Genomic DNA, 280879 nt, shown 5'->3' on the forward strand with positions numbered 1-280879 from the left:
GGCTTTGCTCACGATGTCTCCGTGCTGGTTTTCCCGACTGCTGGTTGGCAGACACACTCCAGGCACCCTGGCACAGCCCTCCGTCAGGTGTGGTGTCGCGAGCATCTTCTCCCGGTTACCACCCGTCTCGCGACTGTCTTCAGGGCATCCTTAGACTCACGAGGCCTGCCCGTGACACGGCCAAGTGTGCTGACCTTTCCTTTCCAGGTGAGTGGCTCCCACCCCCCTGCCACAGGCTCCCTTTCTCCTTCTGCATCCGGTCCGCGCTGGAGGCCCGGGGAAGGCCTGCACCCTGCCTCTTGCCCTTTGGTTTCTGATGGGTCCGGCCCCAGGGAGGCACGGCAAGAGTGGAGACTGGGAGCCGTGAGTTTGCGTGTGGCTTCCCAGGTCCTCCTGCTCGTCCCTGAAGTCCGTGAGACCCTCCGCCAGAGGCCACACCTCCATAGGGGCCCACTCCTCAGACCTCCCTCTGGATCCCAGCAAACGGGCCTCCCTGCCCCTCGGGTGCGGGCACCCTGTACTGGGTTCCTTAAACCCTGCTCACACCTCAGTGAAAAATCTCTTTTTTAAAATTCTCCACGAGGGGCGCCTGGGTGGCTCAGTCGGTTAAGCGTCCGACTTCGGTTCAGGTCACGATCTCGAGGTCCGGGAGTTCGAGCCCCACGTCGGGCTCTGTGCTGATGGCTCAGAGCCTGGAGCCTGTTTCAGATTCTGTGTCTCCCTCTCTCTGCCCCGCCCCCCCCATTCATGCTCTATCTCTCTCTGTCTCAAAAATAAATAAACGTTAACAAATTTTTTTTTTTTAATAAAAATAAAATTCTCCACGAAATCTCCATTCTGAGCATGGCCTCCATTTCTCACCAGGACCCTGACTGGTACAACATCCAAACTTTGTGTGCCATGTTTATGTAATGTTTTCCAACCCGATGTCTAAGAGAGTCATGTATTTTTCTACCTAGAATTTACTGTTTGGTTTTTGACATTTGCGTCCTCAATCCACAGGAACTTCTTCCTATCTTTTCGATATGAATAGCCATCTTTTCCAGCTCCATTGGCTGAGGGGTATCCTCTTTCCCATAGACAAACCATGTCCTCTTATGTCTCTTTCTATCTTCTCTTTCCAATCCTGGCACCCAGTTGTCTATTTTTGCAGTAACCTCATATCACCTCAATTACCACAATTTCATGGTGATCCCAACATGTGGCAGGGAAACTGCCTCTTCAGAAATGTCCTGTTTATACCTGTTTTTTTATTCTTCTGAACAATTCTAACATGTTCTGTGAAATACCTTATTAGGATTTTGATTAAAAAATGCATTACATTGGGGTGCCTGGGTGACTCAGTTTGTTAAGCATCAAACTCTTGATCTCAGCTTAGGTCTTGATCTCAAGGTTATGAGTTCAAGCCCCCTGTTTGGCTCTGTGCTGAGCATGAAGCCTACTAAAAAAAGTGCATTAAATCTAGTCGTCAATTTGGGGAGAATTGGCATTTTATAACATATGTCCTATCCATGAATATGGTATGCCATTCTATGTTTTTGAAAAATTTATCTTTTTTTTCAAAAAATTTTTTAATGCTTACTTATTTTTGGGAGACAGAGAGTGGGGAAGGAGCAGAGAGAGAGGGAGACACAGAATCTGAAGCAGACTCCAGGCTCTGAGCTGTCAGCACAGAGCCCGACATGAGGCTTGAACTCATGAACCCCCAGATCATGACCTGAGCTGAAGTCAGCGCTTAACCGACGGAGCCACCCAGGCACCCCCCAAAATTTATCTTAATGAAATTTTATCATTTCCACTGTAGACATCTTCACATCTTTTGTTAGATTTATTCTTAAATACTTGATATTCTGTGATTCTAGTAAATGTGTTTTCTCTTTATTTATTTTTTTTTTGAGGATTGTTTGTAACTGGTATGCAGAAATCCAGCTGACTATTGTATATTAATATTATATCTAGTTACTGCACTAAGTCCTTTTTTAAATTTATGTCTATAGATTCTTTTGGGTTTTAATCATAGCACCTGAAAATTATGACAGCTTTGTTTCCTCTTTTTCAATTCTTTTTTTTTTTTCAACGTTTTTTATTTATTTTTGGGACAGAGAGAGACAGAGCATGAACGGGGGAGGGGCAGAGAGAGAGAGAGGGAGACACAGAATCGGAAACAGGCTCCAGGCTCCGAGCCATCAGCCCAGAGCCTGACGCGGGGCTCGAACTCACGGACCGCAAGATCGTGACCTGGCTGAAGTCGGACGCTTAACCGACTGCGCCACCCAGGCGCCCCATCCTCTTTTTCAATTCTTGATGGTGTCACACTGAATGGGGCAGTTATAGGGTAGGGGCTTCAAATTCATACAGAAGGACCTTTCTGGCAATAAAAGCAGCACAAAACAGAGGGGGACTGCCTCCATCAGTTGTGTTTTCTTCATGAAAAAGGCATGAGTCAAGTTGGGGGTACCACATTTCTTGGGAAGCCAGAAATAGGCCGGGACATGAGGAAAGGCAGGTCTAAATGACACCAAATGCAGTTTACAGATTACAAGTAAAGTAAATAAAACAAGAACACATATCAAACCTACGTATGGTGCCCCAGCCATGCTCAAATAAGAATGAAAACAAAAGTGGAAGCATTCAACATAGAAGTTCCTAACAGAAGAACAGAATAAAACTAAGGAAGGTAAGAGGAAGTGTGGTTGATAAGGAAGAGGTTCAGGCCCTGTACGTCTCATCCAGGAAGGACAAGCTGCCCATCTCCTTATAAGTCCTCCTCACTGTCACTAGTGACCTTTCTACATGCGGAGGTTTAGACCTCTTCAGTTGGTCCCTGTCAGAATAAAACCCCAACTTCTTAGCAGGAGCCACAAAATTCTGTGAAACCCAGGCTCTGTGCTGGTCTGCAGCCCGGGCTTAGAATGGACCGCTTCATACCAGGCCTGGCCCTTGGCAGGCATCTGGGACACATGTGGTTTTTAATGGTTCCTGGGGTGTGTTTTAATCAGGAATGGTAAGAAAGGCCGCCATGGAAATGACTGTCATGAGGAGGAAGTTTATACCCACAGGTCCCGAGAAACAGGAGGCAGGCTACTCAGGACCCACGAGGAGCCCCAGGGTCAGTGAGCAGGCAGAGGAGGTGAGGGAAAAATGGGCAGGAGTTTTATTATGGTTTCCGTGGGAGGGCCAGGTGAGGCGGGGTCAGCCTTCAGAAGTTTGGCTAGCTCGAGTCATTTCAGCAGGGCCTAGGGCCTAGGGCCCTGGTTGTCTGGTCCCTGGTCCTGGGGTGACAGGGGGCAGGCGGACAGCGGCCCAGAGTACGAGAGCCCCACTGAGGAGGCGGTGGGGGGTGTGGGCTCTGAATCGGCTGGTTTGCTCCCGGGGTCAGCACTTGCTAACTCTAGGAGGATAGTCCCTCTGGGGTCAGCAAGGCCCAGATGTCAACGCATCGGACATAGAAATGGTACACACACGCCCAGGCCCATCCTCCCTCACCCACGGCAGCTCCTGTCTGGGTGACCTCGGGTGGGAAGTGGTCTACCACCAGCTCTGGCCTGAACCGCATGAGGCTGAGGGGCCCCCGTGCCTCGTGCCTCTGCCCCTTCCAGATGCTCTTCCTTCTCTCTTCCTTCCTCTCTCCCCCAGGCTGCCCCGCCCGGGTCAGTGTGCTCTCCGAGACCCAGGTCAAGCATGACCCCTTGGATAGAGCCTTCCCCACCACTACCAGCTGCCCTTCTGTGTGGTCTCTGTGTTACAATGTCTGGTGGCCCTGGTCTCCCGTCCAGAAGTATAGCTTCTGTCACAGGTGTCTGGGCCTAGACAGCGAGTTACCCACCCCCCCTACCTGTCTACGACCTTACTGCAACACCCGCCACTCGATCGCGGAGTTCTGTGTGAGTCTCTCCTAACAGACCGCGAGGGCCTGGAGATGGCCCTCTGTCCGTTCTGTTTCACTCCCGATCTCAGTGGCGTAGAGACGGGAGACTCAGTAAATATTTGCCGAATAACAGCTGAAATGCCGAATATAATCCTTTGAGGTGCTCCCCTCCCCTCCTCGTTGTGTGGGAAGGGGTGTGGGGTGCCGGGGCAGCGCCCAGGTGGAGGGGGTGGAGGCAGAGGGGCCCCGCCGGTGCCACACGCGGAGGTCCTGTGCCCCGTGGAGTTTGTGTGCGTCCACACTTCCCTGCGGCATCGTTCACTTCTGTGTTGTTCCATTTTATTTAATACGGAAGACGTTTCCCACACATGCCGCAGGCCTTGTGCTGGGGGGGGGTCTCAACGCTGACTGGCGCTCCCATTCCCAGACGTGCCCTCGCTTCCCATGTGACGGTTGGCGATTTAAGTTTCTCATGTTGTGTGTGTGAACACTGTCATTCTGAACCTATTTTGTGTGCGTCTCAGGGGGCATCTGAATCGCTTCCTTCTGACTCAGCCCAGGCATGAGGTTACGGGGTCAGAGGATCTCCACATTCCTACGGCTCCTAATATAAGTTGCCAAGTCGTTCTTGAAAGAAGGAAGAAAGAAGGAGAGCAGGAAGGAGGGCAGGAAGGAGAAAGAAACCAGGCCACACGGCCCTCGGGGAAGGTCATTAGGATTCTGGGTGTGGGCAGAGACTGCGTGCCCTAAAAGGAGGGTTTGAATTTGGAGCAAATATGAAAACAACAGAAAACAGTCACCCGTGCACACTTACGCACATGTGTTCACACAGGGTCCCCATGCAAGCATGCCCCCCACGGCCCTCTGATCACACGGTTTCACGTATCCCTGCATGGCACTCAGGCAAGCACCTCGGCCGTGTGCCATGTCCCCGTGACATGGCACCTGGGAGCAGTGGCTGGGGCACCAGCAGGCCACGGATGCCACGGAGTACAGGTGGATTGCTCATTTGTAGGTGAATTCACAGTTCCTGCCCCTGGAGGTGGGGGAGGGGGACGGTGACTGTAGGATCGGTAGTGGGGAGGTTGAGGCCCAGCGGTCCCCAAGGGGAAAGGGGCCACCATTTACTTGGGGGTTCTGAAGCCCAGTGTCCTCCCCCGCCAGGGCCACCTCTGTGGTCAGAGGGCGTCGTCCCTCACCCTGTCATTTGTAAGGGGCCAGCCTGACGGACGTTCTCTCACAGCTGCTGTATCGGTCTGTTCCTGCAGCCATGCGTGTGGGACCCTCAAGCAGGTTAACTGTCGGTGCCCGTGGTTCCTGGTCCAGGTCCCGCCAGCGGCTGGGTGTGTCTGTCACCAGCACACGGGGTGGAGCCCAAACACCCGGAACGGCGAGGAGAGTGGATCCAGAGAAGTTCGTACCTTCCACACACAGCGTGGCCCGTTGGCCATGGGTCCCCCGCGGGCTCCTTGTCACCGCGTTGCTACAGCTCCCAGACTGTGACCTGGGGCTGGCAGCTCCCCTGCCGGCTCCCTGTTCCTTCTGCCAAGATGAAATTGGGGCGACCTATGGGGCGCCTGGGTGGCGCAGTCGGTTAAGCGTCCGACTTCAGCCAGGTCACGATCTCGCGGTCCGTGAGTTCGAGCCCCGCGTCGGGCTCTGGGCCGATGGCTCGGAGCCTGGAGCCTGTTTCCGATTCTGTGTCTCCCTCTCTCTCTGCCCCTCCCCCGTTCATGCTCTGTCTCTCTCTGTCCCAAAAATAAATAAAAAATGTTGAAAAAAAAAATTTAAAAAAAAAAAAAAAAAAAAAAAAAAAGAAATTGGGGCGACCTCGGGGCATCTCTAAGGGGACCTTTGCACTGACTTGTCAGAGGCAGACGGGGCCCTGCTGCGAGCATCCAGCCTCACGCACGGCGTCAGGGCAGCGCGGTGACATCAGCAAAGGTGCAGGCTCTTCTAGAACCAGGAGGCAGACAGAGCCCCAGTGAGTCCGAAGCAACGCTGGCTGGGAGGAAGCCCCAAGCCCTGGAGACCTCCAGGCCCAGGTCTCTCCTCCGCCTACCGGGCCTGCCCTTTCCCTTCCTTCACCAAAGAAACACCCAGAGCAGGGCTGAGGCAGAGAGAAGAAAAGCCTGACAGAAAACAGGAAAAGGGGAAGCAGATAGAGGAGCCAGCCAGGGCTCAGAGGAAGGGGCACCATGGGCAGGGGAGAGGAGGGGGGAGGCTCAGAGGAAGGGGCACATGGGCAGGGGAGGGGAGGGAGGGGGGCTCAGAGGAAGGGGCACCATGGGCAGGGGAGGGGAGGGAGGGGGGTCAGAGGAAGGGGCACCATGGGCAGGGGAGGGGAGGGAGGGGGGTCAGAGGAAGGGGCACCATGGGCAGGGGAGGGGAGGGGGGAGGCTCAGAGGAAGGGGCACCATGGGCAGGGGAGGGGAGGGGGGAGGCTCAGAGGAAGGGGCACCATGGGCAGGGGAGGAGAGGGGGGAGGCTCAGAGGAAGGGGCACCATGGGCAGGGGAGGGGAGGGGGGGAGGCTCAGAGGAAGGGGCACCATGGGCAGGGGAGGGGAGGGGGGAGGCTCAGAGGAAGGGGCACCATGGGCAGGGGAGGGAGAGGCTCAGAGGAAGGGGGCACCATGGGCAGGGGAGGGGAGGGGGGGCTCAGAGGAATGGGACACCATGGGCAGGGGAGGGGACGGAGGGGGGTCAGAGGAAGGGGCACCATGGGCAGGGGAGGGGAGGGGGGAGGCCCAGAGGAAGGGGCACCATGGGCAGGGGAGGGGAGGGAGGGGGCTCAGAGGAAGGGGCACCATGGGCAGAGGAGGGGAGGGGGGAGGCTCAGAGGAAGGGGGCACCATGGGCAGGGGAGGGGAGGGAGGGGGGTCAGAGGAAGGGGGCACCATGGGCAGGGGAGGGGAGGGAGGGGGGTCAGAGGAAGGGGGCACCATGGGCAGGGGAGGGGAGGGAGCAGGGGAGGAAGGGGCACAGTGGGCAGGGGAGGGGAGGGGGGAGGCTCAGAGGAAGGGGGCACCATGGGCAGGGGAGGGGAGGGAGCGGGGGAGGAAGGGGCACAGTGGGCAGGGGAGGGGAGGGGGGAGGCTCAGACGAAGGGGAGGGGAGGGGAGGGGAGGGAGCACGGGAGGAAGGGGCACAGTGGGCAGGGGAGGGGGGCTCAGAGGAAGGGGTGCCATGGGCAGGGGAGGGGAGGGAAGGGAGGGAAGGGCTGGGGGGGATGGCGGGGACACGGGGCCAACGGCCCTGCTGAGCTCCATCCCCACCCGTCCCTCTCCCCGGTGATTGGGGGCCAGGAGCGTTCGGGGCCATGGCTCCTGAGGCAGAGGAGGCGACCTGGTCTGGATGCCGCTCTTCAACCGAGAACTTTCCTGGAGGGGCCACACTCTAGCTCAAAAGTCGGTTCGCATGTGCAATTCCGGTCTCACGGTTTTTAGTTACTCCCACGGTGAGAGGCGGCCGAGGTCAGAAGCATGTAAGGCACAGATGCAGAGTTCGAAGGGCAGCGACATCAAAATTGCCCGAACATGCCCCTGGGTCCTCAGGCCGCTCCGGGAGAGAGGGAGGCAAGGATCCCAGGCAAGGAGGCGAGGGCTGCAGTGACGGCACTGAAACGGCCGGCTGTCGCGGGCAGACCAGCTGCCCCGGGGGCCCTGCAGACATCTGGTGGACCACGGGGCTCAGCGACAGCCCGCACGGGACGCGGAGGAGCCGGGAAGCCCTCGGGCGGAGGGCAGACGCTGGGGGTACGCTCGTCCCCCCGGGTGGGCCCCAAAGTGGCCAGGCCCTGGGCGTCGGCCGCACCCCCCGCCTTGAGAATTAGAAGCTTCCCGTTCCCGTGAGTTTCTCAGTTATGCCTCATCACGGCTTCAGCCCATGTGCGTGGACATTCGCCTATCACTTTGCCCTTTGAGCTTTATGAAGGTTTCCCCTGCACGTCTTCGGCTGAGGCCCATCGTGTTGGTGCACGTTCCCCGTGTCACCGAGGACGCGCTAAGCAGAGGGTAGGGAGTGGGTCCGAGCGCGGCCAGACACACGTGCGTGGTTCCTGTTCACACCTGCATGGTATTCCAGGCCTGGCCGTCTGGTTGGCTGCTTAGTTTTCCCCGTCAGCCTTCTCGTGCGTGCCGCGGCGTCCGCCCGCGTCCAGGCGTTTCTCTGGATGGTGTTTCCAAACTTCCCGGCCGCAGTTATTTTCATGCTGCCCCAGGGCACAAACATACAGCTCACGCCACCTGTTTTGAAGCAACCCTGCCCTCACGGTGCACCGTGCTTGCTGACATCGCGATTCTACTTCCTGTGACTTGCTGTCGCGTCGTCACCACCATCGTAGACGCTTGCGTCCCACTCCGTTGGTTTAGTCACTCCCTAACGGGTATGCGGTTGGAAAACGCTGCTCTGGGCTGCAAAGTAGGAGTGGCCTTGCAGCGTGACCGGGTGTGCAGAGCTTTAATTAAAACGGGCACGCGGAGGTGCCTGTGTTTTTCCACATCAGTGACGGGGTATCTGGGGCTTTCTACTCTGTTTAGTTCATCTCTCTGACCCTCCGCCAAAACCACGCTGTCTTACTTCTTGTTGCTTTTACTACCCGTTGAACTAGCAGGGCCAACCCCCCACCTGATGCTTCTAGAATGTCCAGCAGTTCTTGGACGTGTGTTCCTTCATACACATCCTGGATTTAATTTCTGCGGTTCCGTGTTTGGTATTTTATTCAAATTACGCTGAAGCCGAACATCACGTCAGAAACGGTAGCACTTTACTTACCGTTACCGGTTTGTAATAACGGACGTTGTAACGGATACGGATGAACAGCCAGATGAAGAGGTGCGCGGGGTGAGGTCTGGGAGGGTCGCTGGAGCTGGGGTGCGCACCCTCCGGCACCGGGATGCGTGCGTCAGGGCGGCAACTTTCCGAACCCTTTTGTCTCGGGTTTTGTGGGATTGCTTGAATCACTGGCCATTGACGGCTGGCTCAGCCTCCGCGTCCCCTCAGCTCAGCTCTGGGCTTCTCGGGGGACATCCCCCTGAGCCCTCCAAGAGCCACCTTATTAGCATAAACTCAGGCGGGGCTCAAGGGGCTTGAGATGAGTAACGGAAGGTAACCCCCAGCCCAGGGAGTTGCAGGGTTTTAGAAGCTCTGCCAGGAGCCAGGGGCAGAGAACAAGGCAGGTGAAGCTCCTTGTGACAACCTCCCCCTTCTCCCCCAAGCCCCTCTGTCTTCCCTGCCAGCTGGGTTCTCCTTCCCGCCCCACCGCCACTGCCCCCAAATCTAGGACCCCCCCTTGCCTGTGGCTTGCCTGTGTTGCTTGTTACTTTACTTTTTGAAGTTTAAATAAAATTCGCTAATTTTGACCCCCCCCACCGCCACCACTGCACAAGGTGCCGCCTGATTAAACCCCAGCTAACTACTGTTGATGGTGCCATGTGTGGTCGAGCAGGGCAACTAGCCGCTCCAGGGTGCAGATTAAAATAACCAATCCCTGAGCTGTTCCAAATATATATATATATTTTAATTTTTTAATGTTTATTATTTTTGAGAGATAGCCCGAGAGAGACTGTGTGAGCGGGAGAAGGGCAGAGAGAGGGACACAGAATCGGAAGCAGGCTCCAGGCTCCGAGCTGTCAGCCCAGACCCCGACACGGGGCTTGAACCCACAAGCAGCGAGATCACGACCTGAGCCGAAGTCGGACGCTTAACTGACTGAGCCACCCGGGAGCCCCCCGGATATATTTTTAAACAGCTTATGGATACATAATTGACATTCAATAAACTGCTTTTCAAGTGTACAATCTGATATGGTTTGACACCCGTATACTCCTGGGAATCCGTCGCCACCATCCACACAGTAGACAGACCCCCGTGTGGTTTGCGAGTTTCTCGTGTGGCCCCTGTGGGTCATCTGCCCTTCCTGGCCATCCGCACCCCGACCCCAGGCCACCACTCACCTGCTCCGTAACACCGGTCAGCTTGCATTTCCTAGGATTTTATGCAGATGTGATCGAACAGTACGTGCTTCTCAGTCTGGCTCCTCACCTGGCACAGTACCTTGACGTCTCCTATGTGGCAGCGTGGATCGATAATCAGCGCATCAATCATTTTCTCACCGAGTGGCATTCCGTTGCGGAGAAATCCCACAGTTTGCGTCTCCATCCACCTCCTGATGGACACTCGCTCCGCTTCCCGGGCGGGACTTTGCGAATAAAGCCGCCGTGCGCGTTTGAGCGCGAGTCTGTGTTTGGACACCTGGTTTCATTTCTCCTGGGTCAACACCCAGGGCGGGGAGGTCTGGACCACACGGCAGGGGCACGTTTAACGTTTTAAGAAGCTGCCGATCTGTCTTCGAGAGTGGTTGTTCCGTTTTTACAGACGGCCCCCGACTTATGCTCGTTCGACTCACACTTTTTGACCTCGTGAAGGTGTGAAAGCAAGGTGCCTTCAGTGGAGACCGTCCTCCCGATTTTGAATGTGGATGTCTTCCCGGGCTGGCGATGCAGGGCAGCGGCCGGCCTGCCTCCCAGGCACCCGGTGGTCCCCGGGGTCCACGACCCACAGACACACTGTGCCCATGCGGCCTGTTTGTCACTTTCAGTGCAGTGGTGGGTCAACCACACGAGACACTCGCCCTGTCTTGTAGAATCGGCTTTGTGTGAGGTCATTCTGCCCCAGCACAGGCTAATGGGAGTGTTCCCAGAATGTGCCAAGCGGGCCAGGCTAAGCTGCGATGTGCCGAAGGCCAGCTGTTAATTGCATTTTTGCCTTACGGTGTTTTCTGCTTACGGTTCAGGGGATGTCACCTGCCGTAGTGGGGGAAGGTCTGTGCTCCGTGACTCGTGGGCGGGTTTTGGTTCCTTCGCACACTCGCTAACACCTGGAACGGTCGGGCTTTTAGCTCCTGGCCATTAACAGGCATGCAGGGCGTCTCCCCCGGGTGCTGGTTCCGGCCGCCCCGCGGCCTGGGGTGCAGCGTTGAGCCCCTCCCTCTGCTGACGGCTCAGCCGCCATCCCTGTCCCCCACGGCATCGCCCGGTCTTCTCCAGAGCCCCACCTGAGTTCCTCTGTTCTCTTGTCACCGATGAGGAAACTCAGGCACGGAGAGGTTAAGAAACGTCCCCCTGTCACGGACCGGGTGAGTCCCAGAGTCAGGGCAGGGTCCTCCAGGAAGAGAGCCCGAGCCTGGGAGCGGCAGGCCCCACGGCCCCCAGCCACAGAGCATTCCTGTCGTCGGCAGTCACTGCCCGAGGACCTGCAGGGATCCCCAGAAGCCGCTGGCTACCCGTCCCCCTGCACAGACGCGACATCTGAGCTGTCCTTGCAGAGCCAGCGATTTGTGCGACGGGGAAGGTTGGGGCCACCCGGGCTGGGGGTTACCGAGGTGGAGAAGGAAGGGAGACGTGGCCTCCTGTGGCTCCCCGTCAGCCCTGCTGAGGGGGGAGAGGAGTGGTGCCCGCTTTCGGTTAAGAAGCGCGTGGAGCCCAGTGGATGTGGACTCAGGCGCGAGACGAAGTCAGAAGAATGGAGACCCGCGGGCCCCGTCCCTTGCTCGTGTTGACTCCTTGCTTGCACACACCCCCGGTGCCTGCGTGTTGCACAAAGCTGTCAGCCGGACGGCCGGGCCCTCAGGTGCAAGGTGAGTCAGCGCCCCGTTCCTCGTGACCCTGGGCGGTGTCCTCCTCCCCACCCACACCGCCTCTGGGGCCAGACTCTGAATCACTGAGCTGGCGTGCCACCGGGGGACGGCCCTCCGCACGAGGATGGAGGGGTCCCGGGGAGGCCCGGCTGAACCGCGCTGTCGCCGGAGAAGAGATGCGGGCGGACACGCAGGAATGTGGCGACACCCGTCTCCGCAACAAAACTCAGCCAGAGGCTGTGCTTCTGGAGCTCTCCGGGAGCCTCTGGAGACTGGCACCCTGAAATACGCTAGCAAGGAAGGCACAGCACTAAAGGTGAATTATAAACACGCGCTGCACGCAAAGCACACCCAGACCTGAGCCAGGCCGCCGCTCACACATTGAGGCAACCAGCGCACGTCGCCAGACACGAAAGAACGTAAACGACCGTCCGTGAGCTTTTCTAGAATCTACAACCCAGAGCAAAATCCACACGCACGAAGGAGCTACAGAGAGAGGACGAGGACCTCCCCGGCACGGAGCAGCCCAGACAGGCCGGCGTGTGCCAGGCGCGGGGGCCGTGGGGGGGTCCGCATCCGAGTCAGGGTGGAACACGGTGCCACGAGTGAGCAAGAGGGGCTCGTGGGCCTGAGGACCCCGCACGGTAATCTCATGGTGAGGAGAGGGCAGGCATCCCAGCCCAGGGAACAGCGCGAGCAAAGGAGAGGAGGGCAGGAGGAGACAGACGAGGGGAGGCTCGAGGTGCAACTGGAGGGAGGCGGGGCGTGGTCTCGGGCCACCGCACCACGCTGTAAGAGTGACACAGCCGCCGCTGGCTCTCCAGCAGCCGTGAAGTCGTCCCTTCTCTTCAGGGTGGAGGACAAACTGGAACAGAGGAGGGGGCAGAGAGCGGCTTTGTGACCACCCTCGCTCAGACTAGAGTGGTAGCGGTGGAGACTGAGATACGGTTGTGGTCGGGACACGGGATCGATAGAGCTGGGTGGGATGCAGGGGACAGAGAAGGGTGACGCAGAAGGCCCCACACAACTGGCCAGGCTGGGGCACCGCTCCCCAAGACAAGGAAAGCCAAGAAGATGGCACTCTGGAAAAAGAACTGAGGTCACGTTGGGACAGGGGTTGGGGGGATGAGTGTTGGATTCTGAGACCCTTTACTCGAGTCCCCTCCCTGCCCCGCCAGCCAGGGGACCTTGAGGGAAACGCCTCCCCTCCGCGAGCCCCGTCTCTGACGTAGAACAAAATACCCCCTACACTCCCTCTCCTGCCTCAGCCTCCACATCCCGTGATGTTGAACTTGGCGACTGGGTCCTCACCTGGCACAGGAGGCAAATGGTGTTGTCGCCACCATTTCACAGATGACGTTTGCCAAGGTCCCCCTCGGAAAGTGGGTGTGGGCCGGCTGGCTAAATGCCTGTGCTCTCGCTTGTCCGCTCTCCTGGCCTTGGTGTGAACCCTTCGCCGTGAATTTGTCGGCTGTCCTAGCCGGTTCCCCTGAAATGGGGCCCGAAATGCAGAGACAAACTGCAAACACTTTATGGGGACTGTGATCCAGGATCAGGAGGGGAGGCGATCACAGGACCCGTTCTTGAGCTGACCGACCTGGGCACCCACGTGGTGCTTAGTCCTGTCTCTGACATTGGAAGGTCTTCTCTTGACCATTAGGCTCCACTCTTCTCAGAACGGGAGGGGCCTCACACGGAGGTCTCCTTTCCAGTCCCCTGCTAGTCGCTTGTCATTTCGTCAAGTTGTATGCATGTCTTACTGGGGTCACTGCTAGGCATTTCATGTGTTGTCCCTGTTGTGAGACACTTTCCCATCATATTCAAATTTATTATTGTTGACTTATAAGAAAACTATTTTTTCCACTTGCCTCTGACCACTGTCCTCAACTGTTCTTTATTCTGATGTCGCTGCAGTGTTCTGACTGATCCTCTTGAATTCCTAAATGGACAATGCTGTCATCTGAAAATATTCAATTCCAATAGCTCTTCTTCATTTCTTTCCTTGCCCTGTCACGTTGTCTAGGATCTCGAGAATAATTAAATGTTTATTCTTAGCAAATTTTTATCATTTTCTTTTTGCTGATTTTTAAAAAGAATCCATAATAATTCACAATTAATTTTAGATAGACGAGAGTAACTTTTTTTTTTAATTTTTTTAAACATTTATTCATTTTTGAGAGACAGAGAGAGACAGAGCATGAGCAGGGGAGGGGCAGAGAGAGAAGGAGACACAGAATCCGAAGCAGGCTCCGGGCTCTGAGCTGTCGGCACAGAGCCCGACGCGGGGCTCGAACTCAGGAGCTGCGAGATCATGACCTGAGCCAAAGTCAGACGCTCAACCGACTGAGCCACCCAGATGCCCCAGTATTGTCTGTCTTGTTCTATCAGCCAAGTCTGGTAGTGAGTAAAGGATCAGCACAATCCCTTATCACCTGTATGGACGGGGTCGATACTGGTTTGCTTTCTCAGTAGGCTCCTCCAGAAGTCTGATGAAGGTGGACTACGGCCCGGGAAGGAGGCCGATGAGAGAAACAACCCTGGCCGGCACAGCACACCTGGACTTGTTGGTCCCTGTGGGCTCTTCAGCAGATACGGAGCCGTTGGGATCTCAAACTTTTCTTTTTGTATCAGTGAGGACAATCTGTGTCTTTCAAGGAGTTCGTGTATTTTGTTTAAGCCCGACGACATAGAAGCATCGAGTAACACTGTTTGTAATATTCCTTTCTTATCTTTTGAAAAGCTGCAGGATCTGTGATGAAGCGTGTGCTTTTGTCCTCGGTGCTAGCAAGCGATCTCAGTGCTGTTTTCTTCACGCTCAGCCCGGCCAGGGTTTGTCAACACAGAAGAAACGGGGCGCCCGGGGGGGCTCGGCCGGTTGAGTGCCCAGCTCTTGATTTCAGCTCAGGTCGTGACCTCACGGTTTGGGTTTGAGAGTCGGGGCCGCGCGTTAGGTTCTGTGCTGACAGAGCAGAGACTGCTTGGGGTTCTCTCTCTCCTCTCTCTGCCCCTCCCTCTCCTTCTCTCAAAATAAATAAGCATTTAAAAATCAAATAAAACATCAGATTCTTTATTCAAAAAAACAGAATAAGCAAAAAAAACCCAAAACCAAATAGCTTTTGTTATTTCAATATTTAATTATTTCCGTACTTCTTACTTCATTGGTTTCTGTCCTGATCTGTTTTATTCCCTTTCTTCTACTTCCTTTGTGCTTAATTGAATTTTTTTTTCTTCCTTCCGGTTTTGTAACATGGAAGGTGAGGTCATTTCTTTGAAATTTTTCTTCTTTTCACATACGGGTATTTAGTGTTACAAATTTCCCACTAAAGCACTGTCTCAGCTTGTTCCCGCAAATTTTGATCTGTTGTATTTTCATTTTCAATTAATTTGAAATGTTCTTGTATTTCCCTGAGATGTCTTTTTGACAATAAGGCTTATTTGGAATTTTGTTGTTTTATTTTTTTTTTAATCTTTTTAATCTGCATTTATTTTTGAGAGACAGAGTGTGAGCAGGGGAGAAGCAGAGAGCAAGGGAGACACAGAATGCAAAGCAGGCTCCAGGCTCCGAGCTGTCAGCACAGAGCTGGACGCGGGGCTCAAACTCACGAACTGTGAGATCGTGACCTGAGCCGAAGTCAGACGCTCAACCGACTGAGCCACCCGGGTGCCCCTGGAATTTTGTTGTTTTAAATTTCCAAATACTTTAGGACTTTACAGATATCTTTTTGATCACTCGTCTGTCATGACCTGAAAGCACATTTTGTATAATTTATATTCTTCTAAGTTTGCTGAGGCATATTTTGTGGCCCGGAATAAAGGATATCTTGGTGATGTCAATGTATACCCGAGAAGAGTATATTTTTATTCTCAAGAAGGGTTGGTGGGTGGAATGTTCTATACATGTCAATGAGGTCCAGGTAGCTGACGGCATTCATTCTTTCACTCCCTTATTTATTTTGTGGTCTACTTGTTTTAACAATGACTAAGAGTAGGGCACTGACATGTTCACCTATGACTTGGGATTTATTTCTCCTTTCTATCTAGTCAGTTTCTGCTGCATATGTTTTGAAGCTGTTTAGGTGCATCCTCCTTTATGAATGCTGTGTCCTCTTGGAGAATTAATGCCATCATTATGTAATGTCCTTCTTTATGTGTGATAATATTTCTTCCTCAAAAGTCTGCTGTTCAGATAGCTACTCTGGTTTTCTTTTGGCTGGTGCGCAAGTGGTCTCTTTTCATCTTTATGTTTTAAATCTATACATGTTTTACGTTTAATGTGGATTTCTTATGAGACATAATATATTGGGGTGTTGCTTTTTTTTTTTTTTTAAATCCAATCTGACCATCTCTATCTTTTAACTGGTATGTTTAGACCATTCACATTTAATGTGATTAGTGATAAGGTTGGCCTAAAATTGTAATTTTGTTAGGTGCCTTCTATTTGTTTCATCTGTTTTTGTTTCTTTTTTACTTTTTCTGTCTTCTCTTGGTTAATTGAGCATTTTTGTAATCATTTCTTATGTCTTCTTGAATTATTACTTAATGCTTCTTTTAAAAAGTTTTAGTGTCTGCCCTAAAGTTGATAATATAAATCTTAAATTACTCAGAGTTTACCTTCATATAGTCTTAGACCACATGTAGTTAAGAAACTTACAACAATATTCTCCCCTTCCTCTCATCCTTCCTGATGTTTTCATACATTTCACTTTTATGTATACCACCAACATGACACTATTTCCTGTAGATAGCAGCTCTCATTTGTGGCAATTAAAAATAAGGGGAGAAAAGAGTTTATCTTGTCTTCCTTCCTTCCGCTGGCACTCGTCTTTCCATCGTGAAGACCCAGTTAGGGGTCTGATACCATTCTTTCCAATAGATGGACGTCAGTTATTTCTTGCAGATTACATGCCAGCAATAAATTCCCATAGTTTTGCTTTGTCTTATTCTTAATTTTTAACATATATTTCCTCTGGTGTACAATATTGGACTAACACTTCTTTTTTCTTCGAAGGCTACACGGATATCATTTCATTTTCATCCAGCCTACACGGTTTCTAAAGAGGTTTGTGTCATAATTCTTATCTTTTTTTTCTCTGCACCTGATGTTTCTATGTTGGTAGTCTGGTTGCCTTAGAGATTTTTTTTCTATGTCTTTTCCCCAGCAGCTTGAATATGTCATGCATATGGAGTTTTTGTTTTGTTTTTTTGTTTTACTTTTTTTTTTTTTTTTGAGCATTTATCTTGATGCACATTCTCTGAGCTCTGATCTATGGTTTGGTGTCTGTCATTAATTTTGGAAAAGTCTCAGCCTTTTTTCTTCAGTGTTCTGCTCCCCCAGCTCCCGGATGTACAGCTCTGTCCTCCGTACCATTCTGTCTTCTCTTTGTGTCTCAATGCGGAGGTTTCCGTAAAGCTGTTTTCAGATTCCTGACTCTCCTTGGCTAAGTTGAGCTCACCGGTGAGCCTATCAAAACCATTCTTCACTTTTTCTGTGGTTTCCACGTTTGTCTCTTCCGTTTTGTTCTTTTTCACGGTTTCCGTATCTTTTCAAGGCAGTATAGTATTTAAAGCACGGAATTCAAAACCACCGAAGTCTCGCTAGTGGTGGGATTGCTGAGTATGCTACTTCCATGCCACGGAACATGTGTGCAATCTTTTAAATATATGTGTATCCACTGACGCGAAAACGCTACAACGGATGTTGTGCTGATAAAGCAAGTTTTAGGGGCGCCTGGGTGGCTCAGTCTGTTAAACGTCCGACTTCGGCTCGAGTCGTGATCTCAAGGTTCGTGAGTTCGAGCCCCGCGTCAGGCTCTGTGCTGACGGCTCGGAGCCTGGAGCCTGTTTCAGATTCTGTGTCTCCCTCTCTGTCTGCCTCTCCCCCGCGTGTGCGCGCTCGCTCTCTCTCTCTCTCTCTCTCAAAAATGAATAAGCATTAAAAAATTTTTTAAACAAGCAAATTTTAGAACCATGAGTATTATCTCATGTATGTTCTAAAATTTCCACAAAACAACTTTCTACATTTCTAGAGTAACACATATCTATAAAATTCATTTTAAAATAACCAGCAGAAGGGTCATGTGGGGGGCTATCTTGTCAGGAGATGGCAATGTAAAGGCAGGTCAGGCGGGACCTGAGCTTTACTAGTAGCATTTGGGGACTTTTATAACGAGTTCGAAGCATATGTTAGTTTTATGTCTTCAAGGGGCTCACGTGTTGGGGGAGACAGTGAGCAGAAGGCTGCACGGAGGCCTTGAATATAAGGTGATGGGTACCGGAAGTCCGAGGTTGCGGTAGGTGCGGACAGTTTCGACTGGGTGCCGTGCTCCTCGTGGGGAGCACCTTGGAGCGCCCGCCGGACTCAGCTTTCACATCTTTGCCTCCACTCCCTCCCCCCTTCCTTCTGGTCAGGAAGCAGAGGAGCTGCCCTGTGGGGGCCTGAATTCTACCCGTGGGGCCTGGGAAGGTCATGAGAAAGAACTGAAAGAGTGAGGGAATGAAGGAACGAGATTGCTGGGGAGCGATGCGGGCTCTGCAGAAAGACGGACTGGGGGTGCTGGTGTGGACGGATCTGAGCTCAAAGCACTGCAGATGGGGAGGGAGGGAGGTCGAGGCCACAGCCCAGCGTCGGTGGGGCTGGAGTAGGGGTTGGATGTGTGTTAGCAGGGATCCGGAGGGGTCTGGAGGTGTGGTGGGCCCGCGGGGGGAGAGGGGGGGTGGCGTATGCATAGCTGGGATGGTTTTGCTCTGAGCAGTCCTCCCGGCTTATCTCGGGGGATAAGCAGGAGTCCTCTGAAGTTGCCTGGCCGGAGCCGGGAAGGAAAGGGGCTGGGGCCGAGCTGTTTTTGGTGGAAGGCTGCCAGGCTGGCAGGCAACGGGGATCACCTGGACCCCTTCCTTCCGGCCGCGTGTGTCTGCAGCACCTGCCACATACAAGGGCGGTGTGTGTTTCCCTTCTGGCTGGCGCAGCCCAGCGCAGCCTCTATGGGGAGAGGGCGGTGCGGGAACGAGAGCGCGCCAGGTCGTTAGATGATGCACTTGAGAGTTCGGGGACCCCTCCCCTTCCCTCCGCTGACTCAACATGGGCTGAGACATTTCCTTGCGGCACTGAAACGAGGAAATGGCCCACGCGAAAATTCACGTAAATGTTTACCGTCTGAAGCTCTGGCGAAGTGGAAGAGAGCGGAGAAGGGCCCGGAGCTCTGCCGCGATTCCGGCTCTCGGAGGTCACGACCGGAAGCGGGGCTCCACCGGAAGCGGGGCCCCTCACCTTCCTCACACGCCCGCTTGGCGCCACAGCAGCTGGCCGCCTGGGTGTGAGTCGCTTTTGCTTCTTGTTTCATTAGATTTCCGCAGGGAGCACAACATTCCCTTTGGCGGATGTTTCCCCCTTCCCTGGCCGTTCCCAAATTCTGCCAGGAGGAGTCTCCCCATGGACCACGGGCCGCATCGCCCGGCTGCCCGGGGTCAGCGGGCCAGGGGCTCGAGTCCCTCGGAGCCGCCCTCCCTGGGCGAGGCCGAGCGGGCGGCCAGGGGACCCGCAGGCGCCAAAGGCAGTTGGCACCCCTGGTCTGCCACTTGGCAGGTGATTCCCGAGCACCCACCGGAGGTCCCCGGGAGCGGCGGGGACGACAGGACCCGGGAGCCGCCACGGCGCACCGCTGGGCACCAGGTCGAGAGCGGCTGAGTGGGCAGCGAGCCTGGGGACCAGGAAACACAAGCCGTCACTTCTATGGTGGTGAGGGCAGTGGGGCCAAGTGACAGGTGGGGCACTTGGAGTCCACGGAGGCCGGAGCGTGGGGCCCCTGCTGGTCGTCGGCCCAGCCAGAACGCCTGTGGTTCGGCTGCACTGCGGACACTGCCGCGGGGGGGGGGGGGGGGGGGGGGGCGGGGGCAGGGGGGGCGGGGGCAGGGGGGGGAGGGCGGGGGCGGGGGGGGGGGTGGACCCTGCGACCAGGGCCAGGGGACTGTGGGGCGGGGCCCTGCACCAGACAGGCTATGTGCTTCCCACGGCCTGTTCTGCCAACACACAGCTTCTTCCTTTCCTGCTGAGAAGATACTTTCCCAGCACACGAGAAGGGACGCCCTGGTAGGGGTCACATGCCCTGTTTATTCCACGTCCCTGGCCTCACTCGGCTCACCTGGCCCGTGGCCCCTCTGTCTGTCCGGGTCTCTCTCCCTGCGCACACCCGGGTCCCCACCCCGACGGCCTGCCTAGCAGGAAGACACCCCACGGTGCAGGCCCTGGACTTGAGAGAATCCCCTTCGGTTTTCCAACACTGTGTCAGTTCAAAACAAAACCAGCCTACAAACAAAAACAACCCCAGCCTGTTTTCAGCCGTGGATGGGACCGTCAATGGAGCATGGGGGCCAGCACTCTGCTGGAAACTGCTGGACCCTCACTCTGCCTTTCGTGGGCCGGGCTGGGGACGAGCACGGCACTCCTCTGTCATTTCCGTCACCTGTCCCTGTGGACTAAAACCGTGAAGGCCGCCACAGTGGGACGAGACACAAAATAACACAAAGAGAGAAAGCGGCCAAGCCTGGGCTTCAGCCCGCTCCCCGTGTTCTTTCTCTAAAGTCCACAGCTGCCACCCACGCCGCCCACAAACCTGCCACATGTGTCCAAGGACCGTGCACACACGGGCCCTCTCTCCAGGGCCTCCACTCTGGAGGCCCCATGTCTCGGGCCCCTCCGCCTCTCCTCAGCCCGCCCGCCCGGAGCCCCCACCGCCCTCAGGCCTCCCCCGCTGCCCGGAAGACCCGCACCCCAGCACCCGGCAATCCTTTGGGGTGAGCTGACTTCTGTTGGCCCACCTGGGGGCTGGGCACTGGTCCTACCCGATGGGGGTCTTTGTGGACAAGGAGGAAAGACCCTCAGCACAGTGTTAGCTGAACCGGGTCTGGGGTCTTACTCTCCCCTGTGCATGTTTCTATTTTCTGTCTTTTCTACATCGATCACATGTGAATATCCCTTGCACGTAAAGGGAAAAGTCTCTAATAGGAAAAAGATGTGAATGCCATGGGACCGGCAGAGCAATGACCCTGTGGTAACGTAGTAACTGGGGGAAAAGGATGCCGAGTGTGTTTTTACAGCTATGAGTTGAGCCATCATGAGTGCTTCAGAGGAGAAAGCCTATTTTTCTACTTTTTTGCTGTTAATAGCACTTTCATTGCACAGAATGCCCTTTGAGGCTGGCCTTGCCCCCTCAAAGCCTGCAAAGGTGGGCTCATCTCTGCCTCTCTGCCTCGGGGGTTCCAACTGGAGGAGGTGAATCCTGGAGGAGGAGAGGAGAGGAAAGGAGAGGAGAGGGGAAGGGAGGGGGAGGGAAGAGGAGAGGGGAGGAGAGGGAAGGAGGGGAGAGGAGGGGAGGAGAGGAGAGGGGAGGGGAGGAGAGGAGAGGAGAAGGAGGGGAAGGGAAAGGGGGGAGGGAAGAGGAAAGGGAGGGGAGGGGCAAGCAAGGGGTGGAGGGAAGAGGAGAGGGGAGGAGAGGAGGGGAGGGGAGGAAGGAGAGGAGAGGGGAGGAGGGGAGGTGAGCCCTGGAAGAGAGAAGAGGAGAGGGGAAGTGAATCCTGAGCCACTGGTGCAGGGCAGGGACACAGCACAGGCCCCGCTGTTCCAGCCACCACCTCCTGGAGCCACAGACAGGCCCCAGGGCCAGTATCAGTCACACAAGCAGAGGCTGGCCATCTGAACGGAAGATACAAGGATGGACAAGATTGGGTGGAAGCAGGACGGGCCTGCAAGGCAGGTGACAAGGAAGAGATGAGAGCCTGCACTTCAGACCCCACCCGGGGGAAGGCTCTGGGCCCGCAGACAGAAGGATGGATGGATAGACACACAGGGCTGATGGGCCATGAGCCACAGGAGGGATGCATCGGGACCCAGGATGCTCATGCCTACCGCACACGCAAACACACCACACACACGAGTGCACATGCACACACAGACTCGCCCACCCCGCTGCACCAACAGCCATCAGATGCAGACACACCCCCTGCGTGGACCCCACCCGTCCCTCTGCAGGCACGTGAAACAAACTTTCACAAAACAGGACGCACTAATCATTTCTTCTCCACTCTGTTCTTCATTTTGAAAAGAGTGGGTCCCAAGCCTCCCACTGATTTCTCCCCTTGCCATGGACCACCCGCGCCCTTTCCACCCAACCCAGAGAGGGGCCCAGTAGTGATGGAGGAGGGTGGACCCAGAACTTTTAGCTAGAAGTCACTAAGCCAGGGGCAATGGCTCTGGGCTCTGTTCTCTGCAAACTGGGAGAGCCCCAGGTCCAGGGAAAGGCGCGTTTACTTTGGAAGTCGATATAAAGGGCTCTCCGGTTGCACGGAGGGGTCTCTAGGGTGCCTCCAAGGGCAGGACCCCATAAGCACAGCTGCTGGAAGGAGGAACTGCAGGCCTGCGGGGGGGGGGGGGGGGGGTCGGGTTCTGAAGGTCTGGCCAGAGGAAGGGGCAAGGGGAGGGGACATAATTCGGAGAGGGAGCCGGGGAAGGCTCTGGAGAGGGGCAGCTGGACCCCAGCAAGGAAAGGGGTGCTCTAGGCCTGTTCCCGGGGGCAGAAACCCACAGGAGTGGGGGGACACAGAGGGCTCTGTGGGTGAGAGAGACACCGCAGGAGGCGGGCAGTGGAGCCTGGAGGAGAGTGCTACTGTCCTGGGCCCGCGCCCTTGGAGGCAGCCAGGCTGGGGGGGCCACCACGACGCGGCCACTGCGCCCACGAGGCCCGGACAGGAGTTCAGCTTCCTCCGCCTCCGTTCGCCTTCCGTGGCAATAAACGTCTTTGTTCAAATCGCCCGCCTCCCCGCATAAACGCCTGTTGACACGCTGCGTGTCCCGTGACCTTGCCTCGTTTGGAGCCGGGACCCCACGTGCAGCCGCGGGCAGCGGCGGGAGGCGGCTTCCTTCGGAACGGGGGCGCGGGCGGGCCTCGAGCACTGGGGACCGGGGGCGGGAGCGGGGAGAAGCAGCCAGGACTCGGGGCAGCGGCGGGTCACTCGGTTCCGGGTCCGCATCCCACTCCGCGCCGTGTTTGTCCCCTGCCTAACCGCCGCCAGCCCAGCACCCGGGTCCGACCCGGCGCCCCGCGACCCCGCACCCCGCCGGGTCCCGGCTCCTCCCCTGCGGGTCCCCGCGCCCCCGGCCCCGCCCCGCCGGGTCCCCGCTCCTCCCCTGCCCGTCACGCCGCCCCCAGCCGCCCATGGCTCCGCCCCACTAGGTCCCCGCCTCGTCCCAGCCGGTCCCCCGCGCCCCGCCCCGCCGCTGCCCGTCCCGGCGCCCCCGGCCCACCGCCCCGCCCCGCCCCGCCCCTGTCCGTCCCCTGCGGCCGGAGCGCGGCTGGCCGAGGGCGCACCGCTGCGGAGCCCGCAGCATCCGCGGCGCTGACGGTCCGGCCGGCCGAGCATGGCGCCGAGGTGCGGGGCGCGCAAGGGCAGCGGGGCGCACGGGCGGGCGGTGGACGCGCGCGGCGCCCTAACCTGTGACCTGTGGCCTGTCGCCCGCAGGTGGCCCTGGCTGCGGCCGCGGCCGCGGAGCCTCCTGGACGTGCTCGCCCCCTTGGTCCTGCTGCTCGGGGTCCGCGCGGCCTCCGCGGACCCAGGTAAGACCCGGGGACAGCGGGGGGAGGGGGGACGCGAAGGTTGGTTCCCCGGACCGGTCCCCCGCCAGCCGCGCTTCGTGCGAGTCTCCGGCCGGTCCAGGCGGCGGCGGCCTCACCCCCAGCGCATCTCGGCTTGGTTCCCGGGAGGCCGCCCGGCTCCTCCCACGCGCGCAGGTGGCGGGCGGGGGGCGAGCGGAGGGGGACGGGGTCAGGCCGAGGCCGTGTGTCCCGAGTGTCCTGCGTCGCCCATTCATTCCTGGGCGGCGCGCCGCGGGGCCGAGACCGGGCTGGGCCGAGGGCAGTGCGGACCGTCCGGTCCCCGAGTCCCTGGCATCCTGATCAAACTTGGCGACTCCGCCGGGAGGTTGGCGCGTTTGGCGGACCGCGCTGCCGGCCGAGGGCCAACGAGGGGCCCGGGCCGTGGTCGCTGTGGCGGCCGGTCCACGCGCACGGGCTCCGGAGACGCAGGTCAGCAGCCGCCGGCCCGCCGGGCCTGTGTCACCGTCACCAGGCTCGTCCCTCCCGGCGCCAGCACGGCCGCAGTGGGTCGCGCCCCCGGGCCTGGGAGTGACCGCGCGGGCTCCGGCAGGTCTCTGGGGCAGGCGCTGCAGAGCCGAGCGCCGCCGTCGTCGGTTTCCAACCTGTTGAGGCGAAACTTGCCCGGATTTCCCAGGGCCAGCCTTTGTGCGCCGCCGGGGCCGCCAGGCCTCTGTCCCCGCGCCCGCCAGGGTGTCGGGTTGCGCGCGGTCCCCTTTGATGCGGCCGGGCGCCAGCGCCGGCCGCGGCCGGGAACAATGCTCAGAAGCCCAGGGTTTGGCCGGCACCCGCGGCTTTTCCCGCGTGGGCCGCAGCCCGTGCGCGGGGACGCTGTTCCAGCCGCCCTCAGACCGCCTGTGCCGCCAGCTCCGGGACCCCGGCCCCTGCCACGCGGTCGGCCAGGTCGTCTTCCCAACTGGCCCAACAAAGGCCGGGAGGAGGTGGCGCGGGAGGAAGGGGGGAGCCCCCCACCCCGAGAGAGCCCGGCGTTTTGTCACAGGTGGAAGTGGAATGCCGTGCGTGCCGCCCTCTTCTCCAGGTCAGAGGGAAAGTGGGAGAATGTTGACTGCGATCACGGGGCAGCAACACACCTGCTGGCCGCAGCTGGCCAGGAAGGAGGGTCGGGCCTGGAGAGAGAGGAAGATAATAGTTTGTTTCATTGTTTCCAGTTGGTGGAGTCACCAGGTTACACAGCAGCAGAGACCTTTTTTAAAAAGTAACCGCTCATGACTAGCTCTGCAGGGAGCACCTGTTTGTTCCCCAGCTGGGTTAACTCTGGGTTAACTCCCTATCCTTTTAGGGGACAAGTTTGTCTCCACACCCCTTCCTGTCCCCGGTTCTTACCAACCACCCTCCTGGCTTCAGGGGCCGTCCCCTGGGCTGCACCGTGTGCGCACAGGGACCAGACCAGAGCCGCAAGTGCTGGAATTTGTAAGCCTGGCGCCTCTTCTATAATCTGACCCTGGAGTTCCCAGCCCCCAGTTTATGAAACTTTGTAATCAAGGGAAGGAAATCCAGGTTGCTGGCTGTTGGCTGTAGAGTAGAAACAATATAATGTTATGTCAGTAGGCTTTCGGGAGCTGCGATCTTGAGCTCTAAGGGTGGGGTGTAAGGTGGACTTGGGGGTTCTGAGGGTAGTGACGGTAGGGAACCTGCTTAGCCTTCTGCCCGCTACTGTGGCTGCAGTGAGGTCGCCACAGTCTCAGATCCTCTGGGGAGGAAGGAAGACCGCTGATGGAGCTCAGCCTTTTCTCACTCTGGAGGTTAAAGCAGGAAGCCGGCTCAGCGGGAACGCGGGTTCCTCCCGGCTGGGACTAAGTCCCCTTGAAATGGGATAATAATCGCCCCCTCTGGGTGTTACTGGAGAAGAGCTAATGTGTGTGAAATCCTAATTTAGCAGAGGCTCAATTTCTTCTAGAAATCCTTTAAAATCATCCTTGGGAATTAAAGGTTGAGGCCCGGTTTGCTGATTCGCACATTTTTTTCTGACCAAAAATGATGCATTTTTCCACGTCTCTGCTGCACCTGACCCCTCCCTCCCAGAGGAGAGCCTCCCGCTGTTTTGTCTAAGGGTTGGTCGTGATTCTGATGCTGTTAAATGGTTCGTGCATCCCCCCGTAACTAGAGACCTGGTGGCACTGTGGGCCGAGCCATCTGTGACCCCGGAGCTCAGTGCTGCCAGCAGGCCTGCTCTCCTGGTGGGGGGGGGGGGGGGTGGTGGGGGGTTGTGGACTCACATGGGCCGGATGGCTGTGGACGTTCGGAAGTGTTTGTGAGTCACGAGTCGGGGCTGTGGACAAGGACCGAGTGTGGCAGGCGTTCGCAGGGTCTCCAGGACCCTGGTCTCCATCCATGCCTGTTGTCTCTGGCCTTGGCATCTGGCTCTGTCAGACGTCGCCCTGCCCTCAGCCCATGGGTCCCACCACTTGGGCTCGCACACAAAGCTCACGGTCCCTCGGTGGCCCTACAAGGGGCCTGGGTTTGAAGAAGACACAGCCGACACCCTGTGGGCCCCAGGGTCTTTGAGCGTCCATCATCCTGAGGGCACAATACCTCACACGGTAACCATTGGGCCCAAGCAGGTGGGAAATGCTCGGCCCAGAGCAGCCTGTATTTAGGGCCTGGTCCTCTCATCTGCCGGGGAGTCTTCAGGGTTCAGGTGCGGGACTTCATAAGATAGTTTTGAATTTCCGCAGAACTCGTTTTTCAGGGTACTCCTGTTTTCCTTTAAAAGAAGGAGGAGAGGGGAAAGTCCTGTGCAAGAAAACCTAGAAGGAGTGACACTGACCCCACCCGGAGTGAGGGCGCCCGAGAGCCCTGCCCCCCTCGCTTCACCTTAGAGAAGGTGCTTACACGTCAGGGTGCATGCATGCACAAATGCGTGTGCACACGTGTGCATACACACACGGACACGTGTGCATGTATCACAAACACATGCGCACACATACACTCACGCGCACATGCATGTACGCAGGCACACACACCCCACACTCGCACACGCGTGCGTGCACACACTAGTGGTCTAGTTCCTCCCGAAGTGTTGAAAAGGCTTGATTCTCTGGGCCACTGGGGGAGCTGGAGGGGCCCTGGGTGGGGTGTCCCGCCCCTCCGTGTCTGGGGTGAGCGCTGACGCTGCCCCCAGGACAGCCCCAGGGCCACAGAGGGCAGCCAGGCTGGGAGGGGCAGCTGCAGCCGTGTGTCGCCCAAGGGAGGAGTCTCGGTGACGCCCCTGTGCTCAGCGTCCACGCGGGGCTGTGCTGGCCTAGCTGCTTTTCTTCAGGAAGGTGCTGTCCACCCACCCCCCGAAGGCGATCCATTAGGTTCTCCACGCGGGGAGGTCAGGGCACGCTGGGACCCTGCGGGGCCTGGTGATGAACACGCACTGGGGACCCTAGGCCGCCCTGGTGCCTTCCAGCTGGTGAGGGGCGGAATGGGGCAAAACCCGTCTCGTGGCGCGATGTCCAGTGAGCCTCCCCCTTTCTTGTGGCCTGAGGCCCGCTGGGAAGGGCTGGTCCACCGAGGGGTGGGGTCCAGGATGGGGGGGGGGCCGTCAGCTCTCAGGGATCAGGTGAGGGTGTGGGTCGGCCTAGCTGCCCGCTGTGGTTGACAAGCGGCCCCAGCCCCGCTCTGCCTGCCGTGGGCCGGCCGCTGCCCGCGGCACAGGCCCATCGGCAGCTCCGGTCACCCATGTTAGCTCTGCTGTCGGCTCCCTGAGGCTCTGGGTCACCGTTGTGTGAGGGAGAGCCAGACCGGGTGCCCTGACATGGGGACCCCTCTCCAGGGAACCAGGCTCCAGGCTCAGCCGATACAGTGGATGTCACAGGACCCGACACGGAAAACTCACAGAAACTCGATGCTGTCCTTGCGGGGGGGGGGGGGGGGGAACAGTGGGGAATTCAAAAGCTTACTTTAGTTTGGTGTGCTTCTGAGATTATTCACTTTGGCGGCGATGGCTCCGAATGACTCCAGTGTGCTCTGAGCCTCCGTGGCCTCCCCTCCCGGTGGTTCAGGGCCTGGGACTAGCCCCGCGCCAGGCCCTCGGCCCCCGTGCCCCACCCCGCTCCACGCCTGGGGTCCCTCCCCTCACCTGTGCAGGAAGAGCTGCTCTTTCCAAGTGCCGTGAGTGCACGTGGTCGTGTTATAAACGGTCTTTAGGCCGCACACCACGTCCTCGCGCTGCACCGGGCCCTCTGCGTCCTGCCCCCCACACTGCCCGGTGTGTGCGGGGGGTGCGCAGAGGCTCAGCTGTGGCTGGATGAGGGGTGATGATCCGGACTGGGGGCTCTGGGCCCGGGCAGAGGGGCTGTCGGAAGGAGCTTTTGATCACAGAAGTGCTGAGTCAGATGACACGCGGGGTTGCAGGCCAGTCCTGCGCTCCGCCTGCCTCCCCATCACGGCCTCCCTGGCTGCTTCGCGAGAGCCCCTGAAAGGAGAACCTGTTCGCAGGCGCGTACGTCGTTTTGGGATTTCGTGCCAGCACGCGGGGTCACTCTGGGCTGATTGATCCCCTGTGACCAGGGCAAGGCAGGGGCTCCCTGCACTGAGCTAGGTGGTGATGAGGCTTTAGGCCACGCCCGGTTTCTGGAGGACCAGGGGGCTTTGGGGTGGGGCACGGCACTGCCTGTGGGGTCAGGTTGACCTTCTCAGGGCGTTTCCTCGGATTGGACGTCGGGCCAGAGCCAGAGGCTGGGGGTGGGGGGGCACGTCAGGCCAGGAGATGGGATGAGATGTGGCATGGGACCTTGGTTGCTCCTCTGGTGGCAGGGCCTGGGTTTGAGCCACAGGACCCGTGTGCGGCGAGAGGTGTCCTTCTCTTTCAGGGTGACTTGGGCTGGCGTGAAGGCGGTGCGGGGAGGGCGCGGCTCAACAGCGGCTTCGCCCCTTGGCGCCTACCTGTGCAAAGCAAGTGTCGCCCTGGGAACGTGAGCCGCGGGTTCGTCTGCTCGGGAGCAGGAGGCTGGCCGCACCTCTGCAGGGACCTGACCCAGGCGCCCCAGACCTCCAGGACAAAGGGAGACCTTTCTCCACATTTCCATTTATCCAACCAGGGACCTCACCTTGGAAGGAATCATGGATTCAGTGCCTGGTGGAGAGTGTGGCCCCCACCCTGTGCTGTTGGGAAGGGCAGGCAGGGGGCATGTGGGGAGAGGAGTAACGTTCCCAGATCCCTTGGCGGGCCCTCTGGGTGGCAGAGACCCAACCGGCCCAGTGGGCTGCTTCCCTGCTGGGGGTCTGGGGGCTGAGGGTGGAGGGTTGGCATCAGTGCGGGACCTCAGAAAGCTTACTTGCCTCTGGGTGGTCCAGGGCTGGGAGTCACTGGGTGCCAAGGCCCTGCTGGTCACTCTACTGGGTCCTTCCGGGTGAGCCCAGCCACCTAGCCTCTTGTCCATTCATCGAGTGACTTCCTCCCTCCCATGTGCATTTTTGAGCACCTTCTGTATGCAAGGCACCCTGCCTGCCGAAAAAGACACAGAGGTTAGCTCCCAAGTGCCTCCCCCGCTGGGACCTCCATCCCGAGGCAGGAAAGAGCTTCGTTTAGCGCTCTGTGTTGTCACCTCGAGAGCTGGCCCGCGCTGGGGCTGAGTGCAGGGCTGAGTTGGGGGCAGTGGTTGGGGCTGAGTGCAGGGCTGAGTGCAGGGCTCTGGTTGGAGCTGAGTGGGGGGCTGTGGTTGGGGCTGAGTGGGGGCCTGAGTGGAGGGTTCTGGTTGGGGCTGAGTGCAGGACTGAGTGCAAGGCTGTGGTTGGGGCTGAGTGGAGGGTTCTGGTTGGGGCTGAGTGCAGGACTGAGTGCAGGGCTGAGTGCCAGGCTGTGGTTGGGGCTGAGTGCAGGGCAGTGGTTGGGGCTGAGTGCAGGGCTGAGTGCGGGGCTGAGTGCGGGGCTGTGGTTGGGGCTGAGTGCAGGGCAGTGGTTGGGGCTGAGTGCAGGGCTGAGTGCAGGGCTCTGGTTGGGGCTGAGTGGGGGGCTGTGGTTGGGGCTGAGTGCAGGACTGAGTGCAAGGCTGTGGTTGGGGCTGAGTGCAGGGCTGAGTGCAGGGCTCTGGTTGGGGCTGAGTGCAGGACTGACTGCAGGGCAGTGGTTGGGGCTGAGTGCAGAGCTGAGTGCAGGGCTCTGGTTGGGGCTGAGTGAGGGGCTGTGGTTGGGGCTGAGTGCAGGACTGACTGCAGGGCAGTGGTTGGGGCTGAGTGCAGGGCTGAGTGCAGGGCTCTGGTTGGGGCTGAGTGGGGGGCTGTGGTTGGGGCTGAGTGCAGGACTGACTGCAGGGCAGTGGTTGGGGCTGAGTGCAGGGCTGAGTGCAGGGCTCTGGTTGGGGCTGAGTGAGGGGCTGTGGTTGGGGCTGAGTGCAGGACTGACTGCAGGGCAGTGGTTGGGGCTGAGCGCAGGGCTGAGTGCAGGGCAGTGGTTGGGGCTGAGTGCAGGACTGACTGCAGGGCAGTGGTTGGGGCTGAGTGCAGGGCTGAGTGCAGGGCTCTGGTTGGGGCTGAGTGGGGGGCTGTGGTTGGGGCTGAGTGCAGGACTGACTGCAGGGCAGTGGTTGGGGCTGAGCGCAGGGCTGAGTGCAGGGCTCTGGTTGGGGCTGAGTGCAGGACTGACTGCAGGGCAGTGGTTGGGGCTGAGTGCAGGGCTGAGTGCAGGGCTCTGGTTGGGGCTGAGTGGGGGGCTGTGGTTGGGGCTGAGTGCAGGACTGACTGCAGGGCAGTGGTTGGGGCTGAGCGCAGGGCTGAGTGCAGGGCAGTGGTTGGGGCTGAGTGCAGGGCTGAGTGCAGGGCTCTGGTTGGGGCTGAGTGCAGGACTGACTGCAGGGCAGTGGTTGGGGCTGAGTGCAGGGCTGAGTGCAGGGCTCTGGTTGGGGCTGAGTGGGGGGCTCTGGTTGGGGCTGAGTGGGGGGCTGTGGTTGGGGCTGAGTGCAGGACTGACTGCAGGGCAGTGGTTGGGGCTGAGTGCAGGGCTGAGTGCAGGGCTCTGGTTGGGGCTGAGTGCAGGACTGACTGCAGGGCAGTGGTTGGGGCTGAGTGCAGGGTTGAGTGCAGGGCTCTGGTTGGGGCTGAGTGGGGGGCTCTGGTTGGGGCTGAGTGCCAGGCTGTGGTTGGGGCTGAGTGCAGGGCAGTGGTTGGGGCTGAGTGCAGGGCTGAGTGCGGGGCTGTGTTGGGGCCGAGCGCAGGGCTGAGTGCGGGGATGTGGCTGGGGCTGAGTGCGGGGCTGAGTGGAGGGTTCTGGTTGGGGCTGAGTGCAGGACTGAGTGCAAGGCTGTGGTTGGGGCTGAGTGCAGGACTGACTGCAGGGCAGTGGTTGGGGCTGAGTGCAGGGCTGAGTGCAGGGCTCTGGTTGGGGCTGAGTGGGGGGCTGTGGTTGGGGCTGAGTGCAGGACTGACTGCAGGGCAGTGGTTGGGGCTGAGCGCAGGGCTGAGTGCAGGGCTCTGCTGGGGCCGAGCGTGGGCCCCTGGGGACGGGGGTCGGGGGGGGGCGGGGCGTCCCTCCAGACGAGCGGCTGTCCGGCTCTGTGCACTGTCACTTTGAGAGTCTTGCTAATTTGACAAATGGGAAGAAGCCATGTCAGTGTCCCAGTCTGCGAGTTTTCAGTTGCTAGCGAGGTGGGCGGGCTTGGTTGCCCCTGGTGTCCGTGCTCTGTGGTGCCCGGTCCCCTCGTCGCTTCCGTCTGCTTGCGCCGTCTGCTGCAGATGGGAGCACGTGGCGCATTTCCTGCTTTGAGGTCGGCCCTACCTGGGGACGTGGTGTTTCTCGAGGCACGGGGTTATTTTTTCCCTAATTTTTACGGCCCGTTCTTCTAGTTGGACGGCACCGCTCGGGGGCCACACTGGGCTCGTCCGTCCAGCAGGGATAGGGAAAGTAGTGAGGATTCTGTGGGTAAAGGTGTCCAAGGCCGTAACCAGTGCACATGGGAGGGCCACGTGCTTCATGTGAGCCGGTGCTGTCTTTACTCTGCCTTCGTGGGCATGGCCTTGGGGCTAGCTAGTCCTTGGGGAAAGCTATTACAGAGTCACTCAATCCTGGACTGTTGCAGCTGGCGGGTGGGAGGCCTGGCTGTCCACTTTGCCTTCGTGGGTGGGACCCCGTTTACGGCGATGGTTGAGGGCCCAGGCCCCAGGTGTTCGTTGCAGCAGTGACCCTGAGTGCTGTGTGACCTTGGACAGGTTACTCACCCTCTCTGTGCCTCTGGGTCTGATCTGGGACAGTGGGGAGGACAGTGGGGCTCTGTGGGGTTTAGTGGGACATTCCTTCATTGAGTGCACATCGCATGTCAGCTTTTCGGGATGTGTCTGATAACGCCTCGCTGGGCTCAGGGGACCGCGGTGGGGATGGCTTCCACCCGGAGGTCTGGAGGGGCCCGGAAGGAGGGACTGGTGTGCCTCGAGAGCAGGATGTGGTCTTGCGTTTCTTACTAGAAGGTGGGCCGTGTCTGCTGAAGTGATCGAGTCTATTAGAGTCTCCCACTCCCCCCCAGCCCTCCCAATGTGCCCGCCCTGGCCGCCACGCCCACCCGCATGTCCCCTCCGAGGGCTCAGGGCCGCTGACCTGCCTCTGCTTGTCGGATCTTGTTACTGTGCTGCTGTATTTTGAAAAAATCCTCCCGCTGAGACAGTCTCTTGTTCCTTGTGAGCCAGTGAGCTTCCTGGACCAGGGCCCGTCTGTGCTTGTAAATCTGGACCAAGCCTGATGGAGTGCCGTCTGGGGAGCGGGCAGGGGAACGTTCAGCCCCTTCCTGTCTTGTCATCTCGGCCTGCACTCACCACGCTCACCTTTGGGCCTCTCCCCTGCCCTGGGTCCCCAGGAAGGTGAAGTCCCCTCGGAAGGAAGTCACACACCGCTGCCTTCGCCCCAGGGCTGCCCTGTAGGCCCCCCCCACCCCCCGTTCGGACACCTGCAGGCCCCCTGGGAAATCCTCTAGGGGGGATTGGAGGCGGGCAGGTGCCCCCTGGAGCCAGCTGGGAGCTGGGAGGGGCTTTTTCTAACATAAATAATTGTTTCATCGGAACAGCTTCTCGCCACCCCAAGCAAGTCTGTGCCTGGTGCTGAACCGTTTCCACCCCCCGAGCCTCTTGGCCTCTAGGAGGAGGAGGGACCCCTCTGAGTCCAGGTGCCCCCCAGGGCCCCAGGCCCTCCTGCCCTGCTGCAAGGTCCTGGCCGTGGCTTGGGTCCCTTCTCTGGGTCCGAGGCTAATCGTCGTCATGCTGTGGGGTCACGACACGCCCACTGTAGCAGACAATGGTGGCGGTGACCTCTGGTCATCTTGGGCCCTGGCATTTCAGTCTTGTCTCCCCACGGTACTCAGGGGGACCCAGCTTGCTGCAGCCTGGATCTTCCTGTTTTCTGGCTAAAAGGAGCCTCCACCCCCAGGGCCAGGGCTGACTCAGAGTCCACGATGTTCCACACTCATAGCCTTGCGTTGTGAAAATAATTAAGAATGCCGCTGGACGTTTGGAACCGGATGGAAGAAAGCACCATCCTAACACAGACTTACGTGTCATCATGGGGCAATCTGACATTTTAAACAGACTTGGGCCCCCCTCCCCGCGGCCCCGACCCCGGGCCAGGGAACAGCCCCACCCGCCCGTGAGAGGACAGATGGCATTCTGGACACCTAACGTCCCCACATTTAAGACTCATTTATCTTCTGCTTCCCACGGCATATGTTGCCCAGCGAGTGACAGTCTCCGGAGACACCCATGTCCCGTCTGCAGAACGTGTGAACGCTGCCGTGCATAGTGGGAAGGACCGTGTGGGTGTGTTAAGGCCCTCGACCGGGGGACATGGCTCTGGGGGAGCGGGGGCTATGTGTAACCCTAGTGTCCTGACGAGGACAGGGGAGGCAGGGTGGTGGGGGCCAGAGTCGGGACACAGGGCCGTGGAGGCAGAGCGGCGGTCGGAGGGAGGGGGCGGGGGAGGGACTGGGCACCACTGGCCACGCGGGCGGCCCAGGGGCCACGAGCCGAGGGGCGTGGGTGCCTCTGGAGGCTGGACAAGGCAGGAAGCGGACTCTGCTGGAGCCTCCGGAAGGGAGCCCGGTCGTGCTGACTTCTGACTGTTAAGAAGATATGCATGTGCTGTTCTGTCACCACAGCTTTGTCGCAACAGCTACAGGACACGGCACAGCCCGTCATTGGGTCACTGAAGGGGGTGGGATTGTGGTCATTGCAAAGGCCTCTCATCTGTAAAAAAGACCCTGATACGTTCAAGGCCTTGGTCCCCCACCTGTGCGGGGGGAGGGGGGGCCGGAATGTGCTTCCTGCCCCTCGGGCCCCCTGGGCGCGGGCTCCCTACAGAGACGCCCAAGGTGGCGGTCCTTCCTGCCTCAGCCCCCAGCACAACTCCCAGGTGCCCTGGGCAGAGCCAGGGCTGGACTCGGGGCAGAGGGCAGGGGGGCCGGGTCTCATGGGGCCTGAAGACCCTCCTGCCCCAGCCCTGCTGTTGAAAGAAGGCTGTCCAGGTGTGTGCCAAGCAGGCTGGTAGCCCCTGCCTGCCGCTCCAGAGCCCCAGACCATCCAGACGCTGCTGCCTCGTTACCCAGAGTGCCCGGAGGCCTGGTGGGGGGCAGGCGCGGGCTGGCCGGGCTGGTTCGCTGAGGGAAAGGGCCACGCCGGCCACACCCTCATGTCACCCCATCATTTGCTTGCGAGTACTGGGCGACGTTCCCCTGTTCTTTGGCCCGGTGGCCTTCTCTGGGAGCTCACACGGTGAGCAAATGTGGGGGGCGTCCAGGCAGGGAGAGCACCCCCCCCAGGCCTGGCTCTGCATCCTGTGAGGAGGGGCTGGGGACTGCCGTACCCGCTGGCTCTCAGAAGTGGGGGGTCCTCAGGTCGGGGGCAACCCGCGCTGGCCAGAGGATGGGGCCTCCTGGCCCAGCCTGCGGGGAGGGTGTGAAGTTCCTCCCCAGGGCGGCCTTTCTTCATAAAATGGGAAGCCTGAGGCCCCAAGTCCGAGGTCCCTGGGGACTGGCGGCCACATTCCTCCCCTGCCGTCTGGTCCCAGCTTCCGACCTGTGCTCAGCGGCCTAAGGACTAGTTAAATTGGTTTTTGGTCCTAACTGGTTAGCAGACCCTCCCTTGTTGAACTCTGCAGCCCACACCCACCCAGTGGACTGGAAATGCATAGCAGCTGCCCCGGAAAAACCGTGTCTCGCCTCAGTTTCCCCGTGTTGCCCAGGCCCCTCGGCTGACGGGCGGCAGTCCTGTGCTCATAAGTTGCACTGATTCGCGCCGCAGGGCTTACGGGTCCTTTCGGGCGCTCTCACTTCGGGGGTGTGGAGGCTCGTGTGACGTCTCCTTCACTCCAGCAGGAACACCCTGCCTCCTTGCCGTGCTTCCGGAAAGGGCTCTGGAATGAAAGGGAGCTTCTGTTCTCCTGGTTGGTCGCGCTCAGGACTGTGTGTGCGGGGGTCACTCACAAGTAGCCCCGAAAGTCGGCGGGGCCGCCCGCACCCAGCAGATTGTGATTTCTTCGCTCCCTGAGTCCGATCTTCTGGAACCCAGGCAGGACACAGACATTGGGGGGCGGGGTCCTCGGGAGACCCTCCTGCTGCACTCAGCTCCTTTCCTATTCACCCGGGACCCCACGTCTGTCTTCCTCCTGCCGGGGCTGTGCCCGTCCTGTGGCGGTGAGCCCCCGCTGCGTGCCCTGTGGGTCACGGGGCCGCCCTCCCTGCTTGGGCCTGTGGGTACAGGCGCCCTGCTGCGTGTGTCTGCCTGTCCGTGCGGAGTCGGGGTCCCACCGGGCCTGCCGCCCCCGTCCGCGCAGCCCCGCGTGCTCCGTGCCCTCTCTCAGGGGTCGTGTCTGCCGCCTTGCCCCCAAAGGCTTCACTCCTGGCTCACCCAGGAGCCGCCCGTGTCCTGTCTGTCACGCTGGGCCGCGGGCGCCGCAGGTGGGCTCTGTGGAAGTGCCGACTGGCACCGGGAGAAGTCTCTGCAGGAGAGCAGATGGAGGATGTGTGGCGGCCTCTGTCACAGCCCTGCCCGCGTCCCCACCGCGAGACAGCCCCGGCCCCGGCCATGCTGCTCTGCTCCGGGAGCCCCCTCCATCACCCAGGAGGTTTCCCGGGAGCCGGGCAGGGCGTGCACGAGCGTGGCGTTCGTGTTGGTGACCCCGTCACGTAGTGGAAATCCACAGTGTGCTATGTAGATGAAGGAGGGGCCCAGGGGTGCGGGCCGTCTGCCATGGTCTGTCCGTCCGCTCTCCTCGATGAAAAGGTCGGTGTGATGTGCGGACGAGAGCTGGCCGACGTGAGGCTTCACGGGACAAGGCCCCGGGGAGCCGGGTGTCCGGCCCTTTACGAGACTGTGGACCCCCGGGCCGCGCCCAGGTCGGGCCTGCTCGGCACCATCAACTCCATGAGCGGCTGGACAGATGACCGTTGGGATCCCAAACGCTGGTTTGGGAGGATTTCCCACCGTCCCTCTGGCGGGTTGGGTGTCTGCCGTCTGCCACGGAGATGCGTTCTCTCTTGTCTTCTGTGAAGGATGGACGAGTCCACCAGGGTCCCCGAGCGTCCCCTCTCCTCTCGGAAGACGGGCGGGCCCTGTCCTGGGCTGTCCAAGCTGCGTTTAGGGCACACGCGGTCCGTCACCGAGTCTGGAACATGACAGAGGACAGAGCTCTGGTGCCTCGGGCTGGGGTCGGGGGCCCCGTGACGCAGTGGGGGATGGGACCAGCTCTTAGAGGCCTGTACCATGTCAGGAACCAGTGGCCGCCCCTGAAGTTTGGGGGGGCTCCGGCTTTCCCAGGGCCACTGGGTGGAGCCTGTGAGGCTGGGGCCAACTGCCCACACGGCTGTTGGTGGCCCAGGCACAGGAGTTTTTGTCCTAGCCGACAGATGTCAGATCTGAGCCATTGGTAGTATGGGTCATGCAAGGGGGGGGGGGGGGGGCCCTCCCAGAGCCCTCACCGGCCCATGTTTGGGGGGCCCTGGTGGTTCTGACCACAGCATCTGTTGAGATGCTCCTGTGGGTGCAAAGTACCAAGAACCAGCTCTGGAGAAAGATGGAGGTGGGTGTACACGGCACGGTCCTGGGGCAGCCGCGTGCTGCCCCAGGCTCTCAGTGCACAGGGTCCCCGAGACCCCCGGGGGCAGGAGACCGTGGCAGGGGCGGGGTGGACGCCGAGCACTGCCGGGTGCGTTCACGGGGCGGAGCGGGTCCCCGTGCCCGGCCCACAGGGACCACTTCCTGCGAGTGGGAGAGGCGGCCGGGTGCTCGAGCTCTGGGTTCTTCCATTGCTAACGCCGCGAGGGCCTCAGCTCCCCCGTGCCCAGGGGCGGGTGGTGGATGGCCCTCGTGCCAAAGGAGTGTCCCCACAGGGTGCGCGACAACTCCCTCCTTTCTTTCCTGTCTCAGCTCATGACGCCCGGTGATTTGGGTCCCAATTATATCTAGGAAGGAGGGGAAAGGTCGTGCTGCCTAGACACTAATCCTGCATGGTTTCGTTTCTACCCCTGGGAGTATCCCAGCAACAGGATTAGGGCTGGACGGGATGGCATTCCCCGGGGTCCGCTCCTGCTGCTCTCCGGAACCTTCTGGGGCCAGCGGTGGGGTATGGCATGGAGGGCCGTGTGGAGAAGACAAGCTCCCCTCAGGCTGGCCACCAGGGGACGGCGGTACAGGACTCGGGGAGAAGGGGCCACGGCTCCTGGGACCCCGGGGCTCGGGGAGCCTCAGCTGGAAGCTGGGCGTGGCCGCGTGCGGGCCCTGCTCGTGTGGCCTGGTTTCGGCCTGGCCACACGCACGGTCCTGCCTTTCTCCTGGAAGAGCTGGAGGGGCTTCGATGATGGTCTGTCCCTGCTTCTCACCGGGTCCGCCCCTCACCGCGAGACTGACCTGTGCGGCTCCCCACCGGCGCCCAGCGGTGTTCACACTGGTTCCTACTCTGTACTGGGTTAGTCGGTACCTGTGCGTGTGAGGCTCAACCCCCTCCAAGCAGCTCGAGGACAGACGGACGGACAGACAGGCTCTGGGCAGGACTGGACTTTGTCCGGGGAAGCGTTCGCAGTCCTTGTGATCCGTCCTCACTGAAAGCTTACGTCACGTGCCTTGTGCTTAGTGCCCCTTGCAAAGGGACCCTGCTGTCCGAGTTCAAGCACGTGGACCAGGACCCTGGTGGAGTCACCATCTGTGCACCTGACCCCAGGACTTGATGGCGGCTGGGCCAGGAAGCAGGGCTGCTGAGTCGGTGCTGGTTGAGCCGCAGGACTGTCACGTCGCGGGGCCGTGTGGTCCGTGGAAGGGGCGCAGGAGGGAGGGAGGCCCCACTGAACAAGGGATCCCCTGTCTGACAGCCATCTGTCTGGGGTCTCGGTGGGGTGAAGCACCTGCCACGCTCCCGTGTGTGCAGCCAGTGGGGGGGGGGTCTCGGTGGGGACGGGGGCAAGGTGGGACTCTGCTGTGTACGCACCCTCTCCACCCACCTTCCAGCCCTGAAGCGGTTGGGGGCGGCTCCGGCGCGCTGGGGTTTGGAGCCATGGTCTGTGTCCGCCAGAGCCCTTTGTTCCTTAGAGGTGGCAGTAATTTGTGGGTTGTAAATTTGGAAAGTGCCCAGGATGAGAAGCCAGAGTGTCCCGTGCTTGGCTGATCCTGCTGCCCGATGGGGAAACGTTCCCTGCTTCCTGTGGGCCTGGCAGGATGCAACGGGGCTCACAGCCCGCAGGCTGCGTCTAGGCTCCAAGTGGCCTGGGGTGGGGGGCAGGGGGGCGTGTACCCACGAGGCCTTCCTTACGCGGAGACCCACGCTCCCGCCAGCTCCAGGAAGCAGGCTACAGGTCTTCTCGGTACGCCAGGCCCAGGGACCTGCTTTCGCAGGACGTAACAGACGTGCCGCGCAGATAAACGTCTCCACAGGCCTCGGGGAGCGCCGGCCCGCTCGGGGTGACCGCGCCTCTGGAATTTCTAAGCCTGTCACTGCCACACGCGTGGGGGTGTCTGCACCGAGCCCGCTGGTCACTCCACTTGTGCGGTTGCTTCCTCGGTTCCCGAGGCTCCTCCCGTTTAGGGGCAGGTGACCCGTCCCTCCCACCCCGGCACGCTCGCACACCTGCCCCCCGTGCAGCCACACGTGTGCTCACACATGCTCACACAGGGTTCTGTCTCAGGGCACAGTGACCGCTCACGGGCTCCCTGCCCAGCCAGGTGCAGGTGCAGATGGCTGTCCTGTGGGGAGCCTCCCGGAGCCCGCTGGGCGCTTTCTAGAAGGTTTGAGAGGTCTTAGGTGTCTTACTGATGGCCCGCTGTCAGTGCGACTGTTTTCTCTCCCCCAGAGCAAACCCGGTTTGGAAACCGGTCCCTGAACGTGGCGGGGTGAGGACGGCCACTTTCGTCCCGGGGTCACCAGGCCCCTGAGCGCCCCTTGCTGGGTGATGGTGCCTGTGGGGGCTCCTGTCGCCCCTGCTCCTCTGGGAACGTGCTCAGGGGACTTGAAGAGAAGGGCACGGGAGCCTCCAGCCTTGGGACCCCAGGGCCAGTCCCGCAGACGCCTGGACCACCTGCCTCGGCTGGGCTGGGAGGTGTGGACTTTCCACTTCCTTCAGGACAGTCGACCGCTCGGTCCCTGTCTCCGCAGGGTCGGCCCAGGTCAGCGCTGGCTGCCTCGTGGCACAGACGTCCCCTCCCCCGCCCCTCCGTGGCCCCTGAGTCACCCAGGTTAGGGCTGAGTTAATTATCCTGGGCTTGGTCAAACATTAACACGTCAGGCTGGACAGAGCACCCCCGCTTTCTGGAAGAATAACTTCGTCTTGGCCCAGGCCGCAGGAGGGGGCCTTCCTGCTGGCTCCACTGCCCGAGGTGGAGCCATCAGCCTGGGGCCATCTCGGGACCAGGCTCTGCGGGCAGCGTTGTCCCCACGGGCAGTGGCTCGACACGCCCAGCTCCCCCAGGCGGTCCCGGTTGGCATGTTGTTTGGAACCTAAGGCAGAACAGTGTGAGCAAGGCTGGAGTAGACGAGGAGTGGGCTCCCTCCAGGTCTGCAGGTGGGGGGCCCAGCGGCCGGCGGCGAAGGGACCGAGACCAGGGACAGTGAGCAGCCACTGCCGGGCCCTGGAGGGACAGCCCCCTAGGGGCCGGGCGCCTGGTCTGACCTGTGCAGTGGCACAACTAACCCCTTACAGATGTTCACAGGGCATCTGAAGAGCACCGTGCCCTGCTGTGTGGGGGGCCCTGGCGCCGTGGCCGGCCCCGTGGCAGGAGCGCATGCTGCCCCCCGAGGATGGTGCTCAGGCTGCGGGGCGGGCACAGGGTCCCTCTCCCTGAGAGGCAGTAAGGCGGCTGGGGAGGGGGCGGGCTGCAGGTGAGCACAGCGTGGCCCGGCTCTGGCCTGTGTTAGCTGGGGGACCCCGGGGGAACGTCCTGGGGATGCCCCGGGAGGCGGCGGCCCGGGGCCGGCCCAGAGCCAGCCTGGGGTCCCCTGCAGAGACTGTCCCCTCCTGTGAGGAGCGTGGCCTCTGCACCTTGAGCTGTGAGGACACGGGAGGTGACGGTGGCGGCGGTGAGCCCCGTCTCCAAGGCTGGCCTCCGACACACGTGCTCCTGAACTCAGAGCACGGGGGACGTGGCCAGATTCGTGTCGTTTTTGCCTGCAGTTTGGAAGAACAGGTGCCACCCTCGCCCAGCTCCCTTGGCCACTCCCTCTGGAAGGTTCTGCTGGGGCTGATGCCCACGGACACCGCTTGTCTCCCGTGGGTCTGTAGACCAGGTCTGACCCTGCCAAGGCTGTCCGTCCCCCTTCCTGCCTCATGACCGTCCATTCCGGTCGTCTCAGGCAGCACCAGGCTCTTCCGGGGGGTCTCGGAGAAGCCCGGGGTCGCTGGGGGCCTCCAGGCGGAGATCAGGTGCTGATCAGTTCGGGGCATCTCTGGGGGGGTCACAGGGCAGGGGCTCTGGTAGCAGCTGTGTGCTCTCAAAAGCAGAGCAGGGGCTCGCTGCCGGATGAAGCAATGCCAGGGACACAAACCCGGAACCTTCCGCAGATGCCGGAGGCTGTGGTTGGAGGCTCTTGGCCTCACCGTCACTTGGGAAGAGTTTACGATGTGTCACCTCTGGCCCACACACCTTCATGTTGGGGTCTGCTGCCGGGTGTGTGGTCCTGTGTGGCCCTGTGACTTCGTGGGTCGTCAGCTGCACTTGCCCTGTCAGGCTGCTACAGCTCGCCAGCACCTCCTGAGCTTTGGTGCCTCCCGGAGAGAGGGGTGCCCTGGGAGGGACGGAGCCTGGCATGCGGCGTGGCCACGCATGGGGCCGCTCACAGGGCTTCTGTTCCTGAAGCCTGAGGTCCCCGGGGCGTGTCCTCCTTCCGGCCTTTCCCGGGAAGGCACGAGCCGGGGACCCAGGCTTGGTGCCAGGACGGGAAGGGTAGATCCCGGAGGGCTCGGCGGGGGCGACCGTGGGGGCCGGTGGACCCCCATGCTCCCCAGGCGACTGGGCGAAGGGGACTAAGGGCTCTTCCTGCGCCCTGAAGGACGGAGCTGGGCCTCGATGTGAACTTGGTTCTGTTTGATTTTCACGCTAATGGCGTTGAGGACAGGAGCAGGTAGGGAGAGGGAGGAAAGCCGGCCGGCTGAGCATTCGAGGGTCCGGATTCAATGCTAACTTAAATCTGTGTTCACACACGCCCCCTGCGCGCAGGGCCGTCCTTCTGTCCCTCACACGGTGCTTGCTGTCCCCACCGTCTTCGCTACCTGGGAGAGCCGTCTCTGTGCAGGTGCGCCCAGGCGTGACCCACGAACAGTTGTTTTCAGCCGCTTATCTTCAGCGGTGCTGGCCCGGCACCCGTGCTGCTTTCCAGGGTCAGGCCGTAGCTGAGCCCCTTGTGCGGGGACAGGCTGGGCACCCCGGCTGGCTGAACACAGCCGCGAGCCACAGGGTCCACCCCCACGTAAGTGCTGGAGGCTGCTGTGGCTTTGGAGCAGGACCCAGGCTGTGTTTTCAGGTAAAGGGTAGTCCGTGACCCTCGGGGGCTGGGGCACGGCATCGCCTCCTCTGCCCCGAGGCCGGCTGGCCGATCTGTGGACAACAGTTGAGGACCAGGTGGGCCGAGGCAAGGTCTGGGGGTGCCTGTTCCTCTGAAGAAAACCGGGTAGAACCAGGCTCTTAGGGCCTACACAGGCCAGACCCAGCGCCCACGCAGAGAGGGCAGTGGCTCTCATTTTTACCCTACAGGCACCCTGGGAATGGCGTGGGTGTCCACGGCGCCCTGCGGGAGGCCTCTGAGCACACCAGGGCTTTGCGACTTTGAGGACTGTGTCGGGAGCCAGGGCCCCCAGCCCCCGGTTTGTGCGGCCCCGTGCTTTGTCTGCTGGGCTTTGCTGGCCGGCCACCAGCTAGGTGCCTGTTGGTCAGGATCTGACATCCCGGATGCAAGGCCCAGCCTGGGACTCCCTGCTTCTGTCGCCCTCCTCCCCGGCGAAGAGCCCTCCCCTACCACCCCGCGGACACCGGACGCTCACTCACAGGGCCTGCTGGTCCCGGGCTCCCTCAGGGGCTCGGGGCTCAGCTGGGGAGCCCTGCGGGGACCCGGGAATGTGCTGGGGAGGGAGCTGTCCTGACAGAGGTGAGGGGTGTGCCCAGCGGGTCTGAGAGAATAGGACACCCCCACTTTCACGGGCACCTCTTTATAAGGACCGAGCGTGTGCCTGTGGCATGTGGTGCTGTGTGTTTTAAACCAGGGTTCCTCTGAGCGTTTGCAAGCCTACCAGGCACCCGGACCCCGTGGGGTTTCTGTGCCCTCCCTCATCTCTGCCTCCTTCTCACCGGGGCGTCCACATCAAAATGTCACATCCCCTGCCTGCTGCCTGCCCCCACACGTGCCCAACCTGCCCAGAGGGTCCCTGGGCCCCTCCCTGCCCGTGACCCCCACTCCCTTCTGGGCGTGGACCCCAGGAGGCGGGCCGGGACCCCCCTCGCCCACCGGCAGCCCAGGAGGCTTTTCATCCCCCAGCCCGGCTGCTCCTGTGGCCCCACCCGGGCTTGGCGAGATGGCGGAGCCCGTGGGCTGTGCACCGCCTCCTCCGGGCAGGCCCCCTCTTGCCCCTGGCCCATCCCGGCCCTGACCTCACCCGTCTGCCTGCGTGTCGGGACAGCCCGTCCGAGCTGGCGGGAGGCTCCCGTGGGCCTGCCGAGGCTTCTGTGCTGCTGCGGGGCTGACTTACTCCCCGGCTGACAGCATTCCATTTGGCCCTCGTGATGCGGGCTTGCTTTCCTGGGACCTGAGCGTCCCGTGCGGGCGGTCGCCCGCAGTCCCACGGGGTACTGGGGTCGGATTTATGTCGCCCAGCAGACAGTTCACTCTGATTTGGGGAGCACTGGGCCTGTGGCCGGGTACAGAGGGGGCGAGGCCGCAGGAATCCAAGGCCTCGGGATGTAGGCTCACACCTGGGCCATGAGCTCAGGTCTGACTAATGAGGCTCAGTGACTCACGGCCCCGGGGCCTCCCAGGCAGGGCTGCTTCCCAGCACCGTGTTGGGAGCCCCCGACACCAGGTCTCTTGGTCGTGTTCACACCGCCTCCCCCGCGTCCCCCACCCCGTCCCTCCTCGAGTGCCTCTGGGGGTACATTTCACCCCGTTGCACAAGGTCTGGGCAGTGGCTGTTGGAGCTTGGGGAGCAGGTAGGGGTGAGGTCATGTGCCTTGCATGGGCCATGTGATGGGGCAGCCTCCGCGAAAATGGCAGGACAGCCTGTGAGGAAGGCAGGCTGACCTTGGTGCCCCGGGCACTGGTCGTGGCCAGCGAGCATGGCCCGGGACAGGGATGGAGGTCAGGAGACTCTACAACACAAGGTGGGCCTTGTGGGTCACGTGCTGTAAATTCTGTAGGCCGGGGAGCAAAAGAATCCCTTAACGTTTTTTATTGGGGTAAAATGCACATAGCCCAAAACTAACCGTTTTATTTGTATCTTTTAAAGTTTATTTATTGAGAGAGAGAGAGAGAGAATGAGCAAGGGAGGGGCAGAGAGAGAGAGAGAGAGAGAGAGAGAGAGAGAATTCCAAGCAGGCTCCACGCTCCGAGCTGAGCCTGACTTGGGGCTCGATTTCACAACTGTGAGGTCATGACCTGAGCCAAAATGAAGAAGACACCTAACCGACAGAGCCACCCAGGTGCCCCAAGACTAACCGTTTTAAAGTGAACGATTCGGGAACATTTGCTCCATTCACAATGTCATGCAACCGTCACGTGTCTGGTTCTGGAACACTCATTGGGGAGGCCCTCGTCCATCGGCAGGGCACCCCCGTGCCCTTGCCCCAGGCCCCTTTCTGTCTGTGGGTTTGCCCGCTGCGGGCATGTTGTGTGCCTGAACTCCTGCGGTCCTCATCCTGTGGCGCCCGGCTTCTCTCACCCAGCGCGGCGTTTTCCAGGTCCTTCCAGGTCCTTCCACGTTGCAGTGTGGGCCAGTTCTGCATCCCTTGTGATGGCTGCATAGTATCGCCCTGTGGATTCTTTAACCTTTACATTTTTCATGGAACTGAAACGTCTCTGGTCCGAGGATGCTGGCTTTCCTTAAAAACGGCGAGGGCAGTATCTGCAAACCCTCCTTCACGTGTCCTGTGGGAAAGTGTGGGCAGCCTCCCCGCCAGCAGCCTCTCCCAGCACCGAAGGCGCGGCCGGGAGGTGAGGAAGGCGAGACCTGGTTCTCCCTGGCTGGCCCTCGCAGAGCTCAGCAGGGAGGGCGGGGGGGAGGGGACGTGCTGCTGGCTGGGAGGGGAGACGTGTGCACCAGAGGCGGGACACAGCGTGCTGCCCGAAGACCCCGCAACGCTGGGCAGGGCGTTCACGTGGGGCTGTTCCTTCATCTGTGTGCAGAGGGCTCCGCTGGTTAGGGTTGCGTCCCAGGAAGGCCGCTTCTGGGGTCCCCTACTCTCCCGGTCTCCCCTCTCCGTGGTCCCGCAGTGGGGCTGGAGTCAGCATACGGTTTCAAATTCTGAGCGGTGCCCAGGCCGGGAGCAGAGGACCCACAGACGTGGAAAAGCCCCTGTGCCTGAGAGCAGGTGGGGGCAGGAGGGGGCAGCGGGGGTGTGCAGCCGGGGCCGCGGGCCTTTGCGCACAGTTACCGTCGATGGCTGTCTGTGGTTGGCGGTTCCTGCGAATGGCCAGAGGCTGCGGGGTGCCTTTCTTCCTACCACTCCGCCCCCCACCATCGGGGCCTCTCTGCCTGGTCTGGGCATCCACTGTGTGAGCCTCAGCCGGTCCCTCCCTACCTCCCCGGGCCCGTCCACTCCTGGGCCTGGCTCTCTGGTCCTGCGAAGGGCTCCCGCCTGCCCTGCTCGAGCTCCCACGCTGCGGCAGGGGGCCCAGAAGCAGCATCATGTCCGTGAAGAGAACATCATGTCCGTGTCCCTGCGTGCACCAGGACCCTGTGTGGCGAGTCTGGGCTGGAGTTCTGAACAGGTAGAAGGTCCTCCCAGCTCCAGTCAGCTCGCCCTCCTCCTGTGACATCCTGAATGGATTAACAGGGAGGGGAGGGCATGGGGGGGAGGGGGCTCAGCCACCTGCCTGGCTGCCCCCCAGGGGGTTGCAGGTGGGCGCCCCGGGCTTCTGCCCCACCCGGCTCGTGTGAGTACAGAGGAGGGGGCTGGGTCTGCTCGGGGCGGCTCGGGGTCACTCCTGCTGCCCCTGGGTCTGGTTACAAAGGCACATGGAGAACGTGGGTGGCTGCCTAAGCCTCTGGAAGCCCAAGAATGTGCAGAGGGCTCATCTTGGCCTGAGGTCTCCTGGTTGGTTGGGCGAATTTGCTTTTATTTCTAGGCAGAGACCACACGGAGAGACCTTTTATGGCCTGGCAGACGAGTCTGGCAGATGCCCCGCCCCCGAGCATTTCCATCAGGCAGGCAGGCTGTGAGCAGACCGACCGGCCGGCCGGCATCACCAGGCTCTGCCAGTGTGGACACCCACATGGGTCTGCCGGGCAGTGGGGGACCGAGGGGCTGTGTCTGAAGGACAAACAGGAACGTGTGGGGGCAGCCACGCCTGTCATGGTGCACCGTCGGCAACCTGCGCGGGACTGTGCTGTCCGGCAGGCCCTGGGTACTTTCCTTCCAGGTGATTTATTTGCTAGGCCGGGGGTGGGGGGGGGGGCTGAGTCCCAGACAGAGGTCACATTCCATTCATAGCGGCTTATCTGGGCTGTCAGGCAGGCCTGGGAGGGGGTCTGAGACAGAACAGAGCTCCGGTCTCTCGAGTTCCAGCTTGCTGGGGGCCAAGGTGGGTGTTTGCAAAGAGCTCCCTGAGCGCCCGCTGTGTGCAGGGACCAGGCCGGAGCCCCCTGCAGACTCCCCTCCCATTGCTTGCAGCCCCGAGGAGGCGGGCAGGACCCACCCCCCACACAGCGGCCGTGCCTGGGGGTGGAGGCCAGGCTTCTAGGGCCTGGGGAAGGGGGACTCATTCTGATGGGGGCTCCTGAGGCCCCCAGAGGACGGTGTCCCTTGTCAAGGCCCAAGAGTTGTGCTGGGTGCATTTCCGGAACCTAAAGAATTCTCCCCGAGGCCCCCAGGGCATGCCCCCCAGCCAGCTCTGTGAGGCTTTCCATGTGTGACACATCAGTGTGTGTGGCGGGGGTGGGGGGGGGGCTGCTGGTAAGGATGGGGGAGCCGGTGGGGCTGGGCTCTATGGGTCCAGGGCAGGAAGCCTTCACTGAAGGCCTTGGGGACCCCACCCTTCACATCGTCGGGTGACTTCCTCCGGTCAGGTTTCCTTCAGTGTAAATGGGGGCCAGGGTGCCTTCTCTGCTCCTGGACCTGGGGCCCTGCCCTGAGGGTCACATGTCCAGGTGGGAGGGCATCCTGCAGAGTGGGGAGCCCCGGTGACGGTGACGTGATGGTGACGGGAGAGGGGCCAGCCTGAGGCTTGGCTGCCTGGGGAGAAGCACCAGGGATGGGGGAGGGACCCCCAAAGGCAGCTCCTGCGAGCTTGTTCTAGGACCGGCCTACTTCACGGGCTGAGCAGTGGGCTCCCCCCGAAGCGGGTCCCCCCAGGTGGGCCCCCGGACAGCCTCCTGAGACTATCGTCCACACTCCCATACCTAATTCACCATGCACGGTCGCCGGGATGATGTCCTGTCTCTGTGCCCGTGTGAAGACGTGACTTGAAGCCTCTGAAGGGGTCCCTGGGAAGGGAACGGTCTGGTCCCCTCTGCCCAAAGCTCTGCACCGCCCCTCGGATGGAGTCAGGGATGGCACAGTTACGCCGAATGGGCCGTGATGCCACCTGGAGACACGCCCCCGCAGGGCGCCCGTCCCTTCACCGTAATGACCGCGTGGGAAAGCTCCAGAAAGGGTCTGGAGAAAGACAGCAGCTTGCACAGATGTTAACCCTCTTTGAAACTTGACTTAATAGTTTAGCCAAAGAAAACAACAACAAGTTTCATTTTGAAGGGGGTCAGACTCTCTTTAATGTTTAATCTCTGTCCACCCTCAAGTATTCTGGAAGAACAAGGACAGAGAGCACATCTAGTTTGCTCAGATGTCGGGCGGAAGTTTGGATGATGGGACATTTCATACGATTCTTTTAATTAAAAAAATCCTTTGTTTTCATAAGTATTTTCTTAGCCGACTTGAAAACATGAGGCCGTTGCCGCCTGCCGAGCATGGCTGGGACGGTCCCAGGTCCCGTGGGCGCCAGGGGCCATTGGAGCTGAGCCGGGGCTCCCCAGGGCCTCCCAGCCAGGCCCCCTCTGGGACGCAGGAGAGCCGCAGAGGCCAAGAGGTCTCACACAGACCCTGTCCCGTCCTGGTGTCTCCTCACGAGAGGTGCCCGTCTGCAAGAATAGGCTGGGGTGGCCCTTTGAGGAGCCAAGGAGGCCAGTGGCGGGGTCCGGGCCACTGCAGGACCCTCAGCATCAGCACGCCCCGCCCCCACCCCCACCGCCCTGTGACCTCAGGACTTGGGTGTCTCCTCTGTGCCCCCTGCTGCCGCTTTTCCCTGCTGCGGGTGGGCTTGCGGTGGTGGTGGCCGCAGGAGGGCTGTGGGGGTGTCGAGATGGCACTGGGAAGCATTTAGCTGGGGGACAAGTGCCTCTCCGGGGCCCCCCAGGCCCCCCGGGTGAGTGCTCCGGAAACTTCTGGGGGTGGGGGTGCAGGAGTGCTTTTCCCTTTGACACCAGGCCTTGGACAGCAGGACGGGACGGCAGGGCGACCCTGCACGGGGACGGGTGTGCAGCCTCCTGAAAGCTCTGCCCTTAACTCAGAGACCAGTGCTCCCCCCATCTCACAGGGAGCCTCAGATATGCTCCCCTGCGCAGCCTGCCCCGCGGCCACACTGGGCTCTCCTGGGGTAATTCACAGCAGCTCTGGACCCCATGCCTCACAGTCAAGGTGGACTTTACATGAAGATGTTGATGGGAAGGGCTGTTAGGACTACATTTAAAATCAACACGGAGACGCAGAGGGAGCAAGAGACAATCTGCAACTCAGACCTTCTGCCTTCATATCTGTTCTTACCGAGTGATTATTTACACGCAGGTGGTGGTGGATATATCCGAGGGGCAGGCTGGTCACTGGGGGAGAGATGGGGCCTCCGCCACGTTCCGGCCAGGGGTCCTGGGGGGTCAGGCCCAGAGCTGTCTCCTGCAGACGCTTACCTCCACACATCCCTGTCGGGTGGTGCTGGAGTCGCTCTGGGTGTGGGTCGACCCCAGGGCCTTTGAACAGCCCATTCTGGAGTCAAAATCTTTGCTGTTGTCATTGTTCATGTCACACGGACAGGCTGCAGTTTGAGAAGAGCTCGAGGCATGAAGACCCTCATCAAGGGTGGGGAATAAATTGAGGAGGGGTTGTCTGGCCCATGTGGTGTTCTGGAGGGAGGTGGGCAGTGGGGTTTGTCTCCGGAGCACCCCCCACCCTGCTCTCTGTCACCGCAGGTCCTTTCCTGTTGGGCACGAGGTGGGGGAGGAGCTCACGCGCACCCTGGGTTGAGGGCAGCAGCAGACGGACTAGCAGGTGTGGGTGGGTGAGCCCACTGCCCGGGTGCCGGTGCAGGTACGGGTCCCAGGAAGTGGGGTGGAGCAGGAGGGTGGGAGGGGGAGCAAGGTGGTGGACGCATCTCCTCCGTGTCACTGCGTGCAGGGCTTGGGGGCCAGGGAGGCCCTTCCCGCACGTTTGGCAGCCCCCCCCAGAGGGAGTGGTCAGGCTGGTGCGGAGCCCCCCCCCCCAGAGCGGTCGGGCTGGTGCGGAGCCCCCCACCCCACCCCCAGAGCGAGCGGTCGGGCTGGTGCAAAGGGCCAGCCGTTTAACCAGCATCTAGTGTTTAGCTGTGGCCATGAGGCCACATGGAAAGGGCGGCCCCATCCTTGGTGAGTGCCGGGGGCTGCAGAGGGAGCGTCAGCACGGACCCCACTGTCAGGTGGGGGATGCGGGGGGTGAGGGACGCCTGTTGGGTCTTTAGGGAGTGCCGGTGAGCCTGGTGGGGTGGGCAGGGTATAGACGTGGGGAACGGGGATCGGAAATGTGAACTTGTGTGTGGAGACAGGTAGGGAGGGGCCAGCACCACCCAGGAGGTTCCCATGAGGTGAAGGGGTCAGTTCTAACCCGGGGCTGAGGCGCTGTGGGGACCCAGTGGGTTCCCTCGATGCCCCCCTTGATGTCCTCTCGGGCCCGCCCTCGAATGGGCGTGCAGGTATTAATCAGGAAGCAAACGCTGGTCCCTTCCACGACCTGGGGAGCCCCTCCAGGCCCCCGGCCCTTGAGAAGCTCTCAGGTGGGGGCAGCGGGGTGGGGGTCCAGCCGGAGGCGCGTGGGGGCCTCCGGCTCTTCCCCGGGGAGGAGGGGGGCGCGCTGTGTGACTGCAGGATGAGTGTGGCCCTTGTACACACCGTCCTGGCTGAGAAAGACTGTTTTCAAAGGGAATTCATCTAAAACCTTGCTTCCTGAAGCCGGGTGCGGGTGTCTGAGAGCCGATGCCGTCCGGCCAGCCTCGGGGGAGACGACGCTGGTGCGTGTGCCGTCCTCCGCCCGCTGGACACCCTCGTGGGCCCCGTCCAGCCGTGGGGGGGGGGCATGAAGAGGGTGCGTGCCCGGCGCCCCGTAAAACCAGCCCGTCTCCAGGTGAATCCGTGTTCAACTTTGTAACTTCCTGCAGACCGCGTGTCTTGTGACCTTAATGGGAGAGCCACTTCCAGCTTTATCCGGGGGAAGAAGGACAGGGTGGCTGGGCCGATACCGTGGACGGAGGCCACTGTCCGGGCTGTGCTGGGAAGTGGCCGGCACGGAGAGTGGGGCACGCCCCGTGTCCGGCCCCAGCTCCTCCTGTCAGCAGGGGGCGCCGTTCCCCCCCCCCCCCCCCCCCCCCCCCCGACGTTTGGGCCCGGTCAGCTGCCGAGCCCTGGAGGTGGTGGGTGTGTCACACGTGGCACACCCACTCCCTCTCACGTGGGGCCCCTCGAGGCCGGGCGCTCCCTGCCCGATCGGCACGGCGGGAGGCCCGGCCCACGAGAGCCACGCAGTCACACGCGTTACGTGGGGTAAAGCGGCCTCGTTATTCTCGTGGCGAGAGGGGTTCCCTTATTACGTGGCGCGGGCAGGTTGTCGGCGCAGCTGTGAGAGGACAGACACCCTGCACGTGGCGAGACCGAGGGTGCTTTCCAGGCGGCCGACCCTGCGCTCCTGACCCCCGCTCGGCCTGTCGACGTCTGCGTGGAGCTGAGTTCGGAAAGCGATGGTGCCGGGCGCCGAGGACACACGTCCCCGAGTCTGCCGGTCTGTGCGTCCCGCCTGCGTCTGCCGGTTCACGCGACCGGCCCCCGCCTGCACAGCTTTCCGTCACAGCCTCCCTCCGGCAAGGCACACGTCGGAAGCCTCCCCGAACTTCGGGCCGCCGCCGTGGAGGAAGGATGGTGCCTTCGAGGAGGTGAGGCTCTCCCACTGCAGAGGTGCGGAGGGAAAGACCTGGTCCTCTTCTGCCTGCCGGACTGGCCCGTCGTCCGCCCCACGGAGAGCCCGCCTCTCAGCGAGCGTGCCAGGACTCCGCAAGTGGGCCGTGAGGTGCCGGGCCTCTGTGGAGTCCGGTCACACACCCAGCTTGGATCAACACGCCCAGGAAGGAAGGAGGCTCACCCTGCCCGCCCCTCCCCCCCCGTCCCCCTGCCGGCAGGTGTAACCGGGAGCTTGTCCCAAGGTGATGGCGTGCCAACAGAAGGTGCCGGCATTGCCTGCAGGAGCCCCTTAATCATCCGTGGCGAGGGTGCCCTTCGCCAGAGCCCCGCCTCTGGCGCATTCCGTGGACGGAGCTCTGTGGCTGGCGCACACCTTCCAGTATGCGGGCGAGCGTGCGGGAGTCTGTCCCGCCGGCTGGAAGCCCGGCATGGACGATGGCAAGGGACGCCTTTCCAGACCCAACGAGGCCGGCAGGCGGGTGGAAAGCTTGGGCTCCTCGCCCCCACCTGTGCCCCTGCCTGGATGCCCGGGCTGACCCAGGAGAGGCCAGACCTGCCCCTCCAAACTCCGTGGTCTGTGACCCTGGAGGGCTAGGCCCAGGCCTGCTCACCGCCCCCCCCCCCCCCCCCCCCAGCTGGGGCCTGGTGAATGGTGGCCCCCTCCCTGGAGCCCACCTAGACGGGTGCAGGCCTAGAGATGGCCACTAGGGTATCAGACGGAAAACAGGAAAAGAAAGCGACAGCAACTATTTAGGAGCATTTACAGCAATTCGGCCTCACCGTGCCGTTGTTACTGTACCTCATGAAAGCATCTGCCAGGACGGACTGGGGGCAAAGCCAGTCCTCGTCCACAGCTTGAAAAGCAAGTGTCTCGTGGTGGTGACGCAGATGTGAGGGGACCCTCAGGAGACCAGAGGGACGAGTGGAGGCCCAAGCACGTAGAAGAGAAAAAGGCTGCAGGAGGAGAGTGGACCAGAAGAAAGGATTTGCAGACGTGTGACTAGAGGTTGTGTGTGCCTCTGGTGACAGAGGAGCCCCCAAAGGAGGGGGCCCGGAGGAGGGGGACCCCTGAGAACAGGCAGGACGTGCCCGGGGCCACACCGGGCAGAGGAAGCAGGAGCCCCCGCCCGCTTCTGTCCATCGGGGTGACCGCTTCCAGAAGCCCCGCCCTCTCTGCTGCTTCTAGGATCTGCACCTCCTTGACCCGGTGCTCCCAGTTCTGGAATCTGTGCTCCACAGACAAGAGCACCCACCGGGCAGGACATCAAGTCCCGCGTCACTCAGAGCAGCCAGAGCAGACGGAGACCCACAGGGCAGCAGGGCTGTCCACCGTGTGGACTGGCCGGCGTGTGTTATTAGTGCCTCCCTGACCACCAACATGCACACCGTCAGCTCCGCTCCGGGGGAGCCCCGAGTGCTGGGGGGGTGGGGGGAAGGTCCGAGCGCTAGGAGGGGAGCGGGAGTGTGGGGAGAGCCCCAAGTATGTGGGGGGGGGGGGCGGGTCTGGGTATGGGGGAGGGGGAGTCCCGAGTGCAGGGGGTGCAGTGTGGGGACCCCCGAGTGTAGGGGGGGAGCCTCGAGTGCAGGGGGATGGTGTGGGGAGCCCCGAGTGCAGGGGGGAGCCCCAACTGCAGCGGGGGGGGGACGGGTGGTGTGGGGAGCCCCGAGTGCAGGGGGAGCCCCAAGTGCAGTGGGGAGGAGCCCCAAATGCAGCGGGGGGGGGGGGGGCGGGTGGTATGGGGAGCCCTGAGTGCAGGGTGGGAGCCCCGAGTGTGGGGTGGTGGGGTGGGTTAGCCCCCAGCCCGGGTGGACCCAGGGTGGCGGGGAGCACTGTGGGATCTCTGTGCCAAGGCCACTCCTGGGTGCGTGTGGCAGAGGAGGGCCCGGCCTTTATCTCACAGTTTGCCCCTTTACACTCGAAGAAAATCGGCCCCTGAGGAGGGACATTTCATGCTGGGGTCAGGCCCCCTGTGCCTGAGAAGCCTGAGGTCTGCGCGGTCTGCGTCTCCCCCTGCTGGTCAGTCGGGCTGGAGAGCCTGCCGCAGGCGGGGCCCCGGGTCCCCACAACCGTGTGGATCCCAGTGTAGACGGAGAGCGGCGGCTCCAGCCGGTCCACGTCCGGGGCAGAATTTCCTCTGGCTGCTGCCTCTTTGGACGGTGTTGGGCTCGTGAAGCTCGTGTGGCTTGGGATACGGTGGGTCAGCACCGCCGGGGGGTGACCACTGGAGGGTGCCCTGTGCGGTCACCTCGGCACTGGCTCTGTACGCGCCCGCGGGGGGGGAGGCTGGCCTCCGCTGTGTGCAGCTGGGGCCAAAGCGTGTCTGGCTGCTCCCTGGGCAAAAGCAAACAGACATCGCAGGCTAGTTGGTGGCCTCTGACCCTGCTCCTTCCACGTGGCTCTCCGTGGTGCTGGCGGGTGGCGGCGAAGGGACAGAAGGCCCGGACCCCGGAGGGTGTTGCTGGCGGACGCCCCGTGAGGTGGAGACACAGACCAGGGCTCCCTCCTGCCACAGCTGTCTGCTTCGTGGCTGTCGTGACCCCCGTCCATCCTAGTTACCTTCCCGGGGTTCTGAGTGGGATTTGTGGCCTTTCCCAGCGTGTGATGTTACAGAGGGGCCGGGGGGGCCGTCAGTGAACCTGCCAGAGACAAGCCACCGGAAGTCCTGAGGGGTGGCTCGGTGGCCTGTGGAGGGGCCCGAGTGGGGGCCCCGGGCAGGCCCTCCGCTCTGTGTGCAGGGCAGGTGGATTCACCAGGCTGGGGACCGTGGCCAACCTCCTCCTCCCAGGTCATTCTGCAGCAGGCCATCGAGTGCCCCTCCCCGTCTACATCCTTGGACACATTTCCCTTCCTGGCACCCCACCTGGCTTTGTCACCTGGAACAAAAACGGTCTTATTTTTCTCGGGTGGGAGGTGCCCTCAGAAGGCAGTGTGTACCCGCACCCCCCGCAGGTGCAGGGCAGAGCCTGGTGCCCCGAGCGCATGTGCATGGGTGGGAGGGCAGAGCCCCCAGGAGCCCCACACAGGCGGCAGGTGTGAGAAGCGCACCAGTCCTCTCCCCCGGGTAGGGGTTCAGGCAGCCCCCACGCCCGCTGCTGAGACACAAACCCGGTGGCACTGGAGAGCAACAGGCCGCCATCTGGGGCCACCGTGTCATCTGTAAACAGGTGTCTTCTGTGTGACCGACGTGGGATCGTGTCTCCTGCCTTCCCAGGTTAGGAAACAGCACGTGTTTGAGTAAAGATGGGAAATAGAGACCGAGAGCGGTCGCAGGCCCGGGCATAGACTTGGGGCAGGCGTGCCAGGAGGCACTGCCAGCTGGGAGCCCGGGGGAGGCGGCCTGGAGACAGCTGCCGGGTGCCGAGAGGGTGGGGGTGGGTATGTGGCAGCCTGGAGGTCTGCACGTTCCCACGTCTTCCCCGAGTGGCGGGCACGTCTGCCCCTCTGCTTCCCCGTTCCTGCCTCCAGAATCCAAGCTGAGCTGGGAGAAGCCGGCGGTGAGGTCCCAGCCGGTTCTTGGGGCCATCTGTCACCCTCGCATCTGCCAGGCGTCTCCGGCCGAGTTTCCAGGAGCACGTGAGACTCGCCGCAGCCTGTGTCTGCGGGGGCCCCGGGCCCACGCCTCCCCTGCTTTCCCGATGCCCTGGAGCAGGACCGGGACCGGGCGGCCGAGGCCAGGGCGGGGCGAAGGGCACACTGCGCTGACCCCCAGTGGGCGGCTGTGGCCAGGCTGAGACCACAGACCGCTCCTGGCCAGGGTCTGTGTGGGACAAGGTCACGGTCCCGTGGCAGTGGTGATGGAGCCACCTCCCCACTTCGTTTGTGAGTTTTGTTTTTATAATTAGCAAAACAAAACAAAACAAAAAAACCACCCCAAACCCCAAATCCACGAAACCGCAGTGGGACAAGGACAAGGGCAAAACTCCCGTTCTGCTCTCAGCGAACCTCATCACACTCCCCCGCGGGGATGTCCCTGCCCCCAGCGCGTCCTCACCCGTGTCCTTCCACTGGCTGCCTCTGCCACCCGCAGCCTCCGCACAAAGACGGGACCGTTGTCGTGCATCGCGGTGTCGACCCGCCTGCCGACCAGCACGCGCAAGCCGGTGGGGGTGGGGGGTAGACGCCGGGTGAGCTGCGGCTGGGCCAGGCCCCGACCCCACAGGCCCTTCTCTCCCTGAGGGTGCCCCCCGGGAGGCGAGCGAGGTCCCGCCATGGACCAAGCGCTCTGTGCAGCATCTGGCCGCTTGGGGACGTGAAGGGAAGAAGAGGGGTTGTAGCCAGTGGGCATCCCGCCTTGGGCGCCATGGCGTGAGCCCCGAGTGCAGTGCCCACAGGCCCTGCCCGGCCGGGTGCACGCTGGGTGTCTGGGGTGGCTTGCTGACGCAGCTGGCCGTGTGCCCCCCGCCCTCTGTGTCCGTGGTGGAGACACCCGTCACACGCGGGCGAACGCTGCCGTGCCCCGTGGGTTCCTCTCTGGTAGACGGCTGTTTCTGGATCCTTGCGGTGCCTCTGGAGATCAGGACAGGGAGCAGAGCCGGGTGCTGTCCTCGTGGTGGTCCGGGGTCAGGAGGGGGTCCAGCCTGCACCGCCCTGGCCAGGCACAGGGGCCGTGATCGCCATGTGGGACCTCGTGGGCATTGGTGGACCTGGGGTGTCGGCACACAGGCCGTGCTTGACCCATCACCCCGGCAAGACTGGAGCGTGCTCACCACGGATCAGGGGGCTGAACAAGTTAAGCACTACCCCATGCCCTCCCCATGGGAACCTGGCCTTGCAAGCCTGCCCGCCAGGCTTCCATTAAAAATCCAGTTAATGAGCAACCCGTCAAGCCCTTAGAAACGAATCGGACTGCTCACAGCTTAAATGGGTCTGAGGGTTCTCCACATCCCTCCCCTTCTTGTCCCCCCATGGCCCCTATCCTGGAGGTGCCAGGACCCCACCGGCCCCTCCCCGGCTGGGCACCAAGTCCTCCCCACGCTGTTCTCCTGGGTCCCGAGAGGTCGCGAGGCTGGGGGTGCACTGTGCCCATATTTGGGGCCGTGGGATGAATCACGGTCCATGCCGCTGAGGAGCAAAGCAGGGATGTGACGCTCTGGATGTCAGGTCCCCGGGAGGCTCTGCCGAAAACACCGAGTCAAATATTAATTTCCTGGGTCAAGAGCCTGTATGTGAAAGGCCCGTCTTGTGGCCCCATTCCTGGAAAAACACACACAAACAGCACATGTTGGAGGACTCTGCTCCTGGTAGATAACCTGCCAAACAGGCCTCCTGGAAACACCGCTGCTGGTTGACCCTCCGGACCCCTAGCAAGGGCACCGTCCTCCCTGCTGGCTGGCAGAGGCCGCCCCTTCCCCCCGAGGGTGGCCGAGCTACTGCCAGGTCCGCACAGAAGACTCTGGTGTTCCTCTGTGGGGAGGGGGCTCGCATCGCCTTCCCCGACGCACCCTCCCTCTGTCCCCTGTCCTGGTCTGGGGCGGTCACCTGTGTGCCCTCCCGTGCCCGCTTTGCGGTGGACCTTCGTGCACCAGAGCTGATGCACCGTCAGCGTGCGGGGCGGGGCCTGGACACCCAGTGGGAGCTCGGTATGTCCCCACGAGGTGAAGGGTTAATGCACAGGGACACAGGAGAGGGTTCCGTGGGGGGCCCCTGCCCGCCCACCCACTGCGGACTGGCCTGCCTCCTCCTCTGGGCTCCGGTTTTCCCGGTTCTCCAGCGCACGTGGTGGCAGCAGGTGGTGAGGTTTGCGCTCCGAGGATGTGGAACGTGATTCCAACGCGCCCCGTCAGTAAGCGCCCCTTACGTGGCGCCGCGAGCCCCCGCGTGGCTCTGCCAGTGTGCTGGCGTAGAGAACGAGCTTGGGCACCAGCGCACACAGGCCACGGCGGGGAGGAGACCTCGCTCCCCGGGTGTGAGACGCAGTGTGTCTCGCGAGAGGCCAGGGGTCACCTTGGGAACCATCTTAGCAGCGAGGATGACCCCGTGTCCATATCCCTAGTTTAACAAAAAAGTGGCAAGTACGTCCCTAGAACACCGAGTGAAGACACACAGGAATTTATAAAGGACAGAAATGCTGTCATCACATGTACGAAAAAACCAGTCTCGCCAACAGCCAAATTCATGCAAATTAGGTGGCATCTAATTTAAGATCGTGCGGTTTCAAGGCACGACATGGGCTCCCTTGGTGCATTTTTGAAACGTCTTCACGTTGGTGTAACGGACCCGGCGTACGATGCGATAACGAATATTGTACAAGGCGGAGGTTTCCCAGACACACGGCCGTCGCAGCCCTTCGGGGCAATTTCACGGCCCCAGAAAGAAGCCCTGTATGACCACCGCAGCCCCGAACCACCACTGAGCTGCGTCCGTGGATCTCTCTGTTCTGGGTATTGTGTGAAGGGAGCCGATCGTGTGGCCTTCCGTGGCCGGCTGCCCTCTCTCAGCAGGCTGTTTTCAGGGCTCCCTTGTGTGCAGCCGGCGTCAGAGCTCCGGTCCCTTTCGTGGCCAAGGGCTACTCAGTGCGTAGATGGACCACACTGCGTCCGTCCTTTGGCATTGGTTGTTTCCCCTTTGACCGTGATGAATTATGCTGTTCTAAACGTCGCGTGCAGGTTTTTGTGTGGTGCGTGTCTTCATTTCTTTTGGGTCCCTTTCTTGAGTGGAATTTCCGGACACAGAGTCCAGCTCGATGGTTCATTATTTGAGGACCTGCCAGACTGTTTTCCTGGGGGCTGTGCTAGTTTCCCTTCCCACCAGCAGTGTGAGAGGCTCTGACTTCTCCACGCCCTGCCACCACTGCGACCCTCTGACTTTTCATTCTAGCCATCCTGGCGGGCATGAAGTGCATCTCACTGTGGGTTTGCTCTGTGCGTCCCTGATGACTGACGATAGCGAACGTCTCTTCATGCACCTGTCGGCTGTTTATATGTTTTCCTTGGAGAAGTGTCTATTCAGATTCTTTGCCAACTTTTTTTTTTAAGTTTATTTATTTTGAGGGAGAGAGAGCAGGGGAGGGGCAGAGGGAGAAGGAGAGAGAGAATCCCAAGCAGGCTTCATACCCAATGGAGAGCCCGACGCGGGGCTTGATCCCATGAGCTGTGAGATCATCAGCTGAGCCAAAACCGGGAGTCAGATGTTCAGCCGACTGAGCCCCCCCAGGTGCCCCTCTTTGCCACCTGTTTAGTTGGGTGGCTTGTGTTTTCATTGTCGCGTTATAGCAGTTCATTACGGATTCTAGGTACAAGTCCCTTATCAGACACGTGATTTGCAAATATTTTCTGCCATTTTATGGGTTGTCTTTTCACTTTCTTGATGGTGTCCTTTTGAAGCACAGAAGTTTTACATTTTTATTTAGTCCGACTTTGTTCTTTCCCTTGTTGCTTAGGCTTTTGGCATCATGGTCTCAGAGTCCTTTCTAAGTCCGAGGTCATGAAGATTTACTCTTATGTTTTCCTCTGAGAGTTTTACAGTTGTAGCTCTTACGTTTAGGTCTTCGATCCATTCGAAGTTAATTTTTGTCAACAGTGTGAAGGGTCTACTTCGTTCTTTTGCCTGTGGCACCCAGTTGCACCAGCACCATTTGGTTGAAGTGCTATTCTTTCCCTGGATAACCTTGGCCTTCTTGTCGAGAAGTCGCTGACCAGAGATGTATGAGTCCACCCTTGGGCCGGCACCACACTGCCTTGGTCACTGTAGCCTCGTAGTAAGTGTTGAAATGGGGAAGCAGGAGTCCCCCAGTTTTGTTTGAACCCTATAAATGTTCTAGCCCAATGTGATGAATGGTTATGTCAACACATTGGACAACTGAGGTGGAATTGACGAATTCCTAGAAAGATAGGAGCTCTGGAGACTTAATGAGAAATACGCAATTTGAATAGATCTGTAGCCATTAAAAGAGACTGATTTAATAATCCAAAAACTACCCGTAAAGAAAAGCCCAGCTTTGCTGTTGAATTCTACCAAATGCTTAAAGAATTAAAACCAGTTCTTCAGAAAGTCTTTTAAAAAATAAAAAAAGGGAACAGTTTCCAACTGATTTTATGAGGCCAGTGTGACCAGCACACCAAAACCAAAGATGTCACAAGAAAGAAAACTACAGACCAGTATCAGTTATAAATACAGATACAAAAAGCCTTAAGCACTAGCAAATCAGATCCAGCAACATAGAAAACTTATTGTATACCATGACCAACTGGGCTTCATCCTATAAACACAAGGCTGGTTTAACATCCGTAAATCAGTGTAATGCGTGACGTCCATGGAATGAATAAAAGTTATGTGGTCGTCTCAAAAGACACAGAAAAGGCATTTGATAATTCAACACCCTCTTGTGATAAAAACACTCAAAAAACTAGGAATAGAAGGGCACTTCCTCAACCCTATAAAAGGCACCTCCTAAAACCCACAGCTGATGTCCAACCGACTGGTGGAAAGCCGGACATGCCCCCCGCCAGGTCAGGAACGAGACAAGGGTGCCCCCACTCACCACTTCCATTCAACATTGTATTCTGTTCACAGATCACGTGATCTTCAAGATACAGAGTCCTAAGGAATCCGTGAAAAATAGTCATAGCTAATAAGTTCAGCTGCAGGGCACAAGTTCGTTGTAAAAAATCAATTGCATTTCTATACACTGGCAACAAATGATCCAAAATGAAATTAAGGGAAAAAATCCATTTACAAAAGCACAAAAAGAATAAAACACTTCGGAATAAATCCAACAAAAGGAGTGCAAAACGTAGACTCTGGAAATTGAAAACAACGTTGAGCGAACTTAAGGAAGATCTCAATAAATGGGAAAACACTCGGTGTTCGCGGATCGGGAGACTTCCCACCGTTAAGGTGGCACGCGTCCCGAACCGTGAGCAGAGCCGTGCGACCTTACGGGCCCCCGCGGGTGCCCTGTCGGGACCTTCAAACTGATTCCACCACGTGTATGGAACTTCAGGGCACCGGCAGGGCCAATGCGCTCTTGCAAAAGAACAAAGCAGGAGGGACCCCTTGGGTCTCAGAAGAGTGTTTGGAGTCTGTGAAAGTAGGTGTTTTGTTTCAGGGTGGCGCTGGGAGGAGTCCTGGGGAGGGGAGTGAGCGCGTAAACATCTTTGGCTCCGCGTAAGCGAACTTTAAATTATAACATCGAGTAAGAGGAGTAAGAGAAATTCGGTGCCCCGGCCCCTCGGCGGCCTGCCTGGGGGTCTGAAGGCTCGGGGGGCTCACACCCACATGGAGCCCGGGGGACGGGGGTGGTGCCTGGAAAGCACCTGCCACCACCCTGTGCCGGGTCCCCCGGTTTCCAGAGGTGAGGCCGGCAGAGGACTCCCAAGAAGATGGCAGGAAGAAATCTGTCTTCCCTGCAGGCTCTGCATTTCAAACCCACAGAAGGGGTGGAAGGCCGGCGCTCTGCTGACTCACGTGCACCTGCACCGCGCTTCGGGGCCGGTAACGTTCGCCACGTTTTCCGGGCAGACCTGTCCCCCGTCCACGTCTGCGTGCGCGGACACGTGTCCACACGCGGGAGCGTCTGCGACGTGCACATCCACGCTCATCACACATCTGTGCGTGCGCACACGCGTGGCACACGTACCCGCATGCGTGCACGTACACGCTTTCCCGTGGCAAAGTGAGGTGCGGCATCCTGACCGTTGCCTGGCAATTCCGTGCATCTCCCGAAGCGAGGAATTCACGGTGACGTCTGTCCATGCTCAAATGTGCCCCGGTGCCCGGTGACGTCCTTTACAGAGCCAGCTCGTATCTTCGCTCCGCGGCCCCAGACCCGTGGAGGCGCACACGTTGCATTTGGTGGGGTGGCTCCTCTCCTTGCTCTGGAACCCCCCTCCCGCCGTGTCTTTCCTGACGTGGACAGCTCTGGGGAGTCCAGCCGGCTGTCCAGTGGAACGGCCGAGGCCAACTTGACCAGCTGCTTCCCCGTGTTTGGACTCAGGCAAGTGCCCCGGACAGATGGCCACAGGTCCTCCTGGTGGCCTTCATCGGGAGGTGGGAGGTGGTAGACGTGGTGGTGGCCGCAGCCAGGCTGAGCCCAGCGGGCTTTGTCCCCGTGACATTTGACACCTGGGGAATCTCTGCCCTCCGACCACATCTCACTTCCGTGACCGTGCTTCCCAGTGGGTGGCCGTGCTCTGTGGGGGTGGGGCTGCACAGACCTCCCCCCACCCCCAGGGAGGCCCAGGGTCCCCTCAGGCTCGGGGCGGGGACTAGCAGCCCACCCAGCGGAGCGCCGGGCGATGCTTGGCATTAGCTGGAGGCCGAGAGCGTTCCCTTGGGTGTCACTGTCTCCGTAGGGCATTTGAGTTTGGAGGCTGGAAGGTCATTCTTCCCACCAGACCGCCCCTCCCTCCCTGGAGGCAGGGACACCAGAGCCTTGGAAATGCTGGGGTACATCAGCCACAGCGGTGTTGGGGGAAGAGCTGAGAACGCATCGTCGTGAACGTGGGGGGCCTCTGCCCTCCCCACAGTGGGGAGGGTGAGTTTGAACCACGCGCCGAGGACTGAGTTGAAGAGGGAGGACTGGATGCCCTGGTGGTCAGACATCAGGCGGGGCTTGCTGTGTTCCTGCCGCCGCCTGTCCCTTCGGGGTTGTGTGCTCAGCTCCCACGGGGCAGTGGGGCCAGGCGGGCTCCTTGGGTGACTGAGCGCCCACCAGGGAGGTCAGGTGCCTGTGGGCCCCGGCCTGGGCCCTGGCTGCCCGCCACCTCACACCACTTCACCTGGACAGCGGCCCCAAGGCCGGGCAGTGGCTGGTGGGGAGGCCCAGCGGGGGGCAGCGGCCCGCCAGTGAGCAGAGCCTTCAGTGGGCATCTCATGATGAGCCGGTCTTTTATCCTTGTGCTCGAAAAAGTCACCACGAAATGCAGAGTTTGGGCAGAGCATTTGGGCGCGTTAGGCGGTTATAAACCAGTCACGCCACAGGAAGATGAAAAGTCGTGTTTTCATTTCAAAAGAGCTGGAAATGTACGCACAGTGTAGGGACCTTTACTGGCCCTGCTGCCTCCTAGGAGCGTGGGTGCCCAGGTCTGCTCCTCGGGGGTCGGGGACACATGCCAGGGCTGGCCTGGGACCGTCCCTGGCCCCCGAGGGAGGAGCAGGAAAGAGGGCCCCAGGGTTACCTGAGGAGGGGGTCTCTGCGTGGGGGGGGCAGCGGGGATGGGCCCAGGGGAGGAAGGGGTGAGGACCCTGGGCTCTGGGCAGCCAAGGGGCCTCAGCATGAGGGGCGACGTGTGAGGTCACGATGGAAGGCTCTCTGAGAGGCGAGTGCACTCAAAGCCGTTCTCGGAAGCTCACACGAGGCTCGTCTGAGACCAGAGCGTTGTCTTGTTTCTTGGAGGCTGATTTTTTCTGTTCACATGTGGGTGTTTTGTACTTTTTCAAAAATGAAAATAAAAGACCACATTATTCGGGAATCCAGACCGGACGGACCAAAAAATGGGGCAGACCCTGGTGTGGGGGGAGGGGGCAGCAGCCGCCTCGTCGGAGCCCCTGCTGTCCTGCGAGGTCCCTGTGTGTTCTCCGTGTGTCTGTCCATAAGGGGCGCGAGGTTGCCCCCAATGCTGGGAGCTGCAGGGCCGCCCAGGCTGCCCGCGCTCTGGGCTTCTGTGGGCGGCACCGGGTGCCCAGAGACCTTCCCAAGCGCGTGAAGCGCCTCCGTGGGCGCATGGGGGTCAGTGTGCCTCCTTCCGCAGGGGCTGTCTCTGGAGTGCCGCCTGATTCGTGTCCCCAGACTGCGTCCCCAGCCTGGGTGCCCTCACCTCGGGGGCTTTCCGGACCCCTCCCTGCTACTTTCTGGACCTGTACAAACATGCGAGCGACTGAGTCCCCCCGGGGCGGCTTCCCTCGGCCACAGGGACCCGAGCGCTGACCATCTGTGGGGGGTTCCTCTTCTTTGACTCTTGGGGACACTGAGGCACTCGGACAGAGAGGGGTCGCTTTTCCCTGTTGACTAGCAGGTTTCAGGCCCGGGAAACAGACGTTGAGACACTTTACAGGGAGCGGCTCCAGTCGTGGCTCCAGCACCCCCCCAAGGTGTGGCCTCCGCTTCAGGGTGGCCTAGTCGAGGAGCAGTGGTGCTGGGGGCTGGGGCAGCCCAGAAGGAGCCTCAGTGCCCACAGACACCCTGTGTCGCCCAGCTGGGCGGCTGACCCCTGTTCCCCAAGGCTCGGGCCGCGGCTGCCCAAGCAAACTCCTGGGACTCCCCGGCCCGACCCAGCACAGACGGGTGTTCGGGTCTGGGGCTGCCACGGCCGCAGCGTCGACTAGATGGGGTGCTTTGCATGGACCGTAAGGAGCGGCTTCCTGGGGCCTCGGCCAGCCAAGTGCTTTCAGAAGTGTCGCACCCGACCTAAAGACACTTGTGTCCCACCCACTGGAAATGGGTTGTCCCCTTCTTCTCTGTCCCCACGGGCAACTGGGTGATTATCCAACCTCAGCGACAGGCACAGGCTCCGCCACACGAGCCGGACAGGACCCTTTACACGGAGCCGGTCGGAGCCGCCGGGCCCAGACCCCACAGCGAGCGTGCCAGGAGCTGGGCCTGCTGCAGCCGTGGTGGAAGAGGGGTCGAGGGGAGCCTGGTCTACACCACAGAGCTGTCTGTGCATGAGCGTGCATGCACGTGAGCCTGTGTGCACGTGCAAGTGTACACCCACGTGAGTGAGCGAGCGTGCTCAAGTGCGAGCGTGCATATGAACGGGACACGTGTGCACGTGCGAGTGTGTGAGCGTGCACCCGCGAGCGTGAGGCCGTGATGTGTGTGACAGTGGCCGGTACGCAGCGCGTGCAGGCTGCTCCCCGGGGCCGCGCTGCTGTGTCCGGGGAAGGTTAACCGTGTGACATTCTAGCAGTGCTCCCAGGTGACCGTGGCCTCTGGAAGGTGGCAGGAGGGGCGGGGTCTGGAGTGTGAGGGCACAGGTGGGGCATGGGGGGTGCAGGGCCGCCCTGCTGAGTCGGGGTGTTGGTGGGGAGGGGGAGCTGGCCGCCTCCCGCTCCTGGTTCTGCCTGGAAAGGCGAGTCGGGCCAGTGGGTGTGGGGCTGGCCTTGCCGGAGGGGGCCCAGGGAGTAACTGAGTGCACGGGGCCACCTGGGGGACCAGGGAGCTGCCCCCCAGCAGAGCAGCCCGGGGTCCCCTCCCCACACAAGCAGAGAAGAGAGGGCCTTGGAATTCCTGTCCTGAGATTTTCCAGAGACATTTTAGGCATAAAATCACATTAGTGAATCTTCAAGCAAAGAGACGATTCTCTGGGCATTTCTGAGAATTCGGAGCATCATGGGGATTAACGCTGGGAACGGGGCCTCTCGGAGACACAGATGTTTGCATATGGATGTCCCCGTCTGCTGGGGGGGGGGGGGGGACACGGCGTTCCGCTGTCCTGAAACTCGAGTTCCCAACTCCGACAGCCAGGCTCTGCCCTCTGGATGGCAGTTAACTGATTGTGTCCTCAGTGCTCTGAGCTGGGGACAGTCGGGGACACGTCTTCAGGGCTCTTACCACAGCTGCTAGACTGCTGAACCCAACTCTGGGGGAGGAGGGGTCCAGCCACAGCCTGGAGCAGACCGGGTTCGAGGGGACGTGGGATCTGGTGTAGAGTGTGGTGGTAAAACCAGTGTGTGTGTGGTTGTGTCGTGTGTGTGTGTGTGGTGTGTAGTGTGTGTCGTGTGTGTGTGTGTGTGTGTGTGGTGTGAGTGCACGTGAGTGTGCATGAGCAAGCATATTTGCACAAGTGAGCAAGGACATTTGTGTAAGCGTCGCTGGGGAGCCTCCCCTCCCCCCAGAAGAGGCCAGAGCACCAGCCCCCCCCCCCCCCCCCCCCCCCCCCCCGCGCGGGAGCCCAATGTGGCCCAGAGCCGGCAGCGGCACCTCCAGCCTCGCCAGCCCGTAGTCCTGCTGCGCGTCCGGGGGGGGGGGGGGGGGCGGGCAGCAGCTCTCGGGGTAACAGGAGCCCCCACCCCCGGGCCCCGTGCAGAGTCCGGGTAACCTGAACCACCCCCTCCCCCACCCCCGTGCAGAGACGCGGTGGTTGTGTCGGGCCCAGCACGTGGGCTCCGGGGAGAAGGACGGAGGGGCGTCCCGGGGGCACCGGAGGTCGGGGTGCTGAGGAGCGCGTGGCTCGGAGCAGGCGGGCGCCTGGCCCGTGGGTCCCCGACCACCCGCCCTTGGGGTCCTCCGTGGAGAACGTAGCCGAGGCGGCACTTGCTGTAGGGGAATTGGAACGCGGAGCACTTCTGAAGTTCCAGCGTCGCCCCAGATTGGTGGCCCCAGCCAGACTCCTCCGGGGTGCTCTCCGCCGCGGGGACGGCAGGCGCGCCCGGAGCTGCCCGGGGTGCCCCGTGTCCCCAGCCCTGCTCCCAGCAGATGGCCCCTGCCGGGCCGGGCCCCTTCTCGCGGAGGGCACCCCCAGGCCCGTGCCTCCGGCACGCGGGTCGGCGGAGGGCGCTGGGCGCGCCGCGAAGCAGTCTGCGGCTGCTTCCAAGACGGGGTGACAAGTTCGCCGGGGTGCCTGTCCCCTCGATTTAGAGGTCTGAGCCTTCTCCCTCCGCCCAGGCTGAGAAGGTGGAAAGGAGCCCCCTGGAAAGGCCAACCCGAGCGGCAGGCGGCGGGCGGGGCGGGGCGGGCGGGGCGGGCGGGGCCAGGCCGGCCCCGCCCCCGGGACGCAGACACCGCCCGCGGGCCCCGGCCGAGCGCACTGCACCGATGGCTCGTGACCCCGGCGGCCGCCGGGGCCTTCTGCTGCTGCTGCTGCTGCTCACCTATGGCCTCGCGGCCGCCCAGGTTGACCTACTGAACTGGCTGTGGGCCCCTAGGACCGCTGGGCCCACGGTGGAACCGGCCTCCGCACCCCCGCGCAGCCCACACGTGCAGCCCACGGAGGAGACCGCGGCTCCCGTGGCCCCCCGGGATGACCCCACGGAGCAGGGGGGAGCCCCTGCCAGCCCTGAGCCGCCCCCGGGGAGGCTGGAGACCGGCCGGGACCCGGCTTCCGCCGCACCCACTGCCTCCACGGCGGGCCCGGACACGAAGGAGGAGAACATCGCCGGCGTCGGAGCCAAGATCCTGAACGTGGCCCAGGGCATCCGCAGCTTCGTCCAGCTGTGGGACGGCACCACTCCCAGCCAGAGCTCCACCGGGGCGGAGACGCCAGCCCCTGGGACCCCCACGGCCCCCCTCACTCTCCCGGGGCCCTCCGGCGTCCCCCCGGAGGACGGGGCCACTCTCTGGCTGGGCAGTAGGGCCCTGACCTCTCCGGACACCCAGAGGACCGAGGCTGGCACCCTGCCAGTGCCCACCCAGCTGCCTCCCTCCCCCGGCGGGCCACGGGCACCGCTCAGGGAGCCCTCGGTGCCGCCATCTTCTCCAGGTAGAGCTTCTCTCTCCTCTGTGCCGGGCGGGGCCCCTCCCCGGGGGACACAGCCGTCCCCGGGGCGGCCCCGCGATCTGGACGGCGGAGGACCCTCCCCCATGGCAGCCCGTGCCCACCGGCAGCGCCGACTCGCTGACAGCCGCAGGCCCGCGCCACATCTGCTTCCGCTGGTGACGGGTCTCCCAGGCGCCCACGCTGCCCCCTTGGCTCTGTCCTCTGACCTCCCCGCCCTGGTGTCTCCGATCCCACTCCCCGCTGTCACCGGGGACAAGGGTGCTTGGGCTCCTCACGTGGCTAACTCTGTGGGGCTTGGTCTCGCTAATAACTCCGCGCTGCCCGGGGCTGACCTGCCGACCCCCACCGGCCGCTGCCTGCCCCTGCCACCCTCCCTGCCGGTCTGCGGTCACCTGGGCATCGGGCGCTCCTGGGTGCCCAACCACCTCCGGCACGCCAGCAGCGAGGAGGTGCGGGCCGCCGCGCGGGCGTGGGGGGCCCTCCTCCGGACGCACTGCCACCGCTTCCTCGCCTGGTTCTTCTGCCTGCTGCTGGCCCCGCCCTGCGGTGCTGGCCCGCTGCCCGCCCCTCCGCCCTGCCGCCAGTTCTGCGAGGCCCTGGAGGATGCGTGCTGGAGCCACCTGGACGGGGGCGGGCTGCCGGTCACCTGTGCCTCGCTCCCGGCCCAGGAGGACGGGGTCTGCGTGTTCATTGGGCCGGGTGCAGGTAACTGGCAGGCCCATCCTCCCCGCCCTGTCCTTCCTGTCCCCTCAGGGGAACTTGGCCGTGCTGGCAGAGGCCCCCACCCCGCCCACGATGCCAAGCAAGAGGCAGAGGGGGCGTGATGCCGTTTTGCAGGCGGGAGGCTGAGCCCTGGAGTGGGAGAGAGGGCGTGTGTCCCTGGCACGGTGCACGACAAGGGCCCAGGCTCGGGAGCAATCCCTGTCTGAAGGTCGTGGCTCCTTCCGTCCTCCCCATGGCTCCAAGAGAGCCATTGACACTCGCAGTTACCGGGGTGGCGGGGGGGGGCGGGGGGTGGAGACAGAGGCATGAGGCTGTGACCTGACCCGCCAGCCAAATTCTGGCTCCTCTGGCCCATTGTAGTCCAGTCTGCATGGCTGGAGGGGGGTTCATGGAGGCTGAGGAGGCCTCCAGGGTTCGATGCTGGAGGGAGGGTTCTTGCTGCTTTGAAGGTCAAGGGGTCACAGCCGTGTGAGCAGCGGGTCTGTGGAGGTCAGGGGCTGCCCCATCTGGATCTGTGAGCTCTGGGGGCCACTCCTGGGCCTCACCCCCCATGTGGGCTGTGCCCCATCGCCCCGTGGTGGGCAGGGGACAGGGCAGGGCCGTAACCTTAGAAAGGCCCCCCAGCTGCCTCTGCCTCCACGGGTGGGCCCCTGAACAGTGTGCCTGCTCCCGTTGACCCTCGAGGCCCCGGCCCATCCCCGTCGGGCTGTGTGTCCTGCTTCCCCTGCCCCCCACCCCACGCCCTCGGGAGCGGCCTTGACCTGCTTCAGTCCCTGGGGTCATTGAACTTCAGAGCGGGCTGCACTGGACCCCAAGGCGGGGGGTGTCACGCTGCTGGTCCCCTCAGGGATGTGTCCCTGTGCCCACCTCCAAGGAGGAAGCGTGTGGGATGGGATGGAGGGGGACCGTGGCTGCCGCGGACGGACGAGCAGGCAGGCTGAACCCTGCGTGTGAGTGAGCAGGAGTGGCCAGGAGGTCGTCTGGCCGAGGAGCATCCTGCGTGGGGCCCTGCAGTCCCAGTGTGTGCACAGCCAAGGGCCCTGTGGCTGCCAGGGAACAAGGGCGGGAGCTGGGGCTGGGGGGGGGGGGGCGTTTCTCATGCAGCAGGCAGGGCTGCGTGGGGTGTGGAATTTCTCTGACCGCAGCTGCCTCAGTCAGCCAAGTGGCCTGAAAGGGACTTCTCACTGGACATCTGCACACGTTGGCAGGGCCCCCGCCGGTCAGGGAGGCCGTGTTCCCGGCGGAATCCTGGGGAATTCCTCTGTCAGTGCTAACTGCCTGTGCCCCCTCAGGTCAGAGGTGGGGGTCAGGCCTCCATCACAGCAGGGACCCCTCCTGGGTGTGGTCTGGCGGGGCGAGGGTCCCCAGGGGAGCCAGAGCTGGGGGCTGGGGACCACCCACTGCTAGGCCACTTGATGGGGGTGGGCGGGGCGGGAGGAAGGCCCTGATCCGGAGGGAAGGGACTAAGGGGGACCCTAGTCCCCTCCTTCGTGTTGGTAACTGGTCCTCCGGCAGTGAGTGTGAGGATCCTGGCTGAGGGAGGTCCTTGGGCTACCTGGATATTGGGAGGCTATGGGGGAGGGGGATTATGGCGGGGGGGATTGTGGGGGGGTGGTTTTCTATAGCAGAGGGAGACCCGAAGGGTGTGTGCTGCTTCTTTCCCGGGACCCCCACCAGAACTCCCCACAGAGGCTCCCCACCAAGGCACCGCCATTTCTGTCCCTTCTCTCGAGTGTGTCCTACATGGGGGCCACAGGCTCCAGGGCAGAGATGGCCCCCACTCCCTTCACCCTGGGGCAATGGGGTGTGGACGGATCACTTGGTCCCAGCACACCAGCCTGAGCTGCAGCTCTGTCCAGCCCCTTGGAAGTGCCTCTCCTTATCTGCTTTCTTCTTATTCCCGCAGGGAGAGTTGGGGGGGAGTGGCTGGCACCAGCCCTGGACTGGCGGGGGCGGGGACAGTGCAGCCACTGGTTGGGGCCCAGGGAGGTGGTCGAGAGGAGAGGGCTGCTATGGGAGCTCCCATGCTGGGGCTGGAGCTGGCCATGGGTCAGCACGCCGTTGGGGACCTGTGTCAAGTCTGTCTCTGTGGGCTTGTGTCTCAGGCCCCAGAGAAAAATAAGTAGGGCCCCCACACAGGAGAGGCTCAGCCAGCAGGGGGACTGTCCCCTGGGAAAGGGGGCACCAAGTGGGGGCATCACCACAGCACAGTAACGTGCAGCCTGACGGTGAAGACAAGGTCATGTTCTGAGCCTGGAGCAGGTGTTGTTACGCTTGTGTACAGGGGAGAAACTGAGTCAAATGGGGATAAAGATGTGTGTGCGCTGCCCGGCTAGCAAGAGGGAGCCGGGAGCTGGACCCAGGCAGCCTAGCTCCCGGACTGGACCCAAGTGCCACATGGACACCGGACAAGCAGAACCCCAGGCTGCGAGGACCCCAGGTGGCCGGTGGGGTCCCGTCACTGTGACGGTTCTGAGGCTGGCACTGTCTTCTGGGGACGTCTGCCCTGGACCCGCCGTGTGCTCAGGCTTCCCCACTGCTGGGCTTTGCGTCTACTGTTTAACGAAACGTGAATTCAGAAACAATGTGGTTTAAGTGCTTCAATGACTCGAGGCCTCACTTCACTTTAAGACCAGACCAGACCACCTTCATGGAAGAATGCTTAGGCTTACCGTTCACCTCTTGGCAACCTACGAATACCGTTTGAGGACGCCGACCGAACTTGGCACAGATACACCTGCAGTGGCTTTGGTGTCTCATTCTTTCTTGCTGGGGTATCAGGTGCCCAATCGGTGGATGACATTGTCTGCAGGTAAGGAGGTACGCAGCGCTTGGAATGGGGTCTCCTTGACCATCCACCCCAGGAGCATCAAGCTTACCGTTGTCTCCAGTGGTTATTCCTTCCTGCACTGAAGAACTGAGGTAGGACATCGTGCAGACAGGAGCTCACCTTTGGCCTCACTGAGGAGGAGCAAGATGGCGGCTGCAATTGTGCCCATGTACTGGCAGGTTGGACCCTCCATGGGCACTCATAGGACCATCTCCCTGACACTGTCCTTCCCCTTAGTGAAGGAGTTGTCCATCCTGCCACAGGGAAGTCATTTGTGACCGCTTTCCTTTTCAGTGAGAAATCAAATCTTGAACTATTGTTACTATTATATTTCATGTGAGCAGCTGGTCCACCCACCCACTTTCATCCACCCATCCATCCATCCACTCACCCACCCATCCGCCCATCTATCCATCCACTCACCCACCCACCTATTCACCTATCTATCCATCCACCCACACATCCATCCACCCACCCACCCATCTATCCATCTATCCACCCATCCATTCACCCATATGTCCATCCATCACCCATCCATCCACCCACCCACCCATCCATCTAACCATCCATCCATCCATCCATCCATCCATCCATCCATCCATCCACTCACCTATCTATCCACCCACTCATCCATCCATCCATCCACCCACCCACCCACCCATCCACCTAACCATCCATCCATCCATCCATCCATCCATCCATCCATCCATCCACTCACCCATCTGTCCACCCACACATCCATCCATCCACCCATCCATCCATCCATCCATCCATGCACACATCCATCCATCCATCCATCCATCCATCCATCCACTCACCCACCAACCTATTCATCTGTCCATCCATCCACCCACACATCCATTCATCCACATATCCATCCATCCATCCATCCATCCATCCATCCATCCATCCATCCATCTGGATATCAGATCAGGTTTACCATGTGAGAATGTGATTGTCACATGTAATATGCAATTTGTTTTTGTCTTGACACCTGTCTGGAGAGAACACACAAAGCAGGCAGTGGGGGCAGATGCTCAGCTTCACACGGTTGAGTTTTGTGTGTCAGTGATTCCAGTGTAGGATCTTGTTTGGGATCATTTCTCTTCCTGGTATACGGGCCCAGCCTCTCCCCCACTGCCATGCTGGTTTCCCTCTATGTTCTCTTTCTGATCTCCTGATTCTTGGAGTACGCCGGAGGCTCAGCAGCCCCTTCCTGTACTGGGGCCATGCGCCCAGAGAGGCTGACCTTGTGCCCGGCAAGAGTGGCTGTGGGTGCCCCCTTGTCCACTCCAAGCAGCACATCCAGTGTTCCGGGAGCCTCGGCATGTGTTTGAAGTACGTAGAACTGTTCGGGGACGCCCGCCTCCTGACAGGGCTCCTTACACAGGGGTCTGTGGGCAGCCCCACTTGGAAGGAGCAGGCTCTGCAGACATGGGCCTCAGTTCCGAGGAGGAGAGGGTGTGCAGAGAGCAGCCGGGGCTTGGAGTGAGCCTTCCTTCTCCCCAGCCCGCAGGTTCTGGCCCTGGGGGACCGCCTCTGCCTGCCATTCTCACCCCTTAGGACCACTCTGCCCCATCGTCTTGTCCTCTGCTGCTTCTCTCCTGGGTTGCATTTTTATCCCAGAACTAGCTCCTGAGCTACGCTGACATGGAGATGGGAGTCACACAAGAGAGAGCTGAAGCCAGCTCCGAGCCCCCTCGCTGCTGGCTTCCCGTTCCCTCTGTGGATTTGCGTACGTCCGTGTATCCTGTGACTGCTGTAACAAATAACCGCGAATTTAGTGGCTTAAAACAATTCAGGTGTGCAACCTGATGGTTCTGGAGGGCAGAATTCCGAAATCCGTCTCACTGGGCTAAAATCAAGGTGTCTGTCCTGTGCTGCTTTTGGGGACTGCAGGGAAGAGTCCGTCCCCTGCCTCTTCCAGCTGCCGGGGGCTGCCCAAGTGCCCCTGGCTGGGAGACACACATGCTTTTAAGGATGTATGTCATCAGATCTGGTTAATCTGCCCATCTGGGGCCGAAACATTAATCACACCTGCAAAGGACCATGTGCAGGTTCCAGACGCTGCAGAATGGACATCTTGGGGCCACGGTGTGCACACAACGTGCAGACAAGTGTGGTTGTTAAAGGTGGAGCCCACGGGGTGAGAGCACGTCTCCACTTCCTAGGGTGTTCGTTAGTCTCTCAGTCCACCTTTACAGCCTTTGATGTTTCCTGAAATGTTTGTTCTCAGTGTATTTTCCTCCTTGACACTGACCTTACGTTCCGCACTCACCCCAGACATTTTTTCCTTTGTGGTTGCGACTGTATGTAACAACATGACGGGTCCAGAGCTTTCTTTAGACACTTCATGAGGTTCAGGGAGCCTCTGCACATCTGTCTCACTGAGGTCCTTATGTTCTATTCTAACAAGAAAGTAGGATGAGACAGTGTCTCAGGGACCTTCTCCACCGTTGTTGGGGGTATGTGGCTGATAACTGGCTCGTCTCATCTCAGTGGATTGTCAGAAAGTGTCCCACTTGCCCCCACCCCCACACACGCACAGCCTCCCCCGCTGTCAACATCCTCCACCTGACTTGTGTGTTTATTGCCATCTATGAACCTGCACTGACACCTCATCACCCAGAGTTCGTAGTTTCCACTGGACTCGCTCTTAGTGGTGCGTGTTGTGTGGGTTTGGACAAATGTGTAATGACAGCTGTCCACCGTCACGGCGTTGTAATGAGGAGGGAGTGTTTTCACTGCCCGAAAAGCCTCCGCATTCTATCCATTTATCCACACCACGCCCACTACCCCTGGCAACCCCTGACCTTGCTGTTGCCTCCATGGTCCCGCCTTTTCCAGGGCGTCGCACAGATAGAATCGTACAGGATGCAGCCTTTTCAGATTGGCTGCTGTCACTTAGTGAGATGCACCTGCGGACCCTCCGTGCCTTCGTGGCGTGACGGCCCGCTCCTTCTTAGCGCCGAATACCATCCCGTCGTCTGGACGCACCCGTGTGTTTGCCCATCACCTCCCGAAGGGCACCTTGGTTGCTTCCAAGGTCTGGCAGTTATGAATAAAGCTGCCGTAAACATCCGCCTGCGGGTTGTCGTGTGGACATGAACGTTCACCTCCTCTGGGTAGACCTCAAGGAGCACGACCGCTGGGTCGTATGGTCAGAGCGTGTTCAGTTTTGTAAGAAACCGGCAAACCTTCCTCCGCGGCGGCTGCCCCTCTCTGCTTTCCCGCCAGCAGTGAGGGAGCGTTCCTTCTGCTCCGCGTCCCCGCCAGCGATCCGTGTTGTCGGTGTTCCGGGTTGTGGCCGTTCTCACGGGTGCACGGTGACGTCGTTGTCGTTTTCATTTTCTTTCTTTTTTTTTTTAATATGAAATTTATTGTCAAATTTGTTTCCGTACAACACCCAGTGCTCATCCCAACAGGTGCCCTCCTCATTTTCATTTCCCTGATGATGTGTGACGTCTGTATGTCTTCTCTGGTGAGGTGTCTCTTCGGGTCTTTGGCCTACTTTTTAATCGGGTTGTCCGTTTTCTTATTGCTGAGTTTTCAGTGTTTGTGTATTTTGGATATATCTTCTTTTATCAGATATACGTGTTGCAAATATTTCTCTCAGTCTCTGGCTTGTCTGCTCATCTCTTACCAGTGTCTTTCGCAGAACAGAGATTTTACATTTTGACTCAGTCCAGCTTATCAGTTAGGTTGTACCTTTGGTGTTGTATCTAAAACGTCGTCCCCCTGTCCAAGGTCCCCGAGGATTTCTCCTGTATCGTCTTCCAGGCGTTCGATAGTTTTGCATTCTACATTTGGGTCTGCGATCCGTTGTGAGTGAACTGTTGTGAAGAGTGTAAGGTCTGTGTCCAGATTCCCCTTCGAGCGCCCCTTGTGGAAGAGACTCTTTGCCCCCTTGACTGCCTTTGCTCCTTTGGCAGGGATCCGTCGGCTGTCTCTGTGTGGCTCTCTTTCTGGGTTCTCTGTTCTGTCCCGTGGATCGATTTGTGTGTCCTTTCTCCACCACCACACTGTCTTGATCACTGCAGCTTTACAGTGAGTCCTGAAGCCAGTAGTGTCGGTCCTCCAACTTTGTTCTTTTTCAACATTGTGTTGGCTATTCTGGGTGTTTTGTCTCTCTATAAACTTTAGAATCGGTTTGTCAATAGCCACAAAATGACTTGCTGGGGTTTTAATGGGGATCACATTCAATCTACAGACAGACCAAGTTGGGAAGAACTGACATCGTCACAGTATTGAGTCTTCCTATCCATGAACATGGAATATCTCTGCATTTATTTAGGTCTTTAATTTAGTTCAGCAGAGTCTTATAGTTTCCCTCATGTAGATGTTGCACATATATTTGTTATATTTACACCTAAGTAACTAATCTGTGGGAAAGCTAATGTGAATGGTATTATGTTTTGCAAATCCTGCTTGCTCATTACCGGTATATAGGAAAGTGAATTTTGTATATTAATCTTGTATCTTATAAGCTTGCTATAATCACTTATTAGTTCCAGTGATTTTAGGGCCGTGGCCTTCAGAGGCTTACTCCCGATGGGAACCATGAGGCATTTCACGGAGAGAAAGAAGGAGCCGTCTGTGAGTCGCTGGTCTCCACGGGGCTGCCCCTGTAGCATGCTGCTGTCTTTCAGCCCAGGACAACAGCGGCTGGTGCATGTTGCATTCTGAATTAATTTGGAGAACTTCTAGCCGCCCGGGAGGAAGGGCAGTGGTGGGCGTATCCACGTGTAACTCTGAGGACAGCTGAGTCAGGACAGCAGGGCCATTAGCACACAGGCCGCTGAGAGTCCTGTTTTCTTCATCTCAGAACATCTCCCTGAGTGCACCCTCAGGCCCCGGGAACTTCTGATATGAAGGGACGATCACAGCAGCCACCATCTTGGTGGCCAGCAGTGTCTGTCTTTGAGCGTCAAGGGACCGCTGTCCTCCCAGAGCCCGGCATCTTCGCGGAAGGGCCCCCCGCCCCCCACTTCCCATCGGCATGAGGGTCTTGCCTGTGAGCCTCGGGGGACCCCGGGTGGCTGGTGGTGCTGCCCGCCGGGCGCGACGTCAGGCCCGTGCAGGGTGCAGAGGCCCACCCCTGCCCGGGAGCGCGAGGCCTGGCAGGAATCCAAAGTGCATGTCCTCATGTGGGTGGTGTCTGTCTCTCTTCTGTTTTCATTCTTTGTTCTCAAAGAGCTCTTTGAAAGACAGAACTTGCCTTAGGAAGTTGGGGTTCAGTATTTCTTCCCCCTGCTCTGACCTGGGAAGTCCCAGGTCAGCCTGGCCCTGCGGCTCAGGGACAGACCCCAGGTCCCCATCACACACAAACAGACGCACACATGTTCTAGCGCACGGTCACAGGCTCGCTCGCCACGGTCCTCGGGACATCTGCGCGTCGGCAGCCCCTTCCCGGAAGAGCGTCTCCCCCGTGTGAGTCACACCTCGGAGGTCGACCACACCCGGACAGTAGGTTGGGGTCTTGAGAGAAAAGGCTTCGGGTCGGGGCCCTTAGCTGGACTGTGGCTCCAACCACGGTGGACTGGGCTCCACCTGGTAAAGTGGGTGTGCATGCAGGAAGCCACCAATGTATAGGTGTCTCCTTGAACGGGTGTATGCCCCCTCCTGTGTCCGGCAGTGACCGGGCTCTCTGGACAGAGAGGGGGGCCCTGCCCTCTGCCCCCAGCACCTGGCACTCCTGGTCCGAGGTCGTCAGGCTTGCATGCCTTGGAGGCGTTCTCCTCAGTGCTACACCTGCAGGCTCAGGCAGGTACAGGTGCGTGGCCAAGTCAGGCCCTGCTGGGGCCCAGGACCAGGTCGTGGAGAGCAGGGCCTGTGTCCCTCCCTCGCCCCGACAGCAGCCTCTGGTCCTACCTGGAAGGATGAGAAATGAGGGAGAACACCGGGCACCATGGCCGTGTCCCCAGCCTAGACCAGAGCTCACGTGCTCTAGGACACCGAGGAAGAGGGTGCTTGAGCAGAAGGGAGGGCCGTCCAGTGTGAGCATCCGTTGGTGAAGGAGATCACGTTCTCCCCAGTGGCTCATCCACCACGTGGCCCCTCTCCAGGTCAGGGTGGCTGTGGCACTGCAGCGTGGACACCGTGGGAGGGGAGGGAAGCCCCCGGCAAACCTGGGGCACTTGAGTGGGATTCGCCTACGAGCAGGCGCAGGACACAGGACTGGTTCAAGCCAGGACAGATCCTCCAAGAGACAGCCCAGCCTCCTGTTCTGATTTGCTACCCCCAGGGCTTTGATTAGTTTCCAGGCCGGTTCGTAACGTAGTAAAACCACAGGGAGCTGCTTGGCGTTCAGCTTTCTCTCCTCTGTAATGCAGTCAGCACCCCTGGCAGGTGCCTCGACTGGTGCCGGAGTATTGTTCCCGCTGTCCGAGGGTGGGCATGGGGGTCGTGGAGGTGGAGTGGGGCCTGAGCATGGGGCGCGGATGGGGTGCAGCCCCAGGCACCCTCAGCGGGCTGCCCCACCACATCCTTGCCCCCCTGGTTGGGGCGGTTCCTGTGGCGTCCCCCTTGGGCCTGTGAGCCACAAGCCCCGGCCCCGGGAGGGTGCCCGGAGAGGCGGGGCAGGTGCCAGGCGGGTGGGGAGCCGCTCGTGACTCAGTGTCCCCCTGGCACCCTGCCTGCTTGGTCTCTCCCACGCGCAGCCTCACCGGGGTCTCCCTCCTCTTTGCAGAGAGCCTGGGCACGGAGGTGGGGCTCCTGCAGCTGCTCGGAGAGCCGCCGCCCCAGCAGGTCGCCCAGGTGGACGACCCTGATGTCGGGCCGGCCTTCGTCTTCGGCCCGGATGCCAACAGCGGCCAGGTGGCCCGGTACCACTTCCCCAGCCCGTTCTTCCGCGACTTCTCACTGCTCTTCCACGTCCGGCCCGCCACCGAGGGCGCGGGGGTGCTGTTCGCCATCACAGACGCGGCCCAGGCGGTGGTCTCCGTGGGCGTGAAGCTGTCGGCCGTGCGTGACGGGCAGCAGCACATCCAGCTCCTGTACACCGAGCCCGGCGCCACCCGCACCCGCACGGCCGCCAGCTTCCACCTGCCCGCCTTCACCGGCCAGTGGACGCGCTTCGCACTCAGCGTGGACGGCGCGACCGTGGCGCTGTTCGTGGACTGCGAGCTGTTCCAGAGGGTGCCCTTGGTGCGCTCCCCGCGGGCCCTGGAGCTGGAGCCCGGCGCCGGCCTCTTCGTGGCCCAGGCTGGAGGAGCAGACCCCAGCAAGTTCCAGGTAAGCTGACAGCCACCGCTGGTGTGGGGACCGGCCCTGGTGTGGGGGTCTGGCCACCGGGTCAAGGGACGGTCTGCCTCCTGCCTGGTGCAGCAGCACCAGGGAGAGGACCGCCCGCGGGGCGGGGCCGCCGGCCGCTTGAGTGCAGGCCCCGGTTGGGGATGTGGTGGAAGTCTCGGAGGCCCCCCGGCACCGTCCCCTTCCCAACTGGACCCCCTCCGCGGCACACGAGAGCTCCTCCATTGTGCATGGTGCCCGCGGTGACCCCGGGGTCCGGGCCCCCCTGCCCCACGGGGCAGACGGGAGTCGGCATCCCGGCCCAGCTACGTGAGCTGTGCACATGGCGTGGCCCTGAGCGTGGGCTGTTGTGGGGGCGGGCTGCACCCTGGAGGGCGCACTCACCCGCCCCGTCAACGTGCCGATGACCTTATTTTCACCAAACTGCTCAGCAGGCCCTCAGCGCAGCTTCCGAGCAGCGAGGGCAGAATTTCGCCAGGGCATCTGGCTCGTGGCGGTCCCACCATGTCCTCGGGGAAGCCCCCACCCCTAGGCCTGGCCTCGGCCTTTCATTCTGGGGGCAGGCGGATCCCAGAGCCTGGAGGGGGTCTTTCTCCCGGGCCCTCAGCGCCCACGCTTGTTGGAAACTTGAGCCGGACTCCCTGCCTCCCGTGAACATCGCGTGGACACCCTCCACGGGCACTGACCCACAGACCCCCAAACCCTGACACTGGAGCCAGCCGGCGGCTAGAGCGTCCCCGCTCAGCGGTCCAGACAGGGGCCCCTGTGTGTGCTGAAAGGGGCCGTGTCCCCGGGGGACAGAAAGTTAATTATTGCCTAGAGAAAGGCTGCTTCATGAAAGTTGTTCTAAGTCCTGGTGACTTGGGTGCTGAAAGCTGACCTTTTGCCTCTGGCAGGAACTTTAACCCTTGGGGTCTGGGAGTCAGCAGGACTTTGATACGAAACTGGGCCTCTTTGTGTTTTCGTTTTGATCCTCAAACGTGATTAACTGCAAAGAAGTCAGAGAGAGCCGTCTGTCGAGGCGGGGGCTGTGTCCACTGGCTGTTTGTTGTGTGACTTCCCGGGAAGCTGAGGACAAAAAAGCGTCCCGTGTGTCCCCACGTCTCTAACACTTCAGCAGAAAGGCTGCCTGTGTGCGGGTGGGGACAGGGTTGCCCGGGTCACCACTGTCGCCAGTGACGACGCCCAGCGCCTCCTCCCTGTGCCTCGTCGGGGCTGCGTGTCACGTGTGCAAAACACATTCGCCACTTGAAATAGGCAGATGGTGTCTGGGTGTTTTAACTTGCATTTCTCGGTTGCTAGTGTAGACAGACTTAGATTTTTTTTTTTTACATGGTTTTTGGCTATTTGCATTTCTTCTTTTGTGACTGGCCCATTTATGGTCTTTGCACTTTTGTCTTGGGGGTTCAATAATTTCCTATTGACTTTTACAAACTCTTTATATGTGAAAGAAAATGGTCCTTGGTTTTGTGCACTTAAAATTTTAGCTCTCAGTTTGTCACTTGCGTTTTCACCGTGTCACTTTTTTGTTCAAACCGTTGAGATATTTAAAGTGTTTACGCGGAAGATGCCCATGGCGTGTACTGTCGTGGCCAAGTCTCTGAAGGTGAGGAAGACAGGACTCCTGGAGCAGGGTGTAGGCTCCTCCGTCGGCGCTGGGCTGTGGCCTGCTTGCCCCGGGTGGCTGCTTGACTTCCAGCTGACTTCGCTTGTGTCACATGCACCTGAGCCAAGTCTCCTTATGTCCCCACGGACTAGAGGCTTCAGGAATTTTCTGTGTGGGTGTTTGAACGGATTCCAGCTGGCCAAGAGAAGCTTGTCGAACAGGAGACAAATCGGTTTAGCACCGGGTTTTGCAGACTTTCTGAATTGAAGTTCCTGGAGAAGAATCACTCACGTCACGTGATTTATAAGATTTGGCAGAAGCGAGCTCGGGGCTTGGCGCCCGGAGGAAGCTGGGCGGCGTCTCCTCCGGCCCCTCCCGGGCGGTCCAGGCGGGTCCGGACAGAACCTTGATTGTTTGCCTCTGGTCAGAAAAACTGGTCTCTTCGGGCTTATTCTTCTTCTTGAGTCCCTTTTGGTAGTAAGCGTCTACTGGGAAGTCCTGCCTTCCGTGCAGTTCGGACAGTGCTTGCCTTATTGCCAACCCTTTCGGCCGTTGTGTGCCTTTTCATTTTTTTAACCGTTTCTAAAGCTCTGCGGCCGCGTCTCCCTTGGCTTGCTCCCCCTTCTCCTGCTCTGTGCAGCTCCTCCCTGGCCACCGGGGGGGGGCTTCTGTGGGTGCCCCCCTGCCTTCCCGGAGGCTGTGCTCCAGCCGCCGCACCTCATCCTGAGCACTCACCTACCTTGTTCGACGGGGACTTCCCCCCGCACGCGGCCTTGTGGGCCACGTTATACAGAAATAAGCGCCCCGTCCACTGAAGCCAGGAGGGTGCCCCGCAGCCGCGGCAGGCTCGACGCCCGGGATGGCAGGGAAAGTGTCGTCAGGGGCCTGTGGCCCCCAAGCCCAGCACCCAGACCCGCCCCTCCTGAGCGAGGGAGAGCCGGGCGCCCCGGTCACTGCCATCCCCCGCCCGACACCCCTCCTACGACACGCACCGTGCTCACCCGACGTGACGCGCAGTAGGACGGCCTCGACGTGACGCCGCCGCATCCCTGCCATTTCCTGCCACAACTGGGGGAGAGAGAGGAGCAGCCTGTGATGGAAGCGCTTGCCCGGATGCGACCCCACGAGAAGGAACCAAGAGGAAGCAGACGGTGTCGTGCTGGCGGCCAGGGTGACGCAAGCAGGCGGTCAGGAGCCACCGGGGCTGGGGCCCGAGGAAGCGGGGCAGCCACAGCGCAGCCGGCGTGGGTCACGGGGCGGGGGAGTCCGGCCCGGAGCGCCACCAGCCACCTCCCCCCCCACGGGCTCACTCAGCCCCCCGCCCGCGACCAGGACGCAGCGCTTCCCGGCGGGGCCCCGAGGCGGGGTCCAGGCCACCTCCGAGAATCCGGGGGGCCCAGGGAGGCAGCCCGCGGCCAGTGACCTCAGTGACAAGCGCGCGCAGCACGGGGTTCTCATTGTGCGACTCGGCCGCGCAGCCGGCAGCGTGGCAGCGACGGGACACGTTCCAGACGGTTAACAAAGTGCGACGTCTCCAGATTCCACGTCTGCTTCCAGGTCCGTCCGATATTTGCAGCGTGTCTGTGGCTTCTGCACCACTGACGTCTTCCCCACTAAACGTGTCCCCGGGGAAGCGCATGCGGCTCCCGGAGCAGCGGCCGGAGCCAACACTGCCCTCCCTGCCGCGTCCCCCGCGGGCAGCCTGGCGAACAGCCTCAGCTGCTGGCAGCTCGGAGCCTCGAGGGACGGGTCCGTGGGGACGGTCACGGCGGAGGTCTGGCCCCCTGACCCCACCTGCCGGGAGCGCCCGTGCCCTCCCCTCATGGCCTCCACCCCCAGGGCACCCTGCCGCCCCGTGGAGAGCTCGGCCTTCTAGAATTTAACACCCGCCCTGTGCTGTCCTTGCGTCTTCAAACTTGGTCACCTGGGCGACCCTGTCCCTCCTTCAACAGGACTGAGGTCGAGAACTTGCATCCCCAGCACGATGCCAGTGCTGACCCCTGATCTGACCCCTGCATTTTTACGGGACGGCCCAGATTTCCCGTGGGCGATGGTGCCCCCAGGAACCTGACTGGTGGAGGGCACCTGTGTGTATGGAAGGACAGGGGCCTCGCTGCAACGCTCCCTGCTCCTGGTCTGCACACTTGTGCTCATGTGCACACCCCTCTCTCACCACACCCGCACACGTGTTTACATGCACACGCGTGCTCTCGTCCGATGCTCTCACTGCATGCGCACATATGTGCACACGTTCATGCACACGGGCACACGCCCGCTCTCACACCCTTGTGCACACGCCTCACATTGGCACACGCTCTCTCACGTGCTGTCACTGCATGCACACATCTGCTCACACGCACACATGTGTACGTTCACACGCACGCACGTGCTCACGCATAACCCATCCACACAAAGCTCTCACACACGCTCACACACCTCTCCCACGCGGCTTGGCCACCCTCCGTGGTGGTTGGACCGTCCAAGAATTTCAAGGGAGGGACACTTGTCCCTCAGATATACCAAGCACTGTCCATAGCTGACTCCCTGCACCCGGGCGTGGACTCCCTCTCGCCCTGGGCCCAGCTCCGGGGACCTGCCTGCAGCCAGTCCCTGTGCTGCCCGTCCTCCCCCTGCCACGGTTCACAGGGAGGAGCTCTCAGTAGTTGTGCCACGCGGTCGGGCAGGCCGTCCCTGAGTCCCGCTGATGGCTCTGTGGTGAGTTCCCCGGTGACCCCTGTGAGGAAGGCTGGGCCCCACTCTGACCTTGCACTTTGCCGGGACGCAGCAGGGCGGCATTGCGCCTGGGGGAAGGCGGCAGGAGGAGGCAGGGACCGGCGAGGGTGACTCCGGGTCTGAAGGGGCAGCAGTGGCTGCAGTGGGGGTGGCCTGCTGGGCTCGGGGTTAGACGCAGGCCACTGTTGGTGTGGTTGAAACATCTCTGGCCCCTGAGACCATGCTCTCTGTGCCGGCTCACCTTCTTCCTTAAAGCGATGGAGTTCTCCGCTCCACGCTTCCGGAAGGATGCCACCACCACCCTCCCACAGTGAGGCCACCTAGCAGCCCGGGGACAGGCCCGTGGACAGCAACCCTGCCCCCGGCTCCCTCAGCCCCACGGTCCGGCCACCGTCTGTCAGCTTGTCTCGGAGCGCCACGAGGGCTGGACATCACTTGGCACATGCTGGTCCTCACGCGGGTGCCCGGAAGAACCTTCTAGAACTGATGACCATCCTGAGTCCAACTGAGAACCAGGGCGGCTTCCTTCTGGGCTTTGACCGCGGAGCCACGGGCAGCTCCTGCCTCTGGTCTTCCAGAACACGCTGTGGCTGGTGGGAGAACAGTGAGGATGAGGTACGTGGTCCTGCCCACGGCCACGTTTTCACCGCCTTCTGAAGTCAGCCCAGCTACAGGAAGCACCCTCTGCCACTTGGCGCACCCCATGTCAGCTTGTGAGCCGGTGGCTGCTTTGGTGGCCCTGAGTCGTACCAGCTGCCCGTGATGGCGGCTCTTTCGTGCATACTTGCAAAGGAGGACACCGCGTGTGCGCACAGAGCACAGATCACCCACCCGCGTCCCAACTGCTCCCCGCCCGCCTCCTCAGCCGCCTCCTTCCCCTGCACGTTGGGAAAACCAGGACCTCGCGGTAACTGGAGCCGAGGGTCTCCCTCCACCCAAGTCCCGCCTGGGCCCGACCGCCCTCACTGGCCTCCCGGGAGCAGGTGCGTGTGCCTGAATGAGCACGTGTGTGCAAGGGCACGTGTGCGTAAGCACAGGGGCAGGTGCACACACATGCGTGTGCACATGCGTGTAAGCACACACCCACACAGCACATGCATGCACCCACATGGGCACGCACACATAGCCACACACGGAGATGGGACACAGCCCCACAGGCCTCACTGTCAGCAGTTGGGGAGTGGAGCCGGGAGTACGGAGTCTGGCAGGACTGGCCCCTGAGGTGCTCACAGCCCTGGGTAGAGATCCAGGAGTGCTTCCTGGAGGAGGTGGCCTTGGAAAGCAAGTGGAGCCCTCAAGCAGGGCTCATCTGGGGACCCACTGGGGTGTTGTTGGTTTGCTGTCGCGTGCTCCTTGCTGGTGTGGAGCACGAAGGTCAGGGGATCGAGGGTCACGTGATGGAGGGAGTCTGAAGGTCATTTGGAGGAATAAACAGAACAACTGAGGTGAGTCAGCACGTGGCCTGTGGACACATCTGGCATCGCCTGTTCTGTGCAGGTGGGAAAGGGTTTGTTTGACACGTTGAAATGGGCGAATCGGAAGGAGACTCTTGCGACGTGGAAATGACACGATGACATTTCGGTGTCGGTAACGCTCGGAACAGCCGCGCTCGGCCCTTCACGCGCTGGCTGTGGCCGATGCCGAGCGGGTGTGCACCAGGCAGCGCAGAGACCGAGGACTCCCCAGCTGGCCCTTTACGGAGAAGCTCTGCCGACCCCTGACCCAGGCCCTTCCATTACGTCTCAGGATTGACCAAGTGTGGTTTCTACTTGGGAAAAAGGCGCCGGAGAAAATCCCAGTGGGTTAAATGTTGAGTAAAAAACAAAGAAAATACTAGAAACCACGTGTGTGGACACTCACCGTTTCCAGGCAGGGAAACCTTTTAGAAAGCGGCCCCGGTAGCCTCTCGTGCTTGAGGGCGAGGTCTCAGCCGAGCCAATTCAGGGCTCGAAAGTCAGCGAGCGCCACACGGACTCCGCGCTGCGTATGCCCTGGGGCTTCTTCAGTCTTGCCTGCTGCTTTTCAGTCACGGGCTCTGCCGGTCCCCGAAATAGCCGGGGCCACGCACGGCTCTCCCGTCCCCGTCACCGCCTCCCCGAGGCCCCGTCCCTCCAGGTCTGCGCTGGCGACCCTGCCTCACGCGGCACTGACCGGGAGAGCGGCCTCCGTTCCCCGTCCCCTCACGCAAGTGCCTTTGGAGCCCCAGTGGGAGTGACCCGAGGGCCCTCCTGTCTCCAAGACGGCCTCGTCCTGGACCTCGGTCGGCTCCGTGACCCCGCTGAGATCCTCAGCAGCGCCAGGCTCCGAGCCGGGCGCCGGCTTGGCCGTGCCGACTGCCTCGGGGCCTACGGTGACCGCTCTCCCCCTCTGCCTTTAGGGAAGGATCGCAGAGCTGAGGGTGCGCGGAGACCCCCGGGTGAGCCCCCTGCATTGTCTGGAGGAGGACGACGAGGACAGCGGTGGGGTGAGTCGCTGCCGTGGCCGGGCTCCACGGAGCTCCCTCCCCCTGCCCCACCCTGCTTCACCCCCCACCACGGGCGGAAGGCCCAGAGTCGGTGGGGACTGGGGACCCCAAAGTGGTAGGACATCCTCCTTTGAAGGATGTCATTTGGGTACCAAGAACCTGGGACATTTTCATTTACCCATAACATCAGAAAGAGCATTCGTTCCCTGCCTAGAACTTTCCACTTAAAAACACATACCAAACATGGAGTAAGTGCTAAAAGCTTCCCTAGAGTAGCCGGTTAGGTGATATGGTTGATGACGGTCACCTTGGCCAAAATGTGCACATGCGTCTGCGTGAGACAGACAGACGTCTGTGTGAGTGTGCATGTGTGAGAGCATGTGCGTGTACATGCATGTGTGAAAGCGTGTGCGTGTGCCTGTGAGAGCGTGTGTGTGTGCACATGCCTGTGAGAAAGCGTGTGTGCATGTATGAGAGAGCATGTGTGCGTGCAGGCGTAATGAGAGACTGTGCGTGCACACGCCTGTTTGTGTGTGTGTGCATGCATTTGTGAGAGACCGCGTGTGTGTGCACGTGCCTGTATGAGAGTGTGTGTGCATGTGTGCATGTTTGAGAGCATGTGTGTGCCTGTGAGAGAGCATATGTGTGTGCATGTGTGTATGGGTGTGCGTACGTGAGTGATTGTGCGTGCACACACCTGTATGAGGAAACATGTGCATGCGTGTGCCTTTGTGAGAGAGCATGTGTGCGTGCACACGCCTGTCTGAGAGCATCGTGTGCATGTGTATGTGTGAGAGAGCATGTGTGCATGGGACCTAAGAAGATCCACTTCCCAGGGCGTGTGAGGGACGGAAGGGGAGAAAAGTCCGTGTTCCCAGGGAGAATCCAGATCTCAAAAATGCCCCCAGTGACTGCACGGTTGTGAACAGAATGAGGTCGTCAGCCACGTGCAGTGACCAGGGCAGGGACGATACGATGGCTCACGTTTCCTGTGGCCGCAGGCCACCTCACTCAGCTCCGTGAGGCCGTCCCCCGGTGTGGCCTTTGAGTTGACAAATCCGTGCCCGGAGCCCCCTCCGCGGGGCCTCTCTCCTCTGGCTGTTTCCCGGGACAGTGTCCCAGGAGCGGGATGACCAGGCAGAAGGAAGGAGCGTGTTTCTTCACGGTTCCGTGTGTGTGGCCGGCGGCCACACCGTTTCCCAGAGGGGCGTCCTAGTTGCTCTGACCGGCGTGCCTGCGGACGCCACCCAGGGACGGGGTTCGGTCACCGGCTCCTTCTTTCCTGTGACCGTCAGGTGTCTGGAGACTTCGGGAGCGGGCTGGAGGAGAACCGGGAGCTTCTCAGGGAGCAGTCGGTGAGTTCCGTGAGTCCTGGTGGGACCCTGTCCCGACAGGCTGGGTGAGCACACGGGTGCACACGCGTGGGGGACTCCAGGGGCTCCCTGCGACCTGAGGACACGTTCCCAGCGGGACACGGGAACGCGCTCTCTTACTCCTGTCCCCAGGGATTTAAAATTCGGTTTCTGAGTCTAACCCTTCGTTGGATCTCTGGGGTGACGTTGATGTTCTGTTTACGCCTCCCCGTTAGCTTGGAGGGGCCGTGGAGTACTAGTGGGTTTGTAGCTCAGACACAAAGGGAGGGTGGGCGGGCCTTACAGCGAGGAGGTTTCTGGAGGCCAAGTCTGAGCTCGCCCAGGTCCCGACACCCAAAACAGCGAGCGGGAGGGGGAAAGGCGGCTTGTTTGCATTTGCACCACAGTGTCGCGCCCTCCGCTCCCACTGGCCCGGGGCTTGGGCATCGAGGGGCCAGGACAGGCAGAGTGCTGAGCTCTACCCACACAGGGGGTGCTGGGGACCCCCTGGCCCCGCGCCGGCCGGAGCAGTCCTGGGAGGCGCGCCCAGCAGGGCCCCGCTCACAGCAGGCGTCGGTGCGCGGTGCCCAACGGTGGTACCCAGGTCAGACGGGCTGTGCGTCCCCACAGACACGGGTTGGATTTGGGCGCTCGCCCCTTCACCCACCGAGCTCCTGTCCCTACCAGGGTGCCTGAGGGCAAACCGTTGCTTTGGGAGCGCAGAGACCCCATGGAAACGTATCCGAGCAGTACCGGGGCCGCGGCGGGAAGTGCCGAAGCTCTGCATCCCGTCTCAGCGGGCTAGACGAGCTGCCGGCCCGGGGCGGATCCGCCCCACGGTCGGCAGTACTTGAACTGGGAACCCACACCCGGCCAGGCTCCCCTGGGGAAATCCGGCCGGCCGGCTGCTTAGGGTGACGGCAGAGGAACTGGGCCACAGCCTGTGCGGGGTGGGCGGGCCGGGCCAGGGCACGAGCGGCCTGCAGGGGCTCCCCTGCCGGCTCTCCGTGTTCTCCACCCTCACGCGCTCAGTGGCGCAGGGATGTCGGGGGTTCAGCCGGGGCTCGCGGGTCCTGGGGGGCCTTCCCGCATGTGTGGCTGGGGCCTCGGGGGAGGCCTGATGTCCGGCTCCGGGGCCCCCAGCCCTCCGGCCTCATGGGCACGCCGGTCCCCGAGTGCCTTGACCCGCACGGTGTCACCAGGGAACTCCTGCCAGACGTGGGGCAGACAGTTGCGGGAAGCATCTTGACTGTGTGTTTGAACGTCAGCTTGTGCCCACGTCCTTGAGGCTCCCGGGTGCCTCTGGGGACCAGGAAGAGGCGTTTTCAGAGCAGAGCCGGTCTTGCCTCCTCAAGGGTGGGTGCAAGTCACCCGGCCCTGGCCGTGGAGTCCCCCGGTCGTGACCCCTGCCGAGGACAGGTCGCGCCACATGCCGTCTGTGCCGTGAAATGCCAGAGGCTCCCTTCCTCTGAAGGCCTCCGGCTGCCCTCGCCGGGCGGGTCCTGACCTCAGGGAGTGTCCCCTCGGGGCTGTCCCGGGGCCCTGGGCAAGCACAGTGGGTGCTGGTGCGTCCCTACCGCCCGGGGGACCTGCCGGCTGGGGCGTCCGGGGGCTCGCAGGGCCGGGACCCCATCCCCATGGCTGTTTAGGAGGAAGAAGCTGTGGGGAGTCCCGGAGCTTCTTCAAGAATCCACGCAGATCCTGTCTTACAGACCACACGTGCCATAACCCAGCACCTGTCTCGGCACATCCGCGTCTGCCACATAACGGACTTGTCTCCCCCTCTCACCTTGCCAGGGTCTGTCCCCAAAGCCCAGCCTCCCCGAGGCTCCACCGGTCACTTCTCCGCCCTTGGCTGGAGGCAGGAATGTGGAAGATTCCAGAACTGAAGAAATTGAGGAAGAAACCACGATGTCTTCGTTGGGAGGTAAAACTGTTTACTGATGGGGTGTGCGTGTCATTTTGAGCGTGTCGGCGGCGTGCGGTTGGGTGGTGTATGTGTGTGTGTCAGTGGCACATGTGTGTCAGTCGTGTGCACGCCGGCGAGGGGCTCCCTGCCGTCACAAATGCGCCCAGACTGGGGAGCGGTCAGCGCCCGCCCGCCCCCTCGTGGCCGCAGGAGAGTCAGGGCAGGGCCGCTGCGTGGCCTTTCCTCCCGAGTCTCATTCCCGGGGTTCTTGTGCCAGTGGGTCCGTGGGGCATTCTGTGCTGCAGGCTCCCCAGGAGGACCTGAGATTTGATTTTGAAGGATGACAAATCATCGTACAAGTTGTCCGATGAATCGTGGAATGCTGTGGGTCGGCATTTGGGGTCAAGGACGCTTCCCGGTGGCCTTGGGGGTCTGCTGCCCCGGGGGGTGCGGTGTGGACCTGCCCGCGACCGGGCCACTGAAAATGGAGTGTCAACGCGTCAGCTGTCTGTCGCTGCCAGCCGACGGCCACACATCTGGCCACTGGGAGGGCGCTCGTGTCTCACCTCGCGTCCCGAGGGCCGTGTCCTCTCCTGCAGGCCCCGCGGGGGATGGGCTCCCCGCCCGCTCAGGTTGGCGGCAGAATCCAGTTCCCTGCAGCCGTGGGACGGAGGCTCCCGGTCCTCACTGCTGTCGGCCAGCGACGGGTCTCACGTTCTCGGGCCACCCACGCCCCTCTGTTCCTGGCCACTCCGGCGCCTCAGAGCCAGCCACGGCAGGTGGAGTCCTTCTCGTGCTCTGCACGTCTCAGACGCCCCCTCCTGCCTCTCCTCTCCCGCCTCTTCTGTTCTGGGGCCTCGTGTGGTTAACGGGTTGTACCCCAGTAACCCAGGATGATCTCCCTACCTGCACGACGGCTGTTTAGTAACCTGTGACACCTGTGGGGGGGCCTTCACAGCAGCGCCCAGATTAGCGTCCGACAGGATCACCAGGGGCTGGCAAGCTCAGGAGACCTCCTCAGGGCTCTGCCTTTCATACTTCCGTCAAGGCTGTAGAAAAGTATGTAGACATTTGTTTTTATTTTACAGAAAAACATTTATTGTTTTTGAAAAATTACTGAAATACATGCTCATTGCTGCCTCTGAAACTTAGAAACAGAAAAAATAGGGAGAGACTTGGCATCGGTCCCCCAGGGCCCCACGGTCCCTGTTCTGGGTGCCCTTTCTCCAAGGACCTAGTTACGGCATTTGTCACAGACGTGCTTCCCAAGGGCCCAGCCATGCTGGATGACGTTGGTGAAGAGTCTGGTCCCTCAGGGTCCTGAGTGAGGGATTCGGGCCTCATCAGGGCCCCAGGGTCAGCCCACTGTGCTCCGTGGCCTGGGACCCCAGCCTAGGGCTGACCCAGGACCCCTTGAGGGGAGGCTTGATGGGCCTGGGGTCACTTTTTGTTTTTGTTTTTAGTGTAATCAGCATACAGTAAACTGCACTTATTTGAAATTTGAAACACGCAATCTGATAAGTTTTGACCTGTGTGTTCACCCGTGAAAGTGTCACGATCAGGGCATGACCGCATCCACCAGCCCCAGATACTCGTTATGCACTTTGCGGTCCCTCCCTTCTACTCCCCACACCCCTCCCGGGTGCCCCCTGATGTGCCTTCTGTTGCTGTAGGTGCTGGTGTTTTCTGGAAGGTTCCGTACATGGAACCATACGCTCTGCCTTCCTGTCTGGATTCATCTGCTCAGCACCGTTGTGCTGACGTTCAGCAAGGTGTGATTTTGCACTGTTTGTTCGGGCGCTGTTTCACCGTGTGGAAGGACCCGAAGTTGGCTGTCCACTCACCTGCCAGTGGACCTTTGTGTCATTTCCAGTTGGGGGCTGTCACAGCTAAAGGTGCTGTGGGGCTCCAGGGGAAGCCTCCGTAGGGACACCTGCTGCTGTGTCTCCGCTCGACACCTTGGGTAGAATGGCTGGGCCACAGGACAGGTGTGTGTTTGGCTATCGAAGATGCTGCCGCAGACGACATTTCCCCGCAGTTCCGGGCGGCGCTGGGCGTGGCCACGTGCCATTGCCAGCGTCCCGGCAGGTGCACAGGGCGGCTCAAGGCCGTGTGATTAGCCGCCCCCTGATGACTGATGCCGTGGGGCATCTTTCCACGTGCTGATCTTGCCTGCCCTTTGTGTGTCGTTTTCAGTAAAGCATCTGTTCAAATCTTAGCGGCTGTTTCCCAGTTACTGACTTTTGAGAGTTCTTTATGTTCTGGATGGGACTCCTTTGTCGGGTGTGTGTTTTGCAAATATTTTTCCAGTCTATGGCTTATCTTTCCATTTTGTTAATAGCGTCTGTATGAGAGCAGAACAGGTTGGTTTTTAATTTGGATGAAACTCAATTTATCAGTTCGTTCACGTGTGGATCTCTCTTCTGGTGTCAGAGCTAGAAAGTCTCCCTGCCCATGGTCCCAGGGGCTTTCTGATGTGTCTGGTCGTGTTACGGTTTTGGGTTTTGCATTTCGTCCTGTGACCCGCTGTGAGTTCGGTTTCTGTGTGGAATGAAGCACGGCTGTCTGTTCGGCGCCACTTACCGGAAAGACGGTCTTTCCTCCGGCCGAGCCGCACATGTGCCTTGGTCGGAAATCAGCCATCCGTGTACGTGTGAGACTATTTCTGGACTCTGCTCCGTGGGTCTGTCCTCACAGCAGTCCTGTTGCTGTGGCTTTGTAACAAGTCTGGGATAACACCGTGCCAGCCCTCCACACCTGCTGTCCCTTTGTGATGCTGCTGTGATTTTCCGCGTCCTCCACGCGTCCTCGCGCACCGCGGACCCGGTTTGTCGGTTTCTGCGCGAAGAGCCAGCCGGAGCGCCGACCGGAGCGTCTCTGGCTCTGTAAACCAGTCCTCGGAAGGCACAGACGCTGAACGGAGTCTTCCGAAAAGCCTTCCTCCTTTGCTTTCTCTTAGCAAGGTTTTTGCAGTTTAAATGTTCACTGAGGCAGAGGTTTTAAGTTTGCCTTAAATCATGCTGCATTTGGAATACGGGCCTGAGAGGTGTGCACCCCACACTGGCCGCCACGGGGCTGGGGCCGGGCTGCCCTCCCGCACCGACCTGGGACTCTCCCTAGGTCCTCAGTGGGCATGGTCTGGCCGCTGGGCCCAGGGGCATCCAGGAGGCTCTGGCAGGGTTGTGGTCAAGGGCGTGGACGTGGCTCCGATTTCTTCTGTGCTGGTGGGGAGGCTGGCAAGGCCCCGGAACAGTCTGCACGTCGGTCCATGTTCAGCTAAGGGGCCTCAGATCCCGTGCAGTCCCCGCCCCCAGCCCGCTGCACCGTCAGAGGGCCCAGCACACCCACCAAGGGGGCGGTGGTTCCCCCCCAAGTCCCCTCAGGAAACGGGCCTCAGGAGCGGCGTGAGTCCCTGCGGTCTAACTGGGTGGGCCGACCCCCTTGGAGGAAGGTTTGGGGGAGCAGCCTTAGTTCACCTCACAAGGGGAAGGTGCCCATCCTGACCGTCCTGGGCCGGCCAGGGTGAGCCAACGGCCCATGCCTCAGGCATTCGTGCCCTGTGGCTCCTTGTCCGTGTGGTGGCCGCCCCGGAGCTCTGGGCCCCGTCTGCAGCTCTGGGGCCCTGCAGGGCAGGCCAAGGGCTGATTAGGCCAGATTGGCCCATTCTTCCTGGGGTCTGGAGCCTCCACCGTCAGCCATCCCCAGAAGGAAGCTTCCGAGGACATCGCGGGACTAGTGCAGACACTTGAATCTGGGCCGCGTGTTCAGTCACCGCAGGCAACAGCCTGAAACATCCTAAGTGTAACTGCCTGGTTGTCAGAAAACATCCTCACTCTCAGCTCTTAGGAGGCGTGTGGCATTGGGGGTGAGGGTTGTGACAGATGCAACAAACTTCCGTGGTTCAGCAAGAGAAGAAATGATGTGTGTTTGCGTGTGCACGCACTGCGTGTATGCACGTGCATATGAGTGCATGTGTGTGAATGTGCGTGTGTGCATGTATGTGAGCATGCGCACGAGAGTGTGCGCGCGTGTGTGTGCGTGGTGGGGGGACTGCATCCTGGAGCCGCACGCAGCCTGGGTCCGGGGCGGGGAGCCCAGAGTGGAGCCTGGGCCGTGCTCCCGGGTATGACGGGTGTGACGGCTGCCTCTGCCTCCCCCAGCTTGGACCCTCCCCGGCTCAGACACCGTCACCGCATGGAGCGTTCGGAGCCCTGGGGGCGGCCCGGAAGAGGTGAGGCCCCTCCCTTGACCACAGGGCACCCGGATGCAGCTCCAGCTGCCGCACCCCTTCCTCTGTGCTCCTCCTGCGCCCGCAGCCCCGGGAGCACGTGGCAGGGATGACCGGGCAGGGCCCGCTGTGTGTCCCATGCCTGTCATGTCCACTCGGCACGTCCCCTGTGATACATAGCCCAGCCTGAGACTCAGGAGGGTGCAGCCGCGGCCCCCCAGCCTGCGCCCTCTCCTCTTCGTCCCCAGGGTCCTGTAGGCTCTGCAGTACAGAGCCCCGATGCACAGCCTGTACCCGGGCCACAGGGCCCCCCGGGCCCCCCAGGGCCACCAGGGAAGGACGGTGCTCCCGGAAAGGACGGTGAGCCGGTGAGTCTGTCTTCCCTGGGTTGGGCCGGGGGGAGGGGCTTGGACAGGAGGGGGAGGTGGGCCTAAGGCGGCCGAGCAGCCGGTCCCCGATGGAGACCTTGGGGTGGCCCTGACCTGAGGCTGCTTCCTCCCCTCGGGAGACAGAGGGCGGTCAGCAAGGCAGGGGGGCGATCAGGGAGGTGAGGGGTGGTCAGCGAGGGGGGTGGTCAGGGAGGAGGGGTGGTCAGCAAGGCAGGGGGCAATTAGGGAGTCAGGGGGCAGTCAGGGAGGGGGGCAGTTAGCGAGGCTGGGGGCGGTCAGGTCGGAGGGCTGGTTAGCAAGGTGGGGGCAGTCAGGGAAGAGGGTGGCCGGGGGTGGCCAGCGAGGCCCCGCAGGGCCAGCCCGCGGTGCACTGGGAGGGAGGCTCTCCACGCTCACACGCCACCGTTTGGGGGCCTGGAGTACGGCTCCGTTTCCGTGTTCAGATCAGGATGGGGACAGGGTATAATTCTCTGTCACTAACGGTTCTCCTGCACGTTCCAGGGCGATCCTGGTGAAGACGGGAAACCTGTAAGTTCACTTTTCTTTCACAGCCAGGTCCCATCTGTGACATTTGTGTGAGACCCTCGGGCTTCTTTACCCCGTGACACTCTGTAAACTCAGTGCCAGTGCACTTAGCTTTGAATGCAACTTCACTTTGGTTGAGAAAATAAAGGTCTAACTGTTGATAGAAAAATACTGTTATGCGTACGTATTGAGAAGTTTAGGCTAACTACCAGAAAAAAAAGGCAAGGGAAGAAATAAAAGGTGTAGCTTCCAAATTCTTAGAGGGAAAAACACATAACAAAGAAATAGGAAGCGTGTTTGTGGGTTGGGGAGGGGTGCAGCCTGCAGCTGGGCGGGGGGGGGGTGGGGGAGCAGGGTCCATGCAGACCAACCAGCAGTCACGACAGATGGGAGCTTCTATCTTGAAAACTATGGATTTTTAAAAATCAACAAATGCTATTTCCCAGAAGCACGGTAACACAGCGCGAGAAAGTTGCCAACTGAGATACGGGACATGACGCCCCGACAAGTGGTCATGGGGGCAGGCCGCTGACTAACCGCACACCCCTCTTGAAAACATTCGAGGGGGCAGAAAGGGATATTTCCTACTGACCCCAGACAGTCCCTACTTAACCTGGTGGTGGGGTCACTTGTGGGAATCCCGGTGGCGCCTCAGGAAATCAGCCGGTGCTCGGCCGGGCAGGGCCTGGGGCGTCCGGGACCCAAAGGACTCCAGGGACAGCTTGCTCTGGGCAAACGCACGGGAATCTGTAATCTGACGGGCCCCACAGTGAACATGGACGTTCCAGCACACAGAAGCCTCCTGCGCCCACCAGGGGCAAATGCGCAGGCACTCTGTCCACAGCACCCAATGCGGGCACACGAGTGTATGGGACAGGCACACACACACGTACGGGGCAGGCACACACAACTATGGGGCAGGTACACACACGTACGGGACAGGCACACACACACACACACACACACACACATGTACGGGGCAGGCACAGACATGTATGGGGCAGAGCGCCAGTGTCTGGTGAGGATGTCCATGGGAAGCTGCAGGTCACATTTGTGTAGAAAGGTCCACGTGGCCCCTCAGGTCAGATCCCCAGTAGGCAGTGTCTGCCTTGAGTCCTGCACGATGCCCTCTGTCAGCCCCTCGATGGCTTGGCTGTCTGCCCCGGCCATGTGTCTTGGGCGGGACGGGTGGTGACAGCACAGAGGGGCCTTCTCCCTGACCGAGATGATGGTCTTTGTCTTCCAGGGTGACCCTGGGCCACAGGGCTTCCCCGGGACCCCAGGAGACATGGGCCCCAAGGGCGAGAAGGTGAGAGTCTCAGCCGTCTGGGTCTCCGTTCGTGTGCGTTACGCTCTCAAGCCCTGACCGCAGTGAGGGCCGTACGCCCTGATGTAACTGGTGTCTTACATCCCCAGGGGGACCCTGGGGTCGGGCCAAGGGGACCCCCAGGACCCCAAGGGCCTCCGGGGCCACCAGGACCCTCCTTCAGACACGACAGGCTGGTAAGTCCCGGCCGCAGCCTCTTCCAGCAGGGGGGCCGCCTGCTGCCCCCGGAGGGACCCTCCACACCTTGCTTGGCTTCCTGACGCCTCCTTCTTTGGACCCAGACCTGCCTTCCGGGAGGGGTGTCAGGCCCAGGAGTCAGCCCTGTCTGCTGGGCCACAGGGTGTTGGGGCCGCAGGGCTGTCCTCCTGCCCGGCTCTGCCTCCTTTTGTTCAGCGGGCATGTCCACTACGTGCTCATGGCTTCTCGCCGTAAACCTCCCAGCTGTGGGCTGTGGGCAGTGCTCGAGATGAGCATCCTGCCGGCTCGAGCCCCCACCCCGCTGGCCTCGGGCGAGGGGAGGGCCGGGTGGAAGGACCTGGGCCCCCCGTGACATGTCCGTGGGCTCCTTCCCTCAGACCTTCATTGACATGGAGGGGTCCGGGTTCGGCGGTGACCTGGAGAGTCTCCGAGTGAGTGTCCTGGGCATGTGGACCCTGTGGTGGTGGTGGTGGTGGTGGTGCCCGAGTGGGGGTGGGGGTCAGGGCCGTCCCTCGGCGGGTGCCGCGTGCCACAACCATCCTGCGTTTCTCTGTATCCAGGGCCCGAGAGGCTTCCCCGGCCCCCCGGGGCCCCCCGGCGTCCCAGGCCTGCCTGGAGAGCCAGGCCGCTTTGGGATGAACAGTTCTGACGTCCCAGGCCCCGCAGGCCTTCCTGGAGTGCCTGGGCGGGACGGGGCCCCCGGGCTTCCTGGTGCCCCGGTAAGGCCTGCCTCCTGCCCCTCCCTGCCCTTGACCCCCTCCGGGCTTGGCCTGGGGTGGGGGGTGAACACCAGTCCCCACCCGTACCCCCCCTGCCCAGATCATCGCAGGGAGGCGGCTCCTGGCTCTGGGCCTCTGGGGGGAGGAGCCTGAGTGGCCGACCCACTGGGTGATGCCTGCGGCGCCATTCAGCTCCGGGCCTCCGGCGGGTCAGTGGACCTCCCAGAGTCTGTCTCCAGGAGTGGACCCTGCCTGCAGGCCCGGGGGCCGTGAGGAGCCCGCGTCTGGGACTCACCACTCGTGGGGTGCTCAGAGCCCTGCCACCCCCGCTCCAGACGCCGGGGGGGGCCCGCGGCCTGGAGGTTCCCACACGTGTCGCTATCAGAGTTGCGCCACGTGAACCGGGTGCACGGAACGTGTTCGCTGGACGACGCGCTCCGGAGGTCCAATCCGCACGCTCGTGGCATCGTCCCGTGGATGGCGCCCGGCTCTGTTCGAGTGACCGGCCCCTCACTCACGGTCTGGGGGCCCTTCTCATCCTCCCCTATTCGATCAACTCAACGAAAAGGGAACAAATGTAGAAACCGAGCGGAGCTGCTGCACCCCGTAGCCCGTGTGCAGGCTCTCCTGTGAGCCGTCAGGGGAGACACTCGGCGTCCTCGACCCTGGGGAAGCGTGCACACCCGGATAATCATCCGCTGCCCCGTGAATCTTTTTCAGCGGCTGAATTCCATCTGGCCCCACACTCTGCTTTTCTCTCCCCCAGGGGCCGCCAGGTCCTCCAGGAAGAGACGGGGGACCAGGAAAGACTGGCCAGAAAGGCAGCCCTGTAAGTCACTTCCCCAGAAGTCTGTGCGGGCCTGACCCGGTGCCACGTGCCGGCCGGAGAGCGATGGGTGTGGGGGTGCGGCCGGGCGGCCTTCCCCACGAGAAGTGCCACAAAGGTGGCCACGGGGAGGCAGGTGGCCCTGTCATCCCGTGCACGGCCACCATCCACTGTCCGCCTAAGTCATCAGGGTCTGAGAGCCTGGGGCCTGGGGCGTCCGGAGTTCGCTGAGAAGCGTGTAAAAATTCGGGACTCTGTGGTCAGTGTTTCTGATGACAGCTGGACTAGGTGTTTGGGGTCGTGGGGACACTTGGCTTGATTTGAAAACTGCATCCCAAGCTTTCATTCTGGTTACAACTGGGGCCCGTGGCTCCATGTCGTTTACGGTGAATGAACCAGGAGGGGTTTCCAGGCCGTCCTCCGTGGGATACTTTCCGTGAGAGCTGGGCTGCTCGGGGCTGAGCGGAGGAGGCGCGTTTTCCGTGAACCCTGGGTGCTCAGGGCCTCTCGCTGGGGGAGCAGCCGAGCCAGGGGGGCTCTCGTGGGGGTGCCGGCCACTCCCAGCCCCCCGGGAGCCTCTGTCCAGGTCTGACACAGGGCGGTGGCGGGAGCAGCCCACACTGTGCCAGGGCCAGGAGACACTCAGGGTTTCAGACGCGTGTCTTCCGGGAGCGGCACACGGGATCCCGGCTGCCCAGACACGAGCGAGGAAAGCCAGGCTTTGATCAGCGTGACTGGCAAAACAGCGGCCTCTCGGGTCAGGACGGAATGAGCACAAGTGTGTGCTTTCCTCTCACTGGCTGCACGCGGTCTGGTTCAGCGATTGTTCTCTCTCTCCTGCAGGGCGAAGCGGGCGCCCCAGGACCTAAGGTACAGACGAGATGCCCCTGGAGGCACCTGGGGCGGGTGGAGATGGGCAGCTGGGTGCGGGGCGGGCTGGGCCACGGTCAAGGGAGCCGGTGTCCACTGTGGGAGCCGCCCTGGGGAAGCGTCCCCTTGGTCCGGCCAGTTCTGGCCACTGCGGGATGAGACCTGGTGTTTGGATACAAGCTCCCGGTGAAAACTTGTCGGATAAAGCGTGGAGTGGGGGGGGCTTCATGGGGAGGGACCGGGCTGCTGGGGGCTGGGGTGCTGCTGGGGCCCCGTGGGATCCCATGAGGAAGCGGGTCCTGGGAGGCCCCTTCTGAGCTGCACCGGGTGGGCGGGCGCTCGCCGGAAACTTCCCGGGAAGTCAAGGGGCTGGTCCCCAGGGAAGTGCCCGCTGGTGGGCCGGGGCTGCGCTGGGCAAACCCCGCGGGGTGGAAGGGAGGACCAGGATGAGGGCGGGATCGGGACACAGGTCATGTGGATTCTGAGGGATGGGGTGGGGTTCAGAGAGGAGCGTGTGCATAGGAGCACACATGCACATATGCACACGCACACATATGCATATGCACTCATGCACGTGCATGCACGCATACACACACATGCATACGTGAGTGGACATGCACGCACACATCATGCACACATGCACGTGCACACACACGCATGAGCGTGGGGGCACTGAGGGCCTTCTGGGAGGCCTGAAATGAGGGGCTACAACTGCAGGAAAATTCAGCATTGAAGCTGAGGTCAGACCTGCTGTGGGAATGAGACCCCGAGTGGGAAACTGGCTATTGAGACTCAAACTTTAAAACCGTCAGGAGCTGGCCTTAGGGGTCCAGATCCTACAGCCTGGTTGTAAACTGAGTAGGAAACTGGGAAAAAATAAATACAAAAGATCAGCCCCGATGGAGTTTTCTAGGCACAAATATTTACGTAGAAGCCTTTCAAAGATTGGCCATTAGATGAGTTGTTTAAATATAATCAAAAGGCACTAGTATTAAAACCCAGAAAGTAAAATATAAGATTCCGTTAAAATGAGCCCGTGGGTAAAGTGGGTCAATAAGTCAAAACTGCTGACTGTCTGTTAAATAGACCGTAAAGGGGTTAACACCAGCCGCAGGGGCAGCTTGTGGAGGGCCGGGGCCCAACCCCCGTAGGACAGCATCCGATGCCTGTGGGAAGCGGTGAGGGGACCCCAGCCCACTCGAGGGGCCGGAGGAGGCAGTGGAACTGGCCGGGGAGGCCCCCTGGGGAGAGGCCGTGGTCAGCGCTGCCCGGGGCCTTCCGGTGGGCTTGCGTGCGCGGGTAACACGCCCTGCTGTGGGCCAGGGGCGCCTGTGCCCCTCACAGGCAGGAGACTGTGGTCCCTCCATCTGCAGATGAGGTTAGGTGGTCTTGGGTGGGGCCGGCCAGGTGGTGATCCCGGCCTCCGGGCTGAGCCTGCACGGAGCCCAGCCCTCTGCCCAAGGGCCTCCCTGTGTCAAGTCCCACCTCCCTGCCCTGCTCACAAGCCGGCAGTGCCTGGCGTCCAGGACCCTCGGGCCTCCTCGGTCCTTGGGCCCCCCTCGGTCGCTCTCAGGGGCCCTCCTGCTCCCCCATCGCTGCTTCGGGGCTCCCCCCCTCACCTGCCACAGCTCGCCACCCCCTCCTCCGCCGCGGGGGACGGCGTGCTCTGTGCGCCCCTTGCACCAGACCTGGAAGGAATATCTCCGGTGTGTGGGCCTGTGGGTCTCCCTCGGTAGTGTCGTTTTTAAAGTGGGTAAAACCGTTTCCTAGAGTCAGAGGAAAAACGGGGGCTATTGGGTTTGCTTTGTGCAATGCCGTTTGTCTCTGGTTTCCAGATTTGTAAAAAGCACATAGGGAAAGCAGGTGGGCACGGCATGCAGTGGCTGTCTTGGGGTTTAGTGGACACCCTCGTGGCCGAAAGTAGTGACTTCTGTCTCTCCACCTGTGCAGGGAAGCAAGGGGGACCCTGGCCCCACTGGCGCTCCTGGGGAGACTGGCTTGGCAGGAGCCCCCGGACCAGCTGGACCACCAGGGCCCCCCGGGCCCCCCGGGCCTCCAGGACCAGGACTTGCCGCGGGGTTTGTGAGTACTGGTTGCTCCTGTCCCCCAGAAAGCCGAGTCTGCGGCCCCGTGCCCCCCTGGGCACCCCCCACAGGCTAGCACTCTCCCCGGCCCCGTGTCTGAGCCCCGCCTGGACGGTGCCACAAGGTGGAACCGGGGGCAGTGGGGGAGCAGCCACCCAGTTGCACAGGTGGTCATGCCAGGGCCCCTGTCCTGTGCGTGCTGGGGAAAGACTGCTCCAAGCAACACCGTGAGACAGCCAGGCCCCCGGCTGGTGCTCGGGCCAAAAATAAAATCCCCTAAACTCAGAGGAGGGCTGAACGGGGCGCCCCCCACCCCCACCCCCAGCAGGGTCCCTGCAACCTGGCAGACGCTTCTTATGCCAGGACCAAGAATGGCCGCTTCCAGGCGACCTCAGCCCTTGGAACCCGCCCTGCTTAGCTGTGGCTGAGTCTCCCCCCCAGGCCAGCAGCTGGCCTTCGGGAGGGATCTCTTCCCGTAAGACATGCAGACCCAACTGTCCCCCTCGTGTGCTGCCCGCAGGAGGACATGGACGGCTCTGGGGGACCCTTCTGGTCAACTGCTCACGGAGCCAGCGGGCCACAGGTACTGCCCTTGCCGGCTTGATCCGCTCTCGTGGGGAGGTGCACGCGGGGCAGGGGATGCCCCTGGGACCAGCCCGCCGGTGGGGACCAGCAAGGCCGCTGATGCCTGGGCACTGTCCACCCTGGAGGCCTTCTGGAAGGGAGTGGACCGTCCATGTGGGGAAGTGCCGTTGGTGGTCTGGTAGATGGACGTGGGGCAGAATGAGCCCTAAAAGATGGATCTTTCTGGAAAATAGCAGTGCTTCCGTTCTCGTTACGGCTCTAATTGGGGGAAGCAATAAACTTTGGACCTAAGTGCAATTGTAACTAAATAAAGATGGGTACCTTCCTGTGAAATCCCACCTCGTTCTGCTGTTAACGTCTGCACCAGTTGGGACTGGGTTTGGCTGAAGCAGCCGACACCCCCGTGAGCCCAGGACTTGGACCAGACGTGGGGGACACGTCCCGGGGTGGGGCGCTGCCTCTGCCATGGCCGGTGGGTGCCCAGGGGACCCTCCTGCCAGTGCCCGCCGCGGCCCCAGACCCTCAGCCTGGTGAGAGTGAGCAGCGGGGACAGGTTTCTATTCTGGGCAGCGTTAGTAAGAATTTTCTCTCGGGCAGAAACTATTTCCCTGAGTAGCTAGAGTGGCTTTGCTAGTTTAATTTCGTGCTTTTCCTTTTACGTGTTAAAAAATCCTAGTCTTTGGCCGCATCAGGTAGCTGCCTGGGCACCAGAGAGGACCCGGTGGGAGGTGGCTGTGAGGTCTCGGGCCCGGGGTCCTGTCCCGCTTGTAGGGTCCTGGACCCGGGTACACAGATCCAGTGCCCCTTGACCCCTGGAGGAATCAGCGGGGCTGTTTCGTGACTTCAGAGGTGACGGAGACCCCCGGGGGTCACAGCAAAGCCGAGCCAGCCAGTGCCCTGTACGGGCCAGAGGGCAGCATTCTGCTCGGACGCAGGCTTCAGTTACACAAGATGCAGATTCGGGTTGTGGAGGCACCGGGCACGCCTGCCCTCGCGTCTGGTCTGTGCGCTGCCTGAGGGGTAAAGGTGGTGCTGAGGACAGACCCCTGCTCCTGGGCTGCCCAGGGGGGTCCTGGCGCCTGTAGGAGGAAGACCTTCCCTTCGGGGGCTCAGGCTCTGTTCCTTCTCTGCCCCACAGGGACCACCAGGCCTGCCCGGGGTCAAGGTCAGTGAGCGCACCCCCCCCCCCCCCCCCCACTAAGAGCTACCGTTTCAGCGGGGCCTGGGGGTAGCAGGACTTCACCGTGGGAGATCGGAGAAACACAGGGAAACAGTCAGGCACCACCCACCCCGAGCTTCTGTGTTGGGGGGCACTCCTCCCATCCTTCTAAAGCCACAGGGTCCCCGGCTTCATGCATCTGAAGGGGGCTTGCCAACCCGGGGGTACAGAGGAACCTGCCCCTGCCACACCTCCCAGGCTCTGGGGCGGTGGGGGGTGGGGCGCCCCGGGACTCCCCCCACTTCCCTGCTTGGCTCTGCTGCCCCACCCTGTCCCTGGAGGACACCAGCCCCCACCCCTCCCCATGGGTGGCCAGGCTGGGAGGGCACGCCACGCTCCCCACAGACACACGGGTTCAAGGGCGCACAGGGCCCACCAGGCGATATGTTATGGTCCTGTGATGAATGTTCCTTTTAGAGTGTTTTGCTTTGATTTAGAACTTTGGGTTGTGGTAGAAGATTGTATTGTAGAAAGACACACTCACTTCCTTAAAATGAAGTCGTCTGGTGGAGTGCTCCTTGGAGCAAACTGATGGGGCAGCTTCCAGAACAGTCTAGGCTGCATGTGTTAGCTGCCTGCACAGCTGGCCCGGTGTCCCTGGGACCCTCCGCTCTGGGCTGGCCCTGGAGGAGGAGAAGGCAGCATGGACGCCACCACTGTGGGGGCAGGCTGCCGCACTCCCGCTCACAGAGCCCCTTCACCCGCTCTAGGGGGACCCTGGAATAGCCGGACCACCAGGCGCCAAGGTAAGAAAGAGCCTTTTCTTGGGGTCAGAGAATCCGTGATCTTGACCCATCCCAGTCGGGAGCAGGCAGGGGCCCCCTCAGCCGCATGGCCCCGGTCCCCTGGAACCATGATAACTCGGGGGGAGGTCCGCGTGCAGTGACTTCCAAGGCCAGGCCCAGGCTCACTCTCCCTCTGGTTCTTCCTGGTGCCGTCCAGGCTCAGCCTCCACTCCTCAGACTGCAAGACGTGCCTGTCCTGAGGACACCCACCCCCAGGACACCTGCCCGCCGCCCCAGGTCACAGGACAGGCTTCCTCCTGGCTCCAGGGTGTAAACCTTGGGAACCACAGGAGTCTGTCCAACCATAGTCCCCTCCCCCTCTGCCCCTTGAGGCTCCTAAGGAGGCTGGAGGCCGACTGGGCCAAGTTGCTGCCAGGGGCGTGAGCTGGTGACCCACAGAAGCCCCGGCCTGCTCACCTCCCCGGACGCCAGGCTTTGCTGGGCGGTGGGCTGACGCTCGTCTCCTCCTGTGTCGGGTGCAGGGAGAAGTTGGAGCCGATGGACCTCCCGGGTTCCCCGGCCTCCCTGGCAGAGAGGGCACAGCCGGAGCCCAGGTGCACGACCACTAGGAACGCTTGGGGTGGGGGAGCGGACCACCCGAGCGGCTGATGAGGCTGACACCTCGGTGTGGTCTCGGGGTCCTGACCAGTGCTCTGTACCCCACGGGGCTCAGAGACCCCGGCTCCGTGGGCCGGGGGTCCAGGCTGCCCGCCGGGCTTCCTGCCTGGCTCAGCCCCCTTTCCCAGGAAGAACTCTCTACGTCTCCATTCAGAGCCACTGCTGGTGGTGTGGGGTCTCCAGGAAGGGGGCTCAGGCTCTGTTTGAGATGAACTGTTTCCATCTTTGCAGGGACCCAAAGGAGAAAAAGGGACCCAGGGAGAGAAAGTGAGTGGGGCTCGGGGTCTGCGGGCCGGGCACGTGCGTGGCCAAGCCTTGAGGGGTGCTGGCTCGGAGCCTGCCCTGCCGGGAGGTGGGGCCCTCAGCACTGCCGTCCCCAGCCCAGGCAGCTCCTCACACCCTGTGGGCGCCAGGAACCCCTTCCGAGCCCTGGAAGGGACCCCCCCGGACAATCTGGAGGCCCCCGCAAGCCATCTCAGAGTCAGACACCGGCTTTCTCTTCCAGGGTGACCCAGGGAGGGATGGAGTGGGGCAGCCTGGCCTCCCCGGACCCCCCGGGCCCCCAGGACCTGTCGTCTACATGTCGGAGCAGGACGTAAGAACACTGCGTGGGTGGGCAGGCGCTGTGCCCGGCCCTCCCCTCGGCACTGGCCACGGCGGGTGCCATCCCGGTCCCTGACCCCACGTCGGCTCCCCCCAACCTCGGGTGCCCCCTAAAGACTCCAGGGTTTCCACTTGGTTCTATTCTGGACCAGCGATGGTGTCTCATTATGGTGAGACTTTTAAATTATTTGAATGAGAAAAAAATTATGGGAGTGGGTGACCGGAGAGAAATGGAAATTCTATAGCAGAAAATCTAAATGGAGCAAGGCCTCTCCCACTGAGACCCTCGTGTCCTCAGCCTCTGAGCTGCCCCATCAGAACCCCCTGGGTTCCCAGATGCCGGCAGTCCGCTCTGGCCCTGGGGTCTCTGGAAGCTTCTCCAGTGCCTGATCTGAGGGACCTGAGGCCAAAGCCAGGACGGCGAGTGAAAGCAGTTTTTCTTGGGCATTAATTGCTGTGCTGTTTCATTGGGCCCGTGAGGCGAGCTGGGCTTTAACTCTAATGTGTTTTCCCTTTTCCTCCTCCGGCCTGTGTTTCCGCCGGCCCGCGGACAGAGAGCGGTGGCAGGCGTGCCGGGACCCGAGGTATGTGCACGCCATCCCAGGGGGGAGCCACAGCCGGCTCCGCGCCCGCCCCGAGCTGACCCGACCCCTCTCTTCCGCAGGGCCGGCCGGGGTACGCGGGCTTTCCTGTAAGTCGCCCCTCGGCCCTCCTCGCACCGACCCCGAGCCCCTGGTGAGCCCGGTGCCGGAGGGTGCCCGCAGAGCCGAGGAACCTTCAGGCTCCTGCGCAGAAGCCCCCGGGGACCAGGGCGGGGTCTCGGGGTGTGGGTCAGGACGAGGAGGCAGGTGTGCCCAGGCGGCCGCGGTGGGACAGGGTCCCTCGCGTGGCCCTCATTCCTGTCTCCTCGTAGGGACCGGCCGGGCCAAAGGGAGATCTGGGCTCCAAAGGCCAGCGGGGCCCCCCGGGACCCAAGGTGAGAGGCTCAGGCGCCATCTGCTCTGTGACCCTGGGGGGGGCGATGAGGACACGAGAGCCCTGACCGAGTCTGACGCCGGTTCTCTTCACGGTCACCTCACTGTGACCCATGGAGGCCCCGCGGAGACCACCCCACGGCAGAGCCCAGGGAGGGGAGGACCCCACTCACCATGCACCCGCTCCGGGGTTGGTGTTCATGCCCCGAGTTGGGGCTTTACTGTGGGAGTCGAAGGCCCTCCCTTCCCCAGAGCCGGCCTCATGCCCATCACCCCTGCTGTTCCAGGGCGAGAAGGGCGAGCCGGGCCCAGTCTTCAGCCCCGATGGCGGCACGCTAGGCCCTGCCCAGAAAGGAGCCAAGGTGAGCTGGGTGCCTGGGATTGCTCACCTTTGTCCAGGCCGGGGGCTGGTTGGGGGGGGGGGGGGAGGGGGGGCGTTCCTGAGAGGGCTCTGGAAACTTCTGTAGCCTGGGCCCCTCACCCTTCCCTGTCTGTCCCTCTCTCAGCGCCGCACTGGGAGGGTCAGAGCCCGTACGCCTGGCTCGGCCACCACCCAGCCGGCCCCTGGTTATCCCCTGCCTGTCAGCTGAGCCCGCCCTGCCGAGGGGCTGGGGGCTCTGGAGGAGGGGTACTCGGCAGGGGCCTCACCCGCAGATGCCCCACCCTGAGGATGCGGCCGCCCCTCTGCCTCTGGGTGCTGCCACCGTGGAGGCATCCCGACCCTCCTCCCTCAGCCCCCACCCCCAGACAGGCCCTGAGAGGGTGCCGGGAGGACTTGGACCCGGATTCAGTGGCCGTGGGGGACGGGCCCGGAGGGTCCCTGAAGTCTCCCAGGGTTGTCTGGGATGGGCAGTGGGACCTTGGATCTCAGGGCCCAGAGAACTCAGGCCGGCCCCGGGGTCGGGGGGCCCCCACGGCAGGCCTCGTCCGTGCTCCCTGGGGACAAAAACCCCCATCTAGAGCATGCTTCCTCTGCCGTTTCCTTCCGTCCCTGGCGTGGTCGGAGCCCCTCGGGCACTGCCCTGCCGGCCATCTGACGGCGCCTTCTGGTTTCCTATTCAGGGAGAGCCCGGCTTCCGAGGACCGCCGGTGAGTAGGCGCACGCCTCCCACCGCAAACACGCGTGCGCGGTGGGGCAGAACACGAGGTGCCGTGGCGGCCTGGCCGCTGAGTGGGCGTGGTGGCCCAAGCGTACATCCTGGCGTGCTTGGCGAACACGGAGGCAGGTGTCGGGCGGGAGGCCACCGCAGACGCCGGCCTCTGCTCTCCTGAAAGGCGCTCCTCCTTCCTGCAGGGTCCATATGGACGGCCGGGGCACAAAGGGGAGATTGGCTTCCCTGGGCGGCCGGTAAGGACCCAGGATCTCGTGCGCCTGTGGGCAGCAGTTCAGGCCTGGCCCCTGGGGGCCTAGGGGGCCGCAGACCTCAGTTCCTCCCCCTGCCCTGCCCCGAGGGACCACCCCGCCTGGGGACGGCTTCTCCAGGACGAAGCCTAGGGCTGCCCAGCCCGTTTGTGGGCGTCTCGGGCCAGAGGGGCTGGCGCCCTAGGAGACCCCGGGCGGGGACCGAGCGCTGGCCAGGCTGGCATGAGCCAGCTCCAGCAGTGACCGCCCCTGTGCCCTGCCCCAGGGTCGCCCCGGGATGAACGGACTGAAAGGCGAGAAAGGGGAGCCAGGACATGCCAGCGTCGGCTTTGGTGTGAGGGTGAGTGTTCCCCAAGGGGCGGACGGCGTGGCTGGGACGCCCGGGGGCGTGAAGGGCCCTGCGCCGTGACCACACCGGGCCGGTCCTCCGGCACGAGGACCCCACACATGCGCGTGCACACTCCAGCTGAACTGCGGGGACAGGGGCCCCGAGTGGCTCTTCTGGAAGGGCACGGCCGCGTGGGTCCCGGGCGTGACCCCTGCCCCCGGTGGGGCCCCTCAGCACCACAGCCTGACTCCCAGTGCCTCAGAGGCTTCTGAGCAGGGTTTATGTTGGTAGCCTGGGTGTTTTTATCCGTTTCTCCCTAAGAGGGGGCCTCCGGACACGGGACCTGCTCCCAGTCCCACGGCTGGGCACCCAGCCAGCTGCCAGGTGCACTCGGTGACTTTGCTCCCACGGCCCGGGCCGGGGCGTGGGGTCCCGAGGCCAGCGTGTCAGACGGTCCCCACTTTTCTGCTTTTGCCATCACTGCTGGTTCTTCATCATGGCTCCTTCCTCCCGTGGCCTAAATGTGGCTGCTGCCTCGTGAAAAATCAAGAGGCAGGAGGTGACATCTCGCGGCGATCTGAAGTAGTGACAGAAAGACGGGTCGCGGGCCTCGGCAAGCAAGACAGGCGCCGGGATCCTTTCGGCACTTCTGACCTAAGGGTGGACGGCGAGTCAGTTCTGACCTAAGGGCGCATGTGTGCCCCGCGGAGTCTGCTGGGACGGGGCTCTGCCTCCAGCGGCTCCTCTGGGGGCCCGACACCCCACCTCTGTGCTGCCTCCAGTCCCTCTGTCCTTGGCCTCAGTGGGGCACTGCAAGGAGGCGACCGCAGGGCAGGCGGGGCCAGGTCCTGAGGTTCGCACGACCTCACTGGCCCTGGTCTCGCTCCTGACGCAGCGTGAGTTACACAGGCTGGTGCTTTGTCCAGTAAGCAGGTCACAGCCAGAATGAGTGCTCTGCACCCCGCCTGGTGGCTGTCTGTTCTCTTTCTGTGAATAAGTAAATGAAAGTTCACACATGGGCTCAGCCTGCTGGCCTCTGGGCCTCCTGGGGCTCTGCCTTGAACGTGGAAATACACAGATGAGCTGCTAGACTCTGCGTTAGTCTCCATGCTCCCGGCCAGTCCTGTCGCCCTCTCCACGTCCCCCAGGCACGTTCTGAAAGGGGCAGCTGTGCTTGGGGGCCCCACAGCCACAACCAAACTGGATGCTTCCTGATTCTATGCTGTCACACACGTTCAGTCTTCTGATTTTAGTGAGATATTTAGTGAAATATTCCCCCCTCACATCTGCTGCCCTGGTCACATCCACGGCCTGGCTGTGAACGTGACTGACCTCATGTTCTGTCCTCCCCATGCAGGGCCCACCCGGTCCCCCGGGGCCTCCAGGACCCCCAGGCCCTCCCGGGACTCCCGTCTATGACAGCAACGTAAGTGCCCCCACCCCCCCTCCTCACAGGCCCTATCCACCAGCCACTCCCTGGAGGGGTCAGCCTCTCCCAGGGAGGGGACACCCCAATTTCTGGCAGGGGGCTGGCCAGTACTCCATTAGAAAACAAACCCCACCTGGGGAAGTGAGGGCTCTCTGCATCTGGGAGCCTGAACCTCGAGCCGTGTGGTCCTGGGGGGCAGACACCCCTGTTTTACAAGGTTCAGCCACATGAAGTGACTCCGAAGGGGCAGGTCATATCACAATCAGGGCTCTTGATTCCAAACCCCCGTCTCCTCCCCCTCCCCCTCCCCATGCTCCTACGGGGGACCGGTGTCTGTGTGGCCTCACAGAGGGCTGGGACTCTGGGCTCAGAGACCGCTGGTGGGGTGCTGCCCTCAATCCGCAGAGCCCCTCACCTCACCGGCCAGCTTCTTTGCAGGCCTTCATGGAGTCTGGCCGCCCTGGACCTCCAGGATTGCCAGGTGAGGGCCCCTGGGGCCTCGCGGTGGCTGGGGCGGTGGCTTCTCTTGGGGATGCTGGATGCCGCAGGACTTCCTCCTGTGAGCCTGGGCTCCAGGGGAAGCAGGAGTGCCTCATCGGCCCATGTCCCCTGCTCCAGAGTGATCACGGGCCCCTCGCGGGACCTCCCGGGTCGTCCCAGCACGGCCGTCCTGGCAGCCTCGCGGGGGACAGCCCCGGACACTGAGTAGACACCCACTTGCGTGCGGAATTGAGATCTGCCCCCTGCCCGGGCCTGCTCTGTCAGCCCGCGCCCGCCCCGCGGGAGTGGTGTGGCCTCCAGGGGCAGCCCCTTGGGTGGGACCCCCGAGTGCTTCTGCTCAACAAAAGCTCTTGCTGTGAAGGCTCCCAAACTCGTGTGGTGCTCCTCCCCCGTCCAGGCTAGTGCACGCAGCACTCACAAGGGCTGGGGGTGAGCGGGGCACAGGGGCATGGCCCAAGGGCCCTGTCACAGCTCGATGATGGACACTCCTGGGTCTCTGTCCCTCCAGGGTACCAGGGGCCTCCTGGACCGAAGGGTGACAAAGGAGAAGTGGGCCCACCAGGACCACCAGGTGAGTGTGCTCCAGGCAGCCCTGGGCTGGGGTGGGTCCCCGGCACTGTCCTCTGTGGTTACCCGTGCCCTCCTGGAGGAAGGACACCCCTTCCAGGCGTATGGGGCCGGACGGCACCTGTGGCGGCTTGATCCCTAGTTGGCCCAAAGCCTCAGGGCCCAGGGCTTCAAGGACAGCGGGGCTGAAGGGCAGAGCTGGGCCCCGGCACCCAGCGTGTGGGGGGACGGCCCCTCCCCTCCCACGGGCTGCATGGAGTCCTCCCTTGGCCCGATTGCCCCAGGGCTGAAGTCTTAGCACCTCGCGGGTTCCTTCTGACGGATGGTGGGACGACTCTGCCAAATTCTTCCACTGCTGAATGAAATAGAAGAAAACGACAGGGTGGCTGTTGGGGGCTAGCAGGACAGAAGCCCAGAGGGCCGGGGCGCCCAGCCCCAGGCAGTGACAGCTAAAGGGTAGCCGACCGGGGCCCCCCCCCCGCCCCCCCGCCCCCCCCCCCCCGGTGAGGGGCTGCAGCCCAGAGCAACGGACCGGAATGCAGGCAGGAGAGCAGAGGTGAGACAGACCCCCAAGAGAGCCAGCCAGGGTGGGAGCTTGAATCACGACAGTGCTCCAGCAAAGGGAAGGTGGGGGTGAGTGCAGGGAGCCGGGACCCTGGAAAGAACCCGGTTCCGTTCTGGGATGGAGGGGCGCGGCCACTGGACCCGAGGAGGCCGCGTGAGTTTCGGCAGAGGAGACCGGGAGGGAGCGAGAGAGGTCTGTGTGGAGGCCGCGGGCCGGGGCAGGGGCGGGGGCGCCGGCGGGAGAGCACTTGGAGGCGTCACGGCGAAGGGTTTTCTGAGGCCGAAGGAGCCCTTCACTCCACCGACCCACAGGACCTCACTCCTCCACACGGAAGACAGACGCCAGAGAAGAGGCCTCAGGACAACGTAAAGACGGCCTGTGTGCGTCAGCGGAAACCCCCTTCCAAGCGAGGCCATCGGAGGACCTGCCCTGATGGGACGGGACAGATGGCAAGGGCCCTTCGAGAAGGAGGCGATGCTGGAGGGGAGACCCCCAGGAGCGAACCGCTGCCCTCGTTCAGTGTGGTCAAAGTGGGACATACCTCGCCGCTTCCGGGGGTGGAGCCAACGACAGGCCAGGACCACGCAACTAAGCATGCCCGGCGAGGATGACACCAAAATTACTGGACCCTGAAGACGACACGAAAGGAGAGAAGAGGGAGCACAGAGCAGATGGAACGAGGCAGATTTAAAATAGTCGGTTCCAACCGACATCTGTCCGTAAGTGCACTGAACGGGAACCCACTGAATACTCCGTTAAAGGTAAACGTCGGCAGCTGGATAAAAACAAGACCGTATGCTGCTTACGAGGGACACTGCAAATGTGAGGACAGACACACACACAAGCTGAATGCGGGACAGGGGCAGGCAAACCAAGCCTGTGTGTGTGCATGTGTGCACCTGCGTGCATCTGGGAATGCACCTGTGTGTGTGCACCTGTGTCTGTGCACCTGTGTGTGTTCCCATGTGCATGTGTCCGCATCTATGAACGTACCTGTGTGTGTGCATCTGTGAGTGCACCTGTGTGCTTGTGTGCTCATGTGCACCTGTATGTGTGAGCGTGCCCGTGTTCTTGTGTGTGCACGTGTGAGTGCACCTGTGCACGTACATGTACCTATGTATATGTGTGCCTTTGTGTGCCTGTGTATCTGTGAATGCACCTGTGTGTGTGTGCACCTGTGCATGGGGGTGTGTGTGCACCTGCATGCATCTGTGAATGTACCTGTGTGTGTGCACATGTACACCTGTGTGTGAATGTGCACCTGTGCATGGGTGTGTGCCTAGGTGTGCCTGTGTGCACCTTTGCGTGGGTGTGTGTCTACATGCGTCTGTGAATGCACCTGTGTGTGTGTGTGTGTGTGTGTGTGTACAAATATCTGTGTGTGAGAAATCAGACGAGTGTACCTTGAGGCAGGAAACATTGCCAGAAATTCGAAAAAAAAAATCCATTATGAAAAAGGAGTAAACCCACCAGAAAAATACAGCAACTCCAAATCCTGTGCCTCTAACAACATAGCTTCAAGACGTAAAGAGCAGCAACCGACAGGAGAAGGACGACACAGATCCATCCTCGTGGGGGTATGGCCGGCTCTCAGGAAGTGACGGCACCGGCACACAAAGAACAGCTCAGGCAGGAGACGGAGTTCCCGGCCTGGCCCTGGGGCCCTGGGGCCCTGGCAGCAACACGGGGACCCTGTCTTCACCACACGGGCCCTCGCCTGGCAGAAAGCGAGCAGGAAGTCAGCGTCACAGACACGCCTGGAAGATGACCTCAGAGCAGCGCACTTCCCTTCCAGATAAGGAGGAACCACTCACAACCGGCAGGTGGAAGGTGGTGAGGCCCCGGCCGAGTCCGTGGCCACAGTGGCCCCGCGGCAGCAGGACCCCCCCAGATGGGGGCCACGCACCCATCGGCCGGCCCAGCTGGGCCCCAGGCCACGGGTCCTGTTAACCGTTCAGGAACTCACAGCCTCAAGCGGGACACGTTTCTCAGCACTCAGCTCAAGAAGTCAGAAAACAAATAGCAAATTTACCTTTAACAAAAGAGATGGGCACCGAGGAGGGCACTGTTTGGGATGAGCACTGGGTTGTACGGAAGCGATGAGTCACGGGAATCTACCCCCAAAACCAGGAGCGCACTGTGCACACTGTATGTTAGTCAACTTGACAAGAAATCATGTTAAAAAAATAAAGTAAAATTAACATAGAAAAGCAAAGAAAAGGGAAGAAATGGTACAGCTCAGAGCTGAGTGAACTTCATCCGGAAGTGACCATTTGCAAGTCAAGGTAGTTTTCGGAAAGACCGCTAATCCTGGCACGCCCCCTGCAGGACCGAGAAAGGAGGGAGCCCTGCGAGCGAGGGAGCGAGCGAGGGGCAAAGGGCTGCTCCGCCTCCACCCTCGCTAGGGCTGCAGGGTGGCTGGTGCTCAGGGTGGTGGCCGGTGCCCCGGGAGGGTGGGGAGGGTTGCGAAGGAAGAAATACCTGCCATTTGTACAGACAGGTTTGGGAACATCAACCACCCCAAAGAACGTACCGTTGCAATTAATAGGTAGACTTACCAAGGTCACGGGGGCAATTCACAAAGATCAACTGGTAATAAACAAAAAGAAATTCTAAAAAGGTGCCATTACAAAAGGAGGTCAGACCTGTGGCCGCCAGAGGCAGGCGGGCGTCACGGGGAACCGTCCGAGCCGCCAGACGCGTCCTGGAACTCCCATCACGAGGTGACGCACGTCTTCCTGTGTCCCCACCAGTGAGGCCACGGGTGGGAACCAGCCTTACTGTCCGGTCCTTCTGCTGCACCCCTAAAACATTCCGGGGCCGCCATTAACAAAAATGTCAAAAAAGCATCTGGTACGCGGTAATTAGTGTAACAAAACTGCAGGGGGCCCCCCAGAAACAGACGTTCTAGAAGGCAACGAAGGCAGCTGTAGGTGGGGGGCATGGCGCTGCCGAGACACTCACCTCGGCCCCCCATCTCTCCTACAGGGCAGTTCCCGCTCGACCTCCTCCAGCTGGAGGCTGAAATGAAGGTGGGTGTCACCCGCGTCCCCGTCGCCTGTCCCACCCTGGCTGGGTTCCTTGGGGGCTCAGAAGGTGGGGAGACAAGTCCTGTCCCGCAGGGTGTGCCGGACCTCCTGGGCTCCAGAAGCTTCCGGCTGCCTCACCCTGCCCACTCAGGGCTTCCGGGGGTCGGCCTGCCCCTCCCAGGTCAGCAGCGGGAACCGGGCTGTCTCAGACCGGCATTTCCATCCACAGGGGGAGAAGGGTGATAGAGGAGACCCGGGGCAGAAGGGCGAACGGGGTGAGCCCGGGGGTGGCGGATTCTTCGGCTCCAGTGTGCCCGGCCCCCCCGGCCCACCAGGCTACCCTGGGATTCCGGTAAGTCTGGACTCCTGGCTGCCTGCAGGCCCGAGCCAGAGCCCGTGTCCCGTCCTGGGCCAGGTCCAGCCCAGCTGTGGATGCCTGCAAGGCCCAAAAGGTTGCCCCCACTCCTGGCAGGGGGGGCACAGGGCAGGCCTGGTGGGTCACGGCCTGGGCCCCCCCCCCCCCCCAGCCAGCCAGGAGAATAGGGGGCGTAGGGGCCCTCACCCAGCCCTTCACTCCTGTCCTCCTGCTGGTGCCTCCCTCAGGGAGACCATCTGCCCTAAAAGATTCCAGGGGGCACAGGCCCCAGCTTCTGCCTGAGCGATGGAGGGGGAACGAGGGCCTTCGGGGGACCGAACCTCTGTCCAGGGTGTGCTCTGGCCCGTGTTCTGGGATCCCTTCCCAGCACAGAGCACACCGTGTGGGAGGCCACGTTTCCCCGGCCTTCGTGGGGGCAGGCAGGGGGCTCCCCGCAGGGCCTCTGCCACATGTTCTGTTGTCTCCCCTAGGGTCCCAAGGGAGAGAGCATTCGGGGCCAGCCAGGCCCACCTGGACCTCAGGGGCCCCCTGGCATCGGCCATGAGGGGCGTCAGGGGCCTCCTGGCCCCCCCGGCCCCCCTGGGCCCCCAGGGCCCCCTTCCTTCCCCGGCCCTTACAGGCAGAGTAAGTCAAGCAGGGGTGGGTACCTGGGCTCCGGCCTCGTCCAGCCAGGGCCATGCGTTCCCATCTCTGGCTCTTCTCTTGCAGCAATCAGTGTTCCCGGCCCCCCAGGCCCACCTGGGCCCCCCGGACCCCCTGGAACCATGGGCACCTCCTCAGGGGTAAGGGTCCCCGTGTTCCTTACCGGTCAGATGCTTGCTGCCCAGTCGCCTGCCCGGCCGCCCTCCCCTCTGCAGACCTGTGGGTGGCCTGCTCCGGAGGGTCCCAGCACCGGGCCTGGCCCTGCCCCGTGCACAGATGCACGACAGCCCTGAGATGTGGTTTGCAAAGCAGAAAACGGGGAGCCTGGGGGTGGCCGTGGGACTCGGGTGGGCAGGGGAGGACAAGGGAGGACAAGGGAGGACAGCCATTAAGAAGGGTCCCCAGCAGGGCTCACCGGGCACGTGGGCACTTGGCATCCAGCCCTCCCTGAGGATGGCCTCACCGTCCCGGTGCCACAGAGCATTCTCAGGGAACAGCCCGATCGAGAAAGGAACACACTTAAGCCTTCAGGACTGTCCCTCATCCGGAAGTGTCCTCCCCCCACCCCCCATGAGCCCAGACGCTGCCTGTGTGCGAGGGCACCCACTGGGTCGGGCTTCCAGCAGGTAAGGATCTGGGCCACGTACCAGACCATGCTGGACAAGGTGCCGGAGGTTCCGGAGGGCTGGCTCATCTTTGTGGCTGAGACAGAGGAGCTGTACGTCCGGGTCCGGAATGGGTTCCGGAAGGTCCTGGTGAGTTACCTGCACGGGGAAGGGGTGGGAGACCTTCTTGAGCTTGCTTGGGGTTCAGGAGAGCATGCGGGGGGGAAGGGGGCCCCCCACAGCGAGCCTGAGCCTTGGTCCGGGTTGTCCTGTGGGGTGAGCGCCTCATGCAGTGACCGTGCTCCCTCCTCACGTTTCTTTATTTTTTAACTCGGGGCCTTCCGAGCAGTTTGGGGTTTACAGAGAAGTGACTCCCACTTCTTACAGCCGATGCACGTGAGGTGCTGTGCGCCCGCTGATGGCACAGGCACCAGGGTGTAGCCGTGCCAGCTCCCGCTGGGGCGGGGCGGGGGTGCCAGGCGTCAGGGTTGCTGGGGTGACCCCTGCGTTTTCTTTCAGCTGGAGGCGCGGACACCCCTCCCACGTGGGACGGTAAGGATGCAGCCGAGTTCAGGGCTTGGAGCCCGGGGGACGTCTGGCCGGGGCTCCACGGTGGCAGGCCGAGCACGCCTGGGGCTCTGGGGGCTGGGCGTGGGAGGTGGTGTGCAGACCACGAGGCCACCTCCCTTCGGGCCACGCTGCCCACCCCTCTCCGAGCGCAGGGCCCGGGGGATGGAGGAGCCCACATACTTAGGTTTCCCACTGCTGCGGCTCTTCTAAGCCAGGACTTCTTAAAGGGCCCGGGACCGAGGCTGCGTTAGGTAGCCTGTGTCCCGGCCTCCCTGTGAGTCTGCGCACTCACGGAGCCCAGGGAGTCCTCCCTCGCTCGTTCCTTCCTTCCTTCCTTCATTCGGTATGGTCCCGGGCCAGGCACCGTTTTAGACAGGGAGGGACACGCGAGGCCCCTGCCTCGCAGAGCTCACGGGCTGGGGGAAAGGTGGTAAAGATGACAGGCGACAGACAACCTGTTTTATCGTATTAGCAGGTAGAGGTGCCTGGTCACAGAGCACACGGGGTGTCAGAGGCACTGGGTGCTGGGGGAGGACAGTTGGGAAGGGGGGGGTCGGTGCAGATCACCTGAGGTGGGCGCGCGGGGCATAAGGAGCGGAGAACTTGGGTGTCCGGGTGGCAGTGAGGGGGGCTGGAAGGTCAGGGAATGTGGTCCTGAGTGGGGGAGGGGGGGGTGCCTGAGCGCAGGGCCAGCCACCCACTTTGCACGTCAGGCCGGCAGGGCTGCCCCTCCAGCTTAGGAGAGCGCAAGCCGCAGGTGCAGGAGGAGAGGGCCACCCGGACGGGAGGGCAGAGCCCCCGCCCACGGCGCCTCCGCCTCTGCGTCTGCAGGACAACGAGGTGGCCGCCCTACGGCCCCCGCTGGTGCAGCTGCACGAGGGCAACCCGTACCCCCGGCGGGAGCTCACCCACTCCACGGCGCGGCCCTGGAGGGCGGATGACATCCTGGCCGGCCCCCCGCGCCTGCCGGATCCCCGGCCCTACCCTGGCGCCCCCCACCACGGCCCCTACCTGCACGTCCAGCCAGCTCGCCCCACCGGCGGGCCCGCCCACACCCACACCCACCAGGACTTCCAGCCCGTGGTGAGTGACCCACCAGCCCCTCGGCTCACGCGGACTCCCAGGGCTGCCGGGATGGGAGGGCTCTCTGGGCCTTCGAGAAGCGGGAGAGCCCGAGGAGCCGGGCAGGGGTGGGGGGCCTGACGGCGGCCGCTCTGGACCCCCCCCCCCCCCCGGCCCCCAGCCCACCGCGGTCCCTGCTGCCCTAGGCCGAGGGGCTGGGCTGGCCCTCTTGGGGCCCCCGGGGCCGGTCACGCGGGCTCTCTGTGCACGCTCAGCCCCTCGGCCGGCCCGGGGCTGGTGGCTGACCCCCGCGGCCCCTCCACAGCTCCACCTGGTCGCACTCAACAGCCCCCAGCCGGGCGGCATGCGCGGCATCCGGGGCGCGGACTTCCAGTGCTTTCAGCAGGCGCGTGCTGTGGGGCTGGCGGGCACTTTCCGCGCCTTCCTGTCCTCGCGGCTGCAGGACCTCTACAGCATCGTGCGCCGCGCTGACCGCACGGGCGTGCCCATCGTCAACCTCCGGGTGCGTGAGGGCTCCCGCGTGGGGCAAGGGGCGGGGGTCCGGCGGGGTCCCCAACCCCCCGCAGCCACCCCATCTCACGGGGCGCCTTCAGGGGCAGGAGGCAGGGCCGGGCCCTCGCACGCAGCCACCCCCGAGCCGGGGCTGGGAACCGTCTCTGGGGCGGTCCCCATGCCTCTCTCCCACCGCCGAGTGCTTCCTGGGAGCTGGGGAGCACCGGCGCGCCTCGGGGCCAGAGGCAGTGGCCTCACCGCAGACCTGGGGGTGGAGGCCCCGCGGCAGGGCGTCCCTGGGGCGGGGGAGTAAGTCCTGCGACACCGCCCTCCCCAGGACGAGGTGCTGTTTCCCAGCTGGGAGGCCTTGTTCTCCGGCTCCGAGGGCCAGCTGAAGCCCGGGGCCCGCGTCTTCTCTTTCGATGGCAGGGACGTCCTGCAGCATCCTGCCTGGTAGGCTCCCCAGCAGAGGCCGCAGGGGGTGTGTTCTGGGAGGTGGAGCCCCCAGGGACGGCCCCACAGGCAGCCGCACCTTGGGCCTTGGGGCCTTTGGGAAACGCCCTTCCCTGCCCGGAGTGGTCCAGATCCCGGGGGGTCGGGGCTCGGGCCCGCGGCTGATGGCTGCTGCCTCCCGCAGGCCTCAGAAGAGCGTGTGGCACGGCTCGGACCCCAGCGGGCGCCGTCTGACCGACAGCTACTGCGAGACGTGGCGGACAGAGGACGCGGCGGCGGCTGGCCAGGCCTCCTCGCTGCTGGCGGGCAGGCTGCTGGCGCAGAAAGCCGCGAGCTGCCGCAATGCCTTCATCGTGCTATGCATCGAGAACAGCTTCATGACCTCCTCCTCCAAGTAGGGGCTCTGCCGGCTCAGACAGGCGGACGGACAGTCAGACGGCCAGGCCGGGAGGCCGGCAGCAGGGGAGCGTCTGCCCGCGCCCGCCCCCAGGGTGGGACCTGGCTGGCACTCTCCTGTATGGTTCTGTGGTTCACGTTTCATGTAACCCCCAAGAAATAAAAGGAAGCCAAAGAGTGTATTTTTTAAAAAGTTTAAAACAAAACCTGGTGTCCAGACTTTCTCTTGTCCCTCCCCACCTCGCACAAGGCCCTGCCCCCTTCCTCTTTGACCCCAATCAGAACAGGAGGGAGACCCCCCCCTCTGAGGCAAAGGAACATATTGACTTGGGGAGGTGTGCGTGCCCGGGGGGCCTGGCAGGGGCCAGGTGGGGCCTCGGTCCCCAGCTGTGAGCTGCTGGGGCAGCTCAGGCCAAGGGCGCAGCGTGGGGCCATTTCTCCTTGGCCTCCGGCAGCCACCCCCTGGCCAGGGCCAGCCTCAAACTCAGGGCCACTGCTGCCCCCAGGCTATGGCCTTTACCCCAACACCACCTTGTGCTGGTGGCTGGGAGCCAGCCTGCACACGGGGCAGGTGCGTCTTCAGTTCTGTCCCACACCGGCTTCCCACGTGGAGCTCAAGCCAGCCAAGGCCCTGCAGAGAGATTTTTAAGTAATCTCTACCCCCAGCGTGGGGCTCAAACTCACAACCCTGACATCAAGAGCTCTACTGACTGAGCCAGCCAGACACCCCCAGGCTAGGAGTTGAGGGGCCCACAACCCAGGGATGGCAGTGTCCTGTCCCCGGGCCCCGCCCAGGTCCAAAACTCCTTTGCTGAGGCAAGGATTCCCAGAGCAGAGGCTTCCCTAGCCTTGCCCAGGAGCACATCCCGGAACCCAACTGGGCCAAAACCTACTCCCACTCCCAGGTGCCAGGCCAGAACTCCTGCCTACTGAGTCCAGGGCCCCAGGTTTATCTTCATGGGACACAGAGTTCAAAAAACCACAGAGGAAAGGGGTGCCTGGGTGGCTCGGTTGGCTAAGTGTCCGACTCAATCTCAGCTCAGATCACGATCTCATAGTTTGTGGGTTCAAGCCCCATGTCGGGCTCCACGCTGGGCACGAAGCTTACTTAAAACAAGGCACAGGGGCAAACAGGATCGCGACACCTGTCCTCAGCCAGGACACGGCTCACCCGAGACCGGCCTTGCCGAGCCCTAGGACCCGAGGCCGTGTAGACACAGCACTCTGAAGGGGGCGTTCTGGGGGCACCCCAGGGTCCCTCCCCCCGGTGGCTGTGCTGGAAGGGTCGTGGGCACGGAGCCAAGTGCCTCAGGTCTGCTGTCTCAACACTGCCCTGTAAAACCACGGCAGCCGGTCCTGCTAACTGTGTAATGTGGTTTCCCAACAGGCTCCAAATAAAAACGGCCTTTTGCACGGACACTCGGTTTGGAAGCAGCCTTCGTTATCGTGAGACAGACCGTGGGAGTCTTTGTCCCGCTGGTGGGTCCTGCTGAAGGCGCACAGGTGGGCATGGCTAGATGTACACGGATGTCAGACGCACACATGTGCACGGGGATGCTGGTGCCCTAAACCTGGTCTCCGGAGCATCCCTGAGGACAGCTGGCAGTCCGCACAGGCAAGCCGGGGTGTAGACCCAGCACCCATGTTCTCCCCAGAGCTGCTGCAGCATGCAGAACCCACCTTGGGGCCAGGTGGCTGGGCCACCCACCGATGGGAGCATTCGCAGGTCAGGGTGGGGGCAAGCGCAAAGGCCTCCATCACGAGGTCAGTGACCAGAGGTGAGAGGCACCACCCTCCACCTGGCAAGTCCTGCAGGATCCCTGAGCATGGAAGGGGAAGAGCACTGCCCCTCCCCACGGGGTCCCTGGGGCATGGGGTGGGTGGGGGTGGGGAGTCAGCGGGGAGGCCCCCTGTGGATGCCCCGCCCCCCAGCCTCCTCCTGCAGCCTCAGGGCAGCCTCCTGAGACACCCTGTCCCAACAAGCGGACCTCAGGGATCCCTGGGTGCAGGCAGCTCCTCTCCAGGAGGGCTGCTCCAACCTCTCTGCACCAAGCTGGCTCCGAGCAGCTGGCCTTCCCTTCCCGCGGGGCATGGGCGCTTCTCAAGACAGGGCTGTAGGAGGGGGCTGTGCTCAGCTCGAGGCCGTGGGGGCCTGGTTTGGGTTCCTGCCTGGGGCCGGGGCCCTCTTCTTGGCCTCCTGACCAGCCGCCCCCACCCACGCCAGGTTAGTACAAGACCAGGAGCCCCTCCACGTGTGGAGCTTGGGGTTTGATTTTGGGGAGAGCCGACGGTCTTGCATCTGAGGCGGTGTGCTCAGGGTGGGTCCCGTGTGGGCCGGCACGTGGGTGAGTGACCCCAAGCGGTCTGCAGTCACCAGTGAGGTAGGTCAGGGTTAGCCCGCTGGGGGAGAAGCGGGGCTCCAGGGCCCCCGCGTCCCAGCTTCCACCTGACGGGCAAATGTCTGCCAGCGGCCAATGCCTGGCGTCTCACCCAGAAAGAGAAGCCCACTGAGGCTTCTCATTTAGGTCAACTTTTTTTAGGAAAGGGACATAGTCTAAAGCAAGTACCTGGACAACTGGCCTTACCAGGTTTAGCCACAGGCTACGGGAATCAGGGATCCCGGCCTGGCCCTGCAGGGCACAGGATACCCTGTGGGGGACCGAGTCCCTGAGGCTGGCATCTTGGCCCCCTCACTGGTCCCCAGGAACAAGCAGGACCTGCCTCTTGTGGGGGGCGGCGTGAAGGCAGAGTGGCCTGGTGGGCACATGAGACCCCCCTCCCCGCCACGGGGACAGCAAGCCAGCCCGCAGTGCCCCAGCAGGCAGCGGGATGGGGACGAGAACCAGTACTCAGGGCCACCGCCAGACAAGCCCTCGGGGTGTGGGTCACAGGGATATCCCACCTAGGGTCCCCGTCAGTCCCTGGCTCCACAATGCGAACACTGGAATGTGGACCGTGCCGGAACCCGGGTCCTGGGCAAGCTGCGAAGAGTCATCCCTTCTGAGACATCGAGGCCCCAGGACGTGGAGCACGCTGCACGGGCTGCCTCCGGTGCCAGAGGAGCCTGGCCTCCCGCTAGGCCGGGCTGGGTCAGGCTTTGGCCTCGGGCTGCTGGTTCTGTTCCCGAGAGGCCAACCCTGCCGTCCACACGCTGTCCTCCAGGGCCGGCGGGGGGGCTTCCGGCTTCGGGCCACTGAGGCCTCTGTCCTGCAGGCTTAGCACCTGCTCGGCCTTCTCCTCCTGGGGCGGGGGCAGGGCCGGGGGCGGGTGGCGGCCTTCCCGGAGGTGCCGCAGGATCACCAGCATGGCCACCGAGAGGTAGACAACGAACAGCACTAGGAAGTACATGAAGTAGACGAGGAACTAGAACAGAGAGGGGTAGGGGTGAGGTCAGCCCAGGCAGGCGAGGGGCAGGGGCGGGAAGGAGCCTGTGGATTCCTCCCCGGCTCTCCCTCCTCCCGCGGAGGCCACAGGAACACTGCAGGAGTGGGGCTGGGTGCCCGAGGGTCGGGGGACAGGCCAGGAGCAGGTCTCCACAGCGGGCAGGGCCCGCCCTCTGCCCTGCTCCAGGGCAAGCCCTGGGGGGCCCCCCACCGCTTTCCCACAAGCCCTGGCAGTTTCCCTGCATCGCGTGGCCCTTGTGATCTACCCCAAGAAGCTCCGCTCGATTTATGAGAACAAACATGAGCTTCATTCTGTGGGCCAAGTTCCCACGGCTGCAGAGGGCACAAGGACAAGCATGTGCGGGAACTTCCCACACGGCGGAGCCCAGACGCAAGCCCCAAGCCAGTCTCTGCCCCGGGGATCGGTGCACCTGCGCGGGGCGCCCAGAACGTGGGAATGTCCCTCCTGAGTCTCGTGACCGCCGGGACAGGCAGTCCAGGCGGTTCCGGGCATCTGCGGGCCAGACCAGGCGTGGGTCCTGCCCGAGACCTTGGCGCTCCGCTCCCCGCAGGCCCCTCTCCATGCCTTTCTGGGAAAAGCTCATCTTCACAAGCAAAACCGGGAAATGAACCATGACGGACGCTGCTTCCAGGCAGATGGAGCGGATGTGTTTTCCCCACTCCTCCCCCGGGTACGGCTGACGCTCTGGACGTTACACACAGAGCACACAGACGAAGGCAGTTCACCAGCTGGGAGCCCTGGAGGCTGAGGACAAGCACCAATGTGTCCCCTGGGCTTTTCTAATTTTGTGATGTGATTTCAGAAACGAAACCAGGGCCGCCTGGGTGGCTCAGTCGGTTGAGCGTCCGACTTCAGCTCAGGTCATGATCTCACAGCTCGTGAGTTCGAGCCCCGCGTCGGGCTCTGTGCTGACGGCTCGGAGCCTGGAGCCTGCTTCGGATTCTGTGCCTCCCTCTCTCTCTGCCCCAACCCACTCACATTCTCTCTCTGTCTCTCTCAGAAATAAATAAACATTAAAAAAAATTAAAAAAAAAAAAAAGAAACCAGCAACCCAGAAATGCCAGCTAATGAAGGGGGAAAAAAAACAAAAAAAACAATAAAAGCTGTTCTTTCCAGCAAAAGGACTGGGACTGGAGAGGGACAGCCCATCAGGACAGGAAACAGACAGAGGGAACAGCCCTACAATGGCTGAACCCCACCCTCATTACCCAGACTACAATGGGGCCCCCGTCAGATGGTGGTGAAGGCCCAGTGGGGAGCTGGAAAGTTCACCCTGGCAGAAACCACACAGAAAGCCTGGACTTCCACTCTCCCCAGGCGGTAACAACCCCCAAACCCCCAGCCCTGTGGGTTGAGGACTTGTACCATTGCCCAGCAGCAGGGAGAACACCCCATCCCCGGTGGTGTCACCGGAGGCCATATGGGAGCGGTCACAAGGCACCCCCCCACCTTGTAACCACTGGAGGCTGGAAGCCAGGTGGGGAGAACTGGAACCCCCGTCCTTGCCAGCCAGGCAGGAGGAGCGAGGAGCCCCCCCAGCTCCCTCTTGGTCAGGAGGTCTGAGCACAGAGCCTGAACTTCCACCCGCCTGGGTGTAACAAGGTACATGTCCCCAACTTCCTCTGCTAGAGCAGTGTCAGGAAAAAGCAGTTAAAGTGGAGGGTTTCAGTAAGATGCAGATCTCTTAACATAATCTCCGAAATGTCCAGGTTTTAATAAAAAAATCACTTAGAACCACAAAGACCTCTAACTGAATGAATACAATCTACAGATGCCGTCACAGGGACGACAGAGATGTTAAAATTATCTGAGAGAGACTTTACCACAGCATGATGAAGCTGTTTCACCGTGCATTAACACTCTTGGAATAGGTCAAAAACTCTAAGAAAAGAAAGAGACAAAGAACAGCTAGAATTGGAAACACAATAACCAAACCAAAAACTCAATGGTTTCAACAACAGAACAGAACAGACAGGACAGAGAAAACAATCAACGAACTGGAAGATGGGGTGATGGAAATCATCAGATGTAAACAGAGAGAAAACAAGACTAAAAAAAAAAAAAGAAAGAAATCCTAAGCAGAGCTTCATTCCCTTATATGACAAAAGATGTGATGTTGTGTCATGCGAATCCCACAAAAAGAAAGAGGATAGGGCTGGAAAACTACTTGAGGAAATAGTGGCTCCAAATTTGGTGAGAAATAAACCTACAGATTCAAGATGCTCAGGGAACCACACACACAGGACAAACCCAAAGAAAATCAGACCAACACACACCATATTTAAACTTCTGAAAAAGCTAAAGGCAAAGGGAAAAGAAAAGCCTTGCAAGTAGCCAGAAAAAAGTGACACCTTAAGGGAAAAGCAGTGGCTTTTTCATCAGAAGCCAGTTAAGACCACAAGGATGTGACACATTTTTCTTCAAAGTTAAAAGAAAAAACTATCAGCCTAGAAGCCTATATCCAGTATCATCTCCTTTGGGAACGAAAAGGAAATCAAGAGATTCTCAGAAAAAGGAAAAACTAACAGAAGAAGTTGTCACCAGCTGACCTACCCTAAAAGAAGGGCTTAAAGGAGAATTCTCTGAACAGAAGGGAAATCATTAAGAAGAAACCCTGGATCAGCGGGGAAAACAAAAGAACACAGTGAGCCAAATCATGGGTAAACAGAAGGCTTTCTTTCTCTTCTAGAAATTTCTAAATGTTTGATAGTTAAAGCAAAATTTGGAACCCTAACTTATATGGCTGTAATGATACGTAGAGAAAATACTTGAGACAACTATACTATTAACAGTGGAAGGTAGGGGCGCTGGGCGGCTCCGTCGGTGGAGCGGCCGACTTCGGCTCGGGTCACGATCTCGCGGTCCGTGAGTTCGAGCCCCGCGTCGGGTTCTGTGCTGACGGCTCGGAGCCTGGAGCCTGCTTCGGAGTCTGTGTCTCCCTCTCTCTCTGCCCCTCCCTGGCTCATGCTCGCTCTCTCCCTCTCACTCTCTCTCTCTCTCTCTGTCAAAAATACACATTCAAAAAAAATTTTTTTTAATGAATAAATACATAAAAACAGTGGAAGGTAGAATGACATGGTAGGAGATAAGATTTCTATACTTCGCTCAAATAGGTTATTTAACACAGTCACCACCAAAAAAGCTATAGCAAGAGATACACTCAAAAACACAACAAATAAAATGAAACTCTAAAGAATGTGCAATCCGTAGGAAGGCACAGAAAATACAAAGGAGAAGAAAAGGAAAACAGAAAATGATATGGCAGATGTAAACTCTAACACGTCAATAATTTCACTAAACATAAATGGTCTATATTCACCACTTAAGACAGACGTTTGCAGAATAGATTATAAAACATGACTCAATCATATGTAGTGTACAAGGAACTCATTTCAAATATAATACAGCCAGGTAAAAAGTAAAAGGATGTAAAAATGTGTATCACACAAATGTTAATTAAAGGAAAACAGAGGGGCACCTGGTGGCTCAGTCAGTTAAGCGTATGGGTTCAGCTCAGCTCATGATCTCATGGTTCGTGAGTTCGAGCCCCGCGTTGGGCTCTCTGCTGACAGCTGGGAGACCGGAACCTGCTTCGGATTCTGTGTCTCCATCTCTCTCTGCCCCTCCCTGCTCGCTTGTGCGCTCTCTCTCTCTCTCTCTCTCTCGAAAATAAACATTTAAAAAAAATTTTTTTAAGAAAACAGGAGTGCCTATGTTGATATTAGGTGAAGTAGACGTCAGAGAAAAGAAAATGACCAGAGGCAGAGAAGGACATTTCACGATGATCAAAAGCTCAATCCATCAAAACACACTGCAATCCCCACAATCCCCAAGGTGTGTGCAACGAACAAAAGACCTAGAAACACGTGAAAGACAAACACGATGGAACTGAAAGCAGAAACGATCAAAGCCACAATTAAGGATGGGGATGTCAACACTCCTCTCTCAACCACGGGATGAGACAAAATCCACAGGGAGACACATTAAATCAATACGACCATCAATCAGATCTAACTGGAATTTATGAAACACTCCACCCAACAAAAGGAGAATTCACATTCTTCTCAAGGGTCCACATAACATATAATAAGATAAACCACATCCTGGGCCAGAAAACAAACCTCAACAAATTTAAAGGGACTGAAATCAGAGAGACTGTATTCACTGATCACAAAATAGAATCAAAATGGAAATCAACAACAAAGATAACAGGAAACTCTCGGAACACTTGGAAACCAAACAAGACCATCCGCAATAATTATAGGTCAAAGAGAGGTAAAAAGATACACTGAGATGAACAAAAATGAAAATGCAGCTTCCCGATCGGTGGGACGCGGCTGAAGCGGCAGGAGAGGGGACTGCACGCACAGCACTAAATGCAAATGTTAGAGAAGAAGCCTCAAGGGGCACCCGGGTGGCCCAGAAGGTTGAGCGTCTGACTCTTTATTTAGGCTCAGGTCATGATCCCAGGGTCTTGGGACCGAGCCCCGTGTTGGGCACGCTTCGTGCGGAGCCCATTTAAGATCCCCTCTCTCCCTCTGCCCCTCGCCCCGGCTCGCGTGCTCTCTAAAATAGAAATAAAATAAAAAAGAAGCCTCGGGTCATTGATCTAAATTCCCATTTCAAGAACCTAGAAAAAGATGAATAGGAATCTAAAGCAAGTAAAAAGAAGGGAACAATAAGGAGGAAGTCTGAGCCAGTCGCAGTAAGGCAAGAAAAGGAAAGAAAAAGCATGTGAAAAACAAACCACCTCCTGGAACTAACGAACGGCCACAGCAAGGCTATAAAACACCAACACCCGAGTATCGGGTATATCCCTACGTGTTCTCAACGAGCACACAGTGCTGCTGGACCGAAGCCATGTGTGCAGGCCCCCACCTCCAATGGGACTGTGTTTGGAGACAGGGCCTTCAAAGAGGCAATTAAGGTCAGAGGGGTCATAACAGTGGGCCCTGATCCAATGTGACCCCTGTTCCTGGAAGCAGAGAGGGACACCAGACGTGCACACACACGGAGAAAAGTTCACACGAGGACACAGAAGACGACGTCTACGTGCCAGCAAGCCCTTGGGAGCACCCAGCTCTGTGCACACACACCCTGACCTTAGACTCTGAGCTTCCAGGATTGTGAGTTGCCCAGAGTCTGGTGCTTCCATATGGCAGCCCCGGCAGACGAGTGTGGACACGAATATTAAAATACACTACCACTCACAATTGCTCAAAACACAATGAAATACTTAGGCATAAACCTAAGAAAGCACGTATAATACTCGTTTGCCAGAAACCGCAAGATGTGGGAGGAAATCAAGCACTCTCCACACAAATGCAGACACACACCACGTTCACAGACTGGAAACAGAGCAAAGATGCCAATTCTCCCAGAACGGACACGGGCTTACTGTGAGTCGCAGCAAAATTCCAGCAAGAATTTTTGTAGGTAGACAAGTTGACTCTAAAATTTACACAGAAAGGCTGGGGAGCCTGGGTGGCTCGGTCGGTTAAGCGTCCGACTCTCGGTTTCGGCTCGGATCATCTCACAGTTTGTGGCTTCAAGCCCCATGTCGGGGTCCGTGATGACAGTGTGGAGCCTGCTTGGGATTCTCTCTCCCTCTCTCTGCCCCTCCAATGCTTGCTCTCTCTCTCTCAAAATAAACTTTAAAGAAGTTTTAAAAAATAAATAAAACTTACAGAGAAAGGCGAGGAAACTAGAAGGTGGAAACAATCCTGAAAACACGCTTCAAAGCTGGGGCAATCAGTCTGCCCACTTTCAGAGCTCACTGTGGAGCTGGCGAGCAGGACGCGGTGGCGGACGGGCAGGTGTCCAGCTCCGTGGGTGGCCCGAGAGCCCAGAAACAGACCCGCACAAACACACGCAACGCGATTCTGACAACAGTGAGGCAGCAGTTGGACAGAGAAGAGACGGTCTCTTCGACAAGCGGGGCCGGGCAACGGGCCGTCCGGACAGAGGCGGCCTTTGACCTCACACAAAACTTACGTCCGCGTGGGTCAGACTTAAAGGTAAACCCATGAAACTTTAAGAAAGAGATTGGGGAAGACTCTCGAGAGCCCGGGTCACGCAAAAAGTTCTTCCACGTGATGCCAAGCCCAGACCCATAAAGGGAGAAACAGGTAAACCAGAGCTGATCAAATCTGGAAGTTTTGCTCTGCAAAAACCCCGTCAGGATGGACAGGTGGGCCAGAGCCGCACAGAACGCGCGGACCTCATACCGCCGACCCCACAAGGCATACGGGTGCGGGGCTGCACAGAACTCCGGACGCCCCCCAACTTACTAACAACCTCCCGTGGCCCGGCAACTCCACCAGTAACACGACTAACGCACACTTTGGATGCCGGCCGCTCCCAGCACAGTCCACCACACAGAGCACATCCACAGGGGGGCGCTCGGCAGACAGGAGCAAGCGCTTCACATGTTCTTCTCCTAACCAGGTTTTCAAACCCCGCAGGCCGGTTTCCAAACAAGAGGGTCTGTCCCCGCCCAGCGCCTCTTTCCAGTCAACGCTGGGGTCACCAAAGTAGTGCCAACTCAGCTCAGAGGCTGGGACTTCTCCGGGGAGCCCAAGCCCACTGAGGTCCAGGCTCCAGGCAGACGGGAGGCTGCATGCCCCCAGGCTCAGGGTATGTGTCCGGGCACGGGTGGGGCGGGGTGGTCCCCAGGAGCCTGGCTGCCTCCCTCCTGCGGACCTGCCCTCTGGCTAATTCCAGCTTGCCCGAGACCAGCCAGAGTCACACGGGGCAGTGTCCCCCAACCTCACGGGGGACAGAACTCTCAAGCCCTTCTCAGAAGCACCGAGGACCCGCCCAGAGTTGGATGGAGGGAGGGACCAGACAGGGGCCCGCGCGCACCCAGGTCAACCCCAGGTCCACTCTCCTGTCTTGCGGACAAAAAACAGCTCAAGTGAGGGTCAGGGCCCAGGCCGGATAGGTTTTGACATCAAAGGCAGAGACCTCAAACGGGCGGTGAGCTGTAACCACACAGGGAGGGGCTCACAGCCATACCTCTGTCCTTCCTGGGACATCAGCCGGTGTGGGGGACGCCGGGGGCTGCTCAGGGGGGCCTGCATCTGGGCGGCCTCGGGGGCCCCAGCAGCCTAAGCAGGGCCGGCTGTGCGCAGCCCAGACCAGGGGGCCTGCCCGGCCCCAGCCTGGGCCCCCGGGACGGGGCAGCCCAACCACAGCTGACCTTTCCCTCCCTGCTCCTGCTCTGCCCCAGCCCACCCTGCCCACGCCGCCCCTGCAGCGGACCCGCGGACCCAGACCCTTTGGAGGGGGAGATGCCGCTGGCCGAACACCCCTCCAGAGGCTTCTGTCCCCGGGACGCGAGGCTGAAAGGGACTCACCTGCGAGCGCACCGGGAGGCCCAGACACCGCTTGTCGGCAACGATGAGGACGACGATGGTCTTGAGGGCAGTGGCGAAGAATGTGTTGACTCCGAACACCAGGGCACAGAGCTCTTTAGAAAGAGAGGACGCGATCTGAAAGCTGAATGGGAAAGCAGCCGAGCTCAGACGCAGCCGCGGCACGGGACGCGCCCACCGCACAAAGGGAACCGGCACGACCGGCCCGGGACCCAGGCGGCGCTCCGAGCCCTGCGCAAGCTGTGTGCGTGCAACACCGAGGACAACACACACCCCGGGAAGACGTCCAGAACATCTCCTGGTAATTCTGGGACAGAGTAAACAGAGCCCCGAGAGCCTCGTGAGAACAGGCAGAAATCACGAGGGTGCTGGAATCACTGTTCTTTCACGACTCGAGAAATTAGGGACAGAACAGTAAAACAAACAAGAAAAAGCAAGAGGAATGAACGTGCACACGGCTCCCGGTCCTCTGCAGAAAAGTGAACATTTGAAGGTGCTTCCGCGAAAATCCCCGAGGTGCCTCTAAAAACAACCGGATCAAAAAACACTCCGAAGTTCTGAAGAATGAAGGAAAACACGCAAGAAGCCTTTCAGGAGGATGACAGAAACGGAAGGGCCGCTGTGCTGGGTGGGGAACAAGGAAGGGCCCCCGCCCGCATGAGCAGCAGCGCGACTGACGCAGAGTGAGGAAACCCAAGCTGGGCCGGGTCCCTGGCCACCTGCCCCGCGTGTCTCCTGTGTTCCACAGCCCCGGTGGGAGCGATTGAGACGTGACAAGGGGCACACGGCGAGAAGCTCCCACCACATCCGGTTGCCCGAGGGACAGTACAGAACCCAGCAGGAGAGGCCAGATGCAAACTGTCCCTACGAAAGGCAAGGGGCCCGCAGGGCCACCGTGCGCTCGCCCAGGATCTACCGTCTTCCGGGGCACGTGCCCCGGCCTGGCCAGTCCCTCCTGGGACCCATCTGCAGCCATCAGAATCTGGAGGAATAAACGCAGATGAGGGGCTATCGACCTCAGGGCTCAAAGTCGCAGGGAAACATCGCACGTGGCATCCCAGTCGCCCGGGGACCAGCCGTACAGCATCACCGAGAGGACCGACTGCGTCTGCACCTGTGACACCGAAGCACACAGCTAAGTGTGCGGGGCAGGGCTGCAGCGGGACGAGCGTGGTCCCAGGTCAGCCCAGACACCCCAACGGCCGCAGCAGGCAGGCCTGGCGGTGGAGCCAGAAGGGCCGTTCTCCATGCCAGCCCACGTCGTATCCCACCCTTTCTGCGTTCCTACAGTCAGCACAAACGTCCGAGGAGGACATGTATCGAGTGCGCAGCAGTCACAGCAGATGACCCGGAGCCCTTTCAGGTGCTGACCGTGGTGCTCCTGGCCAACGAGATGCCCTGGGGACATCTGCAGGCTGAGAGAGGGCAAGGAGGGACAGGAGGCAGGGAGGACCAGCAGGCCACACAGGGGGTCGTCAGGGGAGGTGGTCCCGGCCACGGGGAGTAGGCTGGGCGTCTTCCGAGGAAACCGTCCCCGGGGCGTCTGGCAGAGCTCGGCCCTCCCCAACAGAAGAGGAGGGACCCCTGGGCGGGTGCGGACTGAGCGTGGAGAGCAAAGCTGGGGACTGGCACTTCCGTGAGGCGACACCAAGGAGCTGGGAGCCTGAGGATGCCACGTGAGCTCAAGATCAAGTGCGGACAGATGATCTGATCAGGGGTGACCAGGAGGGGTGAGGCCCAGAGGGGAACCAGGGCCGGGCAGGGGAGCTGGTAACAGACCCAAGCCGACCCGCTGGGCGCAGGAAGCTCAGGGAGGGAGGCAGGGAGGGAGGCAGGGAGGGAGAGAGGGAGGGAGGGAGGGAGGCCCCTACACGAGTGGGGCGTGGGCACATGTGGTGTGAACATGTGTGGCAACAGCATACAGCTTCATGAAAGGGTCAGTTCAAAGGAATACACAGAGGATCTTAGGAGCAAGCAAGACGTGGGCTGGAGAAAGTTCTGGAAGGCACAAGTGGGCTGAGGGCAGCACCTGGTTACTCCTTGGCCGTGTGTCACCGTGCCCTGCCGCGGAAAGGGACAAGAAGGGCCTCGCGCCAGTCAGGGCCACAGCAGCGCCTGGGGCCTCAAAAACAGGCCAGGGAGCTGGGAAGGAAGGACATGACAAGGGCTGGTAACTGTGGACACCAAGTAGCCGCCACGGGAGAAGCAGAGGGGATGCCACACGTGGCAGGCTCCGTGCCGAACTCAGGGTCACAAAAGCGGGGACAAGCCGTGCCACGGACAAGAGACAGCTGGGCCCCTAGCGGGGGGGGGGACACGCTAGGTTCACTGTTCCTCCCAGTAAGAGAGCACACCGCCCCGCTAGCTCCACGCTGCCTGCACGTGCCCCCTCTGCTCCCCACAGAACGTTCTGGAAGGGAGGCCTCTTAACACATGCAGACAGCCAGCCTGTCCATTCCCAGCGAGCAGGAGGAAGGCGTGTGGCCCTCCGGCCACCCGCCACCGGCCAGGCTGTGGCTCTGGCTCTCAAGCGGCCACCCAGACCACGGCCTCACACGGCCCGCCCCGCTCCCGTCGACTCACGTGGCGATGGGCACCAGGAACTGGTAGGCGCCACGGAAGAGCACGAAGGCCACGTAGCACACCCAGATGCTGCTCGTGCTGTACATGAAGAAGACCAACGCCGCCTGCACTGCCGTCACGCCCGCGATGACCAGCTTCGCCCACAGCGCCCAGCGGATCTTCACGAAGCCCGCGGAGAAGGAGGTGATGGCACCTGGGGAGACAGGGCGCGTCACGGCCGTCCTGGGGAGGCGGGCGGGGCGGGCGAGGCCGGCGGGGCCGTGGGCGTACCGAGCAGGGTGGACGCGGCGTCCGCCCCCCCGTTGTAGACGGAGGAGGCGTCCGTGGTGGGGTTGACCGCGTTCCACAGGATGTGCACGTAGTAGACGACCAGGTAGTAGGCGGCCGAGTTGAAGACCCACCAGAGGGACCAGAGGCGCAGCCGCGGCAGCCGCAGGTGGTCCCCCAGCTCCCGGAGCATGCGCACCAGGGTCCAGTCCCGCCAGGCCCCCAGCGGCGCCCGGCCCGGCTTGGCGTCTGCGGGCTGGGAGGGGGCCGGGTTCACGCGGTCCAGCTCAGAGGGCGATGCCCCGTGGCGCTCGGGCGCGGCGCGGTTGAAGAAGAGGCTGCGCTTGGGGCGCTTCAGGAAGAGGGCGAGGACCAGGCTGAAGGTGAGGAAGCCCAGGGAGAGGTAGTTGACCGTGGAGAAGGGCACCCGGCCCACGGTGACCAGCAGCTGGCCCAGCACGGAGCTGGCGAAGACGCCCAGCAGCACGGCCGCGCGCGAGTAGCCGGCCATGCGCTGGTAGCGGGCCGGGCACACGAGCGAGAAGACGTAGGAGGAGTAGGCGATGCGGGCGGCCATGGTGAGGCTGTAGAAGAGCTCCATGAACTGCATGTGCAGCACGGAGTCGCCCAGCAGCAGCAGCAGCCACACGGAGATGTAGCTCAGGCCCTGCAGCAGCAGCACCGGCTTGTAGCGCAGGTAGTCGGTGAGCAGGAAGACGGGCACCAGCACCGCCAGGTAGGAGTAGGACAGCACCGGCGTGATCTCGTTGGTGAGCTGTGGGACGGCAGGCCGGTGACACCGCGGCCCCTCGAGCACCCCGGCCGCCCCCCGCCCCCGGGCCGTCGGCGGACGTTACTACACCCGACAAAAACACACGGCCGTCGGGACCGCGCACGGCGGCCCGGCGCCGACCACGTCCACCCCACGGCACGCCGGCCCCGCGGGCACGCCGCTCCCGGCACAGGACGCCGGGGGCCGCCTCGCACAGGACGGCGGGCCCGGGACACCGGGGACTGCCTCGCTAACGAGCAGCCATGACGCGGCCACGCGCGAACCCAGCTTTGTTTGTTCCTCGTGATACAGAAACACGATGTGGCTTCTCCTTGGTCACAGTTGTGACCAACTTATACTCCGGTCTCAGAAGGAAAGGCCGCAGACGACGAGTACGCACAACAGGTTTCACAGACCAGAAGGAAGGGAAGAAACCACAAGGAAAAGGAAACCGGGCCAGAGGCAACAGCAGGGCCCGGCCAGGCCCCCCTCACGCCTGTCTGCTGGGGGAGGGCACCAGCCCCCACCCTCACTCGGTCCCGGGGCACAGGGACACTGGGTGGGAAGCCCCTGCACCCAATGTCACTGGACCCCACCACGGGGCTCTGGCCGTGGCTCGGATCCGCCGGGGCAGGCACAGGTGGGCCCCCAGAGGCTGCGGCCTCCCTGGGGACGCACCGGACTCAGGGCACCAAACCTGACTCGGACCACAGAGCAATCCCGGAGACAGCCCAGGGGACCCTCGGCCCTGAAAACCAGCAGGCTCTGAGGCCCCGGAGTCGAACCTGGGTCAGCACGGGGGGCCGTACCCACCACCTACCAGGCTCTGGGACGCCACGTGGACCCAGCACTTCAGAGGGTTCAGTCAGGGAGTTCTGCGGCCCCGGCGCCTGCCGCCCAGGGGATGCTACATGATGGGCCCGGCTGGCCACAGACGGTCCCGGGCCGACTGTGGAGACCTGTTTCTGCCCTCGTGCACAGGACAAGCCTCAGGGCTTGTCGGGAGGCCTGAGGAAGGAAGGCCGTCGGGAGACCCAGCTCTGAGACACAGGGGCCGTGACAGAACTTCCCTGGCTGGTGGCTCTTAAACCCACATGGCCGTGGGAAGCTGAGGATGACCCCCAGGCTGTGGCCCCCGAGACACCGTGCACAAAAGCCCCAGGACATTCTGGGACACTCGGTGCAGGTGGACCCCAGGGGAAAGAAGAACCTGCACTTGGTCACCAAGAGCCACAGGGTCCCAGCTGCAGGGGGGTCTGGACCGTGTTTACAGTCTCCAAGAACATCAAACGGCCCTCACTTATGATGTCTCCTAACGACCCCCAGCCCCGCCCCGCAGCCCCACTCTGCTTCCCCTCAGGCCTGGCAAACAGCTGACCCATGTCACACGGGGAAGTTCCTGGAGGAGAGGGCACCCACGAGGTCCCCAGGGCAGACGGCAACTGTCACGTGGCCCGGCCCTGGCACAAGGTCAGCCTCGTCCCGGCCCGAGCCTAGCGTCACCTGGACGCATTCCCATCCCGCTAGTGTCTGGTCCAGGCTGACGGGGAAAGCGCGGAAACCGTGCCCAGACCTAGATCCAGGTGGCTTCCAGGCTGCTGCTTCTCGGATCGGGCAGGCTCGGCCGGGCCCCACAGCAGCCGTGGGAAGGCAGGGGAGATGGGGCACCAGGAGGGAGACCGGCGGGTTCTGAGGAGTGGGACGAAGGGGGCAGGGCAGAGCCACAGCCTACCCAGACTCCGGGAGGAAACACCAGAGCTGATGCCAGGCAGAGCCTGTACGCACACGGAGAACCGCCTGAGGCGAGGGCAGGAATGACACAGGGACCTTCACTGAGGAGGGCACCAGGTGGTGTCAGCCCCGTGAGGATGGCGGTCAGTGGTCCCGGGTGGGGGCTTTCCGTGGGGGCTGCGGCAGCAGGACTCAGCCAGGCAGCCTGGATGCAAAGGAATGACAGGCCTGCGGGTGCAGAACAGGACCCGTCCCCTCCCCAAGGCACTTCCTAAGTCTGCGGTGGAGGGGGGGCCGTGTCAGGTGACCTCACAACATGAACCGCGGACAATCTGGCCAGACTAAAGCTTACAAAGCGGGGGAGACCAGCCCAGACTAGGAGAAACATGTGACCCCAAAGGGCAACCAGAAGGCAGACAGCCCCGGAGGAGGACACGGAGGCTGGCCTGCGAGCACACAGACAGCCAGGTGACAGCCAGGCCCCGCGGACTGCACGGAGAGCAGAGAAACACAATCCAGCAGCACACTGGCTGTTCACTGCGATCAGATGGGCAGAAACTCAACAGCACCAATCAGATGCTGGCGAGGGAAACGGAAGCCACGTGTGCGTGGCCAGGCCCCACACACCTGCCGGGGGCTGGGGTAGGGACAGCCTGGAGGCCACCTAAGCACCAGGTGAACGCTCTGCGGTTCCACCCCCAGGGTGCATGAATGTCACATCAGCCCGAGCCTGTGGGGACCAGCGTCCCCAGTCGGCCCAGCAGCGAGAAGCCGCAGCGGCTGTGCGGACACAAGCCAGCCAGCTCACAGCTGCGCCACCCACGGGCCCCGCCGAGCAGCCGTGAGCACAGCCCGCCCGCCTCGGCTGCCCGTCTGATGGCATCCACGGGGCTGGTGGTCTGGCTGAATGTCTGGAACCCCCCACAGCGGACACTTGAACCACAGTCTGAACTGCGTGGCTCCCCTTGTCTCCAGCTTGTTTTCAGTAAATATAGTCCAAGTGCCACATTGTTTTCTCTTCCTTACGATGTTCTTAAAAACACTTTTTTCTCTAGCTTCCATTGCTATAAGGATAAAATATGAAACACACATGACACACGGAATACGTGTTAACTGTTCACGCTGTCGGCAAGGCTCCTGGTCAACGGTGGGCTATCAGTAGCTAAGTTTTTGGGAAGTCAGGTTATACGCAGATTTTCAACTGCACGGGGGTTGGGCACCCCTAAGCCCCAAGTTCAAGGATCATCTGTATTCGATCAGTTCACGTGCAACTGGAGAGCAGGCAGATGAGCTTTATAACTTTGCTGCAGACATTTTTCTTGTTTTTCTTGTTATTTGAATGGAGTTTTGCATACGCGCTTATTCTGATGAGGGCCGGCCGCCCCTCCAGACAGCAGTGCTCCTGAGAGCAACAGCCACCTGGCCCACCAGTGAGCGCGGGAGGAGGGCCAGAGGGCCTGTGTGCGGGTTGGGGGGGCACAGGGCCCCCCCCCTCAGAAGTGATTGGCTCTGGGATCAGGTGCAGTCACATGCAGGGTTAGACCTCCTGTGAGCCGGTCAGGCAGGTATTTCCATCTTTCCTAAGGCGGCTACTTTGAGGGTCAGGCCTCATTTGGGCGGCAACGCCACTTGACTTAAACAAGTCTCAGGTGTGCAAGGGGACGGTGACAACCTCTCAGGGAGCAAGGAAGGCAGCAGCTCAGCATGACCCACAGTTCAGACACAGTGACAGGGGACACAGGGGCTGGCGCACACACTGGAGGGGACGGGTGGCCAGAGGCCGAAGGGCAGGGGTGAGTGAGCAGGGAGCCTGGGCCAGGAACAGGTCGGGCAGGAGAGCCAGGTGGTGAGCAGAGCTGGCACAGAAGCCCTGACCGAGAGATTCATTGACCAACAGCCCTTGGGTTCTTTAGTCTTGTGGAGAAGGAAAGGCTGGAGGTGTGTAATCTGTTGCTGCCCCAGGGTGTAAGCTTATTAGTCAAGTTTCAAGGAGACCCTCTGTCCTGGCTGCCTCATCAAAGGGAAATTCCTCAGTCCTCAAAGGCTGCAAGCGAGCCATCTCAGCAGGTGAGCCCACGGGGGGGGGGGGGGGGGGGGCGGGGGGGGGGCGGGGTCCTCCCCCTCCGGCTGGGGCAGCCAGCCATCCCTCTCGGCTGCCATCCCTCTCTCTCGAACTGGCCTGGTCAGTGACAGTCTGGCCCTTGGTGTGGAGGCGGCCCTCGGGGGGGCCAGGATCGGGACCCCTGACCCCCACAGCCACCTGCCCTCGCAGGCTCAGCCACCCCGGGCCCGGGGCACCCCCACATGCCGCGCCCACGCACCTGCTCCTGCGTGAAGTTCTTATCGGTGCCCAGGAGGTAGGGGGTGATGAAGCTCTCCCCGGGCCGCATCTGTGCCATGAAGCCATAGAAACACAGGTAGAACACCAGGCACCTCCAGGATTTGAGCTCAGGGTCCCGTCCAAGCTCCGGGGGCTCCTGCTTCTCCGCCACCTGGCCAGAGGGCACCATGCTTGCTGTCCAGGCCGCCCACAGCCCTGCAGGAGAGGAGGCTGTTCCTGAAACAGATGAGGCAAGAATCGGGGCAGCTCAACCGGCAGCCGGTGGACACCACCCTGCCTGCCCCCAGAAACAACACCGAAGAGCGTCCCCTTCTTTCACGGAGTTAGGACTCAACGTCCACACGGGGAGAAGAGCCCAGAGGCCCCAAACCTGAGAATCCCCTGGAGCCCGTAGCAACCCAGATGCCGGGTGCACCCACTGGGCTGTCAGCACCTCCGGGGGCTACCAGGACGACCTCATTCCATACCTCACCCACCACGGGATTGGCTCTTTAAACATCAACTAAAGCCAAATACAACTTAAAATCCAGTCTTCAAGCACACCAGACTCATTTCAAGTGCTCACAGCGGTGGCAATGGCTATGGACTATGGGGTGGGCACGAATCCCACCCCGGGAGAGGTCTCGGGGACAGCCTGCTCCGGCGGCTGGTGTCACGGCACCCAGACACATCCCTGTGCGGAGACCCAGCTGCCCCAAGATGGCAGGAAGAGACCTTGCCGGGCCGCCTGGCACATACCTGGCCACAGTCAGCAAGCTGCAGCCTGGGGGCGCTGTCCCGTCGCTGGTGGGGGGACTCCGTGCACAACACCGGAGGATGTGGCAGACGAGCCTGGGGGTGACACTGACTGTGGGCAAGGAGGGCAAAGGGAGAAGCAGGAGCCTCTGGAGGAGAGGGTGACAAGGTGACAGGAAGGGACCACATGGGACAGAGGCCTTCAGCCTAATGACCCTGGAGCCTTGAGAGGCGGCAGGAGGAGCGTGGGCTGCCAGGTGTCCCCCAAGGGCAGCCGCACCGCACCCGGGGGGCACTTTGGGTTTGTTTGGCCCAGGTGTGAACAGCAGCTTCCCAAACCGGCTAAGCCTACTCCAGCAGAGAGCAGCAGGGGGTCAGACCCACTCCAGTTTCGGGTTTCGGTTTGCAGCTGTTTCCCTTTGTTACTATGTTTCTAGAAGTCAAGTGACACTGGCTCTCCATTTAAGGCACTGATACACCCTTCTTTTTAAATAAGCAGGAAGCCCGGCAGGCAGGCATCCTGGGAGGGTGGGGAGGACACTCGTGCTAAGGAGCCCCGTGGCTCAGGCCAGGTAGGGATGCCCTGGGTGCAGAGGGTGGCGGGGCTGACAGACGGCGGGAGAACTCTGCTCCTGCGAGGCCTGGCCTTTCAAGGAGAGCGCGTAGAGGGTGTGGATCCGGGCAGGAACCCCTCCAGTTCCCAGCGGGCGCAACAAGTTCCCAAGATGTGAAACCAGCCTTGTGGGGGGTGGTCCAGGGACCCCGAGGAAAAGCCACCAGACTCCCAGCACATGCAGCCCAGAGACCATCCAAGCAGGAAGTGCTCCCACACTCCTCCCAGGATGAGCTGCAGAAGAGCCAGGTGACTGCAGAGACCCCACCCACAGGAAGCACAGAGCCTCAGCAAAGTGAACTGTGGCCTCGTGAGCAGGCCTGTCCCCGCCATCCACGCACCCACGCTTATTTCTGTGACACAGGGAAAACCAGGGGGACAGCAGTGAACCCCTCTGAAGCCAGGCTGGAGGGTCTGTGGGGGCTACGTGCGATGGCAGGGGCGAGGGGCAGCTGCAAGAATTTGAGAGTTTCAAAGGCGGGGAGGGTGGTGGTCCCAGGAGTTACAAGGTCCTGGGCCGGCCCCTCAACGTTCCCAAGGGGCCAAATGACACGGTCAGCCAGGTGGCAGAGCTGCAACTCCCCCCACCCCCGGGAAACCGCCGCAGGGCGCACAGGCCAAATGGCTTCAACAGACAGACTGGTATTCCCTCCTCCAAACCCACCAGGAGCTCGTACACATGGCGGGCCCAGGGCCACACGGAGAACCACCCGACCTCGGGTGCACCCCCAGGGACCCCATCGCTGCCCCAGGACCCCCTCAAGTTCACTCCCCCACTCCCAGGTACACTCCCTGGACGCCAGGGCAACCCCACACTCACCTAGCCAGGCTCCCCAGCTCAGGGTGAACAGCCAAGAATCCACCTGAACCCAGGGTCCCCAGGGGCAGGTCCCCACCCTCCCAGGGGCTCAGAGGCCTTGAGGACTTGGCCATCCTGTTCAAACAGGTATCAACTCCAGAAGCAATGAGAACTTACCATTACCTGGTACCCCCTGAGTCCTGGGGCAATGGTGCAAGTTTCAGACACGAGCACCCAACACACTAGTGCTCTTTGTTCTATATCCTGGACTCCAAAGGCTTCGGAAACCCAGGAGTGGTTCTTCCCCCTCTACAGTGAGAACTGCCAGGAGCTCCCCGTGCAACTGTCTGAAGGTCTGGGTCACGGCCCAGGACTCTGCACCTTACACGTCCCGCGGGCAGGCCCGAGCAGGTGAAAGAACACAGCGCCCCAGGACACTCTGCCTCCGGTCCCTGGCTGGACGTGCAGGGCTACGTCTCAACGTCAGGACTCCCAGGGAGTGTGGCCACCCCACCCCAACCATTGCTCAGGTGGGCCCCTGGGAGCCCTCCAGGGTCACAACACAAAGGTGGGCCAACCTCAATGCCCAGAAGGACGGGTATGAAAGGAGCCAGCCCAGGTGATGGCCAGGGAGCCCCTGCCACCGATGGAGCTCACGGAGAACGGGGGGAGTGTCTACAGAGACAGTGCATCAGAGAGCCCCTTCCCTGCCTGCCCATTCTCCAGTTCCATCCCTGAGATCTAGGGACACTGCCCTGTGCAGGGCTCAACCTGCTGGGTGGCCAAGGGCCCCAGCCCTTCTCCCAAGGTCCATAACAGCTGGGGTGAAGGAGAGGCCTCCCCCAGCCGGAAGAAGCCCTGGCCTCTGGGGCCGCCTCTGTTCTCTGACCACATGATGCTAAGTTCCCCCCCACCCCATGCCCCCACAGCCCACTCCAAGTCCTCGGCTCAGTGTCCTGCACACAAGTCTCACCTCTGGGGACCACGCTGTGTGTTCGCTCTACACTTGCGGCCCACGAGCTGGCCTGAGCCACCCCTGCACGGCAAGTCCACCCGAAGTGTCCGTGAACATTTGCTCAAGACCGGTTCCCAGCAGGGGTCTCCGCAGAAGTGCAGCAGGGCCTCCCACCCACCTCGGGCACACCGGAAAGGGGAACTCGGCTCCTCAGCCCGGGCACCAGGGGCAATGGAGACGCCCGCCTGCGACGGAGGGTACGTTTACTGTCCCGCTGCTGGCCCAGCCTCACCCTGCCCCGTGCCAGGAGGCAGAAACAGCAGTGAAGGCGCTGAGGAGCACGGAAGGCTCCAGACTCTCAAGAGCGTTCCTTCAAAACTGGGCACCTGCATTTCTGCTCCAGGTATTTCTCCGACTGTTGTTTAAGAGCCCCGCGCCTCCTCCAGCTCGGGGCGGGGGTGGGGGGGCCCGGTCCTGGACCTCCCCGTCCCTAGCCGCTCCCGGACCCCCGACGTGAGAGGTCCCACCGCAGGGGCACCCAGGGCTGAACTCAAGGAGGCAAGAGAGCCTACAAGCCGGGGCACGTGTGGCAAAGCTGACCCTCTGGTCACCCCTCACAGCTGAAGTGCCACCACCTGACCTCCCAGAACAAAGGACAGTAGGCCGCGGCACGACCCACCATGTGAAGCGGTCGCCGGCGATGCTTATCTGCACAGAGACACCCTGGGGTCATCAGGCTTGGGTCCACTTTGGAATGCGCCTCTCCCACACTTTGAACAACTTCTCAACAGGCTGGGCATGTACAGGCTGGACAATTCAGAATCCAGGGAACTCTGAATTGAGCCAGGCAGGACAGGCTCAAGGGGAGGAGCTTGGTCCCCTCCCTGGAGCACGGCCTGCCACACAGAAACAGGAGCCAAACCTCCCGAGTCTAATTTGAAATCCATTTTTAACACTGGCCACTGGGGAAAAGGTGTTGACCACTACAGGACCGGTGCGTGTTGACAAGCCCTGTCACGCGGCCTCTCCAGGAGGAAAGGCAGCCCGTGCCCGGGACTGAGCATCAGAGAAAAAGGCCAACTCAGAAGCCAGGGGTCTCAGCCAGCGAGGCTGGGGCCCTGCCCACGTTCAGGTGGACTTTGTCTGCTTTGGGTGAGTTCACTCAACTCACCTGGGCTGGGTGTAGACACCGGCCCTGACGAGCGGCCAGCTGCCATGGCCAGGACTCAAAGTCCTCTCTTGAAAACACGCAGGCCCTTCCCAGGCTCAGGCTCCAGGAAGGTGAGGAGGGGTGCCACCACACGGGCACAGGTGCAGCACAGCCCAGAAGGCAGATGAGGCACTGAGCTCAGGGCAAGTGGGCAGCAGGACGGGCCTGGACCGCAAGTGCCCTGACCCCAGCCCAATGCCATGCAACTTCAGGCCCCTTCAGGGCAACCGAAGGAAACACCGACCAACCAGGAGAGTCGTGGGAGGGGACCGAGGACCCCAGCAAGTGCCCCCAAGAGAAGGTTCTAACAGCCCCCATAGGGACACCCCCCCCCGACCACCCGTCTTGGGGGGGAGATTCTGTACCTCCAGGACCCAGTCAGTCTAGAGACACAAACCAAAAAAAAGCAAAATCCACCTGCCTTGTTTTGTGCTTTAAACTGGCTACTGTTCCCCCAGGTTAACGAGGGAGGTTCATTACATTCTTAGTGAAAAAGAAAGACCCCCACAAATTGCTGACACAGTTCCCTGTTCCAAAGAGTAAAATTACAGCTTCTGGCCATCACTACTGTAGACACCGAACCCACAAGTTGAAAACTGGCTGATCATCACTGCCCAGCACAAGTGACTAAAATATCCAGAGTTGCTGACATCCACTAAAGCCCCCTCGGTAAGAAAGGAATGAGTAGCACCAACTCGAAAGGATTCAAAGACAGAGCAATGCAGTATGGTGGGAGACAGCAGGGGGAGACACCATCTGGGGTCCTTCAGGCCTGGGCACTGGGCTTCCACACCTGCAGAGTAAGGCAGTTCCCCCAGGCCAGAAAGTCCCGGTTCTGCTCATTCAGTCTGGACTGCAGGAGGGCCCTCGGGTCTCCCTTATGGAGAGGGTCTCAGCAGGGGACCCTGTTCCAAAACCTGTACCCTACCGCACTCTGCGCAGCATGGGAACCAGCTTCCTCTAGATGCTCTGGACTTCTGAGCTGTCTCAGATCCTAACCTGTGCTCAGACCAGCGGGGCTGGAGCTGGGCGCCCTGAACATGCCGCGTGTGTCTGGGCCACAACCCTGGACTCTCCAGAACAAGCGTTTCACTCGCGGAAAGTAAACAGGACCCTGGAGGATAGCTTCCTCCTGCAGAGATGTACGGCAGGTCCACTCAGGAAAGGACCGCAAGCACAAGGCTCGGGTTCCCACACAATCTCCAGCACTCTCTGCTGCAACCGCTCCTCCAAAAAGGATGGCCATCAGCACCTCTGAGCTCTGGGGCAGGAGACGAACAATGGGCCCGGTAGGGACTGGGAAGCGCGCCAAGCGCCCTCCCGGTCGCGTGGGTGGACCGGGGATCCCCCGCTGCCCCGCAGGCGGAGCACGTGCGCACGGGTGGTGCTGCCGGGGCACCGTGCCCGGCCGCCAGCGCCGAGTCCACGCGGTTCTGTCCATCCTGGGTAAGAGTCCCAGAGTGACGGGGAAGGGTCGGGGCGGCACTCAGACCCCAACTGGCCGGACAGGTGCTGAAGTGACCGGAGGTGAGCGAGCCGCGCCACAGAGGATCGGAGCGCGCGCGCACCGTGAGCACCGGCGGGAAATGCGGCGGGCGGGCGATGCCCGAGTCCCTCCCTTCACGGGACCCACGGCCACCGCGGGGAGGAACGGGTCACCGTGCGCCCAGGTCGCGCCCTGCACGCGCCGGGCGTGCCCACGCCCGTGCACTCACCCCGCAGCCCCCGGCCCGTGCACTCACCCCGCAGCCCCCGGCCCTCATTCACCCCGCGGTCCCCGGTGCGCGCCTCCCCAGGTACCCGGGCGGGCGGGCGGGCGGGCGGGCGGCGTCCGCTCCTAAAGGCGCGCTGCAGCGCTGGGCTGGGGCGAGGACCCACCCGAAGTGAGCGCACGCGCCGCCCGGGCGCACACAATGACCCGCGGCCGCGGGCGCTGCCGGGAAAGGCGGCGGGACCACGCCCCCGGCCACGCCACGCCCGCGCCCCGACCCGCGCAGCCGCGGCAGTGCTTGCCACGGTGCCCCGCGCTAGTTCCCAGGCTCGCCGTCCGCCCGCCCCGCCACTGCCCCCGGTCACGAGGCCGCCTCTTGGCGCGGGCCTGGGAGCCTCCGTGAGGAGCCTGGCCCATCCACGGGGCGTCCGCACCCCGCCCCCCGCCCCGGCCCCAGCCTCCACTCGACCGCCCCTCGAGGGCCCGCCGGCATGCAGCCCCCTCTGCACCGTCGCCCCACCCCTGCCCCGCCACAGCCCGCGCTGGGTCGTCCTCCTGCCCCCCCCCCCCCACTCCGCCCGCAGCCTCCACTGGACTGTCCCTCGCGCGCCCACCTGCCCCCCGATGTAGCCCCCACCGGACTGCCCAACACCTCCCCCACCCCGCAGTCCTCACCAGACAGCACCCGGGCCGTAGCCCCCACTGGACCGCTCTCCCCCCCCCCCCCCCGCAAGGCCCCCACTGAACAGTCCCCCCAACCAGCTCCGCAGCCACTTCTGGATCATCCCCCTTGCCCCGCCCACAGCCTCACTAGACTGTCACCCCGCCCCGCCGCCAAGCAGATCCCATTAGACTAGCAGATCCTCCCCTCGCCGCAGCCCCTTCTGAGCCGTCCTGGCCCCCCACCCACTCTGAGCCTCTACTGGATTGCCCCCCCCAGCCCCCACCCGACTACACCTCCCCCAGCCCCCGCCTTCTCATTGCACCCCAGCTGGAGCCCCTACTGGGCCTTCCCCCCTCCCTCTGAACTGTTCCCCTGCCGCCCGTGAAACCCCCATGAAGCCCCCACTGAACCACTCCTCCCAGAACCTCCATTGGACCACCCCTCACGGGCCCCCACTGGGCCGCCGCTCCCAGAGTCCACTGGGACCTGCGCACACCTACCGCGGCCCTGGCTGCAGCGAGCCCAAGTCCTGGAGGGAGGCCCTCCAGCCCCCCTACCAACTGTGACTGCCTCTTGGAAGAGTGCCGGCCCCTTGACCCCTGCTGGGGCCTGCCCCCCCCCCCCCCCCCCCCCCCCCCCCGCCTTACCCAGCTAGAAGTTCATGTGCTTTTCTTTTTGGCCCATTTTAAACGTTCCTTTTCTGGCTAAGCCACAAGCTCAAGCCAGGGACATCGGTCACTGTGCCAGGCAGGACAGAACTATTGGTGTTTTGATTATCTTCCCCCTACCCCCACGCAGCACCAGCCAGTAGGATTCACCATGACCCACATTTGGTTTGGAGGCTGGCTGCAGCACCAACAAGACACAGACACCTGCTCTCGGGGTCACAGCAAGCAGCCTCTACCCGAATGCACCCAGTGCCCGAGCCCCACTGGTACTTCCCTGGGATTTCCCAGTCGGCGGTCAAGACTGACCAAGAACCAGCCAGGCTGCAGGGTGGTGAGGGGCGGGGGGCAGGAAACCCAGAGAGGATGGGAGGGGCGATCTGGCCTCCTGGCCCCCAGTTACCCATCTCAGGCTCCCAGGAAGAAGAGCTACGGGGAGAAGTGGTTGCAGGTCCCACAGCCCACAGGAAGCATGCAGAAAGGAGGTTTAGCAATATGTCACCACAGGTTAACCCTAAAAATAAAACAGCTCGTCCTATCAGCACAAATGAGTTGGTCTAGGAATGGCACAGAACTGCCCTTTAGGACAATGCAGGCGGTGGTAAAACCATAGGCAAGTCCAACAAAAGACAGGGTTGTTGTGGGGAAGAAGGAGGAAGCCGGGGGCGTTGTTTTGAACGAAGGTCCCTTGGGGAAAAGCAAGGGCTCAGGGCGATGAGGGTTTCTCATTGGCCAAGTTGCAGGGGCCTGTAACCGGGGATTCTCTCCTGTTGGGCCTGACAGACAATTCCTGTACTTGAGGTTGACCCCCAGGGCTCCTTCCGGCCACCAGCCTCCACTTAAGTGAGGTTTACCTTTCACTTTCATGGGGAAGTGGAGGGTGGGAGACTGACTGCCAGTCCTTCTCCCAGGGAGCGAAAGCCCAACCCCCCTGCCCAGAACGCAGGATGGGCTGTTGTGGTCACTTTTCCCTGGCCCCACCAGGGCAGGACCCAGGTTTCATGCACCCAGAGAGACACAAAGCAGATGAGGGGAGGCACAAAGACAAAGGAATGACCAGGAGGTCTGTCTGGATAGAGCAGGAGGGCATCATGCCCAGGGACCTGGCAGCCACCCTGTGGGATCCACTTCTAGGGAGAGAACAGCAGATCCCAGATGTTGGGGCAATCACTCCTCTCGCTCTGAGTAGGTGGCATGGTGGCCACTCGTCCAAAGGGGAAAAGAGCAAGCCCGCCTGGACCAGCCCATCGCCACGCAATCCTCAGATGCACGGACAGGAAGGAATGCCTTCTGCTGCTGGCTACTGAGCTGGGGGTGTTTGTTACAAAGCATTGTAACAAAGTGACAACTGCTGGCCAGTTACTCTACCAGCAAAATGAGTCTATTTGAGAATAACCGAAAAATTAAAATTCAGGATGTGCAAGATATGACAAAACCACAGGCAGGTCCAGAGAACACAGGAAAGTTGCTTCACAGACAAAAAGGAGGAAGGTGGGAGTGGCTGCTTTGAAGGAAAATCCTTCAAGGAAAGCAAGAGCCAGAGTGGTGGTGGTTTCTGATTGGCTGGGCTGTGACAGTCTCTCATTGGCTGATTTGTTGCCAGGGGTGGAGAAGATCTTCCCCTGCTGGGGTAGAAAAGTTGGGCTTTGTAAGGAGTCCTGGGTCAGAGCTCAGGCTTCAAGCCTCGGGACTCCTTTCTGAAGGAGGTTTCCCTTTATTGATTTTCACATATGTAAAGTTTCCCTGGATGCAGCAAAGTAAAATACTCTTCACTGCATATTCTAACTTTTTAACTTCTGGGTAGCTATTTCTTTATATATTCTATAGATATAGATATAGATATAGATACAGATATAGATATAGATATAGATAGATATATAGATAGATATAGATATATAGATAGATAGAGATAGATATAGATATATAGATATATAGATATATATAGGTTGTTTTTTGGTTTTTTTTGTTTTTTTTGGTTACTTTTTTTACTGCGAGGTCATTGTAGATCCATATGCAGTTGTAAGAAATAACAGAGAGCCAGTGTCCCCTTCATTCAGTTTCCCCCAGTGGTGACATATTGCAAGGTTATACAGCAAGATCACAGACAGGACATTATCAGCCTTATAATTTAAAGAAAAAAAAACCTGCTAAGAAGGGAATGGGCCAGCAGACATTCCCATTCCTCAGAACCTGAGGGAAGGGGATGGCTCAGCCCTTCAGTGTAGCCCACAGGCTCACTGCACCTCATCCCTGCAGCAGTGGGCAGGATGGCTGAGAGAATGCACTCAGGTCAGCTGGTCGGGCAACCTTCTCCCACGCAGGCCCTTGCACGTCCCACCGCTGACATGCTCCTCCTTCTGGAACTCCCAGCACCGGATGGCTCAGGCCCTGAAGCCATGAGGTCGTGTGGCCGTGCTCTGGTTCTAGCCTATGGTCAGGAGATGCTGTCCAGGGCAGATGCACCAGTCAGACTTGTCATCTTGGGCCCTGGCTCCTCCCGTGCCCACTATAGCTGTCTCGTGGAGCAAACTGGGCAGGGCTGGCTGGGACAGGGGTCGGCAAAATGGGGTGGACTGCCTCTGCGTAGAAAAGCAAAACCCGTGAGGGACGCACCTGTAGTAAAATGGTGAGAAAGTGCGCACGAAGGGCTGAAACCCGTCTCAGGCAAGCGCGGCGAGAGTGGCTGTATCATAGTACTAACACCAGAGAAAGAGGAATTCAAGGTAAAAGAGTGAAGTGGGCGAGAGAGAGCCTCATTAATAACACCCGCATCCTCAGAGAAGCTCTGAGAGACACACACAGGGTGGCACTGAAACACGGTAATCCTGGGTGTGCAAGGAGTGCAAGGGGTGCAAGTGTGTGCAAGGTGTGGAAGGGAAGTCGATTGACTTCTGAGGCAGAACTGGACAGATCACAGAAAATGCTTTATGATGATATTAACGACTTAAGTCCCATTATGTTAAATGCAAATGTGGTGATTTACATTTTATCATTGAAAAGAAACAGGCCCCAAAATGGAACCATTTGTGCTAAGCCCTCTTGTTTCAGCCTCTCCTAGGAGTGGAAATTTAAGCTAATCCGTTCAGAATTTCCTGGTCAGAACTAATCTTCCTGATAAGGTGAAAGGTAACGTGCCTGATAAGACCCCTGCTTCTCTAAGGAAGGTGACCTTGCCTGAAACAACCACCCTTCACTTCCTCGTCCCCCTCCTTTGCCTGCAAGAACCTTCTATCTTGGCAACCTCGAGCTCCTTCCATCTGCTGGATGGGACGCTGCCTGAGTCACGAAGTGTTGAACCACGCCAATTAGATCTTCAAACTTACTCAGCTGAGTTTTTTAACACTTTTTTATAAAATGCAGTATGCATAAGGAGAATATACATATTCCCGCCAAACGCCATGAAAATAGCCCAAAAGACCCCAAATCAAGTTGCTTCCACCCAAACTGAAGCTCTCAATGATTTCAAAAAAGAAAATCACCTGGGCCGCATTCTCCTGTCTTCAATCTGTGAAACTAGATGTCACAGAGACAAGAATCGCAGGGAAACCTGGCCAGTTGGAGATCTGCAGCCTTCTGCCCAGGGGGTCCGGCAGGAGGTCGCCAGCAGGGCTCCTCGGGGCCTAGGGGAACTCTCTGTCCACTGGGAGGGCCGTGCTGCCCGGATCTGCACTCCCGGCCCCGCATTTACCGCAGTTCTGACCTAGGTCTCAGGGGGGAGTCTTTGGCTTTTTGAAACTTGGCAAATAAACTTTCAAGTTCATTTCAAGACTAAGTAAGACGAGATAGTGAAGGAAGTTCCAACAAGAACCCACCCTTCACGTCCAGAAATGTCACTTACGGGGCAGTCACGTCAACAGTGGGGTCTGGCACGTGAGGGTGCCAGAGCCAGTGGGGTCTGGGTGAGGACCCCTGCTGCCTCTTGGGGTGGGGGGGGCGCGGTGGGAGGGGGTCCAAGAGCTGGGTCTCTGTGGCGGACAGGGGAGGCAGCCCTGAGCCAGGGAGGTGACTCAGACCAGCAGGAACCACCACCGGGTGCCAGGCCGGCAAGGGGGATCAAGGAGGGACCTGTGGGGGTCCAGGAACAGAATGGATGGTGAGGGGAGGACAGGAAGATCTCCATGTCATGCATGAACCACCCTGGCCATTCCTGGCCTGAGTGCATCACCCCGGGGTGCAGGGAGAGACAAACCCCCCAGTGCGGGAGGCATTCGGGGTCTGTAGCCCGGGAGGGCAGGCCTCAGAAGGGAGGCGGTCTCTGTGAGAGATGTGTGCAAAGTCACGCGCAGGCCTGTGTGGCTACAAGTGTCCCCAGTCCAGGGCACGCCTGACCTGTGTCCCCATTTCGAGGCTCCGGGGCACGCCTGACCCGTGTCCCCATTTCGAGGCTCCGGAGCACTGTGCCTGACCTGTGACCAAGGGCCAGAAGCCAGCGCTCGGTCCACTTCACCCCCCCCCCTGCAGGGAGGGCCTGGGCAGCCGCCCCTCCCCGACACCCAGGGCCTCTGCCCGCCCCAGCCTCTTGGTGAGGTGGAGCCTCCGACCCGAGGGAGGGAGATAAGGGAAGGCCCGCACTCCCAACCTGCCTTTTACCCACTTAGGGCAGTGCAGGCTTTCAAAGAACCAATTTTATTGGGGTGCAATTCACATGCAGTCAGTCACACCCAACGAACAAAAGTAGTTCGATAGGTTCTGACAACACACCCTTCACCTGCGTACCTTCCGGACACAGAATTGCTGCCCAGGGAGCAGACAGCGCTTCCCGGCCGCCCCTCCCCCAGGCCTCAGGGAGGCTCCTCTGCCTCCCACCAAGACAGTTTTACGGGTGGGGGATCCACACAGGCTGGGCTCAGTCTCCCTCGGCAGTCTGTCCTGCTATTCTGCGCACTTTCCAACAAGGGTCTACCACACGTGTTTACCCTTCATTCTTCGATGGACGTGTGGCTTGTGGCCGGTTTTAGTGATGATAAATAAAAATGTTACAGACATCTGTGCACAAGTTTTAGTGTGAACGTAAGTGGCCACTTCTCGTGAGCAGGTGGCCGAGGACGGACCGCGGGGCACCTGTAGGTGTGCGTTCAGCTTTGCAGGAAGCCACCGGCGGTTTGCAGAGATCGGACCCCGGCGCGTTCCACATCCTCGCCAACTCTGAGTATTGTCAGCTCCCTAAACGTTAGCCTTCCTAGTAGGGGTGATACGATGTCTCCTTCCTTGATGACAGATGACCCCGATACCGAGCATATCCTCTTGTGCTCCTTAGTCGTTTCTACGTCTTGGCTCTGTGTCTGCTCAAATCTTTGGCACATTTTAAGAACGGGGTTATCGGCCTTCGGTTGTACGGTTATTTACGCGTTCTGACGCAAATCCCACGTCGGCTGGATGCGATGAGTGGCTCGTGTTTGCCAGACGGCACACTGGAACTGCGGAAGGTTTCATCTTGATCAAGTCTGGTGTTGCCAGTTTCCCCCTCATGACCGTTATTTGGTATTTCCTGAGAAATATTTGCTCACCCCAAGGTCGGGAAAATTCTCTCCTCTGTTCTCATCCCTCACGGCACCGTCGGCGACAACAGAAACGTGGCATATCTGAGTCGGCCTGAGCATGGCAAACGCAGCTAGGAACCAAATTTTTAACTGAATTTTAACTTAAATACTGTGTGTAGCTAATGGCTACCACAACAGACAACACAGGTCTAGAATTTTACAGATTTTGCTTGTAACTTTAGGCCCGTCTCCCTTTTCAAGGCGCCGTTTCTCCTCGTTTGGAGACGGCCCGGTCACCGCCGTCCAGCGAGTGTGGCTGGGGAGGGCAGGCCTCCTGCTTGGAGTGCACCTGGGGCCAGCGCCCTGCACCCCAAGGCGTGCGGAGGCCTGGTCCCTGTAGCACAGGCCCTCCCGGGAATCCTGGTGGAGGGCCCAGCCAGTCCCTGTCATCCCCGGGACAGGAACCACACACAGGCAGCAGAACCCCTCAGGTGCCGATCGGCCCCCCTCACTGCGCTCTGTGTGGGTCCCATGCTCTGTCCTTGGAGGCGCCAGGCCTGGGCTGAGCGCGTCCCCAGCTGCGGGGTTTGCCTGTCACGGCAATGTCTGCCCATCCGCCAGCCCTGCTCCCATGTTTGGGAAATGGACGGATGCTCCACAAGATACACAACTGCTCTGTGTTCGTTCCTACACAAGACCAGAGCTGTAAAAGCCCTTTTCCTCCCGGCAAAACGAGCAGACAGATTCTCTCAAATGTGAAAGTCTTGGGAGGACATTTCAAGGAAGAGCCACCCAACAGTGGGAATAAACCCTTACCTCCGCCGAGAGGCTGGGCAGTGTCTGCCCGGGGCCGGGTGATGGGGTGTCTCCTGGCTGGAGGCAGAAGGGGCCTCCCAGAGTGGGTGCTGCCTCCCCAGTTAGGGGGCGGGGGGCACCCCACTGTTGTGGCCGGTGAGTCATGAGGGTCCGTTTCTTTGGAGGGGGCCCACGGCTCCTACTGCCGCGTACAAGGACGAGGGACATTACACGTTTAAGACCTGTCCGGGTGACGCGTTACCGCGTCAGATCGTAATGAATATATTTGCGCCAATGCTCCTGTCCTCCTGTTCACCCACGAGGAGGTCCCCGGGACAGAATCCCAGCTGGGCTGCTCCCGGGCTGTGCACCCGTTGTCCCCCCAACAGCGGGCAGGGCCACCGTCACATCAACAACCTGGGCCTCGCGATTATCATTTTTAAAATTCCGATAAAATATAGAGAACATGAAAATCACCGACTTAACCACTTTTAAGTGTGCAGCTCACTGGCACTGAGCGCTCTCACACTGTGGGGCAACCACCCCCAGCAGGCGCCACCCGGTTTTCTCCTCTTCCGGTTGTCTTTCCCCCTGTCGCGATTACACACGGCGCCCCGCCCCCACCCCCGCCCCCGCCGCCTGGCCCCGGGTGCCCACCACCCTGCTCCCTGCATTTGAGGACTCCAGGACTCGGGTAAGTGGAATCCCACGGTACTTGCCTCTGTCTGGCTCATGTCAGCGAGCATGATGTCCTCATGATGCATCCGTGTTGTAGCAGGAACCAGGATTTCCTTCCTGTTTAAGGCTGAACAATATCCTATTGTACGACTAGACCACGCTGTTTATCCACTCGTCGCGGTGGGCACTTGGCTTCTCCCACCTCTTGGCTGCGGTGAATGGGCTATTATCTTTGCTACTATCACACTGTTACAGACAAGCTGACAGGTGGAATTTTTCTTAGTGTTTGGGATATTTTTCCTTTTTATCTTACTTTTCACCTACCACCCAGATTTATCAAATCCTAACACTTTGCCTTGTTTCCACCTTTTACTTATTTACTTTTCATTTTTTTCATGTTTATTTATTTTTGAGAGAGAGACATAGCATGAGTGGGGGGGTGGGACAGAGAGAAGGGGAGACACAGAATCCGAAGCAGGCTCCAAGCTCCGAGCTGTCAGCACAGAGCACAGAGCCCGAGGCGGGGCTCGAACTCACGAACTGTGAGATCATGACCTCAGCTGAAGCCGGACGCTCAACCGTCTGAGCCCCCAGGCGCCCCTGTTCCCACTCTTTACACAGAAAACCAGGGGAGCCAGCACTCCTGATCCATCCCTCCCCTCCTCAGAAGGACCCCTCACGAATTAAGGGTTTATAAGGCTGTTCTATGGTTTTATGCTCCAAAAATGTTGTATCCTGTTATCTGACTAGTTTTAAATTTTTGAGTAGCATTGTCCTGGACCATGGTTTCTGGAACCCTGTTCTTTTACTCCATTTTCTGGATGCCACGTAGGTGAGACGTGCCCGTGTAGGGGACGTGGCCACCAGGTGGCAGGCATCTCCTGGCATCAGATCCCGGTTCCTTGGGCAACAACACGGTGCTGCCCTCTGGATCCTGAGGGCCGGGACTGGATTCGGGGGCCAGAAAGCCCGCCAGACCATCTCTGGCCGGGCAGGTGGGTGGGCAGGTGGGCAGAGCTGTCAGAGGGGGTCAGGCAGGGATCGGGCATGGTGTGGGAAGAGGAGAGCAAGTGGGGACTTGCAGGGGCACCTGACCATGCTTCTGCATTTCGGCGGGGCTCCATCAAGGGCAGGGAGGGTGGCACGGAGTGACCAGCAGGGAATTAATTCTCTGCCAGCTGAGGGGCCCAGCGACGTGTCCATCCCCGAGTGTAGACAAGAGGGTGGACTGGGTTCACACCACCATGATAGGCTGTCACCGACATGCGGGGTTATCATGGGGTCCCCCAGGGCTCTGGCTATGTTGGTGCCACCTGAGAAGAAGTCCAGCCGTGGAGGTCACAGACCTCGAGGCCAGATCCTGGTGGAAGAGGCCACAGGCCGGACTCTGTTGGCAGAGGGGGTGACGGGTAGCAGGTTTTGCAGAAAGAGGTGAAATTGGAAAGGTACAGCCTCAGAGTCCCACATGGCCGTCACCTGCCGTCACCTGCCCTGACTCCTTCATCTGCCCTCACCTGCCCTCCAGCTCTGGGACTGACACCGGGCTCCTGCCGTTCGGGGCCCCTGAGCTGGCAGTGGATTGATGGGCAGGCAGCACGGTGGCTGCAGGGGCGAGGGTGCCCAGCTCGGGACCCGGCTGCGCACTGACTCCCGGACTGCAGGTTCCACTGGCTCTCTGCTGTCTCTGGGCATCGCTGCATCCTCGAACCTGGCGGGGCCTCAACCGTGCTTTCCTGAAGACAGGGAGGGTGACGGGTGTCCCCAGAGGAGGGCGGCTGTGGCCACTGGGCAGTCACTCGGGCGGGGCCCTCCCGGCCCTGGGTCTGCGGGGGCACTGCCTAAACAGGGCGCGTTGGCCCGACCCAGATGGAAATAAGAGGCCGGCCCAAGACTGCAGTCTCCACAGATGCGGGAACAACAGGAAACGGAGGCAGGAGTCTGGATGGGGCCTGGGAAACCAGGCCCTGGATCTCCCTCGGGCTCCCCGCCCTGCCTTCCTCAGGCCCCCCCATCCCGCCTGGCCTCTGCTCTGCTCCGGTGACCCCTGCCCCACCTGGGAGGGGGCCGGGTGCTGCCGACTCCTCACGAGAAGCCTGAAATTGGACATTTTTATGTGAACACCCTGGTTTTTAACTAATTAAAAGTTTAAAATTAGCTAAAACTAATTAAAATTGATTACATTCGTGCTAATTAAAGCTAATGGAATTCTTTTCGAAACGCCATGTGGACGAAACTGCCTAACGCTGGTTTCCACCACCCCCCTGCCACCGGCGCTGTGGGAGCGAGTGATTTGGGACACGGCTGTCACTGACCTGGCTCCTGGCTGCACCAAAGGACTTCCCTGGAGGCCACCAGCCTGGTTCCCTGATCCCCGGGGCGGGGGGGGGGGGGGGAGCTCTTGGTGCTGCTGGTGTGTGCAGGCTGGGGGGCGACGTTTGAGGTCCTGCGCGGGGGGTGGTCTCCAGGACCAGGTGCCTTCCAGGAATCTGGGGGCACTGCCTACCCAGTACTCCTCTGTGCCCCACATGCTGTGCCAAGCGGCCCGAGACATGCGAAGCGGCATCTGAACTGTCAGCATTAGGGGTTTAGGCTCAGAGTGGCCAAGCCCTGAAGGGGGCGTCTGTAATCAGCAGAGCCGGACCTGGGCTGCCCCCTTCGTGCCCCCTCTGCACCCACAGCTCCCAGGGGCCTCAGGTGCTGGCTGGGACAGGTGGGGCCATGGCTCTCCACCTGACAGGTGCCAGGGTCCCGCCAGGCAGCCCTGTCTGCCCTCTGCCCTCACTGTCCTCAGGGGACTCAGGGATGCTCCCTGAGAAGAGGGGACTGCTCACCACAGCTCAGATGAGGAGCCACAGCTTCGTGAGCAACACGGACCCTCAGCGACTGCACCTGCAGCCCGCGGCCTTGGCCCCCTGAGAGCCACGGCCGTGCCCTTGCCTGCCCCACTTCTGGAATGAACAGAGGCTGGCTGCCTGGGAGCCCTCCTCAGAGCGCACCCCGCCGGCCTTCCTATTCCGGGTGTTTTTAGGGCCCTGCCTTCCAAATGCTCCTGTGGTGCCCGTGGTGCCCGCCCTGTCTTAACCGCTCCCAGGGAGCCTCTGCTGTGCTTGCCGAGGGGTCCGACAGCCTCCACCACCTGCGCAACTGATGGCCTCGAGGAGGCCCAGGACCACGGGGTAGGCGTGGGCTGGACCTGGTCCTCCGGTGTGCCTCGAGGGGTGGGGGAAGGGCTCACCCCAGCTGTGCACTGGGGTGGGGGCCCTGGAGAAGCCCCGGGGGGAGGTGAGGGAGCCATGCAGCATGCGACAGAGGACAGAGTGGCCCGCACGTTGCATGGGGTGGAGAAGTCGCTCTAGGCTGATTCGGGGCATAACGTGAGCACTGCAAATGGTTCCAGTCTTGCTCGGCCTCCCCTTCGCTTGCTCTCCCAGCTGGACACCTCTTACCTGGGACCTGGGCAGGGAGGGTGACGGCTCTATTTGGGCAAGGGTTTGTCTCGAGTCGCCCTGGTCCCAACACAGGACGCTGTCCCCGGAGATAGGGCAGCCGTGGGCATCCCTGTCCTGCGGGGATGCTGGTCTGCCCTCCCGGCCAGGGCACCGAGGGGACCGTGGGGGCTGTCTCAGGGCACCACTCAGGGCACCACTGCCCTGGACGTGCCCGTGCTGTGGCGGCAGGCCAGTGACAAGCTGAAGGCTGTGAGCCCAGCCACCCGTCAGGGTCCCGTCCAGGCGGGAACGTGGCATCATTCGATTCCTCCCAAGATCCAGACAGGGTGGGAGTGGGGACTGGGTGGGGGTTTCACCACGGCTGGCCGTGGCCATGTTCTGCTGGCCCACCCTGGGCCGAAAGGGGGCCGGGGAAGGGGGCCCGTTACCTCTCTGCCTCTGCTTCTGGGGTCTGTCCAGCTGGAAACGGTGCTGGGGAGATGCCTGGGCTTCCCGAGCATGGGGCAAGAGTCGGAGGGCTTTGGGGTCGCTGGGTTAGTCACAGTGGGGGGAGGCCCTCAGCAGCCACTGCCCACCTCCCCCGCTTGGGTGATGCCGGTCCAGCTGCCCTCCGACAAGGCACTTTCATTTCTCCCTCGGACCTCCGAGTGCATTTACCAAAGTCATACCTGCACGTGGCAACGGTTCAAACAGAGAAGGAGGGCTGGGGGTGCAGCAGACCCCTGAGGTGCCTGGTGTCCCTCTCCTCTAGCCCTGAGGTGGCCCCACTGTCAACCCAAGCAGGTGACACCGTCCCTCCACTGGCTCGGACACGGAAGCTGCACGTAAGGGTCCTCAAACCCACACCCCGATGGGGACCACGGCAGGGGTCGTCTGGAGACCCCGAGGTCGCGGCCCGGGAGCTGGACCCCAGGAGACTGAGGACGAGCTACCACCATCCATCAGCCTGACCAGCCACAGTCCCCTGGGCGCCCTAGTCATGGCCCGAGGCAGAGGAGCCACGTCCAGGACTGCCTGCCAGTGGGAACAGCTCAGACCCCCGGGCAGCCCGGGCCGCAGAGTGCCGCCCGCTTCCTCCTCCTCGTGCGGAATCCAGCCTCCTGAAGATGCCCGGCCGTCAGCCCAAACCCGGCTCGGGCCGGGCTCCACTCACTGCGGTCCTGCCTCGGTCACCCAGATGTTCAGGGCTCCCCATACCCCCACTTTCTCCAGCAGCCGTGCTGTCCAGCATAGCGGCCGCTAGCCACGTGTGTCCTTCCAAACGAAACAGGACCGAGGTCAGCTCCTCAGTTGCACACACTGTGCTTTAGCTACTAAGCAGCTGCCGTGACCAGTGCAGACGCGGACCACTTCCTGTCACCACGGGCAGCCGTGGGGGCAGAGCCGACCCAGCTGATCTTCTCCAGCTGCCCTCGAGGCTCCCTTGAGGCTCGGGCCACGCCAGCCGCTCCACTGCCCAGACCCAGGTCTTCCCCCCCCCGCCCCCCCCCGCCAAGCTGTGTGCAGCAGGAGATGAGAAGGTAGCAGGGCTGACCCCCCTTGTCGGAGGCTGCCTTGTCGGAGGGCAGCTGGACCGGCATCACCCAAGCAGGGGAGGTGGGCAGTGGCTGCTGAGGGCCCCCCCCCCCCACTGTGACTAACCCAGCGACCCTGAAGCCCTCTGACTCTTGCCCCATGCTCTGGAAAGAAACAGGACACGAGCCACATCCCTGCCTCCAAGACTCGGGGCGTGAGCCCAGCTATCAGTATCTGAAGACCCTGCCTCCACCGAGTCCGGCAGGGGCTTCTCCCTGGGCTGGGGTTACCCACCACGGTGGGAGCAGATGGGGCGAAGGTATCCTCAACGTGGCAGGACAGGGACACGGAGGAAGGGGACTCACTGGTGGGGGAGGGGCGGGGACGGTCCTGGGGGTGGAGGGGACAGTGTTGTGGGGCAGGGTGGTGCTGGGGGGGGGAGGGGCGGGGAGCTGGGAGGGGGCGCTGGGGGGAGAGCGGACGGGGAGGGGGGGCAATGCAGGAGAGGGCGAGGAGGAGGGGACCTCAGAGAGGCAGTAGCGCTGGGGGCGGAGCCGGAGAGGGGGCAGGGTGGAGCGCGGTGCTGGGGGGGGGGAGGGGGGATGGAAAGGACGACAGGGCTGGGGGGGCAGCGGAGAGGGTGGGGCAGCTTGGGCTGGAGCCCATGGGGAGGAGGTGGCCACTCAGAGCAAGACAGGGTTAGATTCGAATTCCAGAGCATACAGGAAGACAATTCCGGAAAAACTTAATTGTAATGTAAAAGTCGAGAATCGCATAAATTTAAGACTGAAATCCTGAAGAACTTCAAAGGCAGAAATCCTAAAGGAAAAGACCGTGGTGGCGCCTGCATTCAACTGGGAGAGGGCTCGCACCTGGGCAAGTCCAGGTTATCCAGGGGTCCTCACGTTGCCAAGTACTCTACACGTATTTGCACGTTTATGTGTGTGATGGCGTGTTGTACCAACAAGGGAGCACATGTGTTGAAAACGGGCAAAGGTGGGACGCGTGGGTGGTTCAGTTGGTTAAGGGACCGACTCTTGATTTCAGCTCAGGTCATGATCTCCTGGTTCCTGGGACTGAGCCCTGCGTGGCCTTCTGTGCTGACTGACATCGCGGAGCCTGTTTGGGACTTTCCCCCTCTCTCTGCCCGTCCCCCTCGTGTGCATGCATGGGTGTGTGTGTGCCCGCGCGCTCTCTTTCTGTCTCACTCAAAATAAATAAACATTAAAAAAAAAAAAGAAAGAAATGGGCAAGAGATACAAGTGACAGCTGCTCAAAATAAGAACTAAAAGTAGTCATGTGCAAATCAATGCCGCGTTTTAACAACCCAACTTGCAAAAATATTTTTAAAATTTGGGTTATTATTTCAGGTTGCTTTTTGTCTTTCTTTTATCGAGTAGGTAGTATATGCATACTTCAGATGTCAACAAATACAAAAGGTTATGCAGTGAATGTCTCCCTCCCACCAGCTCCTTCTCCGCCCAGGCCCCTCTCCTGTCCCGCCCCCGCCAGGTAGCCACCATCCAGGTGAGCGCCTACCCCAGATGTGCAAAGCCACACACACCCACGTGTTCTCCCTCCTTTCCTGTGTGCGTGCCGGCCGACTACGGCACTCTCCATACCTTCCTTTTTTACCTTAACGAATCTTGGAGACTGCCCCAAATCCACACGCAAAGAACTTCCAGCTTCTTTTTAACCGGCAGCAAAGAACCGATCACCTTGAATGTTCACCATCTCGCTGGCACGCGTGAATATTTATAAGGTCCGTTCATGAGTTTGCTGTCACAGTGGCCAGGTGTGTGGCTCCTCTGAGACTCTGTTTCCTCTTGACCGGGGTGGGGGGGGGGGGCAGGGGTGACGTCCCGCACCGCACTGTGGGGCGCTGGTGGGGACCGAGAGGAGGCACGTGTACGCACAGCCCCACGGGACTTCCGGTTGCTGTTGGGGATCTTCCCTGAACTTGGAAATGTGTCCATTTTCCATCCACTCGTGGTGTAAGACCACGTAAAAAGGAAAGAATACACAAGTGCGCGCGCCCAGTCCACTTCCAGCGGCCACACGAACCGCGTGGCGTCTGTACGAGCCCAGCCTGTGCTTGTAAACGGTGAATTCACCGAGTGTCTTATTGGTAAGAGGAGGGAATGTGAGGTCGAAATAATACACAGCTCTGGGCAAATGGCTTCTGATAATCATGACTGAGGCAAAGCAAGGAACAGACAAAAACCTTGTATATGTGCTGAAAATACTGAAGTATAGAATGAAAATGCAGGTGTTCTGTTTTAATACCTTACCATCCATCTGCAGGAAAGCAAATTTCGGCTGGGTTGCACCAGCGTGACCTGTGTCCTTTCTGTCCTTTCTTAGGACACTAGAACATTGATTCTGTAGGGTCCTCTTAATCGGGATCGTACCTGGTGAGTCTGAGCACCTCTCTTGTCCCTGCACTTGGCCCAGTGGGCACAGCCGAAGGTCCGGACTCTGTACTAAACCAGGGGCAGGGGGGCCTGCGCAACAGAGGAAGATAGAACTTCCAGAAATGTGCACGGAACCAGTGGCACTTTCCTCCTGATCCGAAGCCAAATCATCAGAGAGCTCAGGCCTGAACCAGACGCTGTTTTGACACAGCCAGCCCTCAGCATACACGCAGCACACGGACGCACACACTGCCCCTCGTGCTCACACACACATCTTAGAGGGAAGCCCCAATAACTATTTAGGATGCACGATGGCCCCTGGGGAGTCCTTCAAGAGGCCAGCTCTTCTGACTTCCAATCCCAGCTAAGGCGGGGTCACAGAGCCCAGACTTCGTCTCACACGCGGAACAACTAAAACTAGAGAAATCTATGAGGTTCCTGACGCTGGACACCAGCAAGGATGGGACCGTGTTCGCCGGGGCGGGAGAACCAAGCTCCCCCTGCAGCCCAGGGAAGGGGAGCCCAGCTGGTTTCCCATGTTGGGAAGAGGCTGGGAGTCTGAGAGGGAAGGCGGCAGGGAGCAGAGGACAAGTCCCACAGAGAAAAGAGCCGCCCTAAGGGAAGTCGAGAAATCTGCAGAGGCTCCCTGCCGTGTGCAGCTGAGTGCCCAAATCCCCAAGGCCAGGGAGGAAACAGCAGGAGAAGAGGGTGAAATCCCACCCCCAGAGCTCAGGCAAGGCAGGAATAAGCCTGCTCCCTCCAGCTGGGGTGGGGGTGGGGGGGCCTCAGAATGCCAGGGGCCTGAGGAGAGCACACCGAAGGCTTTGTTTGGCCTCAGCAGGAGAGAAAACGCCCCTAGGCTAGCGCTCTGGTCTTGGGCCTTAAATGTTGAAAGTGAGCCTTGAGAAAAACAAACTGTTTCCAAGGAACTTAACTGCATTCCAGAACAAAGCTCAAGAATGTTTATAGGGATGTAAAAATATCTGTTATGCAACACTGAAAAGCCATACTTCTGGCACCGATTGAAAATTACCAGGCCTGCAAAAGAGCAGAAAAATAGGACTAAAATGAGGATAAAAATCAGTCCATAGAAGAAGATCCAGAAATGACAAGGAAGACTGGTTTAGCACACAAGGACATTAAAGCAATTATTATAAGTACATTTTTACAGTCAAGAAGCTAGAGACAGAGTGAGCTTTCACGAAGGCAGACATGGAAGAGACGAACCCCCCACTCAAACTTGTGGAGGCAAACCCTTGGCCGCCTGAGTTGAAAACGCCCCGGATGGGATGACAGTTCAGACACTGCAGAAGAAAGGCTAGTGAACTTGAAGACACAGGGCCAGAAGCCGTGCAACATGAAACATAGACTTTAAAAAGGAACAGGGACGAGGGCGCCATGGAAAAGTCCACAGAGACAGAGGGGGCAAATATTTGAAATAAGCCCACCGAGCCAAGACTGCCAACAAACCCCAAGCTAAGACCCATCACCATCAGCCGCTCAGAATGAGTGATAAAGAGAAAAATCGTAACACCGGCCGTGGGGAGGAAAACGCTTCCCACGGAGGCGCCAGGGTGAGAGCGGCAGCGGGCTCGTCCTTGAGACACGCACGTGAGGACGTGCGGGGCGACGCCTTTTTGGGGCTCAGAGAAACTCAACCTACAAGTCTACACCCGAGAAAGGGTCTTGCAGGACTGGAGGTGGAATAGACTTTTTCAGACGTGCAAAAATGGAAGGACTCCGTGCCAGTAGGCACACACGGTCAGAAATGTTACTATGTGCCGATTAGGAAATGGTTTAGAGCGTTGGAGATGGCAGACTGTCTGGCCGTGTCACAAATGTGTAATGGATCCTCACTACGGAGGGTGAGCCGCCGACCTGCCTAGGTAGGAATGACCAGTGTGCAGGTGAGTGGGGTCTGTAAGAGTGAAGGCAGAAGGAACCGAACTCAAGGACTGTGCTCTGGTCGATAACACGGTTTCCCAGGGGTGCGAGTTAATTCTGACACTGCCCACCCGCACGCGGGGACCGGACAGTGAAGGGAGCGGACGGCGGGAGGCGGGAGGCGGGGGTCTCACTCTTGGAGGAGGTTACGAGTAAGCAAGAGGAGGACACTGGAATGACCCACCCGGTGATGGACTGGAGCTGGGAATGTCAGTGTGAGCTCGTGTTTAGTTTGCCACAGACACAGACGGTTACACATGGATGTACTGTGGATGCGTGTAAATGCACGGCTAACGTACACGTGTAGATCTCCGTCTTCTTCAGCTGGGGAGCCCGGTGGTCATGAGCATGTCATGTCCAGGTCTTGGCTTCTGATGCCTTTCTCCAGTGAGACGGACTGCAGCCCCCGGCAGAAAGGCTGACTCCAGGGCCGGGAGGAAATGCCCCAGGTGAGCCTGGAGCACGTGTAGACCCAGACAGGAAGGAAGTGCCCGAACAACACAACGCCACCTCGATGGGCGTGTCAGGGGGGACACGGGAGCCACCTGAAGGGGCTCCCAGCGGCCAGAGCTGGATCGGTCCCAGCAAGAGGGAGGGCGTGTTGGATTATAGCCCACGGTGTAAAACACACACGCACGCGTCCAGACTGACGTCAGCAAACGATCCAGGCACGCTCTGATGCGCAGACTGAATTTCTTCTCTGAAGGAGGATCCCACGTCGTCTACGCGGCTGCTCCGTCCCCGGGGGGCCGAGCCCACCTCCCCACTCCTCGGGCGCGGGCTCTGCACGGCGACTCCCTTCCACGGGGGGCAGTGCGGGGAAGGGAAGGAGTCGCGTGGATGGGGACAGCCGGCAGACACACCTCCGCCGGGTGACCACGGCCAACATCAGCGGTGACAGGCCGTGCTGATGGCACCCGCCCGGGCCGGGTGGGAAGAGACGGGCGCTTCCCCCCAACAAGCCGCGACCCCAGTCCAGTCACGAGAAGCCACCATGCCGCTCCCACTGGGGGACATCCCCCCAGATCCCTGACTCGTCCTCCTCGACATGTCAGGGTCATCAGAGAAACTGTCACAGCCCAGAGGAGAAGCAGAGGGATGGGATCAAGGTCACGTGGTGTCCTGGACGGGGCGGTGGGACGGGGGGTGGGGGGGAGAACCAGGAAGGAAGAAGGACATCAGGGGAAACTGAGGAAACCTGACTATAAACTAAGGCTTGTTAGCTTAGTTAACACTAAAGTGTTCATATTGGCTCGTTAATTGTAACCAATGTACCGTGTTAATGTAAGAAGTTTATAAAGGGACCGAGCTGCGTGTGGAAAATCTTTGTATTAGATGTACAATTTCTTTATAAATGCAAAACCGTTATATAAACAAATTTTATTTTTTTTTAAACAGAAAATACTGTGTTGGGGGCGGAAAAGCCAAGATTTTACCTGTGGCGGATACACCCATGAGAAGCCGCCAGCACTTGCTAGGGAGACGCCGGTTAAAGCCAGCGGGACGGCACGCCACCCTCTGGGCCGGCTCCCGTTAGAAGGACTGAGCACCAGGTGCTGGGCGGGGGCGGCGCATCTGGGACGGCCATGTGCCCCCGTGGGGACAGAACTCTGCACACTGGCCATGTCACGTGACCCAGCTATTCCTACGCGTTCGCCCAAGAGAAACGAAAGTTTGCATTCACAGCAGCTTTATTTAGAATCCCCGAAACCTGGCACTGACCCCAACGCCCGTCAGCAGGTGAGCCCGCAGCTGTGGTGCAGCTGCGGGTGGGGGGGGAGGGGGGGGCACGCAGCCGCAGGGGAGGGAACCGCCGCCCCCACACCAGCCTGGGAGCCGCAGGGTGACTCCGTGGACTCATGCTCTGAGGCCAGGCTGAAGAGCGTGCGTGCTGACGGCCCCATTCGTATACAGTCCTGGGAAAAGCAGGTTAATTGCAAGTGACAGAGCAGGTCAAGCGTCCCGGGAGATTACAAGGGGCAGGAGGAGACTTTGGGGTGAATGTGTTCACGATCTTGGTTTCCTAAGTGCACGCACATCGAATTGTCCACCTCAAACGTGTGCGGTGTGAAGGGGCACCTGGGTGGCTCAGTCGGTTGAGCGTCCGACTTCAGCTCAGGTCACGATCTCACGGTCCGTGAGTTCGAGCCCCGCGTCGGGCTCTGGGCTGATGGCTCAGAGCCTGGAGCCTGCTTCTGATTCTGTGTCTCCCTCTCTCTCTGCCCCTCCCCCATTCATGCTCTGTCTCTCTCTGTCCCAAAAATAAATAAAACGTAAAAAAAAAAAAAAAAAAAAAATTAAAAAAAAAAAAAAACGTGTGCGGTGTGTTTGTGCTCCCGGGAAAGCTGCAGGGAAAAGCACAAAAGCAACCGAGATGCTGGGGTTGTGGGTTTCTGGGAAAATCTGTGAATTGTCACGTTCCAGCCCGGGGGGATGGGGGAGCCGTCGACCACGGCCCCGCCTCCTGCACTGACCTCAGACATGTGTTGGAGTTCGTTCTGGATTTTAGAATGGTAAATGTACCTTGCCAATGCCCCCATCTGCACACACAGTAATAACTTCGAGTGGCTGTGCCGAGGAAAGCTGTGTCTCCGCCTGATTCAATCCCGCGCAGTCTCCGCGCACAGAGAACCAGCCGGGTCGGTCGTGATTTCTAAGACAAACAAGTCTTCCGAATTCTGCCTTTGAACATGTCTCATGTTTAAAAAATAGCACTGAGCTAAGAGTTGACTTTCCCTTCACAGGCCGGGTGGAAACATGTCCCGATGACCTTCTTGGCAGGAAGGTGGCCGCTCGCGTCGCTGTCCTGACGGGGGCGGGGGGGGGGGGAGGGGGGGTTGGTGGTGGTGGTGGCCGGATTCGGTCCCCGGCACTCGGACGGAAATTTCCAGAGACTTCGGTCCTTCGTCACATCTTTAATTTGTCAAATGGGTCTCTCTTGCTCCCGTTGCCAGACTCACACCGCTGCCAAGGCCAGAGCTGGCGAACGTCCTCGGGGAGGCATCTCAACCTCTGTTAAGACCAGGCCCCGTATTCCATCCGCGTCACCGTCCCCAGACTCTGTCCGGAAACCAGGTCCAGTGGGAGTCTGAGGGCTGCCGGGCTCCCAGGACGCGCTAATTGGAGGGTTGCGGCTGCCCGTTTCTGTTGAGCAAACGGGCAGCGGCCCAGACGCGCTCCTCATTGAAAGCCCGAGACTCCCCCCCCACCCCCACCCCGTTCCAGCTCGAAGGAAACGTGGTTGCCCTGCGATGCGCCTGCGCTCAGACACCCGCTAAGGAATCTGTTCTGTTAGCACTGCCCCTGGCCCGGGAACGAGCATCTTCTCTCTGGCCCCCGGCGTCTCTTCCCGGCATCTGGTCCAACCTCCCAGGGCTCTCTGCACCCTGGGGCGTGGAGAGGGTGTCTTATTTTCTATAATGTAAAAGTAGTAACGGGAGTAAAAGGCTCCACGGAACCGAAGGTCTCCCGTGGGTCTTGCGGCTTCGCCTCCAGGGAAAACAAGTAAAATCTTTCCTGACGCGAATTGTGCCACCCTGTCAAAGGTCGAAGGTCAGCCATTTGGCAGCTGCCCCAGCAGAGTGGCACCGGCCGGTTTTCAGCAGACTCAGGAGAGATTTCACTTGAACCCTGGGGCTGAGGGACGTGGTTTGAGAACCAGCCCCGGTCCTGGAGAGACTTTGAGAGGCGGAAGGCGAGTAGGAGGGGGGAAGCCCCCTCCGCCAGCCCTGGAAGCCCCGACCCGCTGGGCTCCCCCCATCTTACCGGGGGAGGGGCTGCACTGCGTGCAGTCGGGCTTGCCGTCCCAACCACCTCCCCCTTCCTTTGCTAGCTGCCCCGGTTTTGACTGGGTGCCCACCCTCCCCCAAGCAGCCCATGACGGGGACACTCACCCTCTGTGGTGAGGGTGGTGCTGTGATTAGCTGAATCAGAGTTCCCCTCTCCCCTGGCCCTGGGTGCCACAGGGGCTGGCCACTTTCACCACGGGGCAGGTTCGTGGTCTTTATCAGAAGTCTGGGATAGTAGCAGCCTGTGCCCTGCCTCTCACTCCCGCTATCTCGTCGTGTGTGGTTGTAGAGGCAGGAACTAGCAGCTGCTTTGACTTCAAGAGGGAAGCCGCTCTGAACACAGGACCGACAGGTGTGTGTGTGGGGGTGCTGCCTTAGCCGGTATTTGTGGAGATGTGACTGGATCACACCTCACCTGAAGCCCGCCCTGTCTCTGGTTGCCTAGTCACAAGAGTCAATATTTATTAACAAGCTCATGTTTAAGCTGGTTTGAGTTGGGACTTCTGTTTGTTGACACTTAGGGGGTCCCATCCAATGGGAGCACTGGGAAGTGTGTTTTCTAGAACTGCAGTCTGTTGAACTCCCAGGTCACTGATGTTGATTTTGAGAGTCACACACAGAAAGAACAACAGTGTGAGAAACCGTGACTAATCCCACGGGGGAGGCAGAGCTGAGGGACAGGCCTTCCCGGTGACATTGTATGGCCAAGTTCTGATGCCCTCCACGTGAGGAGGGGACACCTTCCCAGGCAGGAGGGGAAGGCCGGTGGGCCCGCTGACCCTGTACACCCGGCCCCGCAGAATCACACCAGCACGCACACGGGGTCAGGGCCTGCCAGGCTGACTCCTGCCTCCTCGTCAAGCACTGTGTCCCTGTCCTGCTTTACTTTCTTCCTGGATGCACACAGGATGTATCCAGAATTCCTGGAACTGAACACGTTCCCAAGAGGCACCCATGTTCCTTCGCTTGGACCCTAAAGCACGTTCAGTCTGCATCAAGAGACTCCCCCCCGCCCCTTCCCCCGGGGCCTGCCCCTGATCCGGGAGCCCTACCCCACCTCCAAGGATGCCAGCACTTGCTGGCATCTGTCCTGTCTCTGGCCTCGAGCCGGCGAGAATAATGTTGCTGGAGGACGTCTCTGCGAGCAAGAGCTTGTGCGGTTAGAGCCCCGCCTTGTCCTCCCTGCTCCTGGAGGACCTGGTCTCCCAAAGGCCCCTGAGCCTTGGGAGCAGGGCCTGGCACCCTGTCCGCCCCGCTACCTCCTCTATAGAGTGGGTGAGCCCTCAGCGGCTTGCTAACCATGCAGCCTCCAGGCCTGGGCCCCGTGCCCCCGCCCCGGGGCCCCGGGAGCGTGCAGTCCCCAGCCACCCAGCCATCTTCCGCACCAGGGGGTGCACCCTGCGGTCTGGCTCTGGCTCTGGCTGTGGTCTGTGGACACGCAGACTCTCGGTCACCGAAGTGAGCGGTGAGCAAGACGTTAAGTGCCCCGTCCTGTGTGGGCACAGCCAGCGTCACTCATACACCTGCCGGGCCCGGGCCCCTGTCTCCTGACCTCGATGTCCGCCCGCGGCATCAGACACCCCGACGTCTCACCGTGGCAGGCGGACACCGCAATGTGCCCGCGGCAGGCAGACCCCCCCCCCAGCACGTGAATGCCCTGGCGAACCCCTGCAGCCCTGGGGGAGACAGACCCCCGGGGGGGACGGCTCCTTGCAGGAGAGACTCTCCCGCAGGGAACATGCAGGTATGCGTGGCCTCTCCAGAACAAGTCCCTGGGTGGCACCCTTGCTTTAAGTCCCCTCCACCTGCCCCCACCCCCTGACGGAAGCCCCTGCAGTCCAGCCCCTTTGGGCCTGGAGCCCGCAGCTGGCCTCTCGGGGGCCCACAAGGGGCTGACCGAGCTCTGCAGGGGCATCAGTGTGAAACTTGGGCAAGCCGGGCCCTTGGCGTTTGCCTGGGTGCGGTTGGGGGTGGGAGTGTATCCTTCTGGCCACCCTGGCCCCCAGGCATGGAGGGCAGGGGGTTTCCCTGCCAGGGCTGGCCAAGGGATTTGCATGGAAGTGCCGAGGGCCCTTTGCATTGGGGGTAAGGCCCCGGGTCTTCCCGCATGACTCTGGCCCTCACAGCCGGGATGGCGTGCATGGGGCAGGCGTAGGTGGCGCCCCAGGAGCGGCCTCTGGGGGAGGGAGGAAACAGCGGTCCCTCTCTGTCACTTCCAGGCAGGGGCATGCAGCAGCAGGGGCATGGACCGGGCGCTTCCTGTGACCCCTGCCATCGTGTGTCCTGAGAGAGCCCAATGTGTGCCCTATACCTGGGCACCGTGGGAAGGGGGGGGCTCTGGGGCCATTGCTGGGTTTCTCTGCCACCGGCCACGAGTCTTTCCGTGCCTGATTTGTATTTCAAACGAGAGGCTCCATCGTGCCCTGGCCCCCAGGCTGTGTTAGCGTGACTCTGTCCCCAGCGTCACCCCATTAGCTGATTGCATCTGGTGTTGTCCTTCAGTTCCTGGGGACTGTAAGTTGGCACACTCCCGTGTTTTTGTCCTCCTCTTTTTTTTTTTTATGTTTATTTATTTTTGAGAGAGAGAGAGACAGACGCAACCAGGGGAGGGGCAGAGAGAGAGGGAGAGAGAGGCAGGGAGGGGCAGAGAGAGAGGGAGACACAGGATCGGAAGCAGGCTCCAGGCTCCGAGCCGTCAGCACAGAGCCCGACGCGGGGCTCGAACCCACGGACTGTGAGATCGTGACTTGAGCCTAAGTTGGACGCTCCACCGACTGAGCCACAGGTGCCCCGTCCTCTTGTCGACGGCGGAAAGCGTCCCCGCTCCTGGGGACCAGCTCACTCTCCACCCAGGAAGCAGCTCCAACTCTTGCACTGAGTGACTGAGGCAAAGCTCAGCGGCTACAGCCCAAGGCGACAGATCCAGAAGCCCTCGGGGCCCGGGGAGCCCTGGGGGCGGGGGCTGCTGGGTGTGCAGATGGAGGCAGCTTAGCCGGCATCTCTGAGATGAGGAGGAAACTCCCTGGCTTTTCACGGTCATGGACGGCAGGGTCGTTTTATTGAAATCAGGGCAGCAGGGCCGAGGGACATTTTGTGGGGACCTGGATCCTGTGTGCCTCCTGACGAAGCTGGTCATCCTTCCTGGGGGGTGGTGAGACACCCCTTGCGTCCCCCAGAGATCAGACCAGAGCCTCGAATGAGAGGTGACTTCTTGGGATTCATGCCTAGTGCCGGCCTGGTGTGAGATCATGGGAAACATTTGTACCGGTCTCTGCCCCCGTCCCCGGCACAGAGCTCCCGAAGGCCCCGTAATTTTCTAGGTGACAGGGGCACTGGGAGCATCTTTTGGGCTAATGAGGTGACTCAGTGGGCTCCTGGATGGCTCCTGGGTCTTTCTGGGGACCAGCCGGGACTGGAAGCTCGGAACTTTCAGCCCCGACCCCAAAATCTCCGGGGAGGGGGAGGGGCCGGGTATGGAGGTGATGAGCCGCCTCACTCCTGCGTGAGGAAGCCCCGCAAATCCCAGCAGGTGGGGCCCAGAGAGCTGCCGGGCGGGTGCACACGTCCCCGCCGAGAGGGCGATGCACCCCAAGTCTGCGGGACAGAAGGTCCTGTGCTCAGGACCCTCCGGGACCCGCCGTACCCACCCCTCCATCCGAATGCTCATCTGCAACTTTGTCCCCTCCTTTATCACACGATGACCCGGTGACCGTGTTTCCTGGAGATCTGGGAGCTGCTCTAGCACACTGATGGAAGCCCAGGAGGGTCGTGGGAACCCTGGAGGGTCGTGGGAACCCTGGTTGCAGCCGGATCGTGATGGCATCCGAGAGGGAGCAGGGCAGTCTCGTGGAGGTCCGTGGCTCCAACGTTTTCTCTAGGTCGGTGGCATCAGAGACAAATTGAATTGTAGGACAGCCAGTTGGGTGGGAGAATCACTTGTGCGGGGAAAGAATTCAGACATTTGGGGTCGGAAGTGTTGAAATAAAGTATCGTGTATGTGAGTGAATCAGAAACGGCTGTTGCCCTCACAAGTCTCCAGGACTACCTTCCTCCCCGGTGGTCGAGCGCCGGCCCCAGGGGAGTGGACGCTGGGTGAGAGCCCTGTACCCCCAGGAATCTGGGCGGCAGGGAAAGGCTCGGCCCCCGTTGGCATAGCCTGTGTCAAAGCACGCCCCTCCCAGCAAGGCAGCCAGCCCACCTGCCCTGGTCCTCCCTATGGGTCTGCGGTTAGACATCTCCTGGGGACTCCCTTGGGGACCAGCTTTGGTGCTGGTGCATCCCTGTTCATGAGCTGCCCCCACCCCACCCCCACACCCCTGCTGCCCTGAAGCCTGGGGAGCCTGGGCACCCACCTTCTGGCTCTATTCCAAAGCTCCCGGCTCTGGACCCTCCAGCTATACCCTTCCCTTCCTCCCAGACCAGGGAGCGACCTCCACCTGCCAGAAGGGGCAGCTGTGACCTTGTCCCTTGGGGGATTTCTCAGAATCAGAAAGCTTTCCAATGTACACATTCAATGCAATCCCAATCAAAGTAACACCAGCAGTCTTCACAGAACTAGAACAAACAATCCTAAAATGGGTATGGAACCAGAAAAGACCCCAAATAGCCAAAGCAATCCTGAAAAAGAAAAACAAAGCTGGAGGCATCACAATCCCGGACTTCAAGCTGTATTACAAAGCTGTAATCATCAAGACACTATGGTACTGGCTCAAAAACAGACACTCAGACCAATGGAATAGAATAGAGAACCCGGAAATGGACCCACAAACGTATGGCCAACTAATCTTTGACAAAGCAGGAAAGAATATCCAATGGAATAAAGACAGTCTCTTCAGCAAGTGGTGCTGGGAAAACTGGACAGCAACGTGCAGAAGAATGAACCTGGACTTTCTTATACCAGACACAAAAATAAACTCAACACGGATGAAAGACCTCAATGTAAGACAGGAAGCCATCAAAATCCTCGAGGAGAAAGCAGGCAAAAACCTCTTTGATCTTGGCTGCAGCAAATCTTACTCAACACGTCTCTGGAGGCAAGGGAAACAAAAACAAAAATGAACTACTGGGACCTCATCAAAATAAAAAGCTTCTGCACAGCAAAGGAAACAATCAGCAAAACTAAAAGGCAAAACTAAAAGGCAGAATGGGAGAAGATATTTGCAAATGACATATCAGATAAAGGGTTAGTATCCAAAATCTATAAAGAACTTATCAAACTCAACACCCAAAAAACAAATAATCCAGTGAAGAAATGGGCATGAACATACACTTTTCCAAAGAAGACATCTGGGAAATACAAATCAAAACCACACTGAGATACCACCTCACACCTGTCAGGGTGGCTAACATGAACAACTCAGGCAACAACAGAGGTTGGCGAGGATGCGGAGAAGGAGGAACTCTTTGCACTGTTGGTGGGAACACAAACCGGTGCAGCCACTGGAAAACAGTGTGGAGGTTCCTCAAAAAATTAAAAATAGAACTACCCTACGACCCAGCAATGGCACTACTAGGCATTTATCCAAGGGATGTAGGTATGCTGTTTCTAAGGGACACATGCACCCCAATGTTTATAACAGCACTATCGTCAATAACCGAAGTATGGAAAGAGCCCAAATGTTGTCCATCGATGGATGAATGGATAAAGAAGATGTGAGATATATATATATATATATATATATATATATATATATATATATATATATAAAATGGAATATTACCCAGCAATCAAAAAGAATGAAATCTCGCCATTTGCAACAACGTGGATGGAAATGGAGGGCATTATGCTAAGTGAGATAAATCAGTCAGAGAAAGACAAATATCGTATGTTTTCACTCATATGTGGAAGTTGAGGAACTTAACAGAAGACCATGGGGGAAAGGAAAGAAAGAAAATAGTTACAAACAGAGAGGGAAGCAAACCATAAGCGACTCGAGTACAGAAAACAAACTGAGGGTTGACGGGTGGGGGTGGGGGGGAGGGGAAAACGGGTGATGGGCACTGAGGAGGCCACTTGTTGGGATGAGCACTGGGTGTGGTATGTAAGTGATGAATCATGGGAATCCACCCCTGAAGCCAACAGCACACTGTATACACTGCACGTTAGCCAACTTGACAATAACTTCTATTTTAAAAAAAAGAAGAAGGATCAGAAAGCTTTTCCTGAAATCAGTTCAACAGGATTTGGAGAAATTCAATTCCACACATGCCTTTTGGCTCCTGCCAGTGGAGAACCTGGGCGTTAGGTGGGCGGCCGCTGGCCGACATTCTGGAAACCCACACGGCCCACACTGCAAGAACACTGAGCAGGGCAGAGAGAGGCCTGGAGGGTGAGCCTGCATGCAGGGAGGGCGCCCAGGAGGGACGCGGGTCAAACAAGAAAGGAGGCACCTTGGAAGTGGACCTTCTCGCATGGCCAGGCTTCAAGACGGTGAGCGAAACTGACCTCTGGGTACGTCCCTAAGTTACGGGGTCTGTGTAATACGGCGAGGGACCCAGAGCCCCCGACAAGGACTTTGACAGGGAGCAGAGCAAGCATGGCAGGGGTTCCCAGGGTCTGCATGTTCTCTGGCTCACTCGTCTTTTCCTGTGACATGCCAGTGGGGCAGAGTGGCCCTGGGGAGAGGCACCCTCTGAGGGATGTCTTGTGACAAGGATGATGGTTCCTTCCTAAACCGGAGACAGTGCGGGGTCTGTGTCCTCGCAGCCAACCCAGCTCTGAGTGCCCACGGGCGCCTTGGTCAGGGTGTGGGGGACACTTTACCGCAACAGAGCCTGGGGCACTGGCTGTCGACCTGCACCACCCTCCCCATGGCAGGGCCTGTGTTCACCGCGGGGCTGACCGGGGGACGGTGACTGGCTGCGGGGACTCACAGGTGCTAGGAGGGCTTTAAAGTCAGCGCAGGACGTCACACAGGCCTCTCCCGGCCCGGCGGTCCCCGTTCTTCTCTCCACGGGACACGGGCTGGCGGGGCTCATGCTGTCACTGACGTGATCTGACGCAGTGACTGGGAAACCAACTGGGCACCGTCTGCAGGGAAAGCTAATCGGATTCCTGAACTGAATTTCCTCTTAAATCTGTGTAAAGCTAATGCGTGTGTGCGACAAAATGTGAACACCATGAGGGGAACACAATCAGAGACACGGATTTCTCTCCATCCCCTGCACCGCCTGCGTTTCTGTCCCCAATAGTGCGACACGTGTGATCTTTCCGAAGACACAGAGGCCACCGGAAGGTGCACACCTATGGATTTAAAGCACCACTGACACCGCACTCTAATGCGGCTCTGCATCTTGACATCGTGGGTGAATAACATAGCAAAGAGATTTTCCCAAATAGACCCAGCTCATACTTTTATGTTCTTTCAATTTTTGGCTATTGTGGTCGACTTGTTGCTGAGGAAGATGCATAAAACTCATGCTGTGGTGGTGGACTTGTGATCCCATCAGAGAGTCACGCACACACACACACGCTCCTGTATGCACTCCCACACCCACGCATATGTACACGCCCCCACACGAGTGCTCTGCCTCCTCCACGGAGCCCACCTTGGCTTCCTGCCTCCGAGCTCTGGCCTCCCTGCTCCCTGTGACGGCATCTTGTGCAGGGTTAGTGATCCGCACACCTGGTTGTTCTCAACTGGCACCTTCTGGGGCGCGGAGCCCGGGGCTTACCAGAGTTCCCAACGCCCGTCTGGAAAGTGAAAGGATGAGTCTGTGAGTGAGATCGCTTCCCTCTCTCCCCAGCTTTGTATAATTCACGTGTCGGCGACGCCTGAAGGGGACAACTAAGCACCGGGTGGGCTGTGGCAGATGTGACCCCACTCCCACCGGCCCGGGGCACCAGCTTTCTGTGCCGCTGAGCAAGAGGGGAACGTGACCCTCGTTTCGTGTCAACTAAGACGACTCCTAGATGGAGTAGATGGGTTTTTCCGATCTCCCGGGTAGCCGGGGTGTTCTCGTCTTTGAACTGCTCACGTGTCTTCGTGCTCCGGCGTCCCTCTGCCTTCCTGGACACCTGGACTCTGGTTGTAATAACCGGTTTAATGGCCTTGTATACAGCTCTGTTATCTGTGTCCTTTCTGGTTCTGTTTGTACGGATTCACTGTGATCCCCGTCACGGGTCATGTTTTCCGGCTTCTTTCCACGCGTGGCAATTTTCAGCTGAATACCGGACATCGTGACGTTGACGTCATCGGGTGCTCGACCTGGGTGTTACATTCGTGTAGTTGGGTTCTGGGAGGGCTCTTCGGGAGCTGGCTTGGAGGCTTCACGGGTGTGGGTCCTCTCGTCTGGGGTAAATCCGGCCCCGTCACTGAGCAAAGCTTCTGAAGACCCCGCTGACCCCTATGAGCGAGGAGGTCTTTCCCCTCTGGCTTGTGGAACAGGAACGATCCCAGCCCGGGGTGAGCTCCCCGGCTGGCGTCTCCTGCTCCTTCCCGGCGGCTCTTTCCTGGGCACAGGTGGCTTGTGCACGGCAAGCAGAGGCGGGCGCTCAGTCCTGGACCCGGGGCACTCCCGGCAGGCCCCGTCTCGGCAGCGCCCTCCTCTCTGGCGCTCGGCTCCGCCGGTTCTGCTGCCCTCGGCCTCCCCAAGCTCCTGACTCCGCCCCCAACTCAAAGGCCGGTAAGGGGGCTCCGCGGTTCCTACGTCCCAGAGGTCACTACTCAATTCTGCCTGTTGACCAACGTCTGAAAAGCAGCTTTCACATTTTGTGCAGCCCTCCAGGTATTTACAGTGGGAGAGGAAATCTGGACCCCGCAGCTCCACCGCCGCCAGCGGTGGGAGCCTCCTTTTTTGTTTAACTACAAATGTCTCTGCTTCCTCCTCATTCATTTATTTTTTCTAATCTTGATTTCTTTTTTTTTTTCAGCTTCTTTTTATTTATTTTGAGAGAGATAGAGAGCAAGCAGGGGAGGGACAGAGAGAGGGAGGGAATCCCAAGCAGGCTCCGAGCTGTCAGCGCAGAGCCAGACATGGGGCTCGAACTCGTGAGCCGTGAGATCATGACCTGAGCTGAAGTCAAGAGTCAGGCACTTTAACTGGCTGCACCACCCAGGCGCCCCTACCCTCATTCTTGAAAGATAATTGCAGGGGATGAACAATTCTTTCTCTCGGGCTTTTGAAAACATTACTGTCTCACGGCTTCCACTGTTGCCGTGGAGATGTCAGTTTAATTGCTGTTTAATTGACTTTCTCTTTCTTTTTCTCTCTAGCTGCTTTCATAATCTTCTCTTTGTCTTGGAAACTTTCCATTTCTGACACGCCGATCTGGATGCACCTTTGTGTTTACCCTGCCAAGACCCACGAAACCATTAGAATCTGACAAAAGGCATCTTCTTTATTCAGTGTCCCTTAGAGTCACTTTTGACACTTTGATCTCCGTCTCTCATCTGGAGCTAGCCACTAGACAGACTGCTTCCTATCCTGTACTCCTCTGCCCTGCACTCGGGTGACTTCCTCAAGTCTACCCTCCAGTTCACTGATCTTATACACATCTGCATCGAAATCACTGCTTAGTCTATTCACCAAGTTCATGCACCATTTGTCCTTACTTATTTTCTTATTCATTTTTTTTATTGAAATCCAATCCAATCCAATGATTCCAGGAGTAGAATTTGGTGATTCAGCACTTACATATAACACTCATGTCCCTTTTTTTCTCTGTATTTTTTCATATCTGCCTCAATGTTGATCATCTGTTACCCATCCATTTTCAATACCTTCTTTGATTTCCTCAAGCATATTAATCAAGTAACCACCAACCTGGGGCCATGTTGAGCCACATTTTTGTCTCTTGGTTGGTTCTCCACGAGGCAGCTTGGCCTCTGGCTAGCACTCACGTGAGCCAGGCTTCACACTGAGAGTTCCCAGAGCAGACCTCTCTTTTCCTTTTACTCTTTCGTTTTTTTCTTTTCCTGTTCCAGCAGACCCTCCTGACGGGCAGGGTTTTCCCTCTGAGCGTGTGGTTCTGCAGGAGACCCCATGTCATGTGGGGTCTCTGTCTGGTCTCCCCTGCCTGGCCACGGCCCTTCACTGTCTGGGCTCCGGGTCACCGGGGCTCACTGACCGCTGTGAGCTCTCTTTCTACTGCCTTCCTATTCATGGCTGGCTCAAAGGGCTGTAACAATCCCGTGAAGATGTTCAGGTGTTCTGTACAGGACAGACTTCTCAGCAGCAGAAGCAGAGACTCGTCTTCCTGGAAAATGTCCTTGTCCCACCCCCTTACTTTCCCTCCATCGGGACAGAGAGAAGGGGCATTTGCTGCCCTGGAGAGGAGGCTGCTGCAGGGGGTCCAGAGTAGACTTTTCCATAGGTGCCCCCACCCATCTGTGATGTGGGGAAAGTGAGGCTCGTGAGGCCAGACAGTGGCCCTGGCCACCCGGCTGGGGGGGGGGGTGAGGGTGGCTTCCTGAGGGTCTTGAGTTCATCATCTTGCTGCGTGGAGCAGGCAGCTGCAGGGAGTAGGAAACCCGGCCACACCTGCCGTGGGCCTCAGGACTCTGTCCACTTTGGTTCGGCATCCAGCAGCACAGCCAGGGCCCTGCTTATGTGGCAGTGACCAAGGCTGCCTTGGGAAGGATGGGGCTGTGCAGGACAGAGGAGGTGCCTGCCCGCTTCTCACGGGGCCCTCCCCACCTCTAGGGGCTGCCGCCCTTCCTGTCGTGTTCTGTCTGGGTTTCGGGACGAAGCCCGCTCTCCCGCTCCCATTGAAGCTCCCGGGAGCCTCCACCTGCCCTGTCTGCAGAAACCCGTGGGGATCTTGGCCGAGAGGAGGTGTTCATTCTCTCCTTCTGCCTCTGTCCTGCCTGCCTGCGAATGCAGCCCCGCGTGTCTGCACAGCCCGATCACGTGTTCACTGGGGTGGGACAGGGCTGCAGGACAGTCACCGTCCCCAGGATGGTGAACCACCCTGGGAAGGCGCCCAGGCCTCTGAGAAGGAGTCTCTGGGGTGGGGGGAGGTGGAGGTGCCAAAGGCAGCCTCCAGGGGGCCCCGTGTGGGAAAAGACCCACCAGGACAGCGGGGGGCTCGTGGAGGGGGCTCCAGCCCAGGGGGTGCAGCCCGAGCTCCCCGGTCCCTGGCGGGGGTCTGCTGCCCCCTCAGCTCTGGGCTACCTGCTGGTGCGGGTCAGCCAGCCCCTCCAGCCCGGGCCCTGCTTTTCACACTTAGTCATCACTTGCACACAGCCCAGGGCTCTTCAGTGAGGGTGCTGTGGAGAGGCCCGGGAAGTCACCGCCGGCACAGGCCTGTGTTACTGCCTCCGTCTCCACCCCCACCCCCACTCACCGAAGTCATCAAACGGTGGGTACACTTTGTCCAGCCCAGGTCCCGCCTGGCAGGCCGAGGACAGACGGGGGAGCGGGCTCAGGGTCAGGGTCGGGGTCGGGGCAGGCCCAGGAGGGTTGCCAGCAGGCAGACCGGGTTCAGTCCTTCACTACCACCGACTGGAGCACCGGCCGCTTCCGGGTTGGGGGCTGCTGGTGCTCAAGGAGCAGCGAGAAGCTGGCCAGGGGCCCCGTGAGCGGGACAGCAGGCCGGGCGGGGTGGCCTGGGTCTCCCCTCACGGGCCTGACGTGGTGCAAGTGGGGAGGGACATGTCAGGCCGGTCCAGCCGGCGCTGGGCCGGGGGGCACTGTGGCCACAGGGGAGACGGAGGCCTCAACTCAGAGAACGGGAAGATGTTGAGGGTTTGGGCGGAAGGCCGTCAACTGACCTAAATTTTCGGAAAGGTCTTTCTGGCGACTGGGTCACAGGCAGACTGCAGGGTGAGGTGCGGGCCGGGGAAGAGGGCAACTGTTTAGGAGGCTCTCGGAATAATCTGGAACCGTGATGGGGAATGGGAGGAGACTGGGGAGGGACAGCATGTGGAGAAGCTGTTAGGGATGGGGCAAGCGGTCACTTGATTGTCTCGGGTGTGAGAAATCGGGCGCGTGGGCGGTGACCTCGCCTGGACCTCAAGGGCACTTGGGGCCACGCTGCGCAGGGCTGGATGCCGGGCTCAGAGCTGCGGGCTGACGCGCCAAGGAGCACAGAGGCGGACAGGAGAGGGGAGGGTCCGAGGCTGGGCAGGAGGCGGCAGGCCTGAGGGGTCCCCGAGGACCAGGACGCAGATGTGTCCAGGGGGCTGGAGGGGCCAGATCGGAGGAAGGCCCGGAACCGGCCGTCTTCACACAAACGACCCATGGGGGCAAAGCCACCTCCCCTCGTCCTCCCTTGGTGCCTTGCTGCCCATTTCTCTGCTTGGTGGTCTCACAGTGACCCAGGGACCGCCGTCGGCCTGCTCCGGTTCCGTCCATGTTCAGGTCTCTAGCCACGCGCGGTGGGAGTGGGGTGGTGGTGTGTCTGCCTTGCACACCTGAGGCCCTGCCCCCCCGGGTCTCCCCGTCCCTGGTTCCCCTCCCCTGTGGGTGCGTCATCACCCTGAAGTCCTCGGCCACCGCCGCGACCACTCAGCTTTGGGAAGCGCAGGGCCTGCCTCCTGGCTGAGCGGGCAGCCCTTCTCCGTCTCTGACCCACAGACGTTTGCATAGAGACCCCGGCGTGCGCGCAGCCCCCCGCGGCTGTCCCTGCTGTTCTCAGCATCTGGCACATTCTTGGTCATCTGTAAATAAAGCCCAGATGAAGCCTCTTCGGGAGAGACACTTCCTCACGCATGGGATTCGTTCAACAGCAAAAGAAACTCATCAGCCAATGTTACTTGTGAACAAGGGTGCAAAAATCTAAAATTAAAAGTAGCTACACGACGCTGACATGATTTAAAAATAAGACCTGCGGTCAGAGAAGGCATCCTAGGAGTGCGGGAACACCGGGTTCCCGTGGACTGCCCTGTGTGGCTGTGTCCCACGGCCGTGGCGGCGCTTCGCATGTCCACAAGGTGGCGTTTGACTCGCGCCCTCCGTCCTCGTGCTGACGTGCTACCTGGTAGGAGGGATGGTTCCAGTCTTCTGTCGTGACCACGCCCCTGGATCTGTTTCTGCCTTTGACTCTGCAACGTTCGCTTTCTGCATCTGGAGGGCTGCCGCGGGCAGAGAGAACGGCGCCTGCCTGTGCGGGCATCTCGTCGCCGGGAGACCCCTGTCTGGAGCCTCCTGCCTCACGCACATGCACACATATCTCTGTGTGCGCTGCGCGTGTGTCTGTGTGTGCACGTGCATGTGTTTGTGTGTCTGTTTATGCAATGCATGTGTCTGTGTGTGTGTGTGCACTGTGTGCACGTGCACATGTGTCTGTACCTGTAGGCACGTGTGCATCTATATATCTGCGTGTGCATGTGTGTCTATGTGTGCACACATATGACTGCGTGTGTAGGCATGTGCACCTGTGTCTGTGTGTGCACGTGTGTCTGTGTGTGCATATGTATACGTGCATGTGTGTCCGTGTGTGTATACGTGCATGTGTGCCCGTGTGTGTATGTGTGTCTATGTGCGAGCACACGTACATGTTTGTGTGTGTTTGCAGTACACCTGTCTCTGTGTGCACACACGCGTGTCTCTGTGTGTGCACGCACATGTTTGTGCATATAGGCACGTGCACATGTCTGCGGGTGTACACGCGTGCCCGTGTGTCTTTTGTGTGCACGTGTGTCTGTGTGCGTGCGTGTGTCTGCATGTAGGCGTGTGCACACGCATCCTTGTGTGCATGCACGTGTGTCTGTGTGCCTGTGCACATGCTCCAGTGTGTCCTTCCCACAGCTCTGCTGCTCTCCGCTCCGGTCCCCTGGCTGAGCCACTACAGCGACATCAGCGTGCCCGGTCAGCTCTTGGACATCTGGCTCAGAGACTTCTTTTTTTTTTTTTTATTTTTTTTTAAATTTTTTTTTTTCAACGTTTATTTTATTTTTTGGGACAGAGAGAGACAGAGCATGAACGGGGGAGGGACAGAGAGAGAGGGAGACACAGAATCGGAAACAGGCTCCAGGCTCTGAGCCATCAGCCCAGAGCCTGACGTGGGGCTCGAACTCACAGACCGTGAGATCGTGACCTGGCTGAAGTCGGACGCTTAACCGACTGCGCCACCCAGGCGCCCCCTGGCTCAGAGACTTCTGAGCAGAAGTGGACAGTGCAGGGCGGGCCCCCCGGAGGCACGAGGAGGAGGTCCGAGGCTCTCCAGGCAGCCACCGAGCTCGGGGCACTTCAGCCCACCTGGGCGGATGCCCACCGAGCCCACAGGGACCAGAGGCTGGGGCAGACACCTTGGAGGCAGGAAGCCCAAGCCGGGGGGATCCCTGTGCTATCGGCTGGGCCTGCCGGCCGGGGTCTTTGCTGCAGACCCGGAGAGAGGCACGCTCTGCTCTCCCGGGACGGCATAGGAGCCCACGCGCAGAGGCGTCGGCTCCCCACGTGTACCCTGGACGGCGCACCCCTCTGGGCTCTCTTGCCACACCGAGCAAGCACTCATTCTCATTTAATTTCATTTTCGGGCGATACCTTAAAAACGCAAAATTCTCACAACCAGCTTCTGCTTGACAGGACCGATCATTCTGATTTGAGTGGAGGTTGCTGCGTCCTGCCCCGAAAAGAGGTCCAGGCAGCTGACGAGGACATGCCGTGCATTTGCCCTGAAGCCTCTGGGGGAGGAGGGCCCATGAAATATTTAGGATGTAAGTGAATAAAACGTCCAAGTGCTACACGGGCCGGGAAGAGCCCTCGCTTCCATCTGGCCTGTGTGGTCGTCTGGGCCTTGGGAACAGAGCCAACGTCTTGCTTCTTCTCCTGGACATTCATGAAGGAATCTGGCAACGAGTACCCCACGTGTGGTTCCTGTTGGCTGGGCCTCCTAGAGATGCCTTCAGGGGTGAGGTTGTGGTTCCCCTCCCCCCCACTCCCCGTCCTACCCTGAAGTCCCCACCGTCCTCACACAACTGCCTCCATGCTGCCCCCTGCCGTCAGCACATGTGAAATGCACCCAGATCTCAGGAGGCTGAGCTGTGAAAACCTCCACCGCAGAATCCACGAAATGGGGCCACATCCTGAAGCACTGACGTCATCTTTTGTCTCCCAAATGGACATCAAAGCTTGGTTTGGTTTCAGAACTATGTCATAATTTGTGGCTCTATATGGAGGGAAAAAAAATCCCAATTGGGGGGAAAAGAGCACATTCTGGAAGACAAAAGGGTGTGGTATTATGTTCCTCGAACCAGGCCGTGTCTGACGGCCAGGAGCACAGGGAACCTCGGGACAAGTGTGTCTGTTCTGCTCACAGACATACGATCGTAAGCGGTATTTTGACGTGGGACAAGCACGCACTGCCACGTGGTTGCATGGGGATTCAGGGCACGGCAGCCCTCCCGTGGACCCCCGTGCTCCCGGCCGATGGGCATCGCCCAGAGGATGCGGCAGGTCTGCGTGGGCACAGGAAGGTGTGGGGGATCCCCGGGCTCGCTCTGGCTGCAGCCCCCAGAACTCGGGAGTTCCCCTCACACAGGAAGAGGGCTAACGCCAGGACTGCCCACCCGGGGGCCCCCACCTCACCCAGTCCAATCCTCCTCACATGGCTGAAAAGGCACCCCCTCCCCAGCCAGGGGTGCTTCGGTCCGGGCTCTGGGTGGTATGCATTCCCCGCTGGCTCCACCAAGAGCCATCTCGGTATCTGCTGTCCTGGGATGCACCCTAAAATTGGCCACCACGCAGGGGCACCAGACAGCTATGTGGGTGCACACGTAACACCACAGAGAATAGGTATCACTAAGGGAATCAGTCTCCGAGTCTGGGGCCCGCCACGAGGCTGTGGCTGGTGTTCATGCCATCCTGTCCCCAAGACCCATTTCACGTCCCCCTTCCTTCCCCTCTGCCACTTAGGAGCCCTTGCAGAGGGAGCAGCCCATACCATACTCCAAGGGGTCAGAGGGGTGCCCTTCCTACGCTGACTTGTGGTGATCCCCACGGACCCCTGGGGGGTGGGAGGACGTGCCTCAGGAGGTCCTCGACCCCACACTTAGGCTGCCTTGTCCCCCCGGGTGGCAGCACCCTAATGGCTAGTCGGTCACCCCAAGGAGCACCTTAGCCTCTTCAGGGGCGTTCACACCCGAGGGTGCTCACAGGCCATCTCAGCTTCCAGTTCTGGGGGGACCCGATCATACCTCGTGGTAGAACCATTGCTCCCTCGATACCAAGACTCCCATCCCCAGCAGGGCCCAGGCTCCCAGGGGCCGGAACAGCATGGCCTTCATGGGACACCTGGTGTGGCCTTGAAGGTCACTGCGTCCCTCCCTGCCACACACCTGCTGCACGTCCCCCAGGGCTCTGCCCGGCTGGCCCTGTACCAAGGGCTTGCTAAAGCATTTTTACCATGCGGTAAGCCCGCCGGAGCCTGGGCACACAGGCAGAACTTACGCTGACTCCTGTCACCCGAGCCCGCGAGCAGGAGCAGTGTGTGGAAGAGGCCGTCCTGAGGCCGCCCAGCCCAGCCCACCCGGGGCCACGTGCCTCTTCCTCAAACCCCCATGAACGGGCCCAGCTGCCCCATCCGCAGGCCACCTGTTGGTCCAGGATTGTAGCCAAACCACACACCACACACGTCCCAGCCGCTCCCTCGGTGGGTGGGGGGCTTGCCCACAACTGTCCCGTCCCCTCCGGCCAGAGCAAAGCTGCCTTCCCTCCGGGTTGGCAGGGCGCCTGGAGTGGAGACGCACCTCACAAGCACTCCCGCTGCTCGGGCCTGTCCCTGGTCGCTGCCTCGTCCCGACTGCAGGGCGCTGAGCACAAGGCCTTGCCGGCCTGGAGGTTGTGACAGCGGCCAGCGGGGCACACGGTGCACTGGCCTTGCGTCCTTAGTCGGCCTCGGATTCAGGACCTGGTGATGCGTGAGCCGCTTGCAGGGGGGCCTGGCCTTGCTCCGATCTTCGTTGTCCCTCAGCTTGGAGTCTCAGAATCTCCTCTCTGAGCCCCGAACGGCAGAGACCCGCGTCCTTGGGGGACTCACAAGGGAGCCATCGCTGTCAGAAACTTTGCACGTTAAACATGTGCACATCTTAAGGAAAGGACCTAAAATCCCAGGAAAGGCCAGTGCCTGTGCCGGGTGGGGGCCGGGTCAGCAGCCCGAGGACCTAAAGCTCTGCCCGTGGCCGCTGAGGGGCACACAGATGCACAGAAGCTTCCGCTCTGGTGTAAAAGAAAATGACCGACGGGCGCCTCCACCCTGGGCCGGAGCTGATGAGCAGAAGCCTCCGGAGACCACGTCTGTGAGGCGGCCAGAGGCACTGGCCTTGGCTCAGCGGCTGGCTCTCCACCGGCCTTGGAGTGGTTTTATTTGCATGGTGTTGAGGACGCGCGGCTGAATGGCCAGCCCCACGCCCCCACTGGCCTGGTTCTGGGTGTCCCGGCTGCAAATGGCCTTGCCCCTTCCCGGGGACCTGGGAGGGCACGAGCAGCTGAGGTCGCTCCTTCTCCATGAAGCCTGAGCTCACCTGCAGGGGTTCGTTCTGCACATGCCTGTTACCAGATTGCGAACCTTCTGTCTCCAGTTTGCGGGCACTTTTTCTGCACCTGTTGGGCTGATCCTATGGTTTTTCTCCTTTATGCCGTCAAGCACGTGGACTGATTTTGAATGTTAAAACAACCTTGCCCTCCTGGCCTGGTTTCTCTCAGTCACTGGGCTCAACCTGCTCGAACTGCATTTAAGATTTCGTGTGACGCTCACAGGGAGCACTGGCCGTGGGGTTTGGTACCACGGTTGGGCCCTGCAAGTGGCTTGGGTGTGTCCCCTTGTTTGGTTTTTGCAGAAGCAAGAGCTAGATCATATTCATCTTCCCTGTGACCCCGCAGGGCCTGGAGTTTTCTCCGTGGGGAGGTGTCCGATTACCGGCTCGATCTCTGTAAGAGATACAAGACACTTCAGGGTTTTCGTATCTGCTCGTGTCAATTTTGGTAGGTCCTGTTTTTCAAGGAACTCGTCCGTTTCTTCCGGCATGACACCGTTAGCGAGGTCCTGTCCACCCTTCTAATGCCCCGGGGTCTGCAGAGATGCCCCTTTTCCGCTCCTGAGAGCCATAGTTGCCTGGTGAAGGGTTCCCTTTTCACGTCTCAATGTACTGATCATTTGCCAGAACTAAGTTTCCGCTTGTTGACTTTCCTCTTCATTACACGTCTATGCTCTCACGCGTTTCTGTTCTGTTACCTCCTCCCTCCTGCTCTCCTTCAGTGTAATCTGCTCTTTCTTCCCTAGCTCCCAGGAGCCGTCCCTTTGCTCGTCCCCACCCTGTCTGTCCGCTGGCCCCGCTGCCTCTTCACTCGCACTGGTTTGGGACTGCGACTGTGTTCTTAGCGTGGAGCGTGAAGGCGCCTGTTTAGACTCGGGGAGGGTAAACCCGAAGCTGATGAGAAGGAAGCCTGAAGCTGGAGGTGCATCCCTGGAGGGTGAGGGACAGGGCGGCCCGACTGCGAGCCACTCCTCCAGGCCGGGGGCAGATCCGAAGCTTGCTCGGATGAGAGAGAGGCTCCAGCCCTTCCCAGACAGCGATTAGCTGAGAACGTCGCACACCAAGAACATCAAATTTTAAATAAGCTCAGAAGTGACTCAAATCCAGTCTGACAGAGGCCGTCCCCTCAGACGTCCTAGAGCAAAAATAAGATGTATGCCACAAGTCTTCAAAACAGCACGAAGCCTTGGGGGTGGGGTGCACTGTGTGGGTTCCGGGGAGCGGAGTCGTGGCTCTGCTCACGCAGCTGGGGGGCAGAGAGAAGGCGCTTTGTTCCTCGTTCACGTGGGCAGACTTCCCTGGGCGCCTCCTGGGTCCTGTCCGAGACCATCTTCTCTGGGAGGTGGGGCAGTAGGAGGCCTGTTCTCGAGGACGCGAGACTGCCCGTCAGGGAGCTGCGATGAGTAAAAATAGCAGAGTTTCTGTTTCTGTATTTCATCTTCAACCATGAGAAAGAAACTAGCCTTTACTAACGCTCAATATGCAGACTGGCAGTCCAATGTGTCAGAGGGTCACGCGTCCCACGTGGCCCTACTCCGCCGAGGCGAGCGGAGGGTGACGGGTACCCGGGCCGGGTCCTCTCCTTCGACGTGATGAGCCACGGTTCACCTGGGGTCCGGTCAGGGATTTGCGGCTCATACGGTACAGCTCCGACTAAACTTAGTTCACGTGGTGGACAACTGTGTGGAGGACAGGAGAGGGAGGCGTGGAAAGACAAAAACTGGAAACTATAAAAGACAGGGGACAAAGCATAAATGGTAGTTTTAACAAATGTGTCCTTTGTGTCCCTGACAGGGGGAAAGTAAGAGCCAAAGAGATAATGGCTGATCATCTCCTAAAACTGATGAAAAATACTGAAGTCTAGATTCAAGAAGCACCCAAGCAGGAAAATTAAAAGAAAATACCACTTAAGAAAATAAAAATGACAACAAAGAGAAAAAAATGAAAGTAAAAGAAAATAAACCCCCAAAGAAGCAACGGAAAACACTCATGCCTTGCACGTTGGTGTCATTCACACAAAGGACTATCGTGGGAGACAGACACTGGGGGATAAGGCGGGATGCAGACAATGAAGAGGGGGGATACGTGGATAAATCTAAATAAGTGTGGACCGCACAAAGCAGTGGTAACTTCTCGTTGGGCTGAGAACACATCAGTATTAAATACATGACAAGAGCAGGAGCAGACGAGGTGACAGGGCCCTGGGGGCAAAGTCCTCGGGGTCGGGAGCTAAGTGAGCCGTTGCCGATTTCAGCTTTTAGGTTTGGGGGTGGTTTGTTACTCAGCAAAGCTGACTGATATGGGAATTGTCTCCTAGATGTGGGGGTGCCGCTGTCACAAAACCTCAATCTTCTGGCTGGCAGAGGCTGGGAAAATGAGGAGGCATTTATCACAGAGGCCGGACACGGGCAGCACTGTGTCCTGGGACAGCTTGAGGGCAGAAAATGCATGTAATGTACTTGCCGGCCTCGGCGAGGCGTTGTGCAGGCAGAAGGCGGAATGTCACCCGACTTCCTTCAGCTGCCTCTGCTGATGTCCGGGAAGAGGAAAGCAGCCACAGAGCTCTCGTTTTGCAAGCACAGCCGTGAGGGAATACAGAGAGCCCAGGGGTGCTGGGTCTCATGGCTCGAGTAGTTTTAAAACCCTCAAAATGATGGCTGGCTTCAGGGTTGGTGGAACCAAGGAGTAAAACCCTTGGAAAAATTGAAGGTGATGCTGAGTAGACCCTCAACCGGGCGAAAGGCCTTTGCGGCGTCTTAAGTCCCCCCAGAAATCTGACCCTCCGAGGCAGAAGGAGCGCCAGACAGACTGCGTGTGGGTCTGGGGGCAGACGCCATCTCTTTGCTCCTTGGGTCTTTGCATTTAGAGGATCCAGGATGCAGGCCTGAGGCTACAGTCCAGTGAGACCTGAGTCCTCGAGGGAGTTAAGTGTGTTTACACACAGGGGACCCAGCAGACGGACCGTGGAAACGTGGGCACTGAGTCCTCCCTCCCTTTCCCTGGGCCCCATCGATGTGTTTCTTCGGATGTCCCCCTTCAGGCCCTGGCCGCGGCTCAACATCTACTTCGGTCAACAGGACTGTGGCCGAGGGGACACACACACAGACTGCAAAGCATTTGCATGCTGGGCTTGCTGTGGTGCCGTCCTGGAGAACCCCATAACGGCCACTACGTGGCCCCTGGATGCTGAGAGGCATGTGGCCCAGGCACCCTGTGTCCCCTGCTGGTCAGCCAGCCCTCCCCAGGATGTGAGGAGGCATGGCAGGTCACCCAACCAACGCTGGCCTGCTGCTGCACAGACACATATGAGACACTGCAGGGAGAGATGGGGAAGCCACCGTGGCCCAGAGCAGCCAGGCCATGAGCCAGACACATAAGTTTGGGAGCTTACTATCTAGCAACAGCTGGCTGACAAAACCCCTATTTTACAGCATCCACAGAAACCAATTCCAGAGAGACTGTGGAAACAAAAACGAAAGACAAAAAGAAGTTCCCTACAAGATAATACAGGAAACTATGTTTAGGATCTCGGGACAGCGAGATCTATCCACATTCAGGATAGAAATGTGTGGTCTTAGGATTCGCAACCACTAACTGCGGGCAAAGAGGATACACTGGCCCGTCTTAGAATTAAGGCCGTCTGTTATTTAAAAGACCTCGTTAAGGAAGTGAAAAGACAAGTGACAGTGTGGAGGGTGGTTCCTGCAGAAAGTCCCACAAATGGAAAAGGAGGCCCACACCACACAGCAGAAACGTGGTGACACGGTGAACGGTCCCTTCCCCCAAGAGGGTGTCCGATGGGCTGTCAGCGAGTAAGAACGTACAGAGCCTCATCCGCCATCGGGAGAGCACGTCAGACCACACTGAGCCACCAGCGCCCTCCAGCAAGGCTGGCGTTCCAGAGACGGCAAAGCCAAGACTTGGGGGATGAAGGGCTAGAAGGACGCCCCACAGGGGCTGGGGGAGTAGGCTGGCCCGGCCACCGCGGGAGAACTTTGGTCACTCGCTAAAGGTAAGCGTGTCCACCAGCCCCGTGACCCGACGATTCAGCCCCTCAGCGTGTGCCCCGCGGAGACGAGCAAGATTGTTCACGGCGGCTGTATTTGAAATGTTCAAACGCAGGAAACAGCCCGACTGCCCGTCGGCGGAAAGCGAGTACCTAGAGGCCCATGTCCGGGGGTGGAGCGGGTGTCGTCATAGAAAGCAGCCCGCCGCGGCTGCTCTGGCGTGGAGCGTGGGAGCGAGGCGCTGGGACGCGGCCCTCTCCCTCGGTGGCGTGGCCCCCGTGGATACCCCGACGTGAGGAACCACGCGCGTCTTCCAGGGTTGCGTTAAGTATGAATGATAGAAAATACCACAGAGCACATGTGTCTAGCGTTTCCCGTGACCTGTCACATTCTCCATCTTTAAACCCTCCGCCTCCGGCACCCCAGCCAGCCGACCGCGCCCTGCACCCATCCCTGCCTAGAGAGGCCGCGCAGACCCCCCCTGGCTGGCCCGGCGGCCCTCTCCCCGCGGCACAAGCACCTGCTGGTGACTGCGCCCGCCTGGCGCTCCCCGCTGCCGGAGGAAAGGAAGTGCTTCTCAGCGGAAGGTGCCACCTTGTGACTGTTCTCGCGGGGTCTCTGGTTTCCTGCCAGAGAGCAGTCTCCCGCTCCCGCCCCTCAGGGACCGCCTCCCGATGTGCGGCTTTGTCTCCATGTCAAACTGCACTTAAGGACACACAACGTCATAAAACACATTTCAGAAAAACTAGAAGTTTAAATGATACTTAAATGAAATGTTTGGATTAAATAGTCCATTAAAACACTGTTGAAGTTTTGGCACCTGGAATGAGCTTCATTTTCCGGAAACTACACTTTTGTGCATTGCAGAATCCTCATACAGAGGTGACCAGACCCCAGATCCCCGCTTGGAGCTGTGCGGGCTGTGGTCTCGGGCAGGTCACTTCCTTGTGGACACCCACTGACTTCCAGTCTCCCAAAGGGGCCCGAGCGCAGGCTGGGCTCCCCAGGGACCTCTGCACGTTGCGTGAGGGCCTGTGTTTCAGAGTGAGTGTCCCGGCAGACGTGGGGCTTGTGAGGGAGGCGGTGGTGGAGAAGGACCTGCCTGCAGGCTGGGCGGGGGAGGGGCTGCTCCTCCCCGGGGGCCTGACTAGGGACCCCTGGAGGGAGGAGGCCTAGGGCTTCTGCTCAGGACGCGCCACACACAAGCCTGAGCCCTTCGCATCCGCAAACGCCTCCCTGGCCTCCTCCGTGCAGCGGGACGCACACAAAGGGTGTCCTCACTCGGGGAATCGGGAATCGGCAGGGCTGGGTGGAGCCTCTTTGTGGAGCAGAACAGTGACTTAAAAGGAACACAGTGTTTCAGCTTTTCGTGGCGGTCCTCACCGCGAGGTTACTCCGCATCCACGTGGCCCAGCCCGCCTCCTCTCTGAGGTGATGGACGGGGCTGGGGTCTCGCGTGCACCCCCGGCCCCGCATTGCACCCCGGGCCGCGTGCACCCCGGCCCGGCCGTTCTGACCCAGATCTCAGGGGGAGTTTTTGGCTTCTTGAAACTTGGCAAAAAAACTTTCAAGTTCATTTTAAGACTAGGTAAGACAAGATAGTGAGGGAAGTTCCAACAAGAACCCACCCTTCACGTCCAGAAATGTCACTTACGGGGCAGTCACGTCAACAGTAGGGTCTGGCGAGCCATGGAGCCCACCGCTCACCCTCCTGCCTGGCAGCTGCAGCCCTGCCCCCGTGGCCGGGCGCCAGCCTCCTGTAGCCACCGGAACAAAGTCTCACACCCGTGGTGGCTCGCAGCCTCCAGAAGTTAGTCTCACACGCCTAGAGGCTGAAACAGGGCAGTCAGCCCACCCAGGCCTCAGCGCCCCCATTTGTAAGATAGTCAATGAAAGAGAACTGTATTTAGGGACCCCTGCAGCCCACAGTCTGAGTCTAATGTTTCAAAGAATGCTGAAAGTAGAAGGCACAAATCAAGAGGTCGGCGGGACCACGCTCCCCTGGAGGTCCTCCCAGCTCCGGTGCTGCCCCCTGCCCCGGCCCGTGGCCAGTCCTGTGGTCTCGGCCCCTGTGGTCATGCGACCCCGCTCGTACACCTGTGTTGCATCTCCTGTGGCCTCTCTTGGACAAGGACATGTGGGATTGCATTCAGGGCCCATCCTGATGATCCAGGATGATTTCTCTACTTAATCCCATCCACAAAGCCTTTTTTCCACATACAAGTTCACATTTACAGGTTCCAGGGATTAGGACATAGGCCACTTTGCATGGCCAATATTCAGTGTGCAGCAGTCAGCACACTTCCGAGTGGAATGCCTAGGCACAGTAAACTTTTCCTTCAGTGGGCGGGCAGGTGCCAGAATTCCAGAAACTTCCTTGCTCCTTCAGGGCAGCTGAATGTGGGCTGCAGGGGGTCCCTAAATATAGTCCTCTCTCGTTGACTATTTTACAAATGGGGGCGCTGAGGCCTGGGTGGGCCGACTGCCCTGTTTCAGCCTCTTCTCCTTAGTGCAGGCTCCTAACTCACTGAGTCGACAGAAACCCAAACAGGACACTCATTCGGTGTTCCAGCATGTTCCAGCATGTCCCAGATGCCAGACACACAGTTGCGGATGGACTGGAGCGCCCCTGTTTCCACTCTGGAAGGAGATCAGAAATCTGCAGCTGGTGACAAAAACCATGGGGGGCCAACACCCCACGCGGGCTGGACTTCACAGGCCCCGCCTGGCTGGGAGGGAGCCGCTGTGTTTGTGCTAGCTCCCTGGGCTGCTGGGTCTGTTTGGGGTGTGAGGAGGGAACAGCATGGGGGTGCCCTGGAAGCAGCCCCTCGTGGCCTCTCCCCTCCACCTCCAATCGTTGCCTGCCTCCTCCGCACAGGACCTTAGGGACTCTCTAGGCACCTTCGGCGTGTGCCCGAGTTACAGAGATGGACAAGGGCGGCCACACGCTCACAGCCCTGGAGATGCCCTCACAGTCCGTGCCAGGGACCTTCAGACCAGGATGGCTGCACCCGTACAAGCTGCCCTCCCCACCTGCACCAGCGCTCTGGGGCTGGCATCACTCTGCCCTGTTTCACATGCTCTCACGTAACCTGTGACGGACGCCATTGGTTCCCCGCTGGCCCCGTGGCAGGCCTGGGCGTGGATGTCCCCCTTCCCTGGGTACAGAGGGAGACTGGGGCTTGCAGCCAGAGGTGGCGGGGGTCTCTTGCACCCCTGCTGCTGCTGAAGCCTGCCCTGGAGAGGGCGGGAGGGCAGGGAGCTCCCTGAGGCAGGGCCCTCCCCCCTGTCCCCGGCACTTACCCGGGACGTTGTGACCTGACCCACGCTGTCCCACACGCGGGCACAGATCACACAGTGGCACCTGCAGGCAGGAGCCGTCGGGGGTGGGCCCCAGCAGCGCCTCGCACGTGCGCTTTGTTACTTAATGTGTCATGTAAGCAGGTCACTTGGAGGGGCACAGATTTTCCACAGCTCGGGGAATAAATATCTTCGCTTTGTAAAACCACTCTCGGGGCAAAGTGTGTGCCGGGCAGCTTAAAGAGAAAAAATGAGCTTAAGCCAAATACTTTCGTTTCAAGTGACAGGCGGCAGGAAGCTCGATGCGTTAGTTCCCAGGACCAAGAGTTTTAATCCAAAGCCCTCCCCACGCGGGCATATAAACTCCCGGAAAGGATCAGTCACTTCATCCCCATCAAAATTATCCGAAGGTTTTTTTTTTCTCCTTGAACATTTTCATGCCGAGTTTTGTCCCAAAGTGAGTGTTGTTTGTTATCGCGAGTAACACAGTCTGGCAGGACAGCAGGGCTGGGCAGGGGGCGGCAGTTTCTGCTGAGATCCCGGGGGACGGCCCCCCCCTCCTGGGAGGTGTCACAGGACATCACAGAGCCCCTGCATTACTGAGCTGCTCATCCCAGGGCTTATGAGGACCTGTCCTCTCTCCGGGCTGATTAGGATTCTGCTTGCCTGTGCAGCAGCGTGAGGGGTGGCAGGGGCCCCCACATTGCTGCTTCTCGTGTTCGGAGTAACACGCAGGGGACAGCCCCCTGCCCGAGCCGTGGCCACCATGAGGCAGTGAGGAGACATCCTTGGCGGCAGGCTCTCCTGAGAGGCCGTCACCGACTTCACGGACTCGAACACCCAACATCCCCTCTGTGCTTCTGGGGACGGTGAGCCCACGGGGGGTGGGCGCCCTGCATCGCCCACACTTGGGTGCCCGGTTGTCCCTGCGCGCCTGGCTGCAGAGACGCCGTGGTGTATTTGCTGGGTCCACCGTCACCTGCACGACCAGCACTGGGGGTGTTTGGGAACAGCACGCTCTGCCCCCTTGCTGCCACGCTAACTCCTTGCCCCGACCCCGCCACGCTGAGCGCGGGCTTGTAGGTCAGACACGGTGAACGCTGGCAAGTTCCCACAAGACAGCAGCTTTATCACGTGCGTGGGGCCCCAATGACCGTGCCTGGCGACTCACCCACTGCCTCCCCGGCCCCAGAGAGGAGCCCTCGAACCTCTGCTCTGCAGCAGCCCCTCCACCTGTTTCGACCGAGAACTAATGGACAGGCCCGTGGAAAACTCTCGGCCGGTCACACTCTGTTCTCCGCCGTTTCCAATTCTCCTCTCAGGATTTTATACGTATTTTTTAGTTCTTTAAAATTAAAAAAAATCATTTGATGAGTGGTCTTTAAACATTTCTGATCGCGCACCCGTCGGTAAAAAGCATCTGAGCAAATGCCCCTAAATATATGTAATGTATTTAATTAAAAATATGAACATGATTAACACCACTAACATGTTAAATATTAAATATACTACGAAACACACATGAAAATGAGAAAGATGAGATGAAATGAAATAAACAGTATTTCAAAATGTTCATTTATTATTAAAAAACATTTTGCCCTCAATTTAAGATGATAAATAATTAAAAATCAATAATTTTAAAAGCACAAGGAGGCTGGTGTGAATGAACATGCCTCATGGCTTCTCACACCGTGGTCTGGCGTTCTCGCTGCAAACCCGGGACCGCACGGCTGTCGTCCATGACGGGCTTGCTTCCACACATGGCTGTCACAGCTAAAAAGAACACCTCAGAAAAATATGTAAATTCGCAAATTCGAACAAAGAAGGGCACCTTCAGCTGTGCTTGCAAAATCGTGGCCCGTCAGCTGCGCACAGGCCTCCGTAGACCCCATCCTCGCTGGAACCCATCCCTGGGCTGTGCTAGTGTGTCTTTAATAACCGGGTTCAAAACTCACCAGGACGTTTGATTTGGAAGACCTTTTTCTTAACAGACTAGAAAACAGATTGAACGGGTTTTGGCAACAAAGTCACATGACATTAAATCAAGTCTCGGTTTTCAGAGCACATCACCTATTTCTTGCAAAGGACAGTGGTTTTGTCCCTGGTAACTCAGAACTTTGCTCTTACCTGGAGGGGACAGGTCCCACGAGTTCTTGTGCTTTTTGTTAGACACGCAGGTCAGCCCTCCTCCGCTCTCGGGCCCGAGAAGGGTGTCTCGATCATCAGCCTCCTGTGCCTTCGACGTGGCCCGTGAGCAGCTTGCAGGAGCGGGCCGGGGTCAGCCCCGTCCTGGGGCCCCTGGGGCTGTCCTCTGGTTGTGCAGCTGTGCGTGCAGGTGTGTGTGCACCGTGTGCAGGTGTGTGTGCACCGTGCGAGTTGTGCGTGCACCACGCTGCGTGCACGTGTGTGCGCGCTCGGGTACACGACTTTCAAGCACGTATCTACTTGGTGAGGGCTGGTTAGTTAAAACGAAGCCTCATCTGTAAACCACAGTGGTGGGCACAGGTCACCTGAAATGTGGTCCTCTCGGATCTGAGGGATCCCCTCCAACCTGTCAGGCCCTACTCTGCCACTCCCTGTGAAACCAGAACCCCACAGCCAGAGTGTTGTTTCCACCCAGATCCCACACCCGCCCTTGTAGACCACACCCTGGGTCTCTGGTCCCTACAGTTCCCTGCCAGCCTTCCTAGGAGAGCTCCTAAGGCCTGGGGGGGCCTCCCCAAGGCCGAGTATGTCACCAGCATGTGCCCCAGGCCCATGCTGGGCAAGCGGGGTGGCTGTTTTCAAAATGTGGTGAACGGGGCTTGGCTGAGAGGCCTGGGTCGCCCACCCCCGGGGGGACATTGCTGGGGATGGGGCAGGAAGGGAGTTGGGGAGCTGGAGGCTGCCAAGGCCCCTGTAAGAGTGGGGGGAGGGGGGCTAGGCCTGCTGCAGTAATTCTGACCGTGCCTGGAGAGATGAACTGGAGGGGCCACTCGCCTACCGAGCTACTTTGTGCAAAATAAAAGAGGTTCCCCTGAGGTGGGCGGAGCCTGCAGGGAGCTGCTCGCTGTGGTCCCTGCCTGGGAGCAGAGTGGGCAGCACACGGTGTCCCGTGGCCCACGGCAAGGAAGGCCCACCCAATCTCTGTCTCCTTGGGCGTCAGTGGCCTGGTGCCACCACGGGGGCGGGTCACTTGTCCTCCTGGTGTTGGGTCAAGAGGTAACTGTGGAGAGAAGCTCCAGTTTCTTCTGCACCCCATGGATCATTTGGGGCTTCCTGTGGGGGGCGAGTCATTTGGGGGGCGTCCACACCTCACCTGGGGGCCCGAAGCTCCCTCCCTTTGTCCCACCTGACCTTCGGTGTCCCCAGTGAGTCACGGACTGCCGTTTTATGCCTGGTTGCTTACACGCAGCTGCCCGCTGCTTCCTGCACCTCAGCGTCCGCCGGTCCTGCTTCCTCCCGAGGGCTCTAGGGACGAGGACGTGCTCCCGGGTCCGTTGGTCTAGAGCCACTCAGGCTCCCCACGGAGCGATAGTCCCACAGGCATCGTTCTCGCTCAGCAGCGGGTCTCCGTCCGGACAGTGACAGTGTTGTCTTCTGCTCACGGACATCTGCGGTCACTGGCACTGCCCCTGGACGTGTGCACTCCCTCCGTCCTGTCTCCTCCACGGCTCCTCTTCTTTGTGAGGATTCTGTGTTTCGGTTTTGCTTGAGCCTCAGATTGCTGCTTCCACGGTTTTCATCCTTGGTTGTTTCTGTCATGGGTTGGATCATGTCCCCAAACCCACATGCTGAAGCTCTGACCCCCAGCGACTCAGAAGGTGGCAGTATTTGGAGACAGCGTCTTTAACAAAGAGGTGAGTAAGGCAGAACAGGGTCCGATAGGACTGGTGTCCTCATAAGAAGAGATGAGGGGACACACACACTCACACAGAGCGATGAGTGTGTGAGGACACAGGGAAACATGGCCGTCTACATGCCCAGGAGAGGAGCCAGCCCTGACCACGCCTGGACCCTAGACATCCAGCCTCTGGACGAGGAGAAATCGCTGTCTGTTGTTGAAGCCTTCAGCCTATGGTGCTTTGTTATGGCGGCCCTAGCAACCTCATACATGGCCCATTCTGGAAAGTTCTCAGTCATTATCTCTGAGCGTCACCTCTTTCCCATCCTCTCCTCAATGCCTCCGGTGGATCATTTCATTCTGTTTTTCATACCTTTTGATGGCCCATAATTTAAACAATTTTTAATCTTTCTGAGCTGTTTTCTGGATAATATTCCCTTCTCTATGTTCTGATTTGATGAATCCTGTTCCCGCTTGGTCTCATCTGTGTTAAGCCCTTCCCTCGAGTTTTTAATTTCTGTGATGCTTTTAATTTCTGAGTTTCTAAATTACTTTCTTCATTAAAAGTGTCGCTCGTTCTGTGTTTATGTTGCCTTTGGTCTCGTTGCATGTCTACGTTCTCAGGTGTCTCTGGTCCCAGACGCGAGTCCTGTTGTCTCCTGCTCGGATGACACTTCCTGCGGCTCATCTTCTAGCTTGGAGAAGTGTCCTTCCTGGAAAGCATGCATGTTTTTTCCTTCCTGGGCCCCAGGGAGTCCAATCACGTGACACGACTTTTATTCTAATCCTTATCTTGAGACCCACACACCAAGAATGGGTAGAAATTCATACCTTGCACGGCCACATGTCACACGCTCAGAGTTTCTATTTCTTTTGTGAGCCTTTTCATGCTGACCTCCTGGCAGATGGCGAACTTCCTTGCTGGTTTCTTGGGACAGCGGGTAGAATTTCTCTAGTCTTGTTTCATGGATGGGGGGCCCTTCAAGCTCCCGCCTGATATGGGAGGCTGTTGCTCCAGCGAACGCAAGCCCTCGGCCATATCTCTTACCTGAGCTTCACATGAACCTGTCACCACTCCTGTCCCTGTCCCTTGTTCCCTGAGGGCTGACCTAGCACCGGCTCCATGACCACTCTGGCTTTGACTTCTCATTTATTTTGGACACTATAAAGTTCTCCTTCTTTTTGTGAACCAGGCTGCGTAGTTAAAATTGTATGATTGTTGTTGTCTATTCTTAGTCTAGTTGCCCCAGAAAGTAGAGCCTGAAGCAAAGGCTTCTGTGCTCACGTTTCTCCTGGGGCAATCTCAGGGAAGAGGGGACTGAGACCGGAAGACAGGAAAACCAATACCAAGGAGGCCACTGTGCGCCACAGGCTGATGGCTCTGTCTTCAGAGAGACCACGTGGAGCCCCTGGAGATCGGACCCGTCTGAGCAGGGAAAGCGAGAGGGTGGGATGGGTCTGCCGGGTCCTGTCGCTCACAGCCTGATTTTCCCTCCGCAGTTACTTCAGTTTCACACTTGCGATTGCGCGTGCGTGGGCCGTCACACACCCTGGTGCATCTCATCCCTCAGAGGCAACGAGAAAGCCCTGAGAAAACAAGTAGGAGGCCTCGTGGTGAACTTGAGGAAGGCTCTGTGGTGTCATTCACACTCGCATGCCGCACTGGAAACGGCCGCCCCGGGGGACTCTGGGGCCTGCGGTGCAGCCGGGCCATCTGACGGACCGTACCTGAGTCCTTTATGGCGTGTCCCCGCACACCCGTCCCGAGGAGGCACGTCCTTGCTTATTTCCTGAGGGCGGTGCAGTTAGGATTCTTTAAGATGCTATCTAGCTGCAATCTACTAAAAGTTTAGAAAAAAGGTTGTCAAGCCAAGCACTGGTCCCTGCCACTGCAAACGGTCCCAGGGCTGAAATCAATACCCGTCCTCTCCTTCCTCCACCCCCCTTTCTGGATTGGTCTCCTTCAGCTAGAAGTGTGGCCAGTCGGATTTGTTTGTCCTGAGGAATGGAACCCTTGGTTGCCTTGCCCTGGAGGGGTCATGATTGCTGCAATTGTCTGTTCGTAGCTTATCCTTGGCACAGACTAAAATGTCCCAGCGAACCTGTCAGTTCCAGATGTTTCCCTCCCTGTCCCCAGTGAGTATCAGCAAACCTAGCCCTTCAGGGTATTTGGGGTTGATTGCCCCTCCTATACAGTAAGTCTATTCTTTGCTTGCTTGTCCAGTGGCGTGGGAAGCCTCAGGCGGCTGTATGGTAGTCACGGCTTCCAGCGGAGCAGAGATACGGACAGAAACGTTCCCCAGCTCTAGCCAGGGAATCGGGACTCCCAACCCAGCACAGCCTATAACAGCACTGGCAGGAAGGAAGCGCTGATCATGCTCACTGACGACAGTGGTGATGGGGCACACTTGCTTCTCTGTGGTTCCTGGAGCTTGTCTTTGAGGCCCTCGTGACCCAGGGCCACTAACTGACCATGGCTTCAGTACAAACCCTGGATCCTGGGGGACAGTGACCGAATCCTGAGAGGTTCTGGCCCAGAGTGGGCCCCTTAGCTCAGCCATTAACAAGCCTTTCTGTCGTTCTTACTAGGTTGGCTGCTTCTGGGTGATGGGGTCCCGGGTGACATTAGTGAATCCCATGGTCATGTGCCAACCTTCATGCCTTCTTTACTTTGACATAGGTCTCTTGGCACAAAAAAATGTTGTATGGAATACTGTTTCGATTGTGTAATACAGCATAACAAACCACCTAGAAACTGAGTGGCCTAAAACCTACAATTTATTATGATTTACTTTCCTGGGGTTGGCAGGGTAAGGTAGTGGGTCTCAGTTGGTCCTTCTTATGGTTGCAGTCATATGGTGGCTGCCCATCTGAAGCCTTCTTCCCTGAAATGGCTGTAACCGCTGGGGCTGCAGGTGGATCTCACTTCCCATGCAGCCCCTACCTGAGGCCAGCTTGGGCTTCCTCACAGCATGGCAGTCCCAGGGTGGTTGGATATCTATGTGTTGGCTGGCTTCCCTGAGAGCAAGCATTCCAAGAGTGAAAAATTGGAAGCCACTTGAGGCCTGGCCCCAGAAACCAGTACAGTGTCACCTCTGTCCTAGTCTGTTGGTCAAAGAACCCACCCAGTTTCAAGGAGAAGGAGCACAGATTTCACCTTTTGATAGGAGGAGTGTCAAAGAATTTGTGGCCATCCTTAATCTTCTGCAGACAGTAGGTCAATAGATTGGGAGCTCTAAGCCACGGGGAAGACAAGGAAAAAAAAACCATGCTAAAGTATCTATAAACTTCTGTAAGGATAAATAACTTTACTTCCAAGGTGGAGGGCGTTTGAGGTCATCGGCCTGCCTCCATGAGGCTGGCTGGTCTCCCCAGGGCACCGTGCCGTACCAGAAACTCGGCATTGGTCTGTGCTGCTGGCAGGCTCGGCACTCAGCAGTGACCGTCACCACATTGGGCTTGATGAGGGGAAGGCCGCGCCCTGAGACTCCTGTGTGCTTTCTTCCCTCTCCTCATGGACACTCTGTTCATGGAACAATGGTATAAGCCGTGGACTTGGACTTGTGGAGGACAGAGGCCGGCTGGGATCCACTGATGCGTCATCCTGCCCCCCTAGTGGCTCGGTGCCTCCTTCGCAGGAGACGCTTTCTAGTGTGTGTCAACACCAGACACACGGATCTTCAAGCATCAGGCCTCTTTTGCAGGCCAGCCACACGCCTGTTCTCCCCAAGTTTTTGGTTCTACTTTTCTGATCTTGCTCCTTTTATGTCCTGATCAGCAACGCAAGCCATCTGCGTTGCCGACTTGGAGTCTGTGAATATTTCATATAAATGGAACGGTTACGTGTTGTGCCCACAGATCTTCTATTAAGAGGAGGATTTCCCTTCACTGCCTGCAGGGCCAGCCAGAGGGGCTACGATGCGGCAGAGTCCATTTCTGGCACTAACGTATTGTGCTGACGTGTGTGAATTTCAGGCTGGAATGTCCTCCTCTTGTATTATTTCTCAAGAGAACCTCTATGAGAGCACAAGCATAAGAAGGAAGAGGCACGTGATGGATTTCCAGTCATGACTCCGTGGGCCTGGTAATAGCAAGCTCATATTGATGGTCTGGCCACACAGCCTATCCATAAAATATCCCAAAGCACACCAGAAACTGTTTTTCAAACGGGAAAGCACTTTTTTCAAAAAAACGTGTATTTATTTTTGAGAGCGAGAGTGAGAGAGATAGCCTGTGAGTGGGGGGGGAGGGGCAGAGAGAGAGGAGGATCCGAGGTGGGCTCCGCGCTGAGAGCAGAGAGCCCCGTGTGGGGCTTGAACTCACGAACTATGAGATCGCGACCTGAACTGAAGTCGCACTTGACTGATTGAGCCGCCCAGGCGCCCCTCAAGTGGGAAAACTTTTGAGAGTTTCTCGATGTTGCCTGAGAACACTGAGGGTCCGTACTGCGACACCCACAGAATGTACCAGAAACTCTACCGTGTCCTGACGTCCATAAATACCTCTAGACATTGGCTCCGCTGATCACTTGGAACAAGGGCTTCAACACCTTGTATCCAAGCCTAGCCTTGCTGCGGAGTCCTGCTCTGGGCCCCACCTGAAGCCGGGAGCAGTATTTCCAACTGTTGTCTCCAAAATCTAAGGAGGCCTACCAAAACTTCTGCCCCCGTCTTAACGGTAGAAGGCTTAAGGTGCAAGCACTTACTTACTTAGAGGCTGTGCCCTAAATCACTGGACCCCTAAAATCTCATGGGCCCTGAATCCTCACCGGGCTCAGTTCCCACCCAGTGGCACACGCGTATCTTACCCGGGATTCTGGGGTCCCGGCCGCTTCTCACTCACCAGATCCAGTGAGTGTGATGTCATCAGCATTGTAGACCGTGAGGATCAAGGCTCCGGTGAACATATCACAACCAAGAGCAGGCTGACGTTGACCCTGGGCTGGGCTGTGAATGTGCACTGCTGTCTTGGCCATGAAGGCAAGCTGCTGTGACCCGCACGAGGAGGGGAGAGAAGGAGGCACCTTCACACTCCGTGTGCCCGGGGCTGAGTTGGTCTGCCCCGGGGAGGGTACCACGCAGCCGCAGGTGGGGGTTCCTCAGTTCTGGTGCCTTACCCTATCCTCTTCCTCCTTGTCATGTGCCCTTTGTCACTAAAACAGAGGCTGGTTTGAGGACTGGAGCCAGTTAATGACGACAGTGGGGTTGTGCTATTGTGGGTAACCTGTTGGGTAACCTACCGCACATCCGGTGGTTGGACAGGCAGTCAGCACGCAACTAGTCAGGTTGGGTGGGAGTTTGGCCCGGATGCCCTCCAGTGCCGTGGGGTCTCTGCTGTGCTGGCCTGGGCAGACGGCAGGCCTGCCTCACAAACCGTTCTGGGTTGCCTTCGTGGCTCTTCAGTGTGGCCTTGGCCCGTCTGTGCCTGAGCTCTCCTCACAGAGGGGCAGCTGCCTTGTCTTCCCTCGGTCCCGTCTTTAGGGCAGCTCTTTCCCCATCAGCCTCAGCCTCCCCTCTCTCCACGCTCTTTCTCAGGCAGCCAGGACAGTCTCAGCCAGCCGGAGAGGTGCCCTTCCTTCCCGGGCTGCCCCACTCTGGGAGGTTCCATCCTGCCGGTTTGTACCCTCCAGCTCACTGCCTGCATCAGGGATCTTGAGCTGAAGAGTCAGCACTGGTCCGTGTCACGTGGCGAGGATGAGCGTCCCACTCTCCTGAGGTCTCTCGCCGTGTCCCACACAGGGAGGACACCAGTGGAGGCTGGCAGTTTGTGAGGGGGGGAACCTCTTGTTCCAAACAGTGTCCTCCTGGTAAGGCAGAACCCACCCTGATCCTCTCCCCACACGGCTAGGGGCTGGGAGAGCAGGCATACGTTTTTAGTTCTGGTCACTATCTTCAGGGTGTGTGTTTGTGTATGTGTGTGTGCATGTGCGTGTATGGGTGAATGTGGGTGTGTGTGCATATGTATGTGGTTGTGTGTGCATGTGTATTATGTTGATGGGTGCATGTGTATGTATGTGTCTGTGCATGTAAATGTGCGTGCATGTAGATGTGTGTATATGTGTATAATGTGGATGTGTATGCATGTGTGGGGATGTGTGGATGTGGCTGTGTGTGCATGTGGATGTGTGTGTGTATGTGTGTGTGTATGTGCATATGGGTGTGTTTATGTGAATGTGTATGCATTTGCGTGCACGTGTGTACATACATGTGTGTATGTGTTCTTGTGTGTGTGTATGTGTATGCATATGTGTGGGTGTGTGCATATGGATGTGTGCGTGCGTGCATGCATGTGTGCATGTGGGTGGGTGTATGTGGATGCATGTGCATGTGTGTGTGGCTGTGTTGCGTCCATGTTCATAATATGTGTGCATTGTGTGCATATGTGTGAGTGTGGGGGGTGCATGCGGATGTGTGTGCATGTGTGCATGCATGCGTGAGTGTGTGGGTGTGTGTGCATATGTGTGCATGTGTGTGTGGGTATGCGTGCATGTGGATGTGTGTGCGTGTGTGTGCATGCATGCGTACGTGTGTGTGCATGTATACGTGTGTGCGTGTGTGTGTGTGTGTGTGTGTGTGCATCTGTGCCTGTGTTATCTGTTTGGGGGGGACCGTGCTACCACTTCCCTCAGCGTGGCATCTGAGCGGTCAGGAGGCCTGCAGCCCCGTTCAGCAGCGTGTTCCTGTGTATAATGTGCTTTGCAAACACACTTCAGACTTCTGGCTGCACGCGGACTGCCACCTCCACGTCCTCCCCTATGGGAACTCGCGGCACGGAGCAGTGGGCCCGCTAGCATTACACAAGGGGCCAGTTTGTCGTATTCTTTTTTATTTTTTAATTTTTTTTAACGTTTATTTATTTTTGAGACAGAGAGAGACAGAGCATGAGTGGGGATGGGGCAGAGAGAGAGGGAGACACAGAATCTGAAACAGGCTCCAAGCTCTGAGCAGTCAGCACAGAGCCCGACGCGGGGCTTGAACTCACAGACCGTGAGATCATGACCTGAGCCGAAGTTGGACGCTTAACCGACCAAGCCACCCAGGTGCCCCTATCGTATTCTTAGTGCAACTGAGCACCTTTAATTTGCACTTTAGGGGGTTCAGTCTGTCCAGCAGCCCGGGGCAGGGGGGTGATGGGAAGGGCTTCTCCTCTACCGTGGCTTTGTGATTTGGGAGTGGCCTGCTCTCCGGCTCGGTGCGCAGCGTGGCCGCCCCGCTTGAGAGAGCAGGGCGACAGAGAAAGAGAACAAGAACCATGGCGCCTTGCGTATGCCCAGCACTCTGTGGTGGTGAAGCCCACCGGTGTCTCTCCGGCCCTGCTCGGAGCAGTTTACAGGCACCTGATGCGAAGTTCACACCAGCAAGGGGAGTGTTACCGGCCCTTTCTGGGATCTCCGGACGAAGACAGGGACGAGTGTGCGGCTCTGCGGGTGGGGGCTGTGGTGTGGGACGGCGCTGGAGGCAGGGCCAGCCCTGGGCTTCGAGGCTGTGCGGCAGCTCCTCCGTGGAGCTGCCATCAGCCCTGGGCAGCAGCGGGCATGGGACGTGGGAACACAGATGCAGAGACCCTGCACCACCTCCCTCGATGGCCGAGCTGGAACCAGCAGGAGATGGGGGAGAGGAACCATCCGTCTGAGGTGAGTTAGCTCACCGTGCATGGCACAAAGGAGGGACTGACCTCGGGCCTCTCTGGATGCTGGGTTGGAGGAAGGAACCTGCCTCTGCACCCCTACCAGGTGCCGCTGCTCTGATTTCGCTCACTCTGCCTGGTGTAAGACCCCTGGCCCCCCATCCTTGGGGAGGGCAGTGGCAGGCGCGCTGCACCCAAGCCTTCTGATGATTTGCTTTGCTCATGGGTCTGCAAGGTCGTCAACCCCCCCCCCCCACAGGGCTGGGGTAGCCTGTGTGAGGGGTGGGGGAGAGGGTACTTGGGAGAGGGGCCACATGGAACCTTCGGAGAACCCCATAATTTACATTTTAATGGCTTCTCAACACTTACACTCTTGAATTTCACCTTAAGATCAGAGGTCTTTGCCGGAAAGCAACTAAACCAATAAAGCAGAAAGGCAGTGCGATTGCCAAAAGATGCCATAGATGAAACCTAAGACGATGTGGGTCCTACAGAAATAAAGTCCTGGAAGGGCTGAGCTGTGCCCGCCCCTTCTCACCTTAACTAGATATGATTTATGTCAACAGAGAACTTTCACGTGACCCTAACTGAAAAACAGCCGACGGGTGAGTCCCCGGTAGGACACTAGATCCGTTTGGCAAAGACAGGCGTCTATAGTACCCCTTGCATCCAACCACCTACCCGGTGGCTCCTCCCTCCGGGTCTGGAAGGTCCACTTTGCCCTTCCGGCCTCTTCCTGCTGGCCCTGAGCACGCAGTGTGCAGGGTGGGGAGGTGGGGGGGGGGGTTGGAACAAAGACAGCAGCTCTCACTCTAGAGCCTTCCGTGCAGGCACGCGGCAGAGGGGTGGGGTTTCCACGGCCACTTTCCCTGTGAGGAGCTTTCCTAAAGGAGAAGGGAGGCCACCGGCTCACTCCTGGGAGGTGTGCCTGCCACGTGTCCTTTTAGAGAGAAGGGAGAAGGCCACACGAGACCCTGTGCAGTGCTCTGCTCGCAGTGTCCCAGAGACCCGTCCAGGGGCTCCCACGGGGAGCAGCCCCCACCTGTCTATCTGTCTCTGTCTTCTGTTTCTCTCTCCCTCTGTCTCTCCTTCTCTGTTTCCTTCCCCCTGTCTGCAGTCTCCCCTCCCATCTCTCTCTGTCTCTCTTTCTTTCTGTCTCTCTCTCTCTCCTTGTCTTTTCCCTCCCCCACTTCTCTCTGTCTCTGTCTCTGTCTCTGTCTCTCTCTCTTTTTTTTTTTTTTTGGTTTTGCCCCCTGTCTCTCCCTCTGCCTCTGTCTCCATCCCCCTCTCTGTCTCTGCCCCCTTCTCTGGCTCTGTTCCCCCTCTGTCCTCCTCTCTGCCTCTGTCCCCCTCTCTGGCTCTGGCTCTGTCTCCCCTCTCTGGCTCTGTCCCTCTCTCTGGCTCTGTCCCTCCTCTCTGACTCTGTCCCTCTCTCTGGCTCTGTCCGTCTCTCTGGCTGTGTCCCCCTCTCTGGGTCTGGCTCTGTCCCCTCTCTGGCTCTGTCCCCCTTCTTTGGCTCTGTCCCCCTTTCTGTCTCTGTCCCCCTTTCCGACTCTGGCTCTGTCCCCCTCTCTGGCTCTGTCCCCCCTCTCTGACTCTGTCCCCCTCTCTGGTTCTGTCCCCCCTCTCTGGCTCTGTCTCCCCTCTCTGACTCTGTCCCCCTCTCTGGTTCTGTCCCCCTCTCTGGCTCTGGCTCTGTCTCCCCTCTCTGACTCTGTCCCCCTCTCTGGCTCTGTCCCCCTCTCTGGCTCTGTCCCCCTCTCTGGCTCTGTCCCCCTTCTTTGGCTCTGTCCCCCTCTCTGTCTCTGTCCCCCTTTCTGACTCTGGCTCTGTCCCCCTCTCTGGCTCTGTCCCCCCTCTCTGGCTCTGTCCCCCCTCTCTGACTCTGTCCCCCTTTCTGTCTCTGTCCCCCTTTCTGACTCTGGCTCTGTCCCCCTCTCTGGCTCTGTCCCCCCTCTCTGATTCTGTCCCCCTCTCTGGCTCTGTCCCCCCTCTTTGGCTCTGTCCCCCTTTCTGTCTCTGTCCCCCTTTCTGACTCTGGCTCTGTCCCCCTCTCTGGCTCTGTCCCTCTTCTCTGACTCTGTCCCCCTCTCTGGCTGTGTCCCCCTCTCTGGCTCTGGCTCTGTCCCCTCTCTGGCTGTCCCCCCTCTTTGGCTCTGTCCCCCTCTCTGTCTCTGTTCCCCTTTCTGACTCTGGCTCTGCCCCCCTCTCTGGCTCTGTCCCCCTCTGACTCTGTCCCCCTCTCTGGCTCTGTCCCCGGCTCTGGCTCTCTCTCCCTGCTGGCAGTGGTGTGTTGGCTCCAGAGCCTGCTGTCTGAACTGGGAGACACAGTCAAGGGCAGCTGTGACTCACCTGCTTTTTCATGTGAAGGCCAAGAGGATGTAGGCCACTGACCGGAGTCCCTTGGGGATGACAGCAGCACTGGATGAACCCCAGGCCCCCATCCACAGCCAGACCGTGGAATACAGCCTGCTTGTCAGAGGCTAAAAGAAGGGAGCCCCACCCGGGAAGCTAGTGTCCCGGCAGGTGCCAGCGGAACTCGTGCTAACCTCCAGCACGTTTACCTTTAGGGTGGGAGCCAGATGCTTCTGTGCGTGGTTCGAGCCCACCTCCCCAGCACGGGGATGACCTCTGTGCCTCCTATAAGGACAGCTTTTGCTGTCCCCCAGCCCCTCATCCCCACAGAGCAGCCTGCTGGCTGTTGTCGATATGCCTGGTTATAAGGTGATCCGGGAACACGGGAACACAGAAACGGGGCAGCACGCGGTTCCGGAAGCTCAGGACCCAGGGCAGCTGTAAAGTGCAGGTCAGTTTGCCAGCCCCAAAGAAGAGAGTGCTGGGTTGCAGCACTGTTGATGTGTGTGTCCTCTGTCTCGTCGTCCCGTATGCTCGTCTTGGACGCTCCGTGCATGCTCACCTCTCCTTGTGGAGCACATCTCTAGCCTTCGCCGTCATCCAGGCGGGGGCTCCTCACGAGCGTGCTTGGCTAGAGCTTCCCCTCTGCACAGGTGCCACCTCACCTCCCCCCACCCCTGCCCCAGTCACGGGCCAGGGACTTGGCCAGTGACGGGTTAGGAGTCGCTCCTTCAGCAAGGGGGGCGCAAGGGGAACCCCCCCCCCCCCCGATCACCTTGCCTGATGAAATGCAGTCAGATGCTTCGGCAAGCAAGCAAGCAAGCAAGGTCAGGTGCACAGCTTTGGATTCCAGCACCACACGGGAGGAACCCTCGGCTGCTGTGTTGGGTGTATTTCCCTGACCAGGGCAGCGGGTGCGGGGACTGGTTTACTTGCTTTGATCTTCACTCCATCACTCTGGCCATCACACAATCTCCTCTGAGCTCAGCAGACCCAGCCGTGCTGCCCCCAGGCCGTGCTTTGTGACAAAGAGGCTGTGGGGAAGGAGGGCAGGCTGGCTGGCTCTAGCCCCCAAGGGTGTGGTCGGGCTGCCTCAGCGGTTTGTGAAGGGGGTGTTACAGCAACCCTTGTTCCCTAGGTGGCCGACTCGCCACCACGTGATCTGTGCCCTTGTGTTCTGGGCTGAGCGTAAGGGGTGGCTGAGGTGACAATGTGAGTTCTCTCTGTGGAAAGCAGGCCCCGCGTGGAGGCAGAGTCCTACTGAGGCCAGCAGATGCCCCACACTCCAAATCGCGCTCAGGTTGACTGCTCCAGACCTCTCTCCGTAGCAGGGGAGGGGGGCCTCTGTAGCTGGGGGTGTTGGGTGCCGCTCACGCCTGGGAAACCTGTACTCCCCGGAGGACTTGGACGACATAGCTGGCCACTGGGACTGCTTTCTGCATGCAACCAGTTCCCTGGCCCTTTTAGCCATCTACTGTGGAGACAGGAAGCCTCCCTGCCCTGACCCCACGCTCCAGCCGGAGATAACATGGCCACCAGCCCCTACTCTCTAGTGTGTGTGTGTGTGTGTGTGTGTGTGTGTGTGTGTGTGAGACAGGAAGGCTGGGCAGTATAAGGCTTCCCAGGGCTTGATCTGACATCATTCCAAGCGGATGATAATTCCAAGGCTGCTCTCTCTGCTCCCTTCATTCTCCAACAAACACCATGGACTTATTTATAAATGCAGGCCCCTGGGTGCACTTCTCACGGGAAGGACCGCGGTGACAGCGATGGAGAGGGTGGTGAATGGCACACACAGTGCTAATGAAGGGGGAAGTGCCTGGAACACAGTGTGTGGGGAATTCGAGGCAGGCTGGTCCCATCCAGGGGGAGGATCCCAGGCCCGCTCCAGGCCCCGGCCCAGCTGCTGTGGTCTGCAGTTTGGCTCTCAGAGATCTGCTAACGTATGATAATATGCCAGCAACGTGGATTGTCTCGTGTGTCAAGGGCGGGGGCATGAGACGAGCTGCTTTTTTCCTCCCAGGGCTGGCAGGAACTGGAAATAATTGAAAGTTGTTAGGGTCCAACATGCTGTCCCGAAAACACTATCATTAATTTCCTAATGACTGTGTCTTTCAGGAGGCAATGAAGGCAGCTGAGGGGACGAGGGCCCCTGGCGGGGACGGGGAAGTGGGAGGCTGGCAGCCTGTAATCTGGGGGTGGACTGAAGGTGTTGTGCTGCGCCTGCACCCCACACTCTGGCCTCGGGAGCGGGGACCCCAGGGTCCTTCTATCCCCTCTGCCCACAGAGTCAAGGGGAGGGTGACAGTCAGAGCCACGCAGTCAGGACACGACACGTCCACGTCCTGCAGGGTGCTCTGCCGCTGCTCCTTCTCGTTCACTTCCCAGCACCTCCCTCCATCGTTCTGGCTGCGAGACCACCCAGCCAGGCCCCCCCCCCCGCCTCCACATCCTCCTTCCTACCCCCAGAGCACACGGTTAAGCACGTCTCTCCGCTCCAAGTGACAGTTGCTGCTACACTGCTGCGTGGGCGCCCATGTCCCCTGCCTCTGTGACCCCCTTCTTTGGAAGGACTCACAACCCAGGTGTTGTTTGTATTTCTGCTTCCCCCAGTGCTGCCGCCCTTCTGTGTGAACCCCACCCACAGTCCCTTCTCACCCGGTAGCCTGGCTCCCTTTCTTTTTTAGAGGTTGCCTTTGAACACACAAGTGACATAAGAAGACAAATGAGACCCAGCTCTTCCTGACCCCCCCCCCATGCCTGCACTGACTGGTGTCACCCAACCTGGCCAGTCTCTGAATGCCCAAGGGGCCCTTCGTGCACTGTGGTGAGGCTCTGGGTCATTTCCAATGTGCCCACAAAAAGAAGTGCTCATAACTGTGACCTTTGTGTGGGTGGGCTTCCAGTGGCCCACAAAGGAGTAGGGTTCACAGGGGAGAAGCCTGGGAAATGTCTCCTGCCCCACTCTAGGGGCAAAGGGTACAATAGGGCCACCAAGTGTCACAGCTTTATCCCCAGGTCCGTCTCACAACCTCTGTCCTGACAGCCGGTGGACCCCTCTGGGTCCTCAGGGGCCTAAGAAGTCCAAGCAAAGCTGAATTTCTTTCGTGTGGGGAAGGGTGCGGGGTAGGAAGTCCCAGGACCCCTGTAGGCCTACCTGGGGTCACTCCTGGGCCATCGGAGGTCACTGCGGTGCCTGTGACCGCTCGTGCTGTGTGATGCTGCACTGGAAGAAATAATCTTGCTAAGGATAGGCCCCAAATGCACAGATGAGACAGAAGGGTCAGCTTCACGAAAATGACCCTAATACGAACAAAGCACAACGAATGAAGCCCAGGAAGTCTGGAGAAAGGGTAATAAAACAAAAACACGTGAGACATTGTGTCTTCTGAGGACAGCCTAGTAGCTCTTCAGACAGTCTTGGTCACCTGGGTATTCGGACCCGCACACTGGCACATGGATTCCTCAGTGGGCAGGAAAGAAGGCGCACCTGGTGAGGAGCCGAGACAGGTGCTGGGCAGGCTTGCCCAAGGCTTGCCCAGGGCCGGGACTCGAGAGGGGCGAGGTCCTGAGACAGGACAGGAGACTGTCGGCTTTGCTCTCCCGGCAGGCCAAGCCCTTCCAAGCCCCGCGGGGAGAGGAGAGGGAAGGGCGCCAGCCCAGGGAGGGTCCAAGTCCAGCCAGGTCCACTCGGCCCATCCTACGCCCAAGACCAACCAGGCCACCCCCAGGCTAGTGACCCGTCCCCGCTCCACCTGTGGCCTACCCCCCCCACCCGCCACAAGCCACGCCCACGGCTAGTTACCCACCCTCCCTCCAACCCCCAGCCCTACCCATAGCCCTGGGACGCGTCCAAGCCAACCCCCTAGACCTCTTTCCCTCTAGGGGCTCGCCCTTCCCCGCCCACTTGTGGCCCGCCTCCCTTTTTCAATGTCCCAGCCTACGCCACGCCCTCGACACGCCAGGGACCTGCCTTTCCCCACCCACCCATCAACGGCTCCGGCCCGGCCCAGGGCTTGCTTCTGCCACGCCCAGGAACCGCCCCAGGCCACGCCCCGAGCCAGTGACCCGTCTCCTCTCCTCCCCATTGTGGCCCTGCCCCGCCTCTGTCAACCCCAGAGGCCTCCCTACGCCCCCCACCTCGGCGAGTAGCCTGCCTCTTGTTCTGCCCCTTTTGTGGCCTCGCCCCAGTTCTGGGACCGCCCATTTGTGGTCGCGTCTCTGCCCCCGCCCCCAGCCAATTACCCTTTCCCCTGGGACCCCTCCCCCTTTACTTATGGTCCCGCCCCTCCTTGGGACCCGCCTCAAGTCTGGCTCCGCCCTTGCTCCATGACAGGTTCATGGCCCCGCCCACCGCCAGTGACTCGCTTGCCCAAGACCCCGCCCCAATTTCCGTCACGCCCCCATCTCCATAGGTCCCGCCTCACCACCTCCCCCTCGCCCCGCGACGCTAATTGGTTTCTTTCCAGAGAGCTTTCCCGGGCTCCGATAGGCTTCATCCCTTACCGTTCCTCCTTTCGATTGGCCCGCCGCGCCCGCTTTCGCGAGGCCCAGCACTTGGACGGGGCGGGGCCAGCGGCGGCGGGCGGCGCGGGATTGGTCAGCAGCGCAGAAGGGGCGGGCCCGCGCCGCGCGCAGCGCCTCGGCTGGAGCGCAAGGAGCGGCTACCGCCGCCTCAGTCGCCTCAGACTCGGTTGCTTCAGGCTCCGCCGCCGCCCGGATCGCCCGGTCGTCACCAACCCTCGGCCCCACCCCGGGCTCCGGCCGGCCAGCCGGCGGGCACGCCCTCCTCCGCGGACAGGTGAGCGGTCGCGGGCGGAGCTGGGGCCGGGGGTCCTGGCCAGGGTCCAGGGGTCGGGCCGGGGTCAGGGCCGGGGATCGCGGTCGGGGGTCGAGGACAGGGGCGGGAGTGCGGGAGCCGGGACGGGGTGGGGGGAGGTCGCAGCCGGGGGCCGAGCGAGGGTCCCGGCCTCGGCCGGGGAGGGGGAGGCGACCTCCCGCGGCCGCTAACTTTGCCCGCGGGGCCCGGGGCTGGGGGCGTACGTCTCGGGGAGGCCGAGGGGCCTGAGACCCTCCCGGGCCCCACCAAGTTGGCGGGCTGCGGGGGCCGGCGCGGGGCGGGGCGGGCGGCGCGGGGCGGAGTCGGGGGCGGGGGTCCGCGCCTCCCCCCCCCCCCCGCCCCCACCCCCACCCCGCCGCGGGGTCTTCGCGCCCCCGGCCCGGCGCCGGGAGCTCCCGGGGTAGCGGGGCGGGACGGCGGCTGGACGGAGGCAGGTCTGCAGCGGCTTCCGGGAGGCGCGGACCCCCGCCCCGCTGCCCCGAATCCCGAAGTTACTGGAGCTGCGCCTTCAAGATCAGAGTTAACGGCCCCGCTTGCGGGCGCGCACCTGCCGCGATTTCGTGCCGGAGTTTGGTGGCTCGGGACCGGGGCGGACCGGGGCGGAGACCTCGGGGCGCTCGCGGCGGGCAGGACGCGGGCGGCTTGCGGGAGTCGCGGTGGGAGCGCGCGCCGGCGGGCGTAGGCGGCGCCCCGCTCCTGGGAGCGGGACCCGGGCTGCCCGCGGCGGCCCCCGGCGCGCCTCGGCGCCCCCGAGTCGGGGAGGCGCGGGGCGCGGGCAGGCTCTGTGGGGTCACTGTGTTTTCTCCTCTTACTTGGGGTGCGTCAGAACGGGTGTATAGTCCGCACCGTGCGGCGCCTGGAAGCGTCGTTTACTCAAGTGTTTGTTTTTCCGCTTTTCCTTCCTGTTGAGAAGCGTGTCGCTCGCTTAGCAGATCGGAAAGTCAACCAGAAGTCGGGTCAGAGTAGCGCAGGCTGGGTTGCCTCTCCTGCCGCCCTTCCCGCCGGGCGACGTGGACTTGCGGGCGCCTTGGGCTCTGCGCGCGGGCGGGCGGCGCTCTCGTCGACGGGAGTCGCGGCGCGTGACCCGCAGAAGGCACGTCAGGGCGGCGGGGCCCTGAGCAGACCTCGGGGGCTAGACGGGGTCCAGACCCTGCAGTTCCAGCTCCCCCTGTGGCTCGGCCGTCGCGCGCCCTTCCAAATTGTAACTCGCTTTCAGGGGCGGAGGGGTGCCCCTTGTCTGTGTCTGGAGCCCGGCTTGCACGTTGGAGTCAAAGGAAGTGGTGGAGGTGCGTCCCCGCGAGCGGAGCTGATTCCCAGCGCCTTCACGCGCGAGAGCAGCTCGGCCTCCCGGTGTCTGGATTCTGTGTCTCCCTCTCTCTGCCCCTCTCCCCGCTTGTGTTCTCTCTTTCTCAAGAATAAATAAACATTAAAAAAAAGAGAAAATATCCAGATTTATGCTTATACTTTTTTTGGTAGTTATGAGACAATTTCAGCACCTGGGTTCATTCTTCTAGGTGTTTAAAAGGAAGGGGTCTTTTTTTCCTGTTGTTGGAGTGAGGCTGAGAGCATGCTGTGTTTATTTTTGCGAAACCCGGTGAGGTCTCTGAAACAGTTTAGCCGTTCAAAACTGCACGTTGTGTTTCAGTTTGAGCGACTTCATTCCTGGACCTGTAGCCAGTTCCTGGATTGGTTGCTCTGTGTCAGTGGCAAAGTCATTCCTATTTTCACAGAAACCTCAGGGCTTTATTGTAAAGTCATCACTGAAGCAAATCTTGGTAGATGGGAACTGTACATCCTTTTGGTAAAGGTCGGTCCTTTGGGCCAAAACAAAGAAAAATGCCAGCTAATGTATTGGAATCACTCTCAACTTAAACACTGGTGAATGAATGCCCTAGGTTTTGGGCAGCCCTGATATCTCTGAGCTCTCAGCCCTAGTGGCGAGGTCCCCTACGGCCCGTTGGTGCGCCCACTGTCCATGGTGCTGAACACGTGTCCTCTGTTTCTGTCTTCGTCTTAAATTTCCAGCGTGAGAGGGTTTTTTGGAGTATGTTTAAAAAGCATTTTCGAAATTTACACAATTGAGGAAAAGTTGAACAGGGGAGTTCTGTTGAGCCTGAATGCAAGCATATCTTTTAGAAACTCAAACCATGTTTTTGTCTCTTTTTTTTAAATGGATAATTGTGCTGACTCAACATTACCTTTCCCTTACTTAGTCTCCTTCTCACCAGGTGGGAATTTTCTTGCTGGAGTATGGACATCAGGTAATAAACCATTGAAATTAAGTGAGAGCCTGTTTCCTTAACAGCCACCCTCTTAAAAAATGTACCTTTACTATAATATGTACACATATTTGTACGAGAGGCAGTTTGTTTTTCTCTAAACAAGGTCAATTGTAGCATCCCTCACACTCATGTGGTACTTTCCAGCCTTCCCAGAGCGGGGCTCAGGCCCTCTGTGTACGTGGTGGGCCTGTTGGGCAGGAACCAGGCATTCTTGCCGTGTTGGAGCAGCATCTCCTCTCTCTTCTGTAATTTTGAGGACATCTTTGTAAACCATTTTAGATAGATTTAGGTAAATTCTTTATTCTCTTGAGGTTAATTTTCTGTTCCTTTAGAATTGCCCCATAGGTTGGCAATAAAAAATAACGGGTACAGAGATTCTTCCATATGATAGTAAATTGTGCATCAAACTATGCACAGCTGTTGAGGTGTTTTGTTAAGAGTATCTGAACTAGTTCTTTGGCCCCATCAACCGGATACTTAACTCAGGTCACCCCGTGAAAGAGTCGCCTGTTTTGTTGAGGGAAACCCAGGGCTTCTTTCTGCCTCCTCCAAGCTTCAGAAATAGTGTCTGAGTGCCCACTCTTTGCCAAGGCCCCTGCTGTGATCTGGAAATCCACAGGGGAATGATACAGAGTATTTATCATTGAAGGACTCCACTTTGGATTGAGGAAAGGACATGCAAACTGATGGTTACAGGGGGCCACAGTACTGCAATTGGGATACATAAAAAGTTGGGTTGGTGTGTTGAAGAGGGGTAATTAATTTAGGCTGAGAATCAGGGAAGGCTTCAGAGAGGAGGTAGCCTTGGTCTGAGACCTGGAGGGTGAGTTGTAATTGTTTGGGCACCGATGGGTATAAATTCATTACAAAAGGACAAGAAGGTTGGTGTAACTGGAGAATAGGATGTGTGGTGGTTGAAGGTGTGAAAGGCATTGTGGAAGTGTTGGGACTCAGAGGTGTGGGGGCGAGCTGAGGGGAGGTTGTGTGGGAGGCAGAATAATGGCCTCCCACATCCTAATCCCCAGAACCTATGAATATGCTATGTTATGTGGCAAAGAGAATTTAAGGTAGCAGATGGAATGGTGGTTGCTAATCAGCTCATTTTAAAATAAGGAGATTATTCTGGATTACCCTGGCGGGGGAGGGGGGCAGAGTAACCCCAAGGGTTCTTAAATATGGAAGAAGAGCTAGTGTCAGAGTGCTGTGAACTGAGGAAGACTACCCATCATTACTGCCTTTGAAGATAGAAGGGGTTATAAGCTAAGGCATGTGGGCAGGCTCTAGAAGTGAGAAAAGGTGAGAAAATGGATTCTCCCCCAGAGCCTCTTGAAAGGAACACAGCCCTGCCGACACTTTGGTTCTAGCCCAGTGAGACCTTGTGTCTCACTTCTGACCCCCAGAACTGTAAGGTACTTAATTTCTGTTGTGTTAAGCCACTACATTTGTGGACATTTGTTAGAGTGGCCTTGGGAAACTGATACAAGTTGGGACTGCTCTAGAAAGTTTTAGCTGGTGAAGTTTAAAGAGGAAATAACATGGTCAGATAGGCTGTAGAACACAAAACAGTTCAGCTGCTGTTGGGAGGAAGTTGCCCCAGGTAAGCATGGTTCTGATCCCTCGTTTCATCTCCCGGCAAGGTTGGCATATGATACTCCTACCTGGCCTAAGTCTCATCTGAAGTCATTCTCCTAGTCGTCTGTCCAGTCTCCACTCTTGCTTATTGCCATCTCCCACTGGCCCATTTCCTTTGTGCTGGGCACTCAGGAGAGAGTGGACCAGATCTACATTTATAAGTGGGATTGTGGGGTCATGTAGGATGGGCCCAATTCCAGCCTCAGAGCAGTCATCCAAGTGTTTTCCAAACAAAGGTTTGTTTCTTCACATCCTCTCTAATCCTTTGTATCTTCAGATGTCTTAATTTTTGTCAACTAGGTATGAACTCACTGTTTTACTTTGCATTTTCTTGATTATTGGTAAGTTTGAAGATTTTTATATCCATTTATTAGCCACTTGGGTTTCTTCTGTAAATTGTATTAATATATTTGTCCATTTGTTACCTGGGTTGTCCTTTTTAAAGCTTTTTAGAAGTCCTTTAGATATTCTGGTTTCTATTTGTGCCCTGCTTTTTTTTTTTTTTAATCCTTTTAAAAATGCTGTTTTGATGAAAAGATGTTTAATTTTTATGTCAAATTTATCAATCTTTTCCTTATGGCTTGTGGTTATTAAGTCTTATTTAAGAAATTCTTTGTTACCCCAAGTCATAAGATATCCTCATCTTTAAAAAAAAAAAAGGCTTGAACATTTGCTTTTTGTATTCTCCTGTGAACTTATTTTTGTGTGAGGTGTAAGGTAGACATACAGTTTTAGAACTTTTCCCGATGTGTAACCAGTTGTACTATACTGTTTATTATACTGTTTATACCATCCTTACCCCAGAGATCTGCGGTGCTTCCTTTGAAACATACAAAATTTTACAACTATATGGATCTGTTTCTGATTTCTCCATGTAAATAATGATAATTTCGTTTCTTCCTTCCTAGCCGTTAAATCTTTTATTTGTTTTTTGTCTCACTTCCATCGTTTGGACACTAGGCAAAGCTGTATAGAAATTTTGATAAGGCTATGCTAATACTATTTTACATCTTAAAAGCATTACTTTTAGAGCCTTAAATACGAAGTTTGTTATTGTTTTCTGGTAGATTCCTTTTATTAGGTTAAGGATGGTCTCCTCTGCTAATAGTCTGATAAAAGATTTTAAAAATCATTAATAGATTTTGAATGTTAATAAATGTTTTTCTTGATGGTTTTTTTTCCTCTTTAAATTGTGACTAAGATGAAATATTTTAATCTTTTAATTTTAGACCATCCTTGATTTCTTGGGATAAATTGTACTTTGTCATGACATACTGCATTAAAAATTATCATTGGATTCAATTTAGGATTTTGGCATGTATTTTCATGAGAAGTATTGACAAATAATAATCTTTTCTTGTATTGCTTTTATTCAGATTTGGTATCAAGGTGATGCTTTATCATCTCTGTAATAGTTTCTGAAAGGGAGGGATTTTTGTTCCTTGGAAATTTGGCAAAATGGATTCTCAAATATTCTGGATCCTGGACCCTTTTAGAACATGGAGACTTGGCGCCAGCAGTTATGGCTTTAGAAGGGTTGCGGATCCATTCTTCTCATGTTTTGTTGGCCAGGAGGAGTCGTTCTGGTCACACTTAGTTTCAAATGGAGCAGAAGGTAGAGTTTTCCCTGTCTCAGAAGTCCAGGACAACTGGATACTGGTAAATATGAGTAATATTTACCAAACTATGGAGGTTAATTGATGTCACTACTGCACAGCTAGTCAAAACTCAAAACTGTCTTCCTCTCTAGGTCTTGTTTGAAGGTTTGCAAGTGTGCAAGGTCTACAAGTGTGTTGGTCATCAGGGGACTGATTAGAATGTGAAGCTAGGCACGTTGGTTTGTATTTGCTGTGAACAAACCATCCTGTTTACTCTCCAAAATCCATCTCGGGAAGTCTTGCCTATTTCTCCTTATCACAGAGGAAAAGTCTCCCTTTCCACTAATGTAATTCTGGTTTTTTTTGTTTGTTTGAGAGAGAGACACACAGAGTGTGAGTCGGGGAGGTGCAGAGAGGGAGACATAGAATCTGAAGCGGGCTCCAGGCCCTGAGCTGTCAGCACAGAGCCGCATATGGGGCTTGAACTCACGAACTGTGAGATCATGACCTGAGCTGAAGTCAGATGCTTAACCGACTGAGGCACCCAGGCGCCCCTCCACTAATGTACTTCTTAACTATCCTTCAAGGCTGGAACAGTTCCCACCTCCCTGCTTAAATTCTGTGTTAACTCTGACTTGTGGTGAATTCTCCCTTCACTTTTTACAGTACCATTCTGTGTAGAGAAAGCAGGGTTCAGATTTGTCTGTGGGTAGTCATTTGATCAGAACAGTCTTCATATCCAAGCACATGTTTCCTTCCTTTGCCTGGGCTCTGCCCTGGGAGGCCAGATATAGTGGACAGTTGTATGAAGGTGGCCCTACCATGACCCACATGATTCATGCCTTTGTATAATCTTTTCCCATTGAAGTAGGATTTGCTTCTAATCAATAGAGTATGGCAAAAGTAATGGGATGTCACTTCTGTGATATTGTTGCATTATATAAAATTCAGTTTCCTAGAAACTCATTTAGAGACTCTCTTTGCTGGCTTGAATAAGTGGCTATGTTGGAGCAGCCCACATGGCAAGAACTTTATGTGGCCTCTGGAAGCTGAGGGTGGCCTTCAGGGAGAGCCACTAAGAAGCAGGGGCCCTAAGTCCTATAGCAGGGAAACAACCTTTACCATGAACCCAAGTGAGCTTGGAAGTGAATTCTTCCTCATTTGAGCCTTTTAATGAGAACATGGCCTAGCCAATACCATGATTACAGCCTTGTGAGACCCTAAGCAGGGGACCTAGTTAAGCCTACTCAGACTCCTGACTCACAGAAACTGTGAGATAACAAATGTAAATGGTCTTAAGTTGCTAAGTTTGTGAGTTTGTTATGCACCTAATGTATCAGATTTTTACTGACCTCCCATCTACCCTTACTAGAAGTGAATTTGGGTTGATGAAGGATAATTTGAATCTAATTGAGATAATCCATTCTTTATTTTTTTAAAAAACTTTTTCCTATTTTTAAAAGTGACACACATGTTTTGTGTAGAAAAATGGAAGCAAGCAGAAAGTATAAAGGACAACACAAACATTCATAATCTTACCACATGGGAATAGGCAGTGCATGGGACGCCTGTGTGGCCCAGTCAGTTAAGAGTCTGACTTTTGATTTCGGCTCACAGTTTGTGAGAGAACCCTGCTTCTCTGGCTCTGTGCTGACAGCGTGGAGCCTGCTTGGGGTTCTCTCTCTCCCCCTCTCTCTGCCCCCTTCTGCTCACGTGTGGGTGTGTGCGTGGACGTTCACGGGTGTGCTCTCTCAAAATAAAAAAATAAACATTAAAAAAAAAAGTAGAACAGCCAATGTGTTTTTCTACTTTTATATGTGGTATGATATACATATCCTAAGTTCAGATTCATTCCATAATGTTTTATGAACAGCTTTCTTTCTTTGTACCACATAGTGAGAGTTTCCTTGTGTCATAATCATATTCTTCTAAGATATGATTTTAAATGGCTGCATGCTATTCCAGTGGGTGTCCCAATTGATTGAGCCACTTCCCTATATCTGAACATTTATGCTGCTTTAAACTTTTACCATGGTAAATAATGCTTTGATCAATAATCAGTAACCTATACAAAAATCATTGTTATCACTGATAATTTATGAAAGATAAGCTTCTAAAGGCAGAATTATTAGGTCAGAGCTTATAGATGTTTTTAAATCTTTTGATACTTAACTATCCAGCTTCCAGTGTTTCTATAAAATACCATAAAGCTCAAACCTCTGTTTGTGTAACTCACCAGGTTGGGATAGGACAGAACTATTGATTTTTGAGCATTTAGGTTCCTGTTTTCTTAACCCTGTTTGCAAAGTGCTTTTAAATTATTCATTAAAGTGCAGTATGGATTCTATTTATAGACACATTTGTGGATGAGATCGCTCCCTTAATGCCTGGGCAAAAAGCCTACGAATTGCTATTATCACATCCCTATCTTTGTAAATCCATTTCTACTCCCATCCACCCTTTCTTTGTTCTAACCAAATAACGACACTGAGACACATAAGGTCTTGTAGCCTTGTGATTGCTCAGAAGTGGCTTTTCTGATCTAGCTTTTGCTCTTTTCTTCTTGCCATTCATGAGCTAGTTGACTTCATAACTATGGGAGATCAGAAAATTATTAATTTGAAAATATTTTACAAATACATTTTTCCTGATTCATTAAGTGAGTGTTTATTTAGAAAATTTCTAAAGTAAATGTTAGTATCAAAAGCAAAATAAAACTAATTCTGTCACCTACAGATGACTACTGTATAAACATAACTTGCTCATAATGTTTATTTATTTTGAGAGAGAGAGAGAGAGAGAGAGAGAGCAAGTGAGGGAGGGGCAGAGAGAGAGGAAGAGAGTCCCAGATCAAGAGCTGGATGCTTAACTGACTGAACCACAGGCGCCCCATACTAGCTTATTCTTCTATTGATTAGATTTCAGTGACTAATGTTTTGCGTGGGATTTTTGCATCCATGTCTCTGAGTGACATTGGTCCATGATTTTCCTTTTCTGTAGCTGTTTTCTCTCTACTTTGAGGTGAATACTTGATTTATTAATTTGCAGCTTTATTCTAATATGTGTACTTAAGGTGGTACATTTCCTGATAAGTAATGCTTTAGCTGCATCATACAGAATTCGATTTGGGGTATTTTGCGTATTGTTTACTCTATACTGTACATGGAATTGTGCCCCTCTCAAATTCCTGTTGAAGCTCTAACCCCCAAAGATGGTACTTGGAGGTGGAGCTTTAGGGAAGTAATTAGGTTTAGATGAGGTCATGAGTGTGATGACCTTATGATGGAATAAGTACCTTATGAGGAGAGACCAGAGAACTTGCCCTCTTTCTCTCTCTCCTCTCCATGTGAGGATACAGCAGGGAGACAGGTCTCTCTGCAAGGCGGGAAGAGCCCCCGACCAGAACCCTCCCAGGCCGGCGCCCAAAACTGTGAGAAATAAAAGTCCATTGTTTAAGCCACTCGCTCTGTGGTATTTTGTTATAGCAGCCCAAGCAGAGTAAGGCAGTTATATTTTCTTATTTCTGTTATGATATTTTACATTTATAAGTCATTTAGAAGCATATTTAAAATTTTCCAAACATATGCATGTTTTCTTACCCTTCTCCAGCATAATTGCATTGCCCCAAGTCTTGCTCTTTATGATTTTAATTCTGAGAAATTTGCTGATGTACCTTATGGCCCAGAATATGGACTGTAAGTTTTCTCACACATTTCTGTGTGCTTGAAAAGAATTAGGTGAAATGTTCTATACATTCCATTCAGCTAACTTGTAAGCATACTACTCACATCTTCTGTTTTCTTACTGTTTTGTGGTTTTTTTTTTGGTCTGGTGGTTATATCCATTACGAAGATAATTACCCAATTTCATTATGATTATGGATTTGTCTTATTTCTCCTTGAAGTTCTGTCAATTTTTATTTATATACTTTGAGACCATGTTGTTAGGGGCGTGCAAATATAAAATTGTTATGTCATCCTGAGGAACTGAGACTTTAATTATTATGAGTGGTTCTTTTTATCTCTAGTAATGAATCTTTGCCTTTATGGTATCATATGCAATGCTAAAATAGCCATAACAGGTTTCTTTAGGCTCATATTTGCATGATACCTTTTTTTTAATCGCTTTAATTTCAGCCTTGCTGTATTCTTAAACTTTAGGCAGGTACCTTGCAAAATAATCAAACAATCAGATTGTTTTTCATCCAGTCTGATAATTTTTATCTTCTAAGTGGAACATTCAACTCATTTATATTGAATGTAATTACTAATCTATTTGAATTTAAGTCCATACTCTTATGGCATATTTCTCTTGTCCCACATTTTCTGTGCTTACTTTTCTTTCTTTTCTTATATTATTTGAGAACAGTATTAGGATTTTTAAAAATCATTCTACTTTTCTACTCTCTTCAGTGTGTTGGAGGTTACATTCTACTTTTCTTTCTTTTCGTGGTTACCGTGTAAATTAGATAACAGGCTATTAACTTAGCCGGATAATGCGGTTATACCTGCCTCGTGGACCATGCAGAGATCATAGTGTCTTAGGCACTTGAACTCCATTCACTCTTTCCAGACTTATAAGTGCTTATTATTGTGTTTTTTAACCCATGTGCTCTATTTAAGCTCAATGAAATATTAATATTAACGGTGTTGTTATTTAATGTACAGTCCGTCTTCATTTATATTTATTCATATCTTCATCCACTTTTTTTTTGCTTTTTGTTGCTCTCTGACATTTCTGATCTTCGTTCTGGGGTTGTTTCCCTTCTGCCTGAAGAGGCTTCTTGAGAAATTCCTTTACTGCAGATCAGCTGGTAGTAGAACGCTCCCTCTTTTTTTCCTTCTAAAAGTATTTTGATTTTACTTTTGTTTTAAAAATTCTTTAAATATAATTAAATTTTGAGGGGGGAATATAATTTACATGCCACAAAATTCACCCTTTTAAAGTTTCTGATTCATTGGGTTTTGCTATATTTACGAGGTTATGCAACCGTCATCACTACATAATTCCAGAACATTTTTGTCACCTTAAAAAGAAGCCTTATAACTGTTAACAGTAACTCCCCATTCTGCCATCCATGAATCTACTGTCTGTCTCTAAGGATTTGCCTATTAGGGACATTTCATATGAATGGAATCATAAATATGTGGCCTTTCTTATCTGGCTTCTTTCACTTAGTATAATACATACTTTTTTTAATTTTAGAGAGAGCACGAGCTGGGGAGAAGGACTGTGGGAAAGAGAGAGAGAGGCGGAATCTTTTTTTTTCTTTTTTGAGAGAGGGAGGGAGAGAGAGAGAGAATGAATGAATGAGTGAATGAATGAATATCTTAAGCGGGCTCCGCCCAGTGTGGAGCCTGACTCAGGGCTTGATCTTATGACCATGAGATCATGAACTGAGCTGAAATCAAGAGTCTGATGCTCAACTGACTGGGCCATCCAGGTGCTAAGAGAGAGAGAAAGAGGGATAGAGTCTTAAGTGGGCTCCATGCTCAGCACGGAGCCCAAGGCGGAACTTGATTCCACAGCCCTGGGAATTTCGGCCCAAGGCTGAAATAGAATTGGTTGCTCAACTGACTGAGCCACCCCTAGTATAATATTTATAGGGTTCATCCATGTTCTATCATGTATCAGTACTTCATTCATTTTTATGGCTGAATAGTATCACGTTGTATGGGCATATCACATTTTATTTTTCTACTCACCATTAGATAGACATTTGGGTTGTTTCTACTTTTTTGCTATTATCAATAATGTGCTATGAACAGTCAGTGTACAAGTTTTTGTATACATACATATTTTCAGTTCCTTTGTGCACATACTTAGGAGTGGAATTGCTGGGTCATATAGTAACTGTATGTTTAACTTTTTGAGTAACTGCCAAACTGTTTTCCAAAGATTTTGCACCTTTTTAATTCTCACCCATAATGTATGAGGGTTCCAATTTCTTCACACCTTCACCAACACTTGTCATTTTCCAGTTTTTTGATTATAGCCATTCTAGCGGGCGTGAAGGGGTATCTCATTGTGGTGTTGATTAACATTTCTTTAATAACTGATGCTCTTGATTTCCTTTTTGTGTGCTTATTGGCTATGTGCAAGTCTTCTTTGGAGAAATGCCTATTTAAATCCTTTGGCCTTTTTTTTTTTATTGGATTGTTTGTCTCTTTATTTTTGAAGTATAAGTTTTGAAATTGGGAAGTGAGTCCTCCAAATTTGTTCTTCTGTTGTTTTGGCTATTCCTGGTCTCTTGCTTTTCTATATGAGTTTTAGGATTAACTCATCAGTTTTTGCATGAAAGGCAGGTGGAATTTTGATGGGGATTGTGCTGAATGTGTAAATCAATTTGGCAATATTGCCATCTTAACAATATAAGTCTTCAACGTTTTTGTTTTTTTTTTTTTTTTTTTTAATTTATTTTTGGGACAGAGAGACAGAGCATGAACGGGGGAGGGGCAGAGAGAGAGGGAGACACAGAATCGGAAACAGGCTCCAGGCTCCGAGCCATCAGCCCAGAGCCCGACGCGGGGCTCGAACTCACGGACCGCGAGATCGTGACCTGGCCGAAGTCGGACGCTTAACCGACTGCGCCGCCCAGGCGCCCCTTAACAATATAAGTCTTGCAGTTCACGAGTATGGATTTTATTAGCCATAAAAGTTTTTTAGTGGATTCCTGAGGAGTTTCTTTATGTGAAATTATGTAGTCTGCATATATAGATACTTTTACTTCTTCCTTTCTAATCTGGATGCCTTTATTCCTGTTTCTTGTATAATTGCCTTGGTTATAACCTCTTGTACAATGTTGAGTTGTTCTGGCAAGGGTGGACATTCTACTCTTGTCCCTGATTTTAGGGGGAAAGCTTTCAGTCTTTGACCATTAAGTATGTTTTTAGCTGTAGGTGTTTGTAGATGCCCTTTATTAGTTTGAGGAGATTCCTTTCTATTTTTATTTTGTTGAGTGGTGTTGTCAGAAACGTGAAAGAGTGCTGGTGTTGTCAGATGCTTGTTCTGCTTCTATTGAGATGATCATGTGTTTTTCATTCTTCATTTTATTAATGTCATTCATTATATCGATTGATATTTTTATGTTGAACCAACCTTGCATTTCTCGGATAAATTCCAGTTGGTCATGGTGGATAATCCATTTTCTTTCTTTTTTTAAAATGTTTATTTATTTTTGAGAAAGAGGGAGAGTGTGTGCAAGCGGGGAAGGGGCAAAGAGGAAAGGAGACTGAGAATCTGGAGCAGGCTCGGCACTGTCAGCGCAGAGCCCAAGATGGGGTTCAAACTCACAAACTGTGAGATCATGACCTGAGCCAAAATCAAGAGTCAGACGCTTAACTGACTGAGCCATCCAGACGCCCTGGGGATAATTCATTTTATATATCGCTGGATTCAGTTTCTTAGTATTTTGTTGAGAATTTTTGCATTTGTATTCTTTTTTTAACAGTTTTTATTTAAATTCCAGTGAGTTAGCATACAGTATAATGTAATATTAGTTTCAGGTGTACAATGTGCTGATTTCCATACATCACCTGATGCTTATCATGACAAGTACACTCCTTAATATTCATCTCCTATTTTACCCATTCCCCCACCCACCTCCCTTCTGATAACTATCACATTGTTCTCTGTAGTTAACAGTCTATTTCTAGGTTTGCCCCTCTCTCTTTTTGTCCCTTTGCTCATTTGTTTTGTTTCTTAAGTTCCACCTGAGTGAAATAATATGATATTTGTCTTTCTCGGACTGATTTATTTCACTTAGCATAATACTCTCTAACTCCATTCATGTTGTTGCAGATGGCAAGATTTCATTCTTTTTGATGACTGAGTAATATTCCAGTGTGCTCACGTGTGTGTGTGTGTGTGTGTGTGTGTGTGTGCATGCGCATGCGTGCGCATGTGTGTGTACACATACCATGTCTTCTTTATCCATTCCTCAGTTTATGGACACTTGGGCTGGTTCCATAATTTGGGTATTATAGATAATGCTGCTATAAATATTGGGGTTCATGTATCCCTTTGAATTAGTATTTTTATATTCTTTGGGTCAAAACCTGGTAGTGTAATTGCTGGATTGTAGGGTGGTTCTATTTTTAACTTTTTGAGGCACCTCCAAATTGTTTTCCACAGTGGTTGTACCAGTTTGAATTCCCATCAACAGTGCAAGAAGGTTCCTCTTTCTCCACATCCTTGTCAACACCGGTTGTGTCTTGTATTGTTGATTTCTGACAATCTGACAGGTGTGAGGCAATATCTCATCGTAGTTTTGATTTGCAGTTCCCTGATGTTAAGTGTTGTTTAACATCTCTTCTGTGTCTGTTGGCCATCTGGATGTCTTCTTTCCCCAGAGCAATCTACACATCCAATGCAATCCTTATCAAAATACCAATAGCATTTTTCACTAGAGCTAGAACAAACAATGCTAAAATGTGTATGGAACCACAGAAGACCCTAAATCGCCAAAGCAGTCTTGAAAAAGAAAAGCAAAGCTGGAGGCATCACAATTCTGGACTTTAAGTTATATTACAAAGCTGTATTATTCAAAACAGTATGGTGTTGGCACAAAAATAGACATGTACATAGATCAGTGAAACAGAATAGAAAACCCAGAAATGAACCCACAACTGTATGGTCAATTAATCTTTGACAAAGTAGGAAAGAATATCCAATGGGAAAGAGACGGTCTCTTCAACAAATGGTATTAGGAAAACTAGACAGCAATATGCAAAAGAATGAAACTGGACTAATTTCTTACACCATACACCATCCATTAATAAGAATGAGTCAAAGACCTAAATATGAGACCTGAAACCACAGAAACCCTAGAAGAGAACACAGGCAGTAACTTCTTTGACATCGGCTTTAGCAACTTCTTTCTAGATATGTCTCCCGAGGCAAGGGAAACAAAAGCAAAAGTGAACTATTGGGACTTCATCAAAGTAAAAATCTTCTGCACAGCAAAGGAAACCCGTCAACAAAATTAAATAGCAAGCTATGTAATAGGAGGAGATATTTGCAAATGACTTGTCCAATAAAGGGTTAGTATCTAAAATATATGAATAACTTATAAAACTCAACACCCCCAAAATCAAATACTCCAATTAAAAAATGGGCAGAAAACATGAATAGACATTTTTCCAAAGAAGACAGTTGTATTCTTATTTTAAAAAAATTCTTTTTTAACTTTTATTTTTGATAGAGAGAGAAGGACAGAGTACAAGCTGGGAAGGGGCAGAGAGAGAGGGAGAGACAGAATCCGAAGCAGGCTCCAGGTTCTGAGCTGTCAGCACAGAGCCCACTAACTGTAAGATCATGACCTGAGCCGAAGTCGGCTGCTTAACCGACTGAACCACCCAAGCACTCCGACAGCAGTATTCTCAAGCCATATTGGTCTATGTATTTTTTTCTCATGATGTCTTTGGTTTTGATATTAGGGTATTACTGGCCTCATAGAATGAATTGAGAAGTGTTCTTTTCTGTTTTTTGGAAGAGTCTGTGAGGGGTTGGGGTTAATCCTTCTTAAATGTTTGGTAGAATTCACTAGTGAAACCATCTGGTCCAGGACTTTTGCTTATGGTAAGTTTCCAATTACTAACTCAATGTCTTTTCAGACTTTCCATTTCTGGTTGAATCAGTCGGTTAAACGTCTGACTTGGGCTCAGGTCATGATCTCACTGCTTGTGGGTTCGGGCCCCATGTCAGGCTCTGTGCTGACAGTTCAGAGCCTGGAGCCTGCTTTGGATTCTGTGTCTCCCTCTCTCTCTACCTCTCCCCTGCTTGCACTCTGTCTTTCTCTTTCAAAAATAAATAAACATTAAAAAATTAAAAAAAAATGTCCTTTGTCTCTGTAATAATTTTTGTCTTAAAGACCATTTTGCCTCATGTTAGTATAGCCACTCCAGCTCTCTTTTAGTTATTGTTTACATGGTATATATTTTTTCATCATTCCATTTTTAACCTATTTGTGTCTTTGAATTTAAGAGTGTCTCTTGTGGGGCGCATGGGTGGCTCAGTCAGTGGGTGTCTGACTTCTGCTCAGGCCATGATCTCTCGGTTCATGAGTTCCAGCACCAAGTTGGGCTCTGGGCTGATGTCTTGGAGCCTGGAGCCTGCTTCAGATTCTGTCTCCCTCTCTCTCTACCTCTCCCCAATTCACGATCTGTCTTTCTCTCTCAAAAATAAATAAACATAAAAAAATTGTTTTAAAGAGTCTCTTGTATACTGCATATATATAAATGGATCACTTTTTGTTTGTTTGTTGTTTTTTAAGCAGCATTATCTATAATAGGCAAACTGTGGGAAGAGCCCAGGTGTCCATCGACTGATGGTAAAAGAAGACGAGAAGATGTGGTATATATATATATGTGTGTGTGTATACACATATATTTATACATATATGTATATATATACATATTTCATATATATACAAAACATATATATGATGGAATATTACTCAGCCATCAAAAGAATGAAATCTTCCCATTTGCAACAACATGAATAGAGTTAGAGAGTGTTATGCTAAGCAAAATAAATCAGAGAAAGACAAATACCATATGATTTCACTCATATGTGGAATTTAAGAAACAAAACAAACTAGGAAAGGGACAAAAAAGAGAGAGAGACAAACCAAGAGACAGACTCCTAATTATAGAGAACAAACTGATGATCACCGGGGTGGGGGTAGATGAAATAGGTGAGGGGGATTAAGGAGTGCACTTGTCATGATGAGCACCGGCTGATGTACCCAATGAAGCACTACATTGTACACCTGAAACTAACACTATAGTGTATGTTAACTAACTGGAATTCAAACAAAAACCTAAAAAAAAAAATCCATCGACATAATTTCTGCCTTTAAAATGGAGTTTTTATTCCATCCATTTATATTTAATGCAATTCTGATAACGTGGGATTTATTCCTGCCATTTTGCTATTTTTTTTCTATGTGTCATGTCTCTTGTTTTCTGTCCTTCATCACTACCTTCTTTTGTAATTAAATCTATATATTTTTAGTGTGTTCTTTTAATTTCTTTGTCATTAATTTTGCTATTTTTTGTTAGTTATTTTCTTTGAGGTTACCTGAAGTTTCTTACTGTTAGCAACTTGTAACGATTCAGTTTGTATTTATACCAATTTAATATCAATGGCACATAAAAACTTTCCTTCTGTATGTGTCCATTCCTTTCCCACTTTGTGCTGTATTGTCATACAAAGTACCTCTTTATACCTTCTGTGCACATCAACACAGATTTCTAGTTATTGCCTTGTGTAGTTATCTTGTGTTTCAGATAGGAGAAAAAACAGAAATATTACATTTATTCTGTCTTTTCTTTTTACTTCTGTATTTACCTTTACTGGTGCTCTTTATTTCTTCACCCAGATTTGAGATACTGTCTAGCTTCCTTTCATTTGAGCTTCGAGTCCATTTAGTGTTTCTTGTAGGACAGGTTTTCTAGAAACTTACTCTGTCAGTTTTTATGTCTGAGGATGGCTTAATTTCTCTTTTGCATTTGAAGGGTAATTTTGCTGGATGTAGAATTCTTGTGTGACAGTCTTTGTCTTTTATAATTTTGAATATGTCATCCCACAACCTTCTAGTCGCCACGGTTTCTGATGAGAAATCATCTGCTACTTTTATCGAGGATCCCTTTTAAATGATGAGCTGCTTCTCTGGCTGCTTTCAAGATTCTTTAATTGTCTTTACGTTCCATTAGGCTGATTATGATGTGTCTCTGCATGGGTATCGGTGTGGGTATTGGTATGGGTGTCTTGGAGTCTGTCCTTAGAGTTCATTGATCTTCTTGGATGTGTAATTTTTTTTTTTTTTTTACCAAATCTAGTAAGTTTTTAGCTATTATCCCTTTAAGTATTTGTTGTACTCCTTTCTTTCTCTTCTCTCTTTCTGAAACTTTCATTACACATATGTTGGTACGCTTCAGGGTATCCCACAGGGCTCTGAGGCTGTTCTTTTCTGTTTTTTGTAAGGAAGACTTTATGCAGTTTACACAATGGAGTTGTATAGCAGGGGAGAGAGGATGGGCCCAATTCTTGCTCTGTTCATTTTGCTTCCTACTTTTTACTTTCTGTTCCTTGGACTGGAAAATTTCAGTTGACCTATCTTCTAGTTCTCCAGTTTGTTCTTGCCTGTCAAATATGCTGTTGAATCTTTCCAATGAGTTTGTCATTTCAGTTACTGTACTTTTTAGCTCCAGAATTTTTATTTGGTTCCTTCTTACAACTTCTGTCTCTTTATCAGTAGTCTCTCTATTTGGTGAGACACTCTTGTCATACTTTCATTTTATCTTTTAGACATGGTTTCCTTTAATTCTTTGGACATATTTATTATTATTATTATTTTTTTAAAATTTTTTTAATGTTTATTTATTTTTGAGACAGAGAGAGACACAGCATGAACGGGGAAGGGGCAGAGAGAGAGGGAGACAAAGAATCGGAAGCAAGCTCCAGGCTCTGAGCCATCAGCCCAGAGCCCGACGCGGGGCTTGAACTCGCGGACCACGAGATCGTGACCTGAGCTGAAGTCGGACGCTTAACCGACTGAGCCACCCAGGCACCCCTCTTTGGACATATTTAAAATAGGTTATGTATAGTCTTTCTCTTTTAAGTCTCTTTAGGACTTATCAGGGGCAGTTTCTATTGATTGCTTTTTTTCTCCTGTGTATGGGCAATATTGCCCCCCCCCCCCATCGGTCTCATAATGATTTGTCAAAACCTACACATTTTATGTAATACATGTAGCAACTCTCAAAATTTGATTCTCTTTCTCCCCTGGGATTTTTGGTACTTCTGCTTGTTGTAGTAGTTTTTGTTGGTTTAGTGACTTTTTTGAACTGCGAAGTCTGTATTCTGTGACATCTATTTCCACTCATTTGTGAGCAGCTAATGATTGGACACAGATTTCCTTAAATGCCAGGAATCAGTAAGTCTCCTACACTTTCCTGAGAAGCTCTGAGTGTATATTGGAGTGTGCTTCAACATTTAATCAGGCAGTTTATGGCTCTGAGTCTTCACTTCTTGCTTGTGCAGAGCCTCAAAGTCAGCCCAGTGTGAGTGCTCAAAGCTGTCTCAGGTCTTTCCTGGGCATTCACACAACCTTGGGTATGTGCTCAACTCTGTATATCCACGTGATCTTTTAGATTTCCAGGAATGTATTGGAGTTCTTCAAATCCCTTATAGACATCTCATTTCCCAGCTTTTCCTTTTAAGCTTTGGGTTAATGTATTCTTTACCCCAACTGTTGTCTACTATTTAGGTAGTTACATAGTCAAACAATTGATTCTAACTGTTTTGACATACAGCTTTGAGGAAAATGCTTTTCACGTTGGACATACTCTGATACAGGTCAAACAAAGGCATCTTGGCAAGTGGAACTTATTAGCCATGTCAAATAATGGCAGTTCTCTGGAAATAGGGCTTTGAGGGAGTTCCAGTCTTGTTCTGTCCTGTCCCTTTCTGTGACTGCCAGCCTGCTGGTTTCCACTATGATTGCAAGCTGTTGGTTTTTAAGACAACTATAGAACTGAGGTGGCATTGGGGGAAAATGAGAATAGGGAAAGCTTACACACCACAAATGTGCTGTTCTTAGGGAGACTAGATTGTTTTCCTTTAACAATACTCCCCAGATTGCTGTAAGCCTTTGGTATCCCAGATTTCTGACAAAGTTGAATCTGACAATTTTTGCTATTTTTTTCATTGCTTTTATGGAAGAGGGGATTTTTAGAGGTCATTACTTTGTTATTTTCCCTGACATCACCTTCTCACCTTTCTTTGTCTTCATTTTTTTAATGTATGTTTATTTTTGAGAGAGAGAGAGAGACAGAGCATGAGTCGGGGAGGAGCAGAGAGAGAGGCAGACACAGAATCCAAAGCGGGCTCCAGGCTCTGAGCCATCAGCACAGAGCCCGATGCAGGGCTCAAACCCACAAACTGTGAGATCATAACCTGAGCCAAAGTTGGCTGCTTAACTGACTGAGCCACAGGTGCCCCTTACCTTTATTCTTAAAAGACTCTCCCCTGTATATTAAATTTCATGTTGGCATTATTTTCTTTCAGCGTGTTGGAATTTTCTTTCCTCTGTGTCTGGCTTTTGTTTTTACTATTCGGATGTCATCAGTCCTTGTAACTGTTGCGCTTCTGGAGGTAATCTGTGCATTTCCTATTGCTTTTCTCTTCTCATTGTTCTTAGGTTTCTATAGTTTCAGTGAGTTCCATGTATCCCTACCTACATTATGTTGGCTTCTTGTATTTGTGGCATGAGGTCTTTCAGAAGTCTGAAGATTCACTGTCATTATCCTCATAATTGCTTCTGCCTCATCTTTTCTTTCCTGCTGGGAATGTAGTTAAATGTGTATTAAATTTCTCACCATATATTCTCATGCCCTTTGTTTTGTGTTTCCCAGATTTTGGTCTCTCCATGCTTTAGTTTGAGTATTTTCTTCTGATCTGGTTTCCAGTTCACCGGTTCTCCCTTCAGCAGCACCTGATCTGCTTAAAAACCCATTCAGAATTTTTTTTCTTTTTAGTTCTAGATTATTTTGTTAATAAGTTTAAAACTATGTTATTCTTTCTAATCTTCTAAAGCTTCTAATCTTCTAAGCTTCTAATTTCTCGTTTATGTTTTTGGCCATAGTAAGTGTAGGATTTTTTGCTTGTTTGTTTTTTCCAATTTTTTGATTGTAGTAAAATACATATAACATAAAATTTAACATCTTGACCATTTTTAATTGTACAGTTTAGTAGTATTGTATACCTTTACAGTGTTGTACAACCATCACCACCATCTATCTCTGTAGCTTTTTTCAGCTTGTAAACTAAAATTAAAAAAATTTTTAATGCTCATTTATTTTTTGAGAGAGAGAGAGAGACAGAGCGTAAGCGGGGGAAGGGCAGAGAGGGAGACAGAGGGAGACACAGAATCCAAAGCAGGCTCCAGGTTCTGAGCTGTCAGCACAGAACCCAACACAGGGCTTGAACCATGAAATCATGACCTGAGCTGAAGTCACATGCTTAACCGACTGAGCTACCCAGGTGCCCCTAAACTGAAATTTTATACCTATTAAACACTGACTCCCCCAGCCCTTGGCACCCACCATTTTCCTTTCTGTCTGTATGGTTTTAACTGAGTACCTCACATAAATAGAATCATAAAATATTTGTCTTTTTGTGACTGGCTTATTTCATTTAGCATAAAGTCATCAAGGTTCATACATTTGCAGTGTATGTTAGAATTTCTTTTTTTAAGGCTGAATAATATTCTGTTTATGTGTAGACCACTTGCTTATTCACTCATCTGTCAGTGGACACTGGCGTTGCTTCCATGTTTTAGCCATTTTGAGTAATGCTGCTATAAAAAAGGGTATAGAAATATGTCTTCAAAACCTGGTTTTAAATCTTTTGGGTTATACTCAGAAGTGGAATTGCTGGATCATATGGTAATTCTATGTTAAATGTTTTGAAGAACCACCATACTGTTGTCCATGGTAGCTGTACCATTTTACATCCCCACCAACAATATATATAAGGAACCCAGTTTCTCTACATCCCCGGCAGCACTTATTTTCTGTTTCTTTGATACTAATGGGTATGAAATGATATTTCATTATGGTTTGGATTGGCATTTCCCTTATGATTAGTAATGTTGAGCACCTTTGTATGTACTTATTGTCCATTGGTATATCTTTAGAGAAATGTCTATTCAGGTCTTTTGCCCATTTAAAAGGGGTTGTCTGTTTTGGTGTTATTTCAAGTGTAGTTTTTTTGATAGTCTATATTAGGTAATTCTAACTTCTCATGTCTTTGTGGATCTGGTTTTTTGTTTTCTGTTGTTCTCTTTCCTTGTGATTTCTATTTCTTGTTCATGCTGTCTTACTTATTTGTGTGTGCTAGACATTGTATTTGCAGAATTATTTTGAGGGAATAATTTGAGACTTATGATGATTGTATCATTTTTGGAGAGGTTTTAGCTTGTTATCTCTAAGGTTCTTCAGTCTTAAAGGAGCCATCTTAATTCCATTGTAGGCCTAAGGCCAACTAGCTGAGCTGATCGAGGCTGTGGTTCTTGGGAGGGCTGGTTTGCTTTTTAGGACTTCTCACCATTAGGGTTTACACATTTGTGGTTCCAACACAAGTTGAGGGCTGGTTTCTCAGAGTCCAATCATGCTTTTACTCTGTGCCTCTAGTCCCCAGTTTCTGGATTATTTGGGGTAATTTCAGTATCTCCCAAATGCTGGAACTTCACACAGAAAATTTACTTCTCTTTCAAGTAACAGTCCACTGTGGATGTTCCTCATCAGTGATGATTTGGGTCTGGCTCCTTGTAGCTCTCTCTGGCCCTGCCATCTGCTAGGTTGGTGGCATCCTCTAGGGCCCGAACTTCCTTTTGTCCAGCTGGCAGATGGGGAGTATAGCTTGGAGGAAGCACACATACTTCTTATCCTTGTTGGCCTGGACATGACACATATCATAACTGCATACATTCCACTGGGGAGATCTAGTCACACGGCCCCATCTAAATGCAAGTGTAACATTGGCAGTAAGTAAAGTCCCTGATCGGCAGCTGCATGTCTGCTTGGCAGTCGGTCATTTTTGTCCTAGTCTTCTCCTTGGCCCAGAAATACCCATCCGCGTCCTTCTTTTCTAACTGTAATACACTCCCCCAAGGAGATAATCAATCAAATCTAGATGTGACTCATGGTTTGGTGACTGAACTACCCACAGGTTATATGCTGCTTACACTGTACGGTCGTGGAGCTGACAAGGGCGGTTAAAAGCAACCTTCCGTTTTGAAAGGGAGGAAATGGAAGATAAACATCAGTCCTTAGTCCAGAGCAAAGTGACACCCCGTGGGCAGGTATTATGAAAGTCTCTGTCAGTGACTGCTAATCAAAGGCCACCAGGAGCTCACCTGGCACCTATGATGGAGTAGGTTGGGACCATACACCATGGGAAACCATGGGCATCGAGGTGAGAGATTGCTAGAAGGAACGTGTTACAGCATTTGGGCTTTGGTTGGGTCATTTGGGGCAAGGTCCAAGAAAAGGAGTGCTGTCAGTAAGTGGGACCATTTTATGAGCATCTCAAGGAATCTTGTCTGTAGGGAAGTTGGGCTAGGGCAAGGCTAATGCCGTGATTGGTAAAGAAGCTGCTGTCACTCACATTAGGCAGGAGGGAGCCATGTCTGGTGTTTTATGGCTTAGACAAGCTTCATGCTTTGTCTGTGCTCTGATGTGATATTGGCAAGATCTTTGTTGTGATCCATCCTGGTCCCAGTGTGGCCTGTGTCTGATTTATTCATGTCTCTTAGAGTGTGACAGGAAGAACTTCTGGCTGTTGTCCTTCAGGACTCCTTGCCCTGCCCCTGGGAGGCTTGTCCTTGTCCTTTGTCTTCCATGGACACATCTGCTCGGGGCCTTGGAGAATGTATAACTTGGGGGTTGGGAGTTAACACATATTCCATAGCTTGCTTTCTGCTTGTGAAAGTTTGGGGGAGACCTGGGATGTTTCCACAGTCATTGACTTTATTCTGGGTTCATTTTTCTTTGGCAATACAATCCCGCCCCCCGCCCCCATAATTCCGATTTGTGCTTCTGGCAGTTCCATGTGCTAATAACTACATCCAGAGTTCTGACCTAGTCACCATTCTCCAGCCTACTTCATACTGTTTGCTCTCTCGTATCTGTACCTGTGTCTCTCTTTCTACTTAGAGTTATCTTGAAGCCATGGGTATGGGTGGGAGCGAAATCCTGTAATCTGATCTGTGTGTACAGCTGAGCCCTCTCAATTGAGGAGTCTTTGTGGGCCTTTGCTTTCCAGAACATTTTCTACCTTATATCTTATACTTGGGGTACAGAAAGGGTGGATTTTCCCACTAGGTGACCCCATATTTTTGCACTGTCTCTAGATGCTTTCCTGTCTCTCCCAAGTTGGCCAGTTTTTGCCTAAGGTCATGTCTTTCTGTGATGTGACATTAACTAAAGTGGGTAACAGCCACTCCAACTACCTGGCACCCTTTCTTCTCCTTGGGCTGTGATGTGCCTTCAGGTGATCACAGGAATTGCTTTGTAATGCACGAAATGAGGCTTCTTCATTACCAGCTGCCTGACAGTGGTTTTCAATATGGCATCACCCCTCTTCAGAGGACCCATTTTGGTCTTAATTCATTTCTGTCGAAATATGAAAACACTTAATGGTGGTGAACTTGAAAGAGGAAGATATCTGATGTAAACTCTTCCTTTGGGAATTATTTGACCCCTTTTCTATTTCTCTGTTTCTCCACTGCTTGGAAATGAAGCTGTACACTCGTGGCAGCTTTCTAGGCTGACATCATCACAACTGCGTAGTGCGGCAGTCCCCTCTCTCTCGCATTTAACTGTATTCATATTGGAAAATCAAGACTTTTGTGAATTCTTACAAGAAGGAAAAATAAGACACTTCAATTTTGGGGGAATAAGTGGGGATAGCAAAGGTAAATAAAATCGATGAGGAAACAATTTTGAATCCGAGTTACAATGATGTGGGAGACTCACAAGGACACCCTCTTGGCCTTGTGGTAGCCAGAACCCTGAGGCCCATCCCTCGCTCTGAGTCTGTTTTTGCTTTGAAAGAAGGGGGAATGTCAAGACCTGGCCTGTATTTCTCTTGGGGCCCTTGTGGAAGTGAAATGAGATGATTGACATGCAAACACATTCAATAGTGAAACTCTCTGGGTGGATAAGGCATTAGCATTTCATCCTGAAGTACTTTGGTGGGATTAATAATTTATGCAGCACACTAAGTTCATCCTTTGAGGCCAAGTGCTCCTGATGTAAGGCACTCAGGTCAACCTTGAAAACTTACAGCATTGCAGAAAGAAGAGGGCCAGTGAGCATGTTGCTGCGTAATTTTTACTGAGTCGGGTGTTTTTCTAGAGAGTTCTGAGCTTTATTCATAATTATCCTTCAATGATTAAGAAACAGTCCAAAGGGGCAACACTTCCTAGAGAGTGCAGTTTATAGTTATCTGTAGTATGACACAGTTAATAATTGTGTATGATACAAGTGACCCTGAACAACATGGGGTTAGGGGTGCTGACTGCCCTCCCTAACCGTCAAAACTCCGTGTGTAACTTGACTCCCTAAAAGCTTAAGTGCTAATAGCCTACTGGTGACTGGAAGCCTTCCCGATAACATAGCAGTCGATTAACACGTATTTTGTGTGTTGTACGTATTATATACTACATTATTACAGTAAAATAAGGTAGAGAAAAGAAAACATTATTAAGAAAATCACAAGGAGGGGCGCCTGGGTGGCTCCATCGGTTAAGCGTCCGACTTCGGCTCAGGTCATGATCTTGCGGTTGTGAGTTCAAGCCCCGCGTCGGGCTCTGTGCTGACAGCTCGGAGCCTGGAGCCTGCTTCGGATTCTGTGTCTCCCTCTCTCTCTGCCCTTCCCCCGCTCATGCTCTGTCTCTCTCTGTCTCTCAATAATAAATAAATGTTAAAAAAAATCACAAGGAAAATACATTTATAGGACTGTACTGTATTTATCGAGAAAAATTATGTATAAGTGGACTCACAGTTCAAACCCATGCTATTTAAGGAAAGTGTCAATCGTACTTAGTGTCCCAGACAAGTTGTTTGAGTTTTCATGGAATTTTAAACATTGGAGATTTTATAATAGAACCATATTTCTTACCAATATCTTCCATAACTCCTTTTGATTAAACTGTTCCTGCATTTTCTAGACTTTATTACCTCATTAATTACACAGAGAACAATGAAGTAGGCTGTTTTGCTTACTAAAAAATTGTTAATCTTGAGGCAGCCATACTTCTCTGGGTCCCCTTAGGAATCTGAAAGTGTTCGCTTAATGGTGTTTTCAAATTCATGTATTGTCCGTGTGATTAACATGGAGGCTGATATTGAGAGGTGTCATAGCTGCTTTTATCTCAGGGTGCTGGAAGGACATGTGAACGTCTGTGACCCTTGTTTTGGTTGCCTCTCTTCCCTACCTCCTGGAGCTCCCAAAGCTGGGCTCCAGCCCCCAGATGGCATCCCCCCTTCCCCTATCACAGGTGGATCCCCCAGGGTCTCTTGCCGTTGGACACACCCCACAGGGCACCCCACGTGGCACCCATATTTGTTTCCCCTCCTCTGGGCATCATTGCACCTTCTAGGCACAGCTTCTCCTGGGCCAACAGTGATGCCCTGGCGCCGGTGGAGCATCCCTAATGCCTGATGCTCAGTGGCAAGGTCCCAAGAGATTCTGTCATGTCTGCAACAGAGCCCGGTGGAGGGGAGGCTCTGCGCTTTACTGGATTTGCTGAGATGGCCTGGCTGTCAGACCCCCGCTTCCTTTAGGCCCGCAAGTGCGTGCCTGGAAGAGGGGGATGTGGGTCAGTTCAGTGAGCAGGCACCGTGGTGCCTCAGAATCCCCCACCTCCTCTCTGACGCTGGGGCCGAGGTGCTCGGTGGGGCCTGTCTGTCTGGTGTCAGATCTAGTTCGGGTAGGTGCACCCCGACAGACAGGCCCCCGCACTGTCACTGCGGCACCTACCAGGCAGAACAGCAGTTGGAATGTAGAGCTGGAGGGAGTCACAAGTCCCTACTGAACAGATGATTGAATTTCACCCTGAGAAGGCGGGAATATCCAATGAGTGGTCATGGGGCTTTCGGTTCTGAGCCCCCGCAATGGCCAGGCTCAGGGCCAGGGGTGGCAGGCGTGTCGCTTTGCCCCAGAAGGCAGACCTCGGACTCCGGCCCTCTTCTCGGCTCTCAGGTGCCGCGCCAGGCCTTCGGATCTGTGATGTGGGCCTTCGAGACTCTCTGAAGCCCTTTCAGGGGGTTGGTGAGGTCCAAACTGGTTCCGTAAGGGTACTGAGCCATTGTTTCCTGTCTCATTGTGCTGACATTTGAGCTGATGACACAGAGCAGTAGAGGTGCCGCTCCTGGCGCCTGAGCACCGCCTGAGCACCCACACGGCCGGGCTGCACTCTGCCCAGAGTCATGCTGTCTTCACCCCTGCCACTCGCATCTACACAGCCAGCGGCATTTTGTGTTGTTCTTGATGAAACGATTGGAATTCTTTTATTATTTCGTGATCCTTGAGCATGTCTTTTTAACATTCTGAGAGACAGACCTGGAAGTTGGCGTGAGGCACGTCTGCAGATACAATTCCGTCGCTTGTTTCCAGAAGCGCGGGTGCTGTTTCTGGGTTGCGAGCGGGACCAGCCCCCGTCTCACCGTTTCTACGTTACACGGAGCACTGTTTTTATGTTAAAGGGTAACTGACAGACAAACTCTGGTTATTCAGACCTGGTTTTTGGCAGACAGTGTCTGAAAATTGAACTAAATGAGCCTGTCACTTCAAAGGAAATAACTGCTTGTATTTGTTACAACTGATAAAATTTGAATTTTCAGTCAAAAATTAGAGTTTTGGAAAATTTGTGACTGCCTTGGTGAGCTTGACAGCCTCCTGATCCTTAAAGATGTTTCTAGATGAACTCAATGGTTGATACTAACAAATGTGATTTTTTTTTTTTTTACCTTATATATTGAAATGTGTTAAAATTTGGGAGATCTGCATAACCCAATGGACCAGTATTTTCCAAATAACTGATGCATGGTGTTAAAACAATCAGGTGTGGGCAAAATACCTGTTAAAGGCACAGGTTGATAGATAATGGGTTTTAATGTAATATAGTCCTAACAGTTTATTGATAAGCTTTCAGATTTCATATTGCAACTAACCTTTAAGAAATGACCACTCGTCAAGTTTTGATGTTATATCAAAGAAGAATGTCCAGTGATCTGATAAACTTATAAAATGTTCCTTTTGTTTCCAGCCACATGTCTGTGTGAGGATGGGTTTTCTTCACATATTTTAACCAAAACGATGTATTATAACAGATTGAATGCAGAAACAGATATGAGAATCCAGCTGTCTTCTATTAATCTTGACATTAAAGAGTTCCAGAAATTCTTCTCACCAATTTATTTTTGTTTTGGAAAATACAGTTATTTTTATTTAAAAAAATGTTATTTTTGTCATTATGTAATGGGTCTATTATTCATTGTAAATGAATTACTAAATAAATAATTTTGAAATCTGTGTTAATTTAAAGTATTGTAAATATCAATAGGTAGAATGCACTTAAAATATAATTTGAGGAAAAGAAAGGGGTCCTGGGTCCAAAAAATTTGAGAACCCCTGGTTAGTGTCACAGGATATTGTTGTGCTTGAGTAGAAATGCAGGAAGTTTGGTGAGAACTCAGAAAACTAATGAGATGTTTAGCTGTCCCCAAACCCTGAATCTGGGAGAAGACTGAGTTGTTTATTTGTTTTTAGGTAAAAGTTAGTAGGAAAGTAGGCTCAACAGAAAGACTGACTTTGGAAGGAAATTGTCTGAGGGATTAATTTCAACTTTAATATTGTAAATTTTAGAAATTGACATCAGAATTAGATTTTCAAAGCAAAAACACTATAGGTGGTTCTGCTCTGTAATGAGAGATCTATCTAACCTGGACTGCTCTGTTATTTAGCAACGTTTATGAATGTTATTAAGGAGTCTGGACCTCTGCACTAGGTGCTAAGAAGGAGGTCAGGGGTATAGTTTTTCTGATCCTAAGGTTTTGGTTGGTTTGTTTGTTTGCTTGTGTGTGTTTTCAGGAATTTATGAGGGAGAGAAGGCTGGTAGGACAAGCTTTCAACTGAGAACTGCCTAAGAAGAGAGAAGACAGAGGGGACAGGACAGTGGGGCAGAAGGGCCCTGTGCCAGAGGGAGGGGTGACTACGGAGGAGGGAGTGACCAGTGGTCTGGGCCTGGAGCCGTCTGGCAGGTTAGATCCCCTGGACAGAAATGTGCCTTCATGGCCTGGTGTCAGGAAGCAGGACTTGTTGGCATGCTCGCTCACATTTACCGGGTGCCAGTGGAGAAACAAAGGCAGGGAAGCCTGCCTCTAGGCACCAGGGAGGTCATCATGGCTGGGTGAGCCGTATCTGCAAGGAGTCGCCCCTGTGGAAGTGTGGGGACACTGGACCCATGTGTCTGTGGTGTTCATCCCTGCTCTGTCTCAGCACCTCTCCCTGGGTGGGAACTCGGGGCTGCTTCCAGGGCTTTTTATGGAAAGAACAGCAAAGCTGCTTCTAATGGGAAGTAGGCAGCAGGGAGTTCTGGTTAACTGCATTTCCCTTTCAGTTTCTAGACTATCATTAGAAAAAAAATTTAGGCGTGCCTGGGTGGCTCAGTGGGTTAAGTGGCCGACTTCAGCCTAGGTCATGATCTCGCAGTTCATGAGTGTGAGCCCCTTGTCGGGCTCTTGTTGACAGCTCAGAGCCTGGAGCCTGTTTCAGATTCTGTGTCTCCCTCTCTCTGCCCTCCCCTACTTGCTCTCTCTCTCTCTCTCTCTCTCTCTCTCAAAAATAAGTAAACATTAAAAAAGATTTAAAAAAAAAGAAAAAATTTAAAACCATAAGATTAAGTTTCTGATTTATTACCTAGAATATGTTAAACATGATTCAGTCTATCTGAAGACAGGAATTTGCAGGGCCTTAGGTCGTCATTGACCATAGAATGTTAGTGATTCCAGGCTCCTTCCAGATCTTCTGGTTTAGATGTCTTGCCTTGGAAGCAAAAGTGCCTGCAGGGCAAACACTGTCATTGTCATGAGTGGATCCTGTCCCTCAGTTCCTTGGGGGTAGAAATGAAGTCAGACACCTGGCATCTTGTCCCCAGTATGACAAGCTGTGTGTCTTTGAACTTTCTGAATGCCCGTGTCTCTTTCTGGAAACTGGGTGTTGGTGAGGTTGAAGTTAGTGACCAACAGAAGAGGGGTGTGTGGTTGAAATCTCTGCTGGCGTGGAGTGGAGGGAGGGCAGATTGAATTCCGGCTTGCTTTCTCAATGCCATTATCAGCCTCCCACCCCACCACACACAAGTCTCCAGAACAGGAATGAAAATGTGGACAATGACGTGATATTGTTAGCCTTTGGGTCTTTTGGGACAGCCCCGGTCACTCCTGCCTGGAGATTTATTTTCCGAAGCCCTCAGAAGTGTGGTTGGGTGATCTCCACCCTGTTTAATTCCCTGTAATGTCTTTTATTTCCCTGGTGTATGAAGATGTTGCTCTGTTTGTGGGCCATATTTGAGTTGCTACATAAAGCGCAGGACTGTGGCAGGTGACGTTAATGAGCTAGCTAGTCTTTAAATAGCACAGCTCCTATAAACAGAATCACCTATTTTATAGCCTGATATTGAAGAAGATTGCTCACAGAGGATTCTGAATGGCTGGTAGAACATTAGAAAGGCAGTAAAATTCTCCTCACCCCGCCCCTGCCTTGAGGCAAGACAGGCTGAGAACACACACACCACCTCAGAGATACTTCCTTTGGGTTGGGCTGGAATCATTCCTCTCTACGCATTAAACTCAGGTTGCATCAGAATGAAGAATGGCCAGGCCAAAATCTTCTCCTTGATTATCGGAAACTTAGTCATTTGTTCTCTGAGTCAGCTTAATGGCGTGTAATGTTCACATCACATTCTTTTGGGGCTGGGCCAAGAACCAGTACGCTTGCCAGCATTTCAGCAATGAGCTAATCAGCCTTTTGGCTCCCACATTCCTGGCCCAGAGCTCCACTGGAATTAATACCGCCACTGCAGCAGACTGGAGCCCTTACAAAGACGGTGCTTCCTTTTCCTATGGCTTTCGTGGGCCCTTGCTTTATAAGTGAGCCCTAAAGCCCTTGTCCTTCAGAAGGCTTTCCCGGGCTGAGGTTCTGAGATACGATGCTAGGAATTCAGGCAAATCGTTTATTGAAAAGCCCTATCCTGGTGGCTGCTGAGGATGTAAACACAGGTGCAAAATGGCCCCCACCCTCGAGAAGCATGTAATCCATTGTGGTGGACAGGTAATGTACAAACACATATGTCCTCAGTACCATGAAGTGTCACTCACATGTCATCAGAAAAGAGCAGAAGAAGGATGTGGAGCTTCGGAGAGGCGGGAAGGGAGGGATGGAAGAAGGCCTCGCAGAGGATGGCACTTTCAGCCTGACCTTGGAGACTATAGGATGGGACTGGCGAGCTGTCTCTCCTGACTGGGGGGGCGGGGGGGCCCTAAATGTAGGGCAACCCTGTTGGGTGGAAACCCGTGGCAGGGGTGGTGAAAGAATTCACCTGAGGCAGAACAAAGGTGATAGAAATTTATTGAAGGCACTGCAAGGGAGCAGTGGGTAGGACAGGAAAGCAGACTGTCTGCCACTAGGCAGTGGCAGGGGGCTGGCTGTGTTGTAAACGGGGGTGTGTGGAATTTTCCCTGTTTTGGTAACTGTGCCTGGATGTAAGTAGCCTATTGATTAGTTAGGGCCTATGGATATTTTGAGGTGGGTCACCAGATGGGCCTGTGTTGAGCCAGGAGGCTGGGGTCCCTGTGGGCTTTTTTTTTTTTTTTTTTAATGTTTATTTGGTTTTGATGGGAGGGAGGGGCAAAGAGAGGGAGACAGAAGATCCGAAGCTGGCTCCTCACTGACAGAGGTGAGACCGACGTGGGGCTCGAACTCGTGAACCATGAGATCATGACCGGAGCTGAGGTCTGATGCTCAGCCTACTGAGCCACTCGGGCGTCCTGTAGGTTTTTCTACCTTACTCAGGTTTCCATTGTTCAAGCCTGTTGCCCCAAAGCGGCCTCTGCAGCCGGCGCGCAATTAAGTGTGCAGTAAGTGATAGCTACTGTCCTTCCGTTGCCTAGACTTCTGTTTCCTGCTGAGTTCAATAGGAAAAAAGTTGTCTTCCACGTCTCCCAGGGATTAGCTTGTGAGGCCCAGGCTGAGCTGCCAGGGGAGCAGTGTGTGTGTGGGGAAGGCGGGTACCCGCTGCCTGGTGCACAGGGACCAAGATGTCTCAGCCAGGGTGATATCCACCTTCGGCCTCTTCTGCTGCCACAGAATGGAGGAGACACCTTCTGGAGTTTGCGGAGGTTAACAGTACACATCTGATGAAAAAACGAGCTGTGCCTACATTTTCTGCCTCTGCCTCACTAATAAGATACCCTAAGTAGGGAAACAAGCCCACAGTGATTTTTTTAAAAAGTGTTTAGTGCGTCAAAGTAGGGTGGGGGAGGGGAATCGATAGAGTATTCTCAACAAGTTTGTGCCGGAGCAGGAATTCTGAAAGATGTTTAAGAGAAATCTTTATGTTGTGGCTATGTAGTACTCCAGTGTTTGTATGTTGTGGCTGTGCAGTACTCCAGTGTCCGTATGGCTGTGTCGTATTCCAGTGTCCACATCTACCACAAGCTGCTTGTTTGTTCAGTTGTCCCATCACTGGTGGGCGTTTGGGATGTTTCCAGTTTGGGCCTATTAAGAATATAGCTTCTCTGTGCACCTGAAAGTAATATAACTCTATGCTAACTAACTGGAATTAAAATAAAAGCTTAAAAAAAAGAATCAAGTTTTTCTGACTATCCTCGTAATCTTTTGGCTGACCTATGGCTCGTTTCTCTTGCATATTTACCCAGAAGCAGACCTTTTGCATCTCAGGGCTGGTGGATGCTTATTTTTAGTAGATAAATAAATGCTAGACAGTTTTTCCAAGTGGTTGAACTGGTTCGCATCTAACCAACAATGAGTGAGAATTCAGTTTCTCTACATCCTTGCCAACTCTTGGTTTCTTTTTCATGTTTGCTTCTCGGAAGGTTATGTAGTGAGTGGTATCTCATTGTGGTTTTTATCTGCATTTTCCTGATCACTGATAAGGTTTGTTTTTTCCCATACCACCAAGCAATTCTCTGACACCAGCAGCTCACCTCAATCCTGACACCATCTACCTGGGGATATCATCAGATCCCCAGGGCTCAGTCTCTGAGAAATAAGCCCACTGACTCCATCAAAGGAGGGACCTGGAGACTCGGAGCACAGTGAAGCGAAGCTTTAATCAATGTTCTTGTAAGAGCGGGTGTCCAAAGGAGAGGCACACTGGGGGCAGTTACAGCAGACAATTTATCTCCTAGAGTGAAAGTCCCTCCCCTGGTTCCTCATTGGCTGAGCACTATAGAGGTAAGCCCCTCCCCTGGTTCCTCATTGGCTGAGCACTTACAGCGGTTACAGCTTTACCTGGAGGTCACCTATGCAAAAAGTAGTCTGATTGGGACAAATGTAATTTCCTGAGGTGACTTTCAGTCCCTCCTTTGTTCTTTGCTGCATGCTCATTGCAGAGCCCTTGAAAATAAGCCCATGAAATGGGGAGGGGAAGAAGAACCAGGACATGAAGTGTCTAAGGGTTTGGGACTCCATTGTGGGAGGAGGTGGGGTTCGTTCATATTTTCAAAATGTTGTAAACTTATTGTTAACTAGACAGTACAAGTTTTATTTGGTATTTCTGAAAGCAAATCATCTACCTTCTCACAAGTCCTACAAGACTGCCCACTGCCCCCCATCACTTTAGATTCCAGTCGAAAGTCCAGGTTGTTACTTGTGCTTCTGACTTACTGGCTATAAGTTGGAGGGTCCCCCCACCTATCCCCGGGTTCAATTAGTTTGATAGAATGGCTCACAGAACTCAGAGAAACATTTACTTACATGTACCAGTTTATTATAAAAGATAGTATAAAGGATTCGGATGAACAGCCAGATAGCAGAGATGCGTAGGGCAGGGTATGTGGGAAGGGCTCAAAACTTCAATGCTTTCTGGGCATACCACTCTCCCTACATTTCCAGATTCACTAACCTGGAAGCTCCCTGACTTCTGTCCTTTTATTTTTTTTTATTCATTTTAGTTTTGAGAGAGAGAGACAGAGACAGCGATAGAGAATGCAGGCACAAGTGGGGGAGGGTCAGAGAATGAGGGAGACGGAGAATCTGAAGAGGGTTCTGTGCTGACAGCAGGGAGCCCGATGCTGGGCTCCATCTCATGAACCCTGAGAGCATGACCTGAGCCAAAGGCCAAAGTCGGATGCTTAACCAACTGACACGTCCAGGCCCTCTGTCCTTTTGGTTTTTAAGGCATGCTCTATTACCTAGGCATGACTGATTAAATCATTGGCGACTGAACTCAACCTACAGCCCTTCTTTCCTTCTAGGATATCTGGGAGTGGGATTGAAACCTCCAAACCTCTAATCACATAATTGGTTTCCCTGGTGACCAACCCTAGCCTTAGGTGGTGTAGGGTTTTTCAAAAGTCACCTCATTAACATAACACGTGATGAGCCCTTTATCATTTTGGGAAATTTAAAAAGTTTTAGGATCTGCACCAGGAATGCCATGAAGACCTAAGATATCTGCATCCATATAGATACCTCTTATTATAGAAACCACAATATCACAATTGATAGTGTTGAGCACTTCTTTTATATTATTGTCCGTGTGGAGATCCTTTTTTGTGAAGTGACTGCTCAAGTCTCTTGCTCATTTTTGAGTGTCTTTAAAAAAAATTGATTTGTGGTAGTTTTGAAATGTTGGGTTTAATTATTCCATCTTGCTGTTTGTTTTCTTTTTGTCCCACAGATTCTTTGTTCCTTTATTTTCCATTTCTTGCCTTTATTTGGCTTGATCAGGTATTTTTTATTCTGTTGTTTTAATCTCTTAAATTCTTATTTATTTGTTCTTACGTTATATTTTTAGTAGTTGCTCCAGAGATTTCAGTTACATCATGTCTCATTAGAGACTCTGCTCTGATATTGTCATATATTTGTACTTCTATGTGTGTTATATAGATCCAACATGGTATTATTTCTGTTTTAAGCAGTCAATATTTTGAAATATTTGTTTATGTATTTATCCTTCCTGGTGTCCTTCATTCTTTCTCGTAGTTAGTTCTAAGCTTGCGTTTGGGAATATTTTCTTTTACCCTGAAGAACTTCATAGAAGTATTCTTACAGTGCAGATCTATTCACAGCAAATTCTCGTGACCTTTGTCTGAGAACACATTATTTTTTGCCTTTATTTTTGAAAAATATCTTCACTGGGTATAGATTCTAGGTTGACAGTTGTTTTTTTTCCCCCCCCAACGTTCTAAATATGTCAGCATTTTTACAATGTTTTTATGTCTTCTGGCTTTTACAGTGCTTGTTGAGAAATTAGTGTTTTGTTTTATTGTTATTCCTATACAAGTAATTAATGTGCTTTTCCACCCCCAGTTTTAAGATTTTCTGTCTTTGTGCCTGTGCATGTCCATGCATATATGCATGTACATGGGTTTTGTACTTATCCTATTTGGGGTTCGTGGAACTTTTTGGAATTGTGCAGAGTCTTTAATCAGGTTTGGAAAATTCTCAGACAGTATTCATTCAAATGCTGCTATTGTCTGTTTTTTCCCCATCTTTCTTACTACACATTTGTGATACTTTTTGACCCTGTCCTACATATCTTTTATGCTGTACAGTTTTTTTCACTCTTTTTTATATTGTTTCTGCCTGGACTTCAGTTTCAGATCCATATATCTGAAAATTTGGATATTTTCTATTGGGTCTGCCTGAGTTTCTCTAATTGTGCCTTCAGTTCTTGCTGCTTTACTTTTAAGGTATCCAGTAAGTTCTTAATTACAGATTTTATGTTCTTCAATTATAGAATGTCCATTTTATTATTACTTTTCTGTACATTCCAAAACTGTTGAAATTCATCTTTTCACCCCTTTGTTTGCTTCTTCCTGTTTTTACACAAATGAATCATTCTTTCCTATCAAGTTTATTGAAAAATGATGTACATAAAATAAAGTACATCCATTTAGAGTGTACAACTGAAGAATTTTGACAGTTGTGTACCACAGCCATGAGACAGCATTTTCATCACCCCCAAAGGATTCCTTGCGTTCCTTTACAGGCCATTCCTAGCTCTGCCTCTAGGTCCCAGGAAAACACAGACACAATTTTTGTCATTTGAGAATAGTTTGTGTTTTGCATTATGTAATCATGCACTGCGTACTCTTTTTCTGTCTGGCTTCTTTCACTAAGCGTGATGGTTTTCAGATTCATCCATGTTGTGGGTGTCAGCACAATGTTGAACAGCAATGGTGAGAGTGGACATCGTTGCCTATTTGCTAGTCTTAGGAGGAAAGCATTCCATATTTCACCTTTAAGTGTGGAGCTGGCTGTAGGTGTTTTTAGGTGCCCTTTATCAGATTGAGAAAATTTGTCTGCTCCTGTATGAGAATTCTTAACATCAGTGAGTGCTGAATTTTGTCAAATATTTTTCTTCATCTATTGAGATAATCATTTGGTTTTTATTCTTTATTCTGTTATTTTGGAGGAGGTAATCAAGAGGACACGACCATGTATTGACCCTTGGGCCTGAGCTGGGCAATCAGAGTCTCCTCATTCCCTCCCCTGTCCTTGGAATGTATGCTCTGCCTACCGTTCCCGCTGTGGGAACTGCTTCAAGGACATAGCCTTGAGAGAGTGAGGTATTGTTGAGACCATCTGGATCATATATGTGACTGTCATGTATCCAGGTAAGGCAGGCCTCCGTATAAACTTTTAAGGTTCTGGCAGGTGGGTGTGGAGATCTGCCTGTCCGATGTCTGCCCAAGACAGGCTCCATAAATAAGTTTCCTTGCTCATTATACCTGCCACCTACCAGTCTGGAGTGTTCTGCCTCTTTCTTTGGTCTCTTCTAGTTATCCATATACAGGGGCCAGTTTGTGAACTACTGTGTAGTTTTGTAATTTATTTGGTAAATTACATTGAATGATCTTGAATGTTAAATCAACGTTGTGTTTTATGGAATAAACCTCATCTAGTTGTGATGTTTTATCCTTTTGAAATATTTCTGGGTTTGGTTTGAGAGTGTTGTAAGGATTTTAGTGCCTAGTTACATGAGGGATATTGGTCTGTAGGTTTGTTTTCTTGTAACATCTTCATCTGGTGTTGGTATCGAGATAATATTGCTTCATAAAATGAGTTAAGATTGTTCTCTCCTCTTCTGTTTTCTGGAAGAATTTGTGTAGAATCAATATTATTTTTTTTCATAAATATTTTGTAGAACTCACCAGTGTAGCCCTCTGAACTTAGTGTTTTAAACAAGGAATTGAATTTATGTAATAGATATAAGCATATGTAGGCCATCTGTTGTTCCTTGAATGGACTTTCATTGTTGGCTTTCAAGGAATTTTACCAATTTTTCCAAGTTGTTGAATTTGTTGGCTAAAGTTGTTCAGAATATTCTTTTATTATCCTTTTCTTGTCTAGGACTTGTAGAGGTAATTCTTTCATTCTTTTCTTTTTTAATTTTTTAATGTTTATTTATTTTCGAGAGAGAGAGAGAGAGAGAGAGAGCGCGCGTGCGCGTGCAAGTGGGGGAAGGGCAGAGAGAGAGAGAGGGAGACAGAATCTGAAGCAGGCTCCAGGCTCCCAGCTGTCAGCACAGAGCCCTACTCAGGGCTTGAACCCACAAGCCGTGAGATCATGACCTAAGCTGAAGTTGAACGCTTAACTGACTGAGCCACCCAGGTGCCCCGATAATTCTTTCGTTTCTTGATACTGATGATTTATGCTCTTTTTATCCCTTTTATCTTGATCATTCTAGCAGTGAGTTTGTACATTTATACATTTTATTGATCTTTTCAAGGAACCAGCTTTCAGCTTAGTTACTGTTTTCTAAGTCTGTTTTAAATTTTGTTGATTTCTGCTCGTTATTTCTTTCCTTCAACTTACTTTGACTTTGCTCTTTTTTTTTTTAAGTTTATTTATTTTTGAGAGAGACAGAGAGAGAGAGAGAGAGAGCATGAGTGAGCAGGGGAGGGGCAGAGAGAGAGGGAGACTGAGGATCTGAAGCAGGCTCTGCACTGACAGCATAGAGCCTGATGCGGGGTTTGAACTTATGAACCCTGATATCATGCTGTGAGCGGAAGTCAGATGGCTTAACCGACTGAGCCCCTACTTTACTCTTTTTTTGTTTGTTTGTTTTAAGCTCCTTCAGGTAGAATTGAAGTCCATTGTTTAGAAATCTGTAGTTTGTTCCTGATCTTGAGAGTGGCCTTCCTGGTTTCTTAGTTGAGACACAAGTCCCTATCTCCTCAGTCTTGAAGGTTCAGCGAATTAAAGATTTTGAGCTTCTCATAGGGTAGTTCTAATTTTAACTTTTTGAGGGACTTCCATATTGTTTTCCAGAGTGGCTGCACCAGTTTGCATTCCCACCAACAGTGTAAGAGGGCTCCCCTTTCTCCACATCTGCGCCAGCATCACTTGTTTCTTGTGTTGTTAAATTTGGCCATTCTGACAGGTGGGAGGTGATGATCTCATTTTAGTTTTGATTTGTATTTCCCTATAACTGAACAATTGCACCAGTAGGTATTTACCCAAAGGATACCAAAATGCTTGTTTGAAGGGGCACATGCACCCTGATGTTTATAGCAGCATTATCAACAAGAGCCAAATTATGGAAAGAGCCCAAATGTCCATTGACTGATGTATGGATAAATATGCGGTTTATATACACAATGAATATTACTCAGCCATCAAAAAGAATGAAATCTTGCCATTCACAATGACATGGATGGAACTGGAGACCATAATGCTGGACAAAATAAATCAAAGAGAGAAAAACACCACATGATTTCACTCATATGAGGAATTTAAGAAACAAAACAGATGAACATGGGGGGGGGGGGAAGAGACAGAAGCAAACCATAAGATAGACTCTTAACTATGGAGAACGAACTGAGGGTTGCCGAAGGGGAGGTGGATGGGGGGATGGGCTAATGGTGGGCATTAAGGAAGACACTTGTGATGAGCGCTGGGTATTATATGTAAGTGATGAATCGCTAAATCGTACTCCTGAAACTAATATTACACGATATGTTAACTGAATAGAATTTAAATGAAAACTTGAAACAAGCAAACAACAAAAAATAGATTTTGACAACAGAAAATAAAGACCTTGAGCTCTGGCCACGCATTGAGTGGCGTCAAATCTAGCAAGACTTGAGGAGTAGATGGACTGTGTACTGTTGAAGGGTCTTTTCCTTTTGTGTGACTCTGTCCTTTGAACACCTGGAGACGTCGGGAAGGATGGCAATGTGTCTTGCTGGCCCAATCCCCTGCCTTTTTGCACAGTGCCAGAACTCCATTGTTGGGTGGGGAGAACAGGCCTTGTCTTGGGGATCCTTAGTTTGCAGTCTGTTGCAGTCCCCGTGACTGCAAAAAAGTTCTGCTGGTTTGTCTTTCCTCCCCTCGAATTCTTTAGCTTAGACCAAGCCTGATTCTTAGCCAATGTTCAGAATTAGTAACTTATTTTTAGCTTGATCTAGAAGGGCTCTTCCTTGTGTAGAATTTTAATTCATATAGTCTTCATTGTTTTGATGGTTTTAGAAATATAGGTTTTGTAATGTCTCATTTAAAAAAAGTCTTCTTGTTCCACTGGTAGTGTTACCCTGCTCTGACCTACAACAATCTAATTAGGGCAGAATTTCCCCTCCCTTTGGATAATTTATACACAATCAAATGCATCTATTTTAACTGTACAGATTAATGAATTTTGATTTATGTATACTGCCATGTAATTACCACCACAGTCAAGGTATAGAATGGAGAACATCATCCCCAAAGGTCCATGGAATCCATGGAATCATATGGTTTGTACTGACTTCTTTTTTATGTTTGGCTTCTTTCTTCCCACATCTATGCTTTTGAGCTTAATCCATGTTGTGTGGATGTATTTTGTTGCTTTTCGTTGCTGACCAGTATTCTATTGTATAGTATGTTTGTTTACTTGACTATTCATAGACATTTGGATTTTTTCCAGCTTTTGAATATTATCAATAAAGCTGCTACGAACACTTGTATACATATTCTTGTGTGAGAATATGTTTTCATTTCTCTTGGGTGAATATCTAGGCTAGATGGTATGGTAAGTGATATAGAAAGTGGTTTTATAAGGATCTGTGAAACTGTTTTCTAAGGTTCTTGAATGATTTTTACATTCCTTCTAGACATATATGACAGCTTACTGCCATTTGTTTCAACACTTGTTCTTTTCATTCTTTGTTTGTAATGATTTATTTATTTGAGAGATAGAGAGTGCAGGTTGGGGAGGGGCAGAGAGAGAGGGGGACAGAGGATCTGAAGCAGGTTCTGTGCTGACAGCGGAGCCTGACACCTGGCTCGAACCCACAAACTGTGAGATCACGACCTGAGCTGAAGCCGGACGCTTAACCGACTGAGCCACCCAGGCGCCCCTGTTATTTTCATTCTGTGTTAGCCATTCTATTAGATGTATCTTGATATCTCATTGTGATTTTTAGTTTTTATTTTCCTGAGGACTAATGATGGCAAGCATCTTTTTTGTATGTTCCTTAGCTGGTTTGTATGTCTTCTGTGATGTCTGTTGAAGTATTTTGCTACTTTTTTTTATTGCGCTGTTGTTTCCTTATTACTGAGTACAAAAGTTTTTTGTATATTCTGAATATTAGTCTTTTTTTCAGTTATATGTTTGAGAAATACTTTTTTTATTCTGTTATTTCCCTTTTCATTTTTATAATAAGTGTCTTTCAGATAGAATTTTAAAGTTTTGATGGAACATAAATGACCATTTGCCCCTTTGATTGGTATGTTGCTTTTTTTTTTTTTTTTTTGATGTATCAAAGAAATCCTAGTCTAGTCTATCTCAAGGTCGGAAAGATTTTCTCTTTTGTTTTCTTGTAGAAGTTTTATGCTTTTAGTTTTTATATTTCAGTTAATTGTTAGTTATCTGTTTCTTCTGACATACTTTATTGGAAATACTTTCCTTTCCTTTCCATTTCTGTTGAAATGCCTTGGCAACTTTATCAAAAATCAGTTGATCGTACATGTTTGGTCTATTTTTAGACTCTCTTCCTTTCATTTATAAGCCTATTCTTATGTTAATATCACACTATATAGATAACTGGATATTTGAAATCAGATAAATTTTCTCCAACTTTGTTCTTTTTCCAAATAGTTGTGGCTATCCTAAGTTTTTGCCTCTGTGCTGACAGTGCAGAACCTACTTGGGATTCCCTTTTTCTCCCTCTCTCTCTATCCCTCCCACTTACACTCTCTCTCTTTCAAAATAAATAAATAAACTTTAAAAAATTAAATAAAGAACCTTGAATTGTAAGATCATGACCTGGGCTGAAACCAAGAGTTGGATGCTCAACTGACTGAACCACCCAAGAGCCCCTTCTGCTAATATTTTAAATCGTTGAGGCACCTGGGTGGCTCAGTCAGCTAAGCGTCCAACTTCGGCTCAGGTCATGATCTCACGGTTCGTGAGTTTGAGCCCCACGTCAGGCTCTGTGCTGACAGCTCAGACCCTGGAGCCTGCTTCGGATTCTGTGTCTCCCTCTCTCTGCCCCTCCCTCACTTGTGCTTTGTCTTTCTATCTCTCAAAAATAAATAAACATTAAATTGTATTTGGTGAATTTTGGATGTTAAAACAAACTTCCGTTACCATGTTGAACCCCACTTGGTCCTGATGGATTGTTAAAAAGTTATGTATATATGTATGTATGTATGTATGTATGTATGTATGTATCTATCCATCTATCTATCTTCCTGAGTTTGATTTGCTAATACTTTCCAAGACTTTTACATCTGTGATCATGAGGGAAATTGTTCACTTTTCTTGTCTGGTATTATCTTTGCCTGGTTTTGTGATGGGATCAAAGCTGATCTCATTAAGTGTATTGGGTGTGTACCTTCCTCTATTTTCTGAAAGAGTTTGTATTGGATTTAATTATTTCTTAAACTTTTGATAGAATTCATCCAGGCCTCAAGTTCTCTTTTTGAGAAGATTTTTAATAAATAATTTAGCCTTTTTGGGGGCATCTTGGTGGCTCAGTCAGTTGAGCACCCAACTTTGGTTCAGTTCATGATCTTGCTGTTTGTGAGTTTGAGCTGCTGCAGTCAGCCTGTCAGTATAGATCTCACTTCAGCTCCTCTGTCCCCTCTCTCTGCCTCTCCCCCACTTGAGCTCTCCCCAAAATATATAAATATTAAACAAAAAAAAGAATTTAACTTTTTAAAAATTAGAATCATTTCATTATTTGGCATTTTATTTAAATGTTGTAGAGTATATGCTTCCATTTCTATTAAATCAAATATTCATACAACATTTTGTTTTGTTTTGTTTTACAGTAAATTTTTAAATATTTATTTATTTATTTTTATTTAGATTCAAGTTAGTTAACATATAGTGTAGTATTGATTTCAGGAGGAGAATTTAGTGATTCATCACTTACATATAATACCTAATGCTCAGCCCAACAGGTGCCCTCCTTAATGCCTATCACCCATTTAGCCTATCCTCCCATCCACCTCCCTCCATCAACCCTGTTTGTTCTCTAGATTTAAGTGTCTCTTATGGTTTGCCTCCCTCTCTGTTTTTATCTTATTTTATTTTTCCTTCCCTTCCCCTATGTTTTGTTTCTTAATTGACACATATAAGTGAAATCATATGTAGAACTTGTCTTTCTCTGATTGATGTATTTCACTTAGCATAATACACTGTAGTTCCATTCACATTATTGCAAATGGCAAGTTTTCATTCTTTTTGATCTCTGAGTAATATTCCATTGTATACATATACCATACCTTCTTTATCCATTCATCAGTCGTCAGATGGATATTTGAGCTCTTTCCATAATTTGGCTATTGTTGATAGTGCTGCTATAAACATTGGGGTGCAGGTACCCCTTCAAATCAGCATTTTTGTATCCTTTGGATAAATACCTAGTAGTGCAATTACTGGGTTGTAGGGCAGTCCTATTTTTAATTTTTTGAGGAACCTCCATACTATTTTCCAGAGTGACTGTACCAGTTTGCATTCCCACCAATAGTGCAAAAGAGTTTCCCTTTTTTTGCATCTTCACTAATATCTGTTGTTTCCTGAGTTGTTAATTTTTTTAGCCATTAGGACAGGTCTCATTGTGGTTTTGATTTGTATTTCTCTGATGATGAGTGATAATTGGGCATATTTTCATTTGTCTGTTAGCCATCTGTGTATCTTCTTTGGAAAAGTGTCTATTCATGTTCTCTCCCCTTTTCTTCACTGGATTATATGTGTTTTGGGTGTTGAGTTTGATAGGTTCTTTATAGATTTTGGACACTAACCCTTTGTCATTTCCAAATCTTCTTCCACTCTGTCTTTTAGTTTTATTGTGATTGTTTCTTTCACTGTGCAGAAGCTTTTTATCTTGATGAGGTCCCAGTAGTTCATTTTTGCTTTTGTTTCTCTTGCCTCAGGAGACATATCTAGTAAGACTTTGCTGTGGCCGAGGTCAAAGAGGTTGCTGCCTGTTTTCTTTTCTAGGATTTTGATGGTTTCCTGTCTTACATTTATGTCTTTTATCCATTTTGAATTCATTTTTGTGTATGGTATAAGAAAATGGTCCAATTTCATTCTTCTGCATGTTGCAGTCCAGTTTTCCCAACACCATTTGTTGAAGAGACTGTCTTTTTCCCGTTGGATATTCTTTCCTGCTTTGGTAAAGATTAGTTGATGGGGCGCCTGGGTGGCACAGTCGGTTAAGCGTCCGACTTCAGCCAGGTCACGATTCGCGGTCCGTGAGTTCGAGCCCTGCGTCAGGCTCTGGGCTGATGGCTCGGAGCCTGTTTCCGATTCTGTGTCTCCCTCTCTCTCTGCCCCTCCCCCGTTCATGCTCTGTCTCTCTCTGTCTCAAAAAATAAATAAAAAACGTTGAAAAAAAAATTTAAAAAAGATTAGTTGATCATATGATTGTGGGTCCATTTCTGGCTTCTCTATTCTGTTCCATTGATCTATATGTGTGTATTTGGGCCATTACTATACCATTTTGAGGTTTACAGCTTTGTAATACAGCTTGAAGTCTGAGTTGTGATGCCTCCAGCTTTGGTTTTCTTTTTCAACATTACTTTGGCTATTCAGGGTCTTTTGTGGTTCCCTACACATTTTAGAATTGTTTGTTCTAGCTCTGTGAAGAATGCTGGTGTTATTTTGATAGGGATGGCATTAAATGTTTAGATTGCTCTGGGTAGTATAGACATTTTAACAATATTTGTTCTTCTAATCCATGAGCATGAAATGTTTTTCTATTTCTTTTTGTCTTCTTCAGTTTCATTCATAAGCTTTCCGTAGTTTTCAGTGTACAGATTTTTTACCTCTTTATTCCTAGGTATCTTATGGTTTTTGGTGCAATTTTAAATGAGATCAATTACCTGATTTCTGCTTCTGCTGCTTCATTATTGGTGTATAGTAATGCAACACATTTCCATATGTTGATTTTATATCCTGTGACTTTGCTGAATTCATGTATCAGTTCTAGCAATTTTTTGGTGGAGTCTTTTGGGTTTTCCATGTAGAATATCATGTTGTCTGCAGAGAGTGAAAGTTTGACTTCTTCCTTGCCAATTTGGCTGACTTATTTTTTTGTTGTCTGATTGCTGAGGCTAGGACTTCCAGTACTATGTTGAAGAACAGTGGTGAGAGTGGACATCGCTGTTGTGTTCCTGATGTTAGGGGGAAAGCTCTCAGCTTTTACCCATTGAGGATGATGTTAGCTGTGGGTCATTTGTATATGGCCTTTATGATGTTGAGGTATGTTCCTTGTAAACCTACTTTCTTGAGGGTTTTTATGAAGAAAGGATTCTGTATTTTGTCAAATGCTTTTTCTGCATGTATCGAGATGATCATGTGGTTCTTACCCTTTCTTTTATTAATGTGGTGTATCACATCGATTGATTTGCGGGTATTGAACTACTCCTGCAGCCCAGGAATAAATCCCATTTGATCATGGTGAATAATTCTTTGAATGTATTTTTGGTTTCATTTTGCTAGTAACTTCTTGAGAATTTTTGCATCCATGTTCATCAGGGATATTGGCCTTTAATTCTCCTTTTTAGTGAGGTCTTTGTCTGGTTTTGGAATCAAGGTAATGCTGGCCTCATAGAATGAGTTTGGAATTTTTCCTTTCATTTCTATTTTTTGGAATAGTTTTAAAAGATTTTGTATTAATTCTTCTTTTAATGTTTGGTAGAATTCCCTTGGGAAGCTGTACAGCCCTGGACCCTTGTTTGTTGGGAGATTTTTTATTATGGATTCAGTTTCTTTACTGGCTATGGTTCTGTTCAAATTTTCTATTTATTCCTGTTTCAATTTTGGTAGTTTATATGTTTCTAGGAATTAAAAAAATTTTTTTTAAATTTAATTTTTTATTTTTTTAAATTTACATCCAAATTAGTTAGCATATAGTGCAACAGTGATTTCAGGAGTAGATTCCTTAGTGCCCCTTACCCATTTAGCCCATCCCCCCCTCCCACAACCCCTCCAGTAACCCTCAGTTTGTTCTCCATATTTATGAGTCTCTTCTGTTTTGTCCCCCTCCCTGTTTTTATATTATTTTTGTTTCCCTTCCCTTATGTTCATCTGTTTTGTCTCTTAAAGTCCTCATATGAGTGAAGTCATATAATTTTTGTCTTTCTCTGACTGACTAATTTCACTTAGCATAATACATTCTAGTTCCATCCACATAGTTGCAAATGACAAGATTTCGTTCTTTTTGATTGCTGAGTAATACTCCGTTGTATATATATACCACATCTTCTTTATTCATTCATTCATCGATGGACATTTGGGCTCTTTCCGTACTTTGGCTATTGTCGATAGTGCTGCTATAAACATGGGGGTGCATGTGTCCCTTTGAAACAGCACACCTGTATCCTGTGGATAAATGCCTAGTAGTGCAATTGCTGGGTCGTAGGGTAGTTCTGTTTTTAGTTTTTTGAGGAACCTGCATACTGTTTTCCAGAGTGGCTGCACCAGCTTGCATTCCCATATGTTTCTAGGAATTTATCCATTTCTTTCAGATTGCCCAATTTGTTGGCATATAATTTGCTCATAATGTTCTCTTATAATTGTTGCTATGTCTGTGGTATTGGTTGCAACCTCTCCTCTTTCATTTGTGATTTTATTTATTGGGGTCCTTTCCTTTTTCTTTTTCATAAGTCTAACTTGGGGTTTGTTGATTTTGTTAATTCTTTCAAAGATTCAGCTCCTAGTTTCATTGATCTGTTCTACTATTTTTTTGATTTCAATATCATTGGTTTCTGCTCTGATCTTTATTGTTTCCCTTCTTCTGCTGGTTTTGGGTTTTATTTGCTGTTCTTTTTCCAGCTCCTCAAGGCATAAGGTTAGGTTGTGTATTTGAGACAGTTCTTCATTCTTCAGGAAGGCCTGGATTGCTATATAGTTCCCTCTTATGACTACCTTTGTTGCATCCCAGAGGTTTTGGACTGTTGTGTTTTCATTTTCATTGGCTTCCATGTACTTTTTAAATTTCCTCCTTAATTTATTGGTTAACCTATTCATTCTTTAGTAGGACGTTCTTTAACCTCCAAGTATTTGTGGTCTTTCCAGATTTTTTCTTGTGGTTAATTTCAAGTCTCATAGTGTTGTGGTTAAAAAATAGGCATAGTATGATCTCAAACTTTTTGTATTTGAGGGCTGATTTGTCCCAGTATGTGATCTAGTCTGGAGACTGTTCCATGTGCACTCTAGAAGAATATTCTGCTGCTTTAGAATGAAATGTTCTGAAAATATCTGTTAAGTCTATATGGTCCAGTGTGTCATTCAAAGCCATTGTTTTCTTGTTGATTTTCTGCTTAGATGATTTGTCCATTGTTGTAAGTGGGTGTTAAAGTTCCCTATTATTATTGTATTTTTATCAATGAGTTTCTTTATGTTTGTTATTAATTGATTTATATACTTGGGTGCCTTCAAGTTGGGGGCATAAGTATTTCCAATTGTTAGATCTTCCTGATGGATAGACCTCTTAGTTATGATATAATGCCTTTAAGAATTTAGCTCTTTAGATCTTTTCAGAGTTTTGTGTCCTGAGTCAGTTTTGGTATTTCATGTTTTATAAAGTATTGATTTTTTCTAAGTTATCAAGTTCAGTGACAAAATTTCTTTCTTATATTGCTTTATTATTTTTCATTATTGTAAGATCTGTAATGATGTCTCCTCTTTCACTACTGAAATTTATAACATGCATTTTTTCTCTTTTCTTGATCAGTCTAGCTAGCAGTTAATCAATTCTATCAACTTTTTCAAATATACAGATTTTGCTTTTATTGATTTTCTCCATTTTTGTCTGTTTTTCCTTTTATTGATTTTTATTCTAAATTTATTATTTTCTTCCTTCTATTTACTTTGGATATACTTTGCTGTTACTTTTCTAGCTTATTAAGGTAGAAGTTAAGATAATTGATTTTGGATTTTTTTTCTCTTCTGATATTAGAGAAGCTAAGATAATTTATTATGGATATTTTTCTCTTCTGATATTAGCATTTAGACTTAAAAATTTCCCTCTAAGCACTGCTTTAGCTGTATCCTGCATGTTTTAAAAATGTTTTATTTTGAAATAATTATAGACTCATAGGAAGTTGCAAAAATAATATAAAGAATCCTGTGTATCCTTCACCCACTTACCCCCAAGGTGACATCTTATATAACTGTAGGTCAATATCAAACTTAGGGAATTGACATTGATATATTGATATATTGACGTTGATACACTGTTAACTAGACCACAGGCATTCAGCTTTCACCATATTTTTTTAAATTAATTTGTTTTCATGTTTATTGATTTTTGAGAGACAGAGCTAGACAGAGCACGAGTGGGGGAAGAGCAGAGAGAGAGGGAGACACAGAATCTGAAGCAGGCTCCAGGCTCTGAGCTGGCAGCACAGAGCCCAGTGCAGGGCTCGAACTCACGAACTGCGAGATCATGACCTGAACCGAAGTCGGATGCTTAACTAACTGAGCCACCCAGGCATCCCAGCTTTTACCATATTTTTAACCTGCATCTGTGTGTGTGTGTGTGTGTGTGTGTACAGTTCTATGCAGTTTTATTCCCTGAATAGATTTTGTGTAATTAATACAACAGTCAAGACACAGAACTGTTCCCTCACCATAAGAGAATTCCCTGTACTTCCTCTTTGTATTCACAGTCATTCTCCATCCCACTCCCTGACCCTGACCCTTGGGAACTACTAATCTGTTCTTTACCTGCATAGTTTTGTCATTTTGAGAATGTTATATAAGTGGAAATTCACATAATATTCAGTGTTTGGGGATTAGCTCCTCCCTAGCCCCAAGTATAATGTTCTTGCAAGTATTTCCAGATTGTTGCAGGCATCAATAGTTTATTCCCCTGTATTGTTGAGTAGTATTACATTGTATGGATTTATCAGAGTTTGTTCAACCACTTACCCATTGAAGGGCATTTGCATTATTTCCAATATTGCTGTTAAGAGTAAAGCTGCTAGGAACGTTCGTGTGTGTGTGTGTGTGTGTGTGTGTGTGTGTGTGTATGTAAACAACATTTCATTTTCTGGGACAACTGCTCATGAGTATAATTTCTGGGTCATGTGATGGTTGCAAGTTTAATTAGAAGCTGCCAAGCAGTTTTTCCAGATTTTACATTGCCACTGGAAATTTATGAATATCCGACATTTTTACTGTCTTGTATGTTCATTTTCAGTCAGTTAAAAATATTTTCTAAAATTCCTTATAGTATCTTCTTTGTCTCTGGGTCTTTTAGAAATGTGACATTTCACTTACAGATATTTAGAGTTTTTCTAGATACTTCTTTTGCTGATTTCTAATTTAATTTTTTGTTGTTAGAAAATATATTTTGTATTATTTTTAAACTTTTACTTGTTCACTTGAAATTAGTTTGTATTCTTCAGTTATTGGCTGGGGTGTTCTAAAAGTTTTAATTAGGGGTGCCTGGGTGGCTAACTTGGTTAAGTGTCTGACTGTTGGTTTTAACTTAGGTCATGATCTCACAGTTCGAGACCCACATTGGGTTCTACACTGGCAGTGTTGTACCTGCTTGAGATTCTCTCTCTCTCTCTCTCTCTCTCTCTCTCTCTCTCTCTCCCTCCCCCTCCCTCCCTTTCTCTCTTTGCCTCTCCCCTGCTTATGTACACTCTTTCTCACACTCAAAATAAATAAACTTTAAAAATAAAAGTTTTAGTTAGGAAATTGGTGGTATTAAGTCTTCTTTTGTCAATTTCATGTCTTTGCTTTATTTCGTTCAGAGAGGTGTGTTGTCTTATTTCTGTTTTTAATTCTGTCAGGTATTGTGTACATTCACATGTGGGATTAGTGTGTCTTAATAGATTGACATTTTTATCACTATAAGATGTCCTTCTTTGTCTCTGGTTAGTGTTTTGTATCTAGTATATCTTTTTCTATTCTTTTTCTTTTAAGGTATTCGTGTCTTTATTTATTTATTTATTTATTTATTTATTTATTTTTTTTTTTTAATTTTTTTTTTTCAACGTTTTTAATTTATTTTTGGGACAGAGAGAGACAGAGCATGAACGGGGGAGGGGCAGAGAGAGAGGGAGACACAGAATCGGAAACAGGCTCCAGGCTCCGAGCCATCAGCCCAGAGCCTGACGCGGGGCTCGAACTCACGGACCGCGAGATCGTGACCTGGCTGAAGTCGGACGCCTAACCGACTGCGCCACCCAGGCGCCCCGATTTAAACTGGGTTTTATTAGAGACAGCATATTGTTAGGGATTGTTTTTCACGCTGTCTTTGCCTTTTTACTGGAATGTTTTGGCCATTTACATTGATTGTAATGTAATTATTATATGATAATTTTTATATCATTGGGTTTAAATCTACTATCTTGCTATTAAAATTTTATCTGTTTATTCCTCTCTCTTGTCTATTAGAAAAGAAGGTATTTGTATTTTTCATATTCCACCTTATCAACACTGACAATTCCTATCTGTTTTAATTTTTGTTTCTATTGTTTTGTTACTTTTTTTTGGTGGTTAATTACCTGGTATCATTTTAATTCCTTCTGAAGAAATTCCTCTAACATCTCTTGTTGCTTAAGTTTGCTGGTGACAAATTCTTTCAGTTTTTGTGTATCTGAAAATGACCTTATTTCTCCTTAATTTGGAAGAATATTTTTTGGACGTAAAATTTTAGGTTAACAGTCTTTTTTTCAGCACTTAAAATTTTTTCATCCATTGTGTTTTGGGTGTATAATTTATGATAAGACATCTGTGCTAATTCTTCTATTTCTTCCTCTTCAATTACTCTTTGATATCTCAGTATGATTTTCATTGTGTTTCTCTTTCTTAAATTTCATTAAGTGTTTTCAATATGTGGGTCTATTGGTTTTATTAAATTTGGAATATTATCTGGTGTTTTATGACATTTCTTCAAATATATATATTTATATATACATACACACATATATATTTGTGTGTGTACTTTCCTCTTCACTTCTGGAACTTCTGTTTATGTTATACTACTTGATATCCCACAGGTAACTGGGGCTCTTTCTTCCTAGTCTTTTTTATCTCTGTGTTTCACTTTGGGTATTTTCTTTTTTTTTTTTTAACGTTTTATTTATTTTTGAGACAGAGACAGAGCATGAACGGGGGAGGGGCAGAGAGAGAGGGAGACACAGAATCGGAAGCAGGCTCCAGGCTCTGAGCCATCAGCCCAGAGCCTGACGCGGGGCTCGAACTCACGGACCGCGAGATCGTGACCTGAGCTGAAGTTGGCCGCTTAACCGACTGAGCCACCCAGGCGCCCCTCACTTTGGGTATTTTCTATCTCTGTGTTGCCAATACCATTTCTTCTGCCTAATTAGCTGTTAATCTCATTTATTGAAATTTTCATTTCCAACCTATATGTATTTATTTCACCTCCATAAGTTCTATCTGGTTCTTTTTTAAATCTTCTGTTTATCTCCTGCTGTGTTCATGTAGCCTTTGAAATACTTGTACATATGCATAATAGTTGTCTTAAAATCCTTATTTGGACAGTTCATCATCTCTGCCTTTCAGAGTCTGTTTCTCTTGACTGTTCTTTCTCTTGTTTTTGGTCACCATTTTTGTTTATTTGCTTGTTTGTTTCTTTGTAGGTCCAGTAACATTAATTGGATGGTAGACATCATAAATATTACAGTAAGTGTCTGGATTTTGACTTTTTTTAAAAATAAGAATGTTAGACTTTGTTCTTTCAGTCAGATGGGTTACTTGTGGATTGCCTTGATATTTGTTAAGGTTTAATTTTAAGTTTTTTTGGGTTGAGTATGTTTTACTCTAGGGCTAATTTAGCTCCATTATTGAGGTGCAGCCCTACTGCTGTTTCTTTTTGTTGCTCTGGTAGTTCAGCTGGGGCTTTCAACTAAGGCTGGTCAAAACTGTAAATGTCTCTCAATGCTTTATTAAGAAATTAAAAATGTTTATTTTATAATTCTCTGGTCAGTTTTCCCCCCTCATGTCATTGACTTTCTTGTGTTGGTTAGAATTTGGCAACAGATGGAGGGGACCTCCGTGGAGATTTTTGGAGCTCTTTTTATGAGTGGCTCTTCTCTTCAGAGCCTTTCTACATATCTCCTCTTCACAATCTCCAACTGCCTCAGCCTCCCTGAGCTCTGATGTGTTTCCCCAGCTCAGTATGCTGTGATGTTCTGCTTGAGTTCCCCCCCTGCCATGCAGTCTCGAAAGTCCTTTTTTTTTTTTTTTTAATGTGTATTTATTTATTTTGAGACAGAGAGTGGGAGGGAGAGCAGAGGAGGGGCAGAAAGAGAGAGAAAGAATCCTAAGCAGGCTCCACACTGTCAGCACAGAGCCTGACTTGGGGCTTGATCCCACAAACTGTGAGATCATGACCTGAGCCAAAATCAAGAGCTGGATGCTTAACTGACTGAGCCACCCAGGTGTCCCAGTGGAAGGTACTTTTATTACGACAGTCAAGGAAATTACATGGCTTTGACTCTCTTTTGCAGCCTGTTGTCTGAAATCAGTTGTTTCATATGTATTTTTTTCCCCAGTTTTCTGGTTGTTTACAGCAAGAGGATAAGCCCTATCCTGGTTACTTCATCATGGGCATAAGCAAAATTCTCTTTCCTTTTTATAAAAAGTTTTTCTTATTTTTTAGAATTGTAAAATACCTATGACATAAGGTTCACCATTTTAACTATTTTTAAGTGTATAGCTCAGTGGCATCAAGCATACGTGTACGGTTGTGCAACCATGACCACCATCCATCTCTAGAGCTCTTTTCATCTTGGAAAACTGAACGTCTGTACCCATTAAATAATAACTGGCCATTTCCCCCTGCTGCCAATGTGTAGAAACCACCATCCTACTTTCTCTCTGAGTGTGACTGCTCCAGGCACTTCATATAAATGGACTTGTATAGGATTTTTCCTTTTGTGACTGGTTTATTTCACTTCTTTTTATTTTTATTTTTTAATTTAATTTTAGTTTTAATTTTATTTTTTTAAGCCGCTTTATTGATGAATGATTGACATACAAAAAGCTATACATATTTAATGTACACAAATTGGCGAGTTTAAGATGCGGCTGTTTTTTTGTTTTGTTTTATTTTTTTAATTTACATCCAAGTTAGTTAGGATCTAGTGCAACAATGATTTCAGGAGTAGATTCCTTAATGCCCCCTACCCACTTAGCCCATACCCCCTCCCACAAACCGTTTAGCAACCCTCTGTTTGTTCTCCATATTTAAGAGTCTCTTATGTTTTGTCCCCCTCCCTGTTTTTATATTATTTTTACTTCCGTTATGTTTCATCTGTTTTGTATCTTAAAGTCCTCATATGAGTGAAGTCCTATGATATTTGTCTTTCTGACTAATTTCGTTTAGCATAATACCCTCCAGTTCCATCCATGTAGTTGCAAATCGCAAGATTTCATTCTTTTTGATTGCTGAGTAATACTCCATTGTATGTATATACCACATCCTCTATATCCTTTCATCCATTGATGGACATTTGGGCTCTTTCCATACTTTGGCTATTGTTGGTAGTGCTGTTATAATCATTGGGGTGCATGTGTCCCTTCAAAACAGCACACCTGTATCCCTTGGATAAATACCCAGTAGTGCAATTGCTGGGTCGTAGGGTAGTTGTATTTTTAATTTTTTGAGGAACCTCCATACTGTTTTCCAGAGTGGCTGCACCAGTTTGCATTCCCACCAACCGTGCAAAAGAGTTCCTCTTTCTCTGCATCCTCGCCAACATCTGTTGTTGCCTGAGTTGTTAATGTTAGCCATTCTCACAGGTGTGTGGTGGTATCTCATGGTGGTTTTGATTTGTATTTCCCTGATGATGTCACTTCCTTTAATTTTTAAAGAAAGTATATCATTTTGGGTTTTGATTGTAATGTTAAGATGATGGTTTGCAATACTCTGAATGTTGAAGCCAAAAAACAACTGATGCTGGCAGAGTGGGAGGGAGATGTTGGTGTGTGTGTGTGTGTGTGTGTGTGTTTTAATTTATTATTTTTTTTGTGGAGGGATAGACTTTTGTTTTTATTTCATAGCTTGACATGCACTTAACTGCATGTAAAATTTTTTATAAATGTTAAGGATGAAGAATATAGCACTGCCCACTCGTATTCTTTTGGCTAAAAGGACACTGTATGTTCACTGAACTCAGTGGTTGTCCATTTCTCTTATGACTTAAACTTAGGTCTTTCTCTGCAAGTGACACCATCAGAACCGATCAAGTTTCATTAATTCTTCTATCTTAATTACACATACTTCTGCAGGACCTTATTTTCAAAAAGCTTTCATGCAAAGAGCTTTGCTGATTCTCATGATAGCCCTCTTTAAGACATAGCATAACCTCCTTGGAGAATTCTGTCCTGATTTCCCATCCAGTATAGAATTTGCTATTCCATTATAGTATTCTATGTACTTGTCTATGATCTCTTATGAAAATCCAGTGTACCTACAAGTTCTATTCCCTAGATCTCCTCACTTTGCTGTATCTAACCCAGACTAGAGATTCATTTAAGGAAGAAAAGGCACCATTATCCTCAATTATAGGTGAAGTTAGTGACTCACCTAAGTCTCAGGCCTACATTTATTGTCTCCAATTCCTTCCCATTCATTCTTGAGCCCACTGCATCTGGGTTTTTTCCCTATTATTTCACAAAAACAGCTTCATCAGAATCACCAAAGACCACTTTGACTTTGTCAAATCCAGTGGTCAAGTTTCAGTCTTCCTCTTGCTTGACTTTTCAGCAGCATCTGAATCCAGGTTTTTGCTCCTTTCTCCTTAAAACACTTTTCTTTACGGGGCATCTGGGTGGCTCAGTCGGTTAAATGTCTGACCTTGGCTCAGGTCATGATCTCACAGTTTGTGGGTTCCAGCCCCGCATCGGGCTCTGTGCTCGCTGCCTGCTCAGAGCCTGGAACCTGTTTCGGATTCTGTGTCTCCCTCTCTCTCTGCCCCTCCCCCACTTGTGTTCTGGCTCTCTCGCTCCCTCTCTCTCTCAAAAATAAATAAACATTAAAAAAAGAAAGAAAGAAAAACACTTTTCTTTACTTGGCTTCTAGGACACACTTCTAACTTTTCTCCTAGCTCTTGATTGCTTCTTCTCAATATGTTTTTGCTGGCTCCTTTCCAAATCCCAGTCGTCATTGGAGAGCCCAGAGGTTACTGTTCTCTTTCTACTTCATTCCCTCACTGATCTCACCTGGTTTTGTGGCTTTAAATACCACCTATACCCTGATGACTTTAAATACATCTTTCCAGCCTGAACCCCAGTCCCTGAACTCCAGGCTCATATTCATCTCCATACCTAACACTGCTGTTTATCTGTATCATGGGCATTTCTAACTTCACACTTGAAAAACAACTCAATCATCACTCTTTCTCCCTACCTGGCTCCTTCCTCAGCCTTCTCTATATCCATTGGTGGCAACTCCATTTTCCCACTCATCAGGCTAAAGCCCTGGGAATCATCTTTGACTCCTTGGTTTCTCTCATGCCCGACGTCTGCAAATTTTGTCTGCACTTTCTTGACAATATATTCAGGATTTAACTACTTCTTACCACCTGTACTACTATCAGCCTGTAGCTAGCCTGGCCCCTAGCCACCTTGATCTTTCACCTGGATAATTTCATTAGTCTTTAACGGGTCTCTTTGCTTCAGTTTTTGTCTAGTTACAGGTGATTATCCCCACAGTGGCCAGAATGATCTTTCTCAAAGTGTAGATCAACTTCCCTTTCTGGGAGGATGGAGTTGATGTGCTTCCCCTGTTTTTCCCACTAAGTGAAACTAAAGACCTTGGACGTTATGTATAAAACAAATGCAGAGTCTGACAAAGGATGAGAAGGAAGACCAGCTAGGGGCCTCAGAACACAAGGAATGACATGACAGTGATTTCTCTGAGTGTTCTTTTAAACACCCTCGCCTCAAACTCGAGAAGCTGGTAACCCATAAATACCACGAGTGTAGGAAACGGAAACAAACCAACAAAGAAACAAACAAACAAAAAAATGCAACAGAAGTCTTCTTCCTCCAGCCAAAGGGCCAGGAAAGAGACAACATAGCAAAAGAGAAAACATTTAGACAGTAACTGCTCTACTCCAGACAAACAGCACAAAACTTTTAAGCCATTATTTCTTTAAGTACTTTTTCAGCTCTGCCCATTTCCTCTTCTGGGATGCTGATGACATGATTATTGTATTTTTCAGAAGATAGAAGAGAACAACTTACCAATTCATTTTATAAAGTTATTATGGCCTGGATATTAAAATCAGAAAAAAGACATTAAAAAAATAGACCATCTGTTACGAATATAGATGCAAAAATCCTTAGCAAAATATTAGCAAACAGAATTCAGCAATACATACAAAGAATTGTATAATTTTAGAGATGAAAGCCTGGTTCAACATTTGAAAATCGGTTAGTGTAATATACTGTAATTAACAGGCTAAAGAAGAAAAAGTAAATGATCATATCACTCAATTTAATGAAGCATTTGACAAAATCCAACATCTGATTAAAGACTCAGAAAACTAAGAATAGAGAGTTAATTAACTTGATAAACAGCATCTACAAAAATCTACAGCTAACATCATACTTAAAACGAAAGATGAAATGATTTCCCCCTAAGATTACTAACAAGACAAGGTTACCTGTTCTTATTCCACATAGTGCTAGGAGTTCTAGACTATGCAGTAAGACAAGACAAGAAATAAAAGGCTTACAGATCAGAAAAGATAAAAGAAAATTGTCCCTATCTGCAGATGGCATGATTACATAGAAAATCCCAAGGAATTTTCAAAACAAAAATAAAACAAACTAGAATTAGTGAGTTTAGCAGTGTTGCATCATACAAGATAAACACACAAAAACCAGCTTTATTTTTGTGTGTTATTATTAATGAACACGTGGACACCAAAGTTAAAAATACAATTCCTAAAAAATAAACACACAGGTATGAATCTAACAAAACATTTATAGAACTTTTATACTGTAAACTACAAAACCCTGATGAAAAATCAAATTAGATCTAAATAAATGGAGAGACGTAGCGTGTTCATGGATTAGAAAATGCAACATAGTTAAGATGTCAATTCTCCCCAAATTGTTGTACAGGTTTAATGTAGTGTCTGTTAAAATCACAGCAATTTTTTTTTGTAGATATATACAAGCTGATTATAAAATACATATGGAAAATAAAGGAACTAGAATAGCTAAAACGGTTTTGAAAAGGAAGAATAAAGGGAGAGAGATCAGTCTGCATAATTTCCAGATTTTATAGCCACAGTAATCAAAACTATGTGGTATTGTCAGAAAGATAGACACTGCGATCAATGGAACAGTACAGAGAACCCAGTGTAGAAGATAGTGTAGAGAATCACACCAATATGCCCAAATTATTTTTGAGAAATTATTTTCTGAAATGATTTTGAGAATTTCAAAAGCAATTCAATGGAGAAAGGATGGGTTTTCCAACAAATGGTGCTGGAGGGATCAAACATTCATAGGTAAAAAATGAAACAATCACTAAGTCTTACATCTTATACAAAAATGAACTTAAAATGTATCACAAACTCAGATATAAAATGTAAAACTAGGGGCGCCTGGGTGGCGCAGTCGGTTAAGCGTCCGACTTCAGCCAGGTCACGATCTCGCGGTCCGTGAGTTCGAGCCCCGCGTCAGGCTCTGGGCTGATGGCTCAGAGCCTGGAGCCTGTTTCCGCTTCTGTGCCTCCCTCTCTCTCTGCCCCTCCCCCGTTCATGCTCTGTCTCTCTCTGTCCCAAAAATAAATAAAAAACGTTGAAAAAAAAAATTTAATAAATAAAATGTAAAACTATAAAACAGAAAAAATAGGACCATGTTTGCATTTTTGGGCAAAGGTTAGGCAAAGAGTGCCTAGACTCCAAACGTCATCTATAAGAGAAGTAAGAAGTTGGACTTCATCAAAATTAAAAACTTTTCCTACAAAAGAAAAAAGAGGATGAAAAGACAAGCTACAGACTGGGAGAAATACTTGCAAAGATCACATATCTGAGAAAAGACTGGTGATGGGATATATAAAAAACTATCAAAATTCAGCAGTAAAAAAAAAAGAAAACGATTCAACTTGAAAGTGCACAAAAGACATGAAGAGAACTTTCACCAAAGAGGACATACAGATGGCGGACAAGCACGTGGAAAGATACTGAACATCATTAGCCATTCAGGAAGTACAAATTAAAACCACAATGAGCACACATCAGAATGGCTACGATAAAACAAAAATAGTGATAATAGCAAATTGTGGTGAGGATATGGAGGAACTGGATCTCTCACAACATGGCTGGTGGGGATGTAAAATGGTACAGGCACTCTGGAAGACAGTTTGCCAGTTTCTATAAAATTAAACTTGTAACTACCGTACAATCCAGCAACAAGAACTCCTGGGCATTTATCCCAGAGCAGTGGAAACTATGTTCACACAAAAGCTATTCTCAAACGTTCACAGTCGGCTTATTTAAAATAGTGAAAATCTGGAAACGACCCATATGTTCTTCGGTGGGTGAACAGTCAAACAAACTGTGGCACGTCCCTTCCATGGAGTGCTCCTCAGTGATGAAAAGGACTGAACCGTGTGCACGGAATGACCTGGAGGAATCTCCAGAGAATGAGGGGGAGTGAAAAAAGCCAGTCCTGAAAGGCTGCATACTGTATGATTCCGTTTATATAATATTCTTGAAATGAGAAGATTATAGAAATGGAGAACAGATTGGTGGTAGCCAGGGGTTCGGGAAGAGATAGGGTGGGAGGTTGTGGCTGTAAACGAGAAATGTGAGGGATCCTTGTGGGGATGGAAGTGTCGTGTTCCACATCTTGACTGAATCAATATCAGTATCTTCGTTGTGATAATGTTCGATAATTCTGTAAGATGTCACCATTGGGGGAACTAGGGTACGGGTCCCTGGGTTTCCTCTGTATTATTTGTACAACCACAACTACATGTGAATCTACGTTTAGCTCAAAATCAGAAGTTTAATTAACAAATATAGGTCAAATCATGCCATCCCTCTGTCCCAAACTATCCAGAGTCTCCCTGTGCCCCTCCTAGTACAAGGGGAAGTGCTTCTGAGCCTCACGTGATCTGGTCTCTGCGGTTGCTGGGGCTCACTCCCTGTCATTTGCCCAGCTGACTTTGTTTAACCACATCGGCATCCTTGCTGTTCCTCACACGTCAAAGCCATAGTCAAAACTGAAACTCATTTTACTCCCCCTTTTATTTTGGTGTCCAGGAAACTCACGTTTTGAGACCAGCAAGTTTTAAATTCAAATTTATGGACACCTTCCAAGTGCCAGGCCCCATTCTAGGTGGTCAGGCACTGCCAGTGAACAGAACAGGTAGACACCTGCCCCGAGGAGCCTTACATCTTGTCAGGGGGAGACAGACATGGTGAATGGGAGCTGTAATAAAGGAGCAGGTTGTGATAGAGGGTAGGGCAGGGGAGGGGAGATGGGGAATGCTGGCCGAGGAGGGCTGGGCTGCCCTCGCTGAAGCAGCAATGTCTAGGGGTAGACTTGAGGCAGGTCAGGAAGTTAGATGAGTGGATATTTGGGGAAGAATGTCTGAGAGGCAGGGACATGGTAGCAGATGCCAAGGACAGACAGAGCGGCTGGGTGGTGGAGCAGAGCGGAGGGCGAGGAGACCATGGATGATGGCCAAGAGCCGAGGGCAGTGCAGTGGGGGAGGGCAGGGAGGGTGAGCGGGTCTTGGTGGGCCTTGTAGGCTAGTGGGAGAATTTGGCTTCTACTCTGTGGGAAATAGGGAGCCGTTGTAGGGTTTTGGGCCGAGCGGTGACGTGAATGGACTTAGGCTCCGACAGGATGACTCTGCCTGCTCTTTCAGGGGGCAAGGGCAGAAGAGGGAGCCCACTGGGAGGTCAGTCCATTGACCTTGGAAGGGTGATGGTGGTATGCATTGGGGCGGTGGGGTGTGAAGTGGTTGGATGCTGGATATGGTTGATGGTAGAGCTCACAGGGCTTGCTCACAAGCATAGACATGTGACATGAGGAGGATAGCCTGGAAGGGTGCCATCTGGTGAGCAGGGATGGGGAAGCCGTCAGGGGTCTCAGGTTGGGAGGGTGGGAGGCTGGAGGTTCTTGCTTGGACATGTCACATTGGAGATAGGAACAGGACATCGTGTGAAGGTCGGGGTTTGGAACTGGTGTGCATTTAGATGGGTGGATGGGGTTTCTGCAGGGGGCACAGAGGGACGGGGACCTGGACTGAGGCTGATGTCAAGAGGTCAAGGAGAAGACCCTGCTTCCATCAGAGTACCTGAGAAGAACAGCTGGTCTTGTGGCAGAGAACCAAAGGAGTCCTGGGCGGATAGGGTGACATGTGTCAGATGCAGGGAATGCCCGAGAGGACACTGGCGGCGGGCCTGGGCGACATGGAGTGGCCGGTGGCTGGCAGAAGGGCGGGCGGAGCCCCCATCGGAGCGAGAGGAGACAGCGGCGACGGTGGTCCTGTTTCCCCGCAGAAAGGGAGGAGGGCACGAGACGGCGGATGCCCTCGCTCACCACCGCGGTGGTTGGCCAGCCTGCTCCCGACCCGGGCTGCGGGGGCCCTCCTGTCCTCGCCCGCCCACACTTCCGGCAGAGGCGCCCGGAGGGGCTCTGAGGGAGAGCTGTCTGCAGACGAGGCCGTAATCAGATAGGGGAAGGAGGCAGGCATGGAGACATAAAACACTGTCTGAATGAAGGGCAATCGTATTTGAAGTAATTTGAAGATTGACAGGAAATTCATAACGGGAATATGGAGCTCCATTTACAACAGCAGGAGATTGCCTTGTCCATAGCTTCCTGACCTCTGGAAGAACAGGAGTTGCTGCTGGCAGAGTTCCCAAACATGAAAATGTAAAATGGAATTGAATAATCTCTCCTAAATCAATTTTGTGAGCCAAATGACCTACAGAGGGCTGTGATACAGTGCAGGTATACGACACAGTGCTCCATCTGCCGAATACGTTATGACAGTGGATGCTGGAGATGACCAAATACCACTTGCCTTCGGTTCCTGGGCACCTGGAAGCGCCCCGGAGTAGCCCGCGCAGAAGCGGTCGTCGGGAAGCGGGCCTCTTGCCGGTTGGTGAGCTGACCTCGTCTGTCAGTGGGGCCGCCTGGCTCGGGTGCGGAGGGGCGCTCTGGCCTGGCGGGGAGGCCTCCGCCCGCACTCGTGTTAGTACCGGGCGCTGCTGTCCGCGAGGCGTGGTTCTGGACTTTGCTTCCTGCCGTCCTTTCCGTGGCCAGCCCGGTGCCGTGGTTGACCACGGGAACGAGCAGGGACGCTGCCGCTGGCACTTAGTCCCGGGATTGTCTTTGGCTGGAGGCTCACCTGGGCCAGGGCCGTGGGCATCCTGGTGCTTTCCGTTAGCGGCACAGGGAGACCAGGCACAGTGGGAGTCAGACTGGGGGCGCAGTGGGCCGTAGCAGTCAGGGCCCCTCGCCAGCCAAGGTGCCCCCGACACTTGTGTTGTCCATCCAGAGCATGCTCTGCTGGACGGTCCCCTCCACCCACCCCTGTGCACACGGAGAAAAGATTTCTCGGTGTTCCTTAGGGAGCTTGGCAGTTAGTGGCTGTGTTTTTATTAGATTCTTAGGATGACTGAGCACATGTTTCCACCAGGTTTCACGCTTTCAAGGCATCTCGGGGCTTTCTTGGCTGTGTGTTTGGCAGAAAAAATGCCTCCAAGGGTGGACCTGCACCGGGGACACCTGGAGCCTATGGTTGCCACAAGCCAAGCAGTCTGGATGTGTTTTCTGGAAAGGTCCATATGGCAAATATTGTAGGTGTGTGGGCTACACGTGGCCTCTGCCGTATGTTCTTTTTCTTCCCCCTCAACCTTATAAAATCCCAAAACCAGTCTTAGCTCATAGGCGGTACAGAAAGGGCAGCGGGCTGTGGTTTCCTGACCCTGCATTGGCCCGGCAGGCAGAAAATGTGGGCTTGGTCTTAGCTTCACTGATTTGGTCCACTGAGGAGCGGGAGAGGCACAGAGAATGTTCGGTGTTGGGACTGACTGTGGCTTTTGCACGTGTGCATTTGTCCGCCTGCCTGAAAGCCTCTGCCGCCGCTCCGGACAGCCCCTCTCTGAGTGGTCTGCACATCTCGTGAGCAAATCGACCTCATTACTTTGAGACAGTTGTAAGGAATTTCAGCACAGTCTTTCTCCTGGAACAGAGCTTCTGCACCCTGACTGCACGAGAGGCACCTGGGGGCTTCTGCGGTCCAGCCTGTCACCTCTAAGAGATGGTTCATCCTTCTGTTGGGCGCCGCCTGGGGGCCTTATCAGTCAAGTTTCGTAGTAGCCGGAGTCTAACATGGTGTGGGAGAAGAGCTCACTGTTGCCCCCGGGGTGGGCTTTTCCTTTCTGTCCCCATGCTGGCCCCTCCTCTTGCCCCCCCCCCTTTTCTCCAGCCCCCTGCAGTAAATGCTCTAGAATGAGGGGAGTTTTGGCTTAATCAGCAAGTGCTGGTTCAGTTAGCACAAACCCCAGGTAGCATGGGTGGGCCTTTCATTTCAGCAGCTTAGATTAAGAAGCTGAGGCCCAGAGGAGGGCAGCAGCGCTGGTGACCCTGAACTCAGGGGTGAGCTCACCGGCTTCCAGAAATTGGCAGAAAACACCAGTGAGTTCCTGTTTTCTTTCTTCTTCAGTGTGATGCTGTTCTAGTTCCCAGTGGGGCTTACAACTAGAAATTGGATGTTTGTTTGTAAAAACGCAGTATTTACCTCTGCAAACTTTGATCCAACAGAGGAGAAAGCGCTTAGAGGGGTTTGGCAAAAAGATGACAGAAAATCTCGTGGTTATAAGACTTGTCAGCACACTTATTTTTTTCCTTTTTTACAACTTTTATTTCTAGGCCCCTGAAGCCAATCTCTGTTTACTCTTCCTGCTGACTGAATGTGTATACGTGTTATTAATAGCCAGAGTGGGAAAGAAGGCGTGCTTTCTGCTCTGAAATATTCCCTCCTCGAAACCTCGAAATTGAAATACTTTTTCATCTCTAGGGATCTAGGCCAGTGCTTCTCAAACTTCAATGTGCACATGAACCACTGGGATTTTAAAAATGCAGATTCTGATCCAGTAGGTATGAGGCGTATGAATCTGCATTCCTAGTGAGCTCTTCTGGCCCCATTTTGAGAGGCTCTGGGCCACTGCACGTGATCCTCCTGTGAGGCATATTAGATGGATTCCAGAGGGCACTTGGCAAAGATGATCGTGTTATTAGGAGCATGGAATCTAAGTGATGGCGGCGATAGTCCTGCTTCACCCTGTGCTGCCTGCCTGCTGTTAGGCTCCTAGAGGGGATCAGAGTGGTGTGTGCAGACAGGTGGGGTGCCAGAGGAGTGGTCCCCTGCGGCGTCTGCTAGGCCGCAGTGCTGCACACGCACGCATGACTGCTCACGCAGCCCTGGGAGGCCGGCTGCCGTGGGTGAGGGGGACCCGGAGATACAGGAGTCAAGAGGCTTGCCCGAGGTCGTTCCCCTGGTGAACGTGTCAGGATTCAGCCCCGGCTTCTCCGACTGCTGAGCCTGATGCTGCTTCACCACTGAGTGGCAGCCGTGGTGGCTCTGTGTGGAGGGAGCGTACTTAGTAGGACCACAGCGTTGCTCTTCCTGTCCGGGAGGAAGTGGCAGCACACCAGGTGTCCCCCAAGGGGCCGGGCGGCCTTGTGGGAGGATGTCCTCACGCTGTCAGGTTAGGGGACTTCTAAGAACCCCATCTGATTCTCTTGGGAGACTTTGGGAGCCCTGCACACTAAAGGCCGTGTTGATCAAGAAGCCAGGGAGGGACCAGCACTGTTTTTCTGCTTCAGGTTTGGGAACTGTGGAACTGTTGGAAGCTGAATGAGGATTTTCCTAATATTTGGTAAATGAAGGGAAAAGGATCACTTTCAAAAACAGTCTTATCTCAGTAACCTTAATGAAGATGGAAAAATAAAATCAGTGTCTCATTTGAGTGGAAAAAGAAAAGCCAGCAGTTCTAGCTCATGTGAGTGCGGGGGCTTTAATATGGTAAAGGGTTAATCCTTTCAAAGGTTCAGAAATACTTTTAGGGAATTAATGTCCAGGATCTAATGGCATATTGATGATTGTGATGCATGTGGTTCTGTAAAAGCTTTTAGACCCTGGCTCTGTTTCAAGGGCATAGATTCAGAATGACTCCTGATCTTTCTCCACATAGGAAGAATCCTCTGCTCTCTCGGGAGCATTTGCACTGTTCACAAAAATGTCTGCTTGACCAGTGAGCTCTGCTCACAGCCGGGCGAGGCCTCACTGCAGGCCACTTTGTTGTATACTTGGCTGTGTGCAGAGAGGCCAAGGGGCCTGGGGCAGAACCCGGCCTGGCAGGGTAAGCCGGTCCCCGCCTTGGTACCTGGCAGGGGGTACTTCAAACACTGCCTCTACTGCTTGCTTGCTGTGAAGTTTCTGGACCTCAGTGTTCACATCTGGAAGGTGGAAACAATAGTCCTGTCTTGGTAAGTTGGTGTGAGGGAGAGTGGCAGTGTGTGCACAACGTCTAGCCTGGCGGCAGTGGTCAGCACAGGAGGCTGCTGCTAAGGTAGTGGCCAGCAAGGCAGAAGAGACGTTCACCGTGGCCAGAAATGATAGCCCGCCTTCTAGAATATTCAGTTCCCTACGCTGAATATCCAATGTAAGAATTAGAAATGCGGTTAAAGCAAAGCTGGCACTGTTCAGCTTCCATTACAGCTAAGCAGATCACACTCTTTAGTCAGAGAGAAAACACTTAGCGCCTTAGATATACCGCAGGTTATGTGGTGGCCCAAATGATAAAATCTTGAGTGTCTCCTGTGAGCTTGGACCTTCTGGCAGAAGCACCTTCTCTGTGACTCTGCAGTGTCAGTGTCCGAAGTGACATGACAATCTTTCTGAATTTGACGACACTATGAGAAATTTGCTGTTTTCACACCAGGGGCAGACAAATGACAACTTGGTGACCTTGGTCTTTTCACCTTTAATTGCTGGCTTTCTTCAAAAATAAGCTGCTTGTTTTAGAACAGTTTTAGATTTGCAGGATTGGGGCGCCTGGGTGGCTTGGTCGGTTAAGTGTCCGACTTTGGCTCAGGTCATGATCTCACGGTCCGTGAGTTCGAGCCCCGCGTCGGGCTCTGTGCTGACAGCTCAGAGCCTGGGGCCTGTTTCGGATTCTGTGTCTCCCTCTCTCTCTGACCCTCCCCCATTCATGCTCTGTCTCTCTCTGTCTCAAAAAATAAATAAACGTTAGATTTGCAGGATTAATATAAGAGTAATACAGAGAATCTCTGTATACCCCACACCCAGTTTAACACTATACAGTACATTTGTCATAATTAATGGACCAATGTTGATATGTTATTAAGTGAAGTTCCTGCCTTAGATTTCTTTAGTTTTCTCTTTCTCTTTTTTAAAGTTTATTTATTTTGCGAGGGAGAGAAAGAAAGAGAGAGAGAAGCAAAGAGAGAGGGAGAGAGAGAGTCCCAAGCAGGCTCCGCACTCTCAGTGTAGAGCCCGATGCGGGGCTTGAACCCACAAACCGTGAGATCATGACCTGAGCCGAAATCAAGAGTCAGATGCTTAACCGACTGAGCCACCCGGGCTCCCCTCTTTAGTCTCTCTCTAATGTCCTTTTTCTTTCCTGCAATCCCATCCAGAACACATAACATTTGGTTGTCATACCTCTTCAAGCTCTTCCTGGCTGTGATAGTTTCTTAGACTTCCCTTGTTTTTGATGACCTTGATAGTTTTGAGGACTACTTTAGGGACTTTGTAGAATGTCCCTCTATTGAAATTTATCTGATATTTTCCTCGTGATTAGACTGGGGGTGTAGGTTTTGGGAGGAAGACCACAGAGGTGACGTGCATTTTCATCCCATGTCAAGAGTATATACTGTCACCTTGACTTATCACTGATACGATGGTGCTCACGTGGCTGATGTGTCCAGTCTACACCTGCTCTTCCCTTTCCCACACTCTTCTTCAGGAGAAGGTTACTATGCACAGTGCATGCTTGAGTCGGTGGGGGCGGGGGGGGACATACGCTCCCTCCCTGGTCGCAGGGTAGCTACAGAAACGATTTAGAACTGTCTTCTCAGGAGATTCGTTTGCTCTCTCCCATTTACTTATATTTTCAGTCATTTGTTCATATCAGTATGGGTCATGGATGTTCATTCTATACTCTAGTTTACATTCCTGTGCTGTTGTATTTGCTCTGTCGACCAGACTGTTCCAGCTTAGGCCCGTGGGAGTCCTTTTAGTTGGCTCTGGGGTCCTTCGGGTGGGCCTCATCTTTGTGTGTGTTTGTGTTTGTTTTGCTCTGTTCTGTGTTTTAAGCACCTCTTTTCTTTCTGGTGCTAGAAGACACTCTGGGCTCCTATTGTATATATCCCAACACCGGCCCTAGAATCAGGAGCCTGGTTCCTTTGGTTGGAGAATATGGTATAAGAAACCATCATCTGGGGCGCTCTTGCTGGCAGAGCAGAAATATGTGTGTATATGTTACCCTGTGTAGGTACAGATTTCTGTAAGTACCTCCATGTGTAACCGTCTGTGTCTGCGGCAAGCTAAACATGAGCTCACACTGACATTCCCAGCTCCAGTCCATCACCGGGTGGGTCATTCCAGCGTCGTCCTCTTGCTTACACGTAACCTCCTCCAAGAGTGAGACCCCCGCCTCCCGCCATCCACTCCCTTCACTGTTCGGTCCCCGCGTGCGTGTGGGCAGTGTCAGAATTAACTCGCACTCCTGGGAAACCGTGTTATCGATCATTTCGTTCAGTTCCTCTGCCTTCAGTCTTGCAGACTCCACTCACCTGCAGAATGACTTAGGTCGGCACCTTACCCCACCCCCTTCGGGGAGCCTGTTCCCTACATTTGTGATGCAGTTAGCTTCCTCCACTGCCTTCCATATGCCTTCCTGGGATTCCCCTGGCATCCTGAATGACTTTTTTTTTTTCAAATTGCATACATTAAGGTTAACTTTTTGTGCTGTAAAGTTTTATGGTTTTTGACAAATGCTTACTTACAGTCCCCGTTACACTGTAATACAGAATGGTTTCACTGCCCTGAAAATCCCCTGGGCTCTGCCTATTCAGCCCCTTGCCCAAGCCCCAGATAACCACTGATCTGTTTTATATCCCTACAGTTTTGCCTTTTCCAGAATGGCATATAGTTAGAGTCATATACTATGTAGCTTTTTCAGACTGGCTTCTGTCACTTAGCAATTTGTATTTAGGATTTGTCGTGTGTGTGTGTGTGTGTGTGTGTGTGTGTGTGTGTGTGTGTGTGTGGCTTGATAGGGCATTTCTTTTTACTGCTGAATAATATTCCATTGTACGAATGTACCATGGTTTCTTTATCCATTCACCCGTTGAAGGATGTCTTGGTTGCTCCCAGTTTTTGGCAATTATGAATCAAGCTGCTGTAAGCATTCGTGTGCAGGTTTTTGTTTGGTCAGAAGTTTTCAGTTCATTTGGGCAACTGCCAAGAAGCACCATTGCTGGATCACGTGTAAGACCGTGTGTGGTTTTGTAAGGAGCTGCCAGACTGTCTCCCAGAGCAGCCTCGCTATTTTTCGTTCTCTCTAGAAGTGAACGAGAGCGAGTTCCTGCTGTTGCACACCCTTGTCAGCATTTAGTATTGTCAGTTTGTTAAATTTTAACAATTCTAATAGACGTGTCATTGTATCTCATTTTAATTTGCAATTGCCTGAAAACCTAAATTTGCACTTTTGCCGTGTTTTCATTTGGTGAGTCAGTTTGGAAGACTGACTCTCCCGATCGTTTCAAGGAAACTTTTTCTTTTCCAAACGATCGGTGTCCAAGTTTTCCGCTGACAGTATAAACATCGGCTTAGTTTGTAACTGTTCTCAAGATCTACATTTGTACGCTGATTACAAGGATACATTTTTAGCTGGCGCTGCTTCTGTGCGTTGCCAGCTTGGCAGTGCCACGCTGCCGCCCTCTCTCAGCCGCGTGTCCCCTCCTGGCAGCACGTCGCAGTTTGGAGATAAACGTATTGTCTAGACTTTAGGAACTTCCTCCAGAAGTAATACAATTCCAGATCTCCATATGCCACCCCGGCTCTGCAGCGTTCCTTGGCATTCATTCCGTTATCTTTCCGATAACACGCGAGCGAGGGAGCCCGTCAGCCGCGCGGTCCGGGTTTTCTGGCGCCGGCCCGCTCCCCGCCTCCTAGTTCGGCTTATCGCTTCTCCCTTGGCTTTATTCAGCTTCCGTTCCAGCCGCCCGGCCGAGCCCCCGACCTTGTTCCTGCCGGGCCGCCGCTCCGCTCCGCAGACCGCGCCTCCAGGCCTGCCCCGCGCCCTGTCTGCTCGCGCGCTCTCCTTGCCTCCCCTGGGAGGAGCCGGTGTCTTCCCGAGCCGTAGCTCACCTTGGCAGACAGACACCGCTCCCCGGCGGCTCCCCGGCTTTGCGGCTCTCGGGCCGCGTCTGCTCTTCCTGACACAGCGCGGGCTCCCGGAGGCTGTGCCGCCCCCTGCTGCCTCCGTGCCGTGCCTTCCGTGGAGGGCCCAGCCCGAGTGGCGGGGGCCGGGAGCACGGTGCAGGCGGGACCCCCCTCAGCATGCCGCCAGTCTGGATGTGTCAAGAGGGTCCTCTGCTGAGGGTCTGTGTGATCTCAGCTTCCGGGCTCTTAGAGACGCCGCCGCCCGTGAGAATGACAGTAGAGACGTGCGGCCATGTCATGCCTCTTGACCTGTCAGCAGAAGAACATCTAGGGGCTCAGCCCGGCTGTCCTCCCGCGTGCACAAAGGCACCTGTACCCATTTAGTCACGTGCACGTTGCTCTCCTTCTGATCTGGCTCTTTATCGGCCTCGGCGTCTCTTCCCGAAACCTTCCTGAAGGGGGAGCCCACGAGACCCTCGTGGCCCTGCCCCTGGTTTCTGGTTCTTTTTTGCTTGCGTGCCGTGTCCTCCTTGTTAGCTTGGCTTGGAAGGGGCCTGTCGCCAGGGCAGCCGCGAGTGGGACGCGTGCGGAACCGCTTGCTCACACTAGTCGTGTTCGTACTTTGTCTCGGGGTAGGGGGTAGGGAGTGTAACGGGTGTATGTTTCTGCCCTTTTGCTTTCTTGCCCCTAAAGGGCTGGCTGTCTCCACCCGTCCGGACGTCCTGCCTTCCCTGTTGTGTCTCTGCTCACTTCAGCGTGGCTTCTTGCACCTCCACGCCCCTCCCCTGGGGTGGGGGGGGGGGATGTCTCACCCTTTCTCAGTTCTGATGGCTCCCTCCCTGGGCCTGTACCATCAACTCCGGACTCAGGTGTCTTGTTGTCTATTTGACATCTCCGCTTGCAAGGCGAATAAGCATTCCAGACTTACGTGTCCAAAAACCGAGCTCTTGAGCTTTCCACCGTGGCTCCATGTTCTGGTTGTCTAAGCCAGAAGCCTTGGAGCCTCCCTGATTTCCACTTCTTACCTCAAACCCCACATTCAGTGCTCCGGGAAGTCCTATGATTCGGGGCACCCAGCAAGTTGATGAGTACATCGGGTCTTAAGATTGGCTCTAAAGAATACAATACAAAACCCACCCAAATGCTTCCGAGAACATTATCTGGGAGAGAGTTTGATGGTTTATGTGAAGTAAATAGACGAGGCAATTAACACCAGCAAAACTGGTGCGGCTCCATCAATATCAGATGAGTGTGTGTGGCGACAAAGCCTTTGTGATGTAAAATGTTGCTTCTGTATGATGATAAAAGAAAACAATCATAAAGAATTTATACATATGCAATAACTAAACCTCAGAATATATAGAAAAATTGGCTGATTTACAAGGAGGAATTGATAATTCTGCAACCATATGGGCTATTTTAATATTCCTTTCTCAGGAATTGATGAGTCAGCTACAAACAGACAACAGTGTGCAAAATTTGAACAAGCTCTAGTTCTTGGTCATATAATAAAACAACAAACAATTAGAGAATACATTCTCTCTCTCTCTCTCTCTTTTTCAACGTTTTTTATTTATTTATTTTTTTATTTTTGGGACAGAGAGAGACATAGCATGAATGGGGGAGGGCCAGAGAGAGAGGGAGACACAGAATCGGAAACAGGCTCCAGGCTCTGAGCCATCAGCCCAGAGCCTGACGCGGGGCTCGAACTCACGGACCGCGAGATCGTGACCTGGCTGAAGTCGGACGCTTAACCGACTGCACCACCCAGGCGCCCCTCTCTCTCTCTCTTTTTAATGTTTATTTATTTTTGAGAGAGAGAGAGCAGGAGTGGGGAAGGGGCAGAGAGAGAGGGAGACCCAGAATCAGAAGCAGGCTCCAGGCTCTGAGCTGTCAACACAGAGCCCGACGCAGGGCTCAAACCCATGAACCGTGAGATCGTGATCTGAGCCCAAGTTGGCCGCTTAACCTACTGAGCCACCCAGGCACCCCCTAGAATATATATTCTCTTGAGGCACATGAGACATTTTTTGGTCACAAAGTAAATCTCAAGTTCTTCCAGACCGTCTTCTCTGACCCAATGAAATTAAGTCAGAAATCAATAATAGAAGCACAAAAAGGAAAGTTTATATATCTGACATTTAAAACATACACACAAAAATTTCAAATTAAAGAGGAAGTCACAATGGAAATCTCCAGAATTGACTGGTGGTAACAATGTAAATTAAGGTCTGTAGAATGTGACTGTGCTTGGAGGGAAAATTATATCCTTAGAGTTATGTATTTGGAAAGAACAAAAGTTCAAAATTGTTCAAATAAGTGCCCAAGTTAAGAAGTTGAGACAGCAAGGGACACCTGGGTGACTCAGTCGGTTAAGCATCCTACTCTTAATTTCAGCTCAGGTCATGATCCCAGGGTCGTGGGATCGAGCCCGGAGTCGGGCCTGTGCTGCGGCGTGGAGCCTGCTTGGGATTCTCTCTGTCTCTCTCTTTCTCTCTCTCTCTCTCTGCCCACCCCCACTCACACGCGCACTCTTTCTTTCTCAAAATAAATAAATAAACTTTTTAAAAAAGTCAAGAGAGCAAAAGAAAATAAAAGGAAGGAAGTGATAAAGGTAAGAGTAGAAACTTGTGAAATGGGAAACAAAGAAAAATAGAAGTAGTAAAATAAAAAACTGCCTCTTGGTAAAGGCAAACAAGATTTTTAAACTTTTGGTAAGATTGATCATAAAATAAAAAGAGAAGGCAGGAATCACCTATGTTAGCTACATCTTGTTAACGATGGGAGTGACTAGCATTTAAAGATGGCATTTGTTAACGGAGTGCAAAACAAGTTCTGACAGGGGTTCTCATGGGTTTTGAAAAGTTGATCTTAAAATACAGATAGAAGAATAAAGAACCAAAAAGATAAGTAATTTTGAAAAAACAATACCAGGAGGCTTGCCCTTTCAGATGCCAAAGCTTATTATAAAGGTGTAATATTCAGGATTTGTGTTCTCGGACAGATAGGTCCACGCAGTAGACCTAGGGAGCATACTCACACCCATACGCCCTCCCCACACTGCCACACCTCCACGCCCTCACACCCTGCCACATCCTATACTCGCCATCTCTTTCCTCCCACATCATACCCCCGTACCCACCCACACCAGCCCACCTTCTATCTTCACGACCACACCCCCCTCCTAGCCCCCCACACCCTATTCCCATACCCTCTCACATGCTCTAACACCCTCCACCTGCACCACACACCCCACATCTCCCACTCTCACACCTCTTACGCCCCCATACTCACACCCCCATACCCTATATCCCTACCCTTTCACTCCCTCCCACATCCCACTCCCCACATCACACCTCCTCGCACCCAGCTACCACCTGCCTATGCCCCCCCATACACCTCCAGACTCATAGCCTCCCACATCCTATACCCATACCCTCTCATATGCCCTAACACCCCAACCTACCCTACACACCCCACATCTCCCACACCTACACCCCCGCTCCCCATACCCCTCACGCCCACACATACATCCCCCAACCACATCCCCCTGTCCCCCCACACCCACACTCAAATCCCCACATCCCACACACCCCATACATCCCACATACCCTGTGCATCCCCACTCCCCCACCCCACACCCATACTCATACACAGGAATTCGTAATACTAGAGGTTGTATTATAAGTCAGTGGGGGAGAGGATGGACCTTTTAGTCAATATTGCTGGGATAATCTTCTACCCTGTGGTAAAGATAAAATTAGGTCCCCAGCAAATGCTTCCTGTATGAGACTGAATTCTAGATGGAATAAAATCCTGAGTGTGAAAAGCAAAACTAACACTTATAGATGAAAAGACAGAAGTCTTTCTGTGACATCTGGGTGCAGATGAATTTCTTAAACCGGGCACAAAAAGCACTAACGATAAGGAAAAAGACTGGTTTATTTGACTACATTATATAAAAAAAATCATCTGTATGGTAGATTTTTATGGTACTAAAAGACAGAAGGAAACACTTGAAAGTCATATAACATGAAAAGGATTAATATCAGAGATCTAGAAAGAATAAGCATACAATGGACAAAGGCTGTAAGAAGGCAATTCAAAATGAGGAAACCAGAAACGTTTTTATAAACCTGTGTGAAAACTGGTTTTTCTATTAACTCATGAAATATGAAGTACCACAGTGAGAGGCCATTTCATAGTCATCAAGTTGGCAAGCATGAGGTCAAGTAAATACCGGTAAGGTATGGGGAAACTGGGAACTTGGTTTCACCTTGCTCTTGGGAGTGCTGGCTGGTATAACTGCTTTGGACATGAATTGGTTACATAAGTAAGTTGAAAATGTGCACCTAATATGACCCACCGATACCATTTTCAGGTATTTGTGCTAGAAGATGCTCACAGGTGCCGAGGATACGGTCCTACTGTGTTTGTACTAGTAAAACAGTGGAAACTACCTAATTGGTCTCAGTGAGGGGACCCAGGCATCTGTTTTATTCCTGTAGTCAAAAAGTATTCAGCATTAAAATGAATTAGATCTACATGTATCAAGATGCATAAATCTCAGTGAGTGTTGACTGTAAAAAAACAAGTTAGCAAGTAGAGGTGCATTATGGTACTGTTTTTGGATATTTACATAGCCAGGGAAGGTATAAACACCTGAATTAAGTAAATATGGTTTAGATTATGTCCTTACCAACCTGTAGGGAAGGAGGGGTTATCACTTTGGTCTGGCGTTAGTGGTATCCACAGGCATTTTGAATAGAGATCTGAAGCAAATAAAGCAAAATGTTGACTATTTCTTCTTCATGGTTTTACATGGATACCTATTGTATTTACTGTTTTGATTTGAGATATAATTAGCATACCATAAAATTCACCCCATTAAAGTGTATCATTGAATGGTTTGGTATGTTTTCGGTGTATTCGCAGAGCTTTGCAGCCATCACTGCTATCTAACGTCAGAACATTTTCTGCAACCTAAAAAGAATCCCTGTGCCCATTCGCATTTCTCCCCGTATTCCCCTTTCCCCAGTCCCTGAATACCATTAACTTACTTTTTGTCTCTATCGATTTGCCCACTGGGAACATCTCAGGTACATGGAATCACACAGTATGTGGCATTTTGTGTCTGGCTTCTTTCACTTTGCGTAATGTTTTCGAGGTTCATCTATGTTTTAGCATATATTACTACTTTATTTCTTTTTATGGATGAGTTTTCATTGTACGGATACACAGCATTTTGTTCATCCCTTTATCCGTTGATGAACATTTGAGTTGTTTCCACTTTTTAGTTATTACGAATAATGTAATTATGAACATTCATGTGCAAGGTTTTGTGTATTTTCAGTTCCCATGGGTATGGAGGAGTTTGAATTGCTGGGTCACATGGCAATAACATGTTTACCTTTTTAAGAAACTGACCTTATTTTCCAAGATGGCCTTCCCATTTCACATTCCCACCAGCAATCTACGAGGATTCCAGTATTTGCACATCCCCACTAACACTTATTATTGTCAGTCTTTTTGATTATAGCCAGTGGGCGTGAAGTGGCATCTCACTATGATTCTGATTTGCATTTCCCTGATGACTAGTGATGGTTAGAATTTTTTCTTGTGTTTATTGGGCTGTTTATATACATTCTCTGGGGGCAGGTATATTCAAATCCTTTGTCCATTGTTTAATAGAATTATTTGTCTTTGTATTGTTGAGTTGTAAGGATTTTTAATATATTCTGGATATTATTCCGTTATCCGATTTATAGAAATTTTCTCCCATTTTGTGGGTTGTCTTTTCACTTTTTTGGTAATGTCTATTGAAGCACAAAATTTTGTAATTTTGATGAAGTCCTGTTTATTTTTCATTTTGTCACTTCTATTTTTGGTGTGACATGTAAGAAACCATTGTCTAACCGAAGGTTCACATTTATTTTAAGAGCTTTATGGTTTTAATTCTTGCATTTAAATCTCTGATCTACTTTGAATTAATTTTTGTAGATAGTGTGAAGTAGGGGTCCAAAGTTGGTCTTTTGCATGTGGATGTCCAGTTGTCCCGGCACCATTTGTTAAGACACAGTCTTTCTCCGTTGGTCTTGTCCCTCCCAGTCAGAAACCATTGACTGTGTATGTTAAGGGTTTATTTGTGGATTTGTAATTCTATTCCGTGGAAATGTTTATATCTTCTATAGTATATCCTCTGCATCTGTGACTATATTCAAATTTTCTATTTCTTCTTAGTTTCTATAGTTTGTGTTTATTTCCAGGCATTTGTTCATTTCATCTTGTTAATCGAATTTGTTGATGTAAAATTGTTCATAGTGTTTCCTTATAATCCTTTTTATTTCTGTAAGTTGGGCAGTAACATTTCTTCTTTCATTCCTAATTTTAGTAATTAAGTCTTCTGTTTTTCTCAGTCAGTCTAGATGAAGACATGTCGATTTTGTTGATCTTTTCGAAGAACCCACTCGTGGTTTGTTTTTCCATTCTGGATTTCACTTGTTTTTGCTTTAGGCTTTATTTCCTTCCCCTGCCGACTTTGGGTTTAGTCTTCTTTTGTTTTTCTAGTTTCCTGGTGGAAGTTGAGGTTACTGAGTTGGGATCTTTCTTCATTTTTGAAAGCAAAGTATTCACAGCTTTGGAGGAGCTCCTGCCCAGTCCTGCCCCTTCTGGGGCTGTGCCAGCTGCTCTGCTGGGCTGGCGAGAGGGGCTGGGGGTGGGCCAAGTTAAAATGCCCTGAGCTCGCTGCTCTTACCAAGATCCAGTTGATTTTCTTGCATAAATAAATCATCCTTGGATGCTGCAGGCCTCTGGTCAATTTCCAGAGTTCTTAAGTTCATCATGAACGTGCTGTCATCGTTCTGTTCTCCTTGCAGTTACGGAGGAGTGAGCTGTCAGTGGTTATTATTCTGCCGCTCCCAATGATGTCATCTACCTGCCGTGTTTTATGATGGAGAGATTACAAAAAATGAATGTGATTGCAACAGGATATTTAATAGAAATTGGTTAATCACTTCTAAATGTCACGAGGAAAGAAAATGTGTAGAAGTAGCCAGCATGTTTTAGAAAAGCACAGAGGTGCATGACAACTTACCCTATTTGATAGCACAACTTTGTATAAAAGCTAAAGAAATCACAGCAGTTAGTATCACCGCTAAGAGACAAACAGCTTAGCAGAACCAAGTAGAGACTCCAGAGCCCAGCTCATGAACAGGGGATTCGCGTGTGAGGATATTCCTGGCTGGCAGTAAACCCCGCCTACTGAACTCACGGAACCACTCATATTTGTGGGAATGCTCAGCTGTATCTAGCTAGCCGTCCAGTTTCTCCCTCTGAGGTCAGGTTGATTTTGCCTCAGGGTTAGGGAAGTGTCGTCAGCCGTGTGAGAGAAGGCTGTGGGAGAAGGGTGGGCTTCACGGGGGTTGTGGGGAGACTCGCTGACAGCTGTTGGGTGCTCACAGCCTAGTGAGGGACGCCATTCTCAGGGTGGCCCAAGGGGCCATCGCTGGGAGAAGGAAGGGACGACAGCGGAGGGGGCCCCGTGGGGTTCGGAGGCCCCGTTCCCGGCAGCCGGAAGTATGGGTTTGACCTCTCCAGTCACGGCACCAAACCTGGAGAGTAGAGAATGCCTGATTTCAAAACTTCTGTAGAGCACAGTCACCACATACTGAATTCAGAGGCCCGTGGAAGGAAGTGGAAACATGGGCTAGCCAATGGCTAGTAGAGAGGGCCTCCAGACTGCTAACCAGAAGGAGAGCTGGTGCAAGAATGGTGAGGGCTTTAACATCTATAAGGCTTTTGCACCTGAAGAGAAACACTTGGTGTTACGTGTTTTTTACTTAAGACTTAATATGTTAAATGTATAGTCATTTTAAAAATAATCTAAGCAGTGTTAGAAATTTTTAAATACATTAACAGTAAAACAAAAAAAGCTTGCTGAAATACAGTGATTACAAAATATATCACTACATGTAAGCCTCAAAAACTAAGAGTCCCAAAGTTGTAACTAATTTCCCATCGCCGTGCCCCTTGCGGGGTCACAGTGACTTTACAGGGGCACGGCGGGGGGGGGGGGGGGGGGGGGGGCGGTGCTCCAGACCAGCGGGACCGGTTTGCTGGGAGACTGGGAGACTTGGTCGCTTGTCTAAGATGATTTGGATCTTGAGTTCACCCTGAGCTCCAGTTTCAGATTAGAATCTAATAACGATTCTCCCTTGTGCGACGCCCACAGGCTGGCTGGGCTCCCTGTTGCCCAGTGCCACCCCCCATGTGTGGGGGCGTCTCTGAATTGTAGGTCCTCTGCCTTCTTCTGCGTCAAGTCACGTCACTTTGGTTTTTGTTTGTTTGTTGGGGGAAAAGAGTGTCAGAGGCTAAAATCTCAGCTCTGGGGCTCCACCTCTCTCGAGTGACCTGGAGACGAACCTGAATTTCTTCCTTTCTACAATATATTTACCTAAATTTGTCGAGCCTTTGACCAGAAATTAATATGCATTCCTCTTTTTTGTTATCGTCATGTGTTTTATTGATTCACACTCAATGACTTTGTTGCTGAATTTTGAGCAGGCAGTTTATGAAAGGAACAGAAATACCAACAAACATGGAAGGATGCCAACCCTCGTTGCTAATGAATAAACACATGTGCGTCATCCTTTGACCATCTCGTTGGCGTGTATTTTAGGAAAGTTTATGATACAGAGTTTTGGCGAAGAATCCCAGAGACCAGACTCTCAGAGGATGACTGGAGAGGGGAGGGGGTCTGGGGGTTCTTCATCCTTGAGTGTCAGGGGCTCTGAAATTCTCAGGCAATGTGGCTGAAAATTCTCTCAAGAATTCGTCTTCAAGAAACAGTCATGGGGGATATTCGTTATAGCATTAATTTAAATAATTAAATTAATTGGAAGCAGCCCGAAGGCCCAATAATAGAGGATTTAGTAAATCAGTTATTGTTCTTCTACAACACAGAGGACATTAGGCAGCAAGTAGCGTTTATAGGAATGACTCATGACGTGAAAAAATGCGCTTAGCATATGAAGTCAAAATACACGTAAAAACAGTATACACGACATGAAATATAGGGCTGTGTGTGGTATACGTGCACACCTGTGCCTGTGTGTGTGCTCACGTGTGTGTGTATTGTAAAGGCCTCCAGGAGATACAACCAAAAGCTTATGGTGTCTGTTTCTGAGATCTGGAATCACTGCTGGTATCTATGTTCACGCATTTCTGAACTTTCTAAGTTTTTCTAAATGAATATATATCACTTTTATAATAATAGGGGAAACATATATGCTTTTTTTAGTTAGAGAAGAATTATAGGAAAATTAGTCTGATCTTTGATATACAGAAGCATTTTCTAAGCATAAAAGCAATGCAGGTAATTTCAAATGGTAGGTAAGTTTCATTTTTGTGGACAAATTTCTAAGGGTATCAATAAACATTAAAAGGCTAAAAGCAAGCTGTTATGAATGTTTTCCACAGATATTACAGACACAGCTGTATTACATTGTTCTGAAAACATATATAATCTATATCATTTATTTAAAAAGTATATAGGTAAATGTTACAATGAGAAATTTCTAGAAGAAAATACAGTTTACTGCTATTGGTGTTTTTGGGTGGGAGTTGGAGATGCTTTTATTTATTTTATTTATTTTATTTGTATTTATTTATTTATTTATTTAATAGGAAATTTATTGTCAAATTGGTTTCCATATGATACCCAATGCTCATCCCAACAGGTGCCCTCCTCAATGCCCATCACCCACTTTCCCCTCCCTCCCACCTCCCATCAACCCTCAGTTTATTTTCAGTCTTTAAGA

At 55.1% G+C, this 280879-nt stretch overlaps 3 protein-coding genes and 4 long non-coding RNA genes across 46 annotated transcripts in view; 3 read left to right on the forward strand and 4 right to left on the reverse strand.

Moving 5' to 3' along the window:
- Window positions 1–22799: 22799 nt before the first annotated feature.
- COL18A1 (collagen type XVIII alpha 1 chain) lies at window positions 22800–114658 on the forward strand. Of its 5 annotated transcripts, XM_058732254.1 has the most exons (42): window positions 22800–22926; window positions 23017–23111; window positions 75616–76160; window positions 82895–82981; window positions 84277–84336; window positions 86131–86260; window positions 90403–90473; window positions 90719–90838; window positions 91361–91387; window positions 92631–92693; window positions 92801–92887; window positions 93287–93340; window positions 93470–93628; window positions 94395–94457; window positions 95298–95324; window positions 97275–97406; window positions 97929–97991; window positions 99132–99158; window positions 99923–99958; window positions 100480–100551; window positions 100847–100882; window positions 101121–101210; window positions 101773–101802; window positions 101883–101909; window positions 102132–102194; window positions 102480–102554; window positions 103255–103281; window positions 103487–103540; window positions 103821–103895; window positions 105241–105309; window positions 105751–105793; window positions 106322–106384; window positions 109934–109977; window positions 110204–110326; window positions 110821–110974; window positions 111059–111132; window positions 111616–111747; window positions 112117–112149; window positions 112999–113250; window positions 113555–113752; window positions 114080–114195; window positions 114380–114658. In XM_058732254.1, exons 1-42 carry the CDS (start codon window positions 22916–22918, stop codon window positions 114591–114593), a joined length of 3921 nt encoding a protein of 1306 aa, XP_058588237.1. In that variant the 5' UTR covers window positions 22800–22915; the 3' UTR covers window positions 114594–114658. The 5 variants fall into 5 exon arrangements, with proteins under 5 accessions (XP_058588237.1, XP_058588234.1, XP_058588235.1 ...); XM_058732251.1 differs by lacking the exons at window positions 22800–22926; window positions 23017–23111 and adding an exon at window positions 64665–66079; XM_058732252.1 differs by lacking the exons at window positions 22800–22926; window positions 23017–23111 and adding an exon at window positions 64665–66079 and having other exon boundaries at window positions 111619–111747.
- LOC131512973 (uncharacterized) lies at window positions 43382–46664 on the forward strand. Its single transcript, XR_009262411.1, has 2 exons — window positions 43382–45171; window positions 46547–46664. It is a non-coding gene; the product is annotated as an uncharacterized LOC131512973 (long non-coding RNA).
- On the reverse strand, window positions 96225–110204 carry LOC131512972 (uncharacterized). 6 transcript variants are annotated; one of them, XR_009262405.1, is made up of 7 exons: window positions 109910–110204; window positions 108416–109749; window positions 107193–107574; window positions 100415–106735; window positions 99697–99835; window positions 96944–99006; window positions 96225–96691 (listed from the first exon to the last, which is right to left on the reverse strand). It is a non-coding gene; the product is annotated as an uncharacterized LOC131512972 (long non-coding RNA). The 6 variants fall into 6 exon arrangements; XR_009262410.1 differs by lacking the exon at window positions 96225–96691 and having other exon boundaries at window positions 96846–97090; window positions 98333–99006; XR_009262409.1 differs by lacking the exon at window positions 96225–96691 and having other exon boundaries at window positions 97404–99006; window positions 108416–108662; window positions 109591–109749.
- A 1287-nt stretch (window positions 114659–115945) lies between the features above and the next one.
- On the reverse strand, window positions 115946–140694 carry SLC19A1 (solute carrier family 19 member 1). Of its 13 annotated transcripts, none has more exons than XM_058732262.1 (7): window positions 139121–139337; window positions 133047–133282; window positions 128226–128997; window positions 127956–128148; window positions 125355–125467; window positions 117494–117954; window positions 115946–116703 (listed from the first exon to the last, which is right to left on the reverse strand). In XM_058732262.1, the coding sequence occupies exons 2-6, from the start codon at window positions 133233–133235 to the stop codon at window positions 117506–117508; spliced, it is 1716 nt and encodes a 571-aa protein (XP_058588245.1). In that variant the 5' UTR covers window positions 133236–133282; window positions 139121–139337; the 3' UTR covers window positions 115946–116703; window positions 117494–117505. The 13 variants fall into 13 exon arrangements, with proteins under 13 accessions (XP_058588245.1, XP_058588242.1, XP_058588240.1 ...); XM_058732265.1 differs by lacking the exon at window positions 115946–116703 and adding an exon at window positions 118607–118740 and having other exon boundaries at window positions 117804–117954; window positions 125355–125496; window positions 139121–139331; XM_058732259.1 differs by lacking the exon at window positions 139121–139337 and adding an exon at window positions 140401–140694 and having other exon boundaries at window positions 115946–117954.
- A 49943-nt stretch (window positions 140695–190637) lies between these two features.
- On the reverse strand, window positions 190638–194954 carry LOC131512974 (uncharacterized). 2 transcript variants are annotated; one of them, XR_009262412.1, is made up of 3 exons: window positions 194268–194954; window positions 192419–194180; window positions 190638–192263 (listed from the first exon to the last, which is right to left on the reverse strand). It is a non-coding gene; the product is annotated as an uncharacterized LOC131512974 (long non-coding RNA). The 2 variants fall into 2 exon arrangements; XR_009262413.1 differs by having other exon boundaries at window positions 190638–192046; window positions 192186–194180.
- A 4399-nt stretch (window positions 194955–199353) lies between these two features.
- LOC131512975 (uncharacterized) lies at window positions 199354–202761 on the reverse strand. Of its 3 annotated transcripts, none has more exons than XR_009262416.1 (3): window positions 202381–202761; window positions 202167–202230; window positions 199354–201044 (listed from the first exon to the last, which is right to left on the reverse strand). It is a non-coding gene; the product is annotated as an uncharacterized LOC131512975 (long non-coding RNA). The 3 variants fall into 3 exon arrangements; XR_009262415.1 differs by having other exon boundaries at window positions 202167–202235; XR_009262414.1 differs by lacking the exon at window positions 202381–202761 and having other exon boundaries at window positions 202167–202361.
- A 937-nt stretch (window positions 202762–203698) lies between these two features.
- The window catches only part of PCBP3 (poly(rC) binding protein 3), a 273869-nt gene continuing 196688 nt past the window's right edge, over window positions 203699–280879 (forward strand). For 14 of the 16 annotated variants that reach the window (XM_058732272.1, XM_058732277.1, XM_058732275.1 and 11 more), the window contains exons 1-2: window positions 203709–203810; window positions 254239–254281. The gene's annotated coding sequence lies outside the window, so the exon portion shown is untranslated. Of the gene's footprint in view, window positions 203811–254238; window positions 254282–280879 lie in introns of all 16 variants that reach the window. The other 2 variants (XM_058732273.1, XM_058732284.1) reach the window with 1 other exon arrangement.

This window comes from Neofelis nebulosa, chromosome 5 (genome assembly GCF_028018385.1).
Source record: "Neofelis nebulosa isolate mNeoNeb1 chromosome 5, mNeoNeb1.pri, whole genome shotgun sequence".
NCBI lineage: Eukaryota > Metazoa > Chordata > Mammalia > Carnivora > Felidae > Neofelis > Neofelis nebulosa.

What these genes read in the sequence shown, in the direction of transcription:
- COL18A1 (XM_058732251.1), top strand. Translation starts at nt 64,693, where the DNA reads ATGGCTCGTGACCCCGGCGGCCGCCGGGGCCTTCTGCTGCTGCTGCTG. An exon ending in CAGACCCCAGCAAGTTCCAG is followed by an intron (nt 76,161 to 82,894) that starts GTAAGCTGACAG and finishes CTCTGCCTTTAG; the next exon opens with GGAAGGATCGCAGAGCTGAG. An exon ending in CTGGGGGCGGCCCGGAAGAG is followed by an intron (nt 90,474 to 90,718) that starts GTGAGGCCCCTC and finishes CTTCGTCCCCAG; the next exon opens with GGTCCTGTAGGCTCTGCAGT.
- SLC19A1 (XM_058732259.1), bottom strand. Translation starts at nt 133,235, where the DNA reads ATGGTGCCCTCTGGCCAGGTGGCGGAGAAGCAGGAGCCCCCGGAGCTT. An exon ending in AGAACTTCACGCAGGAGCAG is followed by an intron (nt 128,998 to 133,046) that starts GTGCGTGGGCGC and finishes GCCGTCCCACAG; the next exon opens with CTCACCAACGAGATCACGCC. An exon ending in CGCCGCGTCCACCCTGCTCG is followed by an intron (nt 128,149 to 128,225) that starts GTACGCCCACGG and finishes CTGTCTCCCCAG; the next exon opens with GTGCCATCACCTCCTTCTCC.